The 247,870-nt window shown below is 36.2% G+C and overlaps 2 protein-coding genes, 1 long non-coding RNA gene and 1 pseudogene across 7 annotated transcripts; 1 reads left to right on the forward strand and 3 right to left on the reverse strand.

Annotated features, from left to right (window-relative positions):
- Positions 1-5,281: 5,281 nt before the first annotated feature.
- Positions 5,282-126,186, reverse strand: XRN1 (5'-3' exoribonuclease 1). 2 transcript variants are annotated; one of them, XM_058730100.1, is made up of 43 exons: positions 125,964-126,186; positions 117,202-117,434; positions 111,840-111,937; positions 110,546-110,655; positions 110,346-110,456; positions 108,564-108,646; positions 105,836-105,923; positions 105,583-105,751; positions 104,476-104,543; positions 104,032-104,169; positions 99,897-99,966; positions 99,582-99,687; positions 96,746-96,835; positions 91,598-91,754; positions 89,893-90,012; positions 85,676-85,845; positions 83,937-84,057; positions 83,742-83,840; positions 79,963-80,066; positions 76,702-76,833; positions 60,724-60,886; positions 57,154-57,267; positions 55,353-55,451; positions 52,831-52,946; positions 52,170-52,316; positions 47,070-47,159; positions 46,394-46,529; positions 42,757-42,813; positions 42,491-42,623; positions 33,623-33,692; positions 31,078-31,285; positions 29,675-29,770; positions 24,303-24,411; positions 19,634-19,695; positions 17,776-17,886; positions 17,498-17,620; positions 16,881-17,040; positions 14,059-14,240; positions 12,087-12,200; positions 11,890-11,992; positions 8,398-8,436; positions 7,885-8,045; positions 5,282-6,908 (listed from the first exon to the last, which is right to left on the reverse strand). In XM_058730100.1, the coding sequence occupies exons 1-43, from the start codon at positions 126,036-126,038 to the stop codon at positions 6,606-6,608; spliced, it is 5,238 nt and encodes a 1,745-aa protein (XP_058586083.1). In that variant the 5' UTR covers positions 126,039-126,186; the 3' UTR covers positions 5,282-6,605. The 2 variants fall into 2 exon arrangements, with proteins under 2 accessions (XP_058586083.1, XP_058586084.1); XM_058730101.1 differs by lacking the exon at positions 8,398-8,436.
- Positions 70,645-75,110, reverse strand: LOC131511949 (uncharacterized). The gene is made up of 2 exons (XR_009261835.1): positions 74,695-75,110; positions 70,645-74,462 (listed from the first exon to the last, which is right to left on the reverse strand). It is a non-coding gene; the product is annotated as an uncharacterized LOC131511949 (long non-coding RNA).
- A 1,344-nt stretch (positions 126,187-127,530) lies between the features above and the next one.
- Positions 127,531-227,859, reverse strand: ATR (ATR serine/threonine kinase). 4 transcript variants are annotated; one of them, XM_058730097.1, is made up of 47 exons: positions 227,707-227,859; positions 218,187-218,278; positions 216,643-216,789; positions 214,027-214,904; positions 213,048-213,226; positions 212,383-212,574; positions 210,975-211,165; positions 210,514-210,666; positions 209,674-209,866; positions 209,179-209,441; positions 207,227-207,417; positions 207,043-207,143; positions 206,706-206,877; positions 203,504-203,674; positions 201,718-201,912; positions 199,302-199,487; positions 194,539-194,631; positions 192,559-192,689; positions 191,005-191,148; positions 188,543-188,636; positions 187,719-187,844; positions 182,182-182,388; positions 180,696-180,809; positions 177,392-177,507; positions 175,615-175,735; positions 174,132-174,269; positions 171,713-171,923; positions 168,626-168,804; positions 165,061-165,225; positions 163,923-164,014; positions 158,423-158,514; positions 158,019-158,196; positions 156,580-156,759; positions 155,980-156,139; positions 153,209-153,388; positions 151,300-151,442; positions 150,402-150,499; positions 149,740-149,972; positions 148,669-148,803; positions 146,669-146,869; positions 143,803-143,946; positions 141,084-141,234; positions 137,932-138,088; positions 137,548-137,701; positions 136,229-136,380; positions 128,800-128,905; positions 127,531-127,909 (listed from the first exon to the last, which is right to left on the reverse strand). In XM_058730097.1, the coding sequence occupies exons 1-47, from the start codon at positions 227,763-227,765 to the stop codon at positions 127,736-127,738; spliced, it is 7,932 nt and encodes a 2,643-aa protein (XP_058586080.1). In that variant the 5' UTR covers positions 227,766-227,859; the 3' UTR covers positions 127,531-127,735. The 4 variants fall into 4 exon arrangements, with proteins under 4 accessions (XP_058586080.1, XP_058586081.1, XP_058586079.1 ...); XM_058730098.1 differs by having other exon boundaries at positions 201,718-201,750; positions 210,975-211,174; XM_058730096.1 differs by having other exon boundaries at positions 210,975-211,174.
- On the forward strand, positions 195,355-195,736 carry LOC131511947 (large ribosomal subunit protein eL36-like; annotated as a pseudogene).
- Positions 227,860-247,870: the final 20,011 nt, after the last annotated feature.

Consider the following 247,870-nt stretch of genomic DNA (forward strand, 5'->3'; position numbering starts at 1 on the left):
ATTTTCTTTTAATATTTATTCATTTTTGAGAGAGAGAGAGAGAGAGAGACAGAGCATGAGTGGGGAAGGGGCAGAGAGAGACACACACAGAATCAGAAGCAGGCTCCAGGCCCTGAGCTGTCAGCACAGAGCCCGACGCGGGGCTCGAACTCACAGACCGCCAGATCATGACCTGAGCCAAAGTCGGATGTTTGAGCCACCCAGGCGCCCCAAGCACTGGAATATTCTAAAGGCAACCATTTGCCAAGTTGAAGGGGTTTAACTGGGATGGCCCTTTTATGAGAGCTGTTTACAGGCACATCATACAGTGAGCTTTGGTTACTATCAGGATAAAGCTGTTTTGCAGGCCTTCTTTTATGTAAAAACTGTAAGAACTGCTAGACCAGGATGTGGTTGTTGCTTAAGAGCCTGACTTAGACAGGTTAGCATTTCCTTGTCAACTCACAGGCCGGTAGGAGCAGCTCAAGATGATCTGCCTTCCCCTCCCCTCTCACCACTATTACAGATGAGTGACCCGACCTACAGAGTCACAGAGACCACAGACCTCATAGCCTCATGGAGAGGAGACAGAGTGCACTGGAAGGTAACCCCCTAAGGTTCAGGTCCTGAGAACCTTGATTGTACTTCCTGGATTGTATTCTGTAAGATTGCTCCAATTTCTTGCAACAAATTTCCTTTCCTTAAGCTAGCTTGAATGGGTTTTGGTTTATTTAGTTTTGATGCTCAAGTCAAAAGATTGGTACCAAGATTGGAGAGAAGTCCAATGATGCTATAGAGTTGGGGTGAAGAGGAGTGGTTACTATGGATCTCAATATGAGGAGCTGGAAGTCTAGGGGAATGGAGTGGGAAAATAGCTAAGTTTCCATTGGTAAGTGTAGACCACAGGCCTCCTGCTGGATCAGGGGGCCACATACTATATCAGGATGTGATTGCTCTTTAGAGTCTTGAGTGAAGTCTAGTCTCACTAGAGGCAGTCTGAGGTTTATCAGGCAGACTGGGAGCAGATACAGTAGGAAGAGTTGTTCTTCCCTCCTTAAGCCCTTCTTTCCAACTCCTTCCCACCCATACCATGGGAAGATTTTGGTAAAATAATGCATTGTGAGACATGGGTAATATCAGCAAGATGTGAGTCTTGGTAGATTCCCCAGTCTTATGAGTAGAAATGAGAGCCTCTTTCTATGTAGCTCTGTAAGAACCTTCCCTTGCATGGTAGAAAAGATACAGGGGATCATGACAGGAAAAAAGAACAGAGAGAGAAGAGTCTCCCAGATGGCCAGGTCAGGCACAAGGACTCTACAAACTGGATATTGGAGAGTGACTCAGTGGGAAAAGCATAAAGGCATTTGGCACCATTCAGAGGACTGTATATTTGGGATAGATCTTCATATACAAAGGATAAATCCTTATTTACTAACATTTGTAATACACCTAGTATGTACATAGTGCTTTATACATATTAACAACATGAAGAATGTTTTCTTCCTCTTAGAAGATGAAGAAACTGAAGCTTATACCTTATGTAACTTGCCAAAGCTAATATAATGACTTATTTACAACTAGTAATAAGTAGAGAAAGGATCTGAACAGTGGTCATCTGAATCTACAGTCTTCAGACTTTCTCCACTAACCATGCTGTCTCAGTTTAAATGACATAGATTCAAGATACAGATATAAAAAGATATAGGGTTTAAGTGAATACTGTAATGTTTCTACTTTTGATACTAATGTAAATATACAAGAAAAAACAGCTTATGAGTTCATTCTCAAGGGTTTAATTAAAATCCATATAGCATTTAACATGTATAGATGTTGTAACTCTTTCAATGACTCTCATATTTTAAAATCCTTCTGCACAACATTTTGAGGCTAACTTCATGCTAGAAATCTACAAATGTACAACTTAACACAAAAATACATTCGGAGTCCATTCCAATGCAAGTTTAAAACACTTTAATTGCAGACAATGTAAAGATATTTAAAAAACAAAAACTACAAAATGAGCACATAAAAGTCTTCCCTTTTGAATTTTTAATAAAATACTGCTCTGTATAAGATCTAATGAAAAATTCCAATCACTTATAAAATAGCTATGTGAGAAAAGAAATGAGTTAAGATACATATGTATGAATTATACTTATATTGTTTAAATGAACAGAATGTTGAACACTTTAATTATACAGCACACCATTTATTACTCATATATCAAAATAGATGAAAACCCTCAGAGAAGCAACTGGGTGCAAGCAAAAGAAAATGTAAGAGACCTGAGGCAACAAAACAAAACAACAAAAAAACCAAACCCCAAAACAAAGAAAAAAGCCCCTTAGCTGTAAAGGGAAAGGAATAAAATAACTTAAAGCAAACTGTGGACCAAATTCTCAGTCCTATTATTTCATGAGAAACAGTATGAGAATTTAGCTTCACAATACTAAAATATCTGTAGAAGCTTAATTATTTGGCCTAGGCAATTTAATAGTATACCAACTGCCGAAATCAACAGCAATGGGTGTACTTTTGGAAAAAAATTATTTTTTACAGGTTTAACTACGTAAAACTATCTATTGGAAACCAGAGTCTCCATCACAAATTGCACTTGAGATGGCTGAATGCATTGATTGAGCAAGGCATAATTGTTGGTTCACTGACATACACACAAATACAAAAGCAGCTATATTCCTGATATTCTTCATTACTAAAACTATTTTATACATTTTTTCCCTCTTTAAAAAAAAAAAAAAATCAGTGCCGTCTGAGCTTTTAACTCAGTGTTGTAACATTGACACTTCCACACGCCTGCTGACTCAGCACTGTTGTCTCTCTGTTTCAGCACTGTCTCTTACTGCCTCCTGGTGGAAGATGGAGAAGTCTGATGGAAATACGAACCAGGTCAGTTTGAAAAATATTCATTTCTGGAATTTTAAGCCTTATCCTGACTAGGAAAAGGAAGCTCCCATGAAAAAGACTATTCCACTGACAAAGCTTACAAAATATATGTAAAGAACACTGCCAGTTTGAGTACTATCACTGTCTCTAGAAAAATGATAAAGGAACTTCTGTGATTTTTTTTTTTTTTTGAGTAGAGAATGCCTGTCAGTTATTTCTTTCCAATACATTAATTGTCCTCTACAGTAAAAATGCAATTTGAAAGCAAGATGATCCTAAGAAAGACAGCAAGCTCAAAAAGTTGTGAAGTGTACACAGTTGCTTTAAAAAAGATGCTCTGAACGATGAGACAAAGCACATTAGGCCTAATTTCAATGGAGATCTGGACAGTTCTATTTACTTAATGTAAAAATTAGACTACCATTATAAAAATGTATGATTCATTAATACAAATAGAACAGATGATTAAAAAGTGAGTGAATAAAAAAGCCCCTGCAGCTTATCTATTTCCTTGAGCTAGAAATATAGTCTGAAAATGCAGTGACTGGTATCTTATTTAGATTGCTTCTTCTACCTCTTCACTGACCCTCCCCTGAAACGAAGAATTTGGATTAGTTTGGAAATATCAGTCTAAAACCAAAGCAAATACCTGATCACCTGATCATAGAAGAGGAAATAAACAACAAAAAACCTGCATTAAGAGTTATTTCTCCCACCAACAGAAAAAAAAAAACACAACACCTTATCTTTTCACAGTTCTAAAGGAACTACTTATCCCTCTGAAAAGCAAGGAAGTCTTAACTTGAAACCAAGGTACACACAGTGGCAAAAATAATTTTCCATGCAACTGTCTCTCTGATGTTTAAGACTTTAGTCTACATGATGTTTAAAGCAATTACATTCTGTCAAATTATAAAACTCAGGTAATGATCAGGTAATGCAGGAAACGGTAACAAGGTATGATGAGACTAGAAGAATCAATCTTCAAAATTCACTTAATGCGCTCAAAAAAAAAAAAGAAATTATTGAATAAGAATATTTAGATTTAACTGCTGTAGTTATGTGGAAGCATGAAGCATTTGGGGACTCTGTTCTTCCGTGCCCTATACAGACCACAGCTTTCACTGAACGTTTATAACAGATTCAACAAATGGGCATATTTCTATACTTTGAGCTGGTTTGAGTCTGCCCCATCCAAAAGGGAAAAATTGTAAGTTTCCCATACTATCAGTGAATCCAGTCTCCTCAAGATTATCATGAGATAAAAACAGCCTCTACTTCTCACAGCCTCCACAGGGAGGCACAAGTCCTGTTGATCTATTGACCTCATGCCCACATCTGGAATAGGTCTACAAGGGGGAAAGGAAAAGACATGAAGGCGTGACCACTATCTAGTCACTATCAAGCGCTTTCCTATTTTAATCTCTCTTTAATCTTGACCTTTAGAATACTATGTTTTTTATTTTTATTTATTTATTTATTTTTTCAACGTTTTTTATTTATTTTTGGGACAGAGAGAGACAGAGCATGAACGGGGGAGGGGCAGAGAGAGAGGGAGACACAGAATCGGAAACAGGCTCCAGGCTCCGAGCCATCAGCCCAGAGCCTGACGCGGGGCTCGAACTCACGGACCGCGAGATCGTGACCTGGCTGAAGTTGGACGCTCAACCAACTGCGCCACCCAGGCGCCCCTAGAATACTATGTTTTTTAAAAAAGGGAGGAAAGAACAAAAAGAAAACACTTTTACTGCCTACGCATGGAGAATTATCAGCTCACTTTGTTCAAACACGGGAAATATCTTTATGAGTTCGGTGGCAATATGCCTGTTGGAACTTTTCTTGGAGTTTTCAGAAGATGGCACATGCTCTGTACTCTAAAAAAGATGTGGGTTGTGCACTATTTATAGAGGGGTCACACAGCAATGATGAGTGACACAATTCTTGACTGCTGGTTTGTACAGGTACATAAGGTGAAAAATATTACACACTTTAAAGTAGTAGAGGTTGACAGAAAATTACTGTCATAATTTCAATTTTTTGTATTGTATTCCTATAATAGATGTTTCCTTTTAAAATAAATAGAGAGTCTGTGAGATAATGAGGACAAACATTGAGAATTATTTCAGCCTCATTATTCAATATCCCACGACAGATAAACATTCCCAACAAGGGAATGCTGGGAACCAATGAACACTTGACTCTGGAAAATTAACAGAAAATAAAATCACAGAAACTCACATGACTATAATAAATGCCAGATAATGAACATTTATCTCTTATACTAAAGGCACTACTAATATACAAATATCCTACTAACATATAGAGAAACTCTGAAATCAGCAGTTAGAGAAAGGAATCCATTTAGTTCAATGCCAGCATTAAAAAACAAATAGACTACTTTAAGACTCATGGCAGAGTTTTTAATGAGTTCAGTGAAACTGGATATAATAATAAGCAGCTCCATATAAACATTATGGTTTCTACTCTTAAAAAAGTATGATAACTTACTTCCTTAAAAATATAAGCATATCACAAAAACTAAAGGATAAATATATATATAAAAACTCAGGCCCTGGTACCACTGAGAAGTTTTCATAAATTCTAAAATAATTTCAACAGCCATAGCTTGAACACTACACACCCACACATGACATGCAAAGACAAAATGCCAGCGTCACTGAACAGTTCAGCATAAAGTTAAAAATGTGGGAACAGAATGAGACAGGCATTTGTCATGTAAATTAAGTACACCACAAACTGATTGTGCCTGTATTATAGCACACCTTAGAATTTTTTAAAAAATTAGAATTTCATCAGTCCCAAGAAGCACTACAAGGATCAACAGTGGAGCTCTCACATATGTTTAGGTAAGCAGGTAAAAAGCTATACAAAAGAGTACACAATTTATTTCAACTAACACCATGATTAATAGATTTTACTTTGTTAGAAGGTTAATTTGTGGTCATTGTACCCTGTAGATTTTGAAACTTAATTTTATTAGAAATTACTAATGCTGGTTTCTGAGTAATCTAAAAAATTGTAATTACTTGCTCAAATCTAGATTGCTATTTATAGTTCTAAGCAGTTAAATGAAATACTCTGACCAATATTCTAAACTTGCTTTGGTACAAAATCTAGAATAAAGCAAAACTGGCAGCACCACCACAAGTGTGATCGTTTCACAGCAGGTATAAAGGACCCTCAGAGACAACAAAACCTAAGTTAAAATACTTATAAATAAGAGCCATTCTCCTGATAAACTTGTTACATCATTAAAAAGAGAAATAAAATCCACACTTGGTAAATTATACTTGAGGCCCGATTTTCACGCTCCATTTAATTATCCCTCAAGAGTGTCAAAATTTATTATTATTGCACTATGATATCTACGTCATAGTTTAGGATGCTTCTAATGATGAGGCCAATAGTTAGAGTGGTACATTTTAATGCTTAGTCCACTGATACTATTTTAACACAAGGTTTAATTTAGCTTTTTTTCTTTTTTACAGCTTTACTGAGGTATAATTGATGTAAAACAAACTGTACATGTTTAAGATGCACAATTTGATATAGCATGAAAAGTGCCTGACAACAAATCAAAAATTTTAATTGAAACATATTATTTTAAAATAGCACATTCCAATTTTTTATGAGACACAGATATGTACTTCTAAAAAGCTGGCTGGAAAGAAAAGAAATTAATTTAATTCCAAGTACCAAATTTATTCAGATGGTTTAGGAACACCAAAATTGACAGCCAGTTTTCTTGATTTTCTTCTTGAAGAAGAGCTTGGTGTTGACTTGTGGTGAGACATACTGTGGCCTTGGGAGGCGCCTTCAACTTGAAAAGAAGAAGCAGGTTGAGTAATTTGAGAGGACTTTAAGGAAGCTGATGAAGTCTCCTGTGGAATCACTTTGGTGACATTGGAAGATGTTGGCTGGCTAGTCTGAAGTGGGGTAGCTGGAGCACTCTGGGCCTCCTTACTCTCAAAGTTCTTTTTGTTTGCAACCCTTTTCTTAGTAACCTTTAAGGAATAAAAGCATCATTAATTAACAATGCAGGCAGAAAAAACTAGTGTCATTAAGCATGTTGCTAATATCTGTCAATAATGCTGACTTGTGATTTCTACTTATAATCTCCAAACCAGACTTCAATTAAAGGCATTTAAATATTTAAAAATTCTCTATAACTTAAAGAAAATTTATATTCCTGATTTTAAAATCAATTGTGCTAGAAAAAAATGTTACTTGCTGCAATTATTAATTATTAGAACACAAACTCAAGATAGCAGGAACCAGGTCAGATTGATCACCACTGGTCAAAATGTATTATTTTTTCTAAAAAAATTTTTAATTTTTTAAAAGTAATCTCTACATCCAATGTAGGGCTCAAACTCACGACTCCAAGATCAAGAGTTGCATGCTCTACCAACTGAGCCAGCTGCCCCGACTAATGGTCATAATATATATTCTTAGCATCCAGACCAGTACTGGACTTCTAGTTGGCCTTGAATCAGTAATTATTAAATAAACAAATTTTTCTCAATAGTCCTTGAGCATTAAAAAATGAACTCTCTTAAAAATATAGTAATTCTTGGGGCACCTGGGTGGCTCAGTCAGTTAAGTGTCCGACTTTGGCTCAGGTCATTATGTCGTGGTTTGTGAGTTCAAGCCTTGCCTCGGGCTCTGTGCTCACAGCTCAGAGCCTGGAGCCTGTTTCGGATTCTGTGTCTCTGTCTCTCTCTGCCCCTCCCCCACTTGTGCTCTGTCTCTATCAAAAATAAATAAAATGTAATATATACATTTATACACACACACACACACACACACACATATGTATTTATGTATACGTATACATACATGTATACGTATGTATATACATATGTATATATGTATACATTTATATGTACACATATGTCATATGTATACATATGTTATATATCACACACACACACACACACACACACACACACACACATTAATTCTCTTTTCAGGTCTCACCTGTAGAGGTATGAACTGATTGTGTACACCACTGGGCATTCCCCCAGCCATGGGCATGGTCCCAGAATATGAAGCATGATGAAAAGGCTTCCCAGGAACTGGCAGTGGTGGTCCCCATGGCATTGAGCCAAAGAGGTGAGATGATGAAGGCATTATATTAGCTGTTAAAAATCATGGAAAAGTTCTTTTTCAGTAAAATAGTACCATCAAAACCCTGAAACTTAAGACCTCCTTCCGCTACCCTTTTTTCGGCTTTTATCATTTTGGCAAAGGGCATATATACACTTAACTTATGATTAATCTTGCTTATAACATTACACCTCGGGACACCCCCTTAGGACCATAAGCCATCTATAGGAGTCAGCTTATCATGCTGTCTGGCCTACAAAGGCCAATGGTATCATATACTAATATGAACTTCAGGAATATTTGTAATACTATTTAAAAAAATAATAAAAGGATCATCAAACTGTCCCTTGGGGGAGAAAAAGAGAGAAATCTTAAGGATCTCACCTGCCCCCAGTGCTAAGTTGCTTCCATAGTGATCCCAGCCTACAAAAAAAACAAAAAAACTCAAGTCTTGAAATCTGATCACTTTCATATGACATGTAGAATCTTTCTTTTCCCTATTCTAATATTTGTAATTCAAGGATTTAAAAGATTACGTTTTGTTTCATATTAAAAGCACACTGAACCAGTGGTTTCCAAACCTGATTTCTATATCTGAGTATTTGGGGAGCTTGTGAAATACAGATTCCTAGGCAAGGCCTCAGACCTAGTAAACCAGACTCACAGAGGCCCAGGAATCTGTATTTTTTGAAGCACAGTTGACATACAGGATTATATGAGTTTCACGTGTACAACATACTGACTTGATATTTATATGCATTGCAAAATGCTCACCATGACAAGTGTAGTAACTACCTGTCACCATACAAAGTTATTAAAATATTACTGAATACCTTCCCTCTGCTGTACTTTTTCATCTCCCTGACTTGATCAGTACAAAACTGAAAGTTTGTATTTTTTAGTTCCTTCACCTCTTGTGCCCATCCTCCAACTCCCTCTCCTCTGGCAACTACCAGTTCAATCTCTTTTTATGAGTCCGTTTCTGTTTTGTTTGTTTTTAGATTCCACATATAGAAGAAATCATACGATATCTGTCTTTCTCTGTTGTACCTTGATGGACACTTAGGTTTCTTCCATATCTTGGCTATTGTAAGTAATACTACAATGAACATAAGGGTGCATACATCTTTCTGAATTAGTGTTTTTGTTTTCTTTGGGTAGATACACAGAAGTGGAATTGCTGGATCGTATGGTATCTCTATTCTTAATTTTTTGAGGAACCCAAGGAATCTGTATTCCTCAGATTCCTCAGCCCAGCCCACCTGGGCTCCACAGGTGGATTCTTATTCAGTTAGTACCAGTGCAGCATATGGGAACTACTACATTAAACAATGACAAGTGAGACACCAGCACATTGCCACTGAAGGAAGATATGTACTGTGTTCATAATTTCTTTTCAGAGAAGTAAAAAGGCAGCCAGACCTATAAGATAGGATAGTTTGATAATTCAGCCACTTAAAAAAGTTTTGGATCAGGAGAAAAGAATCATAATGTATTTTAGTATTCTGAATTAAACATGTACAAATTCTTGCATGAAAAAAACTTTTAATATGAAAAATGCTAAAAATATTTATAAAATTAGGCCTTGATACTACCTATAAGCAACTCTGGTGTCTGTCATAATGTTAAGAAGATCTATTTAAAAGGTGCTAAATTGTTGTTTTTTTTTTTTGTTTTTTTTTGTTTTTTTTTTTTTTGAGAAAGAGAGAGAGGGAGCACGTGTGTAAGCAGGGCAGCGGTACAGGGAGAGGGAGAGAGAGCATCTTAAGCAGGCTCCATGTATAGCTTAGAACCCAACTTGGGGCTTGACCTCACGACTGTGAGATCATGACCTGAGCTGAAATCAAGAGTTGGGAGCATAACTGACTGAGCCATCCAGGTGCCCCTAAAAGATGCTATAGTAATCTTATGCAGAGATCAACTCCACAATTTCCCCAATGAATCATTGTTCTAAACATAAAATACACTTTCCCCCATTTTTTTCCACTGGGACTTTTTCATATCATAAAGTAGGAATCTATAAAATAACTTAAAAATGTTAATCTGATGCTGAAGTTTTTTCTCCTGATTAACATTTAAGTATCTTGGCTTTTCTGGGGCACCTGGGTGGCTCAGTCGGTTAAATGTCTGACTAAGGATCAGGTCATGATCTTGTGGTCTGTGAGTCTGAGCCCCGCATTGGGCTCTGTGTTGACAGCTCAGAGCCTGGAGCCTGCTTCAGATTCTGTGTCTCCCTCTCTCTGCCCCTCCCCCACTTATGCTCTGTCTCTGTCTCTCTCTGTCAAAAATAAATAAATTAAAAAAAAAAAAAAGAAATCTCTTGCCTTTTACTTGTACTATATATATTTATTCTCCAAAAGTCAGCAGGTATTTTCTTTATAGTTCAGTGAATTTCTGAAAAGAACCATCTTCCAACTTCCTACATGAGCTATGGCTGGCTACAAACTGAGAACAGGATAAGGAAAAGGAACTTTACCTTAATCTCAGTTTTCAGCCAAATATTTGTACTCTGTGCCTGGTGTTCCCGAATCTAGAGAGTCCTCTGGAGAATATACTTCCAGCGCTTTGCCTGAAGGGGCTGTGTGGGGTGGTATCTGAGGAGTCCCATCCCTCCACATACAGACTTTGAAACAATCCCCCTTTTTTCAGCCCATGCCTCATTGGAAGCTCTGATAGCTTCTGATACTTTCAAGCTCTGAAACTTTTAGGATTTATGAGGGACGAGAGATGCTCATCATCTCATTTGGATTATCTTCTACAGATACTTTAGCGTAGCTTATCCCTGCTCTGCTAAATTAGTTATTACTCTGTGAATTGCTTTTCTCATCATGAACTCTTTTCAAATCTCTAATCAGCTGATATTTCTTCTTTTAGCTCTCTGTCCTTATAAGTGTAAAAGGTTTACACTTTTAAAATAATTTATTGTTCAGTTTCATGTAGTTTGGGCCAAGAGAAGAGATACTTTGTTTAATATGCATTATTAAGTTTTCTAATGTTTGTAGTGAAGATTAGCTGTGTAGAGCTCCTACACTAATATCTCAGAAAATAAAATTTCTAAACCTGAAATAAACAAATGATTGTTTTTAAAATATAATGAGTAGGATATAAAGAAGCCAACTGCTATTAGGAAAAAGGGGTGATAAAAGAAAAGTTTAATAAGCTTAAGATTTAGAATCATAAAATTATAAAATGGTAGTCTCAAAGAAATCCTGGACACAGTCTAGCATAAATAAGAAAATGGATTCCCAAAGAAGTTATATGATTTTTGCAAAGTCAGGCAGTAAAAGACCCTGGACAAAAAGCGTTCTGATTCCAGAGTGACCATTTTATTCCCTCAGAACACTAGGAAGATCCCAAATGGCTACAGGAAGCAGGGAGCTACCTGCTTGATAAATCAGGCTCTACATTTGAAAGAGGAAGACAGTTATGAGAGAATATTAAGAGACACACAGTAAACTTAGAAACTCCTCATTCTTCATTTTGAAGCTTCATCATCAAGGGCAGTTTCTTTCACATCCACAGCTTCAAAGCCTTATCTGTTCTTTATTCCCTCCACTTGTTTTCCTTCCCCCTTTCCCACCTCTGTTTTGATGTCTAACTTAAACCTAAATTCATCTGTCAGCAGCTACTGGGGAATAAGGGACTGCCTAGAACAAAGAACAGTCCTACTTCAGCTAGACTGGAGGCTATAGAGGGGAATGGTATTTCTAGATAAATCTGCAATCTCTAGTTCCAGTCTTATTTTTCTCACAATTCCTTCTTACATTCCCTAGATATTTAAATACATTTTTGGTTTCCTCAAAATGATGTTTCTTAAAAGAACTTTCTAAAAACAGAAACTCAGTAACAAATATTTAAAAAGGCCAAGTATCTTACCAGTAGGTTGAGGAAAAACTGGAGGAATGGTTCCGGGTGGTACAGCAGGAGGATAATTTGGAAATATTGGTGGAGGAAAAGGGAAATTCACTCCTAAGGTGCCCTAAGGAAGTATTTAAAAGTTAGAAGACAATGCAACAAAAACATCTATAGAGATTAATTAAAAGTTTAGTAGAGAAGTCACGATTAATTCTTACCAACTGTTGTAATGCAAAAAGTGCAGCTTTTTCCTTGGCTTCATTTTCAGAATGGCACTGTGGCCCATGTACCAGTAAGCCATTAGATAATTTCACCTGGCAAACTGTCATCGTCTAAAAAAGAGAACATGAATGTCTATGAAGTTATCTGTCTAGGAGGTTAACCTTCTCCCCTCAAGCTTAAACAAGTAGAATACTTTCATGTGGCATTCTATAAAAAAGAATTCAAAAATTCAACAAAGGACAATCATTTTAAGTTTTGGGTTGCCCTGCAAAATTTTAGAATTGTTTCCTTATCGTGCCATGTTTACAAAATAAAATGCTCTTTAAGCTAGCTGAAGGGTCAGGCATCCTAATGTAAATGAAAGCCAACAAAATTTTTTCCTTATACCAAGGGTTGGGAAACCAGGCCTTCTGCTCATTTTTATAAACAAGGGTTGTGTTTGCAACACAGCCAAGTCCCTTCTTTCATGTATTGCCTAAGACTGTTTTCATACTATAACTGCCCAGCTGAGTAGCTGTGACAGAGACCATATGGCCCAGAAGGCCTAAAATACTTACTATCTGGCCCTTGGGAAAAAAAAAATTCTAACTCCTGCTTTACACCATCCTCCAATTAGCAGATATTTCATTAATATGAATTAAGTGCCAAAATCTAAAAGACTTAGAGGTTATGTCCAATTTTATGTTCACATAGAAGTTACAACTCTTTATTACACATTTTTCTTTTATAAAAAATTTTTTTTAAAAATTCTACTTTTTTAAAAGGTAGTCATTTTTATGTGATGTTGTGAGTTTAAGCCTACTTTCTGTTTTAGGTGAGAATATATTAACAACTTGGATATAAAGAGGATCAAATAACCTTTCCTATCGTCCGTGGTTCTCAAGGTACAGTCTGGGGCCCCTGGGGGTCCCCGAAACTCTTTCAGGAGGTCTTTGAGGTCCAAACTATTTTAATAATGATATTTTTTTTTTTTTTTTTTTAATTTTTTTTTTTTTTTCAACGTTTTTTATTTATTTTGGGGACAGAGAGAGACAGAGCATGAACGGGGGAGGGGCAGAGAGAGAGGGAGACACAGAATCGGAAACAGGCTCCAGGCTCCGAGCCATCGGCCCAGAGCCCGACGCGGGGCTCGAACTCACGGACCGCGAGATCGTGACCTGGCTGAAGTCGGACGCTTAACCGACTGCGCCACCCAGGCGCCCCCATATTTTAATAATGATATTAAGGTGCTATTTGTCTTTTCCACTCTCAGTTTCTCACAAGTATATAGAGGACAAAAAATTCATTGATATAGCTTTAGATTCTACACTGCAACTAACTTCTAAGAAAATACCATATTTTAATGTAGTATCAAAAAATATCTACTATCTGCAAAGGCTATTAGAATTCCCTCCTTTTCTCTAACTATCAGTCTGTCTGGGGCCAGATTTTCTTCATGTATTTTAACCAAAACAAATCATAAGAGATTGATAGTAAGAAGCAGATATGAGAATCTAGCTCATTCCATTAAGCTAGAGATGGAAAAGATTTGTAAAAGTGTAGAGCAGTGCCACTCATTAAAATTTTTGAAAGGTTATTTTTAATAAATAATGCTTTTAATTTTTTCAGTTTTAATTTCTAATACAGTTAATATAGATATAAAACAAGTAAGCAAAAATCCTTTGGGGTCCTCAAAAAAAAAAGGTGGGAGTTTATTAGGCCAAAGCTTTGAAAATTGCTGCTATAGACCAAGATCCCTAGCTCTATCAATCTGTCCAAGACTATGTGCTGCCTAGATTCCTCTCTGTCAGCATCTCTGAGGGCTCTGGCATAAATATGAGTGAGCCATAGTGGGAAGTATAAATCTATGTTGCTCATAAAGTACAAAAACTCAGCTCCATTATATTATTTTTAGCCAAAGATTTTCAGTTAATCTATTTAAGATCAGTGTTAAAGAACTTAAATAAATGGAACAGTAGTATACTATACCTGTGGTGTTCTAAGAAAGGAGAAATCTGGTTGTGGCATTCCAATAAGGGAACAAATTCGAGAAAGTTCAGTTACTGGTGTGGACACAGGAGGGATATGGCTGGGAGCAGGCCAACACACATGGTCCATAGGCTGAACATTATGGTATTCGCTAGTACTGTGAGGCTTATTCATGTAAGATGCTACCAAAAAAGAGAAAAGAATATATCTATATTAAATGATATACTGAACTATGCAGTTATTGTAGGGTTTTACAGATAGCAAGCAAAAAATCGTTAAAAGGTGAAAAGAGGAATCTCCCATGAAGCAAATAGAAGAACTATCTAGTACTGCCTAAAATTACCAAGAATTCAATACAGATTTTTAAATGACTGTAACTGATTAATGATTCATGATGAAGATTTTAAAACATGGTAAGTAGCTCAAAAACTGACATCTTGAGAGATTAATGACTACATAGTTATTTTTGAGCAAAGCAAAATTTGAATAAGCAAATAGTTTTTTTTTGAGCTGATTTACAATTCTTTTTTTTTTTTTTTTTAAAGTTTATTTATTTTTGAGAGACGGAGAGAGACATGGCATGAGCAGAGGAGGGGGCAGAGAGACAGGGAGACACAGAATCTGAAGCAGGATCCAGGCGCTGAGCTGTCAGTACAGAGCCTGACGCGGGGCTTAAACCCACAAGCTGTGAGATCATGACCTGAGCCGAAGTCGGACGCTCAGAGGACTGAGCCACCCAGGCACCTTACAATTAATTCTTAAGTTTTGAGGCTTTGGGTTCAGTCTTGTCAAAATTCCATCCTACATTCTGAGACACACAGATAAATGGTCTTATTGCTCCAAAATGAAGCTGCTTAAAAGTTTTTCTAAAAGTAACCCTTTCAAGTGCTTTTACAGATGATTAAAACATTCTAAGAGTTCACATTCTTTAGGATGAACAAACTAATAGAACAAGAGCATACCCCAGTGAAGAATGAACCTAAACCCGTCACGTTATAGATTTAAAAAAAAAAAAAAGGTTAAGTTGCTAGCCTAAAGCCACACAACTTGCAAACTCTGTTACTTGGGCTGGATTCTGAGCTCTCGACTCTTAAGAGATATATTCTTCATTATTCCGAAATAAAAGTTACTTGTTTTTTTTTTTTTTTTTTTTTTTCAACGTTTTTTATTTTTATTTTTGGGACAGAGAGAGACAGAGCATGAACGGGGGAGGGGCAGAGAGAGAGAGGGAGACACAGAATCGGAAACAGGCTCCAGGCTCCGAGCCATCAGCCCAGAGCCTGACGCGGGGCTCGAACTCCCGGACCGCGAGATCGTGACCTGGCTGAAGTCGGACGCTTAACCGACTGCGCCACCCAGGCGCCCCAAAGTTACTTGTTTTTTGACAGCAAGACCATCTTTTTCCAGTTTTGTTATTCCAAGAGCATGTCTGTCACCAGGATAGTTTCCTAATAGCTACTCAAATTTTAAATTGATTATTTATCTTATTATTCACTGGAATATAAAATAAATGAAGCTAGGCTCTGATTCTGTTCCAGATTTTGATGCTTAATGAAGTCAGTTCTGCTTATTTCAAACTGATGTTTGTTTGTTTGTTTTACCTGAGAAATTTCTGTCCCCATGTACTTTTGCATGAGTCATTCTTCCTGGTAGGCTTTTGCAGATAATTATACAGACAAAATACTGAAGTATAGGGGACAGAGACAGTAGGGGCAAATATGGATGTGTACTAAAATCTGGCTATGGGGCACCTGGGTGGCTAAGTTCGTTTAAGAGTGTGACTCTTGGTTTCGGTTCAGGTCATAATCTCGCGGTTCATGGGCTTGAGCCCCACATCCGGCTCCGTGCTGACAGTGTGGAGCCTGTTTGGGATTCTCTCTGCCCCTCCTGTGCTCAGTCACTCTCTCAAAATAAATAAATAAACTTAAAAAAACCAATCTGGTTATGTATTTGCCAGATGGCATGCTATAGGCTTCAAAATTTTAAGGCAAGCACCCACTTTACAGTGTCTACCTCCATTAATTATTTATAATTGATTTTGTAGCTTCTTCTATTGGCCAAGCTATTATAACATAATGCTATATCAATTATAGGTATATTGGTACCTGTAATATGCCAGACACAGTGCAAGCTGCTTTGTATGTATCATATAGTTACTGCAAGAGTCCTTTACAATGTTATTCTCATTTTATAAATATGAAAAAAACCCTTAAAATCTTAGTAAAGTTAAATAATGTATTTAAGTCACAAAACTATTTTTAAATTACTGAGGGAAAAAAAGCTAGAATGTGAAAACTTGTCTAGGTTTGGGCACTACCGAATGAGTATCTGCAAAAGCACAATTTAAGTAATCATAAGAAGACATTTAGGGGCTATAGAGCTATTAGTTACAGAGTTATATTATTATTTAATGACACAGCATAAAAATTACATTCTTATTTGTTACTCTTCATTATACTCTTTTAAAACTACAAGTAGTTCTGGGGCGCCTGGGTGGCACAGTCGGTTAAGCGTCCGACTTCAGCCAAGTCACGATCTCGCGGTCCGTGAGTTCGAGCCGTGAGTTCGAGCCCCGTGTCAGGCTCTGGGCTGATGGCTCGGAGCCTGGAGCCTGTTTCCGATTCTGTGTCTCCCTCTCTCTCTGCCCCTCCCCCGTTCATGCTCTGTCTCTCTCTGTCCCAAAAATAAATAAAAAACGTTGAAAAAAAAAAAAAATAAAACTACAAGTAGTTTTATCTTCAAAAGCACATGGTAAAACAACCCAAACGAACGGAACATCTGAAATGATATTGGTTACTAGTACTAGTACTTGGTTCACGTACTTAATTTCTTATTTTGTTGAGGCTGTGAGGAAGGTCCATATTCATCTCTTCTATTAGAGGGAACAGTGGCTTCATTACCAAACTGCTTCGTTTCGTTCTTATGGTCCACAGTATCAGAGGCATCAATTTTTAGTATTTCTTTAAGCATCCGAGTTCCTTTCTGTTTTTGAAAATAATTGGTATGGAGATGGTGGGGGTAGGTGGAGAAAAGTTAACCTTAGAGTTACAGAGCTTATTAACCTTTCTTTTAGTGAGTTCTAGTGTTAAAAATTAAGATGATAATTACATTCAGGTAAGGAATGAGCAAAATCAACAGTCTAGAGTTGAAACAAAACGTCCACATTTCCTGCCACAGAAACAGTACTTATTCTTCTGCTTAACTTGACCAAATTACCTGGTGGCATTGTTTGAAAAGCAAACATACAGGTCTAAAAAACCCAAACATACGGATAAGTAAAATGCCCAGCGAAGCCTGGTTTTCCCTACAAGATGACAATAATGATGCAACATACCAGTCCACAGGACATAAAAGTGTTGTAACAGTTGCATGGGGGTATGTATGCATGCGCCACAATAGTAAAATTACTACAGTACAAAAGCTCCTACAGAACACAAACCATAGCAAATGACTGTGGTGACAAAAGTTCTTCACTTGGTGGATCTTCATGATGAGATGACTGTACTTCATTTTCTTTGGAGATATTCAAGGATGCTAAAAAGTTCTCAATTCCAGGGTTAGGCTAAAAGAATAAATATTTTGTGCATGAAGATGAAAATATGAGGATACGGAAAAAGCTAAGAATTTTAGGTACAAAAACGATCATTTGAATTTTCACCCAATCATCTTCCCAGCTGCTAAAGTTTGGCAACAGAAATTGAATAAATGGTCTTTTACCTTATCAACAGCACTTGGGTAACCAGTCAGAACCTTCTGGTTTTCTGAGACTTCTGCACTTTTATTTCTCTTCAATAGCTTAATATTACATTTGGCAGGCCCTCCAAATGTCTATAAAAGAGTTAAGAATGAGCTTTTTGTGCAAACAGCTGCCATTCAATAGTGTTCTAAATAAATTACTGCAAATTTTTTTAAGTGCCATTTTCTTTTATATCTTAAGAATGGGGCTTGTAAACTTGGATGAGGAAAAAACTTAGATCTGCATCTTCATTAACTTCTAAATGAGATTTAGCATTTCCTTCAATTATGAATATTCCTTCAATGAAGCAATAGTGGTGATTCTAATTGCATTTCAATACAATTAATTTTCTTTCAAATCTTAAGTATTTTAGCATTAAAAACACTATTCTGAGAAAGAACCCATAACAAAGTTTATAAATCCCTTCCTAGAAGAAAGGAAATTATAGCATAAGAATTTCAGAAAAAGAGGGCCTTAAAAGTCAATCATTACTGGTATCTAAATATTAATGGGTTCCATTTGCTGATAACCTGGCATGTGCCAAATATTCTGCTAAGGTGCCTTTTATATATTTGATATATGACTAACTTATAAGAGATCAAATTCTTAAAAAATTAAAAAATATGCATATAGAAAGTACATATACCATAAGTATATGTGTCGGATGTTTTTAGAGTAAAAATTTGTTATTCTTTGATCATAAAATGCATATACTCTCCTTATCAATCAGCAGAGACTATACAAAGGCAAACATAAATAACCTCAGCTTCCTCCCACACCAAGCTACTCCACACAATTAATCATTAACTTTGCTATGTTGATCCTAAATGAATCATTGAATATACACATATTTCCACAGATTTTATACATACATACATACATTTATGTACATAGGTATGTTTGTATGTATGTATATACAGACTAAATGTATCAAGTGAGATAAATCTATATTTATCTCCATTTAATTAATTTTTATTTATTTATTTACTTTATAAAAGTAGGCTCCAAGCCTAGTGCTGAACCCAACGTGGGGTTCCAACTCACGACCCCAAGATTAAGACCTGAGCTGAGATCAAGAGCTGGATGCTTAACTGACTGAACCATTCAGGCAACCCTGCATTTTTTTTTTTTTTTTTAATTTTTTTTTTTTTCAACATTTTTTATTTATTTTTGGGACAGAGAGAGACAGAGCATGAACGGGGGAGGGGCAGAGAGAGAGGGAGACACAGAATCGGAAACAGGCTCCAGGCTCCGAGCCATCAGCCCAGAGCCTGACGCGGGGCTCGAACTCACGGACCGCGAGATCGTGACCTGGCTGAAGTCGGACGCTTAACCGACTGCGCCACCCAGGCGCCCCTGGGCAACCCTGCATTTTAAAGATGAAGAAATGAAGGGGGCACCTTTGTGGCTCAGTTGGTTCAGCGACCGACTCTTAATTTTGGCTTAGGTTGTGATTCCAGGGTTGTGGGATCGAGCCCCGTGTTGGGCTCAGCGCTAAACGTGGAGCTTGCTTAAAATTCTCTCTCTTCCCCCTGCCTCTCTCCTCTGTTCATGCTCTCTCTAAAAAAAGAAAAGATGAAGAAATTGAGGCTATAAGAGGTGTAGTGAGTTGCTCAAAGCCACCCAACTATTAAATACATATCTGTTTATGTATTTATATATATGTATGTGTGTATAAGTATCTCTAGTTCCAAATCCTGACTCTAGCTGTGTAACTTCCCATCCAAGTGATTACGGATTTGGGCAACTTATGGATTTGGGCAGCAAAATTCAGATGCCACACAGCTACCCACTGTAATAAAAAGCTGGCTACTAGAAATTTGATTTAAGAAAGCTTACCTGCTTATTTGACATTTTTTGTGACCGGCTCTCAGTTTTAGGACTCTTACACTCTTCTTTAACTAGAGACAAGAAAATAGGAATTTTGGTAAGTGAAAAGTATTGCTGCAAACTAGTGAAATTTACCAAATATCTACCACAGCAAGACTCTGTATTGAAAATTCACAGAATTCTAACAAGACAAAGGCCCAGACCTTGAAAAACTTTTAATTTGGATGAGCGGAAGAAGATATACTCACAGATAACAACAAGAGAAAAGGAAAGGTGTGACATGTAAATGAGCCTTGAAGTATGTAGGTTTGCAAAGGGAGGCTAAACATTTCAGGCAAAGGAAATAACAGGAGAACAGAAATGGAAGCAGAAAGCAAGGAATGTATTTATGGAACTCTTACTAGACTAGTTCCACTGGAAATCAAGGAATATAATGGAGCTAATCCGGTAAGCAGTGGGCAACCAATGACAGAAAGGTTTTGAGCAAGTAGTGATCTCATCAGAATTGTGCCTTAGGAAGATTAAAATATGGCAGTGGCATAAAGAGTAAGAGAAAAACTAGGAAGCTATTTTAGTATTTCTGTTAAGGGTAAATTGGGAGAATGGTAAGAAAAATGAAACGGATAAATTAGAAGATGAAGGAGTAAAGGAAAAAAGAGGAAAAGAGGGAGGAAGGGACAAAGGAGGAAAGAGAGGGTGAGAAAAGAAGGAGGGAGAAGGGAAGGGAAGGAGGGTGAAGGGGAGATGAACAGAGGTGGTAAGAAATGAGCAAAAATAGGAAGACAGGGAACAGAAGAGGGGAAATAGAGGAGGGGAGAGGAGGAAAGGGAGGTAAGGAAAAGAAGAAGGGAAGGAAGTAATCTTGCAAAAATGAGGAAAAGAAAAAGCAAGTTAACATGTACTGACATTAAGCCTTTGTTGAGACACACACAACAAAACTGGAATTTTAAATAATGTAGTTACATGCATTCATGTAAATAATAATTTGAAGAAAAATCACAATGCATTCCAATTAAATATAGAACCTTTAAGCTATATTTATCAGATTTATAGGGTATCAATCTATATTTAATTTAAAAATGTAAATGAAACAAAAATAGCATATAGATACTGGTGCAAAACAGTTGTCAAACTGAACCAAAGTTATAAAACCACACAATTTTTTGGAAAATAGCTTTTTAAAAAAATATTTTAAAAGACCATTATAATATATGTAAGATACAAACACACACACACACACACACACACACTTACACACACAAGATACATGCATGCATCAAATATAATAAATTAGACTCAGGACTCCACACTTGATATTTCCTCTGCTGGAAAGCTCTTCAAACGTTCTGCATAACTTACCCCATTTCACTCCCTTTTATTGGTGTTTCTGCTCAAAACTTACGTCCTCAGAGAGGCAACCCTTGACCACTCTACTTAAAATACCACCCCTATCTATACTTTTAATCTGCTTTATTTTTCATCATAGCACTTATAATTACTACAGATTATGAAATTTATTGAACAGTTTTTTTTTGTCTATTACCGGTCTCTGCCTTAGAATGTAATGTCCATTAGGCTGAAAAACTTGTCTATCTTGTTCACTCATATATCCCTTGCACCTAAAACAGTACCTTGCACATAACAGCTCAATCAGTAGCAGCTGAATAAATAAATGAATGAATAACAACTGAGTCATATTTTGAACATAAAGAGCAATTTTCAGCAATTTGGGAATATTCTGATCAAGAGAAGAGAAAAAGTAACTGCAAGATGAAGATTCTTATCTCTGCATCTACATTCCCTACTGTGCTTGGAACACAGAAAACACTACTGAAGGAATGAAAAAAATAAAAATGTATAAATTATGCTAAGAGAATACTGCAACACAGTATATATATTTTTATTTATTAAGATTTTATTTTTATTTTATTTTTTTAGAGAGAGAGGGCACAAGTGAGTGAGGGGCAGAGAGAGAGGGATAGAGAGAGAGAGAATCCCACAAGGGGCAGAGAGGGAGACAGAGAAAGGGACAGAGAGACAAGCAGGGCTCACTTGAAGTGGAGATCGTGCTCACCCAAGGTGGGGCTCGACCTCACCTGAAGCGGAGTTTGAGCTCACCCGTAACAGGGCTTGTGCTCACCCGAAGTGGGGCTTGAGTTCACCAGTAGTGGGGCTCAAGCTCAGCTGATACAGGGCTCAAACTCACAAACTGTGAGATCATGATCTGAGCCAAAGTCTGATGTTTACCCAACTGAATCACGCAGGTGCCTAATACATATTTTTAATAAAAAATTGTAATATAGGTTGGAGTAATTTAATAAGCAAATGTTTATACACAGAAAAGTAACTGGAGTATGCTAAATAAAATTTATCTCAAAAAGTAGTAAGGAGACATCAGCAAAAATGTCAGAGTAAGGATTTCTAAAAGTTCTCTCCTCCATAAAAGCAGCAAGAAAATGGGCACAAATTACCAGAATCCAAATTTTCAGAACTATGGAAATGAATCAAAGGCTTTTAGCAATCCGGGGAGTATTTATTCAAGGAAAAAGTCGGACTCTCAGAACAGTGAGCTTAGGGGCTTTTTAACTTGCCCTAGTCTCAATCCCCACTCTATAATTCTATGCCAAAATCCTCAATAAAATACTAACAAATCAAATCTTATAGCATATAAAAAGATTATACACTGTGACCTAGGGGTATTTATCCCAAGAATGCAAGGTTGGTTCACCACAGAGAAAACAATAAATGGAATATATCATATTAATTAAGCACAGAAATAGCAACTGACAAAATCCAATATCCCTCCCTCCAAGGGCGGGTGGTGGTGGAAATCAACAACCTAGGAATAGGAGAGAACTTCCTCATTTAATAAAGGGCATTTACCAAAACCCCACAGCTAACATTACACTTAAGCTGAAAGACTGAAAGCTTACCCAAAAGATCAAGACAAGAAAAGGGTATTCTTTGCATAAAGATGGTATATACATCTGTGGAACAGAATTAATAGGCCAGAAATAAACCCATTCATCTATAGTCAATTGATTTTTAACAAGGGGGCCAAGAAAATTCAATGGGTGCCAGAAGAATTCAATGGGAAAAGAATAGTCTCTCAGCAAATGATGCTGAGACAACTGGATATCCACATGCAAAAGAAGGAATATGGACCCCTACCTCATACCATATACAGACACTAATAAAGACCTAAAATAAGAGCTACAACTACAAATCTCTTAGGAGAAAAGATGAGTGTAAATCTTTGTGACCTTAGATTATGCAATGGTTTCTTAGATAGGACACTTAAAGCACAAGCAACCAAAGAAAAGTAGAAAAGATAGATCAATTAGAATTGATCAAAACTACAAACTTCTGTGTTTCAAGGACACTATAAAGTTAAAAAGACAACCCACAGGATGACAGCACATATCTGCAAATCAAATATCTGAATAAGCATTTAGTATACAGATTTGATAAAGGACTCACACAACTCAAGGATGAAAAGAAAAGTAACTCAGTTTTAAAATCAGCAAAGGTGAAGTGCCTGGGTGGCTCAGTCACTTGAGTGTCTGACTCTTGATTTCAGCTTAGGTCATGATCTCACAGTCATGAGATTGAGCCCCGTATCAGGCTCCACAATGAGCATGGAGCCTATTTGGAATTCTCTCTCTCTCTCTCTCTCTCTCTCTCTCTCTCTCTCTGCTCCTCCCAGCTTGCTTGCTCATGCTCTCTCTCTCAAAATAAATAAATAAATAAATAAATGAATAAAAAAATGAGCAAAGGATTTGAGTAGACATTATCTCCAAAGAAAATATACAAACTGCCAATAGGGACATGAAAAGATCCTCAATTTCATTAGTCATTAATGAATCACAAATGAAAACCACAAAGATTTCACTTTATACCTACCAGGATGGCTAGAATAAAAAAGATGAGCAATAACAAGTATTATGGAGGATGCAGAAAAACTGGACTCCCATATATTGGTGGTGGGAATGTAAATGGTACAGCCACTTTGGAAAACAGTTTGGTAGCTCCACAAAAAGTTAAACATAGAGTTAACATACGACTCAGTAGTTCACTTCAACTGGGTATATGCCCAAGAGAACTGCAAACATATGTTCACACAAAAAACTTGTAGATGGATATTCACAGCAGCATTATTCATTTTACCCCAAAGTGGAAGCAACCCAACTGTCCATCAATGGATGAATGGATAAACAAAATGTAGTATTCATACAATGGAATATTATTCAGCCATAAAAAGGAATGCAAAAATTAAAAAAAGAAAGGAATGAAGTATTTATACACACTACAACACAGATGCACTTTATGTTCATTATGCCAAGTGAAAGAGGCCAGTCACAAAAAATCACAAATGTTATGATTCCATTATATGAAATGTCCAGATAGGTTAATCCACAGAGGTAGAAAGTAAATTAATGGTTTCCAGGTGCTGGAGGAATGACTGTAAAAAGGTATGGTGTTTCTTTTTGGGGTGATAAAATGTTCTAAATTTAGATATTGGCATACGTTGTACAACTTTGCGAAAACACCAAAAAAATCACTGTAAATACTTCAAAAGACTGAATTTTATAGTATGTGAATTGTAACTCAATAAAACTTATTAATAAAAAAAAGCAGTTAGCATCATAAGTTTGTTTATTCTGAACTTTAAACTTACATTTTTTGTGAGGCTCATGTTTTCTTTGCTGACATTTAACAGTGTTGTCAGTAAAGGCGGCTTTATGATGTTGAGTTACTTGACTTATTTCTTGAGGTAGAACTGCAATCTGAAAGTTAAAATTCTTATAAATGATTTAAGCAAACTTTTAATATTATAACTACTTTTCCTCAAAGTGAGGTTCAAAGTGATAGAAAAATTGTAGAACTCAATAATAGGAGAGCTGATATTTGAGCTCTAACTCTAAAACCCATGTTCACAGTACTGTTTCAAAGAAAAAGTATGCCATAAGTTTAATTAGAAAATATTCTAGTTTTGGGTATAGTTTTTTGGGTTGTTCTATTTGATATCTACATAAAGCTATGTGTTTACTCATATTTTTCCAATAAAGGCCTAAATATTTTTTAAAGATATTTAAAATTTTATTTTTATTTTATATTTTGTAAAGACTTTTTAAAAAGCAGCTTTAGGTACAAAATGAAGCTGAGAGAAAGGTACAGGGACATTTCATAAACCTTTGGTCTCCACACATGTATAGCATTCCCCATTGTCAACATCCCCGACCAGAGTGGTACATTTGTTACAACTAATGAACCTAAATTGCATACATTTCATTATTACTTAAAGTCTATAGTTTACACTGGGTTCACTCTTGGGTGTTACATTCTGTGTGTTTGGACAAATGTATAATGATATGTATCCATCATTATACGGATTATTTTCAGTGCCCTAAAAAATCTTCTGTGCTCTGCCTACTGATCCTTTCCCCCTAACCCCTTGGCAACTACTGATCTTTCACTGTTTCCATAGTTTTGCTTTTTCCAGAAGCTTGAATACTTAAAAAAAAACTAAACAACAAATTTTAAAATATTTTATTTTTTGAGAGAGAGAGAGAGAGAGAGAGAGCAAGGGAGGGGCAGAGAGAGAGGGAGATACAAGATCTGAAACAGGCTCCAGGCTCTAAGCTGTCAGCACAGAGTCTGATGGGGGGCTCAAACTTGTGAACCAAGAGATCATGACCTGAGCCAAAGTCAGATTCTTAACCGACTGCGCCACCCCGACACCCCCACAAAATAATTTTTTTAAGTAGGCTTCATGCCCAGTGTGGAGTCCAATGCAGGGCTTGAATTCACAACCTGAGCTGAGATCGAGAGTCAGATGTTTAACTGAGTGAGCCACCAAGGTGCCTTGAATACTTTTTTAAAAATCATGTTGAGCTGTCTAGAATTTGGTCATCAGATGAAAATTAGGCTGCTTATTAATGCTTCATGGATGTAAGTGATATACATGGGATCTCTTGTTTCTTGGAAATATGAAAGTGTTTAGCTGGTATAAATAATGAAATAGCACCCAATAACAGGAGCAGCATGCAGACGATTCTGAAGAAATATAGTATCAAATGTTGAGTTCTATCTCAAGGAAATAGGTAGTAAAATGACTAGTAGACTGAGATCTAGGGGAATTTTGGTAGTGAGAGAGGAATGTGGAAGGAACAGTAAGAACACATAACCTGAAGCGGGAATTATCTACTTGTGTGAAAGGAAAGAGACCAAACTTACTAAAACAGACCATCTTATCAAATATTTGGATATACTTTATATAAGAATTAGGTAGAGTTAGATTATAGAAGGTCTAGCTATTAGTTTCAGTTGAAACTAATGAATTCCATTAGTACTGAAGAGGGAGCCCTGTACATTCTAGAATATTTGAATAATATTGTTTTACGGCTGGCAAAGAGGTCATCTAACTCCAGTGCCTTAATTTTACACACAAGGCCCCAGAGGACCAAGGAAGTTAGAGTTGCTCAATTTGAGTCACCAAATCTGATTTCCTGATTTTTAGTCTGATACCAGATTTATCACACCACAGTGCCTCAGGGAATAAACTGACTTCAAACCCAGGAGCTCTTATTAGACATTTTGCCCAATTATGCCACTGGGTCCACACAGTTTTGTGAAAGGATCATAAGGAAAGATCATTAGGAAAGATGCATCAAGCAGCACTGCATAAGAAGGACCAAAAAGGAAAGAGATAAGAAGCAGGAAGCACAGGTAGGAGGTTAACCTAGGCTTAGGATAACACTCTAAGGTCCAGTTGTGGGAACCGAAAGGAAATAAAAAGATTTGGAGTCTCACTGCAAAAAAAAAAAAAAAAAAAAAAAAAAAAAAAAAAGAGGAAAAAAGGAAAAAGTTTTTACTCCATGCTCATCAGATTATATGCCGTGGAAAACGGTAGTGTTAGAAATAAGGATAAGAGAGGAAACTAGGTGAGGTCAATTCTAAAACATCTTGAGGTTGAGATGATGGTGGGGTATCCATCTATACCCGTCTTCTAGAAAGTTGGAGATACTGGCTTAGATCTTGATTGAGAGGTATGGATCACATAGATTGAGTGGTAATTAGCAGTGAGGTAAGAGCAAATGTCACCAAACAGTAAGGCAAAAGGGGGAAGAAAAAAAAAAAAAAACATTTGTTGTCCAGTTTTAGGGAGCAGTGCCCAGTGAATGGTTGGAAAAATAGAGGTTTAGAAAGAAGGTGAACACATGGCAGAAGGCCAAGAAGGGCGTCAGGGTAATGTTTCCTTTTAGAGTGTAACTCCTTCGAAGTAGCTGCCTATATTTTCTGCCTCTATTTTTTCTTTTCCTCTTCTCTCTTAAACCCACTCTTCTTGGTATTTCACTCTTACCACCCTACTTGAAACCATTCTTGCCAAGATTCCTAATGACCTCAGATGCAAAAACTCTATGATTAATTCTCAGTTTTCATTTTAATTGATCCATCACCAGCATTTGACACAGTTGATTATTCTACTTGACATCCATTCTTCACTTGGCATCTAGAACACCACACTTTACTGGTTTTCTTCCTATCTCATTGGCCATTCCTTCTCAGTCCTCTTTGTCAGATTCACCTAATCTCTCTGACTCGTTAAGGATGGAATTCTCTAAGGCTAAGTTATTAGACCTCTTCTCTATCTACATCCACTTCCTTGGATATACATAGATATAAACATATAGATAAACAAATACATGCCAAATTTCTCTCTCCTCCGTAACTATCAGAGACACTGACTCTGCATCTCCACTCAAATTTCTAACTCTTAATCTTCCCTTAGATGTTTAATATATACGTCAAATTTACCATGACCAAAACTGAACTCTATATCTTCCTCCACAAACCTACTTGACCTGCTATCTTATCCATTTCAGGTAACAGCCCCTCTATCCTTTTAGTTACTAAGACCTTAAGAGTTACACTCTTTAATTCATTTTTTTTCTTTTAACCCCATATCCAATTTGTCATTAGATGGCAATCCCTTCCATATATGACTAGAATTTGATCACTTCTCACAGCCCCATACTACCTTGGTCCAAGTCACTATCAACTGTACCTTGATGGTTCTAGTAGTCTCCTGACTAATCTGTTTCTACCCTGGCTCCTATACATTCTATTCCCAAGATAGCAGAAAGAATGATCCCATTAAAATATAAATTAGATGTCATTCTGTTTCTCAAAACCATTCACTGATTCCTTATCTCACTGGGTAAAAACCAATGTCATTATTAATGACCCAGAGGATCCTGCATTGTATCGATGTATCACCTCTCTAATTACAACTCACCCTACTGACTGAGAACCATAAGTCTTTTTTCTCTACCCTGAGTACACCTGGATTCCTACCAGGGTCTTTGAATTTGTCTGGAATACTCTCCCCTCACATAGCTACATGCCCTAGTCCTCATTTCATTCAAATCTTTACTCAAATGTTACCTGATAATTCTATTTAAAACTGCAAAACCTTGCCTCTACATCTCCTGCCAACATTTTTTATCCTCCTTCCCTGAACTTTTTCTTAAACTTTTGTATTACCAATATGCCATATAATTTACTTATTTATTGTCCTCTCCTCCCAAGGATACCGATTGTTTGAGGGTCAGAGTTTTTGTTTTGTTTACAGCTATGTCTCATTGTATAGAACAATGTACATGGTAGGCAATCAAATACATGTTGAATGAAGTAATGAAATGAATGAATGATAATACAGTACTTCTAAAGAATGAGTAGTTAGCAGAATCAAATAAGAGAGGAAAAGAGGGTTTGAAAATCTGGATATAGATTATATTTAGGTAGAAAGGATTTATGGTTGATAAGCAAAATTTATAATAGCTATTGGCAGAGAAGACCTGTGTATTTTGTCCCTCTCACTTTTTATGTTTATTTTATCATCATTTCCCTTGATATTTTCTCCTTTCTACTGTGATAAACTCTGATAATGCCACCATTATTGGAGGACATTAGAAGAAAAGAGGCCTTCATGGTGTAGGCTACTGGTTTATAAACCTGAGAGAACATTCCCTCTTGACCTAAGCTGAGAAGATAGGTCAGTAGCTTGGCAAGAAGAGTTGTGTTGTAGGAATGTATTATTATTATTATTATTTTTTTTGTCTGAGTCAACATTTTTTTTTTTTTGTTAGCAGAATTTCTTTTCTTCTTAATCTCTATTAGGGAATATGAATTTGCTCATTCACATTTAAGACAACCAAGTGTCAGAATAAAGCTATACATGCAAGTGAAAATGAGTAAGTTAATAAGTGCCATTAAGGCCTCTGCTGAACTTATTTAAAAAAAACTTTTTTTAATGTTTATTTATTTTTGAGAAATAGAACACGAGTGGGGGAGAGGCAGAGAGGGAGACACACACACAGAATTCGAAGCAGGCTCCAGGCTCCAAGCTGTCAGCACAGAGCCTGATGCAGGGATCGAACCCACAACTGTGAGATCATGACCTGTGCTGAAACTGGACGCTTAACTGACTGAGCCACCGAGGCACCCCAAGGCCTCTCCTGAATTTAAAATACAGTTATTATGATTTTGCAAACAACTAACATAAAATCCAAAACTGATTTAAAAGAAAAATTATCTGTATTCCCACTTATGAGTCCAAAAACTTTTATATATGGCTGAAGAGAATTCTGAACATTCGTGATTAAAAGCATTACTTCTCTTTTATGAGATTTCTGAAGAAAACTAGTCATTGCATACCCAAAAGAGAAATGTAAATCTTGTTGTTGTGGTTTTTAAAGTTTATTTATTTTGGGAGGGAGAGAGAGAGAGATCATGGGAGAGATAGAGAGAGGAAGGGGGAGAAAGAGAAGAGAGAGATCATGGGAGAGGAAAGGGAGAGGAGGAGAAAGAATCCTAAGCAGGTTCCACGCTGTCAGCACTGAGCCCCACGCGGGGCTCGATCCTATGAACCATGAGATCTGACTTGAGTTGAAATCAAGAGTTGGTCACTTAACTGACTGAGCCACCTAGGCACTCTGTTGTTGTTGTTTTTTTAAATTAAATGTCCATCAAACAAGGTATACTAACCTTCTCTTGTAGAGTTGGCTGAAAGTGCTGAACCTTTCCAGATCCCTGTAAGGACTGCCAAATGTTGCAAAATTCATCATCATCTTTACTAGGTACCTGGCAAAGCACAAAAAATTTCTTAAGGAAGTGAAACACAAAAAAATTAAGATTCATATTAAAAAATAAAATTAATTCACTAAAGTTAATTAGCAGTAGACAGGATCTTAACTTCCGTTATCTGAAATCTCAGTTCTTTTTTCTGGAGCTCAGTAATCATAAAAATATTCTATTGGAGTGAAAATGGCCTTCATCATATGTAACTAGTTTTGAATGGTTTTACTGAAAAGTAAAATGTTTATTTCCTTATTTTTGCGAGACAAAGAGAGCACAAATGGGGTAGGGGCAGACCGAGAAAGGGAGACACAGAATCCGAAATAGGCTCCAGGCTCTGAGCTGTCAGCACAGAGCCTGATGTGGGGCTTGAAGTCACGAACTGTGAGATCATGACCTGAGCCAAAGTCAGACACTTAACTGGCTGAGCCACCCAGGTGCCCCAATTGAAAAATATTTAAAGCATGACAAATGCTATGGATTATACTAAATCAATATCCCTACGAAAATATTTTTTTTGCCTTCCAATGTACTGATATATTATCTCATTCAAACTAGTATCTAATGATTTTATTCTTAAAATCTTCCTCTTACACAAAAGCATCTAATAGATTAAAAATCACCTATTACTTATGGGGAACTGATTTTGTTCAGATTAAACTCTGAAAAAATATGCACCAAAATTTAATAGTGGTTACCTATGAAATTTGAGAGTATTTTTGCTTCTGTTTCCTTTGCTCTTATCTCCTTATCTGTGTTTTCTAAACAGTCTATAATGAACACATATTACTTGGATTAAAGTGAGGTTAAGATAAAAAAAAAATGTGATTAAGATTTGGGGACATGGAATAAGGTTAAGTGTCTCTCACAAAACAATTCAATTTTGTCCCCAGAAAGATAAAATAAAGTAAATCACCCATGAGTTGCATAGTAGAAACTTGTAAATAACTTTCAATAAATTTAATTCTCTCCCTGTTAACGTTTCAAATTCATGTTATTTCGTAGTAGATATAACATTTGAGTTATATAAGAAAAAAATGGAAACGTTAGTTTCAAAGGTAAATATATGAAAACAAAACATTCTCAAGCTATTTAAAAAATGTGTTTCTTCCTTAATGTAATTAATTTTATAACAGAGGTAGAATGCTATCAGTAGCACTCTTTACTAGTCCATTCTTAAAATAAATCTGAAATTGATTTGAACTAAAATTTTTTTAAAAACTAAGTCAAATGTTTGACTTAGTAATGTTTCCACTTACAAAGTCTGCCTGTGATTTGTAAGGGGCAGAAAGAAATGAGACTAAGCGCCTTACTTGAGTAGGAACAAAAAGTGATTGCGGGGAATGGTTCAGGCCTCCCAAATGCCCAGAGGAAATTGATGAATTTGAGCTATAGTGATTCACAGCTGGTTGTGGTTTCACAATGGCTGTCAACTTCTGATTTCCAGTTTCAGAGCGACTCCCATGAGAAAGATTCACCAAGGCACTTGTTGGCAGTCGATAACCTCTACCAGGTGAGCACCTAAAAGTAAACAGTTATTTCAGGGGGAAATAATACTAAATGTGTTAGGGAGCAGACAAATCAAATTATTTTTGGGTGGACAGTCAGTCCATAATCTGAATTAATAAACGTTACTCTTAAATTCAGCAGAGGAACCTGAAATCATAGAAAGATCTCAATTTATAAGAGGATACATTTCTGAAAAGTTTCTGAATAGACTACTCAGTGCTACCAAGTGGGGGAACAACTCTTCTACAGGTGTAGTGTGCAAGGGATGTGTGTATGTGTAAGTTTGCTCTCAGAAGGCTGGCAACAAAATATCTGAGTATAACTAAAAATTTATGAATTAAATGTCAAGCTTCTTTTAAAAACTGGGTTGTACAGTTTGGTTTATGAAAGACCAGGAGATACTCAAATGCGGCACTGTTCTCAGTGGACCTCTCCCTACACAGTAGGGTAAATGTTAACTTTGATCACATTTGTCTCCTGATCAATTGCTGAGTCTAGCCCTTTTTTATCCTCACCTTCCCATCTTAAAGTTATGGACCCAGGAAGGCTTAATAGACAAGTATTTGTGATTTCCTTCCTTCCTAGCCTTAACAAAAATATTAGATATTAAAATAAATCTTCTCTTGTCAAAAGTTCTTAACTCTATTATGCACTTTTTCTAAGAATATAATCCTCTTATATGAAGAGATGATGGAGTAGAATTATTTTATGACAAATCTTTATATGATTTGTAGAAAATATGTTCATGAGAACTATACTTAAAGATTCTGCATTATAGAAATGAATGCACAGGTAATCTTTTACATAGCTCTCTATCAGTAAAGAAATCCAGTGCCTCTACCTAGGAGTGAAAAAAAAGACACTGAGAAAAAAGTTAATCATCTTAAAAATGTATCTTCTAAGTTGCTGGGCTAAGGTTACTGGTGATCAAACATTTTCATGAAAAATAAAATCAGATATGAGATCCAGACTCTGCTGCTGCATTTGAAGATTGTAGACAGTTAAAGTCTTTCAGTAACAGGCACATTTGAGTTGTAAAACAACAGTAATAGCATTCTGAGGGTTACTTGGAAAAGGACTGACCATAGTGATTTTATGCAAATAAGCTAAACAAGGGGTGCCTGGGTGGCTCATTTGGTTAAGTGTTCGACTCTAGATCTTGGCTCAGATCTCAGGGTCATGAGTTCAAGCCCTGTCTTGGGCTCCATGCTGGGTGTGGAGCCTACTTTTAAAAAGAAAAGAGACTAAACCAGAGTAATCAATTTTTTATTTAATTAGTCACTAATCAAAATAGAGGAGAAAAAGAAACTAAGCTAATTCAGTTTAGCTTTCCAGCTAGTTTCTAGAAGGGAGACAGGAAACTGGAAAGGACTTCATTTAATCCTCACAAGAATCTAGTGAAGTATGTACCTTCATTATAAATGAGGAAATTGAGGGTCAGAATGCTTTTAACTACCTACTCAAGGTAACTCAAAGAATAAGTGAGAGAACCCATTCCATGTACCTTTCATTCTATCATAATCCTTTTTCCTGTACATTTTCTATCAGTGCTTCCCCCAAATAAATAAAACTCACCCATATTAATTTAAACAAAAAATCCAATTCTCTTCCTTTAAACCTGCTAACCTCCAGTTATCTTTTCTCTCCTTCATGGTCAAACTTCTCAAGGGTCAGCTCAATTTCCTGCCTCCTCAAACCACCTGAGTCTGGCTTCAGCATCCACAATTACACTAAAATACAAATCTGATCATGTCACAGCTTTGATTTTGATGACTTCACATTGCTTTAAGGATGAAGATCAAGATACCAAAATCTTAACATGTCCTCAAAGTTGCTTACAAGTTCCTGCAGTGTGGTTCTTGCTTTTCTCTTTTACTCTAATCTTGTTAAAGTTCAGACACACTTGCATTTTTTTTTTTTTGAATGACTGAATAGGTCCTTTGTTGTATGTTGTTATTTCTTCTTCATGACCACTTACCATTCTTCTTTCCTCTTCCTCCAGTTAGCTATTATTCATTCTTTAAGTCTCATCTTAAATACTTGTCAAGAAGGCTTTCTAGGATTCTCAGGACAAGTTATACTCTTATAGAAACCTGAACTTTTCCTTCCCAGCACTTCTCACATTTTAACTAAATAACTAATATTATAATCAGTTACACAATTATCTCCTCCACTAAAATGAAAGCTCTGTGAAAGTAGAAAGCATGTCTGTCTTACTCATTGCTACCTTCCCTGGTAGCAAGTATGATGTCTTGCATATAAGAGGAATTCAAAACGCGGACAAATAAGTAAAGTCACTGGTCACATGTTCATATTCACAAAGTATAATTATCATCAGGAAATACAAACCTTATTGTTAAGCCTCCGGGAAATTCTTCATCAAATAATACTTCAAATAGTACATCAGCTTCTCTGTTAGCTGTGAAAAAAAATAGATTTAAAAATCATATAATGAAAAATCAGCTTGTAAGTTTTTGAACTGTGAGAAACATTAATTACAATTATCAAAAAGTAGTGGAGGGGAATACACAAATGAAAAAATACAGATTACTTTACCGGTATTAATTTAAAGCAAAATAATATTCTAAATTATATGCTTTGGGAAGATTAATTATGTTTTTCTCTCTGCTTTTGTCTATGTTTGAAATTATTCATAATAAGGGGAGGGGCCAACATGGCAGAGAAGTAGGGGTATCTGAAGTTCCCTCCTCTCTCAAACAGAGCAAGGTTGAAGCTAAAGGACTTTGAACTCCAAGAGTCTGGGAGGCAAAGAGACAGTAGCTTCCAGGAAACCACCAGGACAACCTGATGGGCCAGAGGTGTGTGACTGCGAACTGGGAGAGATAAATTGAACGGAGGGGAGGGATCCCCTTCTGCAGAGAGACAAAGGACAAGAAAGAGAGGCTGGGGAAGCATAGGACTGTATCTGGACAAGAGAAAAACCATGGACCTGGACAGAGAAAGGGCCAATCTCTAATTGAGGGGCTTTCTCTGGACTGGGCTGGCTGCCTGGATCATGCACCTGGGTAGGAGGGGAGTCAGCCCCAGGTTCGGTGGCTAGGTCAGGGGCACAGTCCACAGTGGGAGAAAGTGATCCTCTCCCTGGAGTGCTGTGGGACAGGACAAAGCCTGCCTGCCTCTGCCAGTCAGAGAGTGGCACTCCCCCAGTACCAGGGCACATGAAGCAGGAGTTTGAATCCCAGGCAAGCGCCAGGGCACAGGAGTCGGCCGGGCAGGACAAACTGCCTTGGTTGCACCCATGGCACAGTGAGGACGGCTTAAACAGAATGGTTTGGGACACCTGGTCTGTGGAGGAGAGACTGGGGCGTTGTCATTTTTCTCCCCATTACCAACAAGGTGGGGCTTCAGGCATCGGCCGTAGGGCCCACAGTGGAGATGTGACCTGCCTAAACCAAACCACACTCCTCTGCACCTGGTAACTGCATATCTGCTGGAACGGGATTGACGCTGACAGACAGCACCAGACAGCCCCTCCTCCAGACCAGTGCTCTTGCACTGCCTGGTTTAATTCTCAGATAATTCTTATTTATAGATATGTTCTTCCTTCCTTTTCTCCTTCTTATCTCTTCCCTCCTCTATTCTGGTTACTCTGGTTATTGGTGTGTTTAAGCAGACATATTTAATCCATTCTCTTGATACATGTTCCACACCTCCTTTATTCTCTTCTCTCTCTCTCTGAATTAAGCCATATAGTTTCTGTCTGGACAATTTTCTTTTTCCCCCATTTCCTACTTTATTTTCCTTTCTCTCTCTCTCTCTCTGGATTAAGCTGTATAGTTTCTCTGGTCAACTTTTATTTTTTCTTTTTCCCCACCCCTGTCATTTCTTTGTATGGGATAAGGCCTCTTCTATCAGCACCGCTTCCACCATGTTGTTTACTTGTAGCTGGTGTTTCTGGCTTTTTGTTTTTGGGTTTTTTGTTTATTTGTGTGCTTGTTTTTGTTTTCTGTTTGTTTTTGTTTGTTTTCCTTTCCAGGGCTACTTTAACGAATAAATCAAAGCACACCTGGTGGAGGGTTCAAAACATCACTACGGACAGGGAGATAAAGTAACCAAAGTCACAACAACAGAGAGCAAGTAACACTCTCCAAAAAAACATCTTCTACAGGGCCAGGCCCTGGACAATGTATGACCCCTCTTTAATATGGTAGTGTTTGCAGGTGCAGGACACATAACAAGCTTTTATTTTTTATTTTTTTTAAATTTTTTTTTTCAACATTTTTTATTTATTTTTGGGACAGAGAGAGACAGAGCATGAACGGGGGAGGGGCAGAGAGAGAGGGAGACACAGAATCGGAAACAGGCTCCAGGCTCCGAGCCATCAGCCCAGAGCCTGACGCGGGGCTCGAACTCACGGACCGCGAGATCGTGACCTGGCTGAAGTCGGACGCTTAACCGACTGCGCCACCCAGGCGCCCCATAACAAGCTTTTAAAACACACACATAAAGGACAAAAAACTAGCCAAAATGACAAAATGGAAAAATTCTCAAAAGAAATTCCAGGAAGAAATGACAGCTAAAGAATTTCTCAAAATAGATATAAACAATATATGTGAACAAGAATTTAGAATAATAGTCATAAGATCAATTGCTGGACTTGAAAAAAGCATAGAAGACAGGAGAGAATCTATTGCTACAGAGATCAAGGAACTGAAAAATAGTCATGATAAATTAAAAAATGTTGTAAATGAGGTGCAAAATAAACTACAGGAGGTGACAGTGAGAAATGATGAGGCAGAGGGGAGAATAGGTGAAATAGAAGATAAAATTATGGAAAAAGATGAAGCTGAGAAAGAGAGATAAAAAAAATTCTGGATCATGAAGGGAGAATTAGAGAACTAAGTGATTCAATGAAATAGAACAATATCTATATCATAGGAGTTCCAGAAGAAGAAGAGACAAAGGGGCCAAAGGTGTGCTTGAACAAATCATAGCTGAGAACTTCCCCAATGTGGGGAAGGAAACAGACATTGAAATCCAGGAGGCACAGAGAACTCCCTTTAGATGTAACTTGAATTGATCTTCTGCACAACATATCACAGTGAAACTGGCAAAATACAAAGACAAAGAGAGAATTCTGAAAGCAGCTAGGGATAAATGGGCCTTAACTTACAAGGGTAGACATAAGGGTAGTAGCAGACCTATCTACTGAAACTTGGCAGGCCAGAAAGGAGTGGCAGGAAATTTTCAATGTGATGAATAGGAAAAACATGCAGCCAAGAATCCTCTATCCAGCAAGCCTGTCACTCAGAATAGAAGAAGAGATAAAGGTTTTCCCAAACAAAAACTGAAGGAATTCATCACCACTAAACCAGCACTACAAGAGATCCTAAGGGGGACTCTGTGAGTATTGCAAAGACCACCAAGGACCAGAGCCATCACTACAAGCACAAAACCTACAGACAACACAAGACTCTAAAACCGTATCTTTTAATAATAACACTGAATGTAAATGAACTAAATGCTCCAATCAAAAGACACAGGGTATCAGAATGGATAAAAAAAATAAGACCCAACTATTTGCTGTCTACAAGAGATCCATTTTAGACCTGAGGACACCTTCAGGTTGAAAGTGAGGGGATGGAGAACCATCTATCATGCTACTGGAAGTCAAAAGAAAGCTGGAGTAGCCATACTTATATCAGACAAACTAGATTTTATTTTATTTTATTTTTCAATATATGAAATTTATTGTCAAATTGGTTTCCATACAACACCCAGTGCTCATCCCAAAAGGTGCCCTCCTCAATACCCATCATCCACCCTCCCCTCCCTCCCACCCTCCATCAACACTCAGTTTGTTCTCAGTTTTTAAGAGTCTCTTATGCTTTGGCTCTCTCCCACTCTAACCTCTTTTTTTTTTTTTTTCCTTCCCCTCCCCCATGGGTTTCTGTTAAGTTTCTCAGGATCCACATAAGAGTGAAAACATATGGTATCTGTCTTTCTCTGTATGGCTTATTTCACTTAACATCACACTCTCCAGTTCCATCCACGTTGCTACAAAGGGCCATATTTCGTTCTTTCTCATTGCCATGTAGTATTCCATTGTGTATATAAACCACAATTTCTTTATCCATTCATCAGCTGATGGACATTTAGGCTCTTTCCACAATTTGGCTATTGTTGAGAGTGCTGCTATAAACATTGGGGTACAAGTGCCCCTATGCATCAGTACTCCTGTATCCCTTGGGTAAATTCCTAGCAGTGCTATTGCTGGGTCATAGTGTAGGTCTATTTTTAATTTTCTGAGGAACAGACAAACTAGATTTTAAACTAAAGACTGTAACAAGAGATGAAGAAGGGCATTATATAATAATTAAGGGGTCTATCCATAAAGAAGAGCTAACAATTATAAATATTTATGCACCAAATTTGGAATCACCCAAATATATAAGAAAATTAATCATAAACATAAGCAATCTTATTGATAAAAATGTGGTAATTACAGGGGACTTTAATACTCCATTTACAACAATGGATAGATCATCTAGACAGAAAATCAATAAAGAAACAATGGCTCTGAATGATATACTGGACCAGACGGACTTGACAGATATACTTAGAACTTTTCATCCTAAAGCAGCAGAATATACATTCTTCTCAAGTGCACAAGGAATATTCTCCAAGATAGATCACATACTGGGTCACAAAACAACCCTCAACAAATACAAAAGAACTGAGATCATACCATGCATACTTTCAGATGACAATGCTATGAAACTTGAAATCAACCACAGGAAAAAGTCTGGAAAACCTCCAAATGCATGAAAGTTAAAGAACATCCTACTAAAGGATGAATGGGTCAACCAGGCAATTAAAGAAGACATTTGAAAATATATGTAAACAAATGAAAATGACAATACAACACTCCAAACCCTTTGGGATGCAGCAAAGGTAGTCCTAAGGGGAAAATACACTGCAATCCAAGCCTACCTCAAGAAACAAGAAAAATCCCAAATACAAAATCTAACAGCACACCTAAAGGAACTAGAAGCAGAACAATAAAGAAATCCCAAACCCAGCAGAAGAGAAAGAATAAAGATCAGAGCAGAAATAAATAATATAGAATCCAAAAAAAACCACAAAAAAAACAAAACAAAAAAAAACCACAGTAGAAAAGATCAATGAAGAGTTATTTTTTTTGAAAAAATAAACAAAATTGATAAACCCCTAGCCAGACTTCTCAAAAAGAGAGATGACCCAAATAGATAAAATCATGAATGAAAATGGATTTATCACTACCAACCCCTCAGAAATACAAGCAAGGATCAGAGAATATTATGAAAAATTATATGCCAACAAACTGGACAACCTGGAAGAAATGGACAAATTCCTAGACACCCACACACTACCAAAACTCAAACGGGAAGAAATAGAAAATTTGAACAGACCCATAACTAGTGAAGAAATTGAATCAGTTATCAAAAATCTCCCAACGGGGGCACCTGGGTGACTCACTCAGTTAAGCTTCTCACTTCAGCTCAGGTCATGACCTCACGGCTTGTGAGTTTGAGCCCCACCCTGGGCTTTGTGCTGACAGCTCGGAGCATGGAGCCTGCTTCCAATCTGTGTCTCCCTTTTTCTCTGCCCCTCTCCTGCTCATGCTCTGTCTCTTTCTCTCAAATATAAATAAATGTTAAAACAAAAAAAAAATTAATTAAAAACAAAACAAAACATCTCCCAACAAATAAGAGTCCTGGACCAGATGGCTTCCCTGAGGAATTCTACCAGACATTTAAAGCAGAGATAATACCTATCTTTCTCAAGCTATTCCAAAAAATAGAAATGGAAGGAAAACTTATGGACTCATTCTATGAAGCCCACATTACCTTGATTCCTAAACCTGAGAGAGATCCCACAAAAAGGAGAACTACAGGCCAATATCCCTGATGAACATGGATGCAAAAATTCTCAACAAGATACTAGCAAACTGAATTCAACAACATATAAAAAGAATTCTTCATCATGATCAAGTGGGATTCATTCTTGGGCTGCAGGGCTGGTTCAATATTTGCAAATCAATCAATGTGATACATCACATTAATAAAAGAAAGGATAAGAACCATATAATCCTGTCAACAGATGTAGAAAAACCATTTGACAGGGGCGCCTGGGTGGCGCAGTCGGTTAAGCGTCCGACTTCAGCCAGGTCACGATCTCGCAGTCCGTGAGTCCAGGCTGAGTCTGAGTCCAGGCTCAGAGCCTGGAGCCTGTTTCCGCTTCTGTGCCTCCCTCTCTCTCTGCCCCTCCCCCGTTCATGCTCTGTCTCTCTCTGTCCCAAAAATAAATAAAAAACGTTGAAAAAAAAAATTAAAAAAAAAAAAAAAAAAAAAGAAAAACCATTTGACAAAATACAACAACGTTTAATAAAAACCCTCAAGAAATTCGGGATAGAACGAACATACTTAAACATCATAAAAGCCATATATGAAAAGCCAGCAGCTAATATCATCCTCAATGGGGAAAAACCGAGAGCTTTCCTGCTGAGATCAGGAACACGACAGGGATGTCCACTCTCACCACTGTTGTTTAACATAGTATTGAAAACCCTAGCACCAGCAATCAGACAACAAAATAGAATAAAAGGCCATCAAAATTGGCAAAGAAGAAGTCAAACTTTCACTTTTTGCAGACAACATGGAAAACCCGAAAGACTGACTAAAAGACTTCCAGAACTGATACATGAATTCAGCAAAGTCGCAAGGTACAAAATCAATGTACAGAAATCGGTTGCATTTTTATACACCAATAATGAAGCAACACAAAGAGAAATAAAGAAACTGATCCCATTTACAATCGCACCAAGAACCATAAGATACCTGGGAATAAACCTAACTAAAGATGTAAAAGACCTGTATGCTGAAAACTATAGAAAGCTTATGAAGGAAATTGAAGAAGACACAAAAAAATGGAAAAGCATTCCATGTTCATGGATTGGAAGAATAAATATTGTCAAAATGTCAATACTACCCAAAGCAATCTACACATTCAATGCAATATCAATCAAAATTGCACCAGCATTCTTCTCAAAGCTAGAACAAACAATCCTTAAATTTGTATGGAACCACAAAAGACCCTGAATAGCCAAAGTAATATTGAAGAAGAAAACCAAAGTGGGAGGCATCGCAATCCCAGACTTTAGCCTCTACTACAAAGCTGTAGTCATCAAGACAGTATGGTATTGGCACAAAAACAGACACATAGAACAATAAAATAGAATAGAGAACCCAGAAATGGACCCACAAATGTATGGCCAACTGATCTTTCACAAAGCAGCAAAGAGTATCTAATGCAAAAAAAGACAGTATCTTCAGCAAATGGTGCTGGAAAAACTGGACAGTGACATTTAGAAGAATGAAACTGGACCACTTTCTTACACCATACACAAAGATAAATTCAAAATGGATGAAAGACCTAAATGTGAGACATGAAACCATCCAAATCCTAGAGGAGAAAGCAGGCAATGACCTCTTTGACCTTGGCTGCAGCAACTTCTTACTAGACATGTCTCTGGAGGCAAGGGAAACAAAAGCAAAAATGAACTATTGGGGCCTTTGGAGTTTGCAGTTTTGGAAGGCCTTGCAGTAAGACAGATAAAAGATGACAAAGATCTGAAAACATCATAGTTTATTTAATAAAAGGAAGAGAATGGAGAGAACAGAAATATTATTAGATAGAATTGGCAGGGGTCTGTGACCTGCGTAGATAAAAAGGATGGAGACACCAAAGATGACTCCAAGGTTCTGGCTGAGATGACTTGGTCGATTATGGATGTCATAACTGAGATATGAGACACATGAGAAAGATTGCAATAAATTTAGATAGGAACAGAGAAGAATACATTTGGCAGAGAGGCTGATGAGATTTATCTGGCAAGATTAAATTTATCCAAAATGCCAAGGTAAAGTGAAATAATTAGCTATAATAACGTTTTGAACTCTAAGCCCAAATTAATAATACAGTCACATTACTTGAGAATTGACTAACCCTCCCACTCCCCTCCATCTCCCTCTCTTTTTTTTTCTCCACCCTTCCCCTACTCCTTTCCACTTTATTGGTTCTGTTTCTCTGGAAAACCCTAACATAATATCTGATAATATCCTAGCCTGTGGTAGGAGTGGAGGGATGTCTGTATTTTTTATTAAAAAGGACTAGGCAAAAATGAACTATTGGGGCCTTTGGAGTTTGCAGTTTTGAAGGTCTGGCAGTAAGACAGATCCTTTACTGCCCAGCCAAAACCAAGTCTGCAGAGCTCATCCAGTGTCCAACATCCAGCTGTACCTTTTAACCTGACCCTTTTACTTGAAATCTAAACTCAAGAAAGTGAGGCTCAATGAGAGGCAGGAGTTTCTCCTCTGAAGGCTTAAAGCTCACCTTCTAGGTTTCCATTCCCCATCTGAGGGAGGGGCCATTTCTCAGAAGATTATTAAGATTGTAAAAGATATGAGGATTGTTCACTCCCTCTAGTAAAGATGACTATGGAGATGAGGTCTCAGCTGAGGACAGTAATGACAAATACTCCCCTTTTTATTCCATGTCCATGGCAGACATAGTTAAAAATCAATGACAAAGCTCTTTCCCACTCAGCATAGATACAGTTTTAAAATCCTTCTCAAGACAAAATCCCAAGCAGTCACTATTACAGATAGGAGTGGTCAGAAGAAAGGAAACTTCTACATTATCAGGGTCCCAAGACAACTTGACTAGAAAACAATCCAATAAGCTCAGTATTTGAACAGCTGATGCATGGGGTTGAACAGATAGCAGCAGGGGCTTGTTGTTTCATTACACCCATCTGACCCTTACCATTCCTCGCCCAAACAATCACACCAAGGTTGAGTGCCTGAGACAAGAAAGGACAGTGCTGCCAACACCCTGACCCCTTGGCACCTGATATGTTGCTTCATGCTACTTTGACTTTTTTTGGAATCTATGCTGCAAAGCAGCTCATGCCAGGCATCCCTCTGAGGCACATTTAGATCCTTAGTTGCTTCTTCCTTTTTCCCTCCATTTTCTCATATTTTTCTTTTTAATAAAAAATACACAACATAAAATTTACCATCTTAATGATTTTTAAGTGTGCAATACAGTTAACTATGTACATTATTGCTCTCTGCTTAGATATAAGACACTTAATTTGTGTTTTACTTTACAATACAGATGCAGTTGAAGACACACCAAGTACTGAGATATTACCCCCTTTAATTCCTATGATGGTGCCCCGAAGGCCAACTGGAACTGAAAAGTTCTCTCTCACATTTACCACACGGTCAAAAAGACGAAATTCTGCATCTCGATCAGGAATGACTCCATGTTGCTGTTCTAAAGGCTGAAGAGAAGAAAGCTTTAATTATTATTAACTCTAATTTGAAATAGTTTTTCTATTACTATAACAAAAACATTGTGTTCTTTCTACACTTTCAAAGTAAAAACAACTTTGAATTCTTTGATAGGAAACTTACTCTGTACAGCAAATGGGGCTTCACTGTCACTCGTACCTTCTTATTATTCTTTCTTTGCTGAAGAAAAAAAATGTTTAAATATTTAAAAACATAAAATTATAAAATTGTTATTTGACTTTATATTAAAAATATAAAATTATTATTCATTTGGACATGATTATATTTAAAAAGCCAAATGAGTAAAAGAATATTTGAAGTTCTTCAGATGCAGCAAGGAGGAATAATACATACTTAAAAATTTTTTTTAATTAAATTTTTGTTGAAGTATAAGACACAGAAAAATGCAAAGTTGTATGCATACAGCCTGTGAATTTTTATGAGCTTATCTATGTATAACCATACTGAGTTCAAGAGAGAACATTAGTAAGCACAACATAAGAACTCCTGTATTCCCTCCCAGTTAAACTACCATTCCACAAAATAATCTTGTTTCTAACACAAAAGATTAGATTTATCTTTTGGAACTTTATGTAAATATTATCCTACTCAAATACTTTTTTACTCTAAAAAGAATTATATCTGATGGCCAATGAAGATTTATATTAAAGGAAAAAAAGGTATGAAGTACTGATCTATGACATTACTGTGGGTTTTCTGGCTACTTATTAAAATTAAGGTGGCATTCATTTAACAAAGTCCTTGCTTTTGGAATCTTTCATGACATTGGCTTTGATGTTTGAATTTTTTGATCATCTGACAAATGCCTGAAGAAGACTTTTGTCCCATCTTTACTCCTTGTTAATTTTGTGAACTCACACTCAAATTAAGCATCAGCTTCCTTTTACTGTAAGATAGAAATATTATTACCTGTTCTATCATAGTTTATATCCATTGCAATCCATAACTACCATTCACATTAAATATTTTTAAAATGAATTCTCATCTACTAAGAAAAATGGCAGCAGTTTACTTATACGGCAGCCCCTATCTTTAGAACATAGTTTATGGAAATAAGCACAAAAGGCATAAAACAGCTCTAAGCTAGAGGCCATACAGTAGAGTTCATGTATTTATATATTGTAAAATGCTCAAGCCTTTAAATGGAGCCTGTTATCTTTTATTACAAAGATATTTGATTTATTCTTTCAAATGAATCTTTACTGAGTTCCATTTACATGCCATGTATTAATCTGGGTGCTAAGGATAAAACTGTGACCTATTCCTTTAGTCTACTTAGAGAGACATACAAGAAATAAGGAAAATATATAGTATGTTTGATGGTAGAAAGCACAGAGAAAAATAAAGCAGGTAAAGGGGATCAGCAGTGTGTAGAGAGGTCACGATTTTAAACAGAATGAATAGGGGCGCCTGGGTGGCTCAGTCAGTTAAGTGTCTGACTTCGGCTCAGGTCATGACCTCATGGTTTAGTTCATGAATTGGAGCCCTGAGTCAGGCTCTGTGCTGACAGTTCACAGCCTGGAGCCTGTTTTGGATTCTGTGTCTCCCTCTATCTCTCTCTGCCCCTTCCCTGCTCATGCTCTCTCAAAAATAACTAACATTAAAAACAAACAAACTAGAATGAATAATGAAGGCAGTACAGACAAGATGTCTATGCTTCCAGACCACAGCACACTAAGACTAATAGGGTACAAGTTATGCCCACTGACAACAGCAAAAGGAGAAAAAAATAAATTTATTTAAGGTGTGGTTTTTTTTTGTTTTTTTGGGAGAGAGAGAGAGAGAGAGAGAGCGAGCATGAGCGGGGGGAGGGGCAGAGAGAGAGAGGGAAAGAGAATCCCAAGCAGGCTTCACACTGTCAGTGCAGAGCCTGATGTGGGGCTTGATCTCACAAACTGTGAGATTATGACCTGAGCTGAAGTCAGGCACTTAAATGACTGAGCCACCCAAGTGCCCCCAAAATAAAAGAAATTTAAAGTAATTTAAAAAAGCAGACACCAATCCTGGGCCTAGAGTACTGCATGTGAAAAAAAAACAACACTCTAAGCACTCTAAACACTCTAATACCTCTAAGCACTGATTAGAGGACATGGCAATCAAACCTGATTCATCAGGCAAATTTTAAACAGGAATTTTCACAATAGGCTCCAACCACAGCTGCTAAATGAAAAGTTCTGGGGTCTGGCTACTCAAAATGTGATTACTTGGGAACTCGTTAGAAATGCAGAATCTCAAGCCTCATCATAGAACTAGTGAAACAGATGGGCGCCTGGGTGGCGCAGTCGGTTAAGCGTCCGACTTCAGCCAGGTCACGATCTCGCGGTCCGTGAGTTCGAGCCCCGCGTCGGGCTCTGGGCTGATGGCTCAGAGCCTGGAGCCTGTTTCCGATTCTGTGTCTCCCTCTCTCTCTGCCCCTCCCCCGTTCATGCTCTGTCTCTCTCTGTCCCAAAAATAAATAAAAAACGTTGAAAAAAAAAAAATTTTTAAGAACTAGTGAAACAGAATCCGTGTTTTAACAAATCCTCCAGTGACTCATTTGCACACTAAAGCATGAGAAGTATTGCTGTAGGGGTGGAATCCAGAATACACTTGTTAAAAAGATCCTTTAGTAATTTTGATAATTAGCTGAGTTTGGGAACCACTGCCCAATAAGAAAACTACTGATAATTCTAATGAAGATCCTACATTATAAAGAAAAAGTTTAATTATGTTCAGAATGTTCTATTTATTTTTTTAGCTTTTTTCTCCTTTTCTCTATTATCCTAATAACATTATAACACTAAAAAGAAAAAAAAAGCCACTCCTTGACAGCACCTCCTTAACACATTAACTGGTTTTAAAAAAATTCCTGTCTTAAACTATATGCACACACATCTAAAAAGTGTTGCAACCAAACAATAGACTATAAATTTGTATATACATCTTTTGTTTGTAAAGTAAGGGGAAAATGTGTAAAGCATTTTAGAAAGTTCTGCATCCAAATGGATTAAAATAAAATTTGGGGGCTTAAAGTAATTAACCTTTACTAAGTAGAAAACTCATTTCAAATACAATGCTGTGCAAATATATTTTATCTTAGGATGAAAGATAATTTTTTAAAAATACAGGTTAAAAAAGAAATGCAGGTTTCTATCCTTAGATATCTGAGTGTGAATGACCTTTCAAAAACTCAAACTCGTGGCTTTAAGCCTTATATTTTCTTCGTAAAGAGAAAAAGTGTCATCCAGTAGTCATTTTCTAGACTGTCTTCACAGCTCTTGAGTATGTGATAAAAGAATTCAAATAATAATAGCCAAGCATCATTTAGGCATTAAAAATAGGCAATATTAGAAGGAGTTTACATGTCCTAACTTAGTTAATCCTTTTGACGACCCTATGAAGTAGGTACTATTTTATTCTCATTTTACCAATGAGGTAGTAGAGGCATGGAAAGGTTAAGTATCTTGTCTCAGGTTGTAAGTATTGAAAGAGGAATGGGGGAAGATGGTTTCAGAGCCCATTTCTAAACTTACTCTGCTATCAAGAGTAATTTGTTAGCAAAACAACATCATTTTAATAAAAAGGCAAATGTGTGGAAAATAAAATCAAAAGTTAAAAAAAGGAATATAATCAGACATAAATTAGAATCACTGAGTTCACGTTTTATTTGGTTGAAACACAAATGAATTATTTGTAGAATGATATACAGTCCATTTAATTTCAAATCTCATCAATCATCTTGGTTACTAAAAATTAGTACCTTGCACTTTTCGACTTCTTCCTCAATTTTCTCAACAATAGCTGCATCCAGAATTTGTAAATCACAAGAAGAACGAGACAGAGTACTGACAGGATGTCCCTTTAGCCAAGTAATAATTTCTTGAACTTTCTCGGCACTACATTAAAAACAACAATTTTTTCACATTGATTAAAACTTTCTGAGGGTTTATACAAAGAGCCTAATATAAATTTTCTGAAGGCTGTGAATTATAAAAGACATCAAATACATAATTAATGATCACTAAAATTAATTGGGATTATAAATCTAATATAAACATGGACATATTACTTCTCAGTAATTTAAAAAAAAACACAAAATTTGGGGCACCTGCCTGGCTCAGTTAGGAGAGCATGCAACTCTTAATCTCAGGGTCGTGAGTTCCAACCCCATGTTGGGTGTGGAGACTACTTACATAAATAAAACTTAAAGTGAAGTAAAATAAAATAAAATTATCACAAAATTAATTTAAAAGTACTTTACTGATACAAAGGATATAAAAATTATATGAAGATCTTAAAACAAACAAAAATATATCTATAAATATAAAATTCTTCCCACAAAAGTAATAAAATTCTTGATCAACTAGCTGCTGTACATTTCACTGGAACCACTAAGTTGAACTATGAGGCAATAAATAACCACAAATTTTGCTTACCCATTCTCATTTTCTCCAGGCCAAATATCATCTTCATAGAACACATCCTCTTGGCTGTTTTTGGCTATATAACTAAATAGTTCTGGAGCTCTAGCCAAACAAACAAAAATACTACTTAGAATATATATATGGCTAACTCCACATAAACTTCCTATTATTTGATTTTGGATCTTAAGGAGACATATAAAATACACTGAGAGTTGATTATTACACAGATTATTAACAAAGAATAGAGACTAAATGATTTAGTAAATGATTTAGTAAATGAAGACTAAATGATTACTAAACTGTAATAAACTTTAGTTACTTATAAACTTTAATTACTGACTCTAACTGTTCTTAGATCCTAATGACAGGTGATAAGTGGACAAAACAAAAATCTACAGGTTCATTTTCTAATTTTCATAACAAAACTGAAGCATCCCATAATAAAATTAAAATACATTAAAAGTTTCTTGATATTCCTCAAAACTTCATTGCTTCCTGAATATTGCAGGACTTTTAAATACATAGCAGATTGAATACATGTGCTTAATTTTTGCTCACTGCCCAACCTATTACAAGAAGAGTAAAGTATAAAAAAGGACATAGACCCAGAAAGGCATGAAAAAGGGAAGTGGAGAGTCTGATAGCATATATGAATTGTTAACAAAATTTTAGAAACTGGAAACTGGATGGGTAAGTATCAACTGGTCTGAAACATAGGGAAAGCTGTACCCTAACCCCCAGTGTGAGAAGTCAAAAAGCTAGATGATTTAAACTGTGCAAGTCTGCAAAAGCTCAGGAATTATGTGCTCTAGGTACATTTTTATTTATTTATTTATTTTTTTACATTTATTTATTTTTGAGAAACAGAGTGAGACAAAGCGTGAGCGGGGGAGGGGCAGAGAGAGAGAAGGAGACATAGAATTTGAAGCAGGCTCCAGGCTCTGAGCAAGCGGTCAGCACAGAGCCTGATGCGGGGCTTGAACCCATTAACTGTAAGATCATAACTTGAGCCGAAGTCACACGCTCAACCAAATGAGCCACCCAGGCGCCCCTCTAGGTACATTTTAATGGTGCAGTATGGGAGGGTTGAAGTTAAGTAAGCTTTTAGGTGAATATTTTGTATAATAAGCAGCTAGATGATTATGTGATTACTCACCTTCACCCCAGCACAAGACCTGTCTGTAGTTTATCTTTTAGAGAGGCTGAACAGGGGATGCTCTAGCTTTAGATATGCAAGGCACAAGGAGATGGATGGGTAGATGGGGGATGAGGAGATGAGGAGATGAGAGGGCATTAATGGGAGTGTAACTACTATACAATATGTTGCTAGGAAGCAGGCTAGGAAGTGTAACTTCTTTAAGAAGCAGACCCTGAGACTGGACATAAGCATGCAGAAAGTTTATCAGAGAGCTCTTGTGGAATCAACACAAGTAGAAGGGAAAGGAAAAAAGGAATGAAGCATCACTGGGTACAGGGAAAAGTTAGGCTCTGATCCATTGTTAAAAAACTCCTTGGTCAGTCCTACAGAGATGTCAAACTAGGATGGCCCTTAAGGATTGTCCTAAACTGGGGCAATGAGGTTGGCTGGGTCTTTACACCTCCTTGTAGATCAGCTGTTGGATCTGTGGGTGTTGTGGGAAGGGGATGTAACTTCAGGTTGAGGCAGTTCTCTTCTGCAAGGCCATTCCTGAAGAGAGCTCACAACTGAGAGCTGGCAGACAGCAGCATTCCAGCTGCCAAATAAATAGGTCCTTTAGTCTTAAAGGGAGGCTTGGAGAGTATATCATAGTATCTACTACATAATAAGATCCTTTTTCCCTGCTTAATTTCCAAAACACTGGAAGTCAGTTTTGTTCCTCACATCTGTCCTCCAAAGAAAAGGCTGGAAGACACTTCTCTAGGAAAACTAGCCAACCCAAGAGAAAAGACACACATATAGGTAGTGATATTTGGAGGTCCTCTGCAGAAATAGCAACGTCCCACCTGAGAAGGCCCACCAAAGCACATTACATTTTCAATCAGCTTTTTGGTGCCTCACTCTTAAATGTGATTAGACACCAAAGAACCACTGGACAAGTTAAAAAAAAAAAAAAGAGCAATTCAGAGAAAACAAAATATAGAGAATAGAAGAAGAAAAACTAAAACTACCATCTTCAGAGAAATAAAACATTTCATTCATTATAAGAACAAGATACTATAAAAAAGGAATGTCAGAGAATTAAGGATGAACTTTTAGAAACTAAAAATAAATCAAATAGAAATAAAAATGATATGATAAAGTTGAAGAAAATCTCCCACAGAGTAGAAGTATAGCAATAAAGAAAATGGGTGAGAAGAGATAAAAAAATTAAGAGGATTAATCCAGAAGTCTATCATCTAACAGAAGTCTCAGAAAGAATAGAAAAAATGGAAAGGAGGCAATTATCAAATAAATATTAGAAATTTTTGGGGCGCCTGGGTGGCGCAGTCGGTTAAGCGTCCGACTTCAGCCAGGTCACGATCTCGCGGTCCGTGAGTTCGAGCCCCGCGTCGGGCTCTGGGCTGATGGCTCGGAGCCTGGAGCCTGTTTCCGATTCTGCGTCTCCCTCTCTCTCTGCCCCTCCCCCGTTCATGCTCTGTCTCTCTCTGTCCCAAAAATAAATAAAAAACGTTGAAAAAAAAAAAAAAAAAAAAGAAATTTTCTCAGAATGGAAGGGCATCGGTTTCAAGTCTGAAAGGACTGAACAGCGAAAAGAAAGAAGATACATACCAAGGCACACTTCATCACATTAAAGAAGGTTTTTTTCACGTTGACTTACTTATTTTGAGACAGAGAGAGAGAGCACGTGTACATGTGGGGGAGGGGGAGAGAGAGAAGGAGAGAGAATCCCAAGGAGGCTCCACGTTGACAGTGCAGACTCTGATGCAGGGTTCAAACTCATGAACTGTGAGATCATGACCTGAGCTGAAATCAAGAGTCAGGGGCTCAAGTGACTGAGCCCATCAGGTGCCCCAACACATCATCACATTATTAAAACAGCACTGGTAAAGGGAAGATGCAAAAAAGATTTCAGAAACTGAAAATAGATCACACACAAAGATTCAGAATCAGAATGGCACAGGACTTTTCACCAGCAAAGGAAACAAGAGCTTTTCAAATTCTGAGGGAAAATAATCTCTCAACTAGGATTCTACACCCAGGCCAGCTATTAATCAAGTCTTCTCAGGGAAGAATAAAGACATTTTCAGACATGCAAGCTTTCTCAGGAAGCTACTGGAGTAAGTGCTCCATCAAAATGGAGACAAACCAGAAAAAAGTAAGATATGAAAGCCAGGAAATAAAGGAATCCTACATAGAAGAATGGTGAGGGAAATTCCTAGAATGGCAGTAAAGAGAAAGTCTAGAACAAGAGCTGTGTGATAGCCCTAGAAAGCAATTAGTTTACGTTGAGGCAGGAAGACAGAAGGTTTTAGGAGGAAGTCTACAAAAAGAAAATGGAACCAAGAGATCTCCTGATCTGTCTGACCATATCAAGTTTTCCAATTATGACACACAGTTTAGGGCCGAATTAGTTATAAGAACACAGACAATAAGCAAATGATTAAACAAGATGTGGAAATCAAAAATGTGTACAAGGGAATGCAACCATAAAACTCTACAAGGTCCATCTGTGACCATTTACATCACCTTAATCAGGTAAACCATAAATACAGATTTATTAAACTATAATGAAAGGGGAAATAAATATACATGTGTGTAGGGAGGTGAGGAAATAGAAAGGGGAGGTAGTAAAAGAGAGCTAAAGTTTCATCTTTCATGGTAGGAACTCAAGGCATATGTTAAGTTGAAAATCATGAAAAGTAGGGTATATACAATGCTTTAAAGAAATACAGAAGTGAACAGAAGAAATAATTACATTTTCAGATGGCAATATGAGATTGAATTGTGTTCCCTCCCCCAAAAAGATTCCAGTACCACTCCTACTACCTTCAGAATGTGACTTCATTTGAAAACAGGGTTTTTATAGAGGTTATAAAATAAAAATGAGGTCTTTAGGGTGGGCTCCAATCCAACATGACCATGTCTTTATGAAAACGGGAATATGGTCACAGAGACAGACGTGCACAGAGGAAAGATGGTGTGAAGACGTACAGGGAAAACACATGTGAAGATGGAGGACAGGAGTAACGCATCTACAAGTTAAGATCAAATGTGTGAGGCTACAAGAAGCTAGCAGAGAGGCATTGAATGGTTCCTTTCCTAGCATCTTCAGAGGAAGCACGGCCCTACCAAACACCTTGATTTTGGACTTCTGGTCTTCAGAAGTGTGAGACAATAAATTTCTGTTGTTTTAAGCCACCTAGTTTGTGGTACTTTGTTACGGCAGCCCTAGTAAATTAGTAAGAGGATCCTAAATACAAGGTTAGAAACTGGTGGAACAATGGAAAGAACATTCAATTAGGAATCAGAAGTAAAGGTATTTCCTCCAAATCTTTGTGACTGAGTAATTCAAGTAACCTTGGTATACAGTTTTGTCATTTTTATCATGAGGAGCTGAGATTTACTGATTTCTTAGACCATTTCAGCATAAAATTCTATAATTTTAGGACAGTAATCTATTATCCAGCTGGAGTTTTAAGACTCAGGAAAATCTACTGTGTGAAGAGCTGTTTTGTTCACCCATACCAATCTTCTTATTACTAACACAGACATACAAAGTAGTGAATTATTTATGATAGCAAATTGAGGAAAATTTTAATTAAAAGGAGGCCAAGGGGCGCCTTGCTGGCTCAGTTGGTGGACTATACAACTCCTGATCTTGGTGTTGTAGGTTTCAGGCCCACATTGGGTGTAGAGATTACTTAAAAAAAAAAAAAAAAATCTTTAAAAATAGAAAAATAAAAATAAAAGGAGGCCAATTATCATCATTCTTTTTCATTTTAAATAAATAAGTACAGTATTTTTTAGCTAATAGCTATGGTGCTCCATGATATAAAATTAGGTTTACATGTAATACATGTCCCATCATACCAAAGGAAATATTTTTAGTCTAAAATTAATATCAGAAAGGCAAAATAGTTATGACATTCCCACATCTTTGGATGCCTAATAGGACCTTATTAGGCACTTACCTCTCTAAGTACTCTGCAAGAAGTTGTTCTGCTGCAGATGAATACATCCATTCACTTCCAACTTTCTTAGTGTATCCAGGTACCTCCTCATTTTTTTTGTTGAATTTGAGATTCAAACCCACATTTGCTTTATGGTCTCCATGAGGGCTGAATGTAAACCACACATACACACACACACACACACACACACGCACATTTTAAATTTTGTTCAAAGAATACAACGTTTAGCTTTCAATTCTTAGAAATACTTAGTTTTGATTGTTCTTCTATAGTTTTCATGGTTATTTCCAAAGCAGTAATTGAAAAACTAGAGGAAAGGCTTCAAAACCCAAGGTAACAAAGCATATAAATAGATTATGTAATTAGAGAAGAGAATGAAATAAGAAAATGCAGGGAAATATATTATTGAGATTCACACACACCTTCTGATACCTTTTTTCAAGGTTCAATTTGTTAGCTGCTAAAAATAAGAACTGTCTTTCCAAACACCTACAACATGTGCCATTTAGATGAAAGATCACCATCAGAGGAATTTATGCATAATTTTTAAAGAAAATTCAGAGCAATTAATAAAAGAAAATAAATACTAACATAACCAGTTTATCTTTATCATTTAGTTTTTTTCTGCCACTTTAAGTAAATTTCTCTAACATAAACTTACTTTCTCCTAGATCCTCTTCCAATAAAAATACTTCCTGTAAACCTTGAAACAAGGTATCCACTCACTCCAAGACGACTGGCCAACACATATCCTGGGTTGTACTTTATAGAATATTTCTTTAAATATAAAAACAAAAAGGTCAATTATGGAAACACAAAGCATCAAATGTTATTTCTTTACCTTAAAAATCTGGAGATAATCAAGACATCACTAACCATTGGAATGTGGCAATATAAGGATTCTCAAAAGTAAGTGATCCATTTCCCTTTTTTTTTTTGAAAGGATCTGTAGGCAGAATTTTTCTGCTCCTCTCTCTCCTTAAAGGACAGAATTCCCAAGGATGAATGAAAGGGGGAGGAAATATACAATTTGTGAAACTGTCTCAAGAAATAAACTCTACTGTAAATAGACTCTACTGCAAATTCTGTAGGCAGGAACTATTTCTTAAACATTAATTTTCATATTCCAATTAGGGCCTAGTAAAATACCTGGGACATAATGAAGCCTTGATGATTATTACACTGAATTAAAACATGAGTATGTCATCAAAAGTGTTGCTACTGAGCAAATTTAAAATATCCTTCATATATGGACATAAGTGATATTCACTTCCTCTAATACTTACTATCATATAAAAGTAAGAAGTATGTATAGATTTATAGCTAATACAGTCAATGAAATGTAACCTTAATTTGTGCACTTAAGAAACTATAAAGATTATCAAATTTAAAAAAAAGTATTAGATCATATACTTTTTAACCAGGAAGCAATTACAAATCTAGTTCCTAAGCTACCATTTAATCCAAACATACATAATAATAACACATATTTTATGTGGATTTCACATTCTATATTTATATGAATTTTATTCACATTTTATATGTCTACAATAGTCCCCAAATGGATACATTTTTTAGTTGCATGAAATATATAAATTATTAAAATATGTTAATATGCTGGTAAAGAACACAATATAGTTTCTCCATCAAGTGCATTATTAGGTTTAGAAATAATACAGATGAATCAAGTATGCTTTCTAAAATAGACAGGAAGAGTTTAAGGTAGTAGTTCTCTATCACAGGTAATATCACTTAATTTTTCTAATAAGTATTTGGAAATATATAGGGGCATTCAGTTATAGTAATTGGCACAGGCTACTAGCACTTACTGTCTAAGGGTCAAAAATGTCAACTGTGCTGTCATATACAGGAGTCCTATTTTACACATAGTTGTCTCATCTAAAATACCAATAGTAGTCCTTTTGAGAAATATTCAGTTATGGTACAATTAACATTGATGAAGATCATCACAAATATTCTAGAAAATGTAAAATAAAAAGCAAAGGGGGGCCTGGGTGGCTCAGTTGGTTAAGCATCTGACTCTTGGTTCGGCTCAGGTCATGATCTCACAGTTCGTGGGATTGAGCCCCACACTGGACTCTGTGCTGACAGTGTGGAGCCTGCTTGGGATTCTCTCTCTGCCTCTCCCTCTGACCCTTCCCTGCTTTTTCTCGCTCTCTCTCTCAAAATAAACAAACATTAAAATTTTAAAAAAGGAGAGAACATTGGAGTAGAGAAGAAGAAGGCTTGAGTAAAAGTTGAAAAAGGTATGTAAAGAGAAAGAGAGCACAGTGGATAGAGAAGGCATGCCTAGCAACACTGTATACTAGAAGTGGACAGGCTCATTCATATCTAGAAAAAGCTAGGGATGGAGGAAAATAGATGTTCTTCTACTAACTCCCAGAATAGAGACCTCCAGCATTTTTATCAAATGGGCCACTCTCCTGGTTTCCTGACTGTGCTTTCTGAATTCTTTCTCCAAAAGAGACTTATTTGCCTTCCGTAATGTTTTCTCAAGTGTATGCTGATGCCCAATGCCTTGAATTCATTTTATAGGATATAAAGCTTTAGAATTTACTATTAGAGAAAAATAAAAGTGTAAGTAGCAATAGCTGACTGTGAATTAATTTCAGTTAAGTTAATTATCCAATGAATCAATAAGAATATATATGACAGATATCAGGATCCTCCTCCCATTGTAGCAGGGAAAACTAAAAGGAGCCCAGTGAACATCTCTGGAGAAAAAGGTCCTGAAAAAAGGGCTGTGAATTTAAATGCAGTTTCCCCAATTTTCTCTTGTGACTGCAGTAAGGCCATTTGTCACTTGTAACTAAAAAATGTAGGCTTTGATTAATTATGAAAAGTTAAAAAAAAAATCTAAGTCTATTCCCAAAGGGTATGGTAAAAAATGTGCCCCTTCTAAGCTTGAACACGATAACCCCTAATAACTGTTATAGATCAATAATGGGATGTCAGTGATTCCCCCCCCCCAAAGATTTGCATGAAGTTCGAGCATACATTCCACACTTATTTTTAAATAATCCTAGATGCAACTGTGAGGGAATTTAATCACTATTAAATAAAATATTTATAATACATTCAAAGAAGGTGGTAAAAAATATGCTTCTAACACTTTCAAAGTTCATCAGTTCTAAATTAAACAATATGGACTATAGTACTCACATGCTGGTTCTGTATTAAAGCATCAAGATTGGGTTCACATGGAATGCTGAAAACCACACGAATCCTACCTTCTGTAATCACATCTCCCGAATCCTGAACCTTGGAGGAAAAAAAAAAAATCACAGTATGTTTTATAGTCTCTTTCACTATATTTTATGTACTTACTTTTCTACTTATTTGAAGGGTTTATTATTTCTGAAATACAGTAAAACAGTAAAGGTGGCTATGGGAGATTCTCTTAGAATTTATAAATGAATGTGATTATATTGTAAATTTGAGTCATTGTACCTTGCTTTAATAGCTGTTAGTCTTTTTTTGTCTTTAAATTAACCTTTTTATTTGCAAATAACTTTAAAGTACCAAAAAGTTGCAAAAAAACCAGGTCAAAGATCACTTGTAAAACATTTACCTAGATTCACCTAATGTTAACATTTGTTTAAACATCTGTTTTAACATTTGTGCTCTGTGTACAGTTACATACACATAATTATTTTTCTGAACTTTTTGAAGGTATATTATATATATCATGTCTGTTACCCCTTAATATTTTGGCGTATATTTCCTAAGAAGGATATTTTATGATGTACATGATGTTCATCTGTCTCTCACTGTGATATTTATTAACTTTGATCATACCAAAGATACTGCTCAATTTCTTCACTGTCCAATTATAGTTTTTTTTCTTCCACTTGCAACTAATTAACTGTCTGTGGGAAGATATTTTCTAAGACCATGAAAATTTTTCATGGAAATATTTTCATGGTCTTAGAAAGTATCCTACTCAGATAACAAATTCCCCCTAGATTTAGTTTCCAATGATGATTGTTGCCACATTTAATATTTATCATAATGCTTATAAAAAGATAGTTTTCCAACTTTAGCACTCTCTCCACGTTTATTCTTGACATGATACTATAATCAAGAGCCCTTCCATTCCCTATTTAATACTGCTGTGGAATCATTAATTCCTATTTTCCCAATTTATTATTTCGGTATTCAAACTGTCCTAGATTTGGCCAGTAGGAGTCCCTTGAATCTGGTTCCTGTGTTTATGTAATATGCTCTCATTAGTCATTTGAGCACTTCCTTACTTTCTGGCCTAACAAGTGTTTCCAGGCTCATCTTGTACCTAACCTGACCTAGCCCTGTAATGGGCCATTTCTCTGAAAAGCTTTTGGTGGGGTATGTTATTAGAAGTCAAAACCTGGAGATTATGTATGTTTACTGTTACCAGGGTGTCTTTGCTTCGTAATCCTTTTAAGCAAACAGAGCTAGAAAATATATGTATATATGTATGTATGTATGTATATATACATATATATCCATATATATGTGCCTATATACATATGATACACACATATTTTAAAAATCATGAGTTCACATTAATACCTCCAAATTTAATCTGTCCCCATAGATTCTTTCTTACATTCTTCCATTTCATATATGCATATATCTTTTTCCATGTGAGAACTGGAGTTCCTCAAACATCAACACATTTACAAGTTCATCAACCCAATAATACATCTACAATAATTTCAGAATTGCTTTTTCCATACCACCACTATAAACAAACCTGCTCTGTAAGATTAGGATTTGAATTCTTTTTTCCCTGCCTCCTGACCACAACCTGCTCAAGACTAAAGATATAAAGCCAAATGCTGTGTTCCTAAGTTAGACAAATGAATTATTTTTCCCTCCTTCAGTATTACATTTTATTTTATACTTAAATGAAGAGAGTTAAATAACTCTACTAACTTGAAACAAGAAAGAAATGTAATTAGTAACAAGAACAGAAACTAACTTCTCCAGTGCAGCCATAATAGGGGGTTCCCAGCATAAAGACCATACTTCTAAGAGGAAACAAGTCATCCAATGTTTTGATACTGGAGAAACGGGAGTCAAAAGCTCGGATGTCCTATGTAGAATGAAATATAAAAGTAAATTATTATAATCAAAATTTCTATGGATTGCACATCAAATTTTTCTTCCTGTGGAGTTAGAACTACGCTGTCTGCAAATGTGAAATGTAAAGATTTTCTATGTAACAGTACTAGTAACTAAAATGTATTGACTTTATATGCCACTCTTCTAAGTATTTCACACATTAGTTCATTTCATTTTCAAGACAACACTCTGTAGCACAGATTATTTAGCCTCACTTTATACCTGAGGAAACTAAGGCACAGAAAGGTGATAAAATCTTTCCAAAGATACTGTTTTGCAAGATTACAGTATCAATACATGCTTTAAAAAATTGTCTCAGGGCGCCTGGGTGGCTCAGTCAGTTAAGTGTCTAACTCTTGGTTACGACTCAAGTCATGATCTCATGAGTTTGTGAGTTCAAGCCCCACTTCAGCTTGTGTGCTGACTGGGCAGAACCTGCTTCTGATTCTCTCTCTCCCTTTCTCTCTGCCCCTTCTCCACTCTCTCTCTCTCAAAATAAACAAAACTTAAAAAAATTTTTGTCTTATCACACCAAGATTACAAACACAAAACCAAATGCCCTTTTTCCCCCCCATTAATTTATTTGAGGCAAACACTTTTTGGAGAATAAAAATTTTTTTAATTTAAAACTGTGTTAAGCTAATGCTAGGATTTTTCATTAGAGATGAAGTTTAATAAATAAATAAGTAAATAAATAAGACAAGCTCCTTAATCATACACAGAATGAGTGACTGAGCATAAAATAATCCTATAAAGACTATAGTTTTTGAGGCAGTTCAAGATGGCAGCATAGGAAGATCCTGAACTCATCTCCTCCTATGGACAGAGCAAATCTTCAGCTACATCTAGAACAATTAGTTCCTTCTGAGAAAGACCTGAAAACTAGCCCAGCTCCTCCACAACAAAAGATAAAATGTACACATCAATAAGGATACGAGAGGCAGAGACATACTGTTGCCAAAAACCCCAGCCCTGATGTGGAGACCCACAATCAGGAGTGATCTCACAAATATGGAGCTTCTTCCTGAGGAGGTGCCCTATCTTCCTGAGGAGGTACCCCAACTCTTGGGAACTACACTAGAGAAATAGGCCCCCAAAATGTCTGGCTTGCAAACCAATGTGGCTTATGTACGGGAGACTCAAACGGCTATAGGGAAATGAGATTCTGCTTTTATTTTTTTTTTTTTTTTTTTTTTTTTTTTTTTTTTTTATTTATTTTTGGGACAGAGAGAGACAGAGCATGAACGGGGGAGGGGCAGAGAGAGGGAGACACAGAATTGGAAACAGGCTCCAGGCTCCGAGCTGTCAGCACAGAGCCCGACGCGGGGCTCGAACTCACGGACCGCGAGATCGTGACCTGGCTGAAGTCGGCCGCTTAACCGACTGCGCCACCCAGGCGCCCCTGAGATTCTGCTTTTAAAAGGCTTGTGTACAGATCTACTTGCCCTGAGACCCACAGTCAAAATGGCAATTTGAAAGCACCTAGACCATATGGGGAAATGATTCATCTGCTAACCTTAAAGTGTCTGCAAGAGGGGCAGGGGCCTGTTGGGACTTTTTCTGGGAACAGAAGCACTGGCAGGTATGCCTTACAGCCCTGCTAAAGCTGGCAGGCACACCCCACCCCCATGTATATATGTGGTCTTTCTCTACACATACACACACACACACACACACACACACACACACACACACACACACATACAGGAATACTACTCAGCCATAAAAAAGAATGAAAGTCTTGCTATTTGCAACAACATGGATGGACCATGAGGGTATTATGCAAGATGAAAGAAGTCAGAGAAAGACAAGTACAATATGACTTCACTTAATATGGACTCTAAAAAACAAAACAAAAACTGAGAATAAACTGAGGGTTGATGGGGGGTGGGAGGGAGGAGAAAGTGGTTGATGGGCATTGAGGAGGGCACCTGTTGGGATGAGTACTGGGTGTTGTATGGAAACCAATTTGACAATAAATTTCATATTAAAAAACAACAACAACAACAACAAAAACCCCAAAGAAGTATTGGCCCAAAAAGTCAAAAGTCATGGCACTGAGGAACCTTAGCTTATAGGAGGGGACTAGATACTGTTTATCTTTGTATTTGAAGCAGACAGTATTGTATCTGCCACATAATGGACACTCCAGAAATATCTATTCAACCAATAAACTTGTGCAGATATATGAAAGAAACAAAACAAAAAAACAAAAAACAAACAAACAAACAAAAAAACCCAAAATGCAACACAACTAACAGATACAGAGAAACAACTGGTGGCTGCCAGAGGGAAGGGGTTTTAGGGGGATGGGTGAAATGGGTAAAGGGGTTTATAAGTTAAAAACTAAGAGTTATAAAATAAATAAATCATAGTGATGTAAAGTACAGCATAGTGACTATGTCAATAATAATGCACTGCAAAACTTGAAAGTTGCTAAAATAGTACATCTTAAAAGTTCTCATGAGAAAAAAATTTTTGTAACTTTATTACAAAAACTTTATAATGACAGATGGTAACTAGACTTATATTGGTGATCATTTGGCAATGTATACATATATTCAATCCTATAGTACACCTGAAGCCAATATAATGTTACATGTCAATTATACCTAAGTAAAAAAACTATAGTTTTTTTCAAATTATATTAAATAATAATCTCCATACTGTTTTCCAGTATGGAGGTTCCTCAAAAAAATTAAAAACAAAACTACCCTATGACCTAGCAATTGCACTAGGTATTTATACAAAGGATACAAAAATGTTGATTTAAAGTGGCACAGGCACCCAATGTTTATAGCAGCACTATCAACAATACCCAAATAATGGAAAGAGCCCAAATGTCCATCAACTGAGGAATGGATAAAGAAGATGTGGTATATATATATATACAATGGAATATTACTGAGTGATCACAAAGAATGAAATCTTGCCATTTGCAACAATGTGGATGGAACTAGAGGGTATTATGCTAACAAGTCACAAAGAAGAGAAAGACAAATATATTATTTCACTCATATGTGGAATTTAAGAAACAAAACATATGAACATAGGGGAAGAGAAAGAAAAATAAGATAAAAAGAGAGAGGGAGGCAAACAATAAGAGACTCTTAAATACAGAAAATGAAATGAGAGTTTCTGGAGGGGTTTAGGGTGGGGGAATGGGCATTATGGAGGGCACCTGTTGGGATGAGCACTAGGTATTACATGTAAGTGATGAATCACTAAATTCTACTCCTGAAATCATTATTACACTATATGTTAACTAACTTGGATTAACATAAAATTCAAATATTAAAAAAAAATTTCTACTTTACACTGCTGCATTAATCTATTTACAAATAAATATTAATATGATACACTCTTTTCTTTATACAGTGTGAAATAATGTACATTAAGATACAGTTGAGAACTGATGGAGACTTACCTTGACAATAGTTTGATAAACAAAAGGAAGAACTTGTTTTGACCACTGTTTCTCAAGACGAACTTCACCATTTTGATTTATTTGGTATTTACGACCTGTGAGTAACTGAACATACACAACTGCAGATGTTTCATTTATTATTATTCCTTTTCTTCTTAGGTAGCTAAAAGAAAGTATGAAAAAGAAATGTAGATATGAATGATTGTGTATGTATTCTAGGATGTTAGTAAAACTACTAACTCATTATCAAGTGCTTAAAATTTTTTTAAATAAATATGCTAGCAGTTCTGAGTACCTAACTTAAGATTTTTTGCATTAGTTTTTTTAGTCTACGGATACCTCTCCCAATAGCTGTCTGATTAAATAAGAACTCAATTAAGATGTGTAAGAAATTCTTGTATTTCATAATCACTAGAAGGGGATAAGAAAAAAAAAGTGAAAACAGCAAGTGTTGGAAAGGATATGGAGAAAGTGGAACACATGCACATTGCTGTGGGAATGTAAAATGGTACAGCCACTGTGAAACAGTTTGACAGTTCTTTAAAAAGTCTAGCAATTCCATTTCTAGGTAAATACACAAAGGACTGGAAAGATACTCAAATAAATATTTATAAATGAATGCATAGCAGCATTACTCACTATAGCAAAAATGTAGCAAGAATCCAAATGTCCTCCAACAGATGACTAGCAAAAGGTGGTATATCCATACAACAAAATATCTGGCCATAAAAAGAAAGAAGTACTGATACATGCTACAAATTTTAAAAATATGCTGAGTGTAAGAAGTTAGACACAAAAGGCCACATGCTATATGTGTTCCATTTACCAGGACAGGTGGATCTAGAAAGAGAGAAGGAGGTTGACAGGGGCATTCAGTGGGCTTTTCAATCTAAAGTAGAGGTTGGCAAACTATAGTCATGAGCCAAATCCAGACTGCCTCCAGTTCTTGTAAGTAAAATTTTACTGAAACATAGTCATCCATTTATTTACTGTCTATGATAGCTTTTGTGTTACAACAGCATAGGTGAGTAGTTGTGACAAACGCTGTAAGGTCTAGAAAGCCTAAAATATTTACTCTCTGGCCTTTACAGAAAAAATTTGCTGACCTTTGATCTGATGATACAATCATTCTCCATCCAAGGATATTTTCCTATCTCCTTTCCATTTCCTATTTCTAGAACTCCTATTAGAAAAATATTAAAAAAAAAAAAGAAATTCTGACTATATATTTTTTCATCTCTTCATGCTTTTGTACTGTATGTTGAAGAAATCGCTCAGCTTTATCTTTTAGCTCACAGATTCAATTTTTAGTATGCCTATATTACTATTCAGGCCATATACTGAGTTCACAGTATCATAATTTAAATTTTTATCTTTGTGTTTTTATATAAATATATATATCATATGATATATAAGTATAAATAGTATATAGTTGGATAACATTATTGTATATATGTTTTTTTCATAGCAGCTTACACTTCTCAATGGTGGTAGGGCTGGTCTGAAATAAGCCACGCCATCTTAAAAAAGTTTTCCAACAAATTTTTGAAATGTAGCATTCTACTACCATTTTCTAAAAATTCAGTGGGATTTTTTTTCCTACTACTTCACTTAAAAGTTATTTAGCCAGTAATCTTGCTACCAATAGGACAAGTATATCACAAGAAAGGAAAATTATCTACCTATCTCTCTCATGAAAGTAAATGCAAAAATCCTAAACATAATGTAACAAATCGAATCCAGTTACATATAAAACAGATAATACATCATAGTCTAAGGGGATTTACTCCACGAATTGAGGGGTAGATTTGTATTTTTTTTATTTATTTTTTTAATGTTTATTTTTGAGAGAGAGACAGAGACAGAGCGTGAGTTGGGGAGAAGCAGAGAGAGAGGGAAACACAGAATATGAAACAGGCTCTAGGCTCTGAGCTGTCAGCACAGAGCTTGGTGTAGGGCTTGAACTCACGAACTGTGAGACCATGACCTGAGCCAAAATCGGTTGCCCAACCGACTGAGCCATCCAGGCACCCCGTGGGGTAGATTTGTATTTTATATTCAATCAACACTGGGGTGCCTGGGTGGCTCAGTCAGTTAAGAGTCTGACTTCAGCTCAGGTCATGATTTCACAGCCCGTGGGTTCAAGCCCCACTTTGGGCTCTGTGCCAACAGCTCAGAGCCTGGAGCCTGCTTCAGATTCTGTGCCTTCCACTCTCTCTCTGTCCCTCTCCTGGTTCACATTGTCTCTTTTAAAAAATAAACATTAAAAAAAATTAAACAAAAATTCAATCAATGTAATTCACCAGATTACAATTTTAAAAATCATATGATCATTTTGATAGATGCAGGAAAAAAAAACTGACAAAATCACTATCAATTAATGATATAAACTTTCAACTAACTAGTAATAGAAGGAAATTTCCTTAATTGGATAAAGAATATTGATTAAAAAAAGCCTCTACAGCAACCATCATATTTAACAGTGAATCGTTTAAGGCTTTTCCCTGAAATTGAGAATAATACCACAAATTTATAACAAAAATTACAAATATGAGAAAGGTCATCAAATCAGTCACAAAAAAGGGCAAAATATCTGAACAGGGGGCACCTGGGTGGCTCAGTTGGTTAAGCGTCCAACTTTGGGTCAGGTCACGATCCCAAAGTTTGTGAGTTCAAGCCCTGCCATTGGGCTACCTGCTGTCAGCACACAGCCTGCTTCAGATCCTCGGTCCCTCTCTCTCTCTCTATCCCTCCCCCATTCGTGTTCTCTCTCTCTCTCTCTCTGAAAAATAAAATACATATTAAAAAAAAAATCTGATCAAGCATTGCCCAAAAGAGCACATTCAAATGGCTGGCAAATATGAAACAGCCATCAAGGAAATGCAAATTAAACCAAAATGAAATATCACTGTATTAGAATGGCTAAAATGGAAGAGACACTAATAAGTATTGGTGATGGCACAGATAAAAGATATTCTTATAAATTGCTGGAAGAATGTAAATTGATACAATCACTTTATTATTTATTTTTTTTAATGTTTATTGTATTTTTGAGAGACAGAGAGACAGAGAGAGAGAGAGAGAGAGAGAGAGCGAGAGAGAGCATGAGTGGGGAAGGGAAAGAGAGAGAGGGAGACACAGAATCCGAAGCAGGCTCCAGGCTCCAAGCTGTCAGCACAGAGCCTGACGCGGGGCTCGATCTCACAAACCGCTAGATCATGACCGGAGCTGAAGTCAGCGTTTGAGCCACCCAGGTGCCCCAATACAATCACTTAAAAAAAAATTATTTTTAAATTTATTTATTTTGATAGTGTGTGCATAGACATGAGCAGGGGGAGGGGCAGGGAGAGAGAGGATCCCAAGCAGGCTCTGCGCTATCAGCACTGATAGCACAGAGCCCCGTGTGGAGCTTGATCCTACAAACCATGAGATCATGACTTGAGCTGAAATCAAGTGTTGGACACTTAACTGAATGAGCCACCCAGGCGCCCCAATATAATCACTTTACAAGTCTTTTTGGTGTTATCTACTAAAGCTGAGCTTAAGCATTATCCTATGAAGCAATAATTCCACTCTTAGATATGTACCTAACAGTAATGCATATTCACCAAAAACCCCAAACCAGAAACAACTCAATTGTCTGTCTACAATAGAATGGAGAAATAAATTATCCTATATTCATACAACATAATTTAATCATTAGTGAAAATGAACGAACTAAACGATACATAACAACACAGATGAATATGGGAATCACAGTATTGAGCCAAAGAGGTCAGGTTAAAAAAGAATACATTCTGTGTGATTCATACAAAGTTCAAAAATAGGAAAAACTAATCTCTAGGGTTATATTTGGAAGAGAGAAGTGAATGTTAATGGCTGGAAGAGGGTTTAAGGGACTTTGTGGGATTATGGCAACTTTTCTGTTGGTTCTATTTTGTGACTTGTATTCTGTTCATGCATGTGAAAACTTACCAAGTTTATACACTTATGATTTGCATATATTCTTTTCTATGTATGTATATATACTTCAATAAAAACTTTCTATTAGAAAAAAAACCCAAATAGTAATTCAGAACAATATCTTTAAATTTTCAAGTGGTAGGGAGATTTTCTTTCTATTTTCCTTTTACTTTACACTTTTATTGCTTTTGGGTCAGTTTTGTAGTCCATATATATTTTTTTAACACCTGAATTTTTTTTTTTTAATTTTTATTTTTAAGTAAACTTTATCCCCAATGTGGGGCTTGAACTCATGACCCTGAGATCTAAAAGTTGCATGCTCTACTCATTGAACAAGCCAGGCACCCCTAGTCTGTGTTCTTTCTTTTATTATTATTTTTATTTTTTTTTTAATTTTTTTTTAATGTTTATTTATTTCTGAGGCAGAGAGAGACAGAGCATAAGTGGGGGAGGGTCAGAGAGAGAGGGAGACACAGAATCTGAAGCAGGCTCCAGGCTCTGAGCTGGCAGCAGAGAGCCCGACGCGAGGTTCGAACTCACAAACCGTGAGATCATGACCTGAGCCGAAGTCTGTCACTCAATCGACTGAGCCACCCAGGCACCCCTATTTTTTTTTATTTTTAAAGAATGTTTTTTAGGTGTTTATTTATTTTAGAGAGAGAGAGAACACAAGCAAGGGAGGGGCACAGAGAGAGAGAGGGAGACACATAATCTGAAGCAGGCTCCAGGCTCTGAGCTGTGAGCGCAGAGCCTGACGTAGGGCTCAAATTCATGAACCGCGAGATCATGACCTGAGCCAAAGTTGGAGGCTTAACCAATTGAGCCACCCAGGCGTGTCCCTTTGTTTTTTAACTGAAGTGTAATTGACATACAACATTGTATTAGTGTTAGTATTACTACACAGGGAGATACAAAAATGGCATCTGCTAGCTTTGGTACTAGTAGGGTAGAGGAAGAATGTAAAAATGGCACCTGTCAATTCAATGCCTCAGTCCCTAGAGAGAATCCCAACAGGCCTTTGTCCCTCCAACAGTTACCTTAAGGTTGTTAGCAAATGAATTTTCTCTCTTTGTGCCCCTCCCTTGCTTGTGTTCTCTCTCTCTCTAAAATAAATAAACACCTAAAAAACATTCTAGATTTTTTTTTTCAATCCCCTAGATTGAAAATCTAGGTCTAGATTTTCAAACTGCTGCTTTTACCCTACCTGGGTCCTGGGATAAGTGAGTCTGTGTATGAGCTCTTTAAGAGGAGAATCTCAGGAGCACCTGGGTGGCTAGGTAGGTTAAGCGTCTGACTTCGACTCAGGTCATGATCTCACAGCTTATGGGTTTGAGCCCCACATTGGCCTCTGTGCTGACAGCTCAGAGCCTGGAGCCTGATTCAAATTCTGTGTCTCCCTCTCTCTCTGTCCCTCCCCACTCATATTCTTTCCTTCCCTCGAAAATAAACATTAAAAAAAAAAAAAAAAAGAGGAGAATCTCCATTTCCTACAGCTCTATGTTTCTCCTGGATACAAGCCTTGTTGTTTTTCAAAGCCAGATGTTTTGGGGCTTGTCTCTCTAGTTCAGGTCCTGAGGGTTAAGGTAAGTGATAGTGGGCCATTAAAATTTTTAAAAATACTTAATATATCTCTTCTAAGTTATAAACAAAACTATCTTTTTTTTTTTTTTTTTTTTTTATTGAGAGAGAGCGTGATTGAGCAAGGGGCAGAGAGAGAGGGAGAGACAGAATCCCACACAGGCTCCACGCTGACTGAAAAGGGGCTTGGACTCACCCGAAGCAGGGCTTGAGTTCACTTGATGCAGGGTTTAAGCTCACGAAATGTGAGATCATGACCTGAGCAGAAGTCAGATGCTTAACCGACTGAGCCACCCAGGTGCCCCAACAAAACTATCTTTTAACTTTCTCTTATGTAAAATGATAGTACTTAAAAATTACTTCTATATTTTTAATAACTTATTAATAATTGTTGTTTATCACCAATCCTTTGGTAACACCACTTTTTTTTTTTTTTAATTTTTTTCAACGTTTTTTATTTATTTTTGGGACAGAGAGAGACAGAGCATGAACGGGGGAGGGGCAGAGAGAGAGGGAGACACAGAATCGGAAACAGGCTCCAGGCTCCGAGCCATCAGCCCAGAGCCTGACGCGGGGCTCGAACTCACGGACCGTGAGATCGTGACCTGGCTGAAGTCGGACGCTTAACCGACTGCGCCACCCAGGCGCCCCAACACCACTTTTTTTTTGTTGATTCATCTCTTGCTTGTTTGAGGTACAAGGTTTTGGAACTCTTCTGCAAATCTTCCAAGTACATCATCTTCTCCATAGCATTCCATAAAGAATGTCCTTGTTCTTTTCTTCCAGTCTTCTGTCCTTCTCCAATTCCTAATCCTCGTCACTCCATTATATCCTCAATATGTACCTCTTTAACTGAAGGTATCATCAGTTCCCTCTGTTATCTCTCTCCAGTAGTAGTAGCTATTTGTTTTCATACTGTGTATGGACTAGGAGAGAGGGTTGGTGTTCCCACTGTGACATCCTTCATAGTAAACTACCCTACTCTTCCATTCTACCCTTATGTCTACCATTATCCAGAGTGCCTTCAATGTTTACGTAATAATCTACCCAATACCACAGACACTGTTTCACAATCTCCCTATCTCCAATAAACTTCTCTTCCATTCTAGTTCAGCCATCTACTCCCACAGCTGTGACTTGGGTCATGACATCATCCATAATGGTTTCACCTCCAAAATCATTAATCCCAATATTTTGTTGTCTAAAAACTTGTCCATCCAACTTGCTTGTTCAACTACTTTTGTTTATGATTATCTTAATTTGGGATCTCCAATCCACTGATCCTTCTACTTTCAAACTATTAATCTTCTACTTTCTTCACTTCTCTTTCTATCCCACTTAGATTCCATTGTCCACTACTTCAGTAATATTCCTACTAACATCCTAAACTTCCTTGCCTCTTTGGCTTTTCATTGTATCCATCTGGCAAAATCCAAGGCTGGTTTTTCTAAGCCGGTTAGTGATCAACTGAGCTCTAATACCAAAAGACAGGGTGGACTGTTATATTACAAATTTATGACACTGAACTTCAAAATGGGCCCTCAATATTGTCTTATAATTCAACCACGTTTTTTTGATCAACTGATACTCTTCCATTTTCCCCGACTATTTTCAAACCTCTTCTACTTTACTCAAATTTAAGACCAACCTCCCTTTCCCTGCCTCTGTCCTCAATAGCTGAATTCAACATTTACTTTACCAAGAAAACAGTAGGCATCCAATGAGAGCTCCTCATCTGCCCCCATGCCAAACACAAACCAACCTATAGTTGTATACTACACTGTTACAATAGAGGAGCTATCTTTTATCCTTTTTAAGAACCTATCTTTTTCCATCATCAAATATAATTGTTTTCTTTCTTTTGAATTGCACCTCTCTTCTCATTTATTTTTACACATAATCCTATCTCTCTGAATCAACCAAAAACCAAGTCCACTCAATTCTATATCATTCTTCAGATATGTCTCAATGGTAGTTTTCATTAGAAAGGACATGTGTTACACAAAAATACAGAAATGTTTCAGTCATGTCATATGTACTTAGAAAGTTTCTAAAAATGAAATCATGTATTTTGGTACTCATGGAAGTATTTCATGTGTTATGTTCACAAAAAAGGGATGTACTGAACTTAGGAGAACATGTCTTGGATACATGGAGCTATAACTGAAATAAATGATAGGTTCTATATTCTTGTTGTATAAGTCTTAGGGATACTCTGTATAAACGTTACTACTAATCATTAGAGCCATGAGATTTTCATGCTGATATAACGTGCAAACTTACAAGTAAGTGAAGTAAACCCTCAAGAGCAGAGTATGAGTGGCCTTATGAATTTCACCTTAGAAGACAGATTATAGAAGACTTTGGGATGTTTGGGAGGAGGGGACAAAATGTGAGGTGATATGAGGGAGGAATATGGTAGTAAAGAAAAGCAGTCTAAGAAAATGGTGACCAGAGTAGATAAACCAAAGGGCCTATGAATCCACATAGCCTTATCTACCCTACTTGGTTAACAAAAGATCCTGAACTGGCAGGGACTAAAAATTATTCTCTTGTGTGAACCAGTATCCAATTGCCATCAACTTCAGTAGTCTGTTGCCTTGATTGTTCTTTCTGCTCTTTGCTGCCATCACAGAAGATCAAGTCCATCCATATGGGAAGAACAGGTAGAACAAGGGGTCAAGAGCTTTTGGTTTACTTCACAAATAAAGTTTTTGGAGGTGTTTATTGACTCCTATTATATCTCCATTTCTGTTACTGTCAATCATTCCTCACCCATACTAGTCTGGCTTACAGCCCCACTGCTCAATCAAAATAGCTTTTACTTCATTAAGGGGGCACTTTTCAGGATGAGCAGTGGGTGTCATACGTAAGAGATGAATCAGTGGGTTCTACTCCTGAAGCCAAGACTACACTGTACATTAACTAATTTGAATATAAATTAAAAAAAAAGTTTTATAAAAAGAGTTTTAAAAAGTTTATTTGTTTATTTTTGAGAGAGAGAGAACAAGTGGAGAAGGGGCACAGGGTGAGGGAGACAGAGGATCCGAAGTAGGCTCCGTGCTGACAGCAGAGAGCCCAATGCAGGGCTCGAACTCAGGAAACGTGAGATCATGGCCTGAGCTGAAGTCGGATGATTAACCAACTGAGCCACCCAGGTTCCCCCACAACCAAAAAAAATAGGTCTTACTTTATCTTCTTTATAACATCTGACATGGCTTACTCCCTTATTCTTGAAACACTCTTTTTTCTTTGATTTTCATGATATAACACTTTCCTGGCTGTTCTCCCACCTCTCAGAATGCCTCGTTCTCTTTTGTTTGTTGCCTCATCTTCCTCATTTAGGGTTCCTTCTTAATTCCAACAATCCAGCCACATTGGCCATTATCATTAATGTTATATATGCTACTTTTTCTCCTGGCACAGGGACTTTGTATGTACCTTTTACGTCATCTTGAAACCTACTCCCTTTTCATTCTTTGCCTAACTCTTACCCTCCTACATTCAGATACTAGTTTAATCAATATTTTCCTTAGGAAAGTTTTCTCTAAGACAAATGTCTCCTTACTAGGTCAAACTCCTCTATTATGTAGTCTCAGAGTACTACTCCTTCAAAGTAATTATCATAATTGCAGTTTGATCAAAAATTTACACAAGACATTAATGTCTATCTTTCATCTGCGAGCCATAAGTTTCATGAGTATAGGGACTGTGATTTTATTCACTATGGTATCTGCAGTTCCTAATTTCTATACCTAGTAGGTATCAATAAATAATTGTTGAGTACATAAACAAATATCTAAACTCTTACAGTATTTTGAATGACTTTCTTTTCAAACAAAGGAGTTGAATAAAGCAATCTCTATTCATTCAAACTAACATTTATTGACTGCCTAGTGCATTAGTCAAGGAAAGAGAATAGTAATGAAAAAATAGATATGTTCCCTACCCTTAGCATAATATCTCGGGAAAAAGTCCTTAAAGTAATCACACAAATAAGTTTATTATTGTGATTTATGCACTGTAAAACAAAATTCAGTATATTATCAACCAAGACAGGAGTATCTAATTACTGTGAGAAGGCAAAAATACACTCTACCTCCTGAGAGCTATCTCCTTCTTTGACACTGGGATGTTTTTGTTTTGTTTTGTTTGTAATTTAACTTTATTTTTTATTTTTTAAATTTACATCCAAATTAGTTAGTATATAGTGAAGCAATAATTTCAGGAGTAGATTCCTTAATGCCCTTTACTCATTTAGCCCATTCCCCCTCCCACAACCCCTCCAGCAACCCTCAGTTTGTTCTCCATATTTATGAGTCTCTTGTTTTGTCCCCCTCCCTGTTTTTATATTATTTTTGTTTCCCTTCCCTTATGGTCATCTGTTTTGTCTCTTAAAGTCCTCATATGAGTGAAGTCCTATGATTTTTGTCTTTCTCTGACTAATTTCACTTAGCATAATACCCTCCAGTTCCATCCACGTAGTTGCAAATGGCAAGATTTCATTCTTTTTGATTGCCGAGTAACACTCCACTGTATATATATATACCACATGTTCTTTCTCCATTCATCCATCGATGGACATTTGGGCTCTTTCCATACTTTGGCTATTGTTGATAGTGCTGCTATAAACATGGGGGTGCATGTGTCCCTTTGAAACAGCACACCTGTATCCCTTGGATAAATGCCTAATAGTGCAATTGCTGGGTCGTAGGGTAGTTCTGGTTTTAGTTTTTTGAGAAACCTCCATACTGTTTTCCAGAGTGGCCTGTACCAGCTTGCATTCCCACCAACAATGCAAAAGAGATGCTCTTTCTCTGCATCCTCACCAACATCGTTAATTGCCTGAGTTGTTAATGTTAGCCATTCTGACAGGTGTGAGGTGGTATCTCATTGTGGTTTTGATTTGTATTTCCCTGATGATGAGTGATGTTGAGCATTTTCTCATGTGTCAGTCGGCCATCTGGATGTCTTCTTTGGAGAAGTGTTTATTCATGTCTTTTGCCCATTTCCTCACTGGATTCTTTGTGTTTTGGGTGTTGAGTTTGATAAGTTCTTTGTAGATTTTGGATACTAACCCTTTATCTGATATGTCATTTGCAAATATCTTCTCCCATTCTGTCAGTTGCCTTTTAGTTTTGCTGATTGTTTCCTTAGCTGTGCAGAAGCTTTTTATTTTGATGAGGTCCCAGTAGTTCATTTTTGCTTTTGTTTCCCTTGCCTCCGCAGATGTGTTGAGTAAGAACTTGCTGCGGCCAAGATCAAAGAGGTTTTTGCCTGCTTTCTCCTCGAGGATTTTGATGGCTTCCTGTCTTACATTGAGGTCTTTCATCCACTTTGAGTTTATTTTTGTGTATGGTGTAAGATAGTGGTCCATGTTCATTCTTCTGCATGTCGCCGTCCAGTTTCCCAGCATCACTTGCTGAAGAGACTGTCTTTATTCCATTGGATATTCTTTCCTGCTTTGTCAAAGATTAGTTGGCCATACGTTTGTGGGTCCATTTCTGGGTTCTCTATTCTATTTCATTGATCTGAGTGTCTGTTCTTGTGCCAGTACCATACTGTCTTGATGATTACAGATTTGTAGTATAGCTTGAAGTCTGGGATTGTGATGCCTCCTGCTTTGGTTTTCTTTTTCAAGACTGCTTTGGCTATTCGGGGTCTTTTCTGGTTCCATACAAATTTTAGGATTATTCTAGCTCTGTGAAGAATGCTGGTGTTACTTTGATAGGGATTGCGTTGAATATGTAGATTGCTTTGGGTAGTATCAACATTTTAACAATACTTGTTCTTCCTATCCAGGAGCATGGAATCTTTTTCCATTTCTTTGTGTCTTCTTCAATTTCTTTCATAAGCTTTCTATAGTTTTCAATGTATAGATTTTTCACCTCTCTGGTTAGATTTATTCCTAGGTATCTTATGGTTTTTTGTGCAACTGTAAATGGGATCGATTCCTTGATTTCTCTTTGTGTTGCTTCAGTGTTGGTGTATAGGAATGCAAACAATTTCTGTGCATTGATTTTATATCCTGCAACTTTGCTGAATTCATGAATAAGTTCTAGCAGTTTTTTGGTGGAATCTTTTGGGTATTCCGTATAGAGTATCATGTCATCTGTGAAGAGTGAAAGTTTGACCTCCTCCTGGCCGATGTGGATGCCTTTTATTTCTTTGTGTTGTCAGATTGCAGAGGCTAAGACTTCCCATACTATGTTGAATAACAGTGGCGAGAGTGGACATCCCTGTCTTGTTCCTGACCTTAGGGGAAAAGCTCTCAGTTTTTCCCCAATGAGGATGATACTAGCATTGGATCACTCATATATGGCTTTTTGTCATCTTGAGGTATGATCCTTCTATCCCTACTTTCTTGATGGTTTTCATCAAGAAAGGCTGCTCTATTTTGTCAAATGCTTTCTCTGCATCTATTGAGAGGATCATATGGTTCTTGTCCTTTCTTTTATTGGTGTGATGAATCACACTGATTGTTTTGTGGATATTGAGCCAGCCCTGCATCACAGGTATAAATCCCACTTGGTCATGGTGAATAATTTTTTTAATGTATTGTTGGATCTGGTTGGCTAATACCTTGTTGAGGATTTTTGCATCCATGTTCATCAGGGAAATTGGTCTATAGTTCTCCTTTTTAGTGGGGTCTCTGTCTGGTTTTGGAATCAAGGTAATGCTGGCCTCATAGAAAGAGTTTAGAAGTTTTCCTTCCATTTCTATTTTTTGGAACAGCTTCAAGAGAATAGGTGTTAACTCTTCCTTAAATGTTTGGTAGAATTCCCCTGGAAAGCCATCTGGCCCTGGACTCTCGTTTTTTTGGCAGATTTTTTATTACTAATTCAGTTTCCTTACTGGTTATCAGTCTGTTCAAATTTTCTATTTCTTCCTCTTTCAGTTTTGGTAGTGTATATGTTTCTAGGAATTTGTCCATTTTTCCAGACTGCCCATTTTATTGGCATATAATTGCTTATAATATTTTCTTATTATTGTTTTTATTTCTGTTGCATTGGTTGTGATTTCTCCTCTTTCATTCTTGATTTTACTTATTTGGGTCCTTTCCTTTTTCTTCTTGATCAAACTGGCTAGTGGTTTATCAATTTTGTTAATTCTTTCAAAGAACCAGCTTCTGGTTTCATTGATCTGTTCTACTGTTTTTTTTGGTTTCGATAGCATTAATTTCTGCTCTAATCTTTATTTTTTCCTGTCTTCTGCTAGTTTGGGGTTTTATTTGCTGTTCTTTTTCCAGCTCCTTAAGGTGTAAGGTTAAGTTGTGTATCTGAGATCTTTCTTCCTTCTTTACGAAGGCCTGGATTGCTATATACTTTCCTCTTATGACCGCCTTTGCTGCGTCCCAGAGGTTTTGGGTTGTGGTGCTATCATTTTCATTGACTTCTATACACTTTTTAATTTCTTCTTTAACTGCTTGGTTAGCCCATACATTCTTTAATAGGATGTTCTTCAGTCTCCAAGTATTTGCTACCTTTACAAATTTTTTCTTGTGGTTGATTTCGAGTTTCATAGCATTGTGGTCTGAAAATATGCATGGTATGATCTCAATCTTTTTGAACTTACTTAGGGCTGATTTGTGTCCCAGTACATGGTCTATTCTGGAGAATGTTCCAAGTGCACTGGAGAAGAATGTATACTCTGCTGCTTTAGGATGAAATGTTCTGAATATATCTGTTAAGTCCATCTGGTCCATCCAATGTGTCATTCAAAGTCATTGTTTCCTTGTTGATTTTTTGATTAGATGATCTGTCCATTGCTGTGGGTGGGATGTTGAAGTCTCCTACTATTATGGTATTACTATTGATGAGTTTCTTTATGTTTGTGATTAATTGATTTATATATTTGGGTGCTTCCACATTTGGCACATAGACACTGGGATGGTTTTTTATAATCTTTTTACATTTTTCCTGTTTATGCATCTTTGAATAAGCATATTATGGCCTATTAGCTCCAAAATTGTATAAGAGGCATCTCCTCAAATTCCCCATTTATCAGTGAATGCTATTATAGTTTTAATAGGAAGGGTGATGGATATACATTTATAACACCATTCCATGTGCCACTGCCAGCCTCTATTATTCTGTTTTGGTTTAGAGGATTCTAGTATTTGGATGAAGAATGGGAAGTACTGTTATGGTAGGATCATGGAGGAGGGCCAGCTTCTTAGTTATTTGGTTGGTACAGACCTTGCATTTCTTTTTTTTTTTTCAACGTTTTTTATTTATTTTTGAGACAGAGGGAGACAGAGCATGAACGGGGGAGGGGCAGAGAGAGAGGGAGACACAGAATCGGAAACAGGCTCCAGGCTCCGAGCCATCAGCCCAGAGCCTGACGCGGGGCTCGAACTCACGGACCGCGAGATCGTGACCTGGCTGAAGTCGGACGCTTAACCGACTGCGCCACCCAGGCGCCCCAGACCTTGCATTTCTAAATTCAGGGCATATGGGACTTAGATGTAGGAAAGGTAGGAGAGTGAGCAGAGAGTAAGGGTGATGTAAAAAGGACAATTTTCCTTCTTATTTTCATTACTACATATGGCCAAAAAATTCAATGGCCTTATGATTAGTAAAAATAACTCTCAAGTTCAGGCAACCTTAACTATTATTCCCAGTATTATGTGATTCTGTCTTTTTTTCTTTTGTACATCATCAAGTATTTTAGTGACAAACTGGGCAAGGCTGTAACTGCTGCTAACCAGGTATTATTTTAAACTAGAACTCATTATTTTCTTTAGAACATAAAATGAAGATGTAGTCAGTATTCAGAGTGATTACTATGTTAAGCAGAAAATAAGTCAGAGGACAAGTGCATTAAATCACATTCTACTTTTACGACATTAAATATATTTTATGACACTCACTATTCTGAAATTCCTTGTACTTTTGTCCAGTTAGATTGTTCTTTGTCTCCAAGATGGACCACTTTAGATGGTGGGGCAGTTCTTCCTAAATAAAGCTTCTGTTTTTTTTTCAACGTTTTTTTTTAATTTTTTTTATTTTTTTTTATTTTTGGGACAGAGAGAGACATAGCATGAACGGGGGAGGGGCAGAGAGAGAGGGAGACACAGAATCGGAAACAGGCTCCAGGCTCCGAGCCATCAGCCCAGAGCCTGACGCGGGGCTCGAACTCACGGACCGCGAGATCGTGACCTGGCTGAAGTCGGACGCTTAACCGACTGCGCCACCCAGGCGCCCCAGACCTTGCATTTCTAAATTCAGGGCATATGGGACTTAGATGTAGGAAAGGTAGGAGAGTGAGCAGAGAGTAAGGGTGATGTAAAAAGGACAATTTTCCTTCTTATTTTCATTACTACATATGGCCAAAAAATTCAATGGCCTTATGATTAGTAAAAATAACTCTCAAGTTCAGGCAACCTTAACTATTATTCCCAGTATTATGTGATTCTGTCTTTTTTTCTTTTGTACATCATCAAGTATTTTAGTGACAAACTGGGCAAGGCTGTAACTGCTGCTAACCAGGTATTATTTTAAACTAGAACTCATTATTTTCTTTAGAACATAAAATGAAGATGTAGTCAGTATTCAGAGTGATTACTATGTTAAGCAGAAAATAAGTCAGAGGACAAGTGCATTAAATCACATTCTACTTTTACGACATTAAATATATTTTATGACACTCACTATTCTGAAATTCCTTGTACTTCTTTTGTCCAGTTAGATTGTTCTTTGTCTCCAAGATGGACCACTTTAGATGGTGGGGCAGTTCTTCCTAAATAAAGCTTCTGTTTTTTTTTCAACGTTTTTTTTTAATTTTTTTTATTTTTTTTTATTTTTGGGACAGAGAGAGACATAGCATGAACGGGGGAGGGGCAGAGAGAGAGGGAGACACAGAATCGGAAACAGGCTCCAGGCTCCGAGCCATCAGCCCAGAGCCTGACGCGGGGCTCGAACTCACGGACCGCGAGATCGTGACCTGGCTGAAGTCGGACGCTTAACCGACTGCGCCACCCAGGCGCCCCAGACCTTGCATTTCTAAATTCAGGGCATATGGGACTTAGATGTAGGAAAGGTAGGAGAGTGAGCAGAGAGTAAGGGTGATGTAAAAAGGACAATTTTCCTTCTTATTTTCATTACTACATATGGCCAAAAAATTCAATGGCCTTATGATTAGTAAAAATAACTCTCAAGTTCAGGCAACCTTAACTATTATTCCCAGTATTATGTGATTCTGTCTTTTTTTCTTTTGTACATCATCAAGTATTTTAGTGACAAACTGGGCAAGGCTGTAACTGCTGCTAACCAGGTATTATTTTAAACTAGAACTCATTATTTTCTTTAGAACATAAAATGAAGATGTAGTCAGTATTCAGAGTGATTACTATGTTAAGCAGAAAATAAGTCAGAGGACAAGTGCATTAAATCACATTCTACTTTTACGACATTAAATATATTTTATGACACTCACTATTCTGAAATTCCTTGTACTTCTTTTGTCCAGTTAGATTGTTCTTTGTCTCCAAGATGGACCACTTTAGATGGTGGGGCAGTTCTTCCTAAATAAAGCTTCTGTGTTCCTGGAGGTTCTTCCAAGTAAAATCTTAAAAGATTAAAATAAAATTAAAATGTATTACCCCCAAATTTGTGGTTTAATATAGTGTTCTAGTAGTACGAGTCTTCAAAGTGAAAAGGTTTCTACATGGTTATAATAGCAAAAAACCAAGCCTCCTTTTTTTTAAACTGTAATATAAATTTCAGGACATGGACTTGTAAAAATTTTCAATCAAAATATAAGAATTATTACTCTTTCTCTTAAAAAAAAGACTAAACACAGAGTCACCTGGGTGGCTCATTCAGTTGAGTCTCTGATTTCGGCTTAGGTCATGATCTCGCAGTTCGTGAGTTTGAGCTGTGTCAGGCTTTGTGTGGATAGCTCAGAGCCTAGAACCTGCTTTGGATTCTGTGTCTCCCTCTCTCTACCCCTCCCCAACTCATGATCTCTCTCAAAAATAAACATGAAAAAACATAAAAATAAAAATACTTAATAAAATAGAAATTTTTATAGAATTAAAAAATACTCTCAAATGCAATAAAGTATTTTTACTAAAAAGCTTAACTTGATTCTGATCAAACCACTATACTTAACTATCAGTTAACAGGAAATATATGGGATGGAGGACCAACTTAAATGACACTATGAAAAGACAATCAAGTACATTCAGAATTCTACAAAATAACTGACCTGGACTCTTCAAGTAAAGAGGCAAGGAAGTTAGTTTAGCCAGATCCCAGGATATAAAATCAACATACAGAAATCAGTCGTATTTCTAGATATTACCTTGGGAAAGTGACATTTAAAACATAGTATCATTTACAGCTGCTCCAAAATAATTTAAGCAGAGTGATTCCTTCTGCTTTATTTTTTAAAATGTTTATTTATTTATTTTGATAGAGAGAGGGAGAGAGAATCCCAAGGAGGCTCTGAGCTGTCAGCACAGAGCCCAACATGGGGCTCAAACCCATGAACTGTGAGATCATGGTTTGAGCTAAAATCAAGAGTCAGACACTTAAGCTACTGAGCCACCCAGGCATCCCCCTTCTGTATTATTTTTATTTTTCTCAGTTATTTTAGATATTTTTGTTCTTTGCCTTTCCATAAAAATTTTAGAATATACTGTTCTGTATCTATCAAAATCTGGAAGAGATTTTGATAGGAATTGCTCTAAACCTATAAATTAATTTGGGGAGATTTGTTATCTTTACTATGTTCTGTTTTCTGATCCAAATGGATCTCCATTTATTTCAATCTTTGATTTCTTTCATCAGTGTTTTGCTTTCTTCAGCATACAGATCCTATATATAATTTGTGAGATTTTTACCCAAGGTCAGACTTACTAAAGAGCTACAGAAACAAGACAGTGTGGTACTGGGATAAAAACAGACATACAGATAAATGGAACAAAATGGAAAACTCAGAAGTAGACCCACACAAATGTACTCAACTGATTTTTGACAAAGGTGGAAAGGCAATGTAATGGAGGAAGGCCATCTTTTCAACAAATGGTGCTGGAGCAACTGACTCTTCATTCCTATTTCTGTGGAGAGGTCTGCTGCTAACCTTATGTATCTACACTTGTAGGTTAAGGACCTTTTGTCCTAGCTGCTTTCAGAATTCTCTCTTTATCTTTGTATTTTCCAAGTTTCACTACTGATAGGACCTGTTTTTGTTGATTTTGAAAAGGGGAGTTCTCTGTGTTTCTTGGACCTGAATGCCTGTTTCCTTCCCCAGATTAGGGAAGTTCTCAGGTATAATTTGTTCAAATAAACCTTTTGTAGGGGAAGAGAAGGAGTAAAAAAATAAGATGAAAAAACAGAGGGAGGCAAACCATAAGAGACTGTTAACTAAAAAGAACAAACTGAGGACTGCTGGAGGGGAGGTGGGTAGGAGGGGGAATGGGCTAAATGGGTGATGAGCATTAAGGAGGGCACTTGTTGGGATGAGCACTGGGTGTTACATGTCAGTGCTGAATCATTAAATTCTACTCCTGAAACCAATACTACACTGTATGTTAACTAACTTGAAATAAAATCTGGGAAGCAAAATAAAAAGTATATGGCACTTTCCATATGCTTCCATATAAATGGAACACTCCTATCTTCATGAAAGAAGAAGAAGAAGAAAAAAGAACATTCATTCATAGACAAATATATGAACTTTGACCTAAACCTCATACCAAATATAAAACTTAATTCACAGTAGATCATATACTTAAACGTAAAAGGATGTGGTAAAATTATCGAGTAAGCAAAACTTTTTCAAGAAAATATAGGAGAAAATCTCTCAGACCTAGAGCTAGGTAAGGAGTTCTGACTAAAAGCATGATAGGTAAAAGAAAAAAGTGATAAACTGGACTATATCAGAAAGGTAGGGGAACTGAATTCTGAGGATTAAAAGAATACTCAAGATTTCTTATATCCTCAATAAAAGCAGATACCTACAGAGGAAAAAAATTCACACTGGCATTGACCTCTCATCAACAAAATTATATGACAGAACACAACTGAAGTAGGTTTGCAGAAAACTAAGGGAAAAAGGATTGGGCCTCCACAATTCTAAACCTAAGTATGAGGAAAACAAAAACGATCTTTTGGATATGTGTAACTCAGAAAATGTAAAATTTTCTCTGAAAAAAAGTTACTTTTGAAAGTTCTAGATGCATGAAAACTAACATCAATCAGATCAAATTTATGTGAAATAAAGATAAACAATGATAAAAGAATAACTAAATAATCACTGACACAATGATTGAGAACTCGAGTAAAATAAGAAATTACTCCTTAAATAGATGACCTGTATTTTTAAAAATTAATGTTATTATTTAAATAAAACCTGGGAGAGGCATGGTAAAAGTAAGGTTATATACGCTATTGATTCTTGTCAGAGAAATACATTCACTAAATAATATAATAACTGCTAGCAAAAATTAGGATATAGAACTTTTAAGTTATTAAAAGGAAAAGAAAGCAAAAGAGAACAAATAATAAATGCATCTAAAATATCTCAGGGATGTATTGTGGTTAAACATCGAGTGATGTGATGAGAAGACTAATTTCACTAGAGTGTAAATATTTTTATAATAATTATATCAGTTTTAAAAAGGATCAATAAAAGCCATCAAGTAAGCAAAACAAATATAAATCTACAATGTATACGTCAAATCTTACTTACTTAGTTTCTCCGTCTGATACACCAACAACTCTAGCTTCTTCAAGATGAGGCCAATTAACAAAGACAGATTTTCCAAGCACTGAAGAAGCTATATTTTCTATACTCTTAAAGTAAAAGCAGAAAAGTTCACTCATGTTTCAGGTCCAGGAGAAAATTTTACAAAGGCAAAATTAAATAATTAAAAACTAGCTTGCATTTATAACTATCTTTAAAATCAATAGACTCACCTTAATAATTAAAACAGGTATCAAATACCATTTACTCACTTGTGTCATTTATTCCCTATGCTCTTTTCAACCTTTCCTGCTCTTTTCAACTTTTCCATCTACTTGAATTCAGTTAGTTCTCTTTTTAAAAAAATTTTTTTTAAATGTTTATTTATTATTGGGAGACAGAGAGGAGCGTGAGTGGGGGAGGGGCAGAGAGAGAGGGAGACATAGAACCTGAAACAGGCTCCAGGCTCTGAGCTGTCAGCACAGAGCCCGACGCAGGGCTCGAACTCACAAACCGCGAGATCATGACCTGAGCCAAAGTTGGACACTTAGCCGACTGAGCCACCCAGGCGGCTCCCATTAGTTCTCTTAATTTGTCTTCTCTAAGTTGTACCTTTATTGCTAACTACTTTTTTTCTTTCTAGTACATTTCTATGATTTCTGTTTAGTTTTTTTTCCTTTTATTTTAAAATATATTTTTAAGTTGTTTTTAACCATGTGCCTTTCTTTACCTTTTATTTTAGTATGAATCCGTTAAAGGTGACCAAGTTTATCTTCCCCTCTACCAATCTCTTCTTGTTAGAGAGGCACTATGACCAACTTAAAGTACTTTTCTGCAGTATAAACATTAGGACACCAGGAAGCTCATCTCCTTCTCATTTTCTCAACAGCAATGGTAGTTACTAGTAAATTTTAATTTTAATCCTGAATGAAATTACTTGGTGAGAAAATAGGTTTCAGTGAAATTAAACAGAAGAGCACTGACCTATAATGTATTACTGTCCATAATAATGGCCAACATTACTAGAAATAATGTTTAGCAAGAAACCTAGGTTCTTAGGTCTGCTAATGGTCCCTTTTCTAATATCCATTTAAGTTTCTTAATTTGTAAAAGTAATGAGTTGGAACAGATGCTTTACAAAATTCTATATAGTTGTAAAATTCTATGATTCTATTATTCTCATGATAATAATATCATGTATAATTCCATGATTTTCTCATGGAAACAGAAAAGTGAAAAGGCAGCAGAAATGAGAAAAGGGCTATTATTCATTGTTTCATACCATATAATCAGATAATAGAATCTAAGAAATCTGATTTCATTTCAGTCTGTAGTTGGTATAATGAAATAAGAACCCTAGACTTAAAATTAGGAATCATTGGTCCAAATTTGCGTTCCACCTCTTTCCAGCTATAGAATCTTAGGCAAATCATTTAAACCCCACTGAGACACAGTTTTCTTCTGTGAGAATAAGAAATAATATCTACCTCACAATGCTTATTTGGTGATAAAATAACATACACAAAAGCCTTTATAAACTATAAAATGCTATGTAAATACTCTGTATGAAAAAATATGCTAGGTAAAATTCTAGGTTTAAAAGGAAATATTATAATTATTATTATGATTATTAAACAACTTTTTGGTAGAAAATGAAGTTTAACTACAAATTTTCATTCAGTTCTTTTCTGTTTATTATGCTTAATTATTATTAGCAAATGTTTAACAATTAGAGATGACCAGTTTTAGACTTCTGCATTAACTTTTAATTATATTCAGACATTTCTTAATGTCAACATATAAAACAAAACAATGGTTTCTGATAAATAAAACAAGTTTCAACATTAAAATTAGGATCCCATAATTATCCTTTTCTCCTCTATACATCTATTTCTGTTTTCATTCTCCCACTTCTCCCCTTTAGTCTTCAAGGGAAAAGGTGTCAGTTTCTCAGGTTAATCCTTTCACTTAAGGCCAAGATGAGACTCCTTAATATCTCACATGGGGTCTTCTTATCATAAACATCCCTTCCCTCTACACTATCTTTAAGACCTCCTTTCTCCATAGCTCTACCTCTCTTCTTTTAACATGGATTTAGCTTGTTAAACTGTCTGTTCTCTACCTACAGTTATGTTTCTAGACCTCTTTCAATGATAATCTTAACTGAGGGCCTAATACCTGCTATGTCTAATTTCCACCTACCTAGTCCCCGGATTAGAAGTTAGGAATGAAATCTACTGGAATGAAATCCTCAAAGGCCAATAATGGTGCCTGAAGGACAAATTCACAGACCTTGTTTTATTCTTCTTGCACTGTATGTAGTATCTACTCCATATTTCTGTGATATTACTTAACTTGGAAGTCATTCTCTCTCAACTCTCTGTATGTTATTATCGTTTTCACTGGTCCCTTTTCCACCCTTTATAACTATGGGTATTTCTTAAAGCTCACATCTTAAACCCTCAGAGTCTATTTTCTTCAGGAAAATGAGCTCCAAGGCCAGAGCCATCATCTCCTTGCTGATGACCTTATATCCTTATCTCCCTCCAAGCTCCAGCTTCAGGTATTAAATTGCAGCCTTTCTGGGCTGAGGTTTTTTTCACCTGAACCACAGAACACAAAACATAATTTGACTATTTTCTCAATTCTCCCAAGAACGGTACACAGCTAATCCCACTCTAAATGTACAGAAGATAAGTTAATCTACCACATTCAAATGGATGACTTAGGGCATCCAGTCTTAGATCTCTTAATAGAACTCTTACTGAGAAAGATTGGCAGGGCAGCTCCAGTTAAATGTCCTAGCATTGCTTTAAAATTTCATCATTATTTATCATTAATCCCCTCAAACCAGAGACTTCCCACTTTAACTTCTTTATTTGGAAAACAGCAATTATTTTCTAGTTAATTAGGCTGGATATCTGAGAGTCGTATTTAGTATTTTCTTCCTCTTTTCATCCCCTATGTTATATGAACAAATGATGAAACTTGTCAATTTTATTAGTCTTGTTCATCCAGATCTATTACTGTTTCCACAGTTTTTGTCCTTAACACCTAACGCTTCCGTAACCACAACCTCTGAACTTTCAGGCTTTTTTGTTTCTTCCATTTCTCTTTTGTGCAGTTTAGTCTATTATATTGTCACCAAATTAATCCTTATGAGAATATGATTTCAAGATAACAGTTATGGGGGGGGGGGGGGAAAGTCCAAACTCCTTTTAGCCTAGTATTCAAGGTCCTCCATAATCTGGCTTCAATCTGTTTTTTTCAACCTTATATTATATTATTTCCCAACACAAGTCCTCTGCTTCAGTCAGGTTTACCTAGTTCTTCTCCTCAAATATATCACATTTATTCTAAAAAAGGAAAAAGTATGAAGAAAAATTTCAGACATACAAAAAGGTAAAAAAAAAATATGATAATGTATCACATATTTATTTTTGACCACAATTTCCAGCTTAAGTTATTCCTTTCAACTGGAATACCCTTCCCCTCCTTTTCTTCGCTCTGTGGCAATCTTTCTCATAGCACTCAGCTCAAGCCTAGTCTCATCTACAAACCTGTACTTAACTCACACAGCTTATCTCCTTTTCAAAATTTGTAGAGCATTCTTTGCTCATTAGATCACAATTACATGTGTTCTTTAAAATCTGGGTAAAGGTTTCTTTATTTACTATGAACTTTTGGAGTTACTACATGTTATACCTCTTTGATAAACACTCTGAAGCTAGAACAGTTTTATGCATAATAAGCACCTAATAATATACAATAAAGAAAATACTTACAAGTTCATCTGATTCTGCACTCAGTAAGATTTCTAACATCATGTTTTCTCCACGACTACTTTGTTGGAATACTTGAACCCCATTTTTCTTCAAAAAAAACTTTAAAAGAATTCAGAGAATTTAAATTTAATTCTTTCTCCATAATCACTTTACATTCAATAAGGTGAAAAAATTCTGAACTAAACAGCCACTGACTTTGTGTTTGATGTGTTTCAGAGTAGGAAATCCACAGAAATATAATGCCTTCTGGTCAACCCTGGTTATTTTGTTCTTGCTTATGTCTACACGCCAAGCATCTAATGATATTATTTTATACCTAGAAAATAAATCAAGGCATTTAACATTCATACAAATTACAAGCAATCACAGTTTTTCAGTATTCCCTAGAATTTTTTGCAAGAGTCATCCTTGCTTTTAAGCAAGGGAATGACAATTTGTCTTTTAAGACAAAGAAAATATACAGCAGAACAACCCAGGTTCTTTGTTATTATTGATCTAGACCTAAATATGCCTATAGATTACTGAATGGAAGTTTCCCCCATTAAAACATATATATATTTATGTATATATTTAATTTAGAAGCAAAGGGACATATTAAGCACATTACAAATCTCCATATCTTCCATGTTCTAAAACCCAGATGGAAAATAAACATTTCATAATATCTATTTCATCTTTCTCTTTGCTTTAACAAAAGGGAAAAATGCTTTCCATGCCAATAGTACTCTTGCAACCATGGTGAACGTTCCTAAAACCTGCTGGACTTGCTGCAAGAAATGTGGCAAGCCCCAACCCCACAAAATGACACAGCATAAGAAAGGCAAAGATTCTCTTTATGTCCATGGAGAGTGGTGTTATGACAGGAAGTAGAGTGGCTATAGTGGGCAAACTAAGCCAATTTTCCAGGAAAAGGTTAAAACCACAAAGATTGTGCTGAGGCCTGAATGTGTTGAGCCCAACTGCAGATCTAAGAGAATGCTGAATATTAAGAGATGTGAGCATTTTTTTAAAAGTGTATTTACTTATTTTAAGTGAGGGGGGCATGGGCGGGGGTGGGGGGGGAGAGAACACATGGGTGGCACTAGGGGAGGGTAAGAGAAAAACTGAGAGAGAATCTTAAGCAGGTTCCATGCTGTCAGTGAAGAGCCTGACATGGGGCTCAAAACCACGAACCTTGAGATAATGACCTGGGCTGAAGTCAAGAGTCAGATGCTTAACTGACTAAGCCACCCAGGCGCCCCTAAGAGATGCAAGCATTTTGAACTGGGAGGAGATAAGAAGAGAAAGGGCCAAAATGATCCAGTTCTAAGCTTCATATTATGTTACATTATGAAGACAATAAAATCTTGAGGTTATGTTCCAAAAAAAAGGGAAAAGCATAACTGGGAGATATTCACTTTAGCTGCCATCTGGGTAAATGATTTGCAGGGAAAATGAGAGAAAAGAAAAAAAAAAACAACAAAGACATTTTAATGAGGAAGAAAAAGAAGAAATGAGTTTCAGGCAAGAAAATATAGGAACACTTTTATTATTTTTTTTCTTCTTTCCAGTTGGGTGGTTGGGAATATAAAAGGCAAAGTCATAACATATCAAAGTAGACACTGACAGTAGAAACAAAAATTCGTATCTCCTCTTGAGGTAGGAGTACAGATAAATTCTAGAGAGGAAAAATTAAACCCCAAAAAACTAAAAAACCTCAAGTTTAACAGAAGACAGAAAGGGAGAAGCAGAATCTGACCAAAGCAGAGAACCACAGAAACAATTCTGAAAGGGAGATGGTATGATCTTTTGCAAGTTGGGTGTAATTCATTATCAACTGACTATAACTATCATAAATTATTTGTTAATTCTCCCAATAGATATTCAAAAGCTTCCCCCAGGCCCCAGGGGGAGCTGCTTCTTGCTGTTGTTGAAAAATTACCAAATAACATTACCTTGTGCAACAACGTTCTATGGCAGGGAACTTTTCTGGCCAAGGTGAGGGGTAGGTGAACTCTGTGTCTCTATCATACCAGCACATTAGGCACTCACTATGTTGGTTTCTTTTCCTCTCTTCCTTTTTGAGGGAGTGATTACATGTTTCCATGGCTTCCAACAATCGTTTCTAAATTTAAAGATTAAAGACAGGGGTTAAAAGTATAAAGATTATGTAATCTCAACATACAGAATAGATCTTTTCCCTCAGTACACAGATTCATTATTTGTGTTCTTGAAAAACAAAAATCTTAACTCTCTCTCAAAAAATAAAAAAAATAAAATAAAATAAAATAAAATAAAATAAAATAAAATAAAATAATGGGGCTGTTACAACTTCCTATCCAGCTGGAAGAAAAAGCACATACACTCCCAACTTTCTACTATATACAAAAATATGTATTAGAGTAATACGACAATAAAAGTATTAGAAGAAAATCTAGGAGAGTATTAGTAATTTGAGGTGATAAATTCTTATTTAAGTAAGATTGGAGAAAACCTAACAGTCTTAAGGGAAAAGACATTTTTTTTAATTAAAAAAATAATTTTTTTCAATGTTTCTTTTTGAGAGAGAAAGAGAGGGCATGCACACACATAAGCAGGGGAGGGGCAGAGAGAGAGAGGGGGACGGAGGATCCAAGTGGGCTCTGTGCTAACAGCAGACAGCCTGACACGGGGCTCAAACTCATGAACCAGAATATCATGAGCTAAGCCGAAATTAGACTCTCAACTGACTGAGCCACTTAAGTGGCTCAAGACATTTTTTTTTTAATTTTTTTTTTTTTTTATATTTATTTTTGAGAGACAGAAAGAGACAGAACGTGAGCAGGGGAGGGGCAGAGAGAGAGGGAGACACAGAATCAGAAGCAGGCTCCAGGCTCCAAGCTGTCAGCAGAGAGCCTGAGGCAGAGCTCGAACTCATGAACTGTGAGATCATGACCTCAGCCGCAGTCGGACGCTTAACCGACTGAGCCACCCAGGTTCCCCTAGACCTTTTTAAACAATACATAATGCATGTGACAGAAGATTTATCAGCAAATCAAGAGACAAATGCCATGTTAGAAAAGAATATTCCTAACACAAAAAGAATTGATAAAAATTCTTTTTTTAAATTCTTTTTTTAATTCTTTTTCTAAAAAAAAAAGAAAGGAAAATGAGGGAAAGGATATAAACAGGCAATTTACAGAGAGAAAATGCAAAGGGCAAGCACATATATAAAAATACATTCAAATTAGGGATCAGAGAAAAGCAAATTTGAATAATGATAAAATGGCACCCATCATCAACAGATTGGCCAAAAATTAAATGAAGCAATAATATCCAGGTCTGGAGAGGCAGAGTAGGGACTAAACATTGGTGAATTAGACTAGTGTTTTTGAAAAAAAAATATAAAAAAAAAAAAAAACATACATTCCCATTAACCAAGCTATCCCACTTTTGGGAATCTATCTTAAAAAAATAAAATCTCCAGCACCTAGGACTGCATAGACAAACAAACAAATACATAAATACATAGCTACTTTTATCATAGCATATTATGTATAGTGGCAAAAAAGATGAAGATTCACAAGCTGCTGCAAAATTAGTACAGTGTTCCCATGTACCTTTCATCCAGGTTTTCCCAATGATAACATCATACACACAGCCTCAAGTACATTATCAAAACCAGGATAATGACGTTAGTACAACACTTTTAACTAAAGACTTACTCAGATTTCACCGGTTTTTGTATGTGATTTTTTGTGTGTACAGTGCTACAAAATTTTTATCATATGTATGGATTCATATAACCACCACTAAAACTAGAATAAACAACTGTTAAATCATCATGAAGAAACTCCTTGTTGCTCCTTTATAATCACACCCTATCCCCAATCTTCTTAAAAATTTTTTTTAGTTTTTAAATTTATTTTTTATTTTTTTTATTTTTTAATTATTTTTTTAAATTTGTAATTTGACTTTACTTTTTATTTTTTAAAATTTATATCCAAATTAGTTAGTATATAGTGAAGCAATGATTTCAGGAGTAGATTCCTTAATGCCCCTTACCCATTTAGCCCATCCCCCCTCCCACAACCCCTCCAGCAACCCTCTTTGTTCTCCATATTTATGAGCCTCTTGTTTTGTCCCCCTCCCTGTTTTTGTATTATTTTTGTTTCCCTTCCTTTATGTTCATCTGTTTTGTCACCCTATCCCCGATCTTCACCCCTAACAACTGCTGCATGTTTTACATCACAATCATTTTGTCATTTCAAGAATATTATAGGCAAACAGCCTCTCCTCTGTTGTCCAGCCTGGGTGACTCCCTTGGGCTGTATTCACTAAACTTCTATCTCCATAGGAAAAAAAAGAATATTATATAAATGGAACCATATAATACATAACATTCTGACTTTTTTCACTCAAGTGAATTTTTTTTCATCCAAGTTGCTTATATCAATAGCTCTTTATATTGCTGAGTAATATTCTACTAAATGGATATACTACCTTTTGTTTATCTACTCTCTCATTAAAGGACATATGAATTTTTTCCAATTTGGGTTATTACAAGTAAGTTGCTCTGAATATTTGTGTACAGGCTTTTGTGTGAAGACAGTGTTCATTTTTTCTAAGACAAATATCCAGGAGTGTGACTGCTGGATTGAAGAGTAAATGTATGTTTAACTTTATAAGAAACTACTGAACTATTTTCCAGAGTGGCCTCCTAGACTTTTAGTCTGGTAATTGTCTATGACATTTTCGAAGCATTTATAGAAAAAGTGGTATGAAGAGTAAAGAAGTAGCAAAATCCGGAAAAAATTATAAAATAAAAAATTTAAAGATCAAATCCTAGACTTTGAGTTTAATGTGTAATGAGATGAGATTTTTGGGAGAGGTCAGTGAGTTTTGTATTTGGACAGGATGTGAATTTTGGCCCAAGGGCAGACTAGCGGACTGTCTAGTTTGGGCATCTGGGTTATGCTGGTCTAATCAAATATGTTTAAAGGGGTGCCTGGCTGGCTCAGTCAGTAGAGTATGTGACACTTGATCTTGGGCTTATGAGTTTGAGCTCAACGTTGTGTGTAGAGCTTACTTTAAAAAAAAAAAAAAGATGTGAAAAAAATACAGTCGCCCTATTTAAAATATATTGGAGAGTGACTTTCCCTCTTCTATTTTCCAAGTTTGTGTAAAAGTGGCATTATTTCTTCCTTTAATGTTTGCTAGAATTCACAAGTAAATACATCTGAGTTGAGAATTTTCTCTGTGGGAAGGTTTTAAATTATGAATTAAATGTCTTTAAAAGATACAGGACTATTCAGATTAAAAATTTTTTTGTTAGTTTTGCTGAATTGTGTCTTCAAAGAAATGTGTTCATTTCATTTAGATTGTTGAATTTGTTCACATAATGTTGTTCACAATATTCTTTAACTGTCCTTTGAATATATGTAAAATCTATAGGATACCTCCTTTTCCATTCCTGATATTGGCAATTCATCTGATTTCTTTTTCCCTCCCTCTTGTCCCCTTCCTCCGATCTTGATCAGTCTAGCTAGGATCTTATCAATTTTATTAACCTTTTTAAAGAACCATCTTTTGGTTACACTCATTTTTATCTACTGTTTGCTCATTTTCTGTGGATTTCTGTTCCTATTTTTATTTTTTCCTTCATTCTGCTTGGTCTGGGTTTAATTTCTCGTTTTTTTTAGCTTTTTGTGGTAGGAAACTTAGATAATTTATTGTAAAACCTTTTCCTTTTCTTTTCTGTTTTTTTTTTTTTTTGCAATGACATGGATGGACCTAGAGAGTATTATACTAACCAAAATAAGTCAGAGAAAAACAAATACCATATGATTTCATTCATTTGTGGAATTTAAGAAACAAAACAAATGAACAAAAGGGGAATAAAAAAGAGGCAAACCAAGAAAAAGAGTCTTAACCACAGAGAACAAACTGATGGTTCCTAGAGAAAGGGTGTACTGGGCAGGGGGCAGTGTGGAGAGAAGTTAAATAGGTGATGGGGATTAAAGAGGACACCAGTTGTGATGAGCACCAGGTGTTGTATGTAAGTGATGAACCACTAAATTCTGCACCTGAAACTAATTTTACACTATATGTTAACTACCTGGAATTTAAACAAAAACTTGAAGGGAAAAAAAAAGAATATATGTGTGTACATATAACTATTGCGGGCACTGACCTCATCAATAAAAGGGATTAGGACCACAGCTTCCCACTCCTGTTGTTTCCCATTTAGGTCAGTTTTAAAATCAGGCGGATAATATTCTATAATTGGTGAGTCTTCACTGGTCATCAAGTGCTATGGAAAGATAAAGAGGAACAGAAATAAAAGAACTAATATCAATATAACTTTTTGTTAATATATTTACAGTATTTGCTCATGTTATAGTTTAAAATTTCTAAGCAAGGCAAAACTAAATTTTTACATCTTGGAAATATTGCAATATACTTGCTATATTTTGATTTTCAACTATACGACTTCTAATTTTACTGCTACTCATCACTTTGCCATTCCAATGTCCTAGTTATATAGTAAAACCATCTTTACTCTGAATTTCAACTTTCCCTTTCCTATCTTTTGTTGTCTTACCACTTTACAAGGCTCACTTAAATTCTATTTTCAGACTTCATTTCACAGGCTGCCAACAGTCCTCTATTTTTAACCTTAAACAGTTTATTTTTGTGTCCTAATCAAGTGATTTTGTTAAGTAATGTAAGGACGGTATCTAAGATAATTTAAAAAGAAAAAAAATCCTAAAATCCAAGAATCTCTTCACCACTAATAGCAAAGATAAAAAGTCCAATAAAAAGATGTTCTTATTAGAGATCTTAGAGTAGATGAAAGAAGCATAAGGATATCTTCTAGGAAATGAATATGAAAGATTATGGTATAATATTTTTTAAAGAAATAAAGTAGCATATTTCTCAGAGTAATACTCAAAATATTTAATAACCAGTATGGCATGGGCACAGAACAATCAACAGATGTGGCTGTAAAACACCTGCATGATTAAACTGGTCAAGAGTAGTTGAATATCAATTCTTAATGTATCTGAACGTAGGGAAAAAAGCATCAAACTTAAGAGGAAAGGGAGGTCAGAGGCCAGGATGAAGGACAGATAATGTTTTAGGAAGATGAAGAATGGACCCTGACAGTCAAATAACAAAAGGTGTGTGTGTGTGTGTACACTCCACTTCTTGTGTGCAAGTGTGTCTATGTGTGTACACTTTAATTCTTGGGACCAGACCACAGAATTAGGAGAAAAGATTGATATCCTAAAAGAACTAAATGAAGTTTGCTCTCAGAATCAGTTTAGTACGCTTAGTGTAACTGTGGTGACCCAAATACTCCTAAAATATCTTCCTCCCGTTATGCAAACTATATTAACCAGAGAAAAGCCTTTCATTCCACAATTTGATAAACTAAATGCTTAAGACCTAAATATAAACTGAGATAATACTTCTGTCGAGATAAAGGACTCAGTAGAACCATCCCTATTCTAATAAATAAAGGGTAAAAGAACAGGAATTAATCTATAATTGTTTGGACAAAGTAAATGGCTTCACATTTTGCCTGTCATAGTTTACTTTCATCAGTGCAGAGACAAACTGAAAATGTACTTAAAGGTGCTGAAAATAAAGAAGTCATGCTCTGAATGGTTTACGAAAATTGTATGCATTTTTAAAACAAAGCTAACTTTGTTTTAAGCTAACGCTAAATCAAGGGGTTATTTTTCAAAACATCTGTGCAAGAAATATTGTATTTGAAACTGGAAGTCAATATATTTAGCTATTAAAAAAGTTTGGATATTACATTTCTAGGCTTGGATGAAGAGCTCCTAAGTATCAAAAGGGACATAAAAACATTTTAGTTTAAAACCCACCTGGTAGCATGTAGGAAGTAAATTTTTGCTAGCTGCTGGAAGTACAGCAAGAAGCTGTTCAAATGGCTTAAAAGGTTTTCCCAGTTCAAAATGGATTTTGAGTGTGCTGATGTTGCGGATATCAGATAGGAAAGGTGCATAATGGTAGGGATAATACCTGTAAAACAAAACTGAGTTTTAAACAATTGGCAACTTTACGAAACAGATCAATATATTAAATATATACTTTTCCTTATTTAACAACACAGCAATCACTCTAAAGGAAAAAAATTACCACCCATAATTTTATCACTTGATTTAAGAAATCAGCAGTGTTAGAAAATTTAGGTCAAGTGGTGGCAACAAAAGTTATATTACCTTAATTTTCAAAGTATAATTTTACAATTTCAAAATTGGGATGTATCATGTAATTGAAGGATACATCTATATACATATATATATGCAATAAATAAATATATATACAGATATGTATATACATATAAATAAATATAAATATACATAAATATATATACTATATATTTAAATATATATACATATACATATATATACACATATGTATATACGTATACATATATGTACACATATACTATATATTTAAACATATATAAATACATATACTAAATATATATACATATATAAATACACATATATATGTAGACATACATGTATATATATACACATATATGTCTGTGTGTGTATATATATATATATTAATATATAAATATAAATATATATAATGGTTCTTTTATATTGAGTGTGAATACTGAGTGTGAATCATTCTTGGAATGAAGTAATGAGGTAGCCAGAAGACTTTTATTTCAGTTATAGCACACATGAGCTGGAGCCTCTCTCAAGAGGGTAGAGAGAACAGAGTCTGAGCTCATGTGGCTGTTACTAGTCAGCCCTAAGAATGTTTATCTTTGAACTGGTATATATATTATCATGTTTGTGATAGGATTAAACCATTTAACAATCATACACACTATTTCTAACTACAGGTATAGATATTTTTACAAAGCCTTGAACACACAATTTTTCAAAAATTATAATCTTAATATTTGACTAAGTATACTACAAAAATAAAGAAATATTTTTATATTCCATAATTATGACATTTCAAAAGGATGAGAAAATTCAGGAGGTAGAATGGTATGCAGAATGGAAAATGTATAAACTTTGGAATCAGGCTTAGACTTGATTTTTGGGTATATGACTTTAAAAATATTACTTTCTAGGGGCACCTGGGTGGCTCAGTTGGTTAAGTGTCTGACTTTGGCTCAGGTCATGATATCGTGGTGTGTGAGTTCGAGCCCCACGTCAGGCTCTTTGTTGACAACTCAGAGACTGGAGCCTGCTTCAAATTCTGCTTCTCCCCCTCTCTCTGCCCCTCCCCTGCTTCTGTTCCCTCTATCTCTCAAAAATAAAATAAAACATTAAAAAAAAGATTCCTTTCTAAAGTAATAAAGATAACTGAACGTCATCTGTAGAAGTCAGACAACAATACTTTATATAGTGGTGAGGATTATATGAGAATATGCTTTTCAAGCACCTGGCTTAATGTCTGATAAATAATAGGAACAGCTTATAAGCACCCTATTAAAAAATGGAAAATCAAGGATTCTCATCATTAGGATGCTCTTCAGAGACGTCCTCAGAATTAAGTTAGTTATTGCAAAGATTTTTTTTAAAAGGTTATTAAGTGAAACCACAACTAATACACATAATTTGCATTGCTTTTGTTTTGCTGTGTGGTGTTTTTTTTTTAATATGAAATTTATTGTCAAATTGGTTTCCAAACAACACCCAGTGCTCATCCCAACAGGTGCCCTCCTCAATACCCCTCACCCACCCTCCCCTCCCTCCCACCCCCTATCAACCCTCAGTTTATTGTCAGTTTTTAACAGTCTCTTATGGTTTGGCTCCCTCCCTCTCTTTTTTTTTTTTTTTCCTTCCCTTCCCCCATAGTCTTCTGTTAAATTTCTCAGGATCCGCATAAGAGCGAAAACATATGGTATCTGTCTTTCTCTGTATGACTTACTTCACTTAGCATAACACTCTCCACTTCCATCCATGTTGCTACAAAAGGCCATATTTCATTCTTTCTCATTGCCAAGTAATATTCCATTGTGTATATAAACTACAATTTCTTTATCCATTCATCAGTTGATGGACATTAGGCTCTTTCCATAATTTGGCTATTGTTGAAAGTGCTGCTATAAACATTGGGGTACAAGTGCCCCTATGCATCAGCACTCCTGTATCCCTTGGGTAAATTCCTAGCAGTGCTGTTGCTGGGTCATAGGGCAGATCTATTTTTAATTTTTTGAGGAACCTCCACACTGTTTTCCAGAGTGGCTGCACCAGTTTGCATTCCCACCAACAGTGCAAGAGGGTTCCCGTTTCTCCACATCCTCTCCAGCATCTGTAGTCTCCTGACTTGTTCATTTTAGCCACTCTGGCGTGAGGTGGTGTCTGAGTGTGGTTTTGATTTGTATTTCCCTGATGAGGAGTGATGTTGAGCATCTTTTCATGTGCCTGTTGGCCATCCGAATGTCTTCTTTAGAGAAGTGTCTATTCATGTTTTCTGCCCATTTCTTCACTGGATTATTTGTTTTTCGGTGTGGAATTTGGTGAGTTCTTTATAGATTTTGGATACTAGCCCTTTGTCCGACATGTCATTTGCAAATATCTTTTCCCATTCCGTTGGTTGCCTTTTAGTTATGTTGATTGTTTCTTTTGCAGTGCACAAGCTTTTTATCTTCATGAGGTCGCAATAGTTCATTTTTGCTTTTAATTCCCTTGCCTTCGAAGATGTGTCAAGTAAGAAATTGCTGCGGCTGAGGTCAGAGAGGTTTTTTCCTGCTTTCTCCTCTAGGGTTTTGATGGTTTCCTGTCTCACATTCAGGTCCTTTATCCATTCTGAGTTTATTTTTGTGAATGGTGTTAAGAAAGTGGTCTAGTTTCATCCTTCTGCATGTTGCTGTCCGGCTCTCCCGGCACCATTTGTTAAAGAGACTGTCTTTTTTCCATTGGATATTCGTTCCTGCTTTGTCAAAGATTAGTTGGCCATACTTTTGTGGGTCCAATTCTGGAGTCTCTATTCTACTCCATTGGTCTATGTGTCTGTTTTTGTGCCAATACCATGCTGTCTTGATGATGACAGCTTTGTAGTAGAGGCTACAGTCTGGGATTGTGATGCCTCCCGCTTTGGTGGTCTTCTTCAGTATTACTTTGGCTGTTTGGGGTCTTTTGTGGTTCCATACAAATTTTAGGATTGCTTGTTCTAGCTTCAAGAAGAATGCTGGTGCAATTTTGATTGGGATTGCATTCAGTGTGTAGATTGCTTTGGGTGGTATTGACATTTTAACAATATTTATTCTTCCAATCCATGAGCACAGAATGTTTTTCCATTTCTTTATATCTTCTTCAATTTCCTTCATAAGCTTTCTATAGTTTTCAGCATACAGATCTTTTACATCTTTGGTCAGGTTTATTCCTAGGTATTTTATGCTTCTTGGTGCAACTGTGAATGGGATCAGTTCTTTATTTTTCTTTCTGTTACTTCATTGTTAGTGTATAAGAATGCAACTGATTTCTGTACATTCATTTTGTATCCTGCGACTATGCTGAATTCATGTATCAGTTCTAGTAGAATTTTGGTGGAGTCTATTGGGTTTTCCATGTATAATATCATGTCATCTGCAAAAAGTGAAAACTTGATTTCATCTTTGTCAATTTTGATGCCTTTGATTTCCTTTTGTTGTCTGATTGCTGATGCTAGTACTTCCAACACTATGTTAAACACAAGCGGTGAGACTGGACATCCCTGTCTTGTTCCTGATCTCAGGGGTAAAGCTCTCAGTTTTTCCCCATTGAGGATGATATTAGCAGTGGGCTTTTCATAAATGTCTTTTATGATGTTTAAGTATGTTCCTTCCATACCGGCTTTCTCGAGGGTTTTTATGAAGAAAGGATGCTGAATTTTGTCAAATACTTTTTCTGCATCAAATGACAGGATCATACGGTTCTTATCTTTTCTTTTATTAATGTGATGTATCATGCTGATTGATTTGTGAATGTTGAACCAGCCCTGCAGCCCAGGAATGAATCCCACTTGATCATGGTGAAGAATTCTTTTTATATGCTGTTGAATTCGATTTGCTAGTATCTTGTTGAGAATTTTTGCATCCATATTCATCAGGGATATTGGCCTGTAGTTCTCTTTTTTTAATGGGTCTCTGTCTGGTTTAGGAATCAAAGTTATACTGGCTTCATAGAAGGAGTCTGGAAGTTTTCCTTCCCTTTCTATTTTTTGGAACAGCTTGAGAAGGATAGGTATTATCTCTGCTTTAAATGTCTGGTAGAATTCCCCAGGGAAGCCATCTGGTCCTGGACTCTTATTTGTTGGGAGATTTTTGATAACTGATTCAATTTCTTTGCTGGTTATGGGTCTGTTCAAGTTGTCTATTTCTTCCTGCTTGAGTTTTGGAAGTGCTGCTGTGTGGTGCTTTAAAACAAAGCCTAGCAAAGGTGCTATCAAAACAACATAAACTATCTCATCTCCTAAAAGTCTCTACTTTTCCCTGGGTTTGTTATTTTTCTATTTTGGTGGATGGTTTGGAAATGTAGATGGAACTTGCTGGAAGAGGAAGCATGATTATTATTACTATTTCTAGGAAAAGCAAATAATTCCTTTCTCATTTCTTTTTTACCCTTCCCAGTCTAACATTGAAATAACCCATTCTTTAATAATTACTCACTAGAACAATTTTTTCAAGTATACAATAATGTAGCAAAGAATATACTGAACAACCCTATATAACCATCACTCAGACCCAATAATTATCAAGACTTTGTCACAGCTGATTCCTCATGATAGAAAATTTTAAATCCTTAGATTTAAAGAGCTTTCATTATTGGCCATTTGCTAGGGCTGGAAGCATCTTTGTTACACAAAAGTCTTTAAAAACTATTTTCATATAAGAAAAGATTACTGGTATTTCATTTAAACTTGGCCATATGTGCCTTTTTAAAAATGCCACCATAAAGAGGAATAAAGAGAAAAGAGAATCCCAAATGAGATTATAGTAATGAATCATTATTAAAAAAAAAAAAAATCAAAACTTTATTTTTCTTTTATTCCCTCACCAGCTCCAGGACTGAACTCCATGATAGTAATAGTGCAAAATCCACTGTATTGCCTGAACATAACATGCAGCTTGATCAGCCAGGAAGTCACTAAAAACAGAAAAGCATATTTTAATTATAACATTAATTTTTGAAGACAGGTCATTTATCTTTAGAGCATAATATCTGCTGATACACCCTGCCCCACATATGTTTTATATAATCACTGAATAAGTTAAAAACTATAATCAGAAAAATTCCAAAATATTATTTAAAACAAATTCCATTCTGTCAGATTAAAGTTTTGCCATATAGTTTTCCTAAAGCGATTATTAGAAGACTTAAACCTACTGTGCATATTTATTCAGTCAGTGTACTATACCTGTGATTTAAAGTTTGAGGATATGGCCAAGGAAGCTTTCTAGAAGTGTCACTACCACTCCTAAATAGTCAGGGTGTAATGGGATACAGGGATGGGAAACTATCAGCGAGGATGCCTGAGAAAATCACAGGAGGAAATCAGGAAGACTGTAGAATCTGGTTATAGCAGCTAGAAGATACATTGAAAAGTGCTATCCCCACTGAACAAAATTCCCTCTAATCATTTCTTTCTCAACCATAATTTAAGGGAAAATATTTCTACACACAGACACAGACAGACAGACACACACACACACCTTGGGCTAAAACCAAAAAATAGCCATAAACCTTATTAGTGTCTGTTATCAAAATTTAGGTACAGACACAATTAGAAATTCCAGATATCAATATTTCTGGAAAGCACACTTTTGAAAATGAAAATTTTCTCATTATTAATGAAGAAAAGCATTTTTATCACCTAACAGCAATTACTATACATTTTGGTATATTTCTTTACAGTCTTTTTTCTGTGCCCAGGTTTTTTTTTTTTTTATTGTAATGAGAGTATACTGTATATATGATTTTGTGTCCTGCTTTTGAAATTTGTATTTAATAATATACTATAAGTATCTTTTTAAATTACTATGAACTTTTTATAAGTACCAGTTTAGCAGTTCTACAGATTCTGGAGACAGTGTTATGGCAAGATGGTGACTGTCACAAAGAGGAGATGGACATGATTATGATGACATGTAGATCATTTCTAATTCTGTACTATTATAAAAAACTGTGTAATAAACATCCTTGTGTACATAAGGATCTTCTGTGTTTAAGTTTATATTTTTAAACAGATTTATAATTAGAATTATTGAGTCAAAGGGATAAATAGTTTAACTTTTTGGACATGTACTTTCCAAATAATTTTACCAGTTTATATCCCCATCAGTAATTAAGGAAGAACACTACCATCACTCCTGGACCAACATCAAATATAACAATTTTAAAAGATTTGCTTATTTGCTAGGCAAATAAACGGTATCACATTTTAATAAGTCTATAGTTTAATATATAATAGAAAAGGAAAATAAAACAGATTTATTAGCTATCAAATTAAGCATTTAGTGCCAACAGCAGGTATTATAGCACTATATAACTATAATCAAGGAAAGATAAGGACTAAATAAAGGGTTAGAAGCATAACTATTTTTAACATTTTATTTCTCAAGTCTCAAAAGTCTTACATGATAATAGTAGTTGACAAAGCTTCAAATGATCCGGTGACTTGTACTAGAATTCCTATACATCTAGTTACTGGAGGTCAGTATGAATATAGATGAGAAAGACTATGTCTAGCCTAGAAGACAGTTTGAGAGTACATAAAGCAACATCTGAAGGCTTGGGTCTATCTCTGGGCAGACTCAGGAAAAAATCTAATACTTAGTACTTTATTATATTAAAAAAATAATAGTATAGAAAATATCTAAGTATAACATGTAAGTATGAAAAAAGGTACATGGCATTTCATGAAGCTCTTATTTCACTTATAGAGAAGCAGCCTCATCTAGTGGTTAAGAATATAAACTCTGGGGTTGCCTGGCTACTCAGTCGGAAGAACATGTGACTCTTGATCTCGGGGTTATGAGTGTGAGCTTCATGCTGGGTATAGAGATTACTAAAAAATAAACAAACAAAAAAAAAAAACAAAAAAAAAGGGAGAGAGTATTAAATCTGGAGCCAGACAGCCTGTGTTCAAATCCTGGCTCTGCCACTCACTGACTGTCACCTTGGACAAGTCATTTTAAGCCTCTTGGTTCCTTAGGGTGTCTGGCTAGCTCAGTCAATAGAGCATGCGACTGTTAATCTTGGGGTTGTTAAGTTCAAGCCCCATACTGGATGCAGAGATTACTTAAAAATGAACTCTCTAAAAAACAAATGAATCCACTTTAAAACAAAAAAAAGCCTCTCAATTCCTTAATTTCTGTTGTAAAATAGTAATATTTTACTTACCTTACAGAATTGTTAGAATTAAATAAGTCCATATTTTAAAATGCTTAGAATAGCTCCTGGCACTTGTTAAACACTTTATAAAATTTTGTTAAATAAAATACAAACGTGTAGTTCATACTGTGAGCTACAGTTTAAAAGTGTGAAAGCCACCATTATAGAAGTCAAGTTCTTAAGGAACTTTTGGACTAGGTAATTAACCTGGGGCCAAGCCAGATAGCCTTTGAAGTAAGTGTGATGTGCAAATGGAATATGGAAAGCAAAAACAAAACTAACCGTTTTCTACTTGACAATTTTTATCACGGGAATATAACACATCAGTTAATATCACCTCCAAAACCAGAGTAGTTGAAAGATTGACACTACAATAATTTACATAGCCAAAGAATTCTCCTCTCCCACTACCTTAACTATCAAAATTATGCTGTTTTCTGAAGAAATGCAAAATATGATTTTTTTCTATTTTAAAGTAAAAACATTGGCAAAAACGTACTCAGATACTACATCAACTCCCATCTTCGTCATGTAATATGTTCTTTTATATTGTCTAAACTCAGTTTCAAATAGGTCATCATCTTCAGTCTCATCTTCTAAATTATCTGGAAAAAAGGAAAGAGAGTGGCTGACAATTATGAATATTCTGTTTTTCCATCTAATGCTTTGATAAATACATATCAAAGCAGATGCTTATATGCTATCACAGAAATCTGTTTTATCCAATATTATTGAATTAGTACTAGCTAAGGAAAGATATTGTAACTATTCTGTCAAAAAAATAACATATACTAAATACAGAGTTTGTGCTCACCTTTAGAAGTTACCACTTCTTCTCCATTTTTGTCTAAAGCAGCCCAACATATGGAGGAGCCTTCCTGGCCCTACAAAAATTATAAATCAATATAATAATTATTAATATAATTATAATTTATAAACATATATATAATAATTACATTCCATGCTCATGGATTGGAAGAATAAATATTGTTAAAATGTCAATACCACCCAAAGCAATCTACACACTGAATGCAATCCCAATCAAAATTGCACCAGCATTCTTCTTGAAGCTAGAACAAGCAATCCTAAAATTTGTATGGAACCACAAAAGACCCCAAACAGCCAAAGTAATACTGAAGAAGACCACCAAAGCGGGAGGCATCACAATCCCAGACTGTAGCCTCTACTACAAAGCTGTCATCATCAAGACAGCATGGTATTGGCACAAAAACAGACACATAGACCAATGGAGTAGAATAGAGACTCCAGAATTGGACCCACAAAAGTATGGCCAACTAATCTTTGACAAAGCAGGAACGAATATCCAATGGAAAAAAGACAGTCTCTTTAACAAATGGTGCCGGGAGAGCCGGACAGCAACATGCAGAAGGATGAAACTAGACCACTTTCTTAACACCATTCACAAAAATAAACTCAGAATGGATAAAGGACCTGAATGTGAGACAGGAAACCATCAAAACCCTAGAGGAGAAAGCAGGAAAAAACCTCTCTGACCTCAGCCGCAGCAATTTCTTACTTGACACATCTTCGAAGGCAAGGGAATTAAAAGCAAAAATGAACTATTGCGACCTCATGAAGATAAAAAGCTTGTGCACTGCAAAAGAAACAATCAACATAACTAAAAGGCAACCAACGGAATGGGAAAAGATATTTGCAAATGACATGTCGGACAAAGGGCTAGTATCCAAAATCTATAAAGAACTCACCAAATTCCACACCGAAAAACAAATAATCCAGTGAAGAAATGGGCAGAAAACATGAATAGACACTTCTCTAAAGAAGACATTCGGATGGCCAACAGGCACATGAAAAGATGCTCAACATCACTCCTCATCAGGGAAATACAAATCAAAACCACACTCAGACACCACCTCACACCAGAGTGGCTAAAATGAACAAGTCAGGAGACTACAGATGCTGGAGAGGATGTGGAGAAACGGGAACCCTCTTGCACTGTTGGTGGGAATGCAAACTGGTGCAGCCACTCTGGAAAACAGTGTGGAGGTTCCTCAAAAAATTAAAAATAGATCTGCCCTATGACCCAGCAACAGCACTGCTAGGAATTTACCCAAGGGATACAGGAGTGCTGATGCATAGGGGCACTTGTACCCCAATGTTTATAGCAGCACTTTCAACAATAGCCAAATTATGGAAAGAGCCTAATGTCCATCAACTGATGAATGGATAAAGAAATTGTAGTTTATATACACAATGGAATATTACTTGGCAATGAGAAAGAATGAAATATGGCCTTTTGTAGCAACATGGATGGAAGTGGAGAGTGTTATGCTAAGTGAAGTAAGTCATACAGAGAAAGACAGATACCATATGTTTTCGCTCTTATGCGGATCCTGAGAAATTTAACAGAAGACTATGGGGGAAGGGAAGGAAAAAAAAAAAAAGAGAGGGAGGGAGCCAAACCATAAGAGACTGTTAAAAACTGACAATAAACTGAGGGTTGATAGGGGGTGGAAGGGAGGGGTGGGTGGGTGAGGGGTATTGAGGAGGGCACCTGTTGGGATGACCACTGGGTGTTGTATGGAAACCAACTGACAATAAATTTCATATTAAAAAATAATTAAATAAAAATCTGTTAAGTGAAAAAAATAAAAAATAAATAAAGCAGCCCAACATATGGAGGAGCTTTCCTGGCCCTAAAAAAATTATAAATCAATATAATTATTATTAACATAATTATAATTATATAAACATATATATTAATTATAATATCACACTTACAATTAATTATACCTATAAATCAATATATCAAGATATATTTCAAAGTAAGACATTTAACAGGAAGATTTAAAAAATATTTAAAAGAACTGAATGACCCTTTAGTGATACACTGTAAAAGTTCATTTAAAAAATAATCCTCAGGGTGCCTGGGTGGCTCAGTTGGCTAAGTATTCAACTTCAGATTTTGGCTCAGGTCATGATCTCACTATTTTGAGATCGAGCCCTGCTTTGGGCTCTGCACTGGGTGTGAAGCCTGCTTAAGATTCTCTCTTTCCCTCTGCCCCTCCCCTGCCAGTGCATATCTGCATGTGATCTCTTTCAAAATAAAAAGTAAATAAATAAAAATAATCCTCAAATACTGTGTAAATGTTTTTGGTTTTGTATCACTTGTTCGCTAAGTCTTTATTATGTTGAATTTCTCAAAAATATGTAATGGGTAATTCTCATCTATCGTGTTAACATAATCTATTTATTTATAATTGATTCCTACAATTATAGATAGTACATATTTTCCATATCCCTGGATTCCGTCATTCTTCTTCTTTGTTTTAATTTTTTTAATGTTTATTTTTTTTTTTTGAGAGACAGAACACAAGCGGGTTGGAGCAGAGAGGGAGACACAGAATCTAAAGCAGGCTCCAGGCTCCGAGCTGTCAGCACAGAGCCTGATGTGGGGCTGGAACCCACAAACCGTGAGATCATGACCTGAGTCGAAGTCTGAGGCTTAACCAACTGAGCCACCCAGACGCCCCTGGATTCTGTCATTTTTATATAACTTTGTTATATTCTCCACTTCCAAATTTTTCTCTCATGTGACTCATTTGCTTTTCTATAGTTCTCTCATCTCATCACATTCTTCACATCCTGCTCATCTGTTTTTCCTCCCAGTGATCTTAACTTTTCTTTTATTTTCTGATTGCCTATCTACTGCCAGTGACTCTCATTAGTTCTTCCTATTCCCTTATCTCCATTTCCTTTTGTTCATCCAAACTACGGCCTCTGCTAGTGCTTGGGCTCTTCTTCTAGTTCTTCTCATTTTCCCAGTGTCTCTAACATTAACTATATATGCCTGAAGACTTGGGAAGCTTAAGGAAGGAGCTGAGACGGGTACAGCCAGGGATTACTGATGTATAATTTTTTGAGTACACGTTCCCAAGAAGTTGCTGAGCCTGTTTTCTTAAGAGAAATAACACAGTAGAATGCAAACTGACTGCTGCTAAGTTCCAATAAGGAAAGCTAACCAATTAGGACTACACTAGAGAAAATCAGGGTAACTGCTCTTCCTGGAGCAAGAGTTACTTGGCTTAAGCCTAAATAGAACCAGTATAGCAAGGAGAGTACAGCAAACTCCTCAATTTTATCAGAACCCCAAAACTTCAGAAGTACAGAAAACTTCAGAAGAAGTTTATTTTCCAAGCTAATACATATAAGACATTTTTTAGAGTTTATTATTAATGCTTTGTACGGTATTAGCATATTGTGAATGATTCTATTATTCATTTACTGAGCACCTAACATTTATTAGATATTGTGCTATATTACTCTTACCTAGCCTATTGGTATATTTTATATATAAATTATTTCTATAGAAAAATCACTGATCTAGTTAACATATCAATATTAAATGTTATATAAATACCCACATTTTACAAAAGATAACTGATTTTCTGGGCACTTATATTTAGAAGTTTTGCTACACTTATTAGTAGAATGGATGAGCAAAGAAAACAGAATATTCTTCAAGGGTTAAAAAGAAGTTGATTTTTAGGGGTACCTGAGTGGCTTTGTCGGTTAAAAGTCCAACTTTGGCTCTGGTCATGATCTCACGGCTTGTGAGTTTGAGCCCCACGTCGGGCTCTGTGCTGACAGCTCAGAGCCTGGAGCCTGCTTCAGATTCTGTGTCTCCCTCTCTCTCTGCCCTGCCCCTGCTCAGCTCTGTCTCTTTCTCTCTCTCTCTCAAAAATAAAATAAACATTAAAAAAAAAAAGTTGATTTTTAAAGATCAGATTTAAATGATAGGATCTAATAGAGAAGAAACCAGTTTTTTTTAAATGTTCCATAGAAGAAAATAAAAAATGAAAACGAAATGAGGCAACTACAAAAATCATAAGAAGAAAAGTGAGAAGCATGGAATATCAGTTTTACCTTAACAGCTAAAAAAATGAAAGGACACCTAAAAAAACAGACACCTTTGATTTTTTCTTTTCCTTGTAGTTCTTGGCTTCTTCTGCTGCGACACCTGCTGCTTCATTGAGGTACTTGTTACCAACTTTGCTTTCAAACCACTTTAGGTCCACAAAAACTTCACTGAAGTGTTCCCGATCAAACTATACAAAAATATTTAAATTCATTTAAAAATAACTGAAGTATGTCTGAAAGAATACAAATGAAACTTTTAATAGTTGCTACTTATGGGGCATAGGATATCAAAGAATGTTACTTTTTTATGCACATGGGAACCTCATCTACTATTATGAAAGTTAAAATCAAAAAGCATTAAAAATAATAGGTGAAATTATACAGAATGATCAATTGGAGTAGAAGTACCAAAACTTTTTCTTTAAGTATTATGTAATTGGTTTGTGACCATTTATAGCTACCCTGGGACAGGAAAATAATACCTAGTTACTTACATCTGATAGTTTCACAAGGTATTTCTCAAATCGAGGTAAGTTGAGATGGCCATTTTCATTAATATAACCTAAAAGGAACAAAAACTAAATTTGTACTAAAAGCTAACATTATTTTTTCAAAACAATTCCACAAAATTCTTTTTACAAATTTTGAATGTTGACATTCTAGTAATCAAGAAAAACACTCAAGTGTTGGGCAATATAACTGGTGCTAGTTTCTATGACACTCATGTGACAGTAATATAAAATATGTAAGAACTGAAGCAAAATAAATTCCAGGTTCACATAATAATCCTCCTACATTTCCAACAAGTGTAGGAGGTGAAATGTGGTTTCTTCTGGTGAGCATACCCTGTAATTAATCAGATTATCAACGCAGAGTTAGTTATGTCTTTAAGGTTCAAGTTTAAAAATGCAGCGAGGATGGGGCGCCTGGGTGGCTCAGTTGGTTAGGTGTCAGACTTCAGCTCAGGGTCATGAACTTGTGGTTTTTGAGTTTAAGCCCCGTCGGGATCTGTGCTGACAGTTCGGAGACTGAAGCTGCTTCAGATTCTGTGTCTCCTTGTCTCTCTGTTCCTCCCCCACTTGCTCTCTCTCTCAAAAATAAATAAAGATTAAAAATAAAATTTTTAAAATGCAGCGAAGCTTAAAATAAAACTTATCATTAGAAGATAATTAATTCTTATAATCTAGGCATGTAATTTATATGAAAGCTGTAGGGTAGCTAAAGATAAAGATAAAAGAAAAGTATAAATTATAATAGATATTAAGTTCAACTCATGAAGTTGGACGCTTAACCGACTGAGCCACCCAGGCATCCCTCTTTCCCTCATTTTACATCTTCTACTGGCTTTCTTAAATAATCAAAGGCAGCGATTAGTTAGGTATCAGTAAATGAGGCTGCTTAACTCTTGTCATTTTCTTTGCTTGTGAACCACTGAACATTATAACCTCAGAGCTTAGTGTCTTAGACCAAAAGAAACCCCCAATTTTTTTCCTACTTTAGCTGTGCATGCAATAATCTAATAAACTGAGTCACATTTTTACGGTTAGGTGAGTGAGTGCTAAATTAAAGTAGCCTCAAAAAAAATATTAAACTTTTCTTACCACCAAGTTCTGGCAGGATGGTAATATATGTTCCATAAAGAAGAGGCAGTGCATCATGATTAATATGTAAATGAGGTAGATGAGGGATAAAATCATTGCCAACAAGAAATCCCATCAAAATCCAATCATCTATTATCCTTTCAATATCATATTTGAATGTGATCTTGTCCTATAGCAAAATGGAGAAAAAGTCAACTTGTACGGAAATTCTACTTACACAGTTCCTTTGTACCACAGCTATATTAATACTTACTTTCAATACTGAAAACTCATAGTCAATATACTCTCTCATTAAAGATAAGTGTAGGAGGTGAAATGTGGTTTCTTCTGGTGCGCATACCCTGTAATTAATGAGATGATCAACACAGAGTTAGTTGTGTCTTTAAGGTTCAAGTTTAAAATGCAGCGAGGATGGGGAGCCTGGGTGGCTCAGTTGGTTAGATGTCAGACTTCAGCTCAGATCATGAACTTGTGGTTTGTGAGTTTGAGCCCCATCGGGCTTTGTGCTGACAACTCGGAGCCTGGAGCCTGCTTGGGATTCTGTGTCTCCCTATCTCTCTGTTCCTCCCCCACTTGCTCTGTCTCTCTCTCTCTCTCTTTCAAAAATAAATAAAGATTAAAAATGCAGCGAAGCTTAAAATAAAACTTATCATTAGAAGATAATTAATTCTTATAATCCAGGCATGTAATTTATAGGAAAGCTGTAGGGTTGCTAAAGATAAAGATAAAAGATAAAAGTATAATTATAATAAAGTTCAAATAATTGGTCTGCCTTATGCTTTTTTTGGAAAGATTCTCAGAATTAAGAAAGCCTAAATAATAGATAACAGATTTAAGAAACCAGTGGTTTCTGGCCCATTTAAGGCTGGCCACGAGCAGAAAGCATACATATAAGTGAGTATATACACTTTTCTGCCTACTGCAGTACAGACAAAAGCTTCAATGATGAGGCTCCATCATTTCTTTCTTCTTATCTTTCCCTGGCTTGGTATAGGGGTCTATATTCCTAGCTATTGGTCAATACTTCAAGCTTAACCAGAAGTAAGAATATAAACTGACAATAGCATTTAAAATTTTTTTTAATGTTTATTTATTTTTGAGAGAGGGAGAGAGACAGAGTATGAGCAGGGGAGGGGCAGAGAGACAGGGAGACACAGAATCTGAAGCAGGCTCCAGGCTCTGAGCTGTCAGCACAGAGAATGATGTGGGGCTTGAACCCACAAACTGGGCGATCATGACCTAAGCTGAAGTGTGACGCTTAATTGACTGAGCCAGCCAGTTGTCCCTAAACTGACAACAGCATTTTAAAAGGATTATGTATCATGAGCAAGTGGATCTATCCCAGGAATGCAAGGATGGCTCAATGTAAAAAAATAAATCAATGTAATAAATTAGATTAATAAACAAAGGAAAATCACCATACAATTAACTAGCAAAGAAAACATTTGTCAAATTCAATACCTTCCAAGATAAAGGTACTTAGCCAAGTAAGAATAGAAGGAAACTTCCTAAACATGAAAAAATGAATTTATGAAAAACAAACATCTAATATCATATTCCATGTTAGAAGACTGAAAGCTTTCCTCCTAAGATCAAGGATGCCCATTTTCACTATAGCTATTCAACATTATACTGGAAGTCCTAGCCAGGGCAATTAGGCAAGCAAAGAAATAAGAGACATACAAACTGAAAAATAAGAAGTAAAACTATCTCTATTTACAAATGTCATGATTCCATATACAGAAAATCCCATAGAATCCCCCAAAATTGTAGGATACAAGATCAACACATAAAAATCAGCTGTGTCTACATACCAGCAACAAACAATCCAAAAAAGAAATTAAGAAACAATTCTATTTAGAATACCACCCAAAAGAGTAAAAAACTTAGGAACAAACTTGACCAAAGAGGCAAAAGAAAAAAATCAAAGGCAAAAAACTGAAATCATAGACATAGAGAATGACAGATGGTTCCCAGAGGTAGAGGAGTGAGGGCTGGGCAAAATGGGTGAAGGTGGCAAAAGGTGAAAACTTCCAGTTATACGATAAATATGTCCTGGAGATATAATGTACAGCATGGTGACTACCTTAAAAAATTCTTTTTAAATAAAAGGGAAAACAAGAAAAAAAAAAAAACAGTAAAAGACTTACATACCAAAACTACAAAACACTGTCAAAAGAAATTAAAGAAGACACAATGATTGTAAAACATTCTGTATTGATGAACTGGAAGACTTACTATGAAACCGTAAATAGTACCCAAATGGATGTACAGATTCAATGCCATCCCAGTCAGGTTTTTCACACAAACAAAAAATCCCAATGACATTTTTTACACAAACAAAAAATCCATCCTAAAAATGATTAATCTCATGAGACTCCAAACAGCCAAAATAATCCTCACAAAGGAGAACAAAGTTGGAGGTCTCATCCTTTCTGATTTCAAAACTTACTACAAAGTTTCAGTAATCAAAATACCGTGGTAATGGCATAAAGAAAAACACAGAGATCAACTGAATAGAATACAGAGCCCAGGAAAAACCCTTGCATATATGGTCAAATGATTTTCAACCACGGTGTCAAGACCACCCAAGGGAAAAAGACAGTCTTTTCAACAAATGATTTTGGGAAAACTGGATATCCACATGCAAAAGCATGAAGTCCACCCTTACCTCATACCAAATATAATAATTAACAACATGGATCAAAACCCTAAATGTAAGGGTTAAAACTGCAAAACTCTTAAAATGGGAAAACATTTTACAACATTAGATTTGGCAATTTCTTGGATATTACACTAAAAGTAACAAGCAACAAAAGAATGGACATCGTCACAATTAAAAATTTTGTGCATCAAATGACACTATCAGCAGAATAAAAACGAATGGGAGAAAATCTTTACAGATCATGTATCTGTTAAATGGTCACTATTCTTAATTTAATTGCTCTTCTTTCTTCTAACATATATGCAGTATGATTTACCTTTGTGTCTTTTTGCCACCAAACCGAACCTCTTCTCTTAAAAGAGAGAAATGTGCCTCATGACTTGTTAATCCAAGCATAATCTGTTGAAAAATGATTAAAAAATGTTTCTATTCTCTCATTTTTTACAGTATCAGGTTCATAAAAGCAATTAAATTAAAAACATTTCTATGTAGAAAAAAAGAGGCTTTTTTAATAAAAACATCACATTATATAAATATCAAAATCTGATCCACTCATAAGTTATGAATGGTGTAAAATGAATGCACTTTTCTAAGAAAAAATGTTTACCTTAGACTCACATCACCGTTGTAACTACCACCCTGCCCACCCTCCACAAAAATCCCCAAAACCTTCTCTAGGTTTTCACACCTTTCCATCCGCCATGGGGGAAATGGGTAAAAAACTGGAGGTTGCAGCTTTTCCATGATAGAGGAATGTTAAGACTCTTCTGGAGGCCAGAATACCTCTACTACGTGAAAATTAAACAAACAAACAAAAAACTAGAAAAGGTCATCTTCATTTAATTTTCTCATATAGTATTCTTTCCTTTCCTTTTCTATTTTAGAGAAAGAGAGTGCGTGCACAAGCAAGGTAGGGACAGACAGGGAGAGAGAGAATCTTAAGACAGACTCTGTGCAAGCACTGAGCCCAATGCAGGCTCAATCTCACAACCCTGAGATCACGACTGGAGTTGAAATCAAGAATGGAACGCTGAATCAAATGAGTCACCCAGGAGCCCTTCTCACATAGTATTCTAATGTCCAAAGTAAGTCATTCAAATAGTCTAGTGAGACATATCAACCAACTGCAACATATATTGTTTATTTCGACCTAATTCATACAAAACAAGATGAAACATTTCTGAAGCAATCAGGAAAATGTGAATACTAAATGGTTATTTGTATATTAAACAGTGATTATTAATTTTTGTTTTATGTATGATAATGGCATTATGGTTATTTATTTCAAACAACCCTTCTTTAGAGAAAGATTAAATGATACAATGTCTGGGATACACTTCAAGAGTCAAGGGAAGTAGGAGAAAGGAGATAGATGGTTAGGGATAAGAAAAGGAAAGTAATTTAATATTTAGAGTATTTATTTTAGGTTGAAAATTATTTAAGGTGGATAAAGCCTATAGGAAGTTTCATTATTTTATAACTTCTCTACTTTATGTTTGAAAATTTCTGTAATAAAAAGTTTAAATGAAAAAAGTATAGTAAAGTTATTTAGGTCATGGAGTTATCAGATCAGGTATTATTAAAAGTTATGTATCAAGCATGAGATTAAAAAGCCCCCTCTACCCTGACCACGGCAGAGTATTCATAGCACAAGGATCAGTCAAGTGTGAACACTAACTACAGAGACCTGCTAATCATAAATTATGGCAAGAGTTTTCTTTTTTTAAAAAATTTTATTTATGTATTTTGAGAGAGACCGTGTGCATGAGCTGGGGGGAGACAGAAAAAGGGGGAGAGAGAGAGAGAATCCTAAGCAGGTCTGCACTGTCAGCACAGGGCCTGATGCGGACTCGAACTCTTGAACTGTGGGATCATGACTAAGCCAAAACCAAGAGTTGGACGCTTAACTGACTGAGCCACCCAGATGCCCCAAAAGAGTTCATTTTCTAATTGTTTTGAACTGTGCTAATGGCAGAAGTAGGAACCATTATTATGTTTCCAATATTTGTTTCTACAGCCAGAAAGCTTCTTATAAAAGTCTCTTAGATATTTAACTAAAATGGCATAAGGTTGTAATAAAAATAAATGTTATACCTACCAAGTCGGCATCTAAACCATAAAGACAATGTCTGGTGTTTGGATCATGATCTGGCTTTGCTTTCTCAGATCTGATAAATTCCATGATTTTATGTTCTCCTTCTCCGGGAGTCTAAATACATGTTAAAAAAAAATGTGGTAATATGCTGTGCGTTAGAATATTAAATTTAAAAATATCTTTAAATAAAAAAAGATAATAACCTCATGGCCTGAGAAGTAGATGGTAACTCCTTGCCACGATTTATCTGTAGAAATTTTCATATTTACAAAATACTTCAGATGTTCATGTAACCTGGCCATGAATTCAGTCCCTATAAATAAAAAGTTTTAACAAGTTTAATCTGAAAAAAATAAAAATAAAAAATTTAATCTGAGAGAGACATAAAAAAGAATGAGTTCCCAGAAACAACATGAAATTGGATCTGAGTATCCAGCTGGGTAGGAATAGCTAAGTATTCCTCCAGAGGAAAAGCCCTCATGCCTTTCCCTAGCAAATATTACAATGTTTCTCATTTCACTGCTCACCCTAAAATGAAGTTAATTTCATGTAGCTAAATCAAGAAATATTACTACTGCCTGAGAACTATGCTTCAGTATCTTCACACAAGGGCAGAGTTTCAACTCTAATGAATCTCAATCTTCTATTTCCTCTGCTGGCTTCTGAATGTTTTTTAAGGCCTGTAGCTATAATCAGATTACTAACAACAACAACAACAACAACAACAACTATTATTATTATTACTGTTTACCTGGAAAATTATTATTCTGGAAACTGAATTTACAGTGATTATGTTTCAGGAAAAGTCCAGAGGGTCAATAGTCAAAGGCAACACGGTCTTAAACCACATCAGGATAAAACTGGTCATTAAATCAACCAATGTATGATAAGAACACTTAAGTGAAAGACAAAATTACCATAGTTAGTAAAGAAGTCATGAAAAAAAATAAGATTTTAAGTTTTTTTCAAAGTAGAAGATTATAATGATGTTAGACAAAGCTCTAGTAAGTACAGAGTATGTTGTTGCATATAAAACTAATTTAAAGTTATAATACTAATAAATTAATTTACTCTTAAAGTCACAGAATTTTAACTGCCTTTAAGAAATGTGATAGTAAGTGCTCCAGACTAGGAGAATGGGTTTCTTATCCTACATAATAGGCTAGTTCCATGGATGTGACTCAACCTCACTGAGTCAGTTTTCATACAAACAAATGGTGGGAGTAGGACGGATCTTGTAAGATCCTTCTAGGTTTAGAAGTCTGGATCTGGGAGAGTCCTATCCACAGCTGCTCTTATCAACATCTGTAAATCCGTACAGTGGGTCTTCATAGGAGCACTTATAATCAAGGTGATCAAGATATCTCATGAGAAGACACAACTGGGAAAACCACAAATGGAATCTTAAGGACAAAATAGAGACCAGAAAAAAAACATCTGAAAAAATATTTACATTTACATTTAAATCTCTCAAAATTTTTCTTTCAGTGAATTTACCTGGTGTAATACAGTTGGAATCAAATCTGGCCTCTGTAGGAAGAGTTTCTCCTTTTTCTAATGCCTTCTTTATTTTGTCTTCTGCCTCCTTTGCTGACCTTAAATGTTAAGGGAAAAAATATCTTAAGGTTTTTGGGGAAAAGTACAGATCTTTACATAAAGTAAACTGTTATTTAGATGCTTTTGTAACTAAAATATTAATTAACCAATTTGAGGTTCAAAACATAACACAAGTTTTGAAATGATTATAATTGATAAAGATGAGCCTCAGAATTGTTTGTTTTTATTTATTTAAAGAATTGAGTTTTTCAGATAACTATAGAAGGAGAACATTACAACAGTATAAAATTGATACAGAAAATTACAAATACTTATAAAGTAATTCTTTTTTTTTTTTTTTTTTTAAATTTTTTTTTCAACGTTTTTTATTTATTTTTGGGACAGAGAGAGACAGAGCATGAACGGGGGAGGGGCAGAGAGAGAGGGAGACACAGAATCGGAAACAGGCTCCAGGCTCCGAGCCATCAGCCCAGAGCCTGACGCGGGGCTCGAACTCACGGACCGCGAGATCGTGACCTGGCTGAAGTCGGACGCTCAACCGACTGCGCCACCCAGGCGCCCCAACTTATAAAGTAATTCTTTAAAAAAAATTTTTTTTTAATGTTTATTTATTCTTGAGAGAGAGCGAGTGCGTGAGCATGAGTGGGGGAGGGGCAGAATGAGAGAGGTACATAGAATCTGAAGCAGGCATCAGGCTCTGAGCTGAATAGCACAGAGCCCTATTCGGGGCTGAAACTCCTGAGCCGTGAGATCATGAGTTGAAGCTGGACACTTAACCGACTGAGCCACCCTTGTGCCCCAAAGTAATCTTTTAAAACTGACCCAGAACAATATAAATACTTATAATTCTCTTAACTATATAACAAATCGATTCTACAAATAAGTTCAAAAATAGAGCATTAAGCATTCATTATATATACATTCTACACTGACTAATAATATCAAACAGGAAGCACATTATTAAAATGATCTCTAAGAATATTACATAAAAATAATTGTAAAATTGTAATTGCAATTGAGCACAATTTGCGTTTCCTCATAAAAAACATTCATGAGACTGAAGCGCTGCCCGCTGCACTAAGAAGGTACATAAAAAACATTTAAAATCAAAGCCTAGTAACATTAATGCCATCATGATTTGCCAAAATTGTGTCACTATTGAAGCAACAGGATTTACTAGAAAGAAACGTGGGTTTTAGAGTCAGATGGACCTAGGTTTGAAAATAGGCATCCCAATTCCCAATGTTCTGCTTCTCCTGTAACCCGTCTGTGGCACACTGTATACCATGTGGCATTTACATTAGGAAGCTCTGCTTCATGTACTTGATACTAGCTCTATCTACTGTGCCTGCGGAACTGCATTTCTATGATAAATAACTCTTCTTCATATGTAACTTCTCTCTCTTACCAACCCCCTCAAGATAGCAAAAACTCTGAAGATATCAACTTATTTGTAATTTCTCCAATAGAAGCCATTCTTTGCTCTCTTCTCTCCTTCCTTCCTTTGACTGGACAAACAATTACTCAATGTTACTATGTGACAAGTTTTGGAGATATAACAGAAAGGATTCCTATTTTCACAGAGCTTACACTCTAGTGGGGAGACAGAAAAGTTAACAGCCCTAATGTTTAATGTGGCTGCAATATACAGAATGTGTGGGACAGGGACAAGGAAACACTTGTCCTTCAAGCTTCAACACTATTGAAGCAATCCAGGTGGAAGATTACGGTAGCCTAGGCTGAGACAGTAGCAGTAAAGATGAAAAGAAGGAAATATATATGACAAATTTAAGAGAATGGATAAACAGGAGGTAGGTATAGAGAATGAGGAAGAAGACGTCCAAATTGCTCTTGAGACTTTCTGGCTGAGCAGCTATTTGCATGGTGTTATTATTCACTGCAATAGAAAACAGAAGGAAGGCAGTTTTGAAATGGGAGTTCAGTTCTGAACATGTTAAGCCTGAAATGTATCTATGGTATCTAAAAGGAGATATTTAGGAGACATTTGGATATACAGGAGTTGTAGAGAGAGATATCCACCAAGAAGATAAATCTGGGAGTCATCAGTATAGACACAGTAATTAAAACCACTGGATAGGATCTCTCAGGACCAAGGACAGGACCTTAAGAAAAATCAGTATTTAAGAAAAAGGCAGAGGAAGAGAAGATAACAGGGAGATCAAGAAGGTGCAGTCAGAGAGAGTGTGGTTACATAAAGGTCAAGGAAAAGAAGTTCAAGAAAGAAAGAATGGTCAACATTGTTAAAAACTATAAATAAATGAAGTAATATACAGAGAGAATTCTAGCCATACAAAGTCTATTTGTAATCTTGTAAGGGAGTTTTAGTGGTAGGGATGAAAGCCAGACAGCAGCAGATTTTAAAATGAGTAAGAGATGCAGAAAGATTATAAGTAATTAAAAGATTATGAATGGATAATATAGTCTCTGTGGAAAATGAGAAAAAGCTGACTGGAGGATTCAATGTCACTCAATATTGTGTCAGCACAATATTTAGTAAATGCTTTCGATGGCTATGGTGGATTGGCCCTCAACATCCATTTCATTCTCCTAGTTTTTCTTCTGATAGGGGAGAGGTTAGAAAGCTAAAAAATTAAATTCTGAGGCTTCCTTGCAGCTAGGTGAAAGGATATAACTTAGATTCCATCAGTCAGATACCTCCATAAAAGATTTGGAAGGTGGAAGTGTTGTGTGCTGAAGTGTATATGATTGTTGAGGCACTGGGTTTATAGGATTTGTGTATTTTATCAATAATAGAAGAGTTCCCAATATTCAGTAGTTTCATAGGTGCTGAGAAGCAAGGGGCAGGGCAGATCTACCAGATACACTGGGGCTCTGGAGCTAACAGATACAGCGGTGGCTTCCTGATCGCTGAATTACAACTAAAGTGATTTATTTTTGGAGCCAATAGTTCAGGTAGTACCTTCTTAATCCCTGGATCACAGATAAAGGAATACATTCCTGGAACCACCTCTTCTGGTGGGGGCCTGTGAACTCCTCACCTTCCTGAATGCTGTAGTAATAGTGCCACTGTGGGTTCACTTCTATAGTGCTGTTCTGAAGTCACTCTTGAAGGCTCACCTAAATTCCCATCCTTTTGGCTCTTAAAATGATTTTTATAAGCACCTAATTCTTTGCATTATATCCCCTTCTGCTTAAAATAGCCAGGTTTCTATTTCTGCAACTGAACACAGTGGGCTTATATAATCCTTTCTCAATACTAGATTTTCTAGTCCAATAGCTCCCCCAAATTAGTTTAACAAATACCAGGGGAATCTGGTAAAAATGGTTTCCAGGGCCCAATTTTTAGAGATTCAAATTAAGTAAGTCTAGGTTGGTACCTGAGACTCTAAATTTACCAAGAGATGGTACTTGTCTTTAAAGATCTCACAGATGGGGCACCTGGGTGGCTCAGTTGGTTGAGTGTCCGACTCTTGGTTTCGGCTTGGGTCATGATCTCATGGTTCAAGGGTTCGAGCCCTGTGTCGGGCTCTGCACTGACAGCAGAGCCTGCTTGGGATTCTCTGCCTCTCTCTCTCTCTCTCTCTGTCTCTCTCTGAAAATAAGTAAATAAACTTAAAAAAAAAAAAAAAAAGATTTCACAGTGGGTGCCTGGGTGGCTCATTCAGTTAAGCGTCTAGACTTTTGATTTTGGCTTGGGTCAGGATCTCACGGTTTGTGCTGTCGGCACTGAGCTTGCTCAGGATTCTCTTTCCTTCTCTCTGCCCCTCCCCATCCCACATGCACCATGCTGTCTCTCTCTCTCTCTCTCTCTCTCAAAATAAATAAGTAAACATGAAAAAAAATTTTTCACAGGTGTTCCAGTATCTTCAAGATCTTTCCTCTTTTGATATTTAAATCAGTATTTTTTTCCATCCTTTTCCCATTCTCACTGCTAGCCTTCTCCAAGGTGCACTCCTACCTTCCTTGATCATTTCCATATTTTATTCACAGGTGCCCTTTCCACTCCGTTACCTGCTGTTGTAATGAAAGGATTCATTATGCTAACAACCCATCAAACACACAGAACTCAGGGTTTCTTTCCATCAATTCTAACATCCTTCTTAACTTTACTTATCCTACTTGTAAATAAGGACACAACATGATCTCATTGTTTTTAAAAACTATTTCACATGTCCAGGGTTTTGACTTTAAAACTCTATGTACCTTTTCTCATTTTTACTTTTCCTACTGTTCACCTCACACACTGGGGTGGATAATACCTCAAATGTCCTAACTCAGCTCTCTTCTCATACTCCACCAATCATTTTCTAGTCTCACTTGCCTTTCTAACCAATTTGGACCAATGCTCAATCAGAGTCAGCATCTAGCCCACAGTCTAGGCATTTAACAAATGTTTGTTGAATTAAATTGTCAACGATGTTTCCATTAGAACAATCTCTCATTTCACTTTGTAGTTCTCTGGTTCAGGGCAGACTACTAGTGGAGTTTTCTCTACTACAATTGACCCTTGAACAACACAGGTTTGAACTCTGTGGGTCCACTTGTGTACAGATTTTTTTTTAATGTCTATTTTTGAGAGAGAGAGAGGGAGAAAGTGCACATGAGTGAGGTAGAGAGGGGAAGAAAGAGGGAGACAGAGGATCTGAGGCAGGCTCCATGCTGACAGCAGAGAGCCCAATGTAGGGCTTGAATTCATGAACGGTTATATCATGCCCTGAGCTGAAATCAGATGCTTAACCAACTGAGCCATCCAGGCGCCCCCGCTGATTTTTTTTCAGTAAATATGGTTTAGTACTATAAATCTATTTTCTCTTCCTTATGATTTTTCTAATAACATTTTCTTTTCTCTAAGCTTACTTTATTGTAAGAATATAGTATATAATACACATAACATACCAAATATGTGTTTATTGCTTATGTTATTGCTAAGGATTCCAGTTAATAGCAGACTATTAGTAGTTAAGTTCTGGGGGAATCAAGTTATATGCACATTTTATACGCGCGGGGATTGGTGCCCCTGACCACTGCATTCAAGGGTCAATTGTACCACTATTATCAAGGAGAAGTTTAAAAATTTACGAATGAAAACAATAGTAACTTTACACAGCTCAACACAGCTTTGAGAATGACACTTCACTTCAGTTACTAATTTGTTTACTTGACTGATATAATGTGACATAATCAGTTATTTCCATTTCTGGGGGAATTTAGGCAGAAAAGACACATGAAAAGAAGATGCATTGCATTAAGCCAATTATCTTTAAAATAATACATTTTATTAATCTAAAGAGTATTCTCAAATAAACCACAAATGCTTTACCTAAAACGCCTCCCACGCTGTTGGTTCATCTTTGCTCGAGGAGCCACACCATCAACAGCCATAAAGAACACTTTCCTAGGTTTAATGATGCGAAACAACACTTCCAAGTAGTGAAAAATATCAGTAAAGATTTTATCGTCTGAAATTCTGAAGTGAACATCATCATCATTAGGATGGGAACATTGATGTATGATTCCATTCATGTCCAGGTACAAGTTGTCAAATTCAGGAATCTAAAAAACAGAAAAATGATAGAAATCATTACTATAACCAACTATGGATATCTAAGTATATATATACATACAATGGAGTATTACTCGGCAATTAAAAAGAATGAAATCTTGTCATTTGCAACTACGTGGATGGAACTAGAGGGTATTATGCTAAGCGAAATTTCTCAGTCAGAGAAAGACAAAAATTATATGACTTCACTCATATGAGGACTTTACGAGACAAAACAGATGAACAAGGGAAGGGAAGCAAAAAATATAAAAACAGGGAGGGGGATAAAACATAAGAGGCTCTTAAATATGGAGAACAAATAGAGGGTTGCTGGAGGGGTTGTGGGAGGGGGGGATGGGCTAAATGGGCAAGGAGCTTAAGGAATCTACTCTTCAAATCGTTGCTGCTCCATGTGCTAACTTAGATGTAAACTATAAAAATAAATAAATTATAGAAAGAAATAAAATAAAATAAAGTAAAATAAAATAAAATAAAAGTACATTCAAGATTTACTGTTTGCTTCAAGAAATCTGAAAACCTGGATCAAAATCTCAAGGTGATTTTTTTGAGAGGGTGGGGGTACTTTACAAAGTGATTCCACTTTCCTTAGGAGAATAAACAAGCAAGGAAGAATATTAAAAAGTAATGAAGGAGGGGTGCCTGGGTGGCTCAGTCAGTTAAGTGTCTGACTTTGGCCCAGGTCATGATCTCATGGTTCGAGGGTTTGAGCCCCACATCAGACTCTATGCTGACAGCTCAGGGCCTGGAGCCTGCTTCAGATTCTGTGTCTCCCTCTCTCTGCCCCTCCCCTGCTTGTACTCTGTCTCTCTCTCTCAAAAATAAACATTAAAAAGTAATGAAGGAAATCTGCTTTATATATTAAGAATTATGAAGGTTTGATTGAACCAAATAGTTTAGAAGCAGTCCAAGTGTATACAGAAATGTAGTATATAAGAGGCATCTTAACCCAGTGAAAGAAAGGGATGGGGCACCTAACTAACAATTTGGAAATAAAACAGTTGGAAATATAAGATGTATTTCATCTTATAACAGAATAAATTACAGAAGGATTAAAAATTTTAATGTGAGAAATATAAGTAAACAAACTATATACAAAAATTTTGGTAATTTTAGGGTGGAGAAAGCCAGATATCATAAACCAAATGGTGAAGTTGGCAATCTAAAAATGTATTTTTACCTCTATAAGGTTAAAAAAAAAAAGTGCCATAAACAAGATCAACTGAAAATGACAAAATGCAGGGAAATGCTTATCAATCAGGATAAGGTCCACATTCCCAATATACAAAACTTTCTCAAATGTAAATAAGAAAAAGAGCAAATTTTAAAAGCATGGAAAATGCACAGCAATTCAAAAAAGAAGAGACACTAAAATGTGATAAACACATGAAAAATTGTTTAACATCCCCAAATTTCAAATTAAAATAATGTATCATTTTTCCGGGGTGCCTGGGTTAGTTGAGTGTCAGACTTCAGCTCAGGTCATGAACTCATAGTCTGTGGGTTTGAGTCCCGCGTCGGGCTCTATGCTGACAGCCCAGAGACTGGCGCCTGCTTCAGATTCTGTGTCTCTGTCTCTCTCTGCCCCTCCCCTGCTCATGCTCTGTCTTTTTGTCTCTCAAAAATAAACATTAAAAAACATATGTCATTTTTCCGATCATGTTAGCAAAGATTAGAAAGAATGACGTTACCCAGTTATTGGCAGGTTGTGGGGAAATGGATATTTCATGTTATTAAAAGTAATACCTGGCATTTATTAAGCACTTACTATTAGGTGCCAAAAGTTGGGCCAAATATTTACATTCATTATCTCACTAAATTATGATATAATAAAAGAGAAATATTTAAATTCCCCATTTTACAGAAGAAGAAAATCAAAGGGTTAGAAAAGAGAGAGAGAAATGGCATTTACATCCAGTAGTCTAGATGGGAATATAAATTAGTGTAACTAATACAAAAGTATATATCAAAATTTGAAGCATATACATCTTTGACCCAGGATTTCTACTACTGGAAATTTATTCTGAGAAATAATAAAAAATATGCACAAAAATGTAAGCATAAGAATATTAATGACAGTACTGTTTGGAAAAGATAAAAAAAGAAATTAAAACACCTAATAACAGGAAACTGATGATGGTACATCCATCCACACAATGGAATATGACACAGCAATTACAAATTATGATACAGATTCATATTTGACATTAGTATGTATAATACAGATGGTCAAATGATAAAAGTAGGCTATAAAACAGCAGGTACATTATCCTATTTATAGAAAATATTTATCTACATGTGTATCTGCATATAAAGGTTAGGAGTATATAGAAACAAGATGTTACTGATAGTTAACCTTAGATGATGGGATTTCAGGGTTTTAAAATTTTTTAATTTGAGAGAGAGAGAGAGAATGCACGAGTGGGGGAGAGGGGGAGAGGGGGAGATGGAGAGAGGGAAGGGGAGAGGGGGAGAGAGAGAATATCCCAAGCAAGCTCCACGCTCAGCTCAATGTGAGACTCGATCCCACGATCCCAGGGCTTTGACCCGAGCTGAAATCAAGAGTCAGACGCTCAAGTGACTGAGCCACCTAGGTGCCCTTCAGTTGTTTTTTTATTTTCCTTTGGATGATGTAACAGCTTTTACATCTTTCTGTATTATATTTACATAATGGGCACAACCTTTATAATCTGCAAAAAAACCTGTAATCGTCCTTTTAGAAAAGAAATTTTAAAAATTCTCTTAGGTTTCAGATTAGTAAAAAAAAAAACAAAAACATAATAATTGAGTAATCACTGGCTAATTCGCAGTGAAGAAAATGAGAACATGCAATAGAATTTTGCTCCTTCAAAAATACATAATACTAGAAGAGGGAGGGATGGAAGGAGGGGGAGAGAGAGACAGAGACAGAGAGACAGAGAGAAAGAGAGAGAGAAATCCAAGAAAAAGACTCTTAACTATAGAGAACAAACTAAGGGTTACCAGAGGGGAGGTAGGTGTGTGTGTGTGGTGGGGGGGGGGGGGGGAAATGTGTGAAACAGGTGATGGGGATTAAGGAGTGCACTTGTGATGAGCACCAGGTGTTGTATGGAAGTAATTTTTACACCTGAAACTAATACTGCACAGTATGTTAACTAACAGGAATTTAAATAAAACTTGGGGGAAAAAGACATAATACTGAGTTGTTACATCTGTAAATTAGAAGTTCTGAGGTTATCTTATACTTTCACCTCTCCTCACCCTTGTATCTAATTAATCACTGAGGTTTTGTTTTTTAAATTTAACTTCCGAAATGTTCCTATCATCTTGCTCTCCTAATCATTCCCGTTGTCTTGGGCAATCTCATCATTTTCTCCATCCCCAGATCGCCTTAGTTCAAGCCCTCAGTTTTCCAACTGGACTGCTTGCTTAGTTTTTTCTCTCATCACAGCGTGGCCATTTTTCCAAAACAATCTGATCATGTTGCTTCCTTACTTAAACCCACATGATACCTTAAACCTTTAATGCCACAAAAGGTTCTGTATAATTTGGCTGTTCTCTCTCCCACCAATTCCATATTCTTTCCTGTTTCCATATATATTCCACAAGCTAACTACACACAGTACATTCCTTAGAAAGCCCTAAATGTACTGGGCTGTTTAAAACCCCTGTGATGTTACAGATGCTGCTCCTACTTCCTGAAACACTTTTCTTTCCTTTTGCTCTTTCTTCTGCTGCTCTTGTAGATTTTGACTCAACTTTCAAGATCCAGCTCAGGCATCTTAAAAAAAAATTTTTTTTAGCACTTATTTTTGAGAGACAGAGACAGAGCATGAGCAGGGGAAGGGGTAGTGAGAGAGGGAGACACAGAATCTGAAGCAGGCTCCAGGCTCTGAGCTGTCAGTACAGAGCCTGACAAGGGGCTCGAACCCACGAACTGCGAGATCATGATCTGAGCTGAAGTCGGAAGCTTAACCAACTAAGCCACACAGGTGCAATCCAGCGTAAGTAAATATCTTTGTCTGAAAGCTTTCCTCTACTTACCTAAGGGGAAACGATGCTTCTTTCTCTATGTCATATCTTATTTTTGTGTTCCCAATGCATACAAGAATGCCAGGCACATACATTTACATGCGCTATACATTCTTGTTGAATGCTTAATGTAATGTCCTGCTAGCAGGAAAGGACATTATACTTAAGCATTTGGTCATGTTTAGAACTCTTGGCACACTGCCTGACACAGAGTAGCAAATAAAAAATATTTAATAATCAAAAAATGAAGCTCTGCCTTTATTGAATGTGACAGCACATGTGTAACACTCACTTTTTTTTTTTTTTTAATTTTAGAGAGAGACAGAAAGAAAGAAAGTGTGAGTTGGGGAGAGGGGCAGGGGGAGGGAGGGAGGGGGAGAGGGAGAGAGGGAGAGAGGGAGGGAGGGAGGGAGGGAGAGAGAGAGAGAGAGAGAGAGAGAGAGAGAGAGAGAGAGAGAGAGAGAATCGTAAGCAGGCTCCATGTTCAGCCTGGAGCCCAACATAGGGCTTGATCGTGGCATTGACCCTGGCATCAATGACCTGAGTGGAACTGAATGAGCCACCCAGGTACCCCACACTCACTTCATTCACACTGCTTTAAATTGTGGTTAAGTATTCACATTTTAGTATCTACTATTCTCAAAACAGTAGTTTCTTTTTGTTAGTATAACTTTGTATCCTGTTTAGCGCTGCTACAAAATGCCTTTTTCATAAAGACAATATAAAATTTACTTTTCAAAAGAGCTGTTAGCAATTCTTTTTTCTCAGTTCTTTAATCCTATTTATCTTAAACAATCCCAAGATTTTGTTGCTTCATTTTTTAATATGCATGTTTTAAAACGTACTAAATATACAACATATATTTTAATATGCAATGTTTTTATATACTATGTATTCTTTATAGGTTATATAATATGCTAGAGTTAATAAGTTCATTCACTCAATAAACTTAAGATCTATTATGTACTACAAAAGATGAAGTTGTAATGAGGAACATATATATAATGATGAAAACTTAACCCTTACAAAACAAAGGTCATACAACCAAGATTATAAACTCTTGGAACATACGCAGTTCTCTTTGTGATTACAATCTAGTACAGTGCTATTATAATAGCTAAGATCTGTTAAGCACTTGCCATGTACTAGACAGATTTAAATGCTTTACAGTTAACCCTTGAACAACATGCGTTTGAATTTAACAGGTCTACTTATATGTGGACTTTTTTCAATAAATACAGTACAGTACTGTAAATGTATTTTCCTTATGATTTTCTTAACATTTTCTTTTCTCTAGCTTATTTTATTGTAAGAATACAGTATATAATACATTTAACATACAAAATATGTGTTAATTGACTGTTTATGTTATTAGTAAGGCTTCCAGTGAACAGTAGGCTATTAGTAGTTAATTTTGGGGGGAGTCAAAGTTATACTTGGATTTTCAACTGTGTGGGGGCTTGGAGGGGGCCAGTGCTCTCAATCCCATTTTCAAGAATCAACTGTATGTGCATTCACTTATGTAATTATAGCAATCCTAGTATTATTATCTCCATTTTGTAGTTGAGAAAACTGAGTCACAAGAAGACTGAGTCACTCACCCATAGCTAGTGAAATGTTGGAGCTAAATTTTAAACCAAGCTGAACTGCATCAGAGCAGTGTTTCTTAATCTTTCTTTCATTATTGCTCTTCTTCCAGGTAGTTCTTAATACTTGTTTTTTCTTAATCAATATCTTCCAATGGAATTTTAATACCACAGACATACTGTATTATCTGTTCACATACTAAGGCACTTTAATATATAAAGTTCCACCCTCTCAACAATTTTGGTTCCCTTGTTCCTGTTCATAATGCATACTCTAGTGCCTTCAATTTTTAAAACTGTGGTAAAATATACGTAACATAAAATTTGCCATCTTAACCATTTTTTTTAAGTTTACTTATTTTGAGAGAGACAAAGAGTGCGCAAGTGGGGGAGGAGAGAGAGAGAGAGAGAGAGAGAGAGAGAGAGAGAGAGAGAGAGAGAGACACTCCCAAGCAGGCTCTGGACTGTCGGTACAGAGCCCAAAGTGGGGCCTGAACTCAGGAACCATGAGATCATGACCTGAGCCAAAATCAAGGGTCAAATGCCTAACCAACTGAGCCACCCAGGCGCCCCCATCTTAACCATTTTTAAGCGCACAGTTCAGTAGTGTTAAGTGCATGCACATTGTTATGCTAGAGCCTGCAATTTTAAAGCCAAGCTTCTATGCATTTGCTACAAATTGCATAGAAGGAAACACAAGCTGACATTTCCATTTTAAAGTGTCTGCTCTTGTATAGGGGGCATATCTGTTTTCTCTTTTACTGTATTTGCCTCAGAATGATGCCTTTGCAAGTCAGTTACGAGAATTCACAGGAGGCCAAATAGTCCTATCCTTTAAAACCCCTTAGTTACAAATACTCCTATGTAATTGGCCTACACAGTCTTTTAGTGAATATTCTGCAGTTCTCCTGTTCTCAGGTCCATCAGCTGTTGCCTCATTACTTCCTTTTTTCTCTTGCAGGGATGCCAACACCAACTGGGGCTACAAACTATTGGTATTTTGTCCTCACCTACTTATATTTGGGTTCATAGGGATACGATGTTATGTGGTTTTGTCATAAATGTTCCGTAGATTTCAAACTTTGCTATCTACTTCATTTGTTTTTATGTGTGGATTCAGAGAGACCAAAAACTATGCTGTTATCACCACCACCATCTTCCCACAACCTATTCCTCTTCCCAACCCCTTCCTCCCAGGACTAGCTTTTGAATCACTGTGACTTACTTAGTCTTACCATCTTTTAAATACTGCTTAAGAGAGTAGCTGGTAACTCTTTAGAATATTTGCTCTTTTTGTTGTTGTTGTTGTTAACTACACAAATCAAACATCTGTGAAAGACAGCACTTTGATAAGCCAAGTTTTAAGCCTTTTTAAATCTATCATAAAATTGCCTTTAAGAGATTATTTTTTGTTCTTCAGTAAAAAAAAAAAAAAAATTCCTCAAGATGGTAAGAATCAAAGACAGTTTCATCAAACCAAATTCTGTACCAAAGAGTACAGAGTAAAAATACTATTGAACAAATTATGTTATTAAGCCAATCTGAATAACAATCACATTTCTTCACTTCGGAGATAAAGTGACTGATGCACGGCAGGCACTCAGCTATTTGTTGAATGAATGACCCAGGAAAAGCCAAAGCTGGTTGTCTCCATTTCAGCAATGTACTTAGTAACGCTTTTTAACCCTCTTCTCTGGAAAGAAATGTCTCCCTAAATCTCACTCAATCCATGTTTCAAATAAATGAAAAACAAACTATTGTTTTGTAATTCTTTAAGTTTTTCTTCATATACCAAAACTGACTCGAATCCAACAACAAAGAATCCCTTCTAGAAGTTTAAGCCTCTCTTTATGCTTATAGTACTTGTAAAAAGATTAACCCATAATTTAATAAACAGCATGATGGTTTGGGCTGGATTATTTCCCCCCACTATTAACACAATGTTATCCATCATTACTGATTCAATCAGCTACACAAATATCAAAACTTTTTTCCTGTAAAATATAAAATGGACAAGAAATCTACCCAAATCATTAAATGTGATAAACACGAATACATCACCCAAAGCCTAGTTTACCTAATAGTTAACTGCTTGCTATTTCTTTTCACAGTTCCACTATATAAACACTTCTGGAATCTACACAAAAAACGTCGCACTGGGATATTATTACATGCCGGATTATAAACCAGACACTACTATTACTACTATCAGTGCTCTAGCAATCCATTTCTTTTTCTCCTCTCTCTCTCACACGCGCGCGCACACACACGCACATTCGCACAGGGAAGCCTCCAATTAACTGCCGCTGCCGGTCCAAGTGTATTTTGTTTCTTTTGGAACTTGGGATTCGTACGGCCTTTGGGATGATCGAAAAAGAGTAACAAAAGGTATCATAAATATGAACCATCAGCCAGGTCAAAGCGTCTAGGCGTTGGGGGTGGGGTGGGATGCAGGTCCTGATAAAGGAAAGTAAACAAGGTGACTCAACTGCGGAGGAAGTTATTATCGTTGGTACGTGGGTCTGTTGCTTTGGGGTGGGGGGTTGGGAGGTACTCAGGACACCCGCTCGGGCTTTGCTGTCTCTATAAGGGAAGACGCAGCTCCTTGAGCAGAAAAGGAAAGAATTCACTACAGCGTTCCTCCCCAGGATTTAATTTCGGAATCGCGGAAGGCCCTGCCCGGCAGCAAAGCTGTCAGTGTCACAACTGCCGCGATCCCCGTGACTCTGCCCAAAGAAACGAAACCTGCGTCTTCGCCCCATTCAGAGCATCAGGATATCCTCAAACCTTCTCTTCCCCTCTTTGCCGCTCATCCCGCAGACGACGAGCAGAAAGAGGAGGCTGGGGAGCCCAGTCCCAGGGTGGAGACGGCCGCGGGGCCCCGGGTTCTGGGCCTTCTGAGCCGCTGCCCCCTCGCTCACCCACCTGATGCTCTTTCACCACTTCACTGAGGCAGGGATACCGCTCCGAGATCCATCGGTAAAACTTGGGGACTCCCATCTCGACCGTCAACACTAATTCCAATCAGGGCCAAACCGAAACCAAACGCCCCGCCGGGGCCTACGCCGCAGCCTCCGGCCGTCGCTCCGCCGATGACAACACACCGCTCGCCCGACCATAGAGAGCGCTCGCCGGGCCTAGAGCGGCTGATTCCAGGCCGCATCCCCGGGGCGGGGCTCTAATCCCAGCCGCAGCCGAACGGCGGTGGTTACGTTCAAGAGCAAGGCGGTGTTTTGGTGCGTGAAACTTTGTTCTGGAAATGCCGGTTGATGGAACTGTGCTTTATAAATGGACGTGGAAGTGCTGTGAAAACCTCACGAGCCTGCTGGAAGATTTTTGGAACGCTGATTTTTGTCCTGATTGCTTGCGTCCTGGGATTACTAATCTCAGTATTTTTCAACACAGATTTAGGAAGATCTGGTGATTTGGTTTAGTTTGGCGACGGGTGAAGCGTTTCTCTGAGGAATTGGTTTAGTTTTGTTTGGCGAGGGAGAGGTTTTTTCCTTTGAGGAATATAACTCTATAACAAAGTCTCTTTTAAAAACGCTTTTTTTCCGAATTATTTGAAAAAATTTCCTAACTCCTCTCCTAACCCCCAGCCAGCTTCCTCAACTCACCGTTAGGCTCCCAAACGTAATTATATATACTTATTTTCACATTCATGTCTCCTGGTTTATCGTGTTTTTCCCCCATCACACTCTAAACTGTATAGTGAAGCATAATTCTATCAAGCGAACTTAAGTAAAATTCTGTTATGGTGAATTTTCCATTTGAATGTAATAACCTCATTACTTTTAAGTATTGTGAATTATTTTAAATCTCCTGAAAGAAAATTTACAAAAAATTAACATTAAAATATCTTTAATTTTAAAATATTAACGAAATTTTGACTGTCTTCTAAGACCACTAGATTCTGTATTCTGGTAAACTCTCAGTATGGCAGCATCTTTAAAATTACATTATTTAGTTTTCATAGTCATACTCTTTTTTTTCCTATTATATTTTCAACCATACAAAAAAAAAAGAGTCTTATTAAGTGAACTTGATGTGTGCTTTATGTTTATATGTTTCACTAGACTGGACAGTTCCTAGAGGCACGGGAGGTAGCTTGGTGCATAAATCTAGCATAGTGCTTTGTCCATAGTATTCAATAATTTTTTTTTTGTTCAAATGAATGCTTTTTAAAAAACATTTTTTAAAGTTTTATTTATTTTTTTTTAAGTAATCTCCACACCTAACATGGGGCTCCAACTCACAACCCTGAGATCAAGGATCACATGCCAGTCAGGCACCACTCAAATGAATCCTTATGCTAGCTAGTACTTAAAATCAGAGTTGTAAAATGCAATGAGACTGGCTTGTTTAAATACATCTTTTTAGAGCATAAAAACCCAAGATGTTACATTTCTCCAGTTATAATGAACATATATTAAGAAAGCAGTTTTCTCTCTCTCTGCTCCTACCCCACTCACACTCCTTCAAAAACATTAAAATTTTTTTTAAAACAAAGTTTATTTCTTAATAACAACATATATTATTTTAAATATTATTAACAATAAGGGAGTTAATACCAGTTGCTCTGAGAACATAAAGAAACTTATTTATGTTGTACTTTGGAAATGAATTGATATAATCACAGATTAATACCAAATGCATTAATTTTAGATAATTAACATATTCTTTGAAGTAATTTCATTTCACATATATGGAGTCCAACCAAGGTACATCTGGCATAGTAAGTTTTCATCAGTAGCTTCTTGTATAAGGTAATGCACATGTCCTTCAATAGATAACGGCAGCCCTGTCACTCTATTTCGGGTCTTGATTACACCTTGCAGTCGCTGCTCGATGTCAAGAACATGGGTCTTGGCCTATAAGAAGAAATTAAAAATCGTAAGTGCTAAGACCCCAATAACAAGTGGATGCTGATCACTTGAAATTACTACTTTTCTGTTATTTAACAAATGTTTATATCCTTTTGTGGATCATTACCCTTTTTGTAAAATCAAAGACAAAAGAAATGAAACAAATACTACATGAGATACTGATTTTGAAGCTTGCAATGTTATGATTTTATTTCTTTTTAAAGTAATCTCTACACCCAAGGTGGGCCTTGAATTCACAACCCTGAGATCAAGAGTCGCATACTCTACCAGCTGAGCCAGCCAGGTACCACAAAGGCTTGCAACATTAATCTAACATCAACTGATATGGACATGTTTCTGGACTATGTAAAATACCAGGGAATTTCTTCTACATTACAGTTCTAGAAAAATAATAATTTAAAATCGACTCTGAAAATGTTAGGACTTAAATATGTGAATGAATAATAATAGCAACAATACTCTAAAAGCCTAATATTTAGATTACATTACTATGAGTAAATGGGACTTCTAAGCTACTTGGAATGGTACACATTTCTCTCAATAACAAAAGAATATCAAAATGCAAAAGTCAGAATGACGTTATTACAATAATAATCCTCAATCTATTCTCACTTATTAAAAATTATTATCTGCAAACTCTGAGACTTCAATTAATATTAGTACAGAGTGAATTACTACACATTAAAGCTTTGTAAGTTCAGGTAATCTGTGTTCCAAGTTTTTCCCACTATATCTCGTTATTGTGAGCTATCTATAGTTAAACAAGAACTAGAGCTCAGAGTATTCAATGGTCAGTCACTGACAGCATTTAGAATCAATTCTCATTTATAGAGACACAGAATGTCAGCTCATATCAAGCTACACCTTCTACTAACCTTTTCATTGACAACTTCCCCGGTTTCATTCAGTGGTGCTTTGGAATGCCCTTTCACTGGTTTACTCCATTCTACCAGAGGATCATGTAGAAAAGTTTTTAAGACACTAAAATGTAAACAAATGTGGTAACATGATGTTATTTTTGTAAAAAGAAGTCTCTCTAAAGTCAGCACCTAGGTGAAAAGTAAGTGAAGGATGAGAAGCTAATGGTAATACTCTTACAACACACATTACTACTGCATCAGTAACATCTGTGAACTTACTGTTTTGGGGTGAGGGACTGAAAGGAAAGAGAGAGGGAAGAGGGAAGGCAGAGAAGGATCTGAGGTATTCTTGGAGAGTAGAGTTAAGTTGAGTTCTGTGTGCCATTTCTAAATGCATACTGTGAACTTCAAATACAACTACCTATAGAAAAACCCACTCAGTTTTCTTATAGGCAGTATGTCCAAAACAAAACTCATTACCCTTTCTCAAACTATTTAACGTGTATTCCCCAAATCAGTAAAGAACAGCATTCACTCATTTGCTCTGAACAAAAATCTAGGAATCATCCTAGAATCATCAATCCTCCTCTTAACACTCAATTCTACCTCCTAAAGCCCTTTAGAACCCTTCTACTTGCCTTCATTTCTACTGTCACTACCTCATCCAATGCACCATCATTTTTCTCTGAGTTACTCTAATAGTCCTCTAACTGGTTTTCTGGTCTCTAGCCCAAACTGCAACTGTAATTTTTCTACAGTGCAAAATCTGATTTCATTTTCTCTTTTTAAAATTTCTTCTTAAAAGTTTAAACGTGTAAACCAGCCCCATGTGGACTTTTCATAATCTAGCCCTGCTCATCTAGGCACCATGATCATATAGCACCATCTACTCAAAGTCTACCCTCTAGAAAACAAAATTATATTTCTTAGGCAGTCCATGCCTTCACTTGCCTTGATATTTCAATCACTCAGAATACTCTTCCCGTTTGATGGTCAATTCCATTTATCTTTAAGGTTTCAGCTACTTCCTCCAGAAATTATTTCCTGACTTCCTCCAATTGGGATAGGAGCTCTTAGTATTTCACAAGATACTATACTTCCTCTTTCACAGAATTTGCCTTCTCCTATGTCTAACTAACCAGTATGTTATACCAAAATGTATGGTAAACAGCTTTAAAGAAAGAAGGTGGATACATGAGCTTTAAAAGTCCTTTTAAAAACTACATACTAGGGGCGCCTGGGTGGCGCAGTCGGTTAAGCGTCCGACTTCAGCCAGGTCACGATCTCGTGGTCCGTGAGTTTGAGCCCCGTGTCAGGCTCTGGGCTGATGGCTCGGAGCCTGGAGCCTGTTTCCGATTCTGTGTCTCCCTCTCTCTCTGCCCCTCCCCCGTTCATGCTCTGTCTCTCTCTGTCCCAAAAATAAATAAAAAACGTTGAAAAAAAAAATTTAAAAAAAAACAAAAACAAAAAACTACATACTACAGCTAACATATTTAATGGTGAAACTTCTATACCCCCAAGATTAGGAACAAGATAAAGATGTGGACCTCTCACCTTGTCTATCTGACATTCATTTTGCTAGGGCAATTAGGCAAGAAAAAAAAGGCATGAGATTGGAAAGGAAAAAGTAAAACAATTTTTATCTGCAGACAATGTGCTGTTATAGAGAGAAAAATCTTAAGGTACCTACAAAATAACTATTAGAATTAATAAATGAGTTCAGCAAAATTTGCAAGATAGGGATAAATATACAAAAATCTAACACGAAAAATGAATACAAAAATGAAATAAAGAAGAAATTCCATTTAGCATAGTATTTAAAAAACACATAGAAGCACATTTAAAAAAATACAAGACTTGAAAACTAAAAATTATAAAACACTATTGAAAGAAATTACAGAAGAATTAAATAAATGAAAAGACATCCAATGTTCATGGTTCAGAAGACTCAACATTTTTGAATGACAATACTCCACAAACTAACAGATTCAATGCCATTCTTATTAACATCCAGGTTGGCTTTTTGCAGAAGTTGACAAGATGACCTTAAAATTACGGAAATGCAAAGAATAGCCAAACAATCTTGAAAAAGAAAAAGTTGGAGCACTCACAATTCCAAATTTCAAAATTTACTACAAAGCTACAGTGATCAAGATAATGTGTTGTAGGCTTATGGTTAGACATACAGATCAAGAGAACAAAATTGAAGAGTCCAGAAATAAAGTCTTACATATATGCTCAACTGATTTTTCATAGAAGTGCCAAGACAATTAAATGGAGAATAATATTTTCAAAAAGTAGTGTGAGGAAAACTGGATCTGCACACTCAAAAGAATAAATATGGACCCCTACCTCACACCAGAAACACAAAATAACTGAAAATGACCATAGATCTAAATGTAAGAGCTAAAACTACAAAACACTTAAGAGAAAACAGAGGCGTAACTGTTCATGATTTGGATTATGCAATAGTTTCTTAAATGACACCAAAAGCACAAACAACAATAAAAATAGATAAATTGGACTTCATCAAAACTAAAAACTTAAATGCTAAAAAGGACATCATCAAGAAAGCAAAAAAGACAATCCACATATGGGAGAAAATATTTGCAAATTATGTATCTCTTAAGGATCTACTACCCACAATATATAAAGAAGTCTTACAACGCAACAATAAAAAGACAAATAATTCAATTTAAAAAAAAATGGAAAGGATTTGAATAGTTATTTGTCCAAAGATGATATACAACTGACTAATAAGTGCATGAAGAAATGCTCAACATAACTGATCATTACGGAAATGCAAGCTAAAACCATAACGAGATACCATTTGGTATACCACCCACTAGGATGGGTAAAGTAAAAAAGACAGGTAAACAACAAGTGTTGGTAAGAATGTGGAGAAATTGGAACCCTCATACCTTGCCATTGGGATTCTAACGTATTACCTCAAAATGTTAAGCTTAGAGTTAACATGTGACCCAGTAATTCTACACCATACCCAAGAAAACTGAAAACGTATATCCACATAAAACTTGTACACAAATGTTCACAGCCACACTTTTCACAATAGTCAAAAGGTGTAAACAATCCATTGTCCATTAGTTGATAAACGGATAAACAAAATGTGATATACAATAGAATATTTGGCAATAAGAAAGAATGAATTACTAATACAGGCTACAACATGGATAAACCCTAAAAACACCATGTTAAGTGAAAGAAGACATAAAATGCCACATGTTGTAGGATTCCATTTATATATGAAATGTTCAGAATAGTCAAATCCATTGAGACAGAAAGTAGATTAGTGGTTGCTAGACAATGGCAGGGGAGTAGGGATGGAGAGTACCTGCTAATTTCTTTTGGGGGTGATAAAAATGTTTTATAATTAGATACCAGTGATGGTTGCACAATCTTGGGAATATGCTAAAAACCACTACAGTACACTTTGAAACAGTTAATTTTACGGTATGTAAATTACATCTTTTAAAAAACTGAGATATAATGGACGTACAACATTAGTTTCAGGTGTACATAACTTGCTATTTGTATATATTGCAGAATGATCATCACAAGAAATCTAGCTAATATCCATAAACATACATAGTTACAAATGTTTTTTCTTGTGATGAGAACATTTATTTGTTTGCTTATTTAAATTATTTATTCACTTAACTAATCTCTATACCCAACATGGGGCTTGAACTCACAAGCCTGGGATCAAGAGTCTCATGTTCTTCCACTTGAACCATCAGGCACCCCCTTCGGACACGGACTTTTAATATTTACTCTCTTAGCAACTTCCAAATACACAATACGGTATTATTAACTATAGTCACCATGTTGCACAAAATATTTCCATGACTTATTTCATAACGAAAAGTTTATACCTTTTGACCACCTTCATCCATTGTCTATCCTCCACCCCCACCCTCTGGCCACCACCAGTCTGTTTTTTATGAGCTCAGTTTTTGTTTTTCTTTTTTTACTTAAGTTTTAATTTTAATTTCCATTAACATAGTGTTATGTTATTTCAGATGTACAATAAAGTAATTCAACAGTTCCATACATTACCCTGTGCACATCATGACAAGTGTAATCCTTAGTTCCCATCACCTATTTAACCATCCCTCCACTCCACCTTGGTAATAACCATCAGATTGTTCACTATAATAAGAGTTTGTATCTTGCTCTATTTTTTCACCTTTGCTTGCTTGTTTTATTTCTTAAATTCCACATATGAGTGAAATCATATGGTATTTGTCTTTCTTTGATTGACTTATTTCACTTAGTATACTTTTTAGCTCCATCCATGTCATTGCAAATGGCAAAATTACATCCTTTTTTATAATTGAATAATATCCTATTATACGTGTGTGTGTGTGTGTGTGTGTGTGTGTGTGTGTGTGTGTACATACATTACCAAGTCTTTTTTTTCCCTTAAATTTATTTGTTTAAATTCAAGTTAGTTAACATACAGTGTAGTATTGGTTTCAGGAGTAGAACCCCGTGATTCATCACTTACATACAACATCCAGTACTCATCCCAACAAGTACCCTCCTTAATGCCCACCACCCGTTTAGCCCATCCTCCTACAATCCACCTCCCCTCCAGCAACCCTCAGTTTGTTCTTTGTATTTAGGAGTCTCTTATGTTTTTATCTTATTTTTCCTTCCCTTCCCCTATGTTTATCTGTTACATTGCTTAAATTCCACATGAGGGATATCATAGGATATCTGTCTTTCTCTGGCTGATTATTTAGCTTAGCATAATACACTCTAGGTCCATCCATGTTGTTGCAAATGGCAAGATTTCATTCTTTTTGATCACTGAGCAATATTCCACTGTGTGTATGTATGTATGTGTATATGTGTGTGTGCGTGCATGTGTGTGTGTGTGTGTGTGCGTGTGTGTATATACATACATCTTCTTTATCCATTCAGCAGTTGATGGACATTAGGGCTCTTTCCATACTTTGACTATTATTGATAGTGCTGCTATAAACATTGGGGTGCATGTGCCCCTTCGAATCAGCATTTTTGTATCCTTTGGATAAATACCTAGTGGTGCAATTGCTGGGTCATACAGTAGTTCTATTTTTAATTTTTTGAGGAACCTCCATACTGTTTTCCAGAGTGGCTGCACCAGTTTGCCTTCTCACCAACAGTATAAGAGGGTTCCCCTTTCTCTGCATCCTCGCCAACATCTGTTGTGTCCTGAGTTGTTAATTTTAGCCATTCTGAAGATGTGAGGTGGTATCTCAATGTGGTTTTGATATGTATTTCCCTGATGATGAGCAATGTTGAGCATTTTTTCATGTGTCTATTGGTCATCTGGATGTCTTCTTTGGAAAAGTGTTTATTCATGTCTTATGCCCATTTCTTCACTGGATAGTTTTTTTGGGTGTTCAGTTTGATAACAAAATCTATAAAGATACATTCTTTATGTATTTTGGATACTAACCTTTTATCTGATATGTCATTTGCAAATATCTTCTCCTATTCCATCAGTTGTCTTTTAGTTTTGTTGATTGTTTCCTTCACTGTGCAGAAGCTTTTTATCTTGACGAGGACCCAATAGGTGATTTTTGCTTTTATTTCCCTTGCCTCTGGAGACACGTGCTGTGGCCAAGGTTAAAGAGGTTTCTGCCTGTTTTCTCCTCTAAGATTTTGATGGTTTCCTGTCTCACATTTAGGTCTTTCGTCCATTTTGAATTTATTCTTATGTATGGTGTAAGAAAGTGGTCCGGTTTGATTCTTCTATATGTCACTGTCCAATTCTCCCAGCACCATTTGTTAAAGAGACTGTCTTTTTTCCACTGGATACTCTTCCTGCTTTGTCGAAGATTCACTGGCCATACATTTGTGGGTCTATTTCTGGGTTCTCTATTCTATTTCATTGATCTAGGTCTCCATTTTTATGCCAACACCATACTGTCTTGATGTAATCCAGGCTAAAGTCTGGAACTGTGATGCCTCCAGCTTTGGTTTTCTTTTTCAACATTACTTTGGCTATTCAGGGTCTTTTGTGGTTCCATACAAATTTTAGGATTGTTTGTTCTAGCTATGTGAAGAATCCTGGTGGTATTTTGATAGGGATGGCATTGAATGTGTAGATTGCTTTGGGTAATATAGACATTTTAACAATATTTATTCTTCCAATCCATGAGGATGGAATGTTTTTCCATTTCCTTGTATCTTTTTCAATTTCTTTCATAAGCTTTCTGTAGTTTTCAGCATACAGATCTTTTACCTCTTTAATTAGGTTTATTCCTAGGTATTTTATGGTTTTTGGTGCAATTGTAAATGGGATCGATTCCTTGATTTCTCTTTCTGCTGCTTCATTGGTATATAGAAATGCAACTGATTTCTGTACGTTGATTTTATATCCTGCAACTTTGCTGAATTCATATATCAGTTCTAGCAGTTTTTTTGGTGAAGTCTTTTGGGTTTTCTATGTAGAATATCATGTCACCTGTGAAGAATGAAAGTCTGGCTTGTCAATTTGTATGCCTTTTATTTCTTTTTGTTGTCTGATTGCTGAGGCTAGGACTTCCAGTACTATGTTGAAAACTGTACCATATCTTCTTTACCCATTCATCAATCAATAGACACTTGGGCTGCTTCCATTATCTTGGCTATTAGAAATAATGCTGCTATACACATCAAGGTGTATGTATCTCTTTGGATTAGTGTTCTTGCATTCTTTTGTAAGTGCCTAGTAGTGCAGCTCGTGGATCATAAGATAGTTCTATTTTTTTCTTTTTAAGACTCCACATATAAGTGATCTCATACACTTCTGTCTTATTTTCACTTGGCATACATGCCTTCAAGGTCCATCTATGTTGTCACAAATGGCAAGATTTCCTTCTTTTTATGGCTGAATAATATTCTACTGTGTATGTATATGTGTGTGTGTATGTGTGTGTGTGTGTGTGTGTATACACATATACATATACATACATCAGGCTTTTTTTACCCATTCATCCATCAATGGACACTCAGGTTGCTTCCATGTCTTGGCTATTATAAATAATGCTGCAATGAACTGTAAGTTATACCTTAATAAAGCTATTATTTAAAAAAATTCACTTCAGGGTGCCTGGGTGGCTCAGTCGGTTGAGCATCCAACTTCAGCTCAGGTCATATCTTGCAGTTTGTGAGTTTGAGCCCCACGTCAGGCTCTGTGCTGACAGCTCAGAGCATGGAGCCTGCTTCGGATTCTGTGTCTTTCCCTCTCACTTCCCCTCCCATGCTCATGCTCTGTCTCTCAACAATAAATAAACATTAAAAAAAAATTTTTTTTAAATACAATACAATAAAATAAAAAAATTCACTTCAACCAATGCAAAGTGGCTTCTATTATTTAAAAAACATATTTAGGAACCAATAATTACACTCAAGATTACTGTTAAATTGTTTACATAACATAAATAATTACCTCATTAAAGGCTCTCTTTGATCTCGCATCAGCCTCATTGTAACTTCACAAGCTCTTCGAAAAAGACCTTCTGTTCCCATAGGACCCATTCCATTAACCATATTATGAGTCAGCCGAAATGGAACAATTTCTGGAACTTCAAAGGTTTCCCCCTTAAAACAAGGCGTTTTATTAAAAAGTAGTATTAGAATTTTAAAATCTTTGTGCAAAAAAAAATTAGAACTTCAAGTCTAGACTCTTTAAGCAAAGTGCCAAGATACCTTCAAAATATTTATATTTTTATAATATGTAAATATAAAAATATTTGTAAACACATTAAAGGCCTATATCATGAAGGAGCCTACATCTCTACCTTTGATCTAACGGATGGATGGATTCACCTATCACTGAATTATTATAGTGAATATTACTATAGAGAAATTTTTATGCATTCAATATTTAATCTCTTATTAACTTCCTTAATGTCCTTCTTGAGTAATATAAAATAAAAACAAATATTCTCATATTTTTCTTTTTTTTTTTTAAGAGTTTCACTTTAAAGCAGGGAGGGCAAAGAAATAACCAAATGTTAGATGCTCATATTGATGAGTATACAACATAAAATATAATGAAGTCCAGTTCATTTATTTTCTACCATTCTCAACCTGCCTTTCATTGGGCAAATTTATTGACTCAGTTTCTTATATGATTTAACAAATACCAGTGGTTTATCTTTTGATTTAATCTTATTTGTATCTGTAACCTGTCTTAGTTCCTGTGACAGCAGATGGCAATCAATACTGGGGATATGAAAATAAGGGGTTAATCTACTAGTATGCCTTCCAGGACACTGGAAAATCAGAGGGGGGCTGAGGGACCTCAGTCCAACTAGCTTAATTTATTCTTAAGCCCCTCTGGACCTAAAGAATTTTCTGGGATGTCTGCCAAGATCTGTGTATTTTGTTTAAATTCCTGGATGATTCTGATATGCTGCCAGGTTTGGAAACCATCACATTAAAGTACTGTCTCTTTAGAACTGAGTCTCAGTAAAATGAACTGATCTGCCCATATTCACATAATTAAGAACTGAGTCAGAACTTGAATCTTTGGATTTCAAGTTCAGTGCTAGTTTTCCTGTATCACTTTTTTGAGTTCTCTTCATCCTAAGTTGCTTTACTGAGGACTCTGGGATCCACTGATCAAAACCAGTCAAAAAAACTCTCAGTGTGACTCAACTGTGATGATAACTGCTACCAACGGGTATATCTAGGAAGAACAGTTGTTAAAAAAGGCAATTGGGAGAAAACATACAATTAACTAGAATGAGTCACATCACTTACCTTATTGAAGAGACAGTTGAAATCCACATGTACACATTCACCAGTCAAAGAATCAAAGAGGATGTTTTCACCATGACGGTCTCCAAGCCCCAGGATATAACCAACCATTGACATAACTGCAGTGGAACGACAGTATGCTGACCTGCTACTGTACCTAAAGAAAACACAATGCATATCACATATCCTTATGCCACTGATTTAATTTAGATTTAAATTTAGAATTAAAAAAAAATTTTTTTTAAGTAATCTCTAGCCCCAATGTGGGTCTCAAACTCACAACCTCGAGAACAATCACACACTCTACTGACTGAGCCAGACAGGCACCCCTAAGATATTTTTTAAAACATCTAACCATAATAATGTATTATTTTCTGTTTAATTTACCATGATGTAGGATCAGGGAATGTCCTCAGAAACCACTCATGAAAAACAGGAGGATGCCTGGGTAGGAGAAATTCTTGGAATACTTTGAGTTTTTCAGACAAAGCTGCGGCTTTTGGTAGCATACACTGGCGAAGTTCTTTTCCTGTCATATAAACTCCTACAAGGTAGAGTGGTTTTCATTAATCACACAAGCCAAATAAGGGGCAATTTTTTTATTGGACAGAAAACATCCATTTTTATTCAAATTGTTAATTAAAAGAATGGAAAATTTTTCATAAACTTACCTTCTGATATTATAATAAAATAATAAAACGCATTATGTATGTTCCCTTGTAATTATCCAAAGTGAAGCTTCTTGTTTATGAAAATGAATGTCAACTAAAACTAATGTGGAATCAACTGATTCCAGAAGATATTACTCGGAATAAATCCAACGTGAGGAGTACCCCTGGAATTGTAAAATGCTGTAGTCCTCACTAAAATTGTACTAATCTCTCTGTTAATCAGCATGTAGTATAGGTCCACACTGAATCATTATTAAAAAACCTACAATGGTGCTTTGAAATAATTTACTGTGTGAAGGCGAGCCTGTAAGATTCATAGTATAGCTGATTCTTGAGCTAATCTTGTACAATGCAAATCATCTGGAGAAAAACAAGAAATTTTCCTTCTGATATACTGGTGAGCTTATATTAGATGGGTGATATGATTACAGTCTATAAAGTGCCTTTCAGGTCCACCTTGGTTTAGATACTTTTTTTTTTTTTTTTTTTTAAGAGAGAAAGTATGAATGGGGGATAGGGGCAGAGGGAAAAGAGGAGAGAGGCAGTGAGAAGGAAAGGTGGGGAGAGAGGAAGAGAGAGAGAGAGAAAATATCTCAATCAGGCTCCATGCTCAGCATAGAGCCTGATATAGGGCTCAATCCCACAACCCTGGGATCATGATTGGAGCTGCAATCAAGAGTAAGATACTCAACTGACTGAGCCACTCAGGCACCTCAGTTTGGTGCTTTTTACACCCAAGGCAGAGCCAAAGTTTTAAGGATAAGTTTGAGATTTGATGTTTTCAGTCTCAAATGTTACATAATTCCCATGTGTTCACGGTATTTAAAAAAGTTTTTTTTAATATTAAAAAAAATCCAATAACAATAACTAAAACTTTATTTCATCCTTCCAATAAAATAGTCAATAGTAAATTCCTTGGAATAAGAGTCCAGTGTGTGAGTTTCAGCTCTGCAACTTATCAGCTTTGTGAACGTGGGGAAGTTACTTAACCTCTGTACTGTACATAAAATAGGGATAATCACTTAACAATAAAAAACAAGGCATATAACATACTTAGCACAATGATACAGTAATTTATAAATGTTACTTATTGTTATGGGTTAAATTGTACCCTAAAAAAATGTGTTTAAGTCCTAATCCCTGGTACCTGTGAATGTGACCTTAATTGAAAGTAGGGTTGCTGCCCATATAATAAAGTTAAGATGAGGTCATTATGGTGGGCCCTTAATACACTATGACTGTGTATAAAATACTGTATAAGAAAACAGACATATAGACTTAGGGACAACACTGTACGATGACGGAGAATAGAGCGAGTAAAGTGATGAGTCTGTAAGCTAAGTAACATCAAATATTGCTGAAGACAGCAGAAGCTGACAGAAATGCATGGAAGTTTCTCTGCTAGAGCTTGCAGAGAGATGGCCCTACTGACACCAAGATTTTGGATTCACAATTCCCAAATTGTGAAAGAATACATTTCTGTTGTTTGTAGCACTTTGTTACAGTGGCCCTAGGGAAGATAATAACTTATTTTCTACCTTATTCTGATAACTTCATCTATCATCCCATATATTCTTCATCTAGCTATTTTTAATGTCTGTATCTTTTATAACAATAGTACAATTACCTAAGGAACTCAATATTGTTACAATATTATTAACTAACCTTTAGACCTTATCAAATTTCACCAAATGTCCCACTACTATCCTTTGTCTGGGCCAGGATCCAATCAGGATCCCTTATTACACTCAGCTGTCATTATCTCCTTAATGTCCTCAAATGTGAGTAACTTTTGTCTTTGTCTTTGATTACCTTGAAATTTTTTAAGAGTTCTAACCAGTCATATTTTTGTTTCTCCACTGTAAATTTACTACTTTTCTTCCTTTTTAATTAAGAAGTAGCTTATGGGGAGATACTTTGAGACCCTACAAATAACCTTTTGCCCATTAATTTCAACATCCATTGATAATCGCTGCCTGCAATAATTATTATTGTGGTACTTGCTAATTGGTGATTTTCTATTTCCATAATTTCCTCTACATTCATTAACTACAAGGAAGATCTATTATGTATTGTAAGGAAGAACTGTTCCTACTTCCCTACTTATTTATTGAAGCATTTATTTACATCAGTGTGGACTCATGTCAATTTTATTCCATGAGTTATAATCTATACTATCATTATTTATTTTCTTGCTCAAATTATCTGAGGCGTGGCCAGTTGGAGTCTCTAATTCCAATCTAATACTTTTGGCTTTATTCAAACCTTCTTTCTCCTTTTCTTCCTCTGACAGTGGAAGAAAACTAGCTCTCATTATCCACAATATATTTATTTATTTGCTAAAGTTGAGTATACAGGGGCGCTTGGGTGGCTCAGCCGGTTAGGCATCCAACTTCAGCTCAGGTCATGATCTCACAGCTCATGGGTTCGAGCTCTGCGTCAGGCTCTGTGCTGACAGCTCAGAGCCTGGAGCCTACTTCTGATTCTGCATCTCCCTCAGTCTCTGTCCCTCCCCTGCTCATGCTCTCTCTTTCTCTCTCAAAAATAAATAAACATTAAAAATAAATAAATAAAAAATAAAGTTGAGTATACATGTAAAATAGTTTCAGAATTGCTAACCAAAACCTCTGTGAAAAACAAATTTTCATGTACATTTTTGTAAGCTACATTAAATTTTTCGGGATAAAGATAGAGAAGGAAGGTGTAAAGACAAACACCTTAGTACTTCTGTATATAGACTATCATTTGACCTAGAAATTCTACTATGGCTTATTAAAAAAAAGGTACAATGAGATATGTTAATAACAATTATACATGTTAGCTTTTATACTCATTATATATTTGTACATTAAGAATTCATTTTAGTACCCTTTTCCTTATATAGTTTGGTCAGAATAGGTCTCAAGCCAGCAGTGTTGTTAACCCATTCAATAATCCCACATTCATCATTCAGGGGAATAACTGCGTATGTTCGGATATGAAGTTCTCTTCTGCGAGATTCTGCATCTTTTCTCAAGCACTATTAAAAAAAAACAACAACACATAAACTTAAAAATTCAGAATTCTACATGTCATGTCAAATATATCTAAAAATTATTCATTTCATAGCAAAAGAATGTCAGTGAAAGTTTACTCTGTGGTATAGATGAATAATTCTTCAGAATGGTAGGAAAGGATACTACTAGGATAGTATCCATCCTCTTTTTCCAAATCATTAAAAATGCCTTGGGCAAGTCCCTCTTTTTTAATTATTCACTGAGAATTATTCACTATTCATGGGCAACCCATTCACTTTTTTAATTATTAACGTGAGAATACTGTATTGAAAGTATTAAAGTTGTATATTCAATGACAAAATGTTCTTTCACTGTTTATTGCTTTATAGATATTACTGAAATGTTAAGTCCTTAGGTACAAAGACTGCTATTTAATTTTGATTATCTCAAAAATTTATAAACAAAAAAGTATGAGTTTTATGATGTCCTTAAAATTTTTATTTTATATATTGTATAAAAATTTTATTTTTATTCTTGCAGCTTGATATTACAGCTTCATTTGAAAAACTATCTCCTAGCAGAAGAAAGCTTTTTACATCTCATTTGATTAATTCTGAATTAATTTAGGAAAGGATAAACAGTATTTTGTTTAATTCTGGAACTGTAGGACACAAACAGACTAAGCATATAAGTATAATTGCAATTTGTCCAATTCAAAAGCACAACCACTAACCAAAAACATATTTTAAATGCCAGGAATAAGTAGGCTACATAAATGTCAGCCAAACAGTACAGTATTAGAATTTACATGTAAAGATCAGTTTGTGGTCTCCTAGACAAACACAGACTGTAGTTTTTGAAAATCAGGCTACTGTATCTGACCATGGCAATGAGGAGAACAGTAATGAAATAAATTAATCAGTAACAAAACTGAAAAAGATACATTTATAAACTAAAGCCAGGCCATCTAATACTCCTAACCAGAAAAACACTCAAGGGAGCTTCGGATGAACATACTAATTGGTTTAACAGTCAGTGAATTAAGTTACCAATTTACCAAATATTTAAAAAAAGTTTTTTAGGGGCGCCTGGGTGGCTCAGTCGATTGAGCGTCCGACTTCGGCTCAGGTCATGATCTCACGGTTCCCGATTTCAAGCCCCACATCGGGCTCTGTGCTGACAGCTCGGAGCCTGGACCCTGCTTTGGACTCTGTGTCTCCCTCCTTCTCTGACCCTTCCCTGCTCATGCTATCTCTCAAAAATAAATAAGAATATTAAAAAAACAAAACAAAACTTTATACCACATTAAAAGCCCATTTCAAAGGCAATATGAAATGAAGGACTTTTTAAAAAATTTATTTAAAATGTTTGGGAAGGGCGATTGGGTGGCTCACTCGATTAAGCATCTGACTTCAACTCAGGTTATGATCTCGCTGTTTGTGAGTTCAAGCCCTGTGTTGGGCTCTGTGCTGACAGCTTGGAGCCTGGAGCCTACTTCAGATTCTGTCTCTCCCTCTCTCTCTGCCCTTCCTGTACTTGTGCTCTCTCTCTCTCTCTCTCTCTCTCTCAAAAAACATAATAAACATTAAAAAAAAAAAGCATTCAATAGAAAATATTTTCCCTCATTAACAGGTCTTACACATTTTTCTCAACATAATAAAGGTAATCTAATTTTTTAAAAAGTTACATGAACCCAGCAATTCCACTTCTGTATACACACTCAAAAGACTGAATGCAGGAATTCAAAGAGTTATTTATATACCTATGTTCATGGCAGCATTATTCACAATAGCAAAAGGTAGAAACATTCTAAGTGTCCCTTGATAGATGAATGAATAAACAAAATGCAATATACACATACAATGGTATATTATTCAGCCTTATAAGGGAAAAAAATTCTGACACATTGTAACATGGATGAAACCTGAAGACAATACCAAGTGAAAAAGCCGGTAAAAAAGGCCCAAAACTATATGATTCCACTTCTACAAGGTACCTAGAGTAGTCAAATTCATAGAGATAGAAAGTAGAATGGTGGTTACCAGAGGCTGGGGAGGAAGAGGAATGAGGAGTTATTGTTTACTGGATAGAGTTTTGGTATGAAAAGACGGCAAAAGTTCTGGAGAGGGATGGTGGAGATGGTTGCACAACAATGTGTATGTACTTAATGTCACTAACTGAACAGTTCAAAATGGTTAAAATGGTAAATTTTATCCCAATTAAAAAAAATTAAGTGAAAACAAAAAAGGTAGTACATTTCATTCTCTTTTTAAGAATGATCTGGGGCGTCTGGGTGGCTCAGTCAGTTAAGCGGCCGACTTCGGCTCAGGTCATGATCTCGCGGTCCGTGAGTTCGAGCCCCGCATCGGGCTCTGGGCTGATGGCTCAGAGCCTGGAGCCTGCTTCATATTCTGTGTCTCCCTCTCTCTGACCCTCCCCCGTTCATGCTCTGTCTCTCTCTGTCTCAAAAATAAATAAACGTTAAAAAAAATTAAAAAAAAAAAAGAATGATCTATTTGCATACTGAAAAGTTCCTATCACAATGATAGTAATTACTGTAATTCTAAAATTAAAGCAAACTATCTCCAAACCTTATTAATCAAGGAATTAAATTCCATCAGTCTACAATCCTTTCTCAGGTCATCTTTAGGCTTACACATCATGATGTAGAACTTTCCATCTGATCCTTTTAAAGAGATCTTCTTTGGTTTCTGAAGGGATGCAAGAATTTCCACCTAAAAGATGATGAATTATATAGAAGTTAAGGTCAAGATTCTTTAAATTTTTTATTTTTTATTTTTTTTTTGAGAGAGAGTGTGTGTTAGTAGGGGAGAGGGGCAGAGGGAGAGGGGGAACAATAGAAAAAGAGAAAGAGAGAGAGAAAGAGGGAGGGAGGGAGAGAGCGTGTACGCGCACCTGATGCAGGGCTCAATCTCAGGACCATGAGATCATGACCTGAGCCGAAGTCAAGAGTCTGCCGCTTAACCAACTGAGCCACCCTGGCACCCCCATTTAAACTTTTATATTTAAAAATTGTGCTACCTAACAAAAAGAATATAATAACCTATATTGTGTAGTAAGTTTATTATTTTAATGATTTCTTTTTTTTTTAATGTTTATTTATTTTTGAGAGAGACAGAGCATGAGCAGGGGAGGGGCAGAAAGGGAGGGAGACACAGAATCTGAAGCAGGCTCCAGGTTCCGAGATGTCAGTACAGAGCCTGACATGGGTCTCAAACCCACGAAATGCAAGATCATGACCTGAGATGAAGTCAGACGCTTAACAAACTGAGCCACCCAGGTGCCCCTTTAAAGATGTCTTTGATCGTAATCACCTATCATCTATGAAAAGAATGGGTTGCCCATGAATAGAGACCCACTTTCACCCATTAGGAGTGGATATAAAGTAAAAGGATTACTTTATCAATAATGTAACTGCTTATACATCTAAACTTAGGTATTCTCTTCAGAACAGTCACAATGTTTAAATGACTTTTGAAACATTTTTCAGAGCCTGTCTTCCGAGCTGTAGGCACTGTTTTTAAATTTTATTTTTAATGTTTATTTATTTTTGAGAGAGGGAAAAGACAGAGCACAAGCAGGGAGGGGTAGAGAGAGAGAGAGAGGGAGACACAGAATCCGAAGCAGGGTCCAGGCTCCAATCTGTCAGCACAGAGCACGATGCAGGGCTCAAACTCACGAGCAGTGAGATCATGACCTGAGCCGAAGTCGGACGCTAAACCAACTGAGCCACCCAGGTGCCCCTAAATGTCTTTAGGGTAAGAAATGATTATCAATTTAATGTAACTTGATTTTTGAAAAAAGAAACTCTTTCCAAAATCAAGTCTACCTAGTAAGGTGAGTCAATAAGCTGAGTATTATTCTTAAGTTAAAAACAAAACCTGAGGGGCGCCTGGGTGGCGCAGTCGGTTAAGCGTCCGACTTCAGCCAGGTCACGATCTCACGGTCCGTGAGTTCGAGCCCCGCGTCAGGCTCTGGGCTGATGGCTCAGAGCCTGGAGCCTGTTTCTGATTCTGTGTCTCCCTCTCTCTCTGTCCCTCCCCCGTTCATGCTCTGTCTCTCTCTGTCCCAAAAATAAATAAACGTTGAAAAAAAAAAAAAAAAAAAAACCTGATTATAAGTAAGAATGATTTCATTATATGGTTTAGTATCTGGCTATGAAGCAATTAAATGTTTTGATCTATAGACTTGCTGGAACAAACACAGTTATGAAAAGTATTTACTTAGGGGGCGCCTGGATGGCTCAGTCAGTTGAGCATCTGAAATCGGCTCAGATCATGATCTCATGGTTCATGAGTGCAAGCATGCAAGCCCTATGTTGGCCTCTCTACTGTCAGTACAAAGCCCCCTTCGGATCCTCTATCCCCACCCTCTCTCTGCCACTCACCCATTCTCTCCCTGAAAATTAAATAAACATTAAAAAAAATTCACTTAGAAATGCTCTAGTACCATTTCTTTAAAATAGTCATATATTTAGGTGCCTAGGTGGCTCAGTCAGTTAAGCACCCAGCTTTGGCTCGAGTCACGATCTCGTGGTTTGTGGGTTCGAGCCCTGCATCAGGCTCTGTGCTGACAGCTCAGAGCCTGGAGCCTGCTTTGGATTCTGTGTCTCCTTCTCTCTCTGCTCCTCCCCCACCACTCACACACATGCAGCTCTCTCTTGCTCTCTCTCTCAAAAATAAATGAACATTAAAATAAAATAAAAAATAAAATAGTTACATTTATAGTTACATATTATACTTCAAAAAAAAAAAATCAAGTTCTTCTTAGCTGAATTTTGTGTCCTTCCAAAGTATAAACAAAAACTATATTTTGTTCTCATTTTTTTCTCCATTTTTAGGACAAAAGAAAGTATGGAAAAGTCAAATTGTGGAAAATAAAAATTATACTCAAACTAAAACAATATGAACATCTAAAAAATCAAAATACTCAATCATTTTTTTAAGTAAGTCTAAATATTGTGTGTGTATATCTTACAATGCACAAGGGAAGATAAAATGTATATGATTGAAAAGCTGACGAAACAAAGGTAGCACATGATTAGGAAAAGACATGTAATGTTAGCAATATGTACTAGAAAAGTTGAGAAGAGAAAATGTGTTCAAGGGAGGACATAAAAAGCTAAAAATTCTGAAGGAACCATCTCCCCTAGTATGCTATTTAAGATGCATGGCTCTTGTTCATCATAATACACATTAGAAAAGTATCAGTCTTCTCCATATGGATATTTTTGTGGGTCATAGATCTTGGGAAAATTTTTAACATTTAATTTTGTCCCACTGGTATAAAGTTTTACTTTTCTGTACTTCTAATCATTTTTTTCTTTGTAAATACAATTTACTTACTCTCTGAGAAAGACACCTTTAAACTTACTTTGCCATTTCTAACTTCACTAAATTTTAAAATTGTAGTTAGTTATGTAACATTGAAGTTTACCGTATCATCAAAGCTGGCAATATAGGCCCAATGCCCAGGAAATGGCTCGTGGTTGGCATGAGCACCCGGAATTGATGGAAGAGTAGGTATCATGACTGACTGTAAAGGAATGAGGATTTCACTAAATGTTGGTTCTTCTACCAGCTTTTTAAGCATTTTAAAATGAGTGCTCATACTTAATGTAGAACTACTTCCATCCACCTGGGGGAAAAAAAAACCAGTACGTTTTAATTACTCTGTGTTTACCTTGAATTGTAGAATGCTTAATTTCAACCAAAACAAAAATTCCATTTCTACAGTATTTTAATCACAATGGTTAAGCAGTCAGTGGTTTTCTAAAAATTTTTTATACATCTCATTTTACCTACTCTGTATTCTTTCACTGCATCAGTAATAGTACCTATACCACAGGGCTGTTTAATGACTAAAGGAGATAATAAAGGAGATAATAGAGGCATATAGTCTATTATCCCCTATTACAAAATCCAAAAAGTTGTGTAAATCAAACCTTTTATTCAGTACTAAATCTCATTTGGCAGCAAAATGATACCTGAACTTCTCACTTAGAGCAAAGATTAGTATGTTTTACTGCAGAAACAGTTATGTAACCGATTATGGGACATTTTAACAGAATAACTGCAGTAGGGATACTCAATATTAAGTACATACACTGCATTACCTTTAAAAATGTGAAAAATTCTGAATTCTTAAATGTAGCTGGCTACAAAAATTTCAGATAAAGAACTGAAAACTTATACATGTGTAGCATTTAGAAAAGTGCCAGTGCATAGTAAATGTTTACCATTATCATAACACTGTCTTTGATAATGCCAAGTACATCAAAGGTCAAATAGGACTAATGCAGATAGCAAAAACATATTTTTCTTTCAAGGTGTTTATTGATGAAGGGAAGGTGAGACATAGAATAGTCTGTATTTTCTTATCTATAAAGAGCGAATAGACTGAATATGTATGTAAAGTGAAATCTAGCTATTTACTTATAAAGAGTCTCTTTCTCCCTCCTTATAACTATCCTCATTCCCTGCTTTTACCTTTTCTAGGTATTCTTTAGGGTACTTTTCCAATTCCTTGGGTAAAAGAGTGGGTTACCCCTTAAGCATGTTCATTACAGAAATATACTGAAAAAAGTAGTCATTAAACTAGATGATAATCATCTCCTTTCTTCCCTATGATTCTATCAACTCCTCAAGGCAGCAGAACATGTCTTATTTATCTTTGTTTCAGCATAGTGCCTGTTCCCTCAGAGGCAATGAAATAAATGTGTACTGAAAGAATGAAATGAAATGAAAATCAAAACTCCAATCTTCTTTCCTCTCATATCTATAGGTTAACATGTAAGTTTTGAAACTTTAAAGATATGACACAAAATAATAACAGAGATAACTATGAGTATTTTACATATTTATATTTTTAGAGCCTATTTCATATCCCTCTACTTAAATTATTTCTAATAGATATGGATAATTTACTCTCTGAATAATCTACATTAAAAAGAGCTTTTAGAAATTTTTGAGTATATTTGAGAGAGGGACAGGTTAGAAAATTTAAAAACAGCTTTATTGAGGTTAAGTACACAATTTGATGAATTTTGTTTTTTTTTTTTTTTTTTTAAATTTTTTTTTTTTTTTTAATGTTTTTTATTTATTTTTGGGACAGAGAGAGACAGAGCATGAACGGGGGAGGGGCAGAGAGAGAGGGAGACACAGAATCGGAAACAGGCTCCAGGCTCCGAGCCATCAGCCCAGAGCCTGATGCGGGGCTCGAACTCACGGACCGCGAGATCGTGTCCTGGCTGAAGTCGGACGCTTAACCGACTGCGCCACCCAGGCGCCCCGTGATGAATTTTGATGTATGTGTACACTCATTTGTTAGAATTTTCACTTAACTAATCAAATGAAAGACAACCAGCTAAAATCATATAGAAGTTTTGTATAAATTATCCAGTACTGGTCTATAAGTAGTGAGATTTATGATCATACCGGTTTATTGCACAATTCTAGAAGCTTATCTGTTAGGCGAGTTGCATCTCCAACAAACTTTTCTAAGGATTTTTTCATATGAATAGCTTTATTTAGGATTTCCTTGCATCTGTTCACACGCATGGGATAAGAAGACTGTCATAAAAAAAATTAAATGTAGTTTTATAAAAGATTTTAAAAAAATAACAAAATTTTGACACAAATCAACTTAAAAAGTATTCATGATGATGATGAGAATTTATACTATTCAAATTTCCTGGTAATCAATTCAGCAATGCTTTCAACAGCCATAAAAATGCTGTTATCTTTTGAATTCCATTCTTAGAATTTATCCTGGTAGAATAATCAGAAATGAGAATACAGATGTGTCTAGATGTATTACAAGAGTAAAACTATGGAAAACCAACAGTTAAATAAATTACAGAAAATAAATTACTATAGAATTTTATATAATTATTAAAACTGCGTCTTCAAAGAATATTGAATTCATACGAACATGCTTATGGTAACAATTGTAGGTGAAAAATATCAAATTCTCTATCTCTATAATCCAAATTTAGCATTAAAATATGCATAGAAAATAAACATACAAAAATACGGAAGAATATTAATGGTAGAATTAGTGAATTTTAGTTTTCCTTTTTAGATCTCTGTGTATTTTCCAAATTCTCCAAAATATTTATAATTAAATATATTTACCACCTTATAAATGCTTATTAATAATGCAATAAAGCTTTTCTATTATTAAAAGTTTAGGTACTTCAGATAAAACACTTCGAAAAAAGTAGGCTACCATTTTTATACCATGCACTAAAGTTTATTAGACTTCATAGAGAAACAGGATGCTGAATTCTTTGACCTTAACGTACCTGTCCTTTCATTTGATATGGTACATATTCCTGAACTTTAAAATGACATATAATGCTTTACTTTCTCTTTTTTCAAGTATTTAAAATCAATGTTTTACTACTAATCTAAGAAAGAAACAATGGAACTTACATCTTCATATTAACATTAAATAATCAATGCCATATAAAATGGAAAATGACACTGTAGTGACTATTATATTACCTTTGACACAGCTGTCATCATCCACATTGCTTGTTGAGGATAGGCCAGAAACACTTTGGCTATAATTTCCATCAAGACAACAAAAACTTCATCGTGAGAATGACAAATTCGGGAGATCAACTGTGAAAAAGCAGTCAAAAACTGATATGGTGCTAAGTGATTTGTGTGCTCTGTAATAACCTTGTTTATTTTAGCTAAATCATTTCTCATTTGTACACGATCAGAACGGCCAGCTGGAAAAAAACAAAGTTAAAAAAACAGTGAAGAAAAAACAGTTAAAATACTCAGGGTCACTGAAAAACTCAAGGGCAATTAATTTTCACTAGAAACACAGAACAAGCCACAGTTCATTATAATTTTTAGGATAACTTATTTGGTTTAAACTAGTTCCTCTCAATATGTGTTGGGTTGTTGAACGAATGAGAAGATTCTCATTTGCAGGCTGTGAACTGCAACAACTAAGTCCATGTGTTTAGTCCATGGACTAACAACTAAGTCCACGCATTTCCTCTTTTCTTAACTTTAGTTTCTTACACTTACATGCAATCTTAATTATCAAATTTATTTCTAGCTTTTTGTAAGTTAGATTGCCAAGCCAAATGTGACTTTATGCTAAAGTTAAAATTCTTATCCCTTGAAATTTTTACATAAAAAAATTATACCTTTTTCCCATTCATATGCCTTAGCACCAAAATCAAGCCATAGTGATAACATTCGTGGCATTGACTGATATATGAATTGGTTCCCATATTGTAGAGATCTGCAATTTTACAGAAAAAAAACGTTATTAACACAGTGCTCTTTTTTTACATTATGTAGATTAAAATGTAAAGACTTAAACTACCACTTGAATTTTGCATAGCCTTCTGACAAAAATTATGTTGTCAGTATTTCTTCTTAGTAGAGGTTACCTTCGACTCCCTTATCTCTTTTTGTTACTATATTCTTCACTAAGCTCCACATTGCCTATGCCAAGAAGAATGAATGGAATGTCATTATTACTTCTTAGGAAATAATATGTGAAAATATAAACAGTAGGCATGAGACAATACACTATTTGATTATAATACAATGATATATATAAAATCAAGTTATATTTCACCTGTTATCTAGTCTAAGAGATAAGCTCTTCCTACAAGTCTAATGTCAAAATGATTTTCATATGTATTTCTTAGCAGAATGGGCAGGAAGGAGACATTCCATTGGTAATTAATTATAACCACTAAATATATTACATTAAGAGTCTTCTAAAATTCTAGGGAGGGGGACTCAGAAGCTGAGGGTCTGGAATGGGAAGGGCACTTAATTTTCATTGTATAATACTGGCACTGCTGAATTTAAAAAAACTGTACACACACACATACACACACAATACTTTTTCCACTAATAAAGTTTAGTTTTTAAAAGGAAGAAAGAATGATATAAAGAAAAAACATATCTTATCTAAGGTTAAAGACTGAATCAGTGGTGAAACAGAAAACATCCTGAACACATTAAGATCTGTGATAAAAGAGGCACTCTGACATATTTAATCAGCACACATACAGTTCTCACACTTACCTGCCAAAATGAAGAACTATATACCGAATGAGATCACCCTGCTTTTCCATCTTGTTATCTGTGACCATGGGCATCAATTTGTCATAGTACTTGGCAAGATAAAAATGCCCATCTTCCCACTCTGGCAGGAACAAGGTCACATCCTGTAAAAGAGAATACAAGATGTTCACATAAGAAACCCCCAAACTATGCTGGGAAATAAAGTATGAATAGATGATTAGGGATCAAAAGTATGAGACCCACATGGAGGCAGAGCAAAGTCAAAGGAACAATGATTCTTTGATTTGGATAAAGAATAGCTGTTTTCTTAAAAAGGTTTTCTTAGGATAGCTGGTTGGTTCTGGTGGGTTGTCCACTGGCCAACATGAAATAGTGTCAGAATAATCAGCTATTTAGGAAAAGAAAACTCCATTTACATTGCCACTTTATATGATATATCAAAATAATTTCCAGATGGATTAAAGTGTTTTATGAATGTGTGCATATATATTTTTTTATTAAAAAAAATCTCAGTGAAAGGAGAATATCAAAGCCCTGAGAAGGACAGGGTTTAAAAGCATAAAAATCTGGCTAAAAAAAAAAAAAAAATTACATCTTATTTTTCTCCAAGATCTGTCACAGATAATTGCCCTCCCTCTCAACTTCATAATCCGGTTTCTAAGAATTCACGTCACACACTCCTCAAACTGTTTCTTCACGGTTTCAGTCTTCAGTATTCCACTAAAGCAGATCCTTAAATCTAAAAGATCCTTTCCAATTCTGGTCTCATTTGAACTCTCTTCAGCATCTGTTTCTGTTGTCCTCACCATTTCCTCTTGGAAACACTTTCTCCCTTGACTTCTGTGAGGCCACAATCTTCCAAGTTTTTTCCAACCTTTCTGGTCACTCTTACTTTGTCCCCTATATCATTTCATTTCCCTTTTCCTGCCTTGTGTATTTATTTTAAAATAACATTATTTGAAATGTGATGGAAAATACATAGGATGGCTGACTACAAAAAAACAAAACAAAACAAAACAAAACAAAAAACCTTTTAAATGAAGTTCCACTCTTAATTCAAGCAAGTTTGAGAACACAGTTTGAACCAGGAACCTTAAATCTTGAGTTTACCCTGAATCTATTCTTGAAAATTTATAGATGGCAACCTGCCTGTGGATAGAGGAGAGAATGACATGACTAGATGTATGGAACAAATGCTGGATTCATATGCCCAACCAGCCACAGGGACGAGGCTGCCAGTGTCCCTTCCCCATGTAGTCACTGAAGCAAAGAGGATGAAGGAAATATACAAAAATTTTCAGGTTTAAAAAATTTCAGGATTAGAAAATGCTTGGGCTTCTCTCTCTGCCCCTACCCTGCTTGTGCTCTCCCACCTCTTGTTCTCACAATAAATAAATAAACTTAAAAAAAAAAAAATGCTCTTCCAACTAAGCCAGCCATGTGCCCCCCCAATCCTATAGGTTTTGATAGGTTGTATTTTTATTATCATTTAGTTTATTATTATAGATAATTTTTAAATTTCCACTGCAATTTCTTCTTTGATTCATGGGTTATTGGGAAGTAGCTCTCTCACAATACCACCAATATAAAGCTTAATACTTAGTAAGGAAGGTATACATTGTGTTTGTTCAAAAAATTGCAGGATGCAATGTGATTACCTTTAGGAGGGTGAAAGGGTGGGTCATAGAGTACTAATAATATTCTACTTCTTGACCTGGGTGATGGTTTCTTGAGTGTATTTGCTTCATGATAATTCTTCTTATGCTATCTACACTACTAAAAAGTCAAAAAGTTTCCTGGGTATTTTTATACATGTGTTTTTCCATATAGACTTTAAAATCATTTTATCCATTTGCAAAAACAAAAAAAGACTGAACTCTTAATGAAACTGCATTATACATATACTTGCCTTATATTTTTTCATAACTGCATTGCTTTCAAAGTTAGCTGTTTCTTCCATAAATCGGCCCACTAGCAGCATAGCTCGACCATGGATTAACATGTTCTTACTCTCGGTTGGGGTTTTATTTTCAGGAAAACATAATTCAACACCCTTCTGAAGAACAATTAGTGCCTGGTGAACATCACCCTAAAAGGAAAAAGGAAACAATAAGCCTTTTAATTTAAAAACATATTTCTGTTTTTGAAAAACAAAATTGTTAGCATTTAAAGACCATTAAGTATGTTTTATGTATAAATCTTTGTAATTTCATGTTCATGTCTCATTTCCCTCCTGTGAAAGTAAAATCCTAAAAAGGAAGCATTGCTTCAAATCACATAGAGCTCAAATTCATTCATTAATTCACTCATTCATTCTTACAGTCAATCAAAGTACAAGAAACTGAACACATGTAGATGACTAGGGATAAACACGAATAAATCAAAATCTCTGGCTTAAAAAAGTTCATAGTCAAGTGAAGAAATAGACTATATAAAATAGCAACACGATGTGAAGTTCTATTAACAGAGGAATATATATGGGTATAATTAAGGACAGAGAAGGGACGCTTCTAAATCTACACGAAGGTACAGGAAAATGGAGGAGAGCAACAGTCAGGAAAGGTTACCAAATGAAGATAATTTAAATTAGGTCTTAAATAATAAATAGCAATTTTCTTGAAATGTATTCAGTGAAGGACATTCTTGGTAGAAGGAGGAATAAAAATTTTACTGGAAAAGGTAAGTAATCTGGTTTTACCTGACGCCTAAAGGGTCTATGAGATAGTGACAGGTGAAGCTGAAGAGGGAGAGTGGAACTCGATCAGGAAAAACCTTGTGTACTTTCTAGGGGTCAGACTTCATAATAAATGTATGAAGAATACTTCAGAAGATTTATCAGAGGAGCTACATGATTCAATGTGCATTTTAGAAAGATCACAGACTGCAGTAATGGGCACAGAGGAATAGGCAAATTAAAAAAAAGGCTATTAATATTATTAGAGGCTGTAAATGTTAAAAGGCATGCATGAAAGCAACAGAGATAAACAAGACGGAGACGATTCAAAAGACGTTTCTTTTTTAACTTTCAAATATACAATATGGTATTATTAACTATAGTCACCACCATGCTGTACATTACACCCCCATGACTTTTCTATTTTATAACTGGAAGTATGTATCAAAATATCAAAAGATGGGGTGCCTGAGTGGCTCAGTCAGTTAAGCATCTGACTTTGGTTCGGGTTATGATCTCACGGTTTGTGAGTTTGAGCCCCACATCGGGCTTTCTGCTGTCAGCACAGAACCTGCTTCAGAGCTTCTGTCTCCCTCTCTCTTTGCCCCTCCCCCAACTCACACACACTGTGAGTTTTCATTTATTTATCTCAAACATAAATAAACATTAAAAAAAAATTCAGGGTGCCTGGGTGGCTCAGTCAGTTGAGCGTCCGACTTTAGCTCAGGTCATGATCTCATGAGCCCCACATCAGGCTCTGTGCTGACAGCTTGGAGCCTGGAGCCTGCTTTGGATTCTGTGACTCCCTCTCCCTCTGCCCCTCCCCTGCTTGTTCTCTCTCTCTCTCTCTCAAAAACAAAAACATTAAAATTTTTTTAAAAAATCCAAAGTGGGGTACTTGGCTGGCTCAGTTGGTAGAGCATGCAACTCTTGATTTCAGGGTCATGAATTCAAGCCCCAAGTCTACAGGTAGAGTCTACTTAAAAAAAAAATCAAAAGATGTTTCTAAGGTAGATTTAGTCTCCAGTTGGATGTGGAAAATGAAGGAGAGGAAGAAGTTCAAGATGATGCCCAGATTTCTGTCTTAGATGAGAGGATTCAATAGAGTCTATGTAGAAAAATAGAGAATATAGGAGAAGCAGTTATTGACTGGTAGATGATGAATTGCATTTTGAACACAGTGAATTTAAGGCATTCCAATACAGACTAGCACTAGCTCAGAAAATGATCAGGTAATGACAAATACAGGCTGAGTCATTACTTTCGCCTCCACAATAACAGATGGCATCAGCTATAGCTGCTAAATGTCAATTTTCAGAACATGCTATGCTTACTACTAATTCTAGACTGGTGGTAAGCATAAGGAAATATATAAATAACAGCCATTTAAATCTGTGGCATAACCTTTGCAAGTAGTTCAGATACTCAAAAAGCTTCTTTCTCATTAACATTGCTTTTATCTGGGGATTGCTGGGCACTTTTGTTCTTATGCTAAACCTTTCCTGATAGGCTAGATTAGAAATTAATCTTGAGTGAAAATGGCAAGTCTACCCAGAACTGATTATCTGCCAAGGATATAAGTAGGGAACAGTATTATTTTCATTTAACAAATAAGTTTTTGAGTGCCTACTGCACATACTGTGTCTATATATAGAGAGGGTAAAAACAAAGTAAAAATTGGCTGCTTCCCTCAAGAAAAAAAAGGAGGGCAGATGAAAACAAAGAACTGCACTTTCAGCTTGAATGGAAAGCCATTTGGGGACTTCAGGAAAGAAGAAATGGTTTCTTCTAGATTATGGTAGAATGATGAAGAAAGGCGACAGGAAAAGAGTCTGAATTGGGATTAAGGATCATCTCTTAGGCCTTGGTAAGACATACATAATCTACAACATCATATATATGATGTATATATATATATATATATCATATATATGATGTATATATATATATATACATCATATATATGATACACACACACACACATGCTGACGTTCCCTTGGCCATACCTTGGACCATAGCCACTTTGCTCTTTCCACATACAGTTCAGCAAGTCGTGATTCTCCAGCATTTAGGAGAGCATTGTAGGCTGTTTGGTGGTGACCAGCCTTCCTAGCTACTCTGGCACTCTGTAGCCAGCATCCTCCAACCATTTCATTATAATCTGGTCTAAATGAGTATGACAAAAACAGACGGAAAGAGAATTTTTAAGTATATTCAACAATTTAAAAATATCTCTTAACATGGAACCTTGTTAATATACTATTTCAAAGAAATCAAAGAAATTTGATTTGTTAAAAAACTAATTTTAATTTTCCTAGGGTGGTCAATTTTTGTCAATTACAAGTCTATGAAAACTTTAATACTAACTTTTATCTGTACCTCTGCCAGATAGGTTTTGGACATTAAAAAAAAAAACAAGATACAGTACATACAAAAGTAATTCTTAAGTACTAGGTTCATTTCAACTATACAGATTTCGACTATACAACTGATAACAGAAAAACACAGATTCAGAGAGAAAATCAAGAAAGATAAATACTCCCAAAGGATATGCAAGTATAATAATAAATTCATGATAACTGACATAAAAAAAAAGTGTCAAACACCTTTTGTTGAGGCTTAACAAAGCTCTCCGGAGAGCCAGGATGGGCTCCTTGGCTCTGTAGGAATTCTGGGTCATTTCTAGTCGAGCTACCCAGTTTAGAGAATCTTCTTGAGAGGTATCACCTGGAGACTGTTGAAAAAGTGGTTTGATGCTATGCTCCAATTCACACAACATGTGCAATCTGAAGACAGATAGAGCCTATATTAAAATGTTATCATATTCAGCCCCTTAATCTCAAGTACAAAGCATGTACTTAAATTAGCCATGAAGAATCTAAAATGTACAGTTTTCTTTGGAAGAACTTTAATTTTATATATTCTTGGTATATAAACAGTAACATTTTTATCTTTTTAAATTAGGTAAAACACCAATTATGTTGATTTAAATGTTTAGTGCTTTGCTATGGTCCCGATTTCCTATTAAGTAAATTGGAGAAGGGTATATAAAACTAAATTCAAGTATATGAAAATCAAATTTTATTGCCTATATGAAGATAAAAGAAAATACAGATCCATTATGAATCAACATAAATATTTGCATATGCCTGACATAGCTGACAGTAAATAACTGTGAAATGAATACAATTTTAATTTTTTCTAAGAATGATAGAAACCCTCATGACACATTCACAGAAGTTTTTTTCCATATATAATATGCAGTGTCTATGACTCAGTGCTTGGGGATGCAGTTGAGTAGCTACAGAACAGAATCTCATGGTGCAATCTATGGTTTCATTAAACGGTTTCCAAATGGGCTGATACAAATTATAGCAAATTCTTTTAATTGAAAACAAAAAAAAAAGTTCTTAACTTATCTTTTCAATGATAACATGTATTATTTTTCTCAGGTGAACTAACAGACCTGAAATGTTTTCCATCATTTTCTTCCTTACCTCTAAAAGTTAATTTTCCTTCCTCATAGTGTAAGGCCTACATTTTGGGGGAGGGAAATGTCAAATGTATTTCTAAGTGAGAAGAAGAGGAAACTAACAAGTACTGAGCACCAAAGTGCCAGGCACAGTAAATGTCTAGACAATATGACATTACAACAGGACAAATATGTTTTTCTTATTTTTAGAAATCTCGTAATTGCTTTTCCAATGAAAAGGATATACATTAGAACATTAAAAAAAAAAATTATAGGGTGAGGGGTGCCTGGCTGGCTCAGGTGGTAAAGCATGTGACTCTTGATCTCAGGGCCATGAGTTCAAGCTCCATGTTGGGCACAGAGATTACTTAAAAAAAAAAAAAAATCAAACCAAAACCAACCAAAACAAAAAAACTATAGGGTGACCATAAGATAAAGGAGTGAAAGAGCCATTGTATGTAGATACACATGATACCAAACATACCATCAGTTATTTACTAATCAAAACATTCCAAATCTATCAAAAGACACTTACAAACCAGGAATATAAAATGGACCCTCCCCCACAAATACCTCACAATATATTCATATCCTCGTTGATAAGAGCCTCTTTCAAAGCTTGCAGCTGAAAGAGGTACAATTTGTTCTGCTCTCACTAGTTTCAGTGTGTCATAAAAAGCTGTGACATCTCTTTTTTTGGCTGATAATAATAGCTGTCCCAGTCTGACACTCCATGTTGTAGATTTCCCATCTGAAAAATAAATGTAGAGTCAAGGAATGCCATGGGGCCCCAAAACAAGGTTTACTTCATGTGTAAAATGGTCAGCAGAAATACTGAACAGATGGTTTCATTCTACTTTGAACAAGAAGGCAATTATAAAACAAGCTGAAAGATTAATTATAGATGGTACTCAGCTACTTAAGTCTGAATATTTATAGTGTATTAAAACTGCTTATACTTTAAGAAGTAATTTTACCTGCTGCCAAATAGTTTTCCACCAAATCCCACTGTGACAATTTCCAAGCTGCTTCCACTCTGTATGTGTTTAATTCATCTGTCCATTCAGACCTATTAAAAGAAGCCAGTATCAACTAAACTTTATTTAAAGTGGCATTTAGAGATTTTTTCATTGTTTTAGATACTCTATTTATTCTATTTACTGTATTTGTATTGTGTTGTACTTTGTACTTAAATACAAAATGATAATCTCTACTCAAAAAAAAACCCTTGATTTTTAATGTTTCCATTCCCCTAAAAAACATTTTTGCAATAATTACTTCTTTTTCTTTTTTTCAAGTATATTTATTTATTTTGAGAGGAAGAGAGAGAAAGTTGGGAAGAGCAGAGAGAGAGAGAGAGAGAGAGAGAGAGAGAGAGAGAGAGAGAATCTCAAGCAGACTCTGCACTGTCAGAACTCTTTCAGTGCAGAGCCCGCTGTGGGGCTCAAACTCACAAACCGTGAGATCATGACCTGACCCGAAATCAAGAGTTGGATGCTAAATGGACTGAGCCACCCAGGCACCCCTCAATAATTACTTCTAAAGGGGCAATTTAAAAATGCCATTGACCAACAAATTAAATTGCGCCATATGTTAGAACAGAATTAATGCCTGGATAATTACAAAGTGCAGTTTTAAGATTAGCTGTGTGCTTAACTTGAACAAAGGGCAGGGGGGAAAAAGAGCCAACTGAACATATACACATTCAGAGGTAAGCAATTCTAAGAACTTGGGATTTTGAATTAAGTTTAAGGCAAAAATAGAGGAGCTTGTGGGTACTAGGTCAGGAGCAGCTCAGGGTGCATAAGGTCACTCAATAAAAGGGCTTAAGAAAGTTACAAATGACGTGTCAATGGCATAACAAAGGATATGAAATAAGCTACTTAAATTATATATCTATTCTTAAACTATTTTGAGTTACTTTAAAATTTGGATTTGTAGAGGTGCCTGGGTGGCTTGGTCAGTTAAGTGTCTGACTCTTGATTTCAGCTCAGACTCATGATCTCACAGTTCATGAGTTCAAGCCCTGTGTCAGGCTCTGTGCTCACAGCACAGAGCCTACCTGGGATTCTCCCCCTCTCTCTCAAAATAAATAACGTTTAAAAAAAAATTTGGATTTGTAAACCAAGTATGATATAGGTAATTATTTTTTCTAAACATTCTACTTATATGACACTAAGATAGATAATGATATTTTGGATCATAACTATATAGAAGCTAGACTTTCCCAATATTTCCTCTTTAATAATGTTTATTTATTTTTGAGAAAAAGAGAGACAGAGTGTGAGTGGGTAAGGGGCAGAGAGAGACACAGAATCCAAAGCAGGCTCCAGGCTCTGAGCTGTCAGCTTAACCAACTGAGCCACCCAGGCACCCCCATATTTCTTCTTTATTTATCATACCATTTGAATATCTGATATATGCTAGACCCTGCACTGAGCACATTTTTCCATTTAATTATCTAACAACACAGAAAGGCACACATATCCTCATAGTATAAATAAGGTAACAGAATCAGAGAGGTTAGGATCAATGCCATAAAAAGCCCTTCTTGCTCTTTCTGTAGTAAAAATACATTTAAAAAATGTAAAACAGTGATTTTTTTATTTAAAAAAATCTAAAATAGCAGTATAAATATGGAACATCCTCTAATTTCTAAATACAAACTCCACCAAAAACAATTTAGAACAAGGCTAAAAGAAATACAATAGAATGTAGTTTGGGGCACCTTGCTGGCTCAGTCAGTAGAGCATGTGACTCCCAATCTCAGGGTCATGAATTTGAGCACCACGTTGGGCATAGAAGTTACTTAAAAATAATATTAAAAAAAAGAAATGTAGTTTTCAAAAAGTCCAGTTGTAAATAACTTTACAAGCTTATCACCAGATGCTAAAATATCAAAATTTTAAGATCAAAATCTGAGAATTATCAGGATTTGCTATCTAGAGGGGATGTGTCATACCAAGTATTATACCAAGAAGTACCAAAAGGTAATGAGGACCAGGCTGTGAGAACTTATCCCCATAAATAGGTTCACTAAAAAGAGTAATTGTGTAGGTCAAGTACATTCAATAATTTTGGAGGAATATTTGTTTAAATGCAAATATTCTTGGGGAGCCTGGGTGGCTCCATCAGTTGAGCATCTGACTCTTGATCTCCACTCAGGTTCATGGGCCCTGCATTGGACTCTGTACTGGCAATATGGAGCCTGCTTGGGATTCTCTCTCTCTGCTCCTCCCCTTATTACACATACACTCTCTAAATAAATAAATAAATAAATAAATAAATAAATAAATAAAACTTTTTAAAAAAATGCAAATATTCTCCCCAAAGAAAACACATCCCCTCTATGACCACTTGCTCCAATATGATAGAGCAATCTTTTTTTTTCTTCCAAATTTTTATTTAAATTCTAGTTAGATGGGGCGCATGGGTGGCTCAGTCGGTTAGGGGTTCAACTTCAACTCAGGTCATGGTATCATGGTTCTGTGGGTTCGAGCCTTGTTCGGGCTCTGTGCTGACAGCTCAGAGCCTGGAGCCTGCTTCAGATTCTGTGTCTCCCTCTCTCTCTGCCCTTACCCTGATTGAGCTCTGTCTCTAAAAAATAAATAAACATTAAAATAAATAAATTCTAGTTAGTTAACATATAGGGCAATATTGGTTTCAGGAGTAGAATTCAGTGATTAAACAGTTACATACAATACCCACTGTTCATCATAACAAGGGCCTTCCTTAATACCCATCACACATCTAGCCCATCCCCCACCCCTTCCCTCTATCAACTCTGTTTGTTGTCTATATATGATAGATCAGAAGCCTCTATGTATCCCACATCCAAAGAGAAGAGGAGTCTAACTCTACAGCATGTGTAATAACGAACCTTGACACCTAGGTTTGAGCCATGACGAACCTTCCCAAATTACTTTACTTGTCAAGTCTTTCAACTAATTTAGAGAAACATCTACAACATACAACCATTCTTTATCTGCTTCTGCAAAGTTTCCTCCCTTGTTTCATAAATTTCATTACTGTGAAACCATCTGATTAACAGTGAACTTCTCTGCTCTCAAACATTATAGACTTGAAGTCTTTGCAAATCACAACTGGGAATTTATAGAAACTATACTTAGCAGAACTGCTTTGACAGTCCTAACTAAAAATAGTGGCCTGTGTGCTCTCTGATCAACTAAGATACCAACGCTTTTGATCAGATCTCACTGCCCAGAATAGTCAGTTGGCATCTGGCAAATATATCAAGAAATAAGTATTTTAGCTCTCCAAACAATGCAGCTTTGAGAGCAGCACAAACCTCCACAGTTACTCCCCAGACCAGAAGAACTATGCAGCCTTAATCTTTGTCACACATACATACTATTTTTTTGCATCATTTTCTTGCTATAACAAACCCACTTTCTTTAGGAACGGAAGGCAGCTTTCATTTTTATCAATCCTTTACGGAAAAAACACAGTCTAGAGTGGTATTCTGTAAACCAGTCACAAAATTTCCTCTTCCCCAACACAGAAAATAACTGGTGCTAATAATATAGACAGAGCTTAGATACTTGTTGGATATGTTTGTATGAGCCTCACCAATAGCAGGTGAGCTCTACAAGGTTTCTGTCTTAAAGCAAATATAATTCAAGGAGGACTCTTGGGACAGAAGATAAGCTGTTAAGACACATGAAAAAAATGCTCAACATAACTCATCATCATGAGGGAAATACAAATCAAAGCCACAATGAGATACCACCTCACACCTGTCAGAATAGCTAAAGTTAACAACTCCGGCAACAATAGATGTTGGCAAGGATGTGGAGAAAGAGGATCCCTTTTACACTGCTGGTGGGAATGCAAACTGGTGCAGCCACTCTGGAAAACAGTATGGAGGTCCCTCAAAAAATTAAAAATATAACTACCCTACAACCCAGCAATTGCACTACTAGGTATTTATCCAAGAGATACAGAAGTGCTGATTTGAAGGGGCACATGCACCCCAATGTTTATACCAGCACTAGCACAAGAGCCAAAGTATGGAAAGAGCCCAAATGTCCATCAACTGCTGAATGGATAAAGAAGATGTGGTATACACACACACACACACACACACACACACACACACACACACACACCGGAGTATTACTCAGCAGTCAAAAAGAATGAAATCCTGCTATTTGCCACAACATGAATGGAACTAGAATGTATTATGCTAAGCAAAATTAGAGAATGACAAGTATCATGATTTCACTCATATGTGGAATTTAAGACACAAAACAGATGAACATAAGGGAAGGGAAGCAAAAATAAGATAAAAACAGAGAGGGAGACAAAACATAAGAGACTCCTAAATACAGAGAACAAACTGAGGGTTGCTGGAGGGGTGCTGGGTGGGGGATGGGCTAAATGGATGAGGGGCATTAAGGAGGACACTTGTTGTAATGAGCAATGGGTACTATACGTAAGTGATAAATCACTAAATTCTACTCCTGAAACCATTACTACACTATATGTTAACTAGCTTGGGTCTAAATTAAAAAAAAAAAAAAAAAAAAAAACATATATATATATATATATATATATATATATATATATATATTTAAATATATAAATATATATATAAAATAAATAAAGACATTCGGTACCAAAAAAAAGGTAAGCTGTTAAGTGCCAAATCAGCTTATGACAAAGTAGAAAAAAAAGTTTTTGTTGCCTATCTCCAGCACCATGAAAACATAAAAGATTTCATTTCTTTGCTAAATGTTATGTCAACTCAATTCACTGATTAAAATTCAGATACAATAACAAAAGAAAATCAATTTTTAAAAATTTTTTAATGTTTACTTATTTTTGAGAGATAGAGACAGTGCGAGTGGAGGAGGGGCAGAGACAGAGAGGGAGACACAGAATCTGAAACAGGCTCCAGGCTCTGAGCTGTCAGCACAGAGCCCAATGCGGGGCTTAAACTTGGGAACGGCGAGATCATGACCTAGGCTGAAGTCAGATGCTTAACCGACTGAGCCACCCAGAAGCCCCTGTTCTTTTTTTTTAAGATTTATTTTTGAAAGAGAATGAGCGTGCCTGCACAAGGGAGGGAGGGACAGAGAGAAAGGGTGACTGAAGATCCAAAGTGGGCTCTGCTTGAAACCAGAGAGCCCAACTTGGGGCCCAAACCCACAAACCACGAGATCATGACCTGAGCCAAAGGTGGAAGCTTAACTGACTGAGCCACTGAGGTATCCCAAAATACAATCATTCTTTAAAAAAAATATTACCTGTGGGGTGCCTGGGTGACTTATTCGGTTAAGCATCCAACTCTGGATTTCGGCTCAGGTCATGATTATGGGTTCAAGTCCCACAACAGGCTCTGCACTGACAGCGTGAAACCTGCTTGGAGTCTATCTCCCTCCCTTTCTTGACCCTCCCCACTACTCTTTCTCTCAAAATAAATAAACTTAAAAAAAATAAAAAAATAAAAATTACCTGTTAGCATGCACTCCATTCACCTGAGTGATTACAGTAGACAGCTGTCCAAGACCTAACATGGACTTCACTACACCATGATAATGAATAATCTAGAAATTTAAAAATATGTAAAATAGCAATAATCACTTCAAATATATCGTGGAAAACAAAAACTGTTTAACTGATATTCAATAAAAAGTACTATTTGCCTCACTAAACCTACTCTTCTTAGTTCAGCAATTGATTTGCATGGTGTAATGGTAAAGCCCCCAATAATGTCCTAATATATGTGAGTATTAAAAGAATACACAGACAACCTAAAAAATTCTCACAGTGAATTTATTATTTTTTCCAGATTTGGTTTAATTTTTGGTGCAAATCAAATATAAATGTAATGAGTACTCTTTAATATTTTGTTTAAAGATTATTTACCATACTATTTCTCACACAAAAATTAAAACTCAAAGCTCATAATAACATTAAAATAGATTTAGGGCTGTAGTAACTAAAAAGTTATATAGGATTATATAATATTCTTTAAAATTGAAAACAAGATTGTAAAAAATAAGGATCCTGTATGAGCTTCTGAGAAAATGAACATGTAAAATACAACAAAAAGCAATACTGTAAGATTAGAGAGAATCTAAGCCAAGATCATAAATCAAGAATTCTAAATTCCCTTCCTGTCCCAGTAAACAGGAGATATATTAACACACCCCCATTTTAATTATAGCTTAGTATTTCTAAGGGACCATTTCAGAAATTCATAAGGGCTGGTAGGGGGCATGTAAAATCTGAAAATGTTTCCTAGACTGTAGGGAATAATTGTTATTATTAAAAAATGTATGTCAAATTGATACTTTTAATTGCAAACAAAAATTGTATAAATTTTAAAGCAAATGAGCACACATTAATATAAATATACTCCTCAACACACATCATTCATTTGGGGGATTTCTAAGGTCACAGAAATTTGGCATGGGAAGAGATTTTTGAGATCCTCTAGCACATGTCTAATTCCATCAATCAGGAAACTCAAGCTCCGAGATGATTAAATATTTTCCAGACACTAGTAGAGACAGTATTGAAACAAAGGTTTCCAGAGTTCCTTGTTCAGGGCTCTTTTCATTATGTTGCCTTTCATTTATTATCTTACCTGGTCTGGTTCTAGCTGAATAGCTCTGTCATAACAAGCAGTGGCATCCCTCAGTAAGCCAATGCTTTCATGTTCAAGGATCTGTTCTTTCAGAGATGGTTCTGCCTTTCGAATTGCGCTTACTCCAGCCACTCCATCAGGTTCATGCATAGCAGCATACAATTTCTTTGTTCAACCATTAAAAAACAATCAAATAAGAGAAAAAAACACAACTGGAACTAAAATTGTAAAACCACCAGTTTATGTGAATAGAGCACGTGAGAATTTTTCTCAAAGCAACAGTAAGTATTTGCTTCAAGGCAGATTTCACAGTAAAATTATAAACTTATTTACAGACATTTTATTATCTTAACACTCTTGTTCCACTTAAAATATAAATCTACATTAGTAATTGCTATTGAGAGTTACAAAGAACTTTAAGGTTCTGAACTCTCTTTAAATACAACTTATGATAAATTCTGTTGAATACAGTTTATAAGTGTTTGCATTGTAAAATTTATAAAATTTTTAAACAAGTATTTTAATATACTGATAGGGAGATGACTCAAATCTGAGTTCGAAGGAGATATTCAGGTTGAAGATAAAAATTTGGGAGCACTTAGCACAAAGATGTCCTTTAAAGGCAAGGGAAAAGATAGCATGCTCTAGGAAATGAATAGAAAGAAGAGAAAGGGTCAGGGTAGGAGACGGGAGTACTACTATATAACTAGGCAAAGAACTAGCAAATAAAACTGAGAAGAGAAAGCAGAATATTTTTTTTTTACATTTTTTTTTAACGTTTATTTATTTTTGACAGCGCACACAAGAGAGCATGAGCGGGGGAGGGGCAGAGAGAGAGGGAGACACAGAGTCTGAAGCAGGCTCCAGGCTCTGAGCTGTCAGCACAGAGCCGGACGCGGGCTCAAATTCACGAACCGCGAGATCATCACCTGAGCGGAAGTCGAAAGCTCAACGGACTGAGCCACCCAGGCGCCCCCAGAAAACAGATTAGTTTAAAGAAAACTGGGCAATGTGATATCCCAGAAGCCATGAAATAAAAGCAAACGCTTAATGAAAAAGGAGTGATTCTGTGAAATTAAGAAAGTGAGAACTAAGAAGCATTTATTGGATTTGGCAATATAGAGGCCACTGATTTTCTGAGTAAGAGTAGTTATCAGTGGAATGGAGATAGAAGTCATGTTGGGATGGTCAAAAAATGAATGGAAAGTAAAGTAAATATAGGGAAGACAAACAGTTCTTTTAAAACTGGCTATGTAGAGAAACAGAGAGATGGGAGGTATCTGAAGGGGAATGTAAGACCAAGGGAATTATTAAAAATTAAGATGGGGCGCCTGGGTGGCTCAGTCAATCATCTGATTCTCGATTTTGGCTCATGGTTGTGAGATCAAGCTCTGTCTAGGGCTGGGAGTGAAGACTGCTTAAGATTCTCTGTCTCCCTCTGTTTCTGTCCCTCCCCCTCTCTTGTAGGCGTCACTTGTAGGCGTGTGAGGAAAAAAAAAAAATTAAGGGAAGATACCAGAGTATGTCTATATACTCGGGTTGAGGAAGATAAATTACTGATTTTAGAGAAAGCAGGAATATCTGAAGGACTGAAATAAAGAGCACAAGTAGAAGGATTGAATTTTGACAGGAAGGGATCCTTCTTCAAGAATAACAGAAGAGAAAAAAAAAACGATTATGGTGCAGAAGTCAGTGTATTTTCAAATTTGGTAGACATCTGGCTTCATCTTCTTTTCTTTTTTTTTAAGTTTATTTATTTACTTTGAGAGAGACAGAGACAGCGTGAGCAGGGGAGGGGCAGAAAGAGAAAAAGAGAGAGAGAGAATCCCAAGCAGGCTCGGCAAGGTCAGCACAGATTCTGACTCAAACTCATGAAACAGTGATATTGTGACCTAAGCTGAAACCAAGAGTCAGATGCTTAACTGACTGAGCCACCCAGGTGCCTCTGGCTTCATTTTCTTAATGACAATAAGCAAGATTACCAGTTAAGAGTAGGTGAGGAAACAGAGAAATGAGAAGATAAGAAATAATCAACTTGAAGAGCAGGAAGGTAGGCTATTAAAGAAACACAGGACTGAAGGCAGTGTTAAAGAGTACTGCTGAAATCTCAGATTATAAACTTAAAGCAAAAGTAGTTCAAAACCCACTGTGTGATTTTTCTCCAGCAATGTTCAATTGCTTAAATTGACACTGAGAAAGCAGATGGCTTGAGTTTATCCAGGGATGGTATTTTACAAAGTGAGTATCACACAGTGGGTGAAAAGACAAGGGAGTTAAACATCTTTGTAAGGGAATGAATTTAATAATGAAAATAGACTCAAAGCTAGACAAGGAGAAAAATAGACAGGAGGAGGCTAATATTCATCCAAATACTACAAAGTACTGGGGTACCTGGCTGGCTTAGTTGGAGGAGCATGTGACTCTTGATCTTAGGGTTTTGAGTTCAAGCCCCACGCTGGGCGTGGAGATTACTTAAATGAATAACTTAAAAAAAAAAAAAAAGACTACAAGCTATTAATTTTTCAGTTTCTCACTACCTTTTGCTTTTCAACTTGAAAAAAGTCTATCAATTTTGACTTTTTTTTTTTTTTTTAACAGGGAGAGAGAGAGAGCATGAGCAGGGGAGAGATGCAGAGAGAGAGAATCCCAAGCAGGCTCCATGTTCAGCATGGAGCCTGACATGGGGCTGGATCCCATTACCTTGAGCTCATGACCTGAGCCAAAATCAAGAGTCAGATGCTCAACATACTGAGCCACCCAGGTGCCCCTCATTTTGTCCTCTTTTTTAATCCCACTGCCTTTTTAGCCCCATCTGCCTTTTTTCTCCCCTTTCCCTACACAATCAAAATTTTATCACCTAAACCATTATTTCACTAGCACTGTCATGCCCAATTCCTGTTACAACCAGCACATCCCCCTTCCCACTCACCCCCAAATTCAGGCCCACATTTCTCATGAGAATAACAATGGCTTGCTTCCATTGCATCATGGCTCTTTCAAACCCTCCCTCCATGAATGCCATAGTCATTTCTTCCATTGCGCTTCCCTGGTTCAAATCACCTAAGAATTTTGGACAACTTAAACGGTCCTCTATGTTTTATCTTTCCTCTGCCCAAATCTTTATCATTCTTCTGCCATTCCCAAACTGACACTTTACTCTTTACCATACACCACGTTCTTTCCCAACTCCACACTTTTGCCAACTCCATATGGATGCCTCTGTTTGAAATATCTTGACCCCTTCTTTTACATATCTACCATCCATTCTTTAAGACCCAGCTTAGACAAGATCTCCAAAGAGCCTGTACTAATTCCTTGCTCACATATTTCCATCTCCCACCCCGCCCCACCCCACACATAAGTGCCTTTCCTCAGGGCACATCTAGTATTACACCAAACTGATGTTTATCTCTCCCCACTAATCCGCAAGTTTCTAAAGTGCTTATAAATATCTAGTACCTAGAACAGCATCTAAAACACTCAATAAAATGTTCAATAAAATGGATATAAACATAAAAGATCAGCAATATTAAACAACATTAAGTTTAATGTATTAATTTCAAACCTGTAAAAATCCAAGATGCTCCTGAATATTTTGTTTCTTTTCTGTAATAAATGATTCAAAGTGCATTACAGCTCGTGTATATGCTTTGGAGCGAAAGGAAGCTACTGCCAGAGTATCCTGAGGTATGAGGTCTAGAAAACGAGTTACACTCTGATAGTCTTCATAATCCGCAGTAGATACTAGATTATAAAAAGACAATTGAGTAAAAGACTTATAACATGAAATTTTAAAAGTGTCGACTTAAATTCCTATTTATTCATTTTAAATTCAATTTCATTCACTAAATAAGTTAACAGAAATGTATTAAGAATATCATGCTAAGAATGTATCTACCAGTAGGATGATTGCTCAAAGGATTCTTGCTCCAACTCCCACCATTATTACTTACCTTACCTTGGACAGTTATTTAACTTATTTGAGCTTCTATTTCCCCATATATATAAGGGAAATATTAGAATTGTCCTTCCTTCTTTACAATGTTGTTGTGAGGATTAAATGTAAATCTGTATTATACCATATGATTTCATTCATATGTGGAATTTAAGAAACAAAAGAAATGAGCAAAGGACAAAAAAAAAGAGAGGCAAACCACAAAAACTCCTAACTATAGAGAAGAATCTGATGGTTACTAGAGAGGAGGTGAGACGGTGATGGGTGAAAGAGGTGATGAAGATTAAGGAGTGCACTTATGATGAGCACCAATGTATGGAGGTACTGTATCACTCTACTGTACACTTGAAACTAATATTACCTTGTATGTTGTAACTGGAATTTAAATAAAACTTAAAAAAACCCAAAAAACTAAACAAATGTACTAAATACTGAAAAGATACAAAGATGATACAAAAGATACAAAAATGAGTTATTTATTAATGATAATTATAAAACCACTAATAGTGTTTAACAGTAGGGAAACAGCAGAATTATAGAAATAGCTTTCTTTTTAAAGTTTAGAATTGTTGGGGTGGGAGGGAGGGGAAGGTGGGTGATGGGTATTGAGGAGGGCACCTTTTGGGATGAGCACTGGGTGTTGTATGGAAACCAATTTGACAATAAATTTCATATATTGGAAAAAAAAATAAAGTTTAGAATTGTTAACAGGCTATTTTTTCCTATGTTGCCATGTATACAACAGCAACTACTTTAATGAAAATTCAAAGTAAAACACTTTAACACTTATAAATTTCTTCAAAATTTAAAGAATCAAGATGGTGAATTTAAAAGAAGTTATACGTAAAATAAGTCCTTGATTCCATCAAAATCTGTAGATCATTCAAATTATGAGAGATGTTAAAAATATTGTACTTTTTGTTTTGGGGGGAGGGGCGGGGGGAAAGGGGGAGGGACAGAGAGAGAGAGAGAGGGGGAGGGAGGGAGGGAGAGGGAGAGAGAGAGGGAGAGGGAGAGAGAGGGGGAGAGAGAGAGAGAGAGAGAGAGAGAGAGAGAGAGAGAGAGAATATCTTAAGCAGGCTCCAAGTCCAGTACCCAGTGCTACATGGGGGCTTAATCTCATGACCACAAGATCATGACCTGAGTCAAAATCAAGAGTCGCACGCTTAACTGACTGAGCCACCCAGGGACTCCAAAGATATTGTACTTTTGAACCATTACAAATGTTATTCTTAAAAGCTAGTATTTCCCTTGCAATGTTAGTAGGAATAGTGATAAAGTTCAGACTTAGTTTTCCAGTGACATTTTCATGTGCAGAAACAGGAATGAACACGTAACTGTTAAACCAATGGAAAATAGGGGCGCCTGGGTGGCTCAGTCGGTTAAGCGTCCGACTTCAGCTCAGGTCACGATCTCGCGGTCCGTGAGTGCGAGCCCCGCATCAGGCTCTGGGCTGATGGCTCACAGCCTGGAGCCTGCTTCTGATTCTGTGTCTCCCTCTCTCTCTGCCCCTCCCCATTCATGCTCTGTCTCTCTCTGTCTCAAAAATAAATAAACGTTAAAAAATTAAAAAAAAAAAAACAATGGAAAATATATTAATAACTAGCCATAGTCCTCAGAGAAACAATCCCACAGATATTTGTTTGAAAGTCCAAAAACTGTTAGAAAAATAACAAATTCTTGTGCTTAACAACAGGAATGTACGTGGTTTCCACAGGTATATGAACAAGAGGGAGATGCTCACAAACTGAGGACTGCATAAGTGAAGGTCTCTTTAAGGACTGTTGGTCAATTTTTTCAATTAACCTCAAAATGTAGGAGGTAAAACATGACATTTCTATTAAAATTGCTGAGGTATTCAGAAGTAGAACGAATCTAATTCTTCTCAGCAAATGCTTCTATCCTAGGTGTAGGTGTTATTTTTAACTCTAATGAAATTCCACCTTAGTGGGAGCTGTAATATAACAGGGAAAAAACTGCACATGTTTGGTATAGCAGGGTGTGATGTAGTAATGCGTATCAAGCATATTTGGAGAGTTCGCTGAATACCAAACACTACCAGAGACAGGAAAAACAAAAAAATAAAATGAATGAAATGAATAAAAAATGGAAAACAGAAATAGGCCATAAAATGAAATTAAATCTCTCTTGAAATTTAAAACATGTGAAAAAAACTGCAAAGAGTATTTCACAAGTGAAAAAGGATAACAAACACTTTACCACATATACGTACATGTATGTATATGTGTATGTATATATATGTATGTGTATACATACACAGTACACTGAAGGGACACAGAGTAAATACACCCAATACACTGAGAAGACAGAGTAAATGGGTTAGCAGTGAGGAGTCAGTTACTAACAATATTAACATGTCATTTATTTCATAGTGTACAATATATACATTCATCATTTCATTTAATCCTCAGTCTTCTAAATGAGATAATACTAATCCTATATTATACAATGAAAAATTAGGCACGTGTCTTTCTAAGGAAGTGAGAGTAGAATTTAAAGAGGTTTTCTGACTATAAATTCTCTTTTTCTCAGTGAAAAGGCTACCTTAGGATGAAAAAAGGTGTACAAGAAAACACAGGTCTTTAAAAAGCTAATGCTTAAATTAAAGAACTGATACAGGAAGGAGTTAATTGGTTAATAATTAAGTGAATAAAATAAACACATGTTATGACTCACCTATTGAGTCTACCTTATCTCTGTTTGATTTGCTTTGTGGAAATTTCTCTGCATTCAGTGCCTGAAATTTGTGTCTTGCCCATTGTGTGAGATGGTCAAGCATGGAGAACACAGTCTGTGTACTGAGTTGACACAGATCAGATGCACTGTCTTGGGTATTTATGGTATGCTGATCATCATGCTTTAGAACTGCCATAATTTCTGCATAAACCTAAGAAGAACTCATTTTATGGTTAATAATAGGTCTATATACTATCATTTTACTACTATCTAACTTATAAGACAAAGTACTCTAAGGCAACTGTAAGTCAGTATTGGTAATTTTATAGTCTCTAATAAAATTTTAAATGTACCTACCATATAACCCAACAATTCTATTTTTTGGAATATACCCTCAACACACATACACGAAACTCTTTCACAAGTAAGAACTGCCATAATGCTCACCATGGCATTGTAAAAACAAAAACTTGGAAATAATCATTATTATGGCAATAAACAATGGTACAAGTATAAAATGGAAGTACTATATTATACAGCATTAATTTTAAAAAGGGTGGTTCAATAAATATATATTGGTAAATAAAAAAAGAAAACAAGCAAGTTACAGAACAATTATCTACAATGATGCCATAAAAGAAAACCAAAACCACTCTTATGTGGATCCTGAGAAACTTAATAGAAGACCAGGGGGAGGGGAAGCGGCGGGGAGGGGGGGGGGGGAGTTACAGAGAGGGAAGGAGGCAAACCATAAGAGACTCTTAAATACTGAGAACAAACTGAGGAGTGATGGGGGGTGGGGGAGAGAGGAAAGTGGGTGATGGGCATTGAGGAGGGCACTTGTTGAGATGAGCACTGGATATTGTATGTAAACCAATTTGACAATTATATATATATATATATATATATATATATATATATATATATATATATATATTAAAACACAATATAGAATAAAAAAAAAAAAGAAAACCAAAACAGAACCAATTGCATTGAAAAATAAAAATGTCGTGGGGAACCTGGGTGGCTCAGTGGGTTAGGTGTCCGACTTCAGCTCAGGTCATGATCTTGCGGTTTGAGTTCGAGCCCCACATAGGGCTCTGCGCTGACCGCTCAAAGCCTCGAGCCTGCTTCGGATTTTGTCTCATTCTCTCTCTGCCCCTCCCCCACTTGTGCTCTGTCTCTCAAAAATAAATAAATGTAAAAATTAAAAAATAAAAAAAAAATAAAAATAAATAAAAAATAAAAAATAAAAAAGGTCTAAAAATATACACATTGGGGTGTCTGGGTGGCTCAGTTGGTTAAGTGTCCGACTTTGGCTCAGGTCATGATCTCACAGTTCGTGGGTTCAAGTCCCGCAGCTAGCTCTGTGCTGACAGCTCAGAGCCTGGAGCCTGCTTCGGATTCTGTGTCTCCCTCTCTCTGCCTCTCTCTCTCTCTCCTTCTCTCTCTCTCAAAAATAAAAATATACACATCAAATTAATATCAGTGATGACTTCTGGAAATATAGGATCAGGAATGGTAGTCAAAGGGCACACTTTTACTTGTATAATTCAATTTTTACATTAAGAACATAGTAATATGCTCTTTATGCCATTAAAAATAATAATTTAAAAAACTGCTATATGTATGTGGTTAAAAAATTAAACTTTACAAAATATCATAAAACAAAAAGTAGAGATGCCTAGGTGGCTCAGTCAGTTAAGCATGACTTCAGCTCAGGTCATGATCTGGTGGTTCATGAGTTCAAGCTCTCTGTGAGGCTCTGCATTGACAGCTCAGAACATGGAGCCTGCTTCGGATTCTGTGTGTTCCTCTCTCTCTTTCCTTCCCCTGCTCATGCTCTGTCCCTCTCTCTCAAAAATAAACATTTTAAAAAAATTTAAAAAAATAAAACCAGTAGTAAAATATTCTCCTTTCCCTATCCTAATCCACATTACTGTTTACTATCAGTAATTTCTTATGTCAGTAAAACACTATCAGTAATTTCTTACGTACTCTTTTGTCAAAAAGTTGTATGTATACTGGGGCATATTAACATGTATATATTTTTTAATGTTTATTTTTGAGAGAGAGAGAGTGTGTGAGCTGGGGAGGGGCAAAGAGAGAGAGGGAGACAGAGTGCCTGAAGTAGGCTCTGCACCGACTGCAGGGCTCAAACTCAGGAACCGTGAGATCATGACCTGAGCCAAAGTAGGACACTTAACTGACAGGTGCCCCTACAATATATACTAATTTTCTACACTAAGTATTATATAATTCTTTGATCAATAAAAGGTTAAAAAAGATTTCAGGCATTTAGACATGTACATACATAGCCATATACTGATATACATTTCCTAATATGTAGCTTTTCTAATACTAATTACATCAGACAAATATTTAGACAAACAGAAACCAAATAGAAGGCATCTCTCACCTCCTGCTGATCTTCTTGATTACAACCCAACAAGACATACACTAGAATATGTGGAAGAAGATAGATAGTCACTTTGAAATCGTGTTTCATCATAATGCTACAGCAGGTGAAGATTTTACTGGCAAGATCATGCCGAACCTGTAAACCCAAATGATTTAGGGACAGTTAAGTAATTTTATACATTTTATTCTATTGATTAATGTAAACACACACACACACACACACACACACACACACACGATAATTTATCATTGCAGAGTGGGTATTCTCTTATTTAGAGGCATAGAGAATTTCAGACGACCACCTATTTGGTCACTCTAAATAACTCAAAGTGCCTGAACTGCTGCGACCCCTACAGACAATGTCAACCACTTCAAAATAAATGGCCTTCCCCGCCAACCGTTAATTTATGGATGCATCATGTTTTGTTACAGATTAACCTCCCTAATTACAGTATATTTTATTTAGCTAACATTACATTCAGCATATTAACTCCTTGAACACACACATGAGTAACCAAAATGTATACTCTGGGTCAGTACATTAAGTATAAGACTCGCATTTTTAATAAGTAATAAACAGTGATTAACTACAGGAAAAAAAAATGAAAGAAACAGAAAACTAAATTACTTGGGATTACAATAAAGTTTTATTGGTATGCTCTAACCTTAGATTTGCCAACATTACTGGTCTCTTATAAAATTTAAAGATTTTTTTCCTTCTCAAATATAAACACCTCACTTAACAACAACAACAACCTAAGCTAAATTAAAGATTCTAGATCTGGAAGTAATTAATGCAATGGTATTCTACATTTCACATAATATATGGTCAGTATGTTCATAAAAACATGAAAAACTTTCTTGAAATTATCAGATAAAAATTATTATAATAATATTTTAAAAAATAGAAATATGAATTAAAAACTAAAGTTGTAAATTTTAAATATGCCTTAAGCATTTCTTGGAACACACAGAACCTTTCTATCAGGCATGTAAAAATCTCATATTAGGAAAACATCAGAAATATACCTCTACTTTTTCATGAAGTTTCATTTCTTATAAATGTTTATTTTTATTTTGGATGAAGTTCAGATAATGTATCCTCTTTTAGAAGAAGCCACAAAGGAATGATATATCTTTTTATTATATAAAAAAATCTTTTTATTATGTAATAAGCCTTCAAAATCCATTTACATCGTTTAAACAGTATCGTTTCACAATGTAAAATGAACAGACATAATAGACATTTTGCAAAAAATCATAGTAATGTGCTTGATAAAATAATTACCATTTTACCCAGAAACTAGTAACAGTAGAGAAACTGTTACTTTCTATTAGTGAATGCTTTCTACAAAAATGTCTATCACTATCAGCACAAATACTTCAATGCCTACTATTTGTGCTACATATATTCAGATAGATGTTCTGGTTTCCTTTAGAATTTCTGTTCAGTTAACTAATTCTGATCAGAGTTCTCTTACCTTTGTTATAAGATAACCTGCCCAAGATGCTGACCATTCTGCAAAGTTATTACCTAATTTACTTAAGTAAATTGGCTTCTTTACTCCAGACCAATCTGTTGACTTCTGAGAACTCTTATATCTGTAATTTTGAAAATTTGTTTATTAAAAAGTATATAAATATATATCCACCTGTTTAGAACTTTAGTATAAAACATCTAAGAAACTATTTCAACTCCTTCACTGACTACCCCACTACTGCCTTGCCTTTATTGAAATATGGTTAAAGACACTACTTTTCCTATATCCTTAATAATGGGGTAGGAGATCATTCTTGCATACCCCAAGTACTTCCAAGTATTTGAGTGTGTCTCCTCCTACCTCTCAATGCTCCTTTTAGATCCTTCCAATTTCATTCTTGTGTAATAATGACTTGTTCCTTTGAGGTTCAAGACACCCAGACATATCATTCTCTGCTCTTCATTATGGGCATTCACCAAACTCAGTGATAATCAAACTCACTGATAGCTTTAGTACATCTCTCAGTGTTTTCTTTCTTTCCAAAGTCTACCACCCTGAGTGACTTCAGTGTCTGTCTATACCATCTAATCAAACTCAAACCTTCTCAACAACTTTCTCCTCTACTTCTTTATCAGGGCTCCCTTGTCAATACAAAGAAACTTCTTCACTTCCAAAATGAACTATTTAGATATCTTACTCTATAGCCCTAGTTTCCTCCTAAATTTCCCATTCACCCAGTTATGCTAACACATTGGCTCTTCATCACTGAGATCTTCTGTCCCTTGACCGTGCAAAACTCTCTTGATCTGTAACACCTTCCTTTCATTACCTCTTTCCTTAACCAGCTTGGTCTTTATGGTCCTTCACTTCAAGAACTCTCATTAATATTCTCTACCCACTCCTTTGCCCTACTATCTTTACCAGCTACATTCCTCTGTTTCTACATATAAAAGCTCTAAATTTAAAAGGTTTTATGGGGTGCCTGGGTGGCTCAGTCAGTTGAGCATCCCAGGGTCATGGGATCAAGCCCCCCAACACTAGGCTCTGTGCTGAGCATGGAGCCTGCTTATGATTCTCTCTCTCACTGCCCCTCTCCTACCCTGTTGCTGCTTGGGCTGTCTGACTTAAAAAAAAAAAAAAAAAAAAGTTTCTAAATATAAAGAGGTAACTAGCAAACAAGGCCAGGCACTGTACCAATGCTCAAAGAAGTAAAATAATTTATACATGGTCACATATCTGATAAGCATGTGACCTAGTATACTTCAAATCATAATTTCTAACTAAAATTAATTTATAATTTTATAGATTCAATCAGTGTTAACAAAATTATTAAAATTTAAAGAGATTATAATATACTTTTTTAAAAAGTAGAGGGAGAAAATATCTTCATGAGGAGGTGAAGGGTGAAAATCTAATCTCTAACTGGGGTTTACTAATGACTTTGGAACTAGCTTTAAATTTTTAAGTTTCTATATTAATTACACCTATCAAGAACTTAAACTCATATTTAATTTAAAGTAGATTTTCAAAGTATTACTGACTGAAACAGAAAAATCAATCCTTTTAGCTTTAATAAATTTTAAATAATTAAAATTATAGAATTTAACCAATGCGCAAACTGTAGTTTTTGACAAGATTATAGGCATATTCACAGTGGAAAATACATTATTAGACATACTGAAAATACTTTTAATGGTAAAAAGTTACATCAAAAATAACATTAATTTTATAATGTTAAAAACAATTTTATAAAAATTGTTTTAACGAGTGTACAGACCTAGTATTTAGATGAGGTTCCAGGATTTCCCGAACATGCTCAGGAAATCTCCTCCACAACTGGTGACCTGGGCCATCAGTCTGCATCTCTCTGCAGTCATAAATAGAAAGTAACTCCTACAAATACATATTTTACATTTGTAAATCTTCAGTGAAGTAGATAAACCTTTCTGATCATCAACATTCTACACATAATAGTTACAAAAATAATTTAAAAATATATAGAATTATAAAAGTTGTGAACTTGCTTAGGACATGTATTTCAATGCTTAAAACCATTTAGGTAACTTAGTAAAGGTCCCAAAGCTGTGGTAGTACTTGAACATGAAGGAAGTTTGTGTTCTATATATGTAATATATACGAGAAGATTAAGAACTATTTGGAGGAAATACTGGAAATGTCTATATTTGCAGAAGTATAATTTTTAGAATTTAATCTTTTCTGAATTTTAATGAAAGCCACTACAAATCCAAAATAGTTTTAAAAATTCAAGGTATCTCAAATTCTAGGTATAAAATACCGAGCTCAAAACTGTGAATTGGCTGGCTCAGTCAGCAGAACCTGTGACTCTTGATTTCAAGGTTGAGAGTTCAAAACCCACATTGGGGGTAGAGTTTACTTAAAAAAAAATTGTGAAAAAATGCAAACGTTAAAGACCACTTTACTATTCAAGCCCTCAAATTAAATGGTTATATTTTACTTTCCTGAAAATAAAACAAATGATATTTTATAAATGAAAAAAAAAAAATCTTTGGCTCTAGTATCAATATTCAAAACAAAACAAATATGTTAGGATATTATATCTTCTATCACCTGAGCCCTTTCAATTCCACTGAAAATGACCATATGTAATAGATGTACTATAAGAACTGTCTAGCAAAATATGTACTTTATACTTATATTAGTGTATTTTAGTAAAAGTAAGGAAGTATATGAAAAATTCAAATACAGAAATATCCAGAACCCATTTTCATTTAATTTTAAAATATTTTTAGAGGCGGCTGGGTGGCTCAGTTGGTTAAGCATCTGACTTCGGCTCAGGGCATGATCTCATGCTAAAAGCTCAGAGCCTGGAGCCTGCTTCGGATTCTGTGTCTCCCTCTCTCTCTGCCCCTCCCCTGCTCATGATCTGTCTGTCTCTCAAAAATAAATAAATGTTAAAAAGTTTTTTTTAAATATTATTAAAATTTTGTTTGAAGCCAGCTTTTTTTGATGTTTGGCAAAGTCACTCTAGTTAATAAAAAGCCTCTTTTAATTAGGGAGATCAGCAATTCTTTTTGGGGGTCACCATTTACACTTTCAAAAAGATCAATATACTTACAGTTGTAGACTTTGCTTCATATTTAATTGAAACACACAGAAGCAATCCAAAAAGACCTCCACAACTTCCACCCACATACCTATCCAGCCTGGCATTATCAGCAGCAGAGCCCATACACTTTCTCTCCTCTTACTACAGATGACTTGCTTTTGTTTTTAATTAAGGCTACCCCTTCCACTTGCAAACTATACTCCACAACTCTTTGCCTATTAAAAATAGTATTCCACCCTCTCTTTTTTTTTCCTTCCCCTTCCCCATGGTCTTCTGTTAAGTTTCTCAGGATCCACATAAGAATGACAACATATGGTATCTGTATAAGTATGATTTATTTCACTTAGCACAACACTCTCCAGTGCCATCCACGTTGCTACAAAAGGCCATATTTCATTCTTTCTCATTGCCAAGTAGTATTCCATTGTGTATATAAACCACAATTTCTTTATCCATTCATAAGAGACTCTTAAAAACTGAGAATAAACTGAGGGTTGATGGGGGGGTGGGAGGGAAGGGAAAGTGGGTGATGGGCACTGAGGAGGGCACTTGTTGGGATGAGCACTGGGTGTTGTATGGAAACCAATTTGACAATAAATTTCATATTAAAAAAATAATAAATTTTTAAAAAACGGAAAAAAAAGTATTCGATCAATTCTCTCCCTACATTATCATATTCTCTACTCTGCTGAATTGTTCCCAAGCAACATATAAACATCTGTTATTTTTCCTATCTGCATTCCTCCTTCCTTCCCAGCTACTATCTCATTCTTCCACTCTCCTTTATAGACACTTTCTTGTCTTCTGGAACACCACATTCTCCTACCTTACTGACAGCTCCTTCTCAGTTTTCTTACTTGTTCCCTCCTCTTCTCACTGACCTCTCAATGTCCAGGGCTCAATTACCAGAATCTTTTCACCTGTACTCCCTCCAAGAACACATCCAGGATCATAATTTTAGATACCATCTCTACAATGAATACCTCCAAATTTATATCTGAAACTCAGACCACTCACCATGAATTCCAGAACTGAATATCTAACAAAACAAAGACATTTTTAATTGAAAAAAATACCATGAAAAAAGACAAGGAACATCAAACTGGAAAAATATTTATGATGTGTGTGACTGACAAAGGGTTAACTTCTATTATATACAAATAAATCTTAAATAGCAATGAAAAATAGCTCTATACCAAAAGAAAAATGGGCAAAGATCATCTAGAAAAAATTCACCAAAAATGCAATAAATACATAAAGGATGATACACCTCTCTCGTAATTAAATACTATTAAAGTAAAATGGTACTATTTTTCATCTGTCACATTGACAAAGATGTAAAATTTTGATACAATGCAGGTTTGTCAAGGAAGCATAAACTGGTAAAACTTTTTTTGATAAAATTTATCAAATGTAAATTCTGTGTTTGCTCTCAGACATATTTTAACCTCTAGATGTTTATATTATTGATATATTCACTCAAGTGCTCGCTGAAGCATTTCTCTCAAAAGCAAAACACTGAATACATCCTAAATGTGTTAAATAAATTTCTTAAATTTGTTAAATAAATTTCCATAATTTACCATAATTATGGTACATTCCATAAATACCATAATTATGGTACATCCATATTGAATATTAAGTCACTGGAAAGAATGAATTAGAGATATATGTACTGACATGGAAAATAACCCAAGACAGACTTTTGAACACAAAAGAAAATCAAGTTACAGAACATGAAGTAATATGATCTCTTTGTTTGGTGAAGACATATAGATTTGTTAAATAAATATATAGAAAATTTTCCAAAGTACCTATAATAATCTGTTAAGAGGGTACATTTCTGTACTGTGAAATTTTATCATGAACTTATGATAATTTTGAACTTTGATAATGAAAATGACAGTTTACAAAAATAAGTTTCCAAAGTATACATTTACAACTTATCAGAATTCAGTAATGTAAAACCAGTACTGACTATACACATTCTTACCTGAATGGCATAAGCAGCTGAATCTTGAGCCCGACTGTTATCGGCATACGCAAGGTAAGCTCTTGTAAGTTCCATCAATAATCCATAGGCAAAGTTTGAATCTTCTACTCCAGTCTCAATAAAAACAAGAAAAAAACAAAGGTAAGGTGTATCAATTTTTTACACTGTACCGTGCCTTATGTAATTAATTTAACTTAGTTACCTAAGTGAATTTAACTTAGAAAAGGAAAGGACATTAAGAGTCAAACTAAGTGTGGTACCAAGGCTAAAACATAATCTGTAGCCAAGAAGCCCAACCTAAGGCTGTTTAGGCTATTAATAAAGGGCATTTGAATCATTCATCTTTTGCAAAGCTCCAAGTTTCATTTTTTTGTTTTATTGTTGTTGTTGAAGATTTTATTTTTAAGTAATAGCTACACCCAATGTGAGCCTTGAACTAATGACCCCAAGATCAAGCGTTGCATTTTAATCCTTAAAAAGAAAACTGCAGGGGCACCTGGGTGGTTCAGTTGGTTGAGTGCCCAACTCTTGGTTTTGGCTCAAGTCATGATCCCAGGGTTAGGAGACTGAGCCCACAGTGGGCTCCACGCAAGCGTGAAGGCTGCACTTAAGGTTCTCTCCCTCTGTCGCTCTCCCCAGCTTGTGCGCGCTCTCTCTCAAGTAAGAAAACAACAAAAAACCCCAGAAAATTATATATAAAGCATTTCCTCAATTGCATTTTGTAGAAGCCCAGTCATTTGAGACACTCCAAGAAATAATTTTAACAAACCCTCCTCTTGGAGACTGACAGTGTGCATACTAAGTGATACAGATGCTCTGTTTGATTTGGTTTTAGAGGATTTCCCAAACTCATTTGACCATGGCAACTTTTTATACACTATTAGGACACCCTGGGAAATTAGTTTCCCATGAAAACACTTAGCAACAGTGTTGAAATTTTAATATCTAAATAATCAATTAGGTTTTAACTATTATCATTAGATTGGAAGCTTTTTTATTTATTCATTTTATTTATTTATTAATTTTTGAGAGAAAGAGTGCACGCACACAAGCAGAGTAGAGAGGCAGAGGGAGAGAGGGAGAGAGGGAAGGGGAGGGAGAGGGAGAGGGAGAGACAGAGAGAGGGAGAGAGAAGCCCAAGTAGGCTCCATACTCAGCGTGGAGCCCAATGTGGGCTTGATCCCATGACCCTGGGATCATGATCTGAGCTGAAATCAAGAGTAGGGCGCTCAACCAACCAGGCACCCCTAGGTTGGGAAGCTTTTTAAAAAGAACACAGCACACTAGTCTGGACTCCTACTTTATTACAGTTTTTGGCTCTAGATCTCTGTAATAGTATTAAGGAAAAAATTTAGAAGTTACCTAAATTGTCTAGTTTAGATCACGGTGCCACTAAGGATAACCTGAACAGTTCTTTGTAAATGAAATATAGAAATTTGAATAGGACAGAGAACTCTTCTTGTCATCCCAAATTACCATTACTTACCACAAATGTAAAATCTTTTCCTTGGCTTTCAGTTGTTGAGAAATCTAGTCGACCTGGATCTACTGCCCCCAATTCCCCTAAACATTCCCCACAGAGCAACCGAGCTTGAGAGTTTGCATCCTGGCAACCTTTCAAAAGCACCGTTACCAGCTGGGAGATAACAGGTTCCACTGTTTCACTATCTGTTGCATATTTTATCAGTTTTTCCTAAAAGTAGAAAGAAAATTGTACATAATTTTCACAAACTAGTATATTTTCCTAACTAGAAAGCTTAAAAATATTAAGGAATACCTGACATAAACACTGACAAAATTAAATTCCTGTATCTGCAGTATTTTCAGCTAGTTTTTGATGAGTTCACATAACATAGTTCACAACATATTCTGTAGGAACATTGTTTTAGAAATTTTTAATCCTTAATCCATTAAACAGTTACTATTATTATACTAGTATACAAAAATAAATAAGACACAGACTTATCCCAATGAGTTCACAGTCTAAGGGGAAAGTAGATGTGCAAATAAGTAATTAAAATACCATATGATATGTATAATAGCAAATACATTTAGAAGGAAAGGAAGCAATGAAGAAGATGAAAAAGAACTCAGAATAACTTTTCAAGGACAGTGGACAGATATTCACGTAAGTCAACAAGGAAGAGCTATTAGGTAAAACAAGAAGACTGAAAAGTATATTAAAAAACTAGGTAGAGAAGGACCAAAAATGGGGAAATGGTTCAGTGGTGGTGATAAAACAATATGTTGGTCCATGTAATCTTTTTTCATCAATCTCCTGAGGATGCTGAAAACCTGTTAAGTAAGAAGAGACTATTTTCAAGCCAATGGAAATTTACATACTGTACTCGTGTAACCACTTAGGAACTACTTCTTTTATAGTATTTTTTCTCTCGCAAAAGTAAAGCATACGTGAACATCTCAAACTTCATGTTGAAACTATGGTTCAAATTAGAGTAATCACTTCAAAAGAAAAATGAAAAGCCATTTTAACTCTTCCACAGTCTTCGGCAGTCTATCACTTAAATAACATTATAGGTTAATTCAGGCATAAATACCTGAAAAATGAGCTCATAATAAAAATAGCAAAACTAATATATGAAATTATAAACATTTACTCACTTGCTAAAACTAGAAAATATAAGGTCACTTTATTTGGCAGAGATAAATGCAGTTCAATGTAATACATGTTATGAAACACTAAATGAAAAGTAAAATACACTTATCTCCTATGTACTTAAAAATGTTTTCACTTCACTTTTAGGTTAAATTGATTTTTATTTTTCAGCAAAGATACTGAATTCCAAAAGAGTTTTAAAAATGAATGTGTGTTCACTGCCTCTATTTAAAAATGCTTTTTGAAATAAGCCATACAGAGAAAGACAGATACCATATGGTTTCACTCTTATGTGGATCCTGAGAAATTTTAACAGAAACCCATGGGAGAGGGGAAGGAAAAAAAAAAAAAAAAAAAGAGGTTAGAGTGGAAGAGAGTCAAAGCATAAGAGACTCTTAAAAACTGAGAACAAACTGAGGGTTGATGGGGGGTGGGAGGGAGGGGAGGGTGGGTGATGGGTATTGAGGAGGGCACCTTTTGGGATGAGCACTGGGTGTTGTATGGAAACCAATTTGACAATAAACTTCATATAATGAAAAATAAATAAATAAATAAATAAAAATAAAAATGCTTTTTAACATTCAGACCCAATTTTATCATTTTCCAAATGCCTAATGAGTTGTTAAAAGAAATCTGTTTGCTCTATTTGAAATACCATTTTTATCATATCCTAAATGTCCATTTACATAAAGGTCTACATTTGAACTTTCTATTCTTTCCCCCTGGTGTGTTTATTCATGCACCAGAATCATATTGTATTAACTATAGAGGCTGTAGAGTATGTTAATGTCTGGTAGAGATACTAAACCCTCATGGTTACTTTTTCCCCTCAGAGTTTTCTTAGCTATTTTTCTGTTGATTTTCCCATATAAGCATTGGTATGAACTTTAGTTTTTCTAAATTTTTTTTAATGTCTATGTATTTTTAAGAGACAGAGAGCACAATCAGGGGAGGGGCAGAAGACAAAGAGAGATACGGAATCTGAAGTAGGCTCCAGGCTCTGAGCTGTCAGCACAGAGCCCAATGTGGGGCTTGAACCCATGAACTATGAGATTATGACCTGAGCTGAAGTCAGATGCTTAACCGAGTGACCCAGCTGGGCACCCCTAGTCTGAACTTTTCTAGTTAACAAAAACAAGCAACTTGTTGGCATTCTTTTGGGATAGCATTAAATTTATAAATTAATCTAGAGAGAACTGAAATCTTTGTAATATTGAGTCAACCTAACAGATAAATAAGGGATAGTTTCCATTTGCTTAAACCTACTACCTTTTTGTGTCTTTCAGGGTTTTTCTTTATTGGTTTATCCATTTCTCATTATGCTTATTACTAAGCATATTATCTTTTTCTGTTACTATTTTAAACTGGGTCTTCCAACAAATCTTCCACCTAGTTATTGCTTATTATATAAAAGTTATTTTTTATATGTTGATTTTATATCCTACCTTACTGAATTAGCTTTCTCATCTGAGTAGTTTTATTGATAATTCCCTATAGTTTTTCAACTATAATAGCATATCATCTGCCCAACATATGTCCTTCTGGGATTTTACCACAGACTATCACTTCAACCTGAGTACCATCAGTGATCAGAAAGATCTTAGATGGTTGTTCAGTTTTATCTATAGTCTGATTTTTCTAACATAGAAGAAAAAATTCCCTGCTATCCACTGACCTTAGGTATCCTTTATATCCCTCAAAAACGGATTCTTCCTTACAAGAAAGAAGCATAAACTGTCATTTCTTTAATGTCAATGACCCTCTGGGGGCTACCCATTAAAACAAGGCTTTTGCAGGGGCGCCTGTGTGGCTCAGTTGGTTGAGTAACTGACTTCAGCTCAGGTCATGATCACAGTTCATGGGTTCAAGCCCCACATCGGGCTCTGTGCTGATGGCTCAGAGCTTGGAGCCTGCTTTGGATTCTGTGTCTCCTTCTCTCTCTGCCCCTCCCCTGCTCATGCTGTGTCTCTCTCTCTCAAAAATAAACAAACATTAAAATAAATAAAAAAATAAATTTAGAACAAAGCTTTTTCAGGGTCAGTCCATCAAAAAGGTCAAGTATAGAAGGCTACAGCAGCCATCCTATCAACTGTCATACCATCTTTTATGGTTTCCTTTTTCATTACATTATACCCAATTGTTTGTTTAGCCAGTTTTACCACAATTTTAGCTCTATTTATTTAAAGCACCTCCTTTCAACATATTCCTGAAGTATCTTTTCCTCTCCCTCTGGTTAAGAACTGAACTTTTATAAGAATATCTTTTGCATTTGCTCTCTCATGGACTCTCACAGCATCTATTACAAAGACTCTTTGACTTCGAACCCTGTTTTCTTATATCAGTTTCTTGTTCAGGTATTGCTACAGGTTCAGCCATCCTCTAGAGCTGCAATGTCCAATATGATAGCCACCATCCGCATGAGGCTATTTAAATTTAAACTAAGAAAAATTAAATAAAATTAAATACCTAGTTCCTTATCATACACTTTAAGTGCTCAGGAGAGCCACATGTGGCTAGCAGCTATAACTGGACAGTGCAGATACAGAACATTTCCATCCTCATAGAAAATTCTTTTGGATAGCACTATTCTAGAACTTATCTGAATTGCTTTCAACACTGATGTTACTTTCTTGTCATAGGTGGGGGGAAAAAACCCACTTCCTTCTCTCTTTTTTTGTAGGTGTTTTAGGCCAGTGGGGATATGGCTACAAAGACATGTATCTCTGGATTCCTTCCCTTATTTTCTTATCTTCGCTGGTTCCTCCAAGCCATTATCTTTAGTTTTCTTACTAACCTAAAGTAAATTTATCCAGCTATAAATTGATTCTAAACTAAATTAACCTGTACTTAAAAATACCCAATAACAATCTATGGACATTACATCTTACTCACACTACTTTATGTGACCTTCAAGGCTCTTGTAAGTACATTTACGTTCTTACTATGCCTAGCTAATCTATTAGCACTGGGGCTTTACATTGAAGGAAGGCTTGTTAGGGTATTACCACGTGTGATTTTTGTTTTGTGACACAGGTGGAAAAGTTGGGCAGCTGTGGCTTTTCCCTAAGAATATAAGCAATTTCCTTAAGTTCTCAGATTTAGTCATTTACATCTAAGAAGTGATAATCCATACAAAGTTTCCTAATATTTGACCAGGACCATGTCATCCACTTAGAAACAACCTAAACTAGGAAACCTCTAGGCCAAGAGGAGAAATCCTCTGCTATTCATAAATCCCTATATAAAATAAAAAGCTAAAAGCCCTTTAAATTACCTGAAACCCAGGTAGAGGTTTGGGGCAAGGTGTAAGCACAGAGTAGTTTTGATGAAGTAAGTGCAGGGCAGGGAATGAAGTAATTACACGCCCTGTAATTGGCAATGTGGATTCAGTTAGGCGAGTATAAAACCTACATTCAAGGAGATTCAAGGCTCCTCACCTATGGTAGGACCATTTCCACATAAGCTGCTACCCACATTGGTCACACAAGTTCACTGACCCAGAAGTCAGAAAGAGAGAAAGAGAGAGAGAGAGAGAGAGAGAGAAAAGGAGAGCATGAGTGGGATAGGGGCAGAGAGAGAGGGAGACACAGAATCTGAAGTGGGCTCTAGGCTCTGAGCTGTCAGCACAGAGTCTGACATGGGGCTCGAACTCACAAACCATGAGATCATGACCTGAGTCAAAGTTGGACACTGAACTGACAGAACCACCCAGGCAGCCCACCATCACGTATATCTTTCGTCCTAAGTAACTTAAATGCTTCCTTTTATCATGAAAACAAACATAACCTGGTTTAATCCCCTAACTCATGAGAGTGTTAGGCTTTCACATCTTATAAACTCTTGATATGCAAAAATGAGTACCTCAGTTAATTTTTGTCTATTTTATAGCGTTACAGTGATCTAGTACTTTAAACACCAGTTCTCACGGTCATCAAGGTTAGAGCCAATCTACGGTATGTTGCCCAAGAAAAGAATAAACTTCACTGGCATCATAAAAGAGTAAACTTAAAAATTTAGTTTCTTTAAAACAAGAAGTTAATTCAGTCAAATGTAAAATGGCAAAATTACTGAGATTTTATATGACAAATATCTATAGGAAATTATATGAGAAGACACACGAACTGCTGCTATTGTGTACACACACACTCTTACTCAGGAAGATGCAGTAACCAAAAGACAACTGTCAAATTATGACCCTTCAAAACAACAACAAAAAACTCTGCAAATCCCCAGTATTCAACCTCAAAAGGGATCTCATGGATTAGTAATTCTAAGATCTGATAATCTTGGTAAAATAAGAATTACTTCTTTCATTGAATCTACTGAAACTCAAGCAAATATGCCAACCTGTCATCTTTTCTTTGAGCTTCCTACATTTCTATAGCTTTTTAATTATTTTAGTATACCTGATTTTTATACAAAGTTTCCTTCAAGCTCGTAAGAGCATGAATACGAACATCTACATTTTCATGTTGAATTGCTCTCATGGATAGTTGAAGAGTTGTCTGAAGATCAGTACTCTCAGAGGTCTCCTATATAAAGAACAAAGAGATACACCTTATCAGTTAATGACTTCAAAAACCACAATTTCATGCCATGACAATTTCATACCATAGTTTGTAGCACAACATAACTAGAATCCTCCCACAGCTTTTCAGGGCATGAAGCTATGGCAGCTTCTTCTTTGGGGGACTGTAAGTAGGGACATAGTAATCTGGGAAGTAAGGGCACAAGTACTGTATTATTTGCTTTCTATGTAAAAATCTATGTAATCCAGGGGCGCCTGGGTGGCGCAGTCGGTTAAGCGTCCGACTTCAGCCAGGTCACGATCTCGCGGTCCGTGGGTTCGAGCCCCGCGTCAGGCTCTGGGCTGATGGCTCGGAGCCTGGAGCCTGTTTCCGATTCTGTGTCTCCCTCTCTCTCTGCCCCTCCCCCGTTCATGCTCTGTCTCTCTCTGTCCCAAAAATAAAATAAAAAAAAATGTTGAAAAAAATTTAAAAAAAAAAAAAAAATCTATGTAATCCAATAACGTCTTTGACCTAAATACTGAAATTCCCTTCTAAAAAAAGTATCATAGCTGTGATAGGATTATCTAATCATAAAAATAGCCATTGGAATATGACTATATTATTCCTAGATGTGATTCTACAGAACCTCTGTTCAATGTATTGGAATTTGGGAACAATTTTGTATCAATGATGCCCTAAGACATAAATTAAAAATTAAATACCTTTCTGTATTCCTGTAGAACTGCTTTTATCTTTTTTAATTCTGGATGATCAGGTAAAAAATATATTTCATGAAGAAAATCTTGCACAGCATCCCTAATAGTTAATTGGAAAACAAAAAAATTATATGCAAAGAGTATGAATAGTAAAAAAAATAAAGCCGAGGTTGAAACTATAGCCAATTTAAGTCACACTGAAAAGTGCTAGTGGGGGTGCCTGGCTGGCTCAGTCAGTAGGGTATGTGACTCTTGATCTTGGGGTCATGAGTTCAAGCCCCAGTAAGGGTGTGTGTGTAGAGATTACTTAAAAATAAAACAAAAAAATCTTTAAAAAAAAAAGTGCTAGTGGATTAGTGATGTGCAAAATATTCTTCCTAACCATGTCTAGTGGTTAATAGTGGCAAATAATCAAATCTAAGAAAATCACCCTGTTGTAGTAGGTTATGTTGGTGGTCCAAAATAAACTCTACTTCTTCATAGTCACTTCCTCTTCAATTTAGGCTAGCTGTGTGACTTGCTTTAACAAACAAAATGTGGCAAAATAAACGCTGTGCCAACTTAAGGCCGATGTGTTAAAAAGGTTTGGCAACTTCTGGTTTGGTGCCCATCGGAGACCTAAGTCACCATATAAGGTCACCAGCATGGACAAGCTACATGAAAAAAGAGAGGCTCCAAGAGTACATGGAAAGAGACAGAAACTCAGTCAAGTCTACCTGCTGGCTGACTGCAGCCACACCAGTGACTACTGGCAAGACCAACCAAAGAATCTATTGCTGAACCCAGTCCAGATTGCAAAATTATGAGTAAATAAAAATGCTTGTCACTTTAAGACACTTGATCTTAGAGCAGTTCACAGTGCAGCAATAGATAGCCAAACCCAACCTTAAAACACAAATTCTCATAAAGAATTTGAAAAAAACATATAAATCTTATTGAGGCTACAATTTTTAATTTGCATCAAATATAATACTCTAATCTATCTGAATCCCAATAATAGATTTCTAAATTCTAGTCTTCATTCACTTATGCCACAAATACATATCAAGTAACTATCATATGCCACTATGTGCTGGACACTAGTGATATAACAATAAAGGAAGCTGAAAAAAATTTCTTTATTCAGGGAGCTTAAGGTGTTCTAACTAGCACGAAATGAAGGAGAGATTTTTTTTTTTAATTTTTTTTTTTTTTTAACATTTTATTTTATTTTTGAGACACAGAGAGACAGAGTATGAACAGGGGAGGGGCAGAAAGAGAGGGAGACACAGAATCTGAAATGGGCTCCAGGCTCTGAGCTGTCAGCACAGAGCCCGACGCAGGGCTTGAACTCACGGACCGTGAGATCATGACCCGAGCCGAAGTCGGACGCTTAACCGACTGAGCCACCCAGGCGCCCCAAGGAGAGATTTTTTTATATGAAAAGGTAGAGAAATAACTGCTGCATAATAAAAAGCACTGATACACTATTTATATAATAATCCAAAAGTATTTGAAAGGTGATCTACATCAGTGTTTATGTTGTTCTATCATACTCAAAATATCAAAAGCACTTTATTGAAAAAATCCCTACATTAATCTTTTCTTCTATACCTTTTCCCTGCTTAAAATGATTAATGGGAATAGCAGTAGCATGTGTGTGGGTGGGTAAGCAGGTAAATAAGTAATACTTAAACCCTTTTCAGAAACAAAAAACTACAACATGTAACAGTAAATGCAAACACAGAAACAACTTCAAAATGCATACAAACAAATTCTAGGCTAAATTAGCAGCTGGTTTGAAATACAAAAATGGGAGTAATGTACGTTCTTCATACAGGTAAGCTACAGCACAGTCTGTTTTGGAAAATCTTGAGAAAAGGTTTTAAGAAATAAGATGTGACCAGATTTTGGAAAGCCTTGAACATCAAGATAAGCAATTTGAAATTCATCAATTAGTAAGTGGGAGAATCACAAAATGTCTCCATATGCTGGAATAAATTGATAAAAGAGATGTTTTTAAATATGAACAATATGAAGAAATGGGATAAAAGCCTAAAGGAAGGGAGGCTGGTTAAGAGACTAATGCAATGAAGTAATAAGAGTTTCAACTAAGGAAAGTTATAGAAAGTAGGGGAACATTCCTCTTAACCTTTTTCATATTCAACTTTTAAGCATGAGAGGAAAGGTAAATTTAGCCTCACTTCTTTCAAAACTGATGAAAATAATTTTGACTTGTTGATCTACTAATGTTTTAAATACTATAATGAATCAATGTCACAACTGAAATAGTATCAGTTCGATATGCACTGACTTAACGCATGTCAATTTTTTTTTAAAGCGTGTCAATTATTTTTGTCTGATGGACTCTCAATTAAAAAGAATGTGACCAATTCCACATTACCAGTAGCAATCCTAATATCCTGAGACATAAATATACAGTAATAAAAGTTGTAATCTTTACTATTAATTTCTATTACAATAAATACCTGTTTTCAATTATGAGGTAGTGAAATATAGCTGCAGTTTCTTTAGGCTGGATGTGTATGAGAGGCAACAAAGCTACTATCACATGACTGAGAAGGGAACCAAGATAAGCATGGTCCAGGCAACGAACAAAGCAATCCCAAGCTCTATGTGAAAAAATAAATAAAAGTTAAAAATCACATTATTTTTATTATTAGTAAATCTCCATCAATGAGTTATTAGCTGGGCAAACGATACATACAAATATTAAGATTACAAGGCAGCTGTAAAAATGGAATAAAGATCAGTACTATATATGCAAACAGTGATTTCTTTAATGCATCAAGTCAAAAAAGCAAGGTAAAAATAGTGCTTATAATATGCTCCCTTTTGGGGCAGGGTTCATAGAAAAATAAGGGTGTGAGTGTGTGTGCATTTGGTTTATACTTTTTTTTTTTTTTTATTTTTTTTATTTTTTAATATATGAAATTTACTGTCAAATTGGTTTCTGGTTTATACTTTTAAAAAGAGGAGAATTATACAAAAATTAAGAAAAATAGATACTTATGGTCAGAAATTAAAGCTAGATTCACAAATTTGAATTTCAGACAATGTTTATGTTTTACATGAATTTAAAGAGGGAAAAAAGCACTTCTAAAAATTTTAAACAAACTAAAACAACTAAACCTAACTTAATATCAAGTGGGTGGCATATGTACACAGAAGAGAACTGCTTCACATGACTTTAAAACGTATTATTCAGACTCTCCACCTCCAATAGGTACAGTCTTAAGGACAAAAGGACCTCTGAAAAAAACAAAAATCCATATGTAAGAAAGAAACAAACAAATAAAGGAAAAAAGGACCTTCAAAAAGCTTAAACTGCACTGAGTAGTCTGTTAGTAGTAACACTGAAATGATATTAAGTCAAATTAAATTAGAAATCCCATATGCCAAAATCTCCATGGCCTGAAAAAAGTGTGGGAAAGGGTCTTAAGGAGTGAATCTATTTTTAAAAGATATTTAAGGGGCCAAACAACCACATGTGTGACACATGCACCTTATTTGGATTCTTATTCAAACAAACCAACACCTTTGGGAAAACAATATTTGAGACATTTGGGGAAATCTAAATATGGACTGAGTTTTAGATGATATTAAGGAATTCCTATTAATTCTGCTAAGTGTAATAATTCACGATGGTTGTATTTTTTTTTTTTTTAATGCTTTACCCATTAGATACATCAGAGGTATTTCTAAGTACAGTGATTTGATACTGGGGTTCTCTTTAAATCATTCCAACTAACAATAGGTGGAGGTGGTCAGTTAAGTAAGATTAGTAATGTTGGTAACTGCTGAGGTTGGGAAATAGGTATGGAGGGGTTCATTATACTATTTCCCAGTATGTTAAAAGATTGCACACTAGTGTATCTTTAAAGAAGTAAACATATTCCCTTTCAATACAAGTATTCTTTCCATCTTTATTACTCACAGTCTGAATCCCTCAAAGAGATAAGAATTCAAGTTAGTGCTACTGGGAAATGCAAATACTCTAATGAACTCAGGCAGTCATTTACCTGCAACACAATTCAGGAAAATCATCCTTGAATCTCAGGCCAGTTCTTAGCGTGGTCATCATCTTCACCCTCACAGAACTGACATGTTTTGGTCCCATCAACTTCATCAAAGACATCAAACTATTCAGAGCCTATAAAGTAAGCAGGGATTTAAAGTAAAGCCTATAAACAAGTCCACAGGAGCAGATGAGCCCTAAGGTAAAGTGCATCCCACACACATCTCAGAGTAGTACCTATTTCTGGCAACACAATGTCTAAATGTTGGTCAGTTCCTTCTGTTCAAATTCTTATGTAAGTAATGAACTTGAAAAATACAAGCTGAGTTCTGGTGTTTTTTTTCTCTTGTGAAGGTAATTTGTTATTTTTGTCCTGGTGGTCCTTTAGAACCGTAATTTTCAAATTTATTAAGAACATTAATACCTATTGTTTAATTTTCTTCCTGTTCATCCCAAATTCCTATGCGGCACATGCATTTCTGTCCTAATGGTACTAATTTCAACATACTCTGAATTTAGTAAAATAAACAAGTAACTGATGACATACCCCCAAAATAATGTACACATTTTACTGTATGTGGAACACAGAATTGGGACTTGTATCAACAGCTCCAGGTTCTAATGAAAGGGTAAAGAAACTCTCTAGTAAACCTTACCTCTGTGCCAAAACATACAAGCTTCACCTGGGTGGTTCAGTTGGTTGAGCATTGTTGGACTCTTGATTTCAGCTCAGGTCATGATCCCAGGGTCGTGGGATTAGGCCCCACATCTGGCTCAGTGCTGACAGCACAGAGCCTGCTTAGGATTTTGTCTCTCTCTCTCCCTCTCTTTCTCTCCACCCCTCCCCCACACTCACACGTGCTCTCTCTCTCTCTCTCTCAAAATAAAAAAAAGACTCCACGGAGACAGAAGTTACCTAGGGGATTAAATTTACCAGTTGACACCAACAGAGTAAGTACTGGCTGCTGAATTAGAATTTAATATTGTATCATGTCTTTCCTGGTTCCTCAAGGTTATTAGGAGAAGAGTAGAGACTGAAATAAAAGCTTCCACTCAGATTTTTTTACTGTAATTTTACTGACTGCAAACATGGAAAACAATAAAAAGGGAAATTTAATCAGTACTAAAATTCTAACTCAATCTAGGAACAAAAATTTCCAGTTGTGACCAACTGTTACAGCAGTCATACTGAAACTTCACTGTGTCAAATGCATTTATTTATTTTTTGAGAGAACAAGCATGCATGTGGGGGAGAGGGAGAAAGAGAATCCCTAGCAGACTACACACTCAGCACAGAGCCTGACTTGGGGCTTGATCTCCCGACTATGGGATCATGATCTGAGTTGAAATCAAGACTCGGATGCCCAACTTACTGAGCCACCAAGGTGCCCTGTGCCAAACACATTTAAACATAAATCAATAGATACTGAAGTTACTTAACTTTACATAACTTAACAATTTTCAGTTTTCAAAAACACCATGGGCCATAACTCATAACACACCAATTTGGACCAATGAACTCAATTATGCAACTTTTGTTTGAGCTATCAGAGACTGCTGGTCTCTTTTCTTCCCACTGAGCTAGACGGGGTGAGGTCATGAGCCTGATGCCATTGGGGTCATCACCTGGCACTTATGTACAAAGTCAATCCAGGGGAATTTGAGCTAAGAGATGAATTCTGAGAACACTGTATCCAAAGCTAAGTTTTGCCCAAAGCTATATTATTCTTACACTTTTAGTCACAGAGCCAATAAATTCTTTTAAGCCAGTTTGGGTCGGGTTTTTGGTCCTTTATAAACAAAAGAACTATGAACAATATAATTCCTCTTTTTAGAGTCCCTAAAAGCCTATAAAGGGATATAAGGATTCAAAATGTCATGTTTATTTATCATCTTTGAATGTTTGTAGCTTCAAGCCAAAGTCATATCTCCTATATATTCTATATGAATTCCAGAACTTTGCAACTTAACTATCACTACCTACCATTCTCTTATCTTCAATGCCAACACTGGAGCTCAGTAACTGCATGTTAAAAAAGGCCAAAATTCCCAACAACTTAGGTTGCAAGTAATCAGCCTAATGAAAAAAAAGAAACACATAAAACAGATTTTATGTAAGTTTTATACAGATCAAATTTCATAAATCAGTAATAATTTATTCAACATCATTTCTATATTACCTAACTATGTTAGAGTACTGGAAGTAAGCACTTGGTGAATTTTCTCTAAAAATATATATTTTCACATCTAGTATTTTAAAAATTAGTGAAGCTGATCTATAATCACCAAGATAAAATATGATTAAACAGTATTCTACAATAAAAAACCTGTGAGCTTTTGAATTATGGAGTGTGCTGGGGTGGGATCCTCAGGATGTGACTCACACAAGGACCCAGAGTGGAGAGGATATTTAATTGTTATAAGAATGGAAAAAGACTAAGTGTCCTTATCTAGAACATTTAGAGCTAAGACAGAAAAAAAAAGTACTTGAATAAGGAAAAAATAAGCTGCTAGAACATCGGTCTGAAACAGAGGTCAGTATCATCTGAGGTAACACTGGTAAAAAGGGAATAGGATTAATTTTTTCTTGAAAGAGGATCCTGGAGGAAAGGGTATGGGCTTTAAGTCAGCCAAACCTGGGTTTGAATCCCAATTTTGCCCTACCTAGTGTGTGATGCTGGATAAGTTACTTAACTCCTCTGAGTCTGTAAAATGAGAACACCTATTGCACAGAGTTGTAATAGAGATTAAATAAGATAACATGCATTAAGCACTAAGAATATAGTAAAGTGTTGCTTCTGCAGCAGGAGCCATTATGGGGAGCAGCAGCCATGGCTCTGCTCTACCCTCTGGCCATTGGCCTCAACGAGAGCGACAAGGTGACTAAGAGCATGAACAAGTTGAGGTGTAGCAGCTGCTGCAGGCGCCTCATCAACCACACCAAGTTTGTGTGGCACGTGATCTGAGAGGTGTGTGGCTTCACCCTGTGCAATGGAGCTGCTCAAGGTTTCCAAGGACAAGTGCGATTTCAAGTTCATCAAGAAAAGGGTAGGGACACACACACATCTGTACCAAGAGGAAGAGAGAGGAGCTGAGCAACGTCCTGGCAGCCATGAGGAATGCAGCAGCCAAGAAGGACTGAACCCCTCTCCTCTGTACGTAATAAAGCCTTTTTTGGGGAAAAAAAAGAATATAGTAAAGTGTTACATTTAAGTTGTTAATATTATTACAAACTGGGAATGCAAGTACCCTGCAAAGAATATTAAAATATTTATAAATGGGCAAGGAAGGGGGCAGAAAAAGCAGGAGAGGAGTGGCAAAGCATTTTCCAACTCCACAAGTTGCATTGGTTGATGTTGAGGCACCTGATTTAGGTATCTACAGATTACATACAATGCCAAGAGGAGAGAGGGGTAGGTAGATGTGTACTAGCACATAGTAGAAAGTTAGGTGTTGATCATGTCTCTCCAGATTAGATATTAGGACAAACTTTTTTCTTGCCAAGCACAGAGAATCATCTGTTTGTCAATCTAAATTACACTTAATTTGCAAACTTCTGATTTGGATTAAGACTCAGTTTAGGCTTAATAAGCCACAATTCACCAATCACATGGATCCAGCCCATGCTTCTTAAATGAAAAGCAGATATAGATGGCACTCACAGTCTGCCAACATTCTAATTGTAAAGCTCTTGCATTTAGACAATAATTCATTAATCTGCCACTCACTAAATATGTATTACGTATGTCTAGAATATGGTGCCAGGTATAGGTGGCAAGATCAGCAAAGTCACTTTCCTCCTATTAGCTTACATGGGAGACTAATACGAGTGGAAGACATTCAATAAATATATAAATAAGGTTGAGATAAGTGCTAAGGGAAAAACACCCTTATCACATGATAGAGAAGAATTGGGACGTGGGAGTTTAGGTAGGGTGATCAGAAAACTCTGAGAGCTAAAGAATGAGGAAGATTATTCCAAATAAAGAGACTAAGGCAAAGGCTCTGACACAGGGAAAATCTTGATATTTTTAAAAACCACAACAAAACAAACAAGAAAGGAAGAAAAGTGTTGCATAATATGAGGGTGGAAAGGTACGTCAATCACATAAAGCTTTATAGATTTCATTTTAAGAGCAACAAAAACCATAAAAGGAATTTAGACAGGGGAATGATATGAATTTGTATTACGTACAAAAAGAGCGTATCAATGCTGTGTAAATAAGTGACTAAAGACATAAGGAGGGAAGAGTGAAAGGAGAGAACAGTTACGAGGTTTTTGTAGTTGTCTCCAAGAAAGATGATAGTCACTTATAAGAGGGTAGTGGCAGCAGAGAATGAAAAATATACTTTGGAGATAGACTTGCTAGGGTTTGCTAACACTTAATTATGAAGGATGAAGAAACTGGAGGGCTCATGAATGCTTCCCAAGTTATGATCTGAGCAACTAGGTAGACAGTGGTACCATTTCCTGAAATAGAAAAGACCAGGAGATAGGAATGCAAGCTGGTGCAGCCAACTCTGGCAAACAGTATGGAAGTTCCTCAAAAAACTAAAAATAGAACTACCCTATGACCCAGCAATTGCACTACTAGGCATTTATCCACGGGATACAGGTATGCTGTTTCGAAGGGACATATGCACCCCCATGTTTATAGCAGCACTATCAACAATAGCCAAAGCATGGAAAGAGCCCAAATGTCCATCGATGGATGAATGGAGAAAGAAGATGTGGTATATATATACCATGGAGTATTACTCGGCAATCAAAAAGAATGAAATATTGCCATTTGCAACTACGTGGATGGAACTGGAGGGTATTATGCTAAGTGAAATTAGTCAGAGAAAGACAAGTATCATATGACTTCACTCATATGAGGACTTTAAGAGACAAAACAGATGAACATAAGGGAAGGGAAACAAAAATAATATAAAAACAGGGAGGGGGACAAAACAGAAGAGACTCATAAATATGGAACAAACTGAGGGTTACTGGAGGGGTTGTGGGAGGGGGGATGGGCTAAATGGGTAAGGGCACTAAGGAATCTACTCCTGAAATCATTGTTGCACTTTATGTTAACTAATTTGGATGTAATTTTAAAAAATAAAATTTTAAAAAGGAAAAAAAAAAGAAAGAAAAGACTAGGACAGAAACAGGTTAGGGGAGGGAAAAATGAAGATTTCTAACAGACACGTTACGTTTGGACTTTAGATGTTTACTAAGATATACAAGTAGAGATGACAAAAAGGAAGCTGGAGAGGCTGTTTGCCATCCTCTCTCCAGATCCATTCTCTGGCCTGTTCTGTGCTTGAGAAGCTAACCAGATTTCATTACTCAAGATCCCTTTCATCTGGCTTCCCAATGAATTCAGTCAACAGGAAGCACCACAGGGGAACAGGGATTAGGAGAAAAGAGCAAGGGGTTTAAAATTCCTGCTCCCTCTGGGTTTTGAGGTGGTTCTGGAACTGTCTACACTCTACAGTGACAACCTTCTCCCTGAACCATGGCTCTAAGCTTTCAACCAGGTTCTGTCAATAACATTTCTTCTTCTTGGCCAGGACTATGGGGAGCATAAATTTTCTGCTATTCCTAGTCCCTATATTCCTTAACATTTCCTGCTGGTTCTCTTAACCTTGACCAAGACAATGAAAATAGCCCTTCATGAAACTATTTTCGGTTAAACATTTTTGTGTGTGCTATCGGTTTCCTGCCAGGACCTAACTTATATAAATCCACAAGTCCAAAGCTCAGGAGAGGTCAGGATTGGAATTTCAACAATGAAATCATCAAAATATAAATCAAATCAAGCAAAGTACCAGATGAGACCAGATTCTCTCTCATTTAAGGAAAGAATAGACAAAAAGACCCAATTACATAGTCCTGAATCAATCTAACATTTAGAGGATAAAGTAGAGGAAAAGAGCCAGTAAAGACTAAGAATGAATAAGTAGACAGTGGGGAAAAAAAAGAAAATAAAAAAAGTATAGTATAAGAGATGCCATATGAGAAGGGATGGTCAGTTGTACTGAATACCACTGAAAGGTGAAATAAGATAGGAAGAGAAGTGACCATTGGATTTGACATTAGGGAGACTGTTTCTGACATGGACAAGAATTTCAGTAGAATAGTGAGAACAAAAACAGATTAAAATGAACTAAAGAATGAATGGGAAATGAGAAAGCAAACATAGAAATCTCTGAAGATATTTTGCTGATAGACCTTGGAGTCTCTTGAAGGAATGAGGGCAATCAAAAGAAAAAATAGGATACATACATATTTTTTCACATGAAGTAAAGTGACTGAACATAAAAATTTAAGAGAGGGAAAGAGGGGATAACATGTGTTCCAACTTTCCCTTAAATATAACAATGGATTTTAAAAATAGAATTGACAAAATTAGTATGTTGTGCCAAAGAGGTAGTTGGAGGTAGGGGAAGGGGGGCACAAATGTATTCCAATCTATAGTTAAAAAGTAGTGAATAAAAATTAATTTGAACATTTTTACCCTGTGAAAAAATAAAACCTATAATCATTTGGAAACATATTTTTCAACACTAATATATTTTGTTAATACCTTGTATGACCATAATTTAAATCCTCAACCTTTCTAAAATAAAAATCTCAGCCTGGAATTTAAACAAATCTCTAGCATCTGGAAAATGCATAAAATATCTATTTCTCCAATCTCACAATTAAGCTACAATAAGGCAAGAAACAAACAAAAACTCATATAACATATTCCTTACCATTAATTCGGGAGATGCGATCTCTCTGGGGCCCTGATATGGATCATCACTAGATGCAAATGATGCAAGTATTGACAAACCATTGAAAACCTGTTGATAGTGTTCTCCAATACGTAGCAATAATTCATTATGCAGTCCTTGGAAATCTTGTCTCAATAGGCTTCCCAATTCAATTTCTGTTTCATTCTAATCCAAAGACGCATTTAAAAAAAAAAAAAGATTTTGGAAATAAGTATATTAGTAAATCAGGAGCTCTAGATCATGTGACAAAATTTACTTATGGTATTTAAATTTTGTTTTTTCTTTTTTAATGTTTGTTCATTTTCGAGAGAGTGAGAGTGCGCATGGGGGAGGGGAAGACAGAGGGGGACAGAGTATCCCAAGTGGGCTCTGCACTGACAGCACAGAGCCTGATGTGGGGCTCGAACTCACGAACTGTGAGATCATGACCTAAGCTGAAGTCAGATGCTTAACCAACTGAGCCATCCAGGTACTCCTATTGATGGTAATTTTAAAAGGTATTGGAAAGTGATTCTAGGGGCACCTGGGTGGCTCAGTTGTTAAGCATCCAACTCTTGATTTCAGCTCAGGCCATGATCTCATAGTCCATGAGTTCAAGCCCCACATGGGGCTATGTGCTGACAGTGCAGAGCCTGCTTAGGATTGTCTCTCTCTCCCCCTTTCCCTCTGTCCCTCCCCCACTCGCGCTCATGCTCACAAACGCTTGTTCTCTCTCTCAAAAATAAATAAATTTAAATTAAAAAAAAAAAAAAGAAAAAGGGATTCTAATCTCGATTTCTCCAGGTACATCTCCCATGGGGTACAGGTAATGAGGAAAGTAATTAAACTTCACTTTCAAATAAAATTTCAAAAAGTCAGTTTTCTTAAAATATCATCAACTCATTATTCATAGACACATAACCCCTAGGAGAAAATATAATATAGTGGCTTAGAACAGTCTTTCTGGTCAGACTGCCTGAATTTAAATTCCAGGTTTGTTTTATTATCATTTTTTAATTTTGAGAGAGAGAGACAGAGCGTGAACAGGGGAGGGGCAGAAGGAGAGTGAGACAGAGAATACCAAGCAGGCTCTGCACTGTCAATGCAGGGCACCCGATGCAGGGCTTGATCATGACCTGAGTCAGACTCTGACTGAGCCACCCAGGTGCCCCTTAAATTCCAGTTTTGTCACTTATTAGTTGTGTTGTGACCTGGACAAGTTACCTAATCTGACCTCTCCCTGTTTTGGTTTTCTCATCTATAAAATGGAAAAATAATAGCATCTTTATCTCATTGGATAACTATAAGGACTGAAATGATCCATATAAATTCTTTAGTAACTTCTGACATGCAGGAAAATACTCTATTATTATCATTCTATCTCTACAGGAAAACACTCTACTATTGTCATTCTATCTCTACAATACAGATTTTCTTTCTCAAAATGAATAAAAATACTCAATATTCAATAATTCTCATGCAGAAAGGAATCTATTGCTGCCATATCATGAAACACATGAAATAATTAAAATCAGAGAAAACAGTAGTCACATATGCATATCTGACGGTTTCTCCTACTCCAATAGTTTCATATTTTTTGAAAGATACCATTGCTAGTGTGATACCCAAAAAGACATATAAGCTATAATTTTAAATCTAAAAAAACTAGCAAAATACTGAGTCAAATATAATCAGAGCACTAAAAAACTAAGCAATACACTAACATTATGCCACAGTTGAGATTGCCTCTTCCTATAAATATAATTACTTGCATATAATTAGTCAACTTAGAGCTCCAATTAATTAAAAATTCAAAAATATGGGGCACCTGGCTGACTCAGTTGAAAGGGCATGTGACTCTTGATCTTGGGGTTGTGAGTTCAAGCCCCACACTGGGTACAGAGATTACCAAAAAAATGAAAAAATAAACTTAAAAAAATTTCTAAGGGAGCCTCAGTGGCTCAGTCAGTTAAGTGTCTGACTTGAGTTCAGCTCTGGTAATGATCTCAGATCAAGCCCTGTGTTAGGCTCTGCACGGACAGCATGAAGCCTGCCTGGGATTTTCTCTCCCTCTCTCTCTGCCTCTTCCCTGCTTGCATGTGCATACAGGGGGTCTCTGTCAAAATAAATAAACTTTAAAAAAAAATTCTAAAATGAAATGAGTTGAGAAACTGATCCATGAATGGATGATCATCACACGCCATTATGGTGAAATGACCAAAAAAATAAAAGAATATTCCTATTTAATATGATCCTCTAGGCCCCAAACAAAGCTTATTTACATGATACCATTTGGACTTATATTACTCTAGAATAAGCTCTAAATTATTTACTCTTCTCCCTACAAGAACGTTAGAAAAGCTTTCCTATAATGCTAATTTAAACGAAAGAGTAAAACACACAATTATTCAATTACCTTCAGATAATGAAGGGCACGTTCTAATTCATCCTTGGAACAGGAACAGACCAAATGAGAAAAAATATATTTGAAGTTATTTATTAAAATTTCTCTACGATTGACATTTAACTGTTTTCCTAAAGTTCGAATGAGAGCAGAGGCTGCAGGGCTTGCTTTGGCAGCAAGGTCAGGGAGCAGAACTTGTAATGTCCTCTGAAAAAGAAACACTATAATTACTAAAAAGTACATTTGTCCAGGTAATAACATATTCACATAAGTTGTGTACAAAAATATTTTAAAATACCAAACAAATTTGGAGTCCATATGTGATCTATATAATTTCAGAATTTACCATTTATGCATTCAACAGATATGTACCAAGCATCTACTATGATTCAGGCACTACAGATGAAGCCGCAAAAAAATAGGCAAGGTCTCTGATGGCACAGAGTTCACATTACAGCTAATGTAGAAGTATAAGCCAATACATAAGTAGAGAAGAAAATTTCTCATGAGTATGTGTTAAAATATACTCAGGCTCTAAAGGCAGAAGTTCCAAGTTTGATTTTTTTATTTGAGTTAATTTGGATTTTGACAAGCAACAGTAACCATAAATACAATATTTTAAGTTTTTTTTTAATTAAAAAGCTGAAAAAAATTAAAAGTGCTGCAATATTAAATAAAAACATTTTAATGCACTCACCATCCTCAAATGGCAACAAATCTATTTTGATTTTGGTCTATTTCCTTTAAGATCTTACTCATTAAACAAATACACAATTCCAAACACAAAATTGTTGGCCTTTCATTTATTCCCTTCAACATGTATCTAAAGAACACCTACTACATGTCAATCATCATAGGTACTAGAGATATAAAAATAAACAAGACTCAGGCCCCTCCCCTCAGAGATGCTTACACCTTACTTGTGTTATGCCTTTGAACTTAATATTAATTCTGTAAGACTAATATAACATTATAAAATAATCTACAAAGTATTAACAATTATTATATTAAGGGTTCCACAATGGTCTACAGCCCAAATGTTAGACATTTCTTTTCAGCATTTTGTGTAATTTTGTACTTCGAAAATGCTGCAATAAACATCTGTACTTTTTGGTTCCCAGAGGGAAATTACTGAATGAAAAGATAAGAATATCTTTATAATCCTTACTGTATACTATCATATTTCCTTGCAGGATTTGACCAATTTACAAGCAACTTAAGTTTGTTAAAATATAATAATGTTGTAGGGAAAAATACTCAGTCCTAATAGTATGGATCACTATTACAATTCACGAAGAGTAATGATAACTTTGTCTTTGGGAAAAGGTAAGAAGACAATCTACTCCATCTTTCAACCCTCAACCATAATGACATTTCAAAGACTTCCCAAACCACTCCCTACCATAAACTCTGTCATCTGAATTCACACAAGATCATATATACCAATAATTTTGTACTATATTGCTCTAACTCCTTAGAGGTAAAAATGATATTAGACTGTGCATTACCAATGGAACCAATCATAGCACTAAAGACATAAGGGTTCAGTCAGCTGAATTAGTTAGCATTAATCAATTAGTATTAAATTTTCAGGATAGCAAACCACATAGAGAAATAACTCTAACACGAACTTAAATTTTATAACATAAGTAACATCATATCAAAGTCAAAAGAAAACATACATATTTGAAAATACAGGATCTACATGCTCCAGATTTTCTTTAAAATAAGACTAGAATGGAATAAACACAAAATACTGAATTGAAAACAGTTAAGTCAACCACACTTTGCAACTTACAGTAAGGAAACGATTAAGATCAGGAAAGTCAAAAACATTGGCAATTTCAGACAAGGTATTTAAAGCCATTTCTCTCTGGTGAGCCACATCTTGTTTCCGCATCTCAGCATTCTGGCATGGAGTACTAGGAAGTGCTGTCATCTGACTGGAGTGGAGAGATTCTACTAAAAACTAGAGCAAAACAATTTGTTAATTTTTTCACACAAAGAAGAAATTTAAAAAAAATTTTTAGGGGTGCCTGGGTGGCTCAGTCAGTTAAGCCTCCAACTTCAGCTCAGGTCATGATCTTGCGGTTCGTGAGTTCGAGCCCCGCGTCAGACTCTGTGCTGACAGCTCGGAGCCTGGAGCCTGCTTCGGATTCTGTGTCTCCCTCTCTCTCTGCCCCTCCCCTGCTTATGCTCTCTGTCTCAGAAATAAATAAAACATTAAAAAAAAAATTTTTTTTTAAATTTTTTTAATGTTGATTTTTGAGAGAGAGAGAGACAGAGAGAGACAGAGAAAGGCAGAGTGTGAGTAGGGGAGTGTCAGAGAGGGAGACAGAATCCAAAGCAGGCTCCAGGCTCTGAGCTGTCAGCACAGAGCCTGACGCGGGGCTTGAACCCACAAATGGTGAGAACATGACCTGAGCTGAAGTTGGACACCCAACTGAGCCACCCAGGCGCCCCAACACACAAGGAATAAAATTTAAAGACTACTTTCTAAGCTAACATAAAGGATAGTGTCAATGCCCTAAACATATTACCTGAATTAGCTTACTTGATTTTTGTAACAGCCTTCAAGAAGTAGATGATGTCACAACCTCCCTTTTACAAATGGAGCAACCAGGTTTAGTTAAGAAATTTAAGTATCTTGTTAAGGATCACACTCCAAACAGGGCAAAGCCAGTATTTCAACATATCCCTAACTTTTCAGCCACGAGTTGAATCAACCTTTTTTATTTATGTATTTTTTAGTTCTTAAATAAAATTGTCTTTATTTGCTGAAGATGATATATAGAAAAAATCCTAGACACTCCACCAAAAAGTTATGTGGATAAAGAAGTAATTAATAGAGATGCCTGGGTGGCTCAGTCGGTTGGGCGTCCGACTTCGGCTCAGGTCATGATCTCGCGGTCCGTGAGTTTGAGCACTGCGTTGGGCTCTGTGCTGACAGCTCAGAGCCTGGAGCCTGTTTCAGATTCTGTGTCTCCCTCTCTCTCTGACCTTCCCCCATTCATGCTCTCTCTCTGTCTCAAAAATGAATAAACGTTAAAAAAAAAAATTAAAAGAAGTAATTAATAAATTCAGTAAAGTGGCAGGACACAAAAACAACATACAAAAATCAGTTGCATATCTATACACTAACAAAATATCCAAAAAAGAAATGAAGAAAACAATCCCATTTTAATAACATAAAAACTAATAAAATATATAGGAATAAATTTAACCAAGAGTTGAAAGACCTATAGCATAAAAAGTGTAAGACTTTGATGAAAGAAACTGAAAACACAATAAATGGAAAGACATCCTGTGTTCAAGGACAGGGAGAGAATATCGATAAAAGATCCATACTACCAAAGTCATCTAAATATGCTAGTGTAATCCCTATGGAGATCCAATGCGGAATTTTGGATATTCAGTGAATTCCCTATCAAAATTTTAATGGCATTTTTCACAGAAAAAGAAAAAAAAATTCTACAATTTGTACTGAATTTCAAAAGGCTCTAAATAGCCAAAGCAATCCTCAGAAAGAACAAAGCAGGAAGCATCACACTTTCTAAATTTTAAACTATGCTACAAAAGCTGCAGTAACCAAAACAGTATGGTACTGTCATAAAAACGGGTATATAGAACAATGGAACATTATCAAGAACCCAGAAATAAACCCTTGCATATACTATCAACTAATATTGGACAAGGGAGCTAAGAATACTTAATAAGGATAATCTCTTCAATAAATGATGTTGGGAAAACTGGATAATCACATGAAGGAAACTGAAACTGAACTTCTAGGGTGCCTGGGTATCTCAGTTGGTGAAGCATCTAACTTCAGCTCAGGTCATGATCTCATGGTTCCTGAGTTCAAGTTCTGCATCGGGTGAGCTCCAGCCCCATATCAGGTGAGCTCAAGCACCACTTCGAGTGAAGAGAAGCCCTGCTTCAGGTAAAAACATGAGCCCCACTTTGGGTGAGCCCCACTTCTCTCTCTGCCCCTCTGTGGGATTCTCTTTCTCTGCCCTTGCTCACTTGCACCCCCCCTCAAAACAAAGAAAGAAGAAACTGAACCTCTATGTTATACTATTCACGAAACTTAACTCAATGATTTTTTAAAAGATTTCTTTTTTTATATACATATACATTTTAATTTTATTTAAAACAAGTTACATATAATGTAACAACGATTTCAGGAGTAGAATTTAGCAATTCATCACTTACATAGAAACTAAAGTGCCTTCTACATAACATCAAGCCATAAAAAAGTTTATCAGTAGAATAAAGGCTAAAAAAGAAAAGCATTTTTTTAAAATTTATTTATTTTGGGGGGGTGGGGGGGAGAGGGGCAGAAAATCCCAAGCAGGCCTCAAGCTGTCAATACAGAGCCTGACTCAAGGCTCAATCTCAAGACCGTGAGTTCATGACCTGAGTTGAAATCAAAAGTCAGATGCTTACCCAACTGGGCCAACTAGGCACCCCAAAAAGAAAAGCATTTCTTTTCTTTAAAGTTTTATTTATTTACTTTGAGAGAGCATGCACATGCACATGTACACTAGCACACATTCCACCTAGGATGGGACAGAGAGAGAATCCCAAGCCAGCTCGATGCTGTCAGCACAGAGTCCAATGTGAGGCTCAATCTCACGGAAGCGTGAGATCATGAGCTGAGCTGAAAACAAGAGTTGGACGCTTAACCGACTAAGCCACCCAGGCTCCCCCCCAAAAAGCATTTAACAGATTAACAAGAAAGCATAGTAATTCAATATATTACTAAAAGATATTCCCCTCTCCCATTCATAATATACATCTTTAGAGCAAGGTCATAAAATATAAAACTTGTAAGTTTTAGGTTCTCTTAAATAAACTGAATACATCCTTGAAAAATATACCCTTTAAAGCAAGACAAATAAAACGTATAAATGGTTTTTTGTTTGTTGTTGTTGTTGTTGCTTTTTAACTCTTGCAAAGTATTGCTATTTACTGTAGTCAAGACCAGTGCTGACTCTCACCTGACAGATGGGTTTCTTATACTGGCTGAAAAAGTTCTGCAGTTTAACACTCTTAGCTGCAACCAGAGCTCTGATTTCTGTGTATGCTGCTCCAGAGACAGATGCTGACTTGGATAATAAACAATGCAATAAGTGCAAAAGTGCAAAAGGTACCAAATCTCCTTTTGCTGCCCTAAAAAATTTAAAAAAGGTTATCATCAATATCTCAAATATAAATGGAAATCCATAAAAAAATTCATGTTGATATATTTTTTTTCTATAATTTCACATCTCTCATATTACCATTTTTAACACCTGGCAAATAAAAAAGGAAGTATACAAACACTGCCAAATATACCTTCCAATATCCCCTGTTGTAAGAATCAAGGTATCCTTCAACTCATTATTTCTTGAGATTTGAGCATGTGTATATGCTTCCTTCATTCTTAAGACAAAAAGCTAGAATAATAAAATTAATCAGTTAAATTAGTTTAGAGCCAGATTAATGAAGACACAAATGTTTAAAAATAAAAAATATCAACCTCTTTTATAAATCCATCTTCAGAGTCCAAGGATTCCAATATATGCTTGATATTTCCACTAAAAGCCACTCTAACATCCTTGTCTGGATCTTCCATTAAATTTAATAAAGTTCCAAGAACTGTTTTTACATCTGTTTCATCTTCTCTAAAATCAAGGTGCTTACAAAGATGATATAAATTATCTATGAAAGCTAAAGGGCGAGAGCATATAATACCTAATATTAACACTTCAAATATCAAAGTTTTACAGTAAAAATATTATTGATAAATATACAAAGAATTCTAACTTGCTTATAATGTCAGTTTCAATTAGTAGAAATTGTGGAAGACTAAAATGAATGTTTACAGATTAAAATTTACTTTATACTTAATAACAGTTATAAATAATTTAAATCTAAAATTCTAGAATTAAAATTTTTTTTTAACATTTATTCATTTTTGAGGAGAGAGGGAGAGACAGAGAGAGAGAGAGAGAGAGAGAGAGAGACAGACAGTGTGAGTGGGGGAGGGGCAGAGAGAAAGGGAGATAGAATCTGAAGCAGGGTCTATCAGCAAAGAGCCTGGTATGGGGCTTGAACTCATAAACCACGATGATAACCTGAGCTGAAGGCAGATACTCAACCCAATAAGCCACCCAGGTGCCTCACTTCTAAAAATTATTTATTTATTTTGGGGAGCATGTAAGCGGGGAAGGGGCAGGGAGAGGGGGCAGAGGATTGGAAGTGGGCTTGACAGGCTGACAGCAGCAAGCCCGATGTGGAGCTTGAGCTCACCAACCTTCAAGATCATGACCTGAGCCCAAGTCAGATGCTCAACTGACTGAGCCACCCAGGGGCCCCTAGAATTTTTTTAAGTTAGAAAATGACTACTCACTTAAGACTTTGTACATCATTATATTTTACTGAGATAGACTTAAAAAGCACATTTCACTAATCTAAAGAACTGTGAACTATTAGCTTTACTGTTAATCCTGTATTACAAGATTTAGGGAGTTCTGGAAACTACCTATTATAAATTATTTTTAAAACTTGAGAACAAGTTGCAACTTTCTACCCAAACAAATGGATCTTCTAAGTATTTGTGTAAATCTCATGCTTCCAACAAACTCATACAACATTGCCACTGGAAAAGTGACTAAGAAGATACAATCTACAGATAGTCCTCAGTAGGGCAAAGCTTCTAATTATTTGGAGTTCCAAAGGTCCAAGATAGTGGCAGCAGACATATTAAGAAGCTTCCCCAGTCTCCCTAAAAAGCATAGGGAATACTGAACCTCACGATATTGGACCAAACACCAGGTATGCCCAAGTCGGCAAATCACATGAATATTTAAAAATCCAAAAATTACTTCCCTTGTTAGTTCTGTGATGCGGTCTAATGCCAGACAACCCATTTATAAATTACCATTACATGACCACTGAATCTATCAAGTAAGTCTAATTTCTTAAGGCTTCAGGCTAATGCTATTAATGATTTAAAAAAGAGAGTTTAGGGGCACCTGGGTGGCTCAGTTGGTTAAGCATTTGACTTTGGCTCATGTCATGATCTCACAGTTTGTGAGTTTGAGCCCCACATCGGGCTCTCTGTTATCAGCACAGAACCCAACATGAGGCCTAAACCCATGAGAACATGACCCGAGCCAAAGTCAGACGCTCAACTGACAGAGCCACCCAGGCGCCCAGAAAAGGTTTTAAAATGTTAAATAAATCAGGGGCACCTAGGTGACTCAGTTGGTAAAGCGTCCATCTCTTGATTTCAGCTCAGGTCATGATTTCACGGTTCGTGAGTTCCAGACCCTCACATCTGGCTATGTGCTGACACTGCGGAGCCTGCTTGGGATTCTCTCCCTCTCTCTGTCCCTCCCCCACTTGTGCTCAATCTCTCTCAAAAATAAATAAAGTTAAAAAAAAAAAGATGTTAAAACATTAAATAAGTCATAACAAATCACTCACCAAGTTTCACTGGACTAGGTGTTTTTTTTTTCAGTAGAAAAAGGAATGGCTTGCAAACAGAAGCTTTTAGTTGAGAAGATGAACATTCATGTTGAGAAGTGACTTTTAGGCTCTTACAGAATAGGTCAATATGTCCATGTTCAGAGAAAGGTTCTGTTAAAGAATTTGTCAAGTGAAACATGCCATGAAGTGTACAGACAAGTTGACCAAGAATAGAGGCAAATTCTTTCTTGACAAAGTCGGAATCATCTTTGACTTTATCTCTGGGGAGAAAAAAGAAAATACACTAACTAAACCTTGCTTAATTTTGTGGTCTAAATAGTCTTGCTTAATTTGGGGAAAAGTAATGGTAAGACAAAGCCTAAAAGGAAGAAAACTTAAATTTCAAAACAAAAAGCAACATTTGTTGCATACACTCAGCAATATACATATATTTGCATACACTATGATCTTTCCAAGCAAGTTATATATTCAAATTAAAATATTAATACATACATAAGAATCTTGGGAACTCTGTTACAAGAATTCTGCTGCTGCAACAAGATAAAAAATCCATTAACACAACTAGCCCGGATTACTTCATGGGAGCTCTGTAGGGCCCAGCTATAAACTGCTGTTCTCCATTCAAGGAATATTCTTCTTGGAAATAAAGTTAGAAGAAACACACACCGTGACTGTGCCTGTGGTGCTGAAAAAATTAAGTCTATTAAAAACTATTTCTAAATATTAATTTTAACTTATATACATATCAATATACACATTTATATATATTTATACACATTTATATTTATACACATATATATTTATATACATCATACACATTTATATATATATCCATTGTCATAAACGCAAGTAACATCTCAAATATATATATTTAATTAAAAGCTCCTTTTTAAAAAATAAAGCACATGCACTGAAAAACATCTACGTACAATCCTACTACATATAACCAGAGAAATGCAACTAAAAATCACATCCATCAGATAGTTAAAAAAAAAAAAAAAATTCTTTTAGTTACCTCCTTACCATTTTTTTCCTTTTTTTGACAGCAAACATTTTAGTGTGACAAAGTGAGGATGTGAGACAATAGAAATTCTCTATTTTGCTAATAAAAGGAATGTAAACTGGAATGGCATCTTTGGAGAACAATGTGGCAGAATACTTGGGGTGTGCAAATCCTATAATTTTTTCAATTTGTTACTTTTTAGATGTCTAATTACTTTTTGAATTGGTAAAAATGTACTTTTTAAATTAATGAAAAAAAAACAGCAATGTGTTAGAAGTCCCATATAGACATGAGTTAAACCACACACACAGAATTTTGTGACCACTTACAGCAGCTATCAGAAATCCTCTGGCTTAACGCTAGAAGATTAGTAGCAAATGTAGTCAACTTTAAAGAGCCATCATCAGAATGGGAATGAATCCATGGAAGTGAGAGCATTCCACATAAATCTTCCAGTATATGATCTTCAAATGAAGTTTTTACTACAGAAACACACAACAGGTGATTATAATTTTTCCTTAATCATATTTAACTGTGTCTTGTTGCTCAATAAAAATAGATGTTCTAAACATCAAGTGGAATTACAGCATTCAATAAACAAAGGTTCTTAACATAGAGATGATGTTCTGAGGTCTGTAACCCAAAGAAATTAAACGTGACTTTACAAAGACACGCATCCATGCATTTTCTCAGCATTCTTCAGAAATTCTCAAATAAAAAAAGTTAATAGTTATATTCTACACTGATGACCTTTAAAGGTTGTTTTTTTCTACTGTTTATTTATACTCACCGTGAATATAAATTAGAGCATCATATATTTTCACCACTTTATCAATAACTGCCTCCAGGTCAGGTTTCTGAACAGATTCCAACAAACTCCTACAGCTCTTAAGCGCTTTTGTGTAAAAATCCAAAGACATCCAAGTTACCACTACTGAAGGTTTCTTCTTACATTTCTGTTGACAGTCCTTGAAATTATGGCTGCAGTTAATACATTTTTAAGAAACAGAATTACAATAAATTTGTTATAGTCCAACCTAATATTGCAGTTAAGTCAAAAGAAATTGTGAGTATAAAACTAACACAATTTTAAACCAATTCAAAGTAAATATGCAAGTCAATTAATATGCCATTATTATTTTAAGCTAAGTCTCTTTACATCAGTCCTAGGATTTGGTAATTAAAATAATCTACAATATTTAAATGCAGTATCCCAGGCCTAAAAAATGACAGAAGATATCCCTGCATAATTATTAACTGGCTTGGTAAACCCTTAATTATAGAAGAGTAGACTGCAGTCTAATTAGCTATTCCTTCAAGTTGTTTCAAATTCTAAATGTAATACAATCTGAGGTAATATAGTTTCTCTAAAATCTCTTTCATAACTTTTTATTGGCTAATTAAGAGTCAGAAAATACAGAATAAATGACCATGTAAAAAGTTAACAAAGAGTTTCAGTCTATAACTTGGCAGTAAAAATAAGATTACATCTTCAGAGATGATTCACACTTGCTTTTTCTGATAGAATAATTAACCATCTTAAAAGTACTAAACTGAAAATATACTTCCAAGGAGTTCTAAATCCCTACTCTTATTATCAAAAGGAAATGTTCTTGTGGCTAAATGTTTGACTAAAAGAACAATGAGTTTTGAGTTATATAAAAATGTGCTCTGCTACTTTCTAATTATATGTGCGCAGGAAAGTTCAGACAAAGAGTCTTGTTAGAGGAAGTAATTAAGAGGAACTGGAACACCAGGTTACCCTCGAGCTGGACCCAGAACATCAGAGGCTCCTCACCCCTTCTTCTCCTGTCCTTAGAATATATACTCTACCTACTGGTCTCATAGTGGGAGCTGTTCCAAAGAAAGAGCCTGGAGAAAGTAAGGTGTTGTTGAGACCATCTGGACTGAACACATGACTTAGTCTCAATTTCTCTAAACCTCAATCTCCAATTTGTAAAGTAGGCATAACAGCATTTACCTTATAGAACTGTTGTAAAGATTAAATATTATATGTATAGTACTTAATACAGTACCTAGCATTTAGCAGGTGCTCAATAAAAAACAAATTACCTTTCCATTTCACTAAAAAATGTATGTTCTCAGGTCACACAAATTGAGTGAATAATGAGGTCTCCTAAAACAATACATCCAAATTTATTACAGAAAACCCACCCAGAAAATACAAGTTGTTTTACCAGTCCATGTTTTGATGAGAACAATGAACAGTACACAGAGCAGTCAGTTGTAGGATAACCGTGATTCCTTCTAAAGTCTCGATAACAGGATTCTTTAGACTACCACATTCAAGGGAAATCTGAAGGGATTCAGCTTTCTGTTTCAGTGTACTCCATAATATGCTCTTTTTGTTCATATCCACATGTTTAATTCTGTAATTTATTATAACCACAGTGTAAAGATATTCATTGGTTCAAATGTGAAAAATATTTAAAACAAAACATAACATGTAATGCCAACTACTGAAATTTATAGTACAATGTATCTAAAACAACTTTCAGGGCTAACTGCAATATGGGAATTCTTTGATCACATTATACAAAAAGTTTGTTAATGTATTTTAAACTGCTGACAGATATGCAATCTCAGAGATTTTTCAGATACTAAAAAGTTAAATTAGACAGGCAAGTAATAACTTAAAAAATCTTTTAAGTAACCTTATGTAGCCATGTTATCTTTCATACTCGAATGGGCTACAAGTATTAAAATATTTTAAGCATTCCTTTGACTACCTTTAGAAAGAACAATGGTATGTATTTAAGTCAAAGCACTTAACTAAAGATGATTTTTAAAAGTGAATAAAGTTTTATTAAATCACTAAATACAAACTGAATGAAGGTCATACTCCTCAGTCTGTTTTGGTGGTCTTTTGGAAGAGTTTAGAGATGAGCTGAGTCGACGTCTTTTGGATGATATTACATCACTATTACTGCTGAGGTTTTCCTGTTGAATTTGGCACTGAACCTCCTCAATGATTTCCATACTTTCCATTTTTAAGGCGGCATAAAGTGGGCCCAACAAATACTGAGAAAGTAAAAATAATTTCAAAAACTATCTCTTAGAAAATGTTATTAACAGACTGCAAAAATTAATTAGGTTGTAATTTTTTAATAAGGTAAACTATTTTCAGAGTCTCATCAGGTAAAACAAAGACCTAAGTTAATCTATATAATTTCACAACCTATAAATAGACATATATGTGGTTCTGTACCTACAATTGTGGTTGTACAGTCTTAAAAGTCTTAACATAAATTCTCTCATCTGTTTTTCCTTCCATCAAAATACTACAAAGAAAAATTCTATAAGGGAATTACTAAACTCTTTCATACTACAAATCCAGCAAGACTTTCAGATAAAGTATTTACTCAAGTTACTGCACATTTTATTGTACTGCCTGTCTCTCACAGTCCAAATAAGAAAAAAGGCATAATTTGGCATGATTAGTACTATGTAATCATAGGTTTCCTACAAGTGATTGATTATAACATGCCAAAGATAAAATCTAGGTGAGTGCTCAAAGTTTTTGTAATTAAGTTGATAACTGGCCCCCTTTTAATAATGCACTAAACATGCTTACACTTCACAAAGCCTACTTTAAAACCTGCTACCCTATTGGCAGTTCATTACCAACTTAGTGAACAAATCTTTCTCAAATCAAAGTAAAAATTCAGAATAAGGAGCCAAAGTGGATTGTGAAAATCATTCCATTCTGAATATACATTATTAAAGACAATCTATTTTCTCACTAATACATCTGACATATATGCTTAAATTAAGTTATAAACAAAATACATACTTATTAAGTAACCTTAAAAATGACTTACCTCTGCATCTACCTGAAATCCAAGCACATCCACAAGAACTTTACAAATGTTTCTCACATAAACCTTCCTGACTTGTAGAGCAGATTCATACCCAGCTGGCACATATTTAAGGAAATACTGCAGTAAGTGGCACAAAGCTGCTTTTAGCAAATCAGACTTAAGCCGCATAAGCACACCATCTTCAAACATGACACAGAGTTTTTCCAGCAGCATATTTAAATAGACAGGTTCAATATTTCTATAAGCTTCTGCTTCAAAGGGAAATAGTGTTTTTATCAGCTTTGATAATGGCTCTTCACAGAGTTTCAACTGGTCAGCATCCATTTCTACAAGATGTTTTAATAATTCCAAAAATGACCAGAAAAAAGTGCTGGCTGGTTGTGCTGGTAATCCTCCAAGCTCAAAGAGTTCAGTTAAAAGGCTAATTGCTAAGGATTTAATTTTTGGACTACCATACTCTAGCAGCATACAACCTATCTGCCAAAGTAAGAGTTCTTGCCTTCTAAAAAACACAATTGCAATAATACGAATAAGAACTGTTAATAAGGTGACTTCAATAAATTCTAAATTTTGCATGTTCATGAATTGCAAAGGAGCTGGTTGTAAATATCCCACACGTTCATCTAATTGACTTAAAAATCGGCTAACTACCACTGGCCATTCCACAAAGTGTCCCACTGCATTTCTTTTATGGAGGCAAATCACATCTTCAAAAAGATGCAGTAATTCCTTTGTTAGTACTCCAAAAATTGCAGGACTCTTGCTCTTAAAAAGAAATAATAATGAGCAGATAACTTCACAGATTTTCTTGTGTAACGGATGACAGGATGGAGTTGCTGCAATCCGCAGAAGTCTTGTTATGATCCAATTACTGAATTCTTTGAAATAAAAAATATTAAATAAGTCCATCAGAAATGTTAATTAATTTGCTAAATGCTTGATGATTCATTAAAAAAAAATTTTAATGTTTATTTATTTTGGGGACACAGAGACAGAGAAATAGAGAGAGAGAGCGAGAGCGAGAGCAGGGGAGGAGCAGAGAGGAGACACAGAATCTGAAGCAAGCTCCAGGTCTGAGCTGTCAGCACAGTGCCCAAAGGGAGCTTGAACCCACAAACTGTGAGATCATGACCTGATCCGAAGTCAGACGCTTACTGACTGAGTCATCCAGGTGCCCCTGATGATTCATTTTTAAAGTATAAACTTCACTAACAAAATAGTCTAAAACATTCCTTACACAATGGAAATACTGAACAGTAATTTAGAATACCAATTTTCAAGTCTAAGTCCTAGCTTTTCACTTATTGGTTGTGTGAACTTTTCATCTCTCTGAACCTCTGTAACTTCATCTATAAGAAGGGAGTCATAAGGGTTACCATGAGAATGAAGTAAGATGATATATGTGAAATTCTCAGCATAGTGCTTGAAGTTCAACAAATAGTTACTATTATCACTCCTTCAACAAATATTTATTGAGTGCCAACTCTGTCCCAGGTGCACAAAAACAAATCAGTCACAGTCCTCCTGATTCCTGTAATACAGTTTCTAAAACTTTTTGATCACAACTAAGATACATTTTATATCATGACCCAGTTTACATATGCATATTTATTTTATTTAAATATATGAAACAAAAGTTTCATGAAACAGTATTTATTACATGCAATGTATTATAATATTTTCGAATTACATTTTATCTTCATAACCTATTAATGGGTTGTGACCTGTTATTTAAAAAAGTGTAGTAAAGAATATAGACAGGGATGCCTGGATGGCTCAGTCAGTTAAGTGCTGACCTCAGCTCAGGTCATGATATCCCGGTACTTGAGTTCGAGCCCTGTGTCGGGCTCTGTGCTGACAGCTCAGAGCTTAGAGCCGGCTTTGGATTCAGTGTCTCCCTCTCTCTCTGCCCCTCCCCCACTTGCGTGCGCTCTCTCTCTCTCTCTCTCTCTCTCTCTCTCTCTCTCTCTCAGAAATAAAAACATTAAAAAAAGTTAAAAGACATTTTTAATACTCTATGCATTGTACAGAAAAAGAGATGATAGCTTTACATCTTTTTATAAGGAGGCCAATAAAGGGGCAAAAGTAGTAGGAACAATAAGGATAAAGCCTGGAAAAAAGTTTCAACATCTAGGAGTTGTTCTTAAAGGGCTAGATAGGAAATATTTTAGGCTTGAGGGCTTTATGGCTTCCATGTCAACTACTCAATGCTGCCTTTCTAGTAGTTACATACAGTAAGTAAATATTAAGTAAAAACATGGCTTTTGCAATAAAACTTTGTTTACAAACACAGGCAGGAGGCCTGTGGGCCACGGTTTGCTAATGCCTGATCTAGAAGAAAGAGATTATCAAAAACGGAAAAAAGAAAACTGCTTAAGTGTCCAATGGCAAATAAACAAATTTGGTTATTTCTGTTCCATCCTGGGTATCTAGTTTAAAACTAAAGAAAACAATAAGGATGCACAAAACAAAATTAACAATTACCATTTTGCTCCTTCACATTTATAGCAAATTTGACCAGAATATGTATAAAATGTATGTTATAATTTAGAAGAGCAGAAGAGGGTAAATTTCATAAAACCAGTTGCAAATGAATGCACAAATAGTAGGACTCACCAATACTGTCTTTGACCTCATTTTGCTCTTGGCTTCCATTCACATTTACAAACATAAGTGGGGAGGACTTCATTATATGCTGGATGAAATCAAGCAACATCACAGAGGTTGGCTGGGAGTCAGTTTTCTTTACAAGTTCTAGAGCAACTAAAATAATAAAAAAATCATCTTAAAGAGGCGTGACAAATGAAATGACAGTTCTTTTGTTAAAAAACTAGACTTTGGTGACCAGTTGTTAAAAAACTAGACTTTGGTGACCAGAATTGTGTCCAATACAGTGCTCAGGATAAACTGATGGGGCTAAACTCCATGGTCCTATCTTTCTAATTTTAAATGTTTAAAAACCAGGCACATTCATCTATTATACATCCATTCACCAAATATATATTACAGGCCTACAATATGCCTGGCACTGTACCAAAATCTGAGGGGGAAAAAAACTTTACCTGAACAGGTGAGGGAATCAGATAAATAAGCTGATAGTTATAATATAGTATGTTAACTGCACTAATCCACCGTGCAGGAAGTGAGTGTCTGGGAAGATGCTGTGAAGGATTAGATTCCTAGATGATGAAAAGTTGGTCAGAGAGGTGAAGGGCAAGTGATCTAAAGAGAGGGAAGGGAGTACTACATGAAAATACATTATGCAAGTAGTTAGTAGCCCTTTGTTGTTTTTCAGCAACTCCTAATTTTATTGACTGAAAAAAGAAAGGCTAAATGACTATTATTAAGTCATTAAATCTGTGCCAAATTTGAAATTAAATTTATAAACCATTAGCCAAATGCTACTTTATATTACCCCTTCTGTGTAATTTTAACAGATGTGACCAATGGGACACCACCTTGCCAGGTTGGTAATATTTGTTTTCTACACTGCCACAAACAGGAAATAGTTATTTCAACAACTCACTGGAACCTCTTACCTCCTACAAAGTCACTAACTTGTAAAGAATATTTAAATGGCATTTGTTTCTCAACCACTAGTGAAAGACCTAGCTAAAATAGGGTGCACATGATTAGAAATGGCCAACTATTTGTTATCTATTATAATACCATATATCAAAGAACTCCATAGCAAGTAGCAGAAAATGTAGGAAAAGCAGGAAAATAGAATTACTTTAAGCGACTGAGCCACCCAGGTGCCTAAAAACTAGAATTACTTTAAATGCTTAAGTCACATTATGTACTAAGTTAATATTGTAGGGGGGCCTGGGTGGCTCAGCTGATTAAGCATCTGAGTCATGATTTTGGCTCGAGTCATGATTTTGGCTCAAGTCATGATTCCAGGATCACAGGACTGAGCCCCATGTTGGGTTCTGCACTGGGTGTAGCCCGCTTAAGATTCTCCCTCTCCCTCCCCGTGTATACATAGTGCATGTAGTCTCAAAAAAAAAGTTAATGTTGTAAGTAATTTGTTTGAAAATAGTAACTATCATAGATACTAACTCTACATTTAAAACTACACGGACAAAAATGCTAGCATAATGTATATATGAAAAAGAAAACAATTTATAAAACTTCTATAAGAAATAACTGTTTCTTACCAACGTTTACATCTGTAAGTATTCGGTCAATGAACTGACATAGAATTTGTCTTGGCTTCTGTACAACTGTATTATATTCCTCTGGACTGGCACTAAAACACAAATAAAGAGTTTTTAACCCTTAAAGAGACAATTTCATTCGTAAAAAACTCTCTAAAGTTGAATTTATCAAATGTGTTTAGTTTTAATGTTGACATTCATTGTATCTTTCTGTTTAAAAATGAAAGAAAAATCTAAATACATGTTACTGATTTAAAAGGGAAAAAACATGCTAAATGACACCACAGGTATCCAATATGCAAAATCTAGACCTGCCCTGCCCAATACGGTAGCCATTATTGATGTAGCTATTGAACACTTGAAATCTGGTTAGTCCAAATTGATACGTGCTTTAAGTAAAAAATATACATCAGATTTTGAATATTTGGTACCAGAAAATATATATCCATTAATAACATTATATTAATTATATGTAGAAATGACAATATCTAGATATACTGAGTTAAAATATATTATTAAAAATTAATTTCACCTATTTCTTTTTACTTTATGTAATGTCACTCGCTACTGGAAAATTTTAAATTCTACATGTGGCTTGCATTTTATTTCTATTGAGCAGTGTTGATCTAGTCTTGGCTACAGAACAGTGTCTTCAACAAATAAATTCCAAAGGCAAAAAAAAGGAGGGAAAGGAAAAGGAAAAACCTATAATCAAGACTTAAGAGCCCTAATCAATCAATGATAATCTATGATCCTGCAATGGATTCTGATTAAACAAAATGAAACCCCCCAAAAAAACAAAAATAAAAACTATTAACAAACTGTATATGACAAACTGGGAAAGTTTAAACACAGACTAGATATCTGATGTTATTAAGAAATTACTTTGGGGGTGTCTGGGTGACTAAGTCAGTTGAGCATCTGACTCTTGGTTTCAGCTCAGATCGTGATCCCAGGGTCGCACTGGGCATGGAGCCTGCTTGAGATTCTCTCCCAATGTCTTTCTTTCTCTCTTTCTCTCTCTCTCTTTCTCTCTCTCTCTCTCTCTCTCTCTCTCCCCCCTTCTCTCTCCCCCCCATGCCTCTCCCCCACTCAAGTGTGCACTCTCTCTCTCTCTAAAATACAAAAAATAAAAAGTCTAAAAAATTTATTTTTTTATTAAAAAATTTTTTTTAACATTTATTTCTTTTTTGAGACAGAGAGAGACAAGAGTGTGAGCAGGGGAGGGGCAGAGAAAGAGGGAGTCACAGAACCCAAAGAGGCTCCAGGCTCTAAGCTGTCAGCACAGAGCCCAACATGGAGTTCAGACTCACGAAACCCAAGATCATGACCTGAGCCAAAGTCAGATGCTTAACTGACTGAGCCACCCAGGAGCCCCCAAAATTTTTTAATTTAAAAGAATACATATTTTTAGGTGCAATAATGGTACTGTGATATATTTTAAAAGTCTTTATGCTTTACAGATAAATGCTGATATTTATGGATGAAATGATGTCTAGAATTTGCTTCAAAGTTGGAGCACCTGGTTGGCTCAGTTGGTAGAGCATGTGACTCTTGATTTCAGGGTTATGAGTTCAAGCCCCACATTTGGTGTAGAGATTACTTAAAAGTAAAATCTTAAAAAAAAAAAAAAAAAAAAAAAAAAGGAACTACCTGGAATTTGCTTCAAAGTAGTATGAGTTGAGAGAAAGAAGGGCATGAATTGATAGTTGTTGGGTAAAATGGGCAAATGATATCCTATTTTTCTTCTTTTGTATGCTTGAAATTTTCCACAATGAAAATTCAATAAAATATTAGGGAAAATTACATACATAAGTATTAGGACCAATCAAGAAAAATAAATATTAAGAGGAGATACAATAATTAAGCAGAGCAATAGTATCCTAGAATCAATGAATTAAACTTGAATTCCATGATTTGGTACAAACCAGCACAAAACAGCATGTAAGAATATAGTACAAAGTCTGTATTCTACCACATAGGATGAGGAATTCTAGTCATTCATATAATCAACAAACATTTACTGAGCACCTATAATGTGCCACAGTACACACCAGAAACAATCTCTGGGAGAGGCGACAGGTTAGTGGAGGAGACTGATAAGTCAATCTAGGCCTCTATCCAGGGTGGACTGTGAGGCCATTCACCAAAAGAGTTAACACATGAGGAAGCACAGGTCCGGGGAGAAAAAACAAAACCAGTTTTAGAAACACTGAATTTAAGGTCTCAAGAGAACAACTAAATGGGATGTACAAAAGATTGTTAGAATTAAAGTTCTGGTCCTTAAGGGGCACCTGGCTGGCTCAGTCAGTAGAGAATGTGAGGTTTGGTTTCAGGGTCATGAATTCAAGTCCCAAGTTGGGCACAGAGTTTACTGGGGGGGGGAGGGGGGGGGGGCGGAAATTAAAGCTCTAATCCTCAAGAAATATCTAGCCTAGATATATAGATTAAATTATCATTATATAATAACATCTATTAAACAAGGCTAAACATATTATCTGCATTATTACACACTTCACAAGAAATAAGTTAGGGACATTAAACTCTAATTTGCATATGAGGAGCCTGACATTCATGGAGATTATATAATCTACCACCACTACAGCTAGTAGTAGTGGAAGCCCTGAAAATTAGTGCAGAGTAAGAAGTAATAAGAAAGCCAAAGAGAGAACTTTAAGTTAAAGGAGCCATGAAGAAGAAAGGGAAAGAACCAGAGAAATAAAAAGAAAAATGTTATGAGGTATATTCTAGAAACAAAGTTAGAATTTCAAGGAGGGAGCTGTCAACAGTATCAAATTAAATTAGTTTGTTAAAATGTCCTTTGAATTATTTTTTATTATGGTCAAATATACTAAACATTTATTTTAACCATTTTAAGTGTACAGTTCCATGGCATTATGTTCTCATTATTCTACGCTATCACCACCATCTCCAGAATTTTTATCTTCCCAAATTGAAACTACTAAGTTACTGAAATTACCAGTATTTACACATAATAACTTTAGGTATATAGACTCAAAGACCAAGTAGTTTTATTTTTACATGAAAGTGAAAAAAACTTGGTACCGTTTATCTTATTATTTAAACCAGCCTTGGCCAATGGAAACAATGCAAGTCACATGTGCACTTCAAATTTTTCTAGTAGCCACATTAAGAATAGAAAGCCACGTGGGTGGCTCAGTAGGTTAAGTGTCCAACTCTTGATCTCAGCTCAGGTCTTGTGATCTTAGGGTCGTGAGTTCCTGCCCCACATTAGGCCTTGCACTGGGCATGAAGCCTCCTTAAAAAAAAAAAAAAAAAAGGGAGGGTACCTGGGTGGCTCAGTCGGTTGAGCATCGGCTCAGGTCATGATCTCACAGTTTGTGAGTTCAAGCCCCACATTAGGCTGTGTGCTGACAGCTCAGAGCCTGAAGCCTGCTTCAGATTCTGTGTCCCCTTTCTCTGCCCCTCCCCTGCTCATGCTCTTTCTCTCCCAAAAATAAATAAACATTAAAAAATTTAAAAAAGAGAGAAACAAACAATAGTTTTCTTCATAATATATCCAAAATATTATTTGAACTGTAACTGATATTAAAATTAAAAAAAAAAATTATATATATAGAGAGAGCGTGCAAGCAGGGGAAAGGGGCAGAGAGAGAGAGGGAGGGGGGATAGATGGACGGGGGAGGGGGGGAGAGCGGGGGGGGAGAGAGCGAATGAGAGAGAATGAGAATCTCAAGCTGACTCCTTGCTCAGCATGGAGACCAACATGGGGCTCCAATCCACAACCTGAGCTGAAATCAAGAGTTGGATGCTCAACCAAATGAACTGCTCAGGTGCCCTGAAATTACTAAAGTGATTGTTTTACCTTTGTTTTTTTTGTACTAAGTCTTTGAAATTCTTCTCAACTTAGACCAGCTGTAGTGGCTACCATATTATATGACATCACAGATTTAAATATAACAAAAATTTATAAAGTCTGAAATTACAAGGTAACATGAATTGTTTTAGACAAAATCAAATGAGTTTGTCTTTATAAACTAAGTGTAATTTAGCAAGTATCATTTAGAAATGTGAATGAGGAGGTGTGTCAGGAGAGGAATCAGGACCCTAGGTGGTGGTTGAGTTTTCTACGAAGTTTAATTTTGTATAAAGATCATTCCTATTATTTGTGTCATTTTTGGTCAGTTTTTTAAAAAGGTGAATTGATTATCATTCATTAGATGTACTATTAGAATAATGACTCATGGGAGAGTGAGCACTTATTATACAACCTCTACCTTGGAATGGAGCTAAGAGGGTATATACCTTTTTCAAAAAAGTAGGGGCACGTGAGTGGCTCAGTCAGTCGAGCATCTGACTCTTAACCTGAGGGTCATGATCCCATGGTTTTGTTTGAGCCCTGCATCAGGCTCTGTGGCCACCATGTGCGGAGACTGCTTGGAATTCTCCCTATCTCTCTGCCCCTCTCTCCTACTCGCTCTCTCAAAATAAATAAACTTAAAAAAAAAAAGTTTAAAAAAGTAAACAGGTAATTTTAACACAGCATGGTTGTATTAATAGAGCCAAGATAGAACACAAGAGGGTCACTTGGCTCTGAGCAGAGCCTATCAGTCAAAGCTCCCTGAAGGAAGTGATACAAACCTAAGTCCCTAAGGGGCTAGGCAGGTAAAATAAGGGAAAGGAGGAGTATTCCAAGCAAAAGAAACAGCACGAGCAAATGCTCAGTAGTTAAGAATGAACACAGGATGCTCTAAAAGCTATTAAGAGGTTCTATATGGCCAAAGAAGAGGGAGACAGTAAATAGATAAAGCTGAAGAGCGACTATAAGGTCAAAGTTCAAAGAACAAACTAAAGAGGTTGGATTTTGTACTGAAGGCAATGAGACATCAAAAGGTTCTAAGTAGGAGTGAAGAGTCAACATGTTTTGTAATTTTTTTGAGAGAGAGAGAACGCATGTGCGTGCACACACAAGCAGGGAGAGAAGGGAGGGAAAGGGGGGAGAAGGAGGGAGGGAGAGAGGGAGAGAGAAAATCTTAAACAGGCTCCACACTCAGCATATCATGCTGACTTGGGGCTGGACCCCATGACTCTGGGATCATGACCTGAGTCAAAATCAAAAGCTGGGCATTTAACCGATTGAGCCATCCAGGTGCCCCATGTTTTTAAAACTTGAATTTAATTACATTATTTCCCTGTTTAAAGCATTCCAATGGCTTCCCATTGTCCTTAAAATATAACTCTTATTCTGACCTGTAAGGTACTAAAGGATCTGGCCCCTGGCTACTCCTCCACCCTTAACTCACACCAGTCCCCTCTTTGCTTCCTGTGTTTCATCCTTCTTCCTATTCTTTTGCTCATTCCCACTTAGAGACCCTTATACTTCCCATTCCATTTCAGATACTGGCTTCTTATCATTCAAATCTCCTCTTAGTGGCTAATGTTGCTGCTCCCCAGACTTTCATCTCCCTCCCACTGCCCATTTAATATTTTAATGGCACCTATCACTGTCTGAAAATATCTCGTGATTATAATTTTAAGCAGGAAGGTCAGAGAAGGCCTCTCCAAAATGACATCTGAACAGAACCAGTCTGTTCAGAGAGAAGAAACAGCAAAGTGCAAAAGACTGAAGGCTGGAATGACCTTGGTGCATAAGGAAAAACAAGGCCAATGATATTGGAGCAGAGTAAGGGAAGGATATGTGGCCACGAGGTCAGAGGCAGGCAGAGGCCAGAAAATGCAGAACCTTAGAAGCCTTGGGAGGAAGTTTGGATTTTATTCTAAGTGTGCTAGATAACTAATGGAAGGTTTTAAACAGAGAAGTAATGCTGTATAATATACAATATAATTTATGGTTGTTTACATCACTTTGGTTGCTGAGTAAGAAATCCATTATAAGTGGGTAAAATGGAAATGAAGAGATTAGCTGAGAAATTACAATAGCCTAGATAAGAAATTGTAAGAATAGCAGTGGAAATGGCGAGAAATATATTTTATTTTTAAGTCTATTTATTTATTTTGGGATAGGCAACTAGCAGGGCAGGGGCAGTGGGGGGGTGGGGTGGGGAGGAGGAAGGGAGGGAGAGAGAGAATCCCATGCAAATCAGCACCGTTAGCGCAGAGCCCAATGCTAGGCTTGAACTGACGAACTGTTAGATCATGACCTGAGCCAAAATCAAGAGTTGGGACACTTAACTGACTGAGCCACCTAGGCGCTCCAAAAAGTATATTTTAAAGATAGGGTTGGCAGGATGTGCTGATAGATTATTAAGGGATAAGGGAAAGAATCCAGAATAACTCCTAGGCTTTTGGACAGTACATTTACAATAACATAGGGAAGGAACAAGTTTAAGGAAAATAAGTCAAGAGTTCTGCTTTGGATATGCAAATGTTCATACTGGATATAGATGTTCAACAGTATGCAATCTAATAATATTTCTGGGCTAGAGATATAAATTTGGGAGTTATCAGAATATAGATGGTATTTAAAGCTATGGAACTAGATGAAGTTATTTAGGGAAGAGTAAAGATGAAAAAAGGACCAAAGATGTAGCAAAAGGACATGGGGAGTCAAGAATGATTCCTACATTCCTGGTTTGGAAAAAACGAGTGAATATGGTATGATTTACTGAGATATCCCTACCTCAGTGAATGGGGGCGGGGGGGGGGGGGAGGGAAGTAGTTGGGATATGTGTAGAACTTGTATTGACTATGTTGAGTCTTAACTGCACATAGCACACCCAGCTAAAACTGCCAGTATATAGTTGTTTAAATAGCTCTATAGGTGATAGATATGATTTGGAGAAACACATTTGGAATCATCAAATAGCAGATGGATAGTTGAAGGCAGGAGTGGATGAGATCACCCAGAAAGACTATGTAGAGAAAAGAGTGCTAATAAGAAAAAACAGTGAAGCAAAATTTATCCCTGAGATAGAAAAGCCCACATATTAAAACAGTGACACCTCACTTTTTTCAGAAATAGAATTGCCAGTCAATTAATGAAAAAAAGGGGGGGGGAGAAAAGGCCTTTTTGGTTGGAATCTGAAACTCAGCTCTGAAGCTTTTTTTCATTGTTTCAGATTTTTAATACTGCCTTAAAAAGGCCTGTTACTCTTTAACTATCTCAGTATACTTTGAAATATAAAATAATTGTAATTGGAACAGTTATTATAAATCTAAGTAGATAATTCCTAAGGCAGTATTTGTTTAGTCAGAACATATTTTCATTTCAAATATATAATTAAAACTTCTCACAAAGTCAGAACACAACTCATAGTTTGAACAGAAACTTCAGTGTTTAAATCTCAACTTGATTCAGTAAATTAAACACTATATACATTAGGTTGCTTTGGAATACAAATCACTCATTTAAGTAAATGGGATATAACTTCTAACTTGTGTTAAAAGTGAAGAAATCCTTCTTTATGTGAAGACTTGACCAAAATCAATTAATCCTATTATGGTACAAATCAAACTCTACCGACACAACACACTTATTAGAGATTTGGATACAGAAACTACAGTTGGAAACTAGATGCTCCTTAGCTTGGGGGTAGTGAAAGAAAAAGGCATACGTGGATCAGGCCCCCATTTTTATTACTTTATTAATAACAATGCTTACTTTATTTAATGAAGAACTGTTATCTTTTTGAGTTTGCTTCTTCAATTTCTGTGACTCAGTTTCTTTTTCTTTTTTTTTTTTTAATGTTTTAATCTTATTTTTGAGACAGAGAGATAGAGTACGAGCAGTGGAGGGGCAGAGAGAGAGGGAGACATAGAATCTGAAGCAGGCTCCAGGTCTGAGTTGTCAGCACAGAGCCCGAGGTGGGGCTCAAATCCATGAACCGTGAGATCATGACCTGAGCCAAAGTTGGACATTTAACCGACTGAGCCACCAGATGCCCTTCTGTGACTCAGTTTCTCACTTAATAGTGATAATATTTAGTCCATTCTATATCAGGGAGATTCGGTGAGACTGAGTAAGCATGAATGAAGCAGTTGCAATGAGAAGGTCATGAAAATTAAAAACTATTGTTATACAATTCTCTATCGGTTAGTTTTTCTATTCTTTCACTTAGAATGGCTACAGTTGAAGGAAATGAAAGGTAACTTAAGCTCTGTTGATGTAAGAGGCTATAAATAAATCCAAGATACTATTACTTGTATTAACAATCTCTTGAAGAAAAAAGAGGGAAGAAAAGTATTAATCAGTTAATTCTACATTAAAACAAGGTGGAGAAAAAATCCTGAACTTCACATTGAGCCTAAACATGAAATCTGTGCATCAATTTCTTAAAACGAGCACTTATATTCATGCTACTTTATAAAATGTTAACACAGAATATGCTTGCAACATTCATGCGAAGTGAAATAACACACACAAAACCAGGATAATTCAGTTAAGACGTGTGGTTCCTTCATTTATCCTCTTATGTGATTGAGGAAAACTAAATATCCTAGTATGGCCAACAAGTAGAGATGAACACAACTGAACCACAGAAAAGAATTAAATATCCTATGGGCTTTGTATCAGTTTTGACTTCGTGTTCTAAGTTTTCAAACAGCCTAAAAAATTCCAGCTGATAGTTCAAGTGCAGTAGTGGTACAAGCCCACAAGCAGTGGGTTACAATTAAAAAAAAAAAAAAAAAAAAAAGGCAAACAAAACAACAACCCTGCCTTCTTTCAGGCCTGGTTGAGGGAAGGTTGCCAGTGTGCTGAAGGGGGATGGCAGCCATCAACATCCTACCCTTCTCTTCAGGTAGAACACTGGTTTACCTGATTTTACTCTTCTGTTTACAGAAACAGGCTTTTGCAAATAAAATAAAAATTTAATATATTAAATTATTTCCAAACTTTGGAAACATTCTGTACACGTTTATATTTTGTGGACGTTGTGGCAAGGTCCCTGGGTTTTCTGACTAAAATAACAGATTGGGGGCTGACTGATCAAATATAGGAGTCACATCTTCAGAACGCCCTATGGTTTCACTTTGAAGAAAGAAACCAACTGCCTTTTCTAGCAATTGGCCTTTTTTGCACAAAAAGAACTGGTGATTTTTCTTCTAAAAGAAGCAATTTGTGTCAAAACGTAAAGCTAAAAACCCAATTCCTCCACGAGCGATCACAAAAAATAGAAATTGGGGAAAGTTCGTGGGTCAAGTCCCTCATCTATGGACATAGGTTTCTGGGAAGCAAATAAGTACAGAAAGTGGCCAAAAAGTGGTCAGAAGGGACCGTTCCTTCCAGCTGCAGAGGGCAACCCCGGGTTGGGGACAAGCTCCGGGGCGCCGCTCTAGTGCGGTCAGCGAGCGCCTCTCCTCCCATGGACGGCTTTCTGAAGGTCTGCGGCGACGACCCGCATATCTTTAACCGCCTAAGGGAGAAGCGCTCAAATCAGTCGCGGAACACATCTACAAGGGCCGGGGTTGACGGGTTCGGGGCAGGCACGCGCGTCGCAGGGGAGGGAGAACACGTGAGATTCCGGCCAGGCCCGTCGGAGGAGGACGCGGGACCCAGAGCGGCCGAGCCTGACCCTACCTTCCCAATTCCCGCAGCGCGGGGATCATAGACGCCAGCTCCAGGCCGTGGTCGCCCATGTTGAGGATGCGCCGCACTCCTCAACGATGCCGACACGGGCTCCCGGCGTCTCCACAGCTACCTCTGGTGGGAAGGCGCGGTATCCGACGGTGGCTCGCCGGGCCCAAAACTCCTCCCGGAAGCCACTGCTGGTGGAGCTCGCCAGGAGCCGCTCTTTCTGCGTAGGACCCGGGGGAGGCCCGGAAGCCGAAAGGGGGTGGGGCAAGCAGGCTGAGCGCGCTCAGGTTTGGTTTCCTACCGTGTGTCCGACATAGGGAGGAAGGCGGGGCGGGCGAGATTCGTGGCGAGTTTTAGTTTTCAGCGCCCTCTTTTGCTACTCCTAGCCTGGGAGGCTCACCGAGGCAAGACCCCTGGTTCTAGGGAAGATATAGGCATGACGGGCACCAGCCTTGCCTCCCTCGCATCACAAACGTGAGAATTGATCTCCCCGTGGTTGAAAGCCCTCAGGTTCCTACCACTCTCCAGGCATCCTTTCTGATGAAAGATAAGAGACTCCTCCCTGTCCTGTTTCAGCAGGTGTCTTTCCGCTTGAAGTCACTCAAGCTTCCTTGAGGATATTACCTACCTTTAATATTTAAAAAGGGGGTTGAACGTTTTTGCAGGTGTCTTCATCAAATCACCAGCAGTACTGTGTATAATTTATGTCACCGTTATGGGCGTCAATTATCCATGATTTAATTTTTAAAGTAAATCAGTGGATTTGGGCTGTAGACTTTTTTAGTCCGGCCCAATTTGTTTATTTGAAAAATGGCCATTAGAAGAGACTTAACATGTCAAAATTATGTATTTAATCAGGCAAAGCTATGCAATGTGTTTACATTTGATCCATGGTACAAGAGGATAATTGTTGGTACAGTAGCTGAAAAGAAACATCAAAGTGATGGAATGACAGCCAAATATGCTCCTGCCTCAGGGGTTTTGCATTTGCTGTACCTTCTGCCCTAATCTTGAACACTCCTCTCTTTCGTCACTCCTTTTCAGATGTTTGCTGAAATGTCACCGGAGAGCCTCATATAGTATATAGCACACTTACACTCTCTTTTCCACTCCATTCTGCTTTATTTTTCTTCAAAGCCCTTAGAACCAAATTATACATTACATATTATTTATTGACTGCCTCCTCCAATTAGACAATAAACTCCTGAGAGCAGTATCTTGTCTTATTCACTGCTTAGATACCCACGACCTAGAATAGTGCCTGGCACATAGTGTTCAGTAAGTATTTATTAAATAGTTGAATGCTAGAGTGAAAAGAACATGGGATTAGGAGTTAGAGGTTCTGCACAAGCTCTTATGCCATCTGCTAGAAATTATATGACCTCAGTAAAATTATTTAACCTCTCTGCACTTCAGTTTTTCATCTATCAAATAGGATTAATAATATCTACCTGACAAGATTATGGTAAAGATTAAATAACAGGTAATAGAGGTAATAGAGTCACAGACCCTATTACCCTATTACCCACAGACCCTTTACTAAGACCCTTTTCTTAGTAAAGTAAGGGAGATATACAGTATATGCCAACAAAGATGAATCTTGACAGTAACGAGTGAAAAAAGCAAATTGCAAAGGGATACATAATAGTATTGTATTATATGTCATTTTAAAACCACAAAATAAGACTTTGCGCAAGGTGCGTATACATACATATATAACAAAACTATAAAAACATGGCTGGGAAGGGCATATATCAACTCTAGGAGAGTTGTACCCCTAGAGAGAGAGAGAGAGAGAGAGAGAGAGAGAAGGGAGTGAAATGATGACGTTTCAACTTATCTGTGAGGATTTTCTTTTAATAGGATCTGAATTAATCATGGCAAATTTAGGGGCGCCTGGGTGGCTCTGTCGGTTGAACGTCCGACTTCGGCTCAGGTCAGGATTTCCCGGCTTGTGAGTTGGAGCCCCCCCATCGGGCCCTGTGCTGACAGTTCAGAGCCTGGAGCCTGCTTCAGACTCTGTGTCTCCCTCTCTCTCTGCCTCTCCCCTGCTTGCACTTCTCTCTCAAAATAAATAAACATTAAATTTAAAAAAAATCATGGAAAATTTAACATTTGTTGTATTTGTGTGGGTGTTATATTACTATTTGTATCTGTATGGTTATGATACTCCAAAATTTTTAATGGGGCGCCTGGGTGGCTCAGTCGGTTGAGCGGCCGACTTCGGCTCAGGTCACGATCTCGCGGTCTGTGAGTTCGAGCCCCGCGTCGGGCTCTGTGCTGACAGCTCAGAGCCTGGAGCCTGTTTCCGATTCTGTGTCTCCCTCTCTCTGACCCTCCCCCGTTCATGCTCTGTCTCTCTCTGTCTCAAAAATAAATAAACGTTAAAAAAAAAATTTAAAAAAAAGTAAATATACTTTTTTAAAGCTTGGATTAGATTATACATAGGAAAGGTTTATCAACGAAAAAGTAGCAAATGTTAGATATTATTTTTAGATCATATGAAGAAAGATTATAAAAATTATAATGTTAGGGGCGCCTGGGTGGCGCAGTCGGTTAAGCAGCCGACTTCAGCCAGGTCACGATCTCGCGGTCTGTGAGTTCGAGCCCCGCGTCGGGCTCTGTGCTGACAGCTCGGAGCCTGGAGCCTGTTTCCAAATCTGTGTCTCCCTTTCTCTCTGCCCCTCCCCCGTTCATGCTCTGTGTCTCTCTGTCCCAAAAAATAAATAAAAAACGTTGAAAAAAAAAATTAAAAAAAAAAATTATAATGTTATATGGAAGACAACAACTGAATAGCATTAGGATTCCGAAAGAGTATATATTAGAAACAATAGAGCTTTGAGAATCCAGTTTAATTCAAAAAGTTATTTTTAGGCAAGATATTTTGTTAGATACTTCTGTGACACAAAGAGGAGGACAATAAAGTCAGTCTCAAATAGTGTGCAAACTTTAGATATATAAGGGCATCATATGAACTCAGAAAATTAGAAGTAAAGCAGAATCTGACGAATGCCGCAAGAAATAAAAACAACATGTACTGGAAAAATAGAAGAGGAAGAGATTAAGTATACTCTAGAGAGGAAGTGGACCAGGAAGTTCCTCAAGGAGAATGTGGCACCACATCTCAGATGGGACATGAAGAATAAACAGGATATGAAGAGGCAAAGACTGGAGAAGAAGAATATTTTCTAATAAGAGGCAGAGGTATGAACAAAAAGCATATGGAGGGAGAGACTAGTGATCCAGTTCAGCTGATGTTAGGGAACATTTAGAGTGGCCCAATTGAGATACTTGTACAAATCTCAGTAAGCTCTGGAGAGGCACTGGAAGATTTCATATAAAGTGACAGTCAAAGATACACTCAAATCAGGCAGAAGGGTGCAGGACACAACAACAGGACAGTAGCAGATCAAGAAATCAAGCTTCTTTAGGAGTAGATCAATAAATGAGCAATTGTCATTATAAGCAGACATCCTCCCTTAAGGTACTCATATATTTCTCTCCCCCAGCACACTTTTTGAGTTTTTCATACAAGCTAATTCTATTTCTTCACCTCCCACTCAAATCCTAAACCTATATGAACTATTCCCTCTGCCTTATTTGCTTCTCTTAAATGCTTCTCACCAAAGTCACGGTGACTTTCATACAGCTTCCTTCAAAAGATGTTGATCAGGGACCTGGCTGACTCAGTTAGAAGAGCATGTAACTCTTGGTCTCAGGATCATAGGTTCAAGCCCCACATTGAGTGCAGAGATTACCTAAATAAATAAAACTTAAAAGATGTTAACCAGTCCTTTCCTTTCGTGACCCCTCAGCAGCGTTTGACAGTGTAGATGAGTGCCTTTATCTTAGGACACTTTCTCCCTTTGGCCTATGTTACTCTCTTGTTAGCAACGCTTACTTTGCCATTCAACTGCTATTATTCCTCAGGATTCTAACTTAACTTCCTTTCTCTTTTTATTCCTACGTGACCTCATTCACTTTTCAGACTTCAGTTAGTTTTCCACCTGCTTATTACTCCCAAATTCAGATCTCTCTCTGAGCTTTTATTTCATATGCCTAACTTTGTACTGGATTTTTCATCTTGAATTTTTCTCTGGTGCTTTTTTTTTTTAAAGTTTATGTATTTATTTTGAGAGATAGCACTAGCAAGAAAGGGGCAGAGAGAGAGAGAGGAAGAGAGAGAATCCCAAGCAAGCTCTGTGCTGTCAGCGCAGAGCCCAAAATGGGGCTCAGACTCACAAACCATGAGAACATGACCTGAGCTGAAATCAAGAGTTGGATGCTTAACCGACTGAGCCACCCAGGTGTCCCCTAGGTCCTTTTTTTTGTGTGTTTAACTTTTTAATATGGAAGGTTTCAAATATATACAAAAGTAGAGGGAATAGAGTAAAGAACCACCCAACTTCGACAATTGTCACAAATGGCCAGTCTTTGTTTCATCCATCACCACCCCTCCCATTTCCCCCCTCCCTAATTGTATTATTTTAAAGAAAATCTCCAGTATCTAATCAATTTATCTACAGATACTTCAGTTTGCATCTCTTAAAGATAAGGACTAGGGGTGCCTGGGTGTCTGCATTCTTCTACCCCTCCCCCCCTTTTATTCTTAGGGGAGTGGAATGTGGGGATGGGGAGAGTGAGTCAGGAAGCAGAGAGGATGAGGTAGGTGAATCCTGTCCTTGAGACCTTGGTATTTCCTAAGCCCAGTGTTTCATTCAGGTTGACAGGGGGGCACCAACCAATGTCTTAGAAGTTTCAGCCCATGTGTGTATAGAATTGTCCCCTTTGATGATTAAAACTAGGGAGGAAAATGACCACCAGGTGGCACCAGAACCCAAGTGTGAGCAAAATGGACTTGGTTCTCAGAAGTCCAAACTCCTGGCTGCTCTGCAAGTTCCATCATAATGTGTTGCACTTTTTTTTTTTACTCCGTTTATGGTATTATGTCAGGATTTTACTGAATAATTCACATCATAAAATATACGCTAAAATAGAAATCTTAAGGAAATGAGATAAAAATACAAACAATTTTACAAGTTGATTTCTACACTGGAATGGACTTCAATATACACTTCCTTGGTACATGCTACTTGAAATTTGCATTTTAAATAATTTTTAATAATTTTCATTTTTTCCCAATTTTATTGAAAAATAACTGACACATTTACTGTGTAAGTTTAAGGCATACCACATAATGGTTTTATGTACATATACTATGAAATGATTACCACAATATGGTCAGCTAACATCATCTTAACATACAGATACAATAAGAAGAGGGGCACCTGGGTGGCTCAGTTGATTAATTGTCTGACTTTGGCTCAGGTCATGATCTTGCGGTTCAAGAGTTCGAGCTCTGCGTTGGGCTCTGTTCAGAGCCTGGACCCTGCTTCAGATTCTGTGTTTCCCTCTCTGCCCCTCCCCTGCTTGTGCTCTGTCTCTCTCTCTCAAAGAAAAATAAACATTAAATAATAAAAAAAAATAGATACAATAAAAAGAAAAGAAAGAATAATAAAAGAAAAAAATATTTTCTCCCTGCGATGAGAACTCTTAGGATTTACTCCGTTAACAACTTCCCTATATACCATACAGCAGTATTAGCTATAGTCATCATGTTGTACATTATATTCCTAGTACTTATTTATCTTACTGGTAGTTTGTAACTTTTGGCTACCTTCCTCTATTTCCCCTATTATTACCCCCTGCCTCTGCTAACCACAAATATGATCTCTTTTCCTGTGAATTTGGTGGGATTTTGTTTGTTTTAAATTCTACATGTAAGTGAGATCATATAGTATTTGTCTTTCTCTGACATATTTCATTTAGCATGATGCCTTCAAGATACATCCATGTTGTCAGAAATGGTAGGATATCTTTCCTCTGTAAATAATGCTGCTATGAACATAGGAGTGCAGATATCTTTTCAAGTTAGTGTTTTCATTACCTCAGGATATATTCCCAGAAGTGGAATTGCTGGATCATATGGTAGCTCTATTTTTAATTTTATGAGAATCCTCTGTACTCTTTCATAATAACTGTACCAATTTACAATCCCGACGACAGTGCACAAGGCTGCCCTTTTCTCCATATCCATGCCAATATTTGTTGTCTCTTGTCTTTTTGATAATGGCCATGCTTACAGGAGTGAAGTGATACCTCACTGTGGTTTTAATTTGCATTTCCCTAGTTACTAGTGATGTTGAGCATCTTTTCAGGTACCAGTTGGCCCTAGATGTATCTTCTTTGGCGCAATGTTTATTTAGGTCTTTTACCCATTTTTTCCTCTTTCTTTCTTTCTTTCTTTCTTTCTTTCTTTCTTTCCTCTTTCTTTCTTCCTTTTTTTTTTTTTTTTTTTGAGAGAAAGAGGCAGAGGGAGATGGGCAGAGGGAGAGAGAGAGAGAATCTAAAGCAAGCTCCACACTCAGTGCAGAGCCCTACGCGGGGCTTGATCTTATGACTTTGAGATCAGAGATCATGACCTGAGCCCAAATCAAGGGTCGACTGCTTAACCTATTGAGCCACCCAGGTGTTCCCACCCATTTTTTAATTGGGTTATTTGTTTTCTTGTTGTTGAATTCTATGATCTCTTTCTTTTCTTTTAAGTTCATTAACTTATTTTTGAGAGAGAGAGAGAGAGAGAGCACAAGCGCAGGAGGGGCAGAGAGAGAGAGGGAGACACAAAATCCAAATTGGGCTTCAGGTTCTGAGCTGTCAGTGCAGAGCCTGATGTGGGGCTTGAACCCACTAACTGTGAAATCATGACCTGAGCCAAAGTTGGACCCTTAACTGACTGAGTCACCCAAGTGCCCTGTATGAGCTCTTTCTATATTTTGGATACCAACCCCTTATCAGGTATATGGTTTGCAAAAATGTTTTCCCAAATAATAGATTGTCTTTCATTTTGTTGATGATTTTATTTATTTATTTTTTTTATTTTGTGCTGTGCAAAAGCTTTTTAGTTGGATGTAATCTCACTTATTTATTTTCTATTTTGTTGCTTGTGGTTAAGGTGTCATATCCAAAAATCATGACCATGACCCATATTAAGGAGATTTGTTTCTATGTTCTTTCTTTCTTTCTTTCTTTCTTTCTTTCTTTCTTTCTTTCTTTCTTTCTTTCTTTCTTTCTTTCTTTCTTTCTTTCTATGTTTTCGTCGAGAAGTTTATGGTTTAAAGTTTTCCATATAAATCTTTAATTAATTTCAAGTTAATTTTTGTAAAGGGTATAAGATATGGGTCCAGTTTCATTCTTTTACATGTGAATATCCAATTATTCCAGCATCATTTACTGAAGAGACTATCTTTTCTCCATTGAGTATTCTTGGCTTCCTTGTTGAATATTAGTTTAATATATATGCTCAGGGGTCTATTTCTGGGCTCTTGATTCTGTTCTATTGGTCTATTTGTTTTTATGCCAGTACCATTCTGTTTGGATGACTATAGTTTTAGTTATAGCTTGAAATCAGGAAGTGATACCTCCCGATTTGTTCTTTCTCAGGATTTTTTTTGGTTATTCAAGGTCTTTGGTGGTTCCATATAAGTTTTAGGTTTGTTTGTTTGTTTACTTCTGTAAAAAATGCCACTGGAATCTTGGTAAGGGTTGCATTGAATCTATAGATGGCTCTTGGTAGTACTGACATTTAACGATATTAATTCTTCTAATCCGTGAACACAGGATGCCTTTCTATTTCTTTGTGTCTTCTTCAATTTCTTTTGTCAATGTCATAGTTTTCAGTGTAGAAATCATTTCCTCCTTAGTTACATTTATTCTGAAGTATTTTACTGTTTTTGATGCTATTATAACTGGGATCTATTTCTTGATTTCTTTTTCAGAAATTTTGTTGTCAGTGCATAGAAATGCTACTGATTTTTGTATGTTAATTTGGTATCCTGCAACTTTACTGAATTCATTGATTAAATCTAACAGGTTTTGGTTGAGTCTTTAGGACTTTATCTGTACAAAATCATGTCATCTGCAAATAGAGACAATTCTCCCTCTTCCTTTCTAATTCTGATTCCTTTTATTTCTTTTTCTTGCCTAATTGCTCCAGCTAGGACTTCCAGTACCATGTTGAATGGTGAGAGTGGACACCCTGTCCTGTTCCTGCTCTTAGAAGAAAAGCTTTCATCCTTTCACCATTGAGTATGATGTTAGCTGTGGGCTTGTCATATATGGATTTTATTACATTGAGATATGTTCTTTGTATGCCTCATTTGTTAAGAGCTTTTATCACAAATGGATGTTGAATTTTGTCAAGTGCTTTATCTGTATTTATTAACGTGATCATTTGATTCTTTCAGTCTATTAATATGAAATAGCTTATTGATATGCATATGTTGAACCATTCTTGCATCCCAAGGATAAATTCCACTTGATCATGGTGAATGATTCATTTAATGTAATGCTGAGTTTACTAGTATTTTATTGGGAACTTTGTCATCTATATTCATGAGGGATATTGGCTTGTAGTTTTCTTTTCTAGTAGTATTTTTCCTGGTTTTGGAATCAGGATAATTTTGCCTTTATAAAATGAGTTTGGGAGTGGTGTTCCTTCCTCTTCAATTTTTTGGAAGAGTTTGAGAAGTATTGGTGTTAATTTTTCTTTAATATTTGGTAAAATTCACCTTTGAAGCCATCTGGTCCTGGGCTTTTCTTTGTTGGGAGATTTTTTTATTACTGACTTAATCTTCTAACTAGTAATTCGCCTATTCATATTGTCTATTTCTTCCTGATTCAGTCTTGGTAAGTTGTGTGTTTCAAAGAATATTTGCATTTCTTCTAAGTTGTCCAGTTCGTTGGTATTTGGTTATTTATAGTAGCCTCTTATTCTTTGAATTTCTGTGGTATCAATTGTAATGTATTATTTTTCATTTATAGTTTTGTTGATTTGGGTCCTTTCTCTCTCTCTCTCTCTCTCTCTCTCTCTTTTTTTTTTTTTTCTTTTCATTAATCTAGCTAGGGGTTTGTCAGGTTTATCTTTTCAAAGAACCAATTCTTAGTTTGGTTAATCTTTTCTGTTATTTTTCTTTTCTTTCTTTCTTTCTTTCTTTCTTTCTTTCTTTCTTTCTTTCTTTCTTTCTTTCCTGCATTCATATTTATTATTCCCTTTCCTCTGCCAACTTTGGGCTCAGTTTGTTCTTTTTCTAGTTCCTGAAGGCATAGAGTTAGGTTGTTTATTTGGGATCTTTTCTTGCTTCTTAATGTAGGTGTATATTGTTAACTGGTTTTGCTGCATCCCAGCAGTTCTGGTATGTTATGGTTCCATTTTTCTTACTGTTTTATTTTCTCTTTAATTTCTTCTTTCATCCATTTGTTGTTCAAGAGAGTGTTGTTTAGTTTTCTTGTGTTTGTGAATTCCAATTTTCTTATTGATTTCTGTTTTCATGTCATTGTGGTCAGGGAAGATACTTGGTATGATTTCAGTCTTCTTGAATTTTGTGACCTGACATATGGTCATTCCTAGAAAATGTTCCATGTGTGCTTGAGAAGAATATATATTCTGCTTTTGTTGGATAGAATGTTCTGTATATGTGTTTGTTAGTTCCACTTGGTCAATAGCATTGTTCAAATACACTTTTCCTTATTGATTCTCTGTCTGGATGATCTATCCATTGTAGAAAGTGGGATATTAAAGTCCTCAACTATTATTATATTACTGTTTATTTCTCCTTTTAGCTCTGTTAGATTTTGCTTTATGTATTTAGGTGCTCTGATGTTGGGCATATAAGTATTTACAATTATTATATTTTCATGATGTATTAACCTCCATTATTATGTAATGATCTTCTTTGTCTCTTTACCATTTGTACTGTAAAGTGTACTGTTTCTGATATAAGTATAGCTACCCCTGCCTTTTTGGCTATTTTTGCTTAAAATGGCTTTTTCCATAATTTCACTCTTAGTCTATATGTCTTTAAGGCTAAAGTGAGTCTTTTGTAGGTAGCATGTTGTTGGATCTTTTCTTGTTGTTTATTTAAACATTTTCCAGATCTGTTGTTCCTTGTTCCTTATCATGCTTTCTTTTTTGTGTGTGTTTTGAAGTCTTTTGGTATCAGTATGCTCTGACTTTTTTATTGTGTTCTTTTGTGTGATTACTACAAGATTTCCCTTGTGGGTACTATGAAGCTTACATAAAATATCTTAAATTTTTAACACCTATGTTTAAATTTGTAACAACTTAATTTTAATAGAATTTATATACTTGACACTTTTTGTCCCCCTCATCTTTTAAGTTATTGCTATGACAATTTATATTTTTTATATTGTGTAATTAAGAATAGATTATTGTATTTATGGTTATTTTCTCTAAGTTCATTTTTTTAACTTTTAAACTAGAGTTGTGAGTTATGTACCACTATTACCATATTATAGAATCTAACTATGCTTTTGTATTTACCATTACCAGTGAGATTTATGCTACCTATTTGTGTTTTTATGATGTTAATAGTGTTATTTTACTTCTATTCAAAAAACTCCCTTTGGCATTTCTTGTAGGGCAGGTCTGGTGGTAATGAATTTTTTCAGCTTTTGTTTGTTTAGGAAAGACTTTGTCCCTACTTCATTTCTGAAGGACAACTTTACTGTTTAGAGAATTCTTTTTTTTTTTTAATGTTTTTATTTACTTTTGAGAGAGAGAGAAGGGGGGGCGAGAGAGAGAGAGAGAGAGAGAGAGAGAGAGAGAGCACGTGCACAAGCAGGGAAGGGGCAGATACAGAGGGAGACAGAATCCAAAGCAGACTCCATGCTGTGAGCTGTTAGTGCAGAGCCCAGTGTGAGGCTCTAACTCACAAATCAAGAGATCATGACCTAAGCTGAAGTCTTATGCTCAACTGACTGAGCCATCCAGGCACCTCTAGTTAGAGAAGTCTTGGTTAACAGTTACTTTCTTTCAATTTTGAATATGTCATCCCATTCTCTTCCTGGCCTGAAAAGTTTCTGTTGAGAAACCCACCTACAGTCTTATGGAGTTTCCTTATATGTCACATCCTTTTTTCTCTTGCTGCTCTTAAAATTCTTTGTCTTTGACTTTTGACACTTTAATTATAATGTCTCATTGTTAACTCTATTCAGGGTCAACGTATTTGGAATCCTTTGGGCCTCATGAATCTAGATGTTCATTTCTCTCCTCAGGTTCAGGAGGTTTTCCATCATTATTGTTTTAAATATACTTTCTGTCCCTTTCTCTTTCTCTTCTTATTCTAGAATTCCCATAATGTGAATGTTGTTTCTTTTCATTGTGTCCCATAATTGCCATAGGCTTTCTTTACTCTTTTTCATTCTTTTTTTTTCCCCCCTCCTCTGAGGTATTTCAAATGTCCTATCCTCTGGGTCACTGATTCTTTCTTCTCTATGGTCAAGTCTATTTTTGAAACTATTAAATTTTTCAATTCAGTTATTGTATTTTTCAGCTTTAGGATTTCTGTGTTTTTTGTTTGTTTGTTTAATGGTTGCTATTTTTTGTCAATTCTCTTGCTTTGTTCACGCATAGTTTTTCTAATTTTGTTTAGTTATCTGTGTTTTCCTGTAGTTCACAAAACATCCTTAAGAGGATTATTCTGAATTCTTTGTCTTACAGCTCATAAATCTCCATTTCTTTAGGGTCAATTATTGGACCTTTATTGATTTCCTTGCTGGTATTGTATACAGATGATTTTTTGTGATCTTTGATTCCTTACATTGTATCTCTGCATTTGAGAGATGGGGCTCCCCTTCTAGACTTCTCAGGTTTGCTTTGGCAGAAACAGTTCTCTTCACTAGCTCAGTTTGGTTTCTGGGTATATCTGCTTGTGATGTCTGGGTGGATGGGGCCGGCTATTACAGTATAGTTTGGAAGAAGGCAAGTGTTTGAGCTCTAAGGATGAGGCCTAAGGGGGTGTATGCCACTGACTGAGAACAGTTGGGTAGGATTGCGGGCTTGGCTCCCTACCCAAGTAAGGTTGCAGGATGGGTTCTGAGGATGCCTAAATTCTCTAGCCAGGCTAATTAAATGGTTGGGTATATTCAGTAGTAGATAGGGCTATGAATTAGCTTCCCTGCCCTGGCAGAGTAGCAGGCCAGAGCCCAGGGCCTGTGTACTTCATTGTTTGGGGGCTCAAATCAGGCCTGAGTATGCTGTGAATTCCCTGGTCAGGTGAGAAGGCCGTTTTTGCTGTGCAGATGAGGAAGTCATGGGCTGTGCTCATTATTCATGCGCCACTGTATGTAGGGCTGTTAAATGGGCTGTGCAGCTTCCTGTGTGCTCAGACAGGTTGAAAGCTGTAATCAGCAATGAGCAGGGCTATGAATTAGATTTCCTGCCCAGAGGGCAGCAGAAGCTCTAAAACTGGTAAAGCTCTTTGTTTGTTGTCCCAGATCAAGGCAACCTATACCCCATGTTCTCTGGCTAAATAGTGCTATTAGCTTTGCTCTGCAAATTGTCAGCTTTGTTTGCCTCTCTCTCTGCTTGAGTGCCCCTGGGCCACACAGCTTTCAGGTGTTTTCACTAGACCTTCTGGTCAAATGGGGCTGGGAGTCACTCTCCAAAGTGGGTAGGGCTGTGGCTCATCTCCTTTCTTGGGCATGACAAATTGGGTTCTAGGGCCAGCAAAACTCCTCATTTGAGGATCCAAATCAGGCAGGTCTGTACTTCACGAGGTTCCCTGGTCAGCATGTTCCTGACTTGGTTCTGCAGATGAGCAAATCCACTGGTTGGGATTACTACCTGGGCACAGCAGTTACGGACATGGTTTGCCAAGATCCATGTGCTGGTTGTTGCAAGCCCTTCCTCCTTCTTCATCATAGTCATATTCCCAGTGCTGGGCCCCACAGATTTCCCTGTAATTCCTGTGGTGTAAGATCAGAGTAGGGACTCCCCAGAAGTGACCCACAGTGCTGGGGAAGGCTGGTTTTCCCTTGGGGCTTTCTTTTCCCATTGGAAGAACTGAAAGGTCAGGAGAGGCTGCACCACATGGTGCTGGACTTTCCTGAGTGGCAATGCATTCAACGTGTAGCTGCTTCTCTTTTCTAATGCAGTCTGTCTTGGTCTCTGAGGTGCATGAGGGTGTTTCAGCCTAACCCCTGTGTTCTAGGATTCTCTCAATGGTGTCTTGTTCTTGAATAGAATGTTGGTTGCTCTTCTTGTGAAGGGGAACGGTGTCAGGAACAACTTATGTTGCTATCTTAGTGACATCACTCTAATAATTTTCATTTTCATTTTATTTTATTTTATTATTCTTTTAATCAATACTTCATTTAGTTTTATTTTAGACAGAGAGAGCATGCATGAGTGGGGGAGAGGGACAGAGGAAGAGAGAATCTTAAGCAGGCTCCACGCTCAGCACAGAGCCACACACTGGGCTCGATCCCATGATCCTGGGATCATGACCTGAGCCAAAATCAAAAGTCAGACACTCAACCAACTGAACCATTCAGGCATCCCAATTTTTATTTCTTTTAAGTTTATTTATTTATTTTGGGAGAGAGAGAGAGAGTAGGAGCTGGTGGGGAGCAGAGAGGGAGGGAGAGAGAGAATCCCATGCAGGCTCCTCACTGTCAGCACAGAGCCTGACTCAGGGTTTGATCTCATGAACAGTGAGATCATGACCTGAGCCTAAATCGAGAGTCAGACACTCAACCAGCCGAGCCACCCAGGTGCCCCTGGAGTTGTTTTACACAGCAGACAGAGCACACTTTTACAACCAAAATACGATTATGCCATTCCCCTGCTTCAAAAATAATTTTGACAATATGTGTTGAATATTGTCAGACAGATTGATGGGTAAAAAGGGGCACATATCTATTGGTTGTAATAGGATAAAGCCTACATTGACATAGCAGGTCAACATTCTGAAACTTAATAACTCAGAGTGAATGATCCTGTACAGCCAAACTGCATTAACAGACTTGTCCCATTTAGTAGAAACACTGAAAAAAACAAATTACAAAAACCATCTAGTTCTCACAGAGGAACTTACAATATTTAAAAAACTTAAGTGTAAAGCTGTTTGTCTTTCTATCATTGTGGCAATCTCACATCTACTAAGGCTATATAATAGAACTAGTGTATTTGGAGATGATTCAGAAATAAGGCCATGGGATACTTTCTCATGTATCAAGGATATCTTTATCTCAGTAATGAATTGTTATCATTTTTATTGCTAAACTCTTAAGTATGACCTTAAGATTATATCAAATTTGTTTGAGTGATAGTGATTATTTGGGGTTTTTTGTTTTTTTAATTTAATTTTTAAGTAGGCTCCATGCCCAGCATGGAGCCCAATACAGCGCTTGAACTCACAACCCTGAGATCAAGACCTGAACTGAGATCAAGAGTCAGACGCTTAACCACCTCAGCCACCCAGGTGCCCTGTGCAGGTAGTGATTATTTGTATTTGCAGTCATCACTTTTACTTTTCTCAATATACTTTTATCTGTTACAAATGTCATTATCCTCCCACTAGTTCTTTAATGTAAATATGGGGCACCTGGGTGGCTCAGTCAGTTGAGCGTCTGACTTCAGTTCAGGTCATGATCTCATGGTTCATGGGTTCGAGCCCCATGTTGGGATCTGTGCTGACACTTCAGAGCCTGGAGCCTGCCTCGGATTCTGTGTGTGTGTGTCTCTCTCTCTCTGCCCCTCCCCTGCTCACACTCTATCTCTCTCAAAAATAAATAAACATTAAAAAAAATTATAATGTAAATAAAGCCAGAAGGAAGCAGATTCTGAGTTCTCCAGCTTGGGCATGCTTTAGAATCACCTGGAGGGCTTATTAAAATGGATTCCTGAGTCTCAGCTCCAGAGATTCTGATTCAGTGGGTCTGAAAGGGAACTCAGTAATTTTGCTTTCACATGATGCTGATGCTGCTTGTCCGTAGACCACACTTTGAGTTAGCACTGTGTTAGAGCAGTGGTTCTCAACCTTGACTACACATTGAAATTATGTGGGTGGGAAGCTTTTAAAAAGTATTTGGGCACTTCTAGAGATTTTGATTTGATTGGTTTAGGGTAAGGTACTTAGGTATATATTTATATGCATTTCTCTAGTTATCAGCAAGTTCAAGCATCTGGTTGTATGTCTATTGTCATTTGGATTTCTTTTTCTCTAAATTACCTACTCAGGACTGTATGTGTTTTTAACTTGGTTGTGTCTTTTTATTGATTTATAGAAACATTTTAATGTATTATAGATATTAACTATTTTCTGATTTATATTCTGAGAATATTTACTCTCAGTCTGTCACTTGGTTCTTGTCACAGAAACTTTAATTTTTATTATATCAAATATATCTTCCTTTATATCTTCTGGGTTTTGAGTCTTGCTTAGGAAGGTTAACCTCATAGTTAAACGTGTTTTTCTGTACTTTTTACTTTAATTCCGTAGTATTCGTTTTCTCATTTATTTACTGATTTACTGATCATTGTTGAGAAAGACAACTTGTTAAACAGATGGATAGTGCATTCGTCAGGATTGAAGTCTCTTTTGCTAGTTTAAGAATAAAGAGGTTTAGGGGCGCCTGGGTGGCGCAGTCGGTTAAGCATCCGACTTCAGCCAGGTCACGATCTCGCGGTCCGTGAGTTCGAGCCCCGCGTCAGGCTCTGGGCTGATGGCTCAGAGCCTGGAGCCTGTTTCCGATTCTGTGTCTCCCTCTCTCTCTGCCCCTCCCCCGTTCATGCTATGTCTCTCTCTGTCCCAAAAATAAATAAAAAACGTTGAAAAAAAAATTAAAAAAAAAAAAAAGAATAAAGAGGTTTGTTAAGAGATATAGATAATTTACAGAATCTTTGGGACTTCATCATGAAGATACAAGTACTCCCCAAATTGCCTATCAGGCAGCACTAACTCTGAAAGGATCAGGAAGGCTGCTAAAAGATGGTGCTTGCCTCTCTTCTCATACAATTTATTTTCAACCAATGCCTTATATGACTTGGTGGAACCTAAATCATATCTGGAACCCTATCTACAGATGCATGTGGGAAATGTAGAGTCTGGCTTTCCAGGAAGGTATCCAAGAAGAGAGTTGGGGCAATCCACAGAATCTGTTAATATGTTACTGACTGATCCGTAATTTCTCATTAATCTGTGTGCCCTTGTCTTCATAGATGAAAATATATTTGGGGACAGTCAGTAGTCTCTGCCAAATTCCAAAACTCTTTTTCCCATTTTCTATCTCTTCAGTTGATGTTGTACATGATTTTATTTTTTTCAGGTAAGGATGGTCAAGGTGTCGGGGGGAGAATGGGGAAGGTAGTGAGCTGCCCCTGATCATCCTTCTATGCACTCAAGCTGTTTTTTCCAATGCCTGTTAGGCTAACTTCATTCTGGGATAATTACTCAGCTTGATCTTTATCAATTTTTAATTTCTGATCGTCTTTGTTCTGATATCTTGACCATCCATTTAATTTTTTTATCTCAGTCATCAAAATTTTAAATTCCTAAATATCTAGTTACACTTTTTGTACATGCAACATCTCGTGTTTCTCTAGTGGTATTAATTATACTTTTCAAATGTCTTCTGATCTCTAGCTCTGTTTTCTCTAATATTAGTAGTAGAAATATACAAATGGTGTCTCTCTTATGTTGATCCTTCCTGCCAAATGTGTGGTAATATTTAGTTATCTGTTCAGTTTTATATTTTAGAATCTCTGTTCACTTTGCCTTTTGGTTAACTATAGCTGTCCTCTGCCAGTTTGGTGTAAGGAAGAGCACTGGAGAAGTAAGGATACGATGGCAGTTTATCTTTAAGGTGTGAGAGACTCATGTTCTTCCTGGAAGTCTGTAGGTACCTTGGTCACCATTTAGAACCAGTTGGGGAGGTGAAAGTTGTTGACTAGCTGACATACTCTAAGCCTCTTTCCCTGATTTCTGTCTCTAATGAGTTCCTCAGTGCCTGCCTCCCAATTCTTGATCTGTTAATTTTGAGAGTGCACAGCCTTCCCCTCACTGCTTCTTCCTTTGCTCTGGACTCCTCAATAAGATTTGAGATGAATTTCCCTTCCTTTTACTGAGATATGACCCTATCTGTAGTCTGTCTTTTCTCAACATTGCTGGTTTGCTGATGGCAGTTTTTATTCTTTTCCTAGGATATTTTTTACTTTTAAAAGTTATCTTCTTGGGGTGCCTGGGTGGCTCAGTCAGTTAAGCATCTGACTTCAACTCAGATCATGATCTCATGGTTCGTGAGTTTGAGCCCCACATCAGGTTCTGTGCTGACAGCTTGGAGCCTGGAGCCCGCCTCAGTTGCTCTCTGCCCCTCCCCTGCCTGCACTCTCTCTCTCTCAAAAATAAATAAACATTAAAAAAAATAAAAATAAAAGGTATCTTCTCTAATTTTCAAAGGTTTTTATATGGTAAGTAGGATATAGATGTATGTGCTTGGTTAACTATTTTGATCCAATCTACTTTAAGTTGTGTTTGTGTGTGTGTGTGTGTGTGTGTGTGTGTGTGTGAGAGAGAGAGAGAGAGAGAGAGAGAGAGACAGGAAGAGAGAGAGAGAGAGAGAGATTTGCATTATTTTCTGTTTTATTTATCAGATTATTCTTTTTCCTCCAAATGATGTAAAAAAATAATAATAAAGCCAGAGATGAACTGAATATTAGCCCTTTTCACATATAGTTTTCTTCTCTAGTCCCTTATTCTAGGAAAAAAAAAGGGGGGGTCAAATAAAGTAAATATGTTCCTACATACTTCCTGGTATTACCCAGGGTCATTCAAAACACACCTACTTTTCCTGAAATGGGAGGTAAAATTGGTACCCATAAGTAGTCCTCGATTAGGATCAGGGCTGGGTAGCAGTTGGGTATTATCGTCATAAACATTTCAGAAACTATCAGGCTCTAGGGAACTAACACTGACCACATTCACATAGACTCACTTTATAACCCAGAATGCTTAGTGGGTTTTTTTTTTTTCCATTTAGAGTTTGGGATATATTATAACTTGGAGGGATTACTTGTGATAATAACACATATTTGGAGTAGGATTCGAGCTGGAATCCTTTCTTCACTGTTTGTTCACACTCTGTTACTCAATATTTCTGAATCTCCACTTTTGTCCTTGTGAGCATTAAAATGTGGTGAAGAACAAAAGGTTCTTGGAGCAGCTAGCACATAGAAAACATGGAACAGGCATTAGAGATGGTGGTGAAGATGATGGTGGTGGTAAATTTCTGCTCTTTCTGGTCTCCTTCCCAGTATCAATAAGCCTGGAAAATAAATTAATAATCCAGAGGCTCCTTGGGAAATGTGGAATCAGCAAAGATGGTCTTTAAATAAAGTACAATTTTCAATTTAATTTTTATTTAATTTTCATTTAGTTGTCTTTATTTCGAGAAAAATAATTACTATTTTGTGCCTCTGTTTTCTCACCTATAAAATGAGGATAGCTTATTAGGGTTGTCATGGATATTCAATGAGAAAACATTATAAAGTGCTTAAAACAGGGACTGGCACATATTAAGAGCACAATAACTTCGCTATATGATTATTAATATTAATATATTACTAATATTTTATATACACTGTAGAAGAGATAGAAAATTATCCCTATTTTGATTTATGTTGGTGCTTTTATTTTTTTCAACCAAAAGTTGGAACACATGATTGGACATAAATTCACATGAGAAAAAAATATTAAAATTGGGACTATTATGAAAAAATTGGGACATATGGCTATTATAACTAGAGTATATATTTTTGATGATCATAATAATACTTGTGCCCACCAATTATAGCATCTTCTCTCTGTAAATTCTTCCTACCTGATGCCATTATTTCTGTTGATTTTTGATCAATCTGAAGTATGTTGATTTCAAACTATTGCTTTTTTAATTATCAGAGGAACTCTTTTATCAAATAAAATCTCAGAGAATACCTCAATATGAGAATGATAGTGGGCTCTTGGAACTGTAGTCCTTGACCCACAGCCCTGCCTATTTATCATCTCCATGATACCTCAGGCTCCAGAAACACAGTTTGAAAACTTCATTTCTTATTGTTAGAGATATAATCAGTTCAGCAGATAATGGTTTTCTTTATAGTTATTATGCCCTGGTTGTGCATTTCTAATGATAAACTTTATTTGCTATTTTATGTTTGTAGATACTCTTGGGAAATACTTTAATCAGCAATACATTTGCAAATCACATCTTGGGGTTGTTTACTTTTAGAGATGGGTTGTTTCAGATAGTTTATACTGATTATTTTTTGCTTCTTCCACAGAGGATGAGTTCTCTTTCTTTCTTTCTTTCTTCCCTTTTTTTTTTTTTTGTCTTCCTTTCAAATCAGATTACACCATATCTGAGTTCTATACTTCCTCATGAACTTATCTTGGTCAATATTCCCACCAAGTAAAGACTCATAGGAATATTTGATTAATTATATTCTTATCTTTATTAGGGAATAATTTATGTAAAATAAGTTTCATAAATTTAAAATGCCCAATTTAGTTTCGACAGTTGTATATTCCTTTGAAATCTCCACTACAATTAAGACAAGATTTCCATCATCTCCAAAAGATTTTTACTGCCCTTTTACAGCTCATCCCTCCCTCCATCCGTGGCTGCAGGGGAATATTGATTTGCTTCTTGTCACTATAGGTTAGTTGGGACTTCATGTAAATGGAATCAATCATACTTTTGTCTCTGGACTCTTCCACTTAGTGTAATAATTTTGAGATTTATCTATGTTGAAGACTCTATGAATAATTCTTTCCTTTTTTGTGGAGTAGTATTGTATTGCATAGATATACCACAGTTTGTTTAGCCATTCACCTGTTGGGTTCCTTCTGGTTTGGGCTATTGTGAAACAAAGCTGCTATGAACATTGGTGTTTAAGTCTTTGTGTAAATATACGTTTTAATTTCTCTTGGGTAATACCTATGAGCGGAATGGCTGAGTTACATGGCAGAGGTGTGTTTAATTTTTTAAGAAAGATTTTGTGAGAACTTATGTACTCAAGTCTTCCTGTGTATCTGGGCTCAGATAAGGATACTAAATCCACTGATTTCTCTAGGTGGAAGGCAAGTAGAAATCCTTATCAGCCCATTTATTTCCATATTTAATTGCTTATCACTTACTTTGGGTTCCTAAAATGATTTCAACAGCCTTCTTCTTTGTCTCTCCAGCCCTGCTGATACCATTTCAGGATTTCTTGGGTACCTATTTTGTACCCAGTAGTGCACTAGACACT

The sequence above is a fragment of the Neofelis nebulosa genome, chromosome 5 (genome assembly GCF_028018385.1).
Source record: "Neofelis nebulosa isolate mNeoNeb1 chromosome 5, mNeoNeb1.pri, whole genome shotgun sequence".
NCBI lineage: Eukaryota > Metazoa > Chordata > Mammalia > Carnivora > Felidae > Neofelis > Neofelis nebulosa.

Excerpts from the sequence above, each read along its gene's own strand:
- XRN1 (XM_058730100.1), bottom strand. The coding sequence starts at position 126,038 with ATGGGAGTCCCCAAGTTTTACCGATGGATCTCGGAGCGGTATCCCTGC. Across the intron at positions 96,836-99,581 it reads GGAGTTGATGTAGTATCTGA|TGACTTCCTGGCTGATCAAG; the intron begins GTACGTTTTTGC and ends TTCTGTTTTTAG. Across the intron at positions 17,621-17,775 it reads ACCCAAGTGCTGTTGATAAG|CCTAACCCTGGAATTGAGAA; the intron begins GTAAAAGACCAT and ends TTATTCTTTTAG.
- ATR (XM_058730096.1), bottom strand. The coding sequence starts at position 227,765 with ATGGGCGACCACGGCCTGGAGCTGGCGTCTATGATCCCCGCGCTGCGG. Across the intron at positions 187,845-188,542 it reads TTCTACAGGAATACAGAAAG|GAGACCTCTGAGAGTACTGA; the intron begins GTATTTAATTTT and ends TTCTTTATATAG. Across the intron at positions 136,381-137,547 it reads TCAACTGTCTCTTCAATAAG|GGGGAAACCTTTGAAGTTCC; the intron begins GTAAGTGATGTG and ends CCTTGTTTTAAG.